The 288,358-nt window shown below is 45.5% G+C and overlaps 2 protein-coding genes and 1 long non-coding RNA gene across 6 annotated transcripts; 2 read left to right on the top strand and 1 right to left on the bottom strand.

The window, feature by feature from the left end:
* Positions 1 to 37,233: 37,233 nt before the first annotated feature.
* Positions 37,234 to 55,449, top strand: TMEM230 (transmembrane protein 230). 3 transcript variants are annotated; one of them, XM_077263039.1, is made up of 5 exons: positions 38,032 to 38,215; positions 39,196 to 39,308; positions 42,748 to 42,886; positions 49,967 to 50,089; positions 54,110 to 55,146. In XM_077263039.1, exons 3-5 carry the CDS (start codon positions 42,788 to 42,790, stop codon positions 54,248 to 54,250), a joined length of 363 nt encoding a protein of 120 aa, XP_077119154.1. In that variant the 5' UTR covers positions 38,032 to 38,215; positions 39,196 to 39,308; positions 42,748 to 42,787; the 3' UTR covers positions 54,251 to 55,146. The 3 variants fall into 3 exon arrangements, with proteins under 3 accessions (XP_077119156.1, XP_077119154.1, XP_077119155.1); XM_077263041.1 differs by lacking the exons at positions 38,032 to 38,215; positions 39,196 to 39,308 and adding an exon at positions 37,234 to 37,665 and having other exon boundaries at positions 54,110 to 55,449; XM_077263040.1 differs by lacking the exon at positions 39,196 to 39,308 and having other exon boundaries at positions 38,032 to 38,239.
* An 83,646-nt stretch (positions 55,450 to 139,095) lies between these two features.
* Positions 139,096 to 267,608, top strand: SLC23A2 (solute carrier family 23 member 2). 2 transcript variants are annotated; one of them, XM_077263036.1, is made up of 16 exons: positions 139,096 to 139,361; positions 178,357 to 178,634; positions 207,584 to 207,682; positions 215,557 to 215,673; positions 236,529 to 236,686; positions 237,882 to 237,970; positions 246,391 to 246,458; positions 246,594 to 246,775; positions 248,705 to 248,825; positions 250,372 to 250,528; positions 256,726 to 256,873; positions 257,444 to 257,549; positions 259,485 to 259,614; positions 259,694 to 259,831; positions 261,055 to 261,150; positions 265,438 to 267,608. In XM_077263036.1, the coding sequence occupies exons 2-16, from the start codon at positions 178,530 to 178,532 to the stop codon at positions 265,668 to 265,670; spliced, it is 1,947 nt and encodes a 648-aa protein (XP_077119151.1). In that variant the 5' UTR covers positions 139,096 to 139,361; positions 178,357 to 178,529; the 3' UTR covers positions 265,671 to 267,608. The 2 variants fall into 2 exon arrangements, with proteins under 2 accessions (XP_077119151.1, XP_077119152.1); XM_077263037.1 differs by lacking the exon at positions 139,096 to 139,361 and adding an exon at positions 156,647 to 156,856.
* Positions 267,508 to 271,110, bottom strand: LOC143775192 (uncharacterized). Its single transcript, XR_013215591.1, has 3 exons — positions 270,591 to 271,110; positions 268,915 to 269,884; positions 267,508 to 268,841 (listed from the first exon to the last, which is right to left on the bottom strand). It is a non-coding gene; the product is annotated as an uncharacterized LOC143775192 (long non-coding RNA).
* Positions 271,111 to 288,358: the final 17,248 nt, after the last annotated feature.

The raw sequence follows: 288,358 nt of genomic DNA, 5'->3' as shown, positions 1-288,358 counted from the left end.
CAACAAGAGGCACAGGAGTGTGCACAATCTTCACCTGAGGAAGTACTACGTCCGCGCTCACAACATCAGCGCAAGGGGAACGCTTCATCCCAGCAGCGCAGCAGCAGTGGACGCTCAGGGTCACAACGCAGCCGAGTCTCTGGGGGAAATACACGGCCGGTGACGAACCCAGCGGATATAGTCCCGAGGCCAGAGACGGTACCTCTTAAACCGTAAGGGGTGAGTGATCTGCGTGAAAGTAATATTGTAATATGAGATTACTTTTTTATTTTTCCCTAGGGAAGAAAATGTACAGGCAAATCAAAGCACAAAGTGTGTGCGATATGTTCAGAAGAATTACCTCCCTCGTGGGAAAAAAAGCTATGCGGGTCCTGCATAGAAAAAACCATCCAGGAGGAATCTCCGGCATTCGCGTCAGACCTGAAAACCCTAATAAAAAATCAAGTAGAAAGTGCCCTCAAAGGCATTAAGATTCCGAGGAAAAAACATAGATCAGGTCATAAGTCTCCCGAGTCCAGTATAGACAAATCAGAAAGCGAGACATCTGACTCTGGTGATTCATCAACATCCGACACTTCCTCACTATCTTCGGAGGGAGGGCGCAGTTGCTTCCCCATCGAAGAGACAGACGCATTGGTAAAGGCCATCAGAACAACGATGGGTGTGGTAGACGAACGCCCTAAAAGAACAGCACAGGACATAATGTTCAGCGGATTAGAACAAAAGAAAAGAAGAGTATTTCCAATAAATGAAAAAATCCATTCTTTAATCAAAAAAGAATGGAAGAAACCGGACAAAAAAGTTCTCTTGGTCCCCAAGAGAAAATATCCGTTCGATGACCCAGCCTGCTCATCCTGGGGCAAGGCACCCAAACTGGACGTGGCTATAGCAAAAGCCTCTAAAAAGTTCGCTCTGCCCTTCGAGGACATGGGTACTCTGAAGGATCCAATGGATAAGAAGGCGGACACCTTCTTGAAAAACTCCTGGGAAGCGGCAGGAGGAGGCCTAAAGCCAGCCATCGCAGCCACCTGCACGGCGCGTGCTCTAATGGTGTGGCTTGAGCATCTGGATTCGCAACTAAAAGAGAAAGTCCCACGAGAAACAATACAAAAGTCAGTGTCCATGATGAAAGGGGCAGCAGCTTTTTTGGCGGACGCTTCGGTGGACTCAGCAAGATTGTCAGCCAGGTCGGCATCCTTCTCAAACGCCGCAAGACGCGCCCTGTGGCTAAAATGCTGGCCGGGGGACCTGCAAACAAAGACCAAGCTTTGCTCAATACCTTGCGAAGGCGAGTTCCTGTTCGGATCAACGTTGGACGACATCCTTGACAAAGCGGGAGATAAAAAGAAATCTTTTCCCGGGTTCCCCAACCAGTCATATAGGCGCTCCTTTCGGAACAGAAAGTTCATGCGCAGAAGACCTCCAAAAGGAAATAAAGACGGATGGGAAGACAGAAGAAACAAAAACAGGGGCTTCTTGTTCAACAAACCCCCCCCTCCAGATAATAAAAAATCCCAATGAAGGTACTTCCCGGGTCGGGGGGAGACTGGCAGAGTTCCTTCCAGCCTGGGAAAAAATCTCAAACAGCCCTTGGATCCTGGGTATTATACGAGAAGGCCTCAAATTCAAATTTCGCGTCCCTCCCGGCAACTCCTTCATGGTAACGCCTCAAAAACAGTCACTCGAACAGTCAGCTCTCCAGAAGGAGATCCTGACCCTAATCCAGAAAGATGTATTGCAAGAAGTTCCATACCAGGAAAGGGGCACGGGGTTCTATTCTCCCCTCTTTCTCCGGAAAAAAACGGATGGATCGTACAGAACGATCATAAATCTCAAAAAACTAAACAGTTTCCTGGAGATACAACATTTCAAAATGGAAACAATAAAATCTTGCGTGAGAATACTCTTTCCTCGGTGTTTCATGACTGTTTTAGATTTACGAGACGCGTACTACCATGTGCCCATACACAGAGATTACCAAAAATATCTCAGACTGGCAGTGAATATCCAGGGGGAGATCAAACACTTCCAGTTCCGAGCACTCCCCTTCGGGATAGCTATCGCCCCTCGAGTATTCACGAAAGTAATGTCAGAGGTAATGGCCCACATACGGGAACAGAACATCCTAATAGTTCCCTATCTAGACGACCTACTAGTGGTAGGGAACTCATTTCAACACTGCGAACAACAGTTGAATCTGGTCATTGCTTCTCTGTCGAATCTGGGGTGGCTACTAAACATACCCAAGTCCAAAATGGTGCCATCTCGGGTACAGGAATACCTGGGGATAGTCCTAGACTCAAACACGCAGATATGTTATCTTCCCCAGGAGAAAATACAGAAAATGACACAAGCCGTATCACAGCTGACGGCATCCCCAGTGACCACCCCGAGGAGAGCAATGTCACTCCTGGGTTCTATGACGGCCTGTATGCCGGCAGTTCAATGGGCACAACTACATTCCCGGGATCTACAATGGGAGACCTTAAATTTAGGCATATCTCTGCACGGAAATTTAGACGGGCGGTTAACTATTTCTCCAAATACAATACTCTCCCTAGCGTGGTGGGCAGACCCAGGGAATCTAGCCAAAGGGGTTCCTTGGGAGCTACCGACGGAAAAGATTCTAACAACAGATGCAAGTCCCTGGGGCTGGGGAGCACATATAGGCGATCAAGTGGCACAGGGAAGTTGGAACAAAAGTCAGGAGTCAGACTCTTCCAACATGAAAGAGCTGCTAGCGGTAAAACTGGCCCTAACACACTTCCTATATCTCCTGCACGGTCACCACGTAAAAGTGTTTTCGGACAACCAAGTTGTTGTGGCATATCTAAACCACCAAGGGGGCACCAGGTGTCGAGCTCTGATGGAGGTAACCCAATCTATCTTCCACATAGCGGAACACAGTCTAAAGTCCTTGACAGCTCTCCACTTAAAAGGCTCCGAAAACCAAACTGCAGACTTCCTGAGCAGAACATGCTTAAAACAGGGAGAGTGGGAACTAAACCAATCGGTCTTCGATCAGATCGTGAGTCTCTGGGGCCTACCAGTAATAGACCTATTCGCGAACAGCCAAAACCGCAAGGTAGAAACATTCTGCTCAATCGATCCCCGGGGGAACCCTGTAGCTCTAGACGCTTTGACAATTCCTTGGAACTATCACCTTGCCTACGCGTTCCCTCCAATGTCACTCATCCCCTTAGTGTTGAGGAAAATTCGGGAGGAGAGGTCTACAGTGATACTAATAGCGCCATTCTGGCCCCGCAGAATATGGTTTTCTTGGCTAAGAAAAATGTCCATATCAAGTCCATGGGTTCTACCAGACACTCCGAAACTTCTGTCCCAGGGCCCAGTGTTTCACCCCAACGTGAAAAATCTACACATGACAGCGTGGCTTTTGAAAGGAGGTTACTAAGAGACAAAGGGTTCTCTCCCAACTTAGTGTCCACCCTGTTACAAAGTAGAAAACCCGTAACCACTAGAATATACGGGAAAGTGTGGAAAAAATTCATATCGGTATCAGGGGCAGACCCATCCGGGGAAATTCCTATTGGGAAAGTCCTTGAATTTTTACAGAAAGGCCTGGAAAGAGGCTTGGCTACAAGTACTTTAAAGGTGCAGGTAGCAGCCTTAGCAGCTCTGTATAATTACGATTTGGCCAGAAATCGTTGGGTCATGCGTTTTATTAAAGCCTCATCTAGGTCTAGACCCATTCCCCTCCACAACTCTCCCCCATGGGACCTAAACCTCGTACTAAACGCTCTAACCAAACCTCCCTTTGAGCCCCTAACAGAAGTCTCTTTAAAAATTCTGTCTCTGAAAACCACACTCCTAGTGGCTCTAACCTCAGTCCGCCGTGTCAGCGATATACAGGCGTTATCTTCATGCCCGCCCTTTACCCAGATACTTGATGACAGAGTCATCCTAAAAACCGACCCAGCTTATCTCCCTAAAATAGCGTCACAGTTTCACAGAACGCAGGAAATTTCGTTACCCTCCTTTTGTCCCAAACCAAAAAATGAGGGGGAGAAAACACTGCATACCCTAGACGTAAGAAGGTGTCTAGTTAGGTATCTATCAGCCACTAGGGAGTGCAGAAAGGATAGGGCTCTGTTTGTCTGCTTCCAGGGTCCACGCAAAGGACAAAAAGCGTCGAAAGCAACATTAGCAAGATGGATAAGAGATGCCATCGCCCTATCCTACTCATCCTGTGGGACAGCCATCCCAGAGAACATAAAGGCTCATTCAACCAGAGCAGTGGCATCATCCTGGGCAGAGAGAGCTGGCGCATCAATACAGCAGATATGTAGAGCGGCCACTTGGTCTTCCCAATCTACATTTTTCAAGCATTACCGCTTAGACTTGACCTCCTCTGATCCTACCTTTGGGCGAAGGGTTCTAGAGGCAGTGGTCCCTCCCTAATAGCTCTATCTATTCAAATCTCTCCGTGGTGCCATCATGGGGATAGAGAAAATGGTAGTTACCTGCCGATAACGGTATTTCTCTGATCCCATGATGGCACCCGTATATTCCCTCCCTTTTTTTCACACACAGGTGTGCACATTATAAAGTATTGGTCATTAGCTTAGTCACGGTGCCTCTGTTAAGTTTAATAGGTTAAGTTTAAATTGTGTAAATATTGAGTTGCAGCTGAAGTTCTGTATAAGGCTCTGTAATCCAACTGATGTGGGAGAGAGGTACGCCCTTTTTCATCTGTAGGTTTCCTGTCCCTGGGGGCGGACCCCTCTCTCCGTGGTGCCATCATGGGATCAGAGAAATACCGTTATCGGCAGGTAACTACCATTTTTCTCAACAATTTTGGTTCTCAGGTCCTCAGTTCTTCTCATTTCTGTTCTCCATGCTCGGTGTGACGCACACAATGCAAATACTGAGCCAATTCCTCCCCTTTTTATCTGGTTTCAGGTGTGATTTGGCCACAACGAGCATCACATGATTGAAACAAAGTTGTTTACCCCAAATTTTGCAAAGGTGGCAACATTTTTTTTTCCATCTAATTTTTGGAGTTTTGTGTGAAATTGTCCCAATTTTTTCCTCTGTGTTCCAATACACACTGGAAAAACACCTATAACAATACGTGTAATTGCAATAAATTTCTAGGAAAAATTCTTCATTTTCTGGAACAATTTTAAGGGTGACTTTTTTTGGAAAAATGTAGTTTAAAAAAAACCACAGGGTGGGGCTGGAGTACATTTGCAGTGGATTTTGCAACTTAAAAAAAATAATAAATCTGTGTAAAGCATCTGAAAAGACTGCATTGATGTAAAACTCAGAAAACTAAACCACAAGAGTTAAAAAAAAAAAAAAAAAAAAACCTCTCAAACAAGTTGAAAGGTATTCATGCCAAAAAGAGGTGGAAATGTAATAAGTAATGGTCCCTAATTGTCCAGATGATTCCCATCTTCACTGTCCAATACCGATGTATTAATCCTTCATGCTTTTCTTCTGAACTTGTGCTCTGTAGCCGTGTATAGAAAACAGCAGCTAGTCTACTCGCACTAGGTCAAATTACTGAAAACTGGAGATCCTGCAGAGGAGGCAAGCTGGGGAAAATGTAGGATACAAGTTATATTGGCCAGATAGTGTTACATGATAACACACAAGCTCATTCTGAAGTTACCTCTTCAAATTCAATGAAACTTCTTCCGAGGGAGCATGAATGCTGTAACAATCGTCTGAACTTCTAATCCAAGCTCATTTCCATAAGGACGAACATATGTCTGCTGGAGAATAAGTGGTTAACCATTCAGAAGAAATATGTGCCCAAAGACAAAAAAAATGAACCTGAGGTGAGAAATCTCTAAGATTAAAAAAACAAAACAAGCCTTTTATTGACAAGCAATGGTTAGATGGTGGCCAACATAAAAATAAAAGCAACAATGGTTGTTATAAATGAGTATATTTAACCCCTTAGTGACAGAGCCAATTTGGTACTTAATGACCGAGCCAATTTTTACAATTCTGACCAGTGTCACTTTATGAGGTTATAACTCTGGAACGCTTTATCGGATCCCGCTGATTCTGAGATTGTTTTTTCGTGACATGTTGTACTTCAAGTTAGTGGTAACATTTCTTCAATATTGCTTGCGATTATTTATGAAAAAAATGGAAATATGGCGAAAATTTTCAAACTTTGTATTTTTATGCCCTTAACCCCTTCCCGACATGTGACGGTATAGTACGTCACATGTCGGGACCCCCGCTTTGATGTGCGCTCCGGCGGTGAGCGCACATCAAAGTCGCGACATGTCAGCTGTTTCTTACAGCTGACATGTGCGCGCAATAGCGGCGGGTGAAATCGCGATCACCCGCCGCTATTAACTAGTTAAATGCCGCTGTCAAACACAGACAGCGGCATTTAACTACCGCATCCGGCCGTGCGGCCGGATATGAGCGCATCGCCGACCCCCGTCACATGATCGGGGGTCGGCGATGCATCAGGACAGTAACCATAGAGGTCCTTGAGACCTCTATGGTTACTGATTGCCGGTGGCTGTGAGCGCCCCCCTGTGGTCGGCGCTCACAGCACACCTGCAATTCTGCTGTGTAGCAGCGATCTTATGATCGGTGCTGCATAGCAGAGCCGATCGGGCTGTGCCTGCTTCTAGCCTCCCATGGAGGCTATTGAAGCATGGCAAAAGTAAAAAAAAAAAGTTTTTAAAAATGTGAAAAAAAAAAAAAAAACATAAAAGTTTAAATCACCCCCCTTTCGCCCCAATCAAAATAAATCAATAAAAAAAGCGCCCAACCTACACATATTTGGTATCGCCGCGTTCAGAATCGCCCGATCTATCAATAAAAAAAAAGCATTAACCTGATCGCAAAACGGCGTAACGAGAAAAAAAATCGGAACGCCAGAATTACGTTTTTTTGGTCGCCACGGCATTGCATTAAAATGCAATAACGGGCGATCAAAAGAACGTGTCTGCACCAAAATGCTATCATTAAAAACGCCAGCTCGGCATGCAAAAAATAAGCCCTCACCTGACCCCAGATCACGAAAAATGGAGACGCTACGAGTATCGGAAAATGGCGCAATTTTGTTTTGTTTTGTTTTTTGCAAAGTTTGGAATTTTTTTTCACCACTTAGGTGAAAAATAACCTAGTCATGTTAGGTGTCTATGAACTCGTACTGACCTGGAGAATCATAATGGCAGGTCAGTTTTAGCATTTAGTGAACCTAGCAAAATAGGCAAGCAAAAAACAAGTGTGCGATTGCACTTTTTTTGCAATTTCACTGCACTTGGAATTTTTTTCCCGTTTTCTAGTACACGACATGCTAAAACCAATGATGTCGTTGAAAAGTACAACTCGTCCCGCAAAAAATAAGCCCTCACATGGCCATATTGACGGAAAAATAAAAAAGTTATGGCTCTGGGAAGGAGGGGAGCGAAAAACGAAAACGGAAAAACGGAAAAAGCTCCGGGGGTGAAGGGGTTAAATCAGAGAGATATGTCACAAAAAATAGTTAATAAATAACATTTCTCACATGTCTACTTTACATCAGCACAATTTTGGAAACAATTTTTTTTTTTTGTTAGGGAGTTATAAGGGTTAAAAGTTGACCAGCAATTTCTCATTTTTACAACACCATGTTTTTTTTAGGGACCACATCACCTTTGAAGTGATTTTGAGGGGTCTATATGATAGAAAATAACCAAGTGTGACACCATTCTAAAAACTGCACCCCTCAAGCTGCTCAAAACCACATTCAAGAAGTTTATTAACCCTTTACGTACTTCACAGGAACTAAAACAATGTGGAAGAAAAAAATGAACATTTTACTTTTTTTTGCAAACATTTTACTTCAGAACCATTTTTTTTAATTTTCACAAGTGTAAAAACAGAAATTTAACCACAAATTTTGTTGTGCAATTTTTCCTGAGTACGCCGATACCCCATATGTGGAGGTAAACCACTGTTTGGGCGCACCGCAGAGCTTGGAAGTGAAGGAGCACCGTTTGACTGTTTCAATGCAGAATTGGCTGGAATTGAGATCGGACGCCATGTCGCGTTTGGAGAGCCCCTAATGTGCCTAAACAGTGGAAACCCCCACAAGTGACACCATTTTGGAAACTAGACCCCCCAAGGAACTTATCTAGATGTGTGGTGAGCACTTTGAACCCCCAAGTGCTTCACAGAAGTTTATAACGTAGAGCCGTGAAAATAAAAAATCGCATTTGTTTTCACAAAAATGATTTTTTCGCCCACAAATTCTTATTTTCACAAGGGTAACAGGAGAAATTAGACCACAAAACTTGTTGTGCAATTTCTCCTGAGTACGTCGATACCCCATATGTGGAGGTAAACCACTGTTTGGGCGCACCGCAGAGCTTGGAAGTGAAGGAGCACCGTTTGACTTTTTCAATGCAGAATTGGCTGGAATTGAGATCGGATGCCATGTCGCGTTTGGAGAGTCCCTGATGTGCCTAAACAGTGGAAACCCCCCACAAGTGATACCATTTTGGAAACTAGACCCCTTAAGGAACTTATCTAGATGTGTGGTGAGCACTTTGAACCCCCAAGTGCTTCACAGAAGTTTATAACGTAGAGCCGTGAAAATAAAAAATCTCATTTTTTCTACAAAAATGATCTTTTTGCCCCCAAATTTTTATTTTCACAAGGGTAACAGGAGAAATTAGGCCACAAAAGTTGTTGTGCAATTTCTCCTGAGTACGTCGATACCCCATATATGGGGGTAAACCACTGTTTGGGCGCACCGCAGAGCTTGGAAGAGAAGGAGTGTCGTTTTACTTTTTCAATGTAGAATTGGCTGGAATTGAGATCGGACGCCATGTCACGTTTGGAGAGCCGCTGATGTGCCTAAACAGTAGAGACCCCCCACATATGACACCATTTTGGAAACTAGACCCCTTAAGGAACTTATCTAGATGTGTGGTGAGCACTTTAAACCCCCAGGTGCTTCACAGAAGTTTATAACGTAGAGCCGTGAAAATAAAAAAATCGCATTTTTTCTACAAAAATGATCTTTTTGCCTCCAAATTTTTATTTTACCAAGGGTAACAGGAGAAAATGGACCCCAGAAGCTGTTGTACAATTTGTCTTGAGTACGCCGACACCCCATATGTGGGGGTAAACCACTGTTTGGGCGCATGGCTGAGCTCGGAAGCAAAGGAGCGCCATTTGACTTTTCAATGCAAAATTGACTGGAATTGAGATCGGACGCCATGTCGCGTTTGGAGAGCCCCTGATGTGCCTAAACAGCAGAAACCCCCCAAAAGTGACCCCATTTTGGAAACTAGACCCCCCATGGAACTTATCTAGATGTGTAGTGAGAACTTTGAATGCCCAAGTGCATCACAGAAGTTTATAATGCAGAGTCGTGAAAATAAAAAATATATATTTTTTAACAATAAAGATTTTTTAGCCCCCAAGTTTTTATTTTCACAAGGGTAACAAGAGAAATTGGACCCCAAAAGTTGTTGTCCAATTTGTCCTGAGTATGCTGGTACCCCATATGTGGGGGTAAACCACTGTTTGGGCGCACGGCAGAGCTCGGAAGGGAAGGAGTGCCATTTTGGAATGCAGACTTTGATAGAATTGTCTGCGGGCGTTATGTTGCCTTTGCAGACCCCTAATGTACCTAAACAGTAGAAACCCCCAACAAGTGACCCCATTTTGGAAAATAGACCCCCCAAGGAACTTATCTAGATATGTGGTGAGAACTTTGAATGCCCAAGTGCTTCACAGAAGTTTATAATGCAGAGTAGTGAAAATAAAAAATATTTTTTTTCCCACAAAAAAGATTTTTTTAGCCCCCAAATTTTTATTTTCACAAGGGTAACAAGAGAAATTGGACCCCAAAAGTTGTTGTCCAATTTGTCCTGAGTATGCTGGTACCCCATATGTGGGGGTAAACCACTGTTTGGGCGCACGGCAGAGCTCGGAAGGGAAGGAGCGCCATTTTGGAATGCAGACTTTGATAGAATTGTCTGCGGGCGTTATGTTGCGTTTGCAGACCCCTAATGTACCTAAACAGTAGAAACCCCCACAAGTGACCAAATTTTGGAAACTAGACCCCCTAAGGAACTTATCTAGATATGTGGTGAGAACTTTGAAAGCTCAAGTGCTTCACAGAAATTTATAATGCAGAGTAGTGAAAATAAAAAAATATATTTTTTTCCAACAAAAAAGATTTTTAGCCCCCAAGTTTTTATTTTCACAAGGGTAACAAGAGAAATTGGACCCCAAAAGTTGTTGTCCAATTTGTCCTGAGTATGCTGGTACCCCATATGTGGGGGTAAACCACTGTTTGGGCGCACGGCAGAGCTCGGAAGGGAAGGAGCGCCATTTTGGAATGCAGACTTTGATAGAATTGTCTGCGGGCGTTATGTTGCGTTTGCAGACCCCTAATGTACCTAAACAGTAGAAACCCCCACAAGTGACCAAATTTTGGAAACTAGACCCCCTAAGGAACTTATCTAGATATGTGGTGAGAACTTTGAAAGCTCAAGTGCTTCACAGAAATTTATAATGCAGAGTAGTGAAAATAAAAAAATATATTTTTTTCCAACAAAAAAGATTTTTAGTCCCCAAGTTTTTATTTTCACAAGGGTAACAGGAGAAATTGGACCCCAAAAGTTGTTGTCCAATTTATCCCGAGTACGCTGATGCCCCATATGTGGGGGTAAACCACTGTTTGGGCGCACGGCAGAGCTCAGAAGGGAGGGAGTACCATTTGACTTTTTTAGCGCAAAATTGGCTGTCGTGTTTGGAGACCCCCTGATGTACCTAAACAGTGGAAACCCCCCAATTCTAACTCCAACCCTAACCCCAACACAGCCCTAACCCTAATCTCAACCCGATCCATAATCCTAATCACAACCCTAACGATAATCACAACCCTAACCCCAAAACAGCCCTAATCTCAACCCTAACCATAACCCTAATCAAAACCCTAAATCCAACACACCCCTAACCCTAATCCCAACCCTAACCCTAATCCCAACCCTAATCCCAAACGTAACACTAATCCCAACCCTAATCCAAACCCTAACCCTAATCCCAACTCTAACCCTAACTTTAGCCCCAACCCTAACTTTAGCCCCAACCCTAACCATAACTTTAGCCCCCGTCGTCACAAAAAAAGTTCAATGTAACCTTTTTTTTGTACGTCGCGTCCGCCATTTCCGCGGATGCGTGGCCGTAACTCTGCCCCCTCCTCCCCAGGACATAGACTGGGCAGCGGATGCGTTGAAAAACTGCATCCGCTGCCCACGTTGTGCACAATTTTCACAACGTGCGTCGGTACATCGGGCCGACGCATTGCGACCGCCCCGTACCGACGCAAGTGTGAAAGAAGCCTAAGGCTACTTTCACACTAGCGTCGTACTCGGCCCATCGCAGTGTGTCGGGCCGACGTACCGACGCTAGCGTTGTAAGCGCCGCACAACGGGTGCAGCGGATGCTGTTTTTTCAACGCATCCGCTGCCCCATTGTGAGGTGCGGGGAGGCGGGGGCGGAGTTCCGGCACGCATGCGCGGTCGGAAATGGCGGACACGTCGCACAAAAAAGTTACATGTAGTTTTTTTTGTGTCGACGGTCCGCCGAAGCACGACGCATCCGTCGCACGACGGATGCGACATGTGGCAATCCGTCGCAATGCGTCGCTAATGCAAGCCAATGGAGAAAAAACGCATCCTGCAAGCACTTTTGCAGGATGCGTTTTTTCTCCAACGACGCATTGCGACGGAAGCCAAAAAACGCTAGTGTGAAAGTAGCCTAACCCTAACCCTAGCCCTAACCCTAACCCTAAATTTAGCCCCAACCCTAACCCTAACTCTAACCCTAACTCTAACCCTAACCCTAACCCTAACTCCTAACAGGAGAAGACAGAAGAGGACCCAGGGACCCCGGGTGAGTATGATAGGGTCCCCGAATCCCCCTATTTCTCTGTCCTCTGATGTGCGATCACATCAGAGGACAGAGAAATAACTGATCGCTTTTTTTTTTTTTTTGCGGTCGCCGGTAAACTGTTAATTACCGGCGATCGCAAAGCAGGGGTCGGTGCAAACCGACCCCGATCATGTTCTTTGGGGTCTCGGCTACCCCCGGCAGCCGAGACCCCAAAGAACATCCGGGTGCCGGGCGGCGGGCGCACTGCGCGTGCGCCCGCCATTTTTTCCCGGAAGAAAGATGGCGGCGCCCATGGGGAGACACGAGGAGCACCGGGGGAGGTAGGTAAGTATTGGGGGGCTATTGGGGGCCATCGGGGACCACATTTCTCTGTCCTCCGATGTGCGATCACATCGGAGGACAGAGAAATTAAACGGCAAATCGCGGTTTTTTTTTTTGCGACCGCCGGTAAACGGTTAATTACCGGCGATCGCAACTCGGGGGTCGGTAAAAACCCCCCGAATCATGTTCTCTGGGGTCTCGGCTACCCTCGGCAACCGAGACCCCAGAGAAAATCCGACTCTGGGGGGCGCTATTCACTTTTTCCACAGCGCCGTTAATTAACGGCGCTGTGGATTAAGTACCCTTAGCGGCCGCCGTTAAAAGGCGTATCGGCGGTCGTTAAGGGGTTAAGAGGTGTATAAATTAATTAAAAAAAAAACACACCCCCAACCACACAGGAAGGGAAGCAGATGCATGCCAAAACAGAGGAGAGGGATATGAAATTGCAGCTGGCACGAGATACATGTTAAGCACTGCACACCTACAGATAGTGACACTATATCTGTACATTAAATGATCAACGCAACAGTAGGCGGGGTGAACACATTAGTGCGTTTTTAACAGAAATATGTGCATGTGCACTAACAAAAAGATATGAACGTGGTCACACAATGTAACAACTGAATAAAAAAACTGCATGTACAATATTTATATAGCACCATTGATTCCATGATGCTGTACATGAGAAGGGGTTACATCAAAATACAAATATCACAGTAAACAAAAGAAGTTGTCCACTACAATAAACTTTTTTTTTTTTTTCTTTTCATAAATCTTGCTATTATGTGCCACTGAAAACATCCACTGTCTTTATTTTAGCAATATTACCTTTTATCATGCTGTAGCAGCACATCTTCATTGCTGGATCCAGGTCTCATGGGGTTAATCGACAACTTCCTTTCTCCTGAGTTATTGTGCTCTAATACTACAAGTTCCATGACGCATTGCACTGGCCACTAAGCAGGAACCTACCACACCCACTCCAAAACACACCCAACCCCTCCCTCCTCTCCCCCCTCTAGCTTCAAAAAGATTTGTGATGTCATTTCTGTCCAACCTCCTATTTTACATTTGTCCAACACACAGTCCATTACACACAGATGGATAGATATATAGATAGATAACAAATAGATAGAGCACAAACCGCACAGTGGTATATCCAGCACAGCCCGCACAGTGGTATATCCAGCACAGCCCGCACAGTGGTATATCCAGCACAGCCCGCACAGTGGTATATCCAGCAGAGCCCGCACAGTGGTATATACAGCAGAGCCCGCACAGTGGTATATCCAGCACAGCCCGCACAGTGGTATATCCAGCAGAGCCCGCACAGTGGTATATCCAGCACAGCCCGCACAGTGGTATATCCAGCACAGCCCTCACAGTGGTATATCCAGCACAGCCCGCACAGTGGTATATCCAGCAGAGCCCGCACAGTGGTATATCCAGCACAGCCCGCACAGTGGTATATCCAGCACAGCCCTCACAGTGGTATATCCAGCACAGCCCGCACAGTGGTATATCCAGCAGAGCCCGCACAGTGGTATATACAGCAGAGCCCGCACAGTGGTATATCCAGCACAGCCCGCACAGTGGTATATACAGCACAGTGGTATATCCAGCAGAGCCCGCACAGTGGTATATCCAGAAGAGCCCGCACAGTGGTATATCCAGCACAGCCCGCACAGTGGTATATCCAGCACAGTGGTATATACAGCACAGCCCACATCTCTCCTCCTCCTCCCCCCCCCCCCCCCGAGAATGCCCCCACAGTCCAGTAAAAAAAAACAAAAAACACTCTCCTCACCTTTCCTCCTGCCCGCGTTGCTCCCTGCTCCTGTCTCGGCGGCTGCAGTCTGCCCGGGACACAGCAGGTGCGCGATGATATGACGTCATTGCGCACCCGCAGTGTCAGAGGCAGAGCGGGGAATGATGGCAGAGGGAGCGTCTGTAGACGCTCTCTCCTCCATCATTGCATTCAACTGTACCGGCGTCATAGACGCCGGTATAGTTGAATGCGACGGCAGGGGGGTGAGTCGGCGGCGGCGGGGGGAGGCGGATCGAGCAGCCCACGACTGGCACCAGCCCTTCTGGCATTTGCCAGAAGTGCCCAATGGCCAGTCCGGCCCTGGTGGGCGGAATGTGGGCAGTGACGGTGTGCGTGTATGTGTGTGCTGGGTCTGTGGGCTGTTCGGATGTGTGCGGCGCTGTGCGGGACTGTTCAGGTGTGTGCGGGGTCTGCGGGCTGTTCGGATGTGTGCGGGACTGTTTGGATGTGTGCGGCGCTGTGCGGGACTGTTTGGGTGTGTGCGGGACTGTTTGGGTGTGTGCGGGACTGTTCAGGTGTGTGTGACGCTGTGCGGGACTGTTCGGGTGTGTGTGGGACTGTTCGGGTGTGTGCGGGGATCATCCAATGGGACTACAAGTACGCAGCATCCAATCTGCAGCTAATTCGGATGTAATCCGGACAGTGGACACGCACCCTACACTATCCATACATCTATCAATAGATATATCTATCCACATATATCTATAGATAGATATAGGAATAGATAGATGTATGCATCTATAGATCTATCTATATGTAGCTCTGTCTATCCATTTCATCTATCATCTATATGTCTATCTATCTGTGTATTTGAGTGTGGGTTGGACAAATGTAAAAGAGGAGGTTGGACAGAAATGACATCACTGAATAATGTTCAATAATACATCTTTAGCTTTCAAAAACGCATACAAAAACGCACAAAAAACACGCAAAAACTGCACCAAAAAAAATTTAAAAATGCATCATAAGCGCGCAAAAACTGCACCAAAAACAGCATCATAACAGCACCAAAAACTGCATCAAAACCGCACCAAATACTGCATCAAATCTTCACCAAAAACTGCATAAAAAAGCATCAAAAACCTGAATCAAAACCACGCAAAAAAATGCACCAAATACTGCAGCAAAAACTGAATCAAAACCGTGCAAAAACCACACCAAAAACCGCACCGAGAACAGCATCAAAACCACACAAAAAACCCGCATCAAAACCGCGCAAAAACATGAAAAAAAACGTGAAAAAAATGCATCCAAAAACGCAGCTGCGTTTTCTGCAAGGAGATGCAGATTTTGTGCAGACAATTCTGCACCCAAATCTGCAACGTGTGCACACAGCATAAAACTGACCTGCCATTATGATTCTCCAGGTCATTACGAGTTCATAGACACCAAACACATCTAGGTTATTTTTTATCTAAGTGGTTAAAAAAATTTCAAAACTTTGCTAAAAAGACATAAAATAATTGCGCCATTTTCCGATACCCGTAGCGTCTATATTTTCTGAGATATCAGGTCGGGTGAGGGCTAATTTTTTGCGCGCCGAGCTGACGTTTTTAATGATACCACTTTTGTGCAGATACGTTCTTTTGATCGCCCATTATTGCATTTTAATGCAATGTCGTGGCGACCAAAAAACCATAATTTTGGCTTTTGATTTTTTTTTCTCGCTATGCCGTTTAGCGATCAAGTACTTTTCTTTTTTTGTTGTATTGAAAACAGCTGACATGTTGCGGCTTTGAAGTGGGCTCACCGCGAAGCCCACCTCAAAGTGGGGGATACTGCCAGCTGACGTACTATTCCGTCAGCTGGCAGAAAGGGGTTAATGAACAATATGTTTCAGTAAAAAAAAAAAAAATGGCGTGGGCTCCCGCGCAATTTTCTGCGCCAGAGGGGGAAAGCCGACGGCCGGGGGCCAATATTTGTAGCCTGCTATGAATATCAGCCCACAGCTGTCTGCGTAGCCTTTACTGGCTATTAAAATAGGGGGACCCCCCAAAAAATGACGTAGGGTACCCCTATATTTTATAGCCAGAAAGGTTACGCAGACAGCTGCCGGCTGATATTCATAGCCTAGAGAGGGGCCATGGATATTGGTCCCCCCCCCCCGGCTACAAATACCAGTCCGCAGCCGCCCCGGAAATGGCGCATCTGTTACATGCGCCAATTCCGGCACTTAGCCCCTCTCTTCCCACTCCCGTGTAGCGGTGGGATATGGGGTAATAAGGGGTTAATGTCACCTTGCTATTGTAAGGTGACATTAAGCCGGGTTAATAACGGAGAGGAGTCAATAAGACGCCTATCCGTTATTAATCCATTAGTAATAAAGGGTTAATAAAACACGCACACATTAGGAAAAAAGTATTTTAATATTCTTCATTTCACCATACTTACCATATTTCAGTGCCTGCAAAAAATGTAAAATAATAAACCGTATACTACCTGTCCGCCGTAGTCCAATTAATAACGAGTGTCCCACGACGATCTCCCCTATAGAACAGTGACATTGGGTGATGTCACTGCTCTATAGGACCCTCAGTGACACACTGACAGCAGACAATGGCTCCTGCAGTGCATCATTGAGAGGTTACCTTAGGACAAATCTCACTTTATGGCAATTGCTGCCTGTGAAAATTTCTCAAGAGCAATGGCATAAAGTGAGAATAGGGACTATTTTCTCACAGGGGCGTAGGAATACATTGTGGGGAATACATTGTGGAAGGATACCTTCCTCCCCTCATTGTGTTCCTGGAACCCCTGGAGAGCAGTCGCATCAGCAGATGCTCCTGCTCTCCATGGGAGATCGTCGAGGGACACTCGTTTTAATTGGATTTCTGCGGATCAGGGAGTATATTGGTTGTTTATTATTTTAATATTTTTTACAGATGACACTGGCTTCGGGGAACAAAGTGACAAGTGATTGTGAGTATGTAATCTATGTTATATGTACTGTATGTCTGTATGTTGTATGTATGTACTGTATGTCTGTATGTATGTTGTATGTATGTACTGTATGTATGTTGTATGTACTGTATGTATGTTGTATGTATGTACGTAATGTATGTGGCATGTTTCATGTCACATGTTGCATGTCATCGCATGGTGCATGTCGTCACATGGTGCATGTCGTCGCATGGTGCATGTCATATGTTGCATGTCGCATGTTGTCGCATGGTACATGTCGCATGGCGCATGTCAACGCATGGCGCATGTCAACGCATGGTGCATGTCGTCGCATGGCGCATGTCATCACATGGTGCATGTCGTCGCATGGCGCATGTCGTCGCATGGTGCATGTCGTCGCATGGTGCATGTCACATGTCGTCGCATGGTGCATGTCATCGCATGGTGCGTGTCGCATGTCGTCGCATGGTGCATGTTGCATGTTGTCGCATGGTACATGTCGCATGTCGTCGCATGGTGCATGTCGTCGCATGGCGCATGTCGTCGCATGGTGCATGTCGTCGCATGGTGCATGTCGTATGTCGTCGCATGTTGCATGTTGTCGCATGGTACATGGCGCATGTCGACGCATAGTGCATGTCGTCGCATGGCGTATGTCGCATGTCGCCGCATGGTGCTTGTTGTCGCATGGTACATGGCGCATGTCGTCGCATGGTGCATGTTGTCGCATGGTGCATGTCGTCGCATGGCGTATGTCGTCGCATGTTGCATGTTGCATGTCGTCGCATGGTGCATGTCGTCGCATGGCGCATGTCGTCGCATGGTGCATGTCATCACATGGTGCATGTCGTATGTTGCATGTTGTCGCATGGTACATGTCGCATGGCACATGTCGTCGCATGGTGCATGGCGTATGTCGCATGTCGCCGCATGGTACATGTTGCATGTCGTCGCATGGTGCATGTCGTCGCATGGTGCATGTCGTCGCATGGTGCATGTCGTCGCATGGTGCATGTCGTTGCATGGCGTATGTCGGTGCATGTTGCATGTCGTCGCATGGTGCATGTCGTCGCATGGTGCATGTCATCGCATGGCGCATGCCGTCGCATGGCGCATGTCGTCGCATGGCGTATGTCGCATGTCGTCGCATGTCGTCACATGGTGCATGTTGTCACATGGTACATGTCACGTCGTTGCATGGTGCATGTCGTCGCATGGCGTATGTCGTCGCATGGTGCATGTTGCATGTCGTCGCATGGTGCATGTCGCATGTCGTCGCATGGTGCATGTCGTCGCATGGTGCATGTCGTCGCATGGTACATGTCGCATGGCGTCACATGGTGCATGGCGTCGCATTGGGGAATGTCGCTGCATGGTGCATGTTGTCGCATGGTATTGCATGTCGTATGTTGCATGTTGTTATATGTCACATGGTGTGTGTTGTATGTATGTACTGTATATGTGCATTTCTTTTTTTTTTTTTTTTTTTTACATTCAACACATCAGCCGGATGATGGGACTACTACTGTCCCATCATTGGCTAATGTGTCACTCACTGTCACTGTAGCAGGCAGAGCCCGATGGGACTTGTAGTCCCATCGGACAATGCCTGCACACAGAGAGAGAGACACACACATACACACACACATACCCCAAAGACCACCCCCCCAGCAGACCCAGCACATACCGGCGCCGGACCCCACATGCCGGCACGCAGAGCCCCGGCGCCGGCACGCAGACACCGGCACCGGCACGCAGAGCCCCGCACCGGCACGCAGACACCGGCGCCGGAACGCAGAGCCCCGGCACACAGACACAGGCACAATCATCCCTGCCTAGCCCCGCCCGCCCCCAGCACAGCCCCGCCCACCCCCAGCACAGCCCCAAGCCCCGCCCACAGCCCAGTCACTCTTGATGAGTGACTGCTGACTGTGAGGCTGGCTCACGCCTGCTGCTGACGTCACGTCAATTTCCAGAGTCTGGAAATTAACGTGACGTCGGCGGAAATAAGCGGCGGCTGCAGTCTGGGGATCACGTGACCCGGACTCAGCCGCCGCTATAGCGCCGCTCACAGGTGAAAACAGCAACTGAAGGTATTTGCACAATTCATCAGGGGCCACGGGGGGATACATTGGGGGGTTAATTGAAAGTAGTGGACAACCCCTTTAACAATGACAGACTGGTACAGAGGGAAGAGGACCCTGCCCTTGCGGGCTTACATTCTACAGGTATGAATACCTGCAAAAAAGTCATAATAGCAACGTGACAGGGCAGACAGTGAGTAAACGAGCAGTGAGGGGGCAGGAGCAGCATATCAAAACTATGTGCTGTCTCCCTGCGGCACCCCTTTCTGATGTCTGGCAGGTGCTGCCCTGTATGACCGCACTGATCGCACATAGTTAAGGCCAGCCATGATAACGATTTAACTTTTTCATATGGAAATAAAGGGGTTGTCCCATGAACAAAGTACATATTAATAGATCTTAGATTAAAATGTTGGAATAATATAATATGGAGCAGTAAAAAGCATATGGCCCAATGGCCTAATTTAAATATGTAATAACAAAGGATAAAAAAACCTTGAATAATACAGATATACAGCCCTCCATACAGTATAATGGACATAAAAAGTGCTCCATACAGTATAATGGGACACATACACTCACTGGCCACTTTATTAGGTACACCTGTCCAACTTCTTGTTAACACTTAATTTCTAATCAGCCAATCACATGGCGGCAACTCAGTGCATTTAGGCATGTAGACATGGTCAAGACAATCTCCTGCAGTTCAAACCGAGCATCAGTATGGGGAAGAAAGGTGATTTGAGTGCCTTTGAACGTGGCATGGTTGTTGGTGCCAGAAGGGCTGGTCTGAGTATTTCAGAAACTGCTGATCTACTGGGATTTTCACGCACAACCATCTCTAGGGTTTACAGAGAATGGTCCGAAAAAGAAAAAAAATCCAGTGAGCGGCAGTTCTGTGGGCGGAAATGCCTTGTTGATGCCAGAGGTCAGAGGAGAATGGGCAGACTGGTTCGAGCTGATAGAAAGGCAACAGTGACTCAAATCGCCACCCGTTACAACCAAGGTAGGCCTAAGAGCATCTCTGAACGCACAGTGCGTCGAACTTTGAGGCAGATGGGCTACAGCAGCAGAAGACCACACCGGGTACCACTCCTTTCAGCTAAGAACAGGAAACTGAGGCTACAATTTGTACAAGCTCATCGAAATTGGACAGTAGAAGATTGGAAAAACGTTGCTTGGTCTGATGAGTCTCGATTTCTGCTGCGACATTCGGATGGTAGGGTCAGAATTTGGCGTAAACAACATTAAAGCATGGATCCATCCTGCCTTGTATGGAGCATCTTTGGGATGTGCAGCCGACAAATCTGCGGCAACAGTGTGATGCCATCATGTCAATATGGACCAAAATCTCTGAGGAATGCTTCCAGCACCTTGTTGAATCTATGCCACGAAGAATTGAGGCAGTTCTGAAGGCAAAAGGGGGTCCAACCCGTTACTAGCATGGTGTACCTAATAAAGTGGCCGGTGAGTGTATAGTCCTCCACACAGTATAATGGGGTCCTGTAATGCCTTCCATACAGTGTAATGGCCCCACATAGTGCTCCATACAGTATAATCGCCTCACATAGTGCTTCATACAGTATAATAGGCCCCACATAGTGCTCCATACAATGTAAAGGTCCCCACATAGTGCTCCATACAGTATAATGGCTCCACATAGTGCTCATAAGTATAATCGCCTCACATAGTGCTCCATACAGTATAATAGGCCCCACATAGTGCTCCATACAATGTAAAGGTCCCCACATAGTGCTCCATACAGTATAATGGCTCCACATAGTGCTCATAAGTATAATCGCCTCACATAGTGCTCCATACAGTATAATAGGCTCCACATAGTGTTCCATATAGTATAATCGCCTCACATAGTGCTCCATACAGTATAATTGCCCCACATAGTGCTCCATGTAGTATAATCGCCTCACATAGTCCTCCATACATTATAATGGCCCCACATAGTGCTCCATAAACTATAAAGGTCCTCACATAGTGCTCCGTAGAGTATAATTGCTCCATACAGTTTAATGACCCCACATAGTGCTCTATACAGTATAATGGCCCCACATAGTGCTCCGTACAGTATAATAGCCCTGCATAGTGCTCCATACAGTATAATAACCCTGCATAGTGCTTCATACAGTATAATAGACCCCACATAATGCTCCATATAGTATAATAGCCCGACATAGTGCTCCATACAATATAAAGGTCCACACATAGTGCTCCATATAGTAAAATTGCTCCATACAGTATAATGACCCTGCATATTGCTCTATACAGTATAATAGGCCCCACATAATGCTCCATACTGTATAATCGAATCACATAGTGCTCCATACAGTATAATGGCCCCACATAGTGCTCCATACAGTATAATGGCCCCACATAGTGCTCCATACAGTATAATGGCCCCACATAGTGCTCCATACAGTATAGTGGCCCCGCTTAGTGCTCCACACAGTATAATGGGCCCACATAAAAAACACCTTTGACCATTCCACCTCTGCTCTGGTCTCTTCATGGTGTCTTCAGATCCTCTGCACATCTCAGTACAGCGGGCACGTTGTATTGACATCATCGCACTTGCTGCGCTGAGACATCAGACGCAGAGGGGGGGAATGCTTTAAACTGTATTGGCATCTAGGATGCTGATATAGTTTTAAATGTGATGCCAGCGCCGCGGGCCAAATATACTCTTTCAGGCCAGAGTTTGACATATCTGATCTATCAGATCCCAGAGGAACTCCCTATACAGGGGTCTTGACTTACAACAGGTTTCTCTGGGTTACATCCAAGAATGTTATGACGGTAACAAGCGTACCTCATCACTGCCCCCCAATTTCAGCAGTCATCATGTGGCTTCTCACTTCAGGCTGGTTTGCGGAGATTTGCCTTTTACAGCACTACTGCATCTGAGTTTGTGCATCTACAGGAATTTAACCCTGTTGTGTTCTGCAGCGATCAGGTTCCTCGGCCTATCCCAAGCAAGCAGGCTCCATATCAGGCAGCTCCACCCACTACTTTTTGCCCGAAAGTTGGTTCCCAGTCAATTTGCTCAGCTAGTGTTCAGTTTGCACTTATGTGTTTTGTTTCTCCTCTTATTGACCTGGCTGGTACACCCGTCCTGTCTGACCTCTCCGCTCCTGACCTTGATTACGTATCCTGATCCTGTGCTACCTGCACCGACCTCGGACCGTCTGATCTCGACTCTGTGTTCGCCCACCTGTACCTTGTACTCTCACCTCTGAACCCCCAGTTAGCTGCTGCAGTTTCGGGGACTGCCCTGGGATGATACCTGGTGTCTACTGGCAGCACAACCTATTCTCACCACCAGAAGCACTAGTGATGACCCAGTATACACCAAGCACACCCAGCCAGGGTAAGCCTGGCCTATGGCGCAGTGGGTCTACATCCACCAGAGTTACTTTCGCCCTAGAGCATTACAATAAAGTAGTTACTAGCAGGGGTGGATTAAGGGTAGCCAGGGCCCCGGGCTGTTCAGACACTGTGGGCCCCTCCGGTCATGTGACGGGGGGGTCATGTGACGGGGGGGGGGGGGGGGGGTCATATTATACCCGAACCAGATTATTCCAGAAAAATGGCCGGGCCCTACTCTACTGTAACCTATTAAATATTTGTTAAAATCTGCAATATAATTTAGGTATATTTTGACCAATAATATCACATACAAGGAACAAATACCACCGCGCCATGACCAGATCACAAATTACAACCACAGTGATCGAATAATATCACATACAAGGAACAAATACCACTGCACCATGTCAAGACCACATATTACCACCACTTGGTGACCAAATAGCACATTCAAGGGACAAATACCACAACACCATTTCCAGACCACATATTACCACCACATAGTGACTGAATACTACAATACTGATCAGTAATAATAATAAAAAAAAAACACAATACTATCACAAGTGCCAGTATTCACAGGAGATCTATACTTAGTATGCAGTGTCTGTGTAGAGGTAATACAGAGATCACTGGTGACATTATACACAGGAGCTCTGTATATAGTATAGTGTATAGTGTCAATGTATAGGTAACACTGACTCACCAATGACGTCTCTAGGTGAAGTCCTTCATCTTTCATCCAGCACAGACCGCCATCATTTCTTCCAGCCAGGACTCGTTTCTGCAGGAAATAACACAGTTATCTCGAGCTCTGCTTGCAGAACACATTACTTAATTTTTCACAACTTCTACATTACACATGGAGAAAAAAAAGGCGATATAGAGTCACTCTGCACAGTAACAGGACCCCCCCCCCCCATTTAAAACAGTATACTCAAAAAATAAAATAAATACATCACTGCAGTAATAATATCCCTTAATTAGCCCCTATGGCAATAATATTCCCCACCCTGGCCCTGTGTGTCTCATTCCTGGCTCCTGCCATATGTTCTCCCATCCTGCACTCATGAGTATCCATTCTGCCCCATATGATCTCCCCATCCTGCCCCATCTGTCTCCATCCTATTCTCCTGCCCCATGATCCAATCCTGCCCCATGTCTTTCATTCTGCCCCGTCTCTACATTCTGCCCATGCCTCCAGTCCTGCCCCCAGTGTGTCCAGCAATCTGCCCCAGTGTGTCCAGCATATTACCCCCAGTGTGTCCAGCAATCTGCCCCAGTATGTCCAGCATATTGCCCCAGTAACCAGTCCAGCAATCTGCCCCAGTGTGTCTAGCATTGCCCCAGACAGTGTCTCCAGCAATCTGCCCCAGTGTCTGACTCCAGCATATTGCCCCCAGACAGTGTGTTCAACAATCTGCCCAGTATGTCCAGCATATTGCCCCAGTGTGTCCAGCATATTACCACCAGTGTGTCCTGCAATCTGCCCCAGTATGTCCAATTGTCCAGCATTGCCCCCAGTGTGTCCAGCAATCTGCCCCATTGTCTCCAGCATATTACCCCCAGTGTGTCCAGCAATCTGCCCCAGTATGTCCAGCAATCTGCCCCAGTGTCTCTAGCATTGCCCCAGTGTCTCCAGCAATCTGCCCCAGTGTCTCCAGCAATCTGCCCCAGTGTCTCCAGCATTGCCCCCAGTGTCTCCAGCAATCTGCTCCAGTGTCTCCAGCATTGCCCCAGTGTCTACAGCAATCTGCCCCAGTGTCTCCAGCATTGCCCCAGTGTCTACAGCAATCTGCCCCAGTGTCTACAGCAATCTGCCCCAGTGTCTACAGCAATCTGTCCCAGTGTGTCCTCCAGCATTGCCCCAGTGTCTCCAGCAATCTGCCCCAGTGTCTCCAGCAATCTGCCCCAGTGTCTCCAGCAATCTGCCCCAGTGTCTCCAGCAATCTGCCCTAGTGTCTCCAGCATTGCCCCAGTGTCTACAGCAATCTGCCCCAGTGTCTCCAGCATTGCCCCAGTGTCTACAGCAATCTGCCCCAGTGTCTACAGCAATCTGCCCCAGTGTCTACAGCAATCTGCCCCAGTGTGTCCTCCAGCATTGCCCCAGTGTCTCCAGCAATCTGCCCCAGTGTCTCCAGCAATCTGCCCCAGTGTCTCCAGCAATCTGCCCCAGTGTGTCCAGCAATCTGCCCCAGTGTCTCCAGCAATCTGCCCCAGTGTCTCCAGCATTGCCCCCAATGTGTCCACAGTCCACCGTTAGCTTATAAAAAAAAACAGAAAAAAAAACAAAAAACAGTCTCCTCACCTTACCAGCGCTCCATGCGGCGAGCTCCCTCCAGCCGCGCACACTCGCCGGCGACTGACAATGCCAGCGACGTGTGAGCTGCGGCCGACTTCAGCTGCCAGCCTCCAATTGGCTGGCGGCTGTTGTTAACTATTGAGGTGCGGGCGAGCGCCCGCACCTCAATAGGAAAGCGCCGCAGCGCCGGAAGGGGCCCGGTGAGCAGATGAGAAGGGGCCCGATGCGGACCCCCTCTCTCTGCCCACCGGGGGGCCGGGCATTCAGTCACACTCCGGCGGATTATCAGAGGGTCAATCTGCGGTGGCCCAGGGCCCCCCCAAGCCACTGGGCCCTGGGCTACCGCCCATATTGACCCTCTGATAATCCGCCCCTGGTTACTAGCAAAAGAAAGACGCTTGAGGTAAAATGGACCCTAATTGAAATAAACACAAGCCACCCCATTTAGCAGGTCCCAGCGAAACCACAGCATTCACCTTCAACCCCTATACAGGGATCTGGACTTACAACAGGTTTCACTGGGTTACATCCACTGAGTAACTGTTGGTCAAAAAAGTGAGTTTGAGTCTATAGAGTCTTCAAACGAACACTGAAATAAACCCTCACAACATCTAAAAGCTTATCCTAATGCAAATTAACAACTGCTACCACTAACGCAATTAACGTCCGACCCCTCAACCCAATCACCTAACTTAAATAAAAAAAAATTCTACTCTCCCATTAGGATCTGTCTGAGACCGCAATCTTAAAAAGACTTCGTTGGACAGACTTGGAGCTGAAAGATAAGAAAAACAAGTTATATTATACTCACCCAGGGGCGGTCCCGCTGCGGTCCGGGTCTGATGGGCGTCGCAGTCCGGCGCCTCCCATCTTCATTCGATGATGTCCTCTTTTCTTCTTGACGCGGCTCCGGCGCAGGCGTACTTTGTCTGCCCTGTTGAGGGGAGAGCAAATTACTGCAGTGCGCAGGCGCTGGGAAAAGTCAGAGAGGCCCGGCGCCTGCGCACTGCAGTACTTTGCGCTGCCCTCAACAGGGCAGACAAAGAACACCTGCGCAGGAGCCGCGGCAGGAAGCAAAGAAGAGGACGTCATCGTATGAAGATGGGAGGCGCCGGACCGCGACGCCCATCAGACCCGGACCGCAGCGGGACCGCCCCTTGGTGAGTATAATATAACTTGTTTTTCTTATCTTTCAGGTTACATCGGGGGCTTATCTACAGCATTACAGAATGCTGTAGATAAGCCCCTGATGGTGGTGGCCGCAGCTTATAAGCGAAAATTGGGGTGACAGATTCCCTTTAATCTCTATACAGATATCTGGACCTGTAACAGGTTCACTGGGTTACCTCCAAGAAATGGCTTCTGGCCAAAGAAATGAGGTTAAGCCTAGAGTAGTCAAACCAACCCTACTGAAATAAACCTGAAAAATATAGTAGCTGATCGCCAAAGGAGTTATCCTGTGACTAAAGTGTTCAAATCGATCCTAAATAAACTTAAAGCACCTCTCCAGCAATTTGATTTTGTTTCACCGCTGGGGTGGTGCTTAAAATCCTGACTTACGCCTTTGTCTTTTCCCTTGGTTATCTATGTACTCTCTTGGTATTGACCCCGGAATGTCTGACTTTTCGGCCTCACGGCCTGTCGGTGAGCAGTGACTAGCGTCACCGTAAGTATATGACCAGGAGCAGTTACGTTTAAAGCACCGATCCAGTGGTGAAAAATAAATGTTGGAGTGGTGCTTTAATTCCCACTAACTTCTGCCATCACTAACTAAATTAACCTTCTAACTCTATTTACGTAACTGAAATAAATCCTAACACTAATCTCCCGGTAGGATCAGTTTGAAGCTGTCAGCACAAAAAGGATTTCTTGGACAGGCTTGGCACCAGCCACTCCAACTATCAGGTCCCAAAAGAACCTCTCCACTCTTTAAGCCCTTTACAGGGATCACTACTTACAACAGGTTCACTGGGTTGCATCCAAACAGTAGTTGATGGCCAAAGGTGTGAGCTGTATGCTAGAGTGGTCAAACGGAACCTCATGGAAATAAACCCTAACTAAAGCTAATCCTGTCTAGTTAAGAAGCAGGGTACTAAATATTATATAAGGAACACAGTTTAATAAGTGTCTCCCCTCACTTTCACAGCTGTAAAACTTAAGTAGAAATGCCACTAAGAATAACTGGAAAAATTGAGTAACGTAACTGTGTATTGATCTAAATAATTAATTTCAGAATTTTTAGAAAGCCGGGTGAGACCACTGTACTGTAGATGTAATGGAAGTCATTTTGATTGTTATTCAGTTTTGCCAGAAACACATAAACTATATCACAGGACACTCCAGGCCTAACCATTATACTTTATCATAGGGAATGCATGGCCAAAGGGGTGTATTCTGACAAAAGGATTTTCTTTTTGTTTTTTTTTGTGTTTATTTTGACATGCATTGTTCATTACATCACTATCAGCCCCTCTATATACAGCCCCATCCTGCATTACTTCACCTCTCTCAGCTCCTCTATCTGCAGCTCCCCCCTGCATTGCATCACTCTACTCTGCCCGCTCCTACAATATATTGATCCTCCTTGCCCAATCGCCTACTCTTATAGTACATTGCTCTTCTTTGCTCTATTCTGCATTACATGACTCATCTCTTCCCCCTTTTCAGTACATTGCTCCTCTCAGTCCCCTCCTGCAGTACATGGCTCCTCTCAGTCCCCTCCTGCAGTGCATCGCTCCTCTCAGTCCCTTCCTGCTGTACATCGCTCCTCTCTGTCCCCTCCTGCAGTGCATCGCTCCTCTCAGTCCCCTCCTGCAGTACATCGCTCCTCTCAGTCCCCTCCTGCAGTGCATCGCTCCTCTCAGTCCCCTCCTGCAGTACATCGCTCCTCTCTGTCCCCTCCTGCAGTGCATCGCTCTTCTCAGTCCCCTCCTGCAGTACATCGCTCCTCTCTGTCCCCTCCTGCAGTGCATCGCTCCTCAGTCCCTTCCTGCAGTACATCGCTCCTCTCTGTCCCCTCCTGCAGTGCATCGCTCCTCTCAGTCCCCTCCTGCAGTACATCGCTCCTCTCTGTCCCCTCCTGCAGTGCATCGCTCCTCAGTCCCTTCCTGCAGTACATCGCTCCTCTCTGTCCCCTCCTGCAGTGCATCGCTCCTCTCAGTCCCCTCCTGCAGTACATCGCTCCTCTCTGTCCCCTCCTGCAGTGCATCGCTCTTCTCAGTCCCCTCCTGCAGTACATCGCTCCTCTCTGTCCCCTCCTGCAGTGCATCGCTCCTCAGTCCCTTCCTGCAGTACATCGCTCCTCTCTGTCCCCTCCTGCAGTGCATCGCTCCTCTCAGTCCCCTCCTGCAGTACATCGCTCCTCTCTGTCCCCTCCTGCAGTGCATCGCTCCTCAGTCCCTTCCTGCAGTACATCGCTCCTCTCTGTCCCCTCCTGCAGTGCATCGCTCCTCTCAGTCCCCTCCAGCAGTACATCGCTCCTCTCTGTCCCCTCCTGCAGTGCATCGCTCTTCTCAGTCCCCTCCTGCAGTACATCGCTCCTCTCTGTCCCCTCCTGCAGTGCATCGCTCCTCAGTCCCTTCCTGCAGTACATCGCTCCTCTCTGTCCCCTCCTGCAGTGCATCGCTCCTCTCAGTCCCGCAATATACAGCTCTATCCTGCTTGTACACATTTCCCCTCAGCTTACAGGCACCTTGCTGCTGCTTCTTACATGAGGGGAGCGCTGTGATTCAGGAGGTTCCCACTAACCGTGACATCATCACTATTCTCTACACAACCCAGCTTCTGAAATGTCAATTTATTTTCCAGTAGAAAAGTTTGTGGCGCCTATAGAGACAGCTAGCGGGAATAGTGGAGAAAACATCCTGTAGAGACAGCTAGCGGGAATAGTGGAGAAAACATCCTGTAGAGACAGCTAGCGGGAACAGTGGAGAAAACATTGTATAGAGACAGCTAGCGGGAATAGTGGAGAAAACATTATTTATGATCTGCAAGTATAGAAATAGTGGCCACCGAAGCCCAATGTGCAGGTTTACAGCTAACAGTGGGAGGTTATTATAATAAATCAGCAACTGTTCTGTGGGTGACAAAACACATGGTTGAGGCAGGACATGTTGATGCGGATAGGAACAGGGCCGGCCCGAACGTATAGGCGAACTAGGCGTCGGCCTAGGGCGCCGACCCTAAGGGGGCGCCAGAGAAAAAATAGAAAAAATTATAAAAAATCTTTTCAAAAGGCAAAAGGTGTATGGAGCGGAGCTGAATGTGTATGAGGTGTATGGAGTGGAGCCGTGTGTGTATGAGGTGTACAGAGCAAAGCCGTGTGTATGAGGTGTACGGAGCGGAGTCGTGTGTGTATGAGGTGTATGGAGCGGAGCTAAATGTGTACGATGTGTACGGAGCGGAGCCACGTGTGTACGAGGTGTATGCAGCAGAGCGCGAGTGTACAGAGCGCAGCCGCGTGTGTAGGAGTAGCTATGTGTGGCCATTATACGGTACGAAGTATCATGTGCGGCCATTATACAGTATGGAGCATCATGTGTGGTCATTATACAGTATTGAGCACTGCGTGGCTATTATACAGTATTGAGCATTATGTGTGGTCATTATACAGTATGGAGCATCATGTGCGGCCATTATACAGTATGGAGCATCATGTGTGGCCATTATACAGTATTGAGCATCATGTGCAGTCATTATACAGTATGGAGCATCATGTGTGGCCATTATACAGTATGGAGCATCATGTGTGGTCATTATACAGTATGGAGCATCATGTGTGGCCATTATACAGTATGGAGCACTGTGTGGCCATATTTTTTTGTTTATAATTATTCTTTATGAAACAGTGTGATCAGCAGTGCTAAATGGGTGTGGCTGGGATGCGGATATGGGTGTGGCTAGTTATGAATGGGTGTGGTCAGAGGTGTGGCCCAAAATTTGCCGTGGCGCGCTTAGCGCCCCGCAAACCTTGTCTCTCTTTCCCATCTTCAAAAGTTGGTAGGTATGTTAAAAGTAGTGAGGTATGTTAAAAGTAGTAGGGGCACAACAAAATAGTTTCGCCTAGGGTGCCGTAATCTCTCGGGCCGGCCCTGGATAGGAAGTCACAAAGCACTATATTAAGGGTCACCAATCTAACCCAAGAAGAGGTGCGAAACTGGCTAAATAAGATTAAAATAGATAAATCTCCGGGTCCGGATGGCATACACCCACGAGTACTAAGAGAACTAAGTAATGTAATAGATAAACCATTATTTCTTATTTTTAGGGACTCTATAGCGACGGGGTCTGTTCTGCAGGACTGGCGCATAGCAAATGTGGTGCCAATATTCAAAAAGGGCTCTAAAAGTGAACCTGGAAATTATAGGCCAGTAAGTCTAACCTCTACTGTTGGTAAAATATTTGAAGGGTTTCTGAAGGATGTTATTCAGGATTATCTCAATGAGAATAACTGTTTAACTCCATATCAGCATGGGTTTATGAGAAATCGCTCCTGTCAAACCAATCTAATCAGTTTTTATGAAGAGGTAAGCTATAGGCTGGACCACGGTGAGTCATTGGACTTGGTATATCTTGATTTTTCCAAAGCGTTTGATACCGTGCCGCACAAGAGGTTGGTACACAAAATGAGAATGCTTGGTCTGGGGGAAAATGTGTGTAAATGGGTTAGTAACTGGCTTAGTGATAGAAAGCAGAGGGTGGTTATAAATGGTATAGTCTCTAACTGGGTCGCTGTGACCAGTGGGGTACCGCAGGGGTCGGTATTGGGACCTGTTCTCTTCAACATATTCATTAATGATCTGGTAGAAGGTTTACACAGTAAAATATTGATATTTGCAGATGATACAAAACTATGTAAAGCAGTTAATACAACAGAAGATAGTATTCTGCTACAGATGGATCTGGATAAGTTGGAAACTTGGTCTGAAAGGTGGCAGATGAGGTTTAACCCCTTCCCGACATGTGACGGAATAGTACGTCACATGTCGGGACCCCCGCTTTGATGTGCGCTCCGGCGGTGAGCGCACATCAAAGTCGCGACATGTCAGCTGTTTTTTACAGCTGACATGTGCGCGCAATAGCGGCGGGTGAAATCGCGATCACCCGCCGCTATTAACTAGTTAAATGCCGCTGTCAAACTCAGACAGCGGCATTTAACTACCGCATCAGGCCGTGCGGCCGGATATGAGCGCATCGCCGACCCCCGTCACATGATCGGGGGTCGGCGATGAGTCAGGAAGGTAACCATAGAGGTCCTGGAGACCTCTATGGTTACTGATCGCCGGTGGCTGTGAGCGCCCCCCTGTGGTCGGCGCTCACAGCACACCTGCATTTTAGCTACATAACAGCGATCTGATGATCGCTGTTATGTAGCAGAGCCGATCGGGCTGTGCCTGCTTCTAGCCTCCCATGGAGGCTATAGAAGCATGGTAAAAGTAAAAAAAAAAAGTAAAAAAAAATGTGAAAAAAATAAAAAAAATATAAAAGTTTAAATCACCCCCCTTTCGCCCCAATCAAAATAAATCAATAAAAAAAAAACCCAACCTACACATATTTGGGATCGCTGCGTTCAGAATCGCCCGATCTATCAATAAAAAAAAAGCATTAACCTGATCGCTAAACGGCGTAATGAAAAAAAAAATCGAAACGCCAGATTTACGTTTTTTTGGTCGCCACGACATTGCATTAAAATGCAATAACGGGCGATCAAAAGAACGTATCTGCACCAAAATGCTATCATTAAAAATGCCAGCTCGGCACGCAAAAAATAAGCCCTCACCCGACCCCAGATCACGAAAAATGGAGACGCTACGGGTATCGGAAAATGGCGCAATTTTATTTATTTATTTTTTTGCAAAGTTTGGAATTTTTTTTCACCACTTAGGTAAAAAAGAACCTAGTCATGTTAGGTGTCTATGAACTCGTACTGACCTGGAGAATCATAATGGCAGGTCAGTTTTAGCATTTAGTGAACCTAGCAAAATAGGCAAGCAAAAAACAAGTGTGGGATTGCACTTTTTTTGCAATTTCACTGCACTTGGAATTTTTTTCCCGTTTTCTAGTACACGACATGGTAAAACCAATGATGTCGTTCAAAAGTACAACTCGTCCCGCAAAAAATAAGCCCTCACATGGCCAAATTGACAGAAAAATAAAAAAGTTATGGCTCTGGGAAGGAGGGGAGCGAAAAACGAAAACGGAAAAACGGAAAAAGCTCCGGGGGTGAAGGGGTTAACAATGATAAATGTAACGTTATACACATGGGAAGAAGGAATCAATATCACCATTACACACTGAATGGGAAACCACTGGGTAAATCTGACAGGGAGAAGGACTTGGGGATCCTAGTTAATGATAAACTTACCTGGAGCAGCCAGTGCCAGGCAGCAGCTGCCAAGGCAAACAGGATCATGGGGTGCATTAAAAGAGGTCTGGATACACATGATGAGAGCATTATACTGCCTCTGTACAAATCCCTAGTTAGACCGCACATGGAGTACTGTGTCCAGTTTTGGGCACCGGTGCTCAGGAAGGATATAATGGAACTAGAGAGAGTACAAAGGAGGGTAACAAAATTAATAAAGGGGATGGGAGAACTACAATACCAAGAGAGATTAGCGAAATTAGATTTATTTAGTCTAGAAAAAAGACGACTGAGGGGCGATCTAAGGCTAGGTTCACATTGCGTTAGGGCAATCCGTTTAGCGCTAGCGGATTGCGCTAACGCAATGTTTATTTAGGGGCCGTGTTTGGGGTCGCGTTAACGTCCCCACTCTCGCAGATCCCCGATCTGCGAGAGCGGGGAACGGACCTCGGGCGTGCCGCGGACGCTGCAAGCAGCGTCCGAGGCGCGTCACAGAAGAACGGCACATCACTAGCGCGAGCCGAAAAAGGCACGCGCTAGTGATGCGCTGCAGGAGAAATTTACATTGCTGTCAATGGGCACGCTAACGGACCCGTTGCACGGCGTTAATTGCGACATTTTCGCCGTGCAACGCTGTCCGTTAGCGTGCACACATTAACGCAATGTGAACCCAGCCTAATAACCATGTATAAGTATATAAGGGGACAATACAAATATCTCGCTGAGGATCTGTTTATACCAAGGAAGGTGACGGGCACAAGGGGGCATTCTTTGCGTCTGGAGGAGAGAAGGTTTTTCCACCAACATAGAAGAGGATTCTTTACTGTTAGGGCAGTGAGAATCTGGAATTGCTTGCCTGAGGAGGTGGTGATGGCGAACTCAGTCGAGGGGTTCAAGAGAGGCCTGGATGTCTTCCTGGAGCAGAACAGTATTGTATCATACAATTATTAGGTTCTGTAGAAGGACGTAGATCTGGGGATTTATTATGATGGAATATAGGCTGAACTGGATGGACAAATGTCTTTTTTCGGCCTTACTATGTTACTATGTTACTTCCTTAGTATCAAAAGCACAGGAGGCTGGGAGTTGTAGTTCCACAGCAAAATGACACCAAGTGTTTTACGTGTGCCCTCAGGAACACACTGGGGTATGGTAACTGTATAATACATGGCAAAAAGTGTAATAAATGACTCCCCTGAAGTTTCTTTAAAACTGGGCAGATTTGCCACTAAGGATCCTGAGAAAATTGGGTGACATAACTCTGTTTTGTTCTAAATAAAAATGTCAAGATTCCAAACTTGTCTAGACTTTTTTTCTTTATTTTATAAGAACAATTGCATTGCCATTTTCTGAAAAACGTAATTTTTTGACAGTTCCATCCTTGGAGCTGTGCGAGCGTTTGGTTGTTGCACCCACATTTTGAGATACATACTGTATGTTGCTAAGCAATAGAGCTTTAGCCTGTGGCCGAGCTTACCAAGATGGCAGTAATGTGGGCCTTCAGCAGACCCCCGGCTGCCATGGTAACCCATTAGTTGTGCACGATCACGTCTCGGAGGTGCTGATGGGAGCCAATGCGTGCACGCACCGGGAATGAAGGCATTTAAATGCCGCCTGTCAGAGATTGATAGCGGTAATTCTCAGATTGATAGCGGTAACTCTCAGCTATAGGGTTCGGCTCTGTTCACATTTGCAGCATATAACTGGCCCAACAAAGGATCCTGTAGCATACCTCCCAACCGTCCCGGATCCCGCGGGACTGTCCTGATTTTGACAGCCAGCCCCGGGATCCCGGGCGGGACACTAATGTCCCGTGCCTAGGGCAGGGACAATGCAGGGGGCGGCACCTGAGTAGCTTAGGTTTGTGGCTGTTTTTTTTTTCTTATACATGCTGGGTCTCCTCCCGACCGATCCCTCCCCCACACCCCCCCCCCCGCCCCCGCCCTCTGTGTGTGCGGCGCTGCCACGCTGAGGAAGAGAGCCAGCAGCGATCAAGATGAGAGGTCAGCGACTCACTTCCTCCTGTGTGTGCACGGAGCTCCGGCGTCTCCTGCTCTTAGCTGCTATCCCGGCAGAGAAGGAGAGACGGGGGAGGTGCCGGGACAGTGCAGAGCTGTGAGCAGCCGGAGAAACTGAAGAGCTGCAGTGCACATGGACAGATCAGCCGCCCCTGCACCACAGAGGAGATTGTGTGTGTGTGATGTGTGTGTGTGTGTGTGTGTGAGATGTGTGATGCTGCATTTGTGTGTGTGTCATGTGTGTATGAGGTATCTGGTGTGTGTGATGGCTGGGTGTGTGTGATGGCTGGGTGTGTGTGTGTGATGGGTGTGTGTGTGTGATGGGTGTGTGTGTGTGATGGGTGTGTGATGGGTGTGATGGCTGGGTGTGTGTGTGTGTGATGGCTGGGTGTGTGTGTGTGATGGCTGAGTGTGTGTGTGTGATGGCTGGGTGTGTGTGTGTGTGTGATGGCTGGGTGTGTGTGTGTGTGTGATGGCTGGGTGTGTGTGTGTGTGATGGCTGGGTGTGTGTGATGGCTGGGTGTGTGTGATGGCTGCGTGTGTGTGTGTGTGATGGCTGCATGTGTGTGATGGCTGCGTGTGTGTGTGTGTGTGTGTGTGTGATGGCTGCGTGTGTGTGTGTGTGATGGCTGCGTGTGTGTGTGTGTGTGATGGCTGCATGTGTGTGATGGCTGCGTGTGTGTGTGTGTGATGGCTGCGTGTGTGTGTGTGTGATGGCTGCGTGTGTGTGTGTGATGGCTGCGTGTGTGTGTGTGATGGCTGCATGTGTGTGTGATGGCTGCGTGTGTGTGTGATGGCTGCGTGTGTGTGTGTGATGGCTGCGTGTGTGTGATGACTGCGTGTGTGTGTGATGACTGCGTGTGTGTGATGACTGCGTGTGTGTGTGATGGCTGTGTGTGATGGCTGCGTGTGTGTGATGACTGCGTGTGTGTGTGATGGCTGTGTGTGTGTGTGATGGCTGCATGTGTGATGCATTTGTGTCAAAGCTGCATGTGTTTGTGAGCTGCGTTTGTGATGCTGCGTGTGTATGTGTGATACTGTGTGTGTGATGCTGCATGTGTGTGAGCTGCGTGCCTGTATGTCATTATACAGTATGGAGAACTGTGGCCATAATACAGTATGGAGCATCATGTGGGGTCATTATACAGTATGGAGCATCATGTGCAGTCATTATACAGTATGGAGCATCATGTGCGGTCATTATACAATATGGAGCATCATGTGCAGCCAGTATACAGTATGGAGCATCATGTGTGGTCATTATACAATATGGAGCATCATGTGCAGTCATTATACAGTATGGAGCATCATGTGCGGTCATTATACAATATGGAGCATCATGTGCGGTCATTATACAGTATGGAGCATCATGTGCGGTCATTATACAGTATGGAGCATCATGTGCGGTCATTATACAATATGGAGCATCATGTGTGGCCATTATACAGTATGGAGCATCATGTGTGTTCATTATACAGTATGGAGCATCATGTGCAGCCAGTATACAGTATGGAGCATCATGTGCGGTCATTATACAATATGGAGCATCATGTGCGGTCATTATACAGTATGGAGCATCATGTGCAGCCAGTATACAGTATGGAGCATCATGTGCGGTCATTATACAATATGGAGCATCATGTGCGGTCATTATACAGTATGGAGCATCATGTGCGTTCATTATACAGTATGGAGCATCATGTGCAGCCATTATACAGTATGCATGCGGTCATTATACAGTATGGAGCATCATGTGTGGCCATTATACAGTATGGAGCACCATGTGTGGCCATTATACAGTATGGAGCATCATGTGCGGTCATTATACAGTATGGAGCATCATGTGCGGCCATTATACAGTATGGAGCATCATGTGCGGTCATTATACAGTATGGAGCATCATGTGCAGCCAGTATACAGTATGGAGCATCATGTGCGGTCATTATACAATATGGAGCATCATGTGCGGTCATTATACAGTATGGAGCATCATGTGCGTTCATTATACAGTATGGAGCATCATGTGCAGCCATTATACAGTATGCATGCGGTCATTATACAGTATGGAGCATCATGTGCGGTCATTATACAGTATGGAGCATCATGTGCGGCCATTATACAGTATGGAGCATCATGTGCGGTCATTATACAGTATGGAGCATCATGTGCGGCCATTATACAGTATGCATGCGGTCATTATACAGTATGGAGCGTCATGTGTGTTCATTATACAGTATGGAGCATCATGTGTGGCCATTATACAGTATGGAGCATCATGTGCGGCCATTATACAGTATGCATGCGGTCATTATACAGTATGGAGCGTCATGTGTGTTCATTATACAGTATGGAGCATCATGTGTGGCCATTATACAGTATGGAGCATCATGTGTGGCCATTATACAGTATGGAGCATCATGTGTGGTCATTATACAGTATGGAGCACTGTGTGGCCATATTTTTTTGTTTATAACTATTGTATATGAAACAGTGTGATCAGCAGTGCTAAATGGGTGTGCTTGGGACGTGGATATGGGTGTGACTAATTATGAATGGGTGTGGTCAGAGGCGTGGCCTAAAATTTGCCGCGGCGCGCTACGCGCGCCGCAAACTTTGTCCCTCTTTGCCATCTTCAAAAGTTGGGAGGTATGCTGTAGTGACCCTAGGCTCCGACACAACCGACCTCAAGGTCAAGGGGGAAAAGCAAGCTACATCATTTGAAGGAGACTTTGCATGTAAAGGAGGGGAGGGCTGTCAGGGGTTTCGCCGTATTAACACTGTGTGCCCGGATGGAGGCGGCGCGGAGCGCTCCAGTGGCGCTATCTCTTCGCATGCAGCGCGGGAGATTATGAGATATTGTGGGGGTGTGCGGCCACCTCTGAGGGTATGAAGGGCGGTAGGACGCCCATGGACACACTAGAAGTGATGGGCAGAGTCCACAAGGTGTATAAAGTGGCAGGTTCCCGATAGAGGCGAAGGGTTAATTTACAATGTGTTGGGCCCCAGTGATGGTCTCCCCTGTGTAATCCCGCCGCCGTGCTCTGTGTAGTGAGGAGGAGCACTTAGAGGGGCTGTCCAGGCTGGAGTCACTGCAGTCTCCATGTGACGCGCTGTCAGCGGTGGTCACGTGACGGCACACATGCGCTCTGCACACTCCCGGCCTCACACAACACGCCTGTACCGAGACTGCAGACATGTGACTGACCGTCGTTCCCGACGCTGACACCGAGGACTCGTCACCTCACGTGGGGTGTCACATAGAGAGACTGCAGACTGGTCGTTTTAGAGCGGACAACCCCTTCATGAAAATAATTCTTTGCTTGGCAAAAGGAGCCCACTGCCGGACATAATGGCCGGACCGTGCGGCTCTTGTGCAGGATATATCTGCACTGTGTAGTGCTGCTAATAAAGCTTAGTGAGAGTGACAGACTCAGGAAATCCAAGTTCTGCACCAATCCCGGCAGCTCCTCTTACACATGTGACTGATCACATGATCGTGTCTACGTCACTTCCTGCCACAGCACCGTACAGTAACCCGGATGTTTGCCGCGCACTATGGCCTCAGGAATCAGGTAGCCTGGCTTGTGGGAGAGCAGCAGTGAGCCCGGCCTGTGTGTCCTCTGCGGGGCTCCGTAGTCACCAGCCCGTACGGACAGGACGCGCCTGTCTCTGGCTGGGCCGTCTGCAGTCCGCACCTCAGAGCTGGGGCCAATGCTTACTGCTGATGGGTCCAGACCTGGGGCCTAATGACATCTCTGGTCATTGCCAGCGACTGTTCTCTGTTATCAGCCGTTCTGTAGCGGATAGGGTGACTCAGTACATCCCTGCCCCATAGATCACCGCGGTATCACACAGCTGTACATACGAGCAGGCGTAGCCCCCCCCCCCTCCTGACTGCTGCACGTGAGGGATGAGGAGGATCTACTATTACTGTATGACAGTTGGGGGTCTGACCACCCGTCTATGCGAGGCCCCCCCTGACCATCGGCCCGTGCGTGTGACCCCCCTCAGACCATCAGCCTGTGCATGGCACAACAGCTCCGCTGGCCATAGTACTGTTCTTTGCACAACCACCTGGAGGCGGGGGGCCGAGAGGGACCCCATAGGACATGGCGTAATGATGTATCCTAGTGATATTCCAGAAATGTATGGGATAGACCATTTTAAAGGGGCTTTTCCATTACAGTGGCCGGGGGCAGGAGGGGCGATTGCAGACTGCTGGTTCCTTGCTCAGCTATGATACATTGCCCTATTGAATTAAATGGCTGCTATGTAAAGTGTCGTTCACCTTTGGGGGTAGTCTTACATGTATTCGGGGCTAATCACCAATATCCTAAACCTATATATAGCTCAACAACAACATGTACTAAACACTTTCTCCATAAAAGCGGAGAAAAAACTGAGGAATCCACAAGATAATAAAATGTACAGAATTTATTACAAAAAATTAAATACAAAATATGTATAGCCACAAATACAAATAAACCAGAGGAATCCAAATTAAAATCAAGCGGCAAATGGGTGAAGATGTAAATACAGACACTTCATAGCATCTACTATATAGAAAAAATTGTTGTAACCTTCCTTATTACAGACTAGTAAATGCAATTCTGCTGTGACCCTATAATGACATAGGGAACATGTGAACTTCACAGCAACATGCATATATAAAGTGAATAAAGAGATAAATAACTCAGGCCAAAAAGGACTAACATAAAAGTGTTTTTAACAAAAAAGGATGTTCAAAACCGCACAAAAGTATGTGTCCAAGATAAATAGTCCTAACATAAGTTAAAGTAATGTGCTAAGTGCCTGCCATAAGCTTAAAAGGAAAAAGGAGGTATAACTTACATAGTATATTTCAAAGGTGCAAGTGCTGCGCCCACGCAGTATTTGTGGCTATACATATTTTGTATTTAATTTTTTGTAATAAATTTTGTACATTTTATTATCTTGTGGATTCCTCAGTTTTTTCTCCGCTTTTATGGAGAAAGTGTTTAGTACATGTATTCGGGGCTACAGTAATTTTTGCAGTTGGGTTTCATAGCTCAGTTTGGTTCATTGTTTATCGCACATTCAACCTTTACGTGGTGACAAATCAGCGGAGGGCTCTGGAAAGGCGAGATAAGGGATGAAAGCTCCACATCAGAGCATCGTGGCAAACTGAGGACCCCAAGTGCAATAATGGTACTCAGCCCCAATTACATTCATTTAGGTAAAAACAAAGCAATGTCTCTGAGGGTGGACCCCCGCCCTAATGTCTCTGAGGGTGGACCCCCCGCCCTAATGTCTCTGAGGGTGGACCCCCCGCCCTAATGTCTCTGAGGGTGGACCCCCGCCCTAATGTCTCTGAAGGTGGACCCCCCGCCCTAATGTCTCTGAAGGTGGACCCCCCGCCCTAATGTCTCTGAGGGTGGACCCCCGCCCTAATGTCTCTGAAGGTGGACCCCCCGCCCTAATGTCTCTGAGGGTGGACCCCCGCCCTAATGTCTCTGAGGGTGGACCCCCCGCCCTAATGTCTCTGAGGGTGGACCCCCGCCCTAATGTCTCTGAGGGTGGACCCCCCGCCCTAATGTCTCTGAGGGTGGACCCCCGCCCTAATGTCTCTGAGGGTGGACCCCCGCCCTAATGTCTCTGAGGGTGGACCCCCGCCCTAATGTCTCTGAGGGTGGACCCCCGCCCTAATGTCTCTGAGGGTGGACCCCCGCCCTAATGTCTCTGAGGGTGGACCCCCCGCCCTAATGTCTCTGAGGGTGGACCCCCGCCCTAATGTCTCTGAGGGTGGACCCCCCGCCCTAATGTCTCTGAGGGTGGACCCCCGCCCTAATGTCTCTGAGGGTGGACCCCCGCCCTAATGTCTCTGAGGGTGGACCCCCGCCCTAATGTCTCTGAGGGTGGACCCCCCGCCCTAATGTCTCTGAGGGTGGACCCCCCGCCCTAATGTCTCTGAGGGTGGACCCCCCGCCCTAATGTCTCTGAGGGTGGACCCCCCGCCCTAATGTCTCTGAGGGTGGACCCCCCGCCCTAATGTCTCTGAGGGTGGACCCCCCGCCCTAATGTCTCTGAGGGTGGACCCCCCGCCCTAATGTCTCTGAGGGTGGACCCCCCGCCCTAATGTCTCTGAGGGTGGACCCCCCGCCCTAATGTCTCTGAGGGTGGACCCCCCGCCCTAATGTCTCTGAGGGTGGACCCCCCGCCCTAATGTCTCTGAGGGTGGACCCCCCGCCCTAATGTCTCTGAGGGTGGACCCCCGCCCTAATGTCTCTGAGGGTGGACCCCCGCCCTAATGTCTCTGAGGGTGGACCCCCGCCCTAATGTCTCTGAAGGTGGACCCCCCGCCCTAATGTCTCTGAGGGTGGACCCCCGCCCTAATGTCTCTGAAGGTGGACCCCCCGCCCTAATGTCTCTGAGGGTGGACCCCCCGCCCTAATGTCTCTGAGGGTGGACCCCCCGCCCTAATGTCTCTGAGGGTGGACCCCCCGCCCTAATGTCTCTGAGGGTGGACCCCCCGCCCTAATGTCTCTGAGGGTGGACCCCCCGCCCTAATGTCTCTGAGGGTGGACCCCCCGCCCTAATGTCTCTGAGGGTGGACCCCCCGCCCTAATGTCTCTGAGGGTGGACCCCCCGCCCTAATGTCTCTGAGGGTGGACCCCCCGCCCTAATGTCTCTGAGGGTGGACCCCCCGCCCTAATGTCTCTGAGGGTGGACCCCCCGCCCTAATGTCTCTGAGGGTGGACCCCCCGCCCTAATGTCTCTGAGGGTGGACCCCCGCCCTACTGCTAGGCTGTGCGCCACCGTGAGTTTTGGACGCTGTGAGTTTTCGCTGAGTCAGAAACGCAGCGTCCTCCAGTTCCAGCAGAGTGGACGGGATTTATAGAGATCTCGTGCCCACTGTGATTTTTTTTTTTTTTTTTTTACTCAGCATAAACTACTTGCCGTGCTCGTTTCCAGACCTCAACATGTCAGTTTCTCTTAGGCTGGTTTCACATTTGCATTTCCCTGATCTGCGGACGGCTGAGGACTTCCTCCTTGAAGCCCCACCCTCGGCCGCACCTCCGCCGCTAGCTCCGCCTACTTCTGCATGCGGCCCGCATTACCTATCTTTAACAGTAGGTACGCAGGTCGTGCGGCTGTATGCGGAGGCTGCCGCATGCATCGTTTTGACGCTGCGGCGACCAGCGTAGGACGCAGCCTGTAGCATTTTTTTTTTCTATCCGCAGCGTTAAAACGACGCATGCGGCAGCCTCCGCATACAGCCGCACGACCTGCGTACCTACTGTTAAAGATAGGTAATGCGGGCCGCATGCAGAAGTAGGCGGAGCTAGCGGCGGAGGTGCGGCCGAGGGCGGGGCTTCACGGAGGAAGTCCGCAGCCGTCCGCAGATCAGGGAAACGCAAATGTGAAAGTACCCTTACAATGCACTGAGTTTTTTTTGCAGCTTTTTCCCATATACTTACATTAGAAGCAGAAAATCCGCAGGTAATAAATGCACGTGTCTCTCCGCAGTGATAACACATAAAAACACATGTAATCCGCACATTACTATACCAGTATAGCTCTAAAAGAGCCAAATACCGGAAAGTATCCAGAACAATGCAGCTTTATTTATAACATGATACAGCGACATGAGGCCAAAACCGCAGCATGAAAAACACGATAAAAATGCAAATAACCTAATATACCCAATAGGTGCAGAAAAGCTGATGGAGGGAACGTCACCTAACATCTCCAGCAGCAGGTTTCCCTAGAGAAAACCACAGCGCACCAATATCTCCAACCATGAGAGCCCTTAATCTTATGTTACATGGGACTGCAGGATTTTTGCAGCAGTGAGAACAACACCAAGTCCTGCTGTTTTTGCTGCAGATTGTGATGCTCGTGTTCTGCAGCTTCACCCCTCAGCTCGGATTTTACCTCTTTGTAACATTCCTGGCAATCTGCACCGCAGCTCAGTTTCCGCCTCTGGTGTTTGGGCAGCGTGTGGCCGGATATGTTACAGAGTCGTCCACAATGGTGCTGCTATAATACACAGCTGACGTACTGCCTCCAAACTCCGCATTATATCCTCCATCCCAAGATTCCAGCTGTTACACGGCCCGTGCTGTGCTTGTGTCGCCCCACAGACCTGTGTTCTGTCCTTGGCTCTGAATATAGTCGTTGTCAGCAGGGCCCCTGTGTGGGCATATAGCAGGGCCCCTGTGTGGGCACATTACAGGGCATTGCACACTATGGTGTAGCTCCAGGTAGACAATAATGTAACTTTCTAGACAAATCATTTATACGTCTCTCTAATCCACGGCCGCCATCACCTGATCACCACTGGTCTGTCATTATTAACCCCTTGGGGTCACAGGATACAGCGTTGTGGCCTCCTGTACCGTGAAGACCCCGCACATTCCATGCTGATCATTCTTTGTGCAGTGTCGGGGCACACGGGGTCGGCCAGAACTCTTCTTCCTGGCAGGTGGATGAGGCGTAGAACACTTTGATGGTGATACCCCATACGTTTAGCTGCAAGTAAAGCTCCGTACATCCAGCTCCGTACATCCAGCTCCGTACATCCGGCTCCGGACGGCGCATCCTTCATTTTCTCCTTTTAATAGAAGATTGGTTCTTCCATATATTTCATGTATTTTGTCTTCCTGGTTTCTTAGCATGTAGGTTCTCTTCGGTGTCTGCCCAGTGATATATGCTATGATGCCCTCACGCAGCAATGCCGCTACCGCCGCGCCGATCAGCAAGGTGAAGTACTCCAAGCTTTCCGATACCGATGACGGATACATCGACCTTCAGGTGAGAGACTACACAAATAATCATCATGTCACCAAGCCTCTGCAAAGGGTTATTGTCATCCTACTAATTGATGGTACATTGCTCTGAGACCCCCACAAATAGCAAGAATAAACAGGCCGCATAACTCTCCTTAAAGGGGTTGTCCACTACTCGGATGACTCCTTCTCAATCCCTATATTTCCACCTTGTGAAATAACATCTATACTCGCCTCCGATATCATTTCAGCGGTGTTGGCACTGACTCTCTCAGGGACCGTGTGACATTATGTCATGCAATCCCTGTGGCCATTCGGTGCTGGCTTTACTTTCCTACGAACATAGTTGACATCTGGAGGAAGTGAGGGGAGAGTGAAGGCAGCACTGATTGGCCGCAGGGATCACATGACATAATAATGTCACATGATCCCCAGGAGAGCCAGTGCTGACACCACTGGAACAGTGCCAGCACAGGAGGTGAGTATATTATTTTATAAGGGGGATCATAGGAATTGAGAAGGGGCTGTCTGTGTAATGGACAACCCCTGTAACTGTGTTTTCCCTGCACAGTACTGAGCGAGGCCCTTAGGCCATGCAGAGAGCTGCAGAATGCCCCGCAGCCAGTGAGAGGGTAATATGTGACGGTGGCGCAGCCCCTCTATTCCCAGGATTAGTGCTGGGGTGTCTGTGATGTCATATCCTGCTAATCCCTTACTCTGGTGACCCACCGTACAGCTGATGGATTTACGCTAATATTGGACGCACTAGGATACAATACATTTGCCACCGCCATATTCCACCATTTTACTCTTCGCCACGACAGCACCCTACTGGAGAGAGGGATCCGCCCCGCAGGAACAGGAAACCTATTGAGAAATAAATGGAGGCGGTCCGCCTCTCCTCCTCAGTTTAGGTTTCCTGTTCCTGCGGGAACGACAGGACTCTTACTGAGAAGACATACCTGGGCTTGCATGCCGCCTGCGCAGTATCCGTGAGAACGGCAGGGGCTGCGGCTCAGAAGCAGCGTCGGGGGAGTTCCGTTAGACGGCTCCCCCCTCGTCTGATGGAGCGGGCAGACGGCCGGGTCCGGGAAAGGCCGACCGGCGTCCTTCCCAGCGTGCGGTACGGCAGCAGGAGCCGGGTAAGGTGACCTTCCAGCGGCCGGCGTTGAATCCCGGGCCGCGCGTGCGCCGACCGCCGCACATACAGGCTACCCCGGAAGTGGTTCTTGGACTTCCGGGGCGCCTAGGCCGGATCCAGGGCGGGGGAGCCGGCACTGATCTGCGCATGCGCAAGAGAAAAAAAAAACAAAAAACAAAAAACGTTTTGGCGCTCTATTTAAAGCGCTCACTAACGCTGAATCGGCGATGCAGAGATGTCATCCCCAGGTGCCATGGACCCTACAACCGGAGTTCCAGTACCCCCCGCCAAAGATCACGCCAGAGGATCCTCGGACACCGCTCGTAAAAGCGACGGTTCCAGAACAGGATCTCGGCCTTCTGATCCGGTATTATTTGCTTCACTGGGTGAGTTGTGAACTCTACCTATTAAGCTAACGCTGTCTCCCTATCTCTCTCTTTTCCCTTTCTCTCTCTACTTACACGCTTAGAGCAAAAAACGACAAAAAACGAAGCACAGGGAATGTGCCTTGTGTAACCAGCCCCTCCCTGACTCATACCCCAAAAAACTTTGTGAGGACTGTTTAAAAGAAACACAGGGAGCAGCAGTGTCCATTACGGACCTACGGGCCATTATTAGAGAAGAACTAAAAAATATGACCCAGGAAAAACCGCGTAGTTCTAAATCTAAAACGCCAACACTTGTGTCAGACTCCGACAGTGACCAACCGATACTGTCAGATGCCTCCCTATCATCATGACCAGCGTCATCATCCTCATCAGAGATTGAGGGACGCTCATGTTTCCCCTTGGACAGTGTGGACAACTTGGTAAAATCTATTCGAAATACCATGGGGTGTGAGGAGTCTAAGGGTGCGCAAACCGCGCAAGAAATAATGTTCGCGGGTTTGGCAGACAGAAAGAGGAGATGTTTTCCGGTTATTCCAGCAGTGAAAACATTGATTAAAAGAGAGTGGGAGAAGCAAGATCAGAGAGGCTTTCTACCCTCAGCCTCAAAACGCAAATATCCGTTTAGTGACGAGGAGCTTCTTACTTGGACCAAAGTCCCTAAGGTCGACGCAGCTGTAGCCTCTACCTCCAAACAATCCACTCTACCTGTGGAGGATGCGGGACTATTGGTCGATCCTTTGGATCGTAAGGCTGAATCATCCCTTAAACGTTCCTGGGAAGCGGCTACAGGGATATTCAAACCTGCAGTAGCCAGCACTTGCGCGGCCCGGTCAATGATCATCTGGATTGATCAGTTAGACCAGCAAATTGAAAAGAAAAGCTCGAGGGAAAAACTAAGAGCAGCCATCCCTTTGATACGAGGAGCAGCGGCCTTTCTGGCAGACGCCTCCGCCGACTCACTCCGTTTAGCAGCAAGATCTGCGGGCCTTGTAAATAACGCAAGAAGAGCCCTATGGATGAAGAGTTGGAAAGGGGACGCGCAATCTAAGTCTAAAATATGCGCAATCCCATGTGAGGGTGAGTACCTCTTTGGTAAAACCTTAGATGAGATACTCAAAAAGGCAAAGGACAGGAAGAAAGCTTTTCCTGAAACCTCTATTCCGTTTTACAGGAGAGCCTTTAAAAGGAGGCCGTTTGGCAAAAGGAGGCAAACGGATAGGTCTACAACATGGACCCCTAAAGACGACAAGCAGAGAGGTACCATGTTTAGAAGACCCAACCCCCCAAAAGACAAATACTGAGGACATACCAGTTGGGGGCAGACTTAAATTTTTCACCACCCAATGGGAGAAGATAACATCTAGCTCGTGGGTTTTAAATATCGTCCGAGATGGAATTAAATTAAAATTCTCTCGTGTACCCCACGAGTCTTATATTATAACAACTCTCAGCTCGCCTATACAGCAACAGGCTTTAGAGCTTGAAATTCAAACCCTAATATCAAAACGGGTCCTAGTCCAAGTGCCAGTGGGACAGGAGGGTAGGGGATTCTATTCTCCCCTATTCTTAATCTCTAAGCCCGACGGTTCTTTCAGAACCATCATAAACCTTAAAAAACTCAATTCATTCATTGAAAATTATACATTTAAAATGGAGTCCATTAGGTCCACCATAAAACTCCTCTTCCCAAACTGTATGATGGGGGGCATTGATCTAAAGGATGCTTACTATCATCTCCCCATTCATAACAGATACCAAAAATTCCTCAGAGTGGCGGTAAAAATCAACAACGAGGTTCGTCACTTCCAGTATGCGGCCTTACCCTTCGGCCTCTCAACAGCACCGAGGATCTTCACCAAGATAATGCTAGAGGTGATGGCATACCTACGCCAGAAGGAAACTTTGATTGTGCCCTATCTGGATGACTTTTTGGTAATAGGAAATTCAGTTACTCAATGTGCCGATCGTTTGGCTCACGCAATTTCCTCTCTACAGGACCTGGGCTGGATAATCAATACCGACAAATCCAGACTCACTCCGCTTTCCCGTCAGGCGTTTTTGGGGTTCCAGTTAGACTCCATATCTCAAAAGTGTCTCCTGCCGCAGGTAAAAATCCTACTGATCAGACACAAAGTCCTAGCCGCAATAACTAATCCTCGTATATCCCTAAGACAAGCTATGTCGTTACTAGGGTCTCTTATCTCTTGTATACCAGCAGTGAGATGGGCTCAACACCACACTCGAGTCCTACAACATCAAATTTTACAAGAGGATAGACGGTTATTTGGTCACCTAAATACAAAAATAACCTTATCTCAGGAGGTTTTAACTTCCTTAGAGTGGTGGCTAGACTCAAACCATTTGTTGAGTGGGGTTCCATGGGTAATAACGCCATCTCACACCATAACCACTGACGCCAGTCCTCATGGATGGGGCGCTCATATGGGGAACGATTATTGCCAGGGTTTATGGAGCAGGGAAGAAAATTGCAGCTCCTCTAACTTTAAAGAACTGAATGCTGTAAAATACGCCTTATACCATTTCCTCCCACAGATTCGGGGAAAAGACGTCAGAGTCCTGTCCGACAACACCACCACGGTGGCGTATCTAAATCGGCAAGGAGGTACGCGATCAGAGACTCTGATGTCTTCTGCTACGGAAATCTTAAATCTAGCAGAAAGTCACCTAACATCCCTTACTGCATTGCACATAAGGGGAGCAAGCAATCAGCAGGCGGACTTTTTAAGCCGACACACCCTAAGGCAAGGAGAGTGGTGTCTAAACCAGCAGATATTTCTGGACATAATATCTCTTTGGGGCCGTCCTCAGATAGATCTCTTCGCCACAAGGAAAAACAGAAAAGTCCGGAGATTTGCTTCTCTATCTCCAGCGGATCATCCGGACATTCTGGACGCTCTCCAAGCCCCTTGGCAGTTCAGTCTGGCGTACGCGTTTCCTCCGATCATATTGCTTCCTCAAGTTATACGCAAAATCAGGGAAGAAGGGGCGAGAGTTGTACTGATAGCTCCATTCTGGCCCAAGAGACCATGGTTCTCATGGTTACAGACCATGTCGGTCTCAGATCCTTGGGTCCTCCCCTCAACGCCCAACCTTCTCTTCCAGGGTCCGTTTTTCCACCCTCAGGTGGACAATCTACACCTGACGGCCTGGAACTTGAGAGGCAGATGTTAAGATCGAGAGGATTCTCGGGGGGTTTAATTGATACGCTTCTCCATAGTAGAAAACCCTCCACCACAAAAATCTATACAAGAGTATGGAGAAAATTTTTTCAATTCCATACATCTACCGACACATCAGAAATTCCGATACATTCTATCCTGGAGTTTCTTCAAAAAGGGAGAGAACTAGGTCTAACTGTAAACACCTTAAAGGTTCATGTTTCAGCGCTAGGAGCCCTCTATGGCCATAACATCGCGGGGGATAGATGGGTATCCAGATTTATTACGGCCTGCGAAAGAATGAATCCAGTTAACATACCTAGGATTCCACCCTGGGATTTAAATTTAGTCTTACAAGCCCTAACAGACTCTCCATTCGAGCCAATAGACTCAATACCAATTAAATGTCTATCACTAAAAACGGCCCTCTTGGTAGCACTGACTTCAGCTAGGAGAATCAGTGACATCCAAGCACTCTCTATAGATCCACCTTTTTTGTTAACCTTTCAGGATAAGCTAATTCTTAAACCAGACCCTTCCTACCTGCCCAAAGTAGCAAAAAAATTCCACAGGTCACAAGAAATAATCTTGCCCACTTTCTTCAGTAATCCATCCACTCCTGAAGAACAAAAATATCACACTCTAGACGTTAAAAGAGTAGTGTTAAAATACATTGAAAAGACCAGCAGCTGGCGACAGAGTAGGGCTCTGTTTATTTCCTTCCAGGGCGTCAAGAAGGGTCATGGAGTAACAAAAAGTACCTTATCCCGGTGGATCAGAGAGGCTATCAGACTGGCTTACTCCGCGAGGAAAGAAAACCCTCCGGAAGGCATAACGGCACACTCTACCAGAGCGATGGCATCCTCCTGGGCAGAGAGGGGAGACGTCCCGATTGAAACTATATGTAAGGCGGCAACGTGGTCAAATCCTTCTACATTTTATAACCACTATAGGCTAGACCTATCGTCAACTTCTGACCTAGACTTTGGCAGGACTGTCCTCAGCACGGTGGTCCCCTCCCTAGGTGATGGTCTCTGAAAGATCTCCAGTAGGGTGCTGTCGTGGCGAAGAGTAAAAAGCCGGATTACTCACCGGTAATGCTCTTTTAGTGAGTCCACGACAGCACCCTCTTACATCCCTCCCTAGATTAATATAAATACATATTATTTGAGTAAAATCCTTTTAATCATAAGCAAATAAGTTTAAACAATGAAATAAATGATATTTGCCTAATACTGGCGGTCCTCCGGGTACTCTGAAATCAAAACTGAGGAGGAGAGGCGGACCGCCTCCATTTATTTCTCAATAGGTTTCCTGTTCCTGCGGGGCGGATCCCTCTCTCCAGTAGGGTGCTGTCGTGGACTCACTAAAAGAGCATTACCGGTGAGTAATCCGGCTTATTCTCCCCTTTTTTATTGCAGTAATTAGAACATTTCTTCCATGTTTTCTATTATTTAGCACAGTCCCACATCGCACACCGATGTAAGGTGTCTTTGATAGTATACATGTTACTCCAGAGGATGTCACCAGGTAAGGCTACGTTCACACTAGCGTTGTGCGCCGCTGCGTCGGCGACGCAACGCACAACGCACGCAAAAACGCGGCAAAACGCACGCAAAAACGCTGCGTTTTTGCGACGCATGCGTCGGTTTTTGCCGAAAATCGGACACAAGAAAAATGCAACTTGTTGCGTTTTCTTGGTCCGACGCTTGCGGCAAAAAAGACGCATGTGTGGCACAACGCAACAAAAAAAAACGCATGCGTCCCCCATGTTAAGTATAGGGGGCGCATGACGCATGCGTCGCCGCTGCGTCGCCGACGCAAACCCGACGCACATTAGCTTAACGCTAATGTGAACGTAGCCTAACTGATCATTCATTTGCCATATTTGTTGGTCGATCCCTTCAATTTCGCACCGGTTCACAGGTCTGAGCCATATTGTCTCCTAACATTTTACAAGGATTGACATGTTGGAAGTGACCCCCTGTGTCCTATTTCCTTGGAAGCTGGTCGGAGAGACCCCACCCTTTCCTGTCCGGTCTCTCAGGTCCTCATCCTACCACATCAATGTAATTTTGATTGAAGTGTTGTGCTATTACCACTAGATGGCGCAAGCTGCTAATAAAGTCCAATAAGGCTGCAGACAAGTAGAAATATTACCGGTGCCAAGAAAAACCAGCCATTAGCCAAGATAAACCGCAAAATGTGCAGACAGATTCCGATAAAAGCCCTGGAAGCTCTACAGCCATAGCTGAGCTAGCGCTGAGAGGAACGAGACAACTCCAGTGGAGCGATAACGCCAATGACTGCCAGGCATCTCCCGCTTGTTTTCATTTATAAGGTTTCCAGGGCAGAGGGTCCCGATTTCTAAAAATATATGTCTATTTTTTTTGCAGTTTAAGAGAAGTCCTCCAAAAATTCCATACAAAGCCATTGCTTTGGCCACCATCCTGTTCTTAATTGGCACTTTGTTGATTGTGATTGGGTCTCTCCTGCTTACCGGGCACATTGGCAGTGGGGTGAGTTGTCTCTAAATCATCTTTATGTTGACTCTTCATGAGTTCGTCTCCTGGCACCCCCCCACAGATCAGCTGGCTGAAGGGGTCTCGAGAACTAGACTCACTGACATAAAGAGGACTAAAAATATCCTCAAAATTAAAGAATCACTGAAAAAAAGGCCGAGATGCTTACCTGCCTAGGGCTCAAAACAAGTGCACCATCAGGGCGCAGCGGATCCAGGTAATTATGGCAACAACACAGGTGCAGCAATACCAATAGAGCAATCACTCTCAGCCTACCAAGCCATGGAGGGGGTGATTGTTTAGTATAATAATTCACACAGGTGATGCAGAGCATCCGGTTTACAGCCTATTACCAACGCCCAGTGCCTCCCAAATGCACCCTGTGTGAACAGAGGCCACAAATACAGAGCCATATGGGCCCAACTGCACCCTGTAAAATAGATAACCATCAATATATGTAAGGTATTAGTTAATATTATGGCCACATTATGTAAGCTGGCAACCCATGTCACGGGTCCTCACACTTGCGAGTCTCTGTATTTGGGAACTGACTTACGACTTTGTATTTTCCCTTGATTTACTACGTGCTCTTTGCTGTTGACCCCGGAACGTCTGACTTCGCTGACTCACGGCCTGGCCGTTGGTTGGGACTAGCATCACAAGAAGCTTTTTCATTGAGAATCTGTGAACGAGCTCATTCACATTGATTAATGAGAGCCTGTAACTCTTTCCTGTTTTTTTTCCTCAACTCATCTGTTGGTTAATTTATGTTAAGAGACCACATCAAAGTTGAAGGTGCAGCAAAAAAAAAAAAAAAAAGTCGATTAAAGGCCACACTGCAAAATTTGTTATGAAATCCAATTGCAAAAATTTATTCCCAAACTCATGCATTTATGTGAAAAAAAAATTGTGGCCAAAGGTGGCCAAGCCCTTAATTAAGACAGCCCTATGCCATATTAGGATGTACATAATAGAGGATGCGGGTGAAATGCGGGGATGCCTGCAACTTTTCCTGGCAATATCAGCTGTTTTCAAAGGTTTTACAAAGCAACATTGGAAGACATGTTAAGACAACTAGGTTGTCCTCCAAGAGATCCGACAATATCTTTGGGGGACATTATGGTCATGCTTATATTTTGCACATTGCATTCTCCCTTAACATGACAGCTTTAAGTCAAAGGCATTGAGTTCAGTCACAACTATTGCTGATTGGTGGGTCCTGTGTTGTATGTGCTACATGTACCAAGGTCACCACTACAGATTACATCTTTCCTTCCTGTGATAGAGTAATCACAGATTTTTTTGCTGTTTGTATCCCTAGCGGTGCAGTTATCCTGTCCCCTTTGCTGAAAAGCACACCCAAAGTATGATGTTTCCCCCACTATGCTTCACGGTTGGGATGGCATTCTTGGGGTTGTACTCATCCTTTTTCCTAAAAAGCACGGCGAGTGGAGTTGATACCAAAAATTTGTATTTTGGTCTCCTCTGACCACATGACCTTCTCCCATGCCTCCTCTGGATCATCCAGATGGTCATTGGTGAACTTCAAATTGGTCTGGATATGTGCTGGCGTGTGCAGGGGGACCTTGCGTGCCCTGCAGGATTTTAATCAGAAACAGCATAGTGTGTTACTAATGGTAATGTTTGAGACTATGATCCCAGTTCTCTTCAGGTCATTAACCAGGTTCTCCCGTGTAGTTCTGGGCTGATTCCTGACATTTCTCAGAATCATCCTTACCCCACGAGGTGAGATCTTGCATGGAGCCCCAGACTGAGGAAGAGTGATAGTCATCTTGTGTTTCTTCCATTTTCTTATAATTGCGCCAACAGTTTTTGCCTTCTCACCAAGCTGCTTGCCTATTGTCCTGTAGCCCATCCCAGCCATGTGCAGGTCTACAATTTTGTCCCTGGTATCCTTAGACAGCTCTTTGGTCTTGGCCATGGTGGAGAGGTTGGAGTATGATTGATGGAGTGTGTGGACAGGAGTCTTTTATACAAGTAACAAGTTCAAACAGGTGCAGAGTACAGGGGCTTCTTAACGAAAAACTAACTGGTCTGTGTGAGCCAGGAATTTTTGCTGGTAGATGATCAAATATATACGGTATTTCATAAAATGCAAATTCACTATGTAAAAATCATAGAATGTGAAGTGCTGATTTTTATTTTTAGACTTTGTCTCTCACAGTGAAGTGTACCTATGATAAAAATTACAGACCTCTCCATTCTTTGTAGGTGGGAAAACTTGCAAAATTGTCCGTGTTTCAAATACTTACGGTATTTTCCCCACTGTACATGCTGTTAGTCTCAGGTCGGGAGAGCTGACGGCCAGTCCAAGCATTGCGTGTGATCCCCGTCCGAGTTATACGGCCGTCTGACTGTCTCCTTAAGGTGCACTCACACCTGCCAATTGCGGCTGATAAATTATCGCTGGTCAGCTATATCATATACAAGCTGATCGGCAGTCGTGTAATACTGTGTTAAAGGTACCGTCACACTAAGCGACGCTGCAGTGATACAGACAACGATGCCGATCGCTGCAGCGTCGCTGTGTGGTCGCTGGAGAGCTGTCACACAGACCGCTCTCCAGCGACCAACGATGCCGAGGTCCCTGGGTAACCAGGGTAACCATCGGGTTGCTAAGCGCAGGGCCGCGCTTAGTAACCCGATGTTTACCCTGGTTACCAGTGTAAAATGTAAAAAAACCAAACACTACATACTCACATTCGCCCTGCGCTTAGTAACCCGATATTTACCCTGGTTACCATTGTAAAACATCGCTGGTATCGTTGCTTTTGCTGTCAAACACAACGATACACGGCGATCTGACGACCAAATAAAGTTCTGGACTTTAATCAACGACCAGCGATATCACAGCGGGATCCTGATCGCTGCTGCGTGTCAAACACAACGATATCGCTAGCCAGGACGCTGCAACATCACGGATCGCTAGCGATATCGTTTAGTGTGAAGGTACCTTAAGACCGGCCTCACAGAACAATCAGTAATACGATTACAATATCCTCGTTATCTGCAGCACACTTCTTATTTATACAGGACAATGTGCTGCCGATAACAGTGATTTTAATTCTGATGCAATCACCTGATAAAGGACCCTTTTGCTCATTTGTCTGACCCAGTGGGGCTCATAATCTAGATTACCTATCAGTATGTCTTTGGAGTGTGGGAGGAAACCGGAGGAAACCCACGCAAACACGGGGAGAATATACAAACTCCTTGCAGATGTTGTCCTTGGTGGGATTTGATCCAGGACTCCAGCGCTGCAAAGCTACAGTGCTAACCACTGTGCCACCGTACAGTGCTAACCACTGAGGCACCATTAAAAACTCGGCAAGAACTGTGCACTTATCCTATTAGTTAGATAGGGTATGTTCCTGATTCCTGCTATGTGCCTGTCCTGTCCGGCATCCTGCAGAGATGAGAGGCGCTATGGTACCCCTGTAAGGCTAGTTACACACTAGCGTTTACCTGATCTGCGGCGGGCTGCGGACTTCCTCCATGAAGCCCCACCGCACCTTTGTCGCTAGCTACTTCTGCATGCGGCCTGTGTACCTATATTTAACATTAGGTACGCAGGTCGTGCCGCAGTATGCGGATGGTGCCGCATGCGTCGTTTTGACGATGCGGAAAAAAAAAAAATGCTACATGGCTGCGTCTACGATGGTCGCCGCATCGTCAAAACGACGCATGCGGCACCATCCGCATACTGCGGCACGACCTGCGTACCTAATGTTAAATATAGGTACACAGGCCGCATGCAGAAGTAGGCGGAGCTAGCGGCGGAGGGGGGGCGGGGCTTCACGGAGGAAGTCCGCAGCCCGCCGCAGATCAGGTAAACGCTAGTGTGAAACTAGCCTAACAGTGATATGATTAATGGTCATGCGTTGTGCAGACAGACTGCACAGCCACTTTAACCTGCAGCCTGAATTTGTAGATTATGACTAGGGTGCTAGACGGTGGTGATGCTTCCAGTTCTGATCCTGCTTTCTATTATTCCAGGGCAATGAGCGCGCCATCCCTGTGCTGATCATCGGGATCCTGGTTTTCCTGCCTGGCTTTTATCACCTCCGGATCGCTTACTACGCATCTAAAGGTTACAGAGGTTACTCCTACGATGACATCCCGGACTTTGACGACTGATCCGTTGTCTGTGAGGATCCTGCCCTACCTGGGCACCACCGGTCGGGGCAGCTGAAGAGGACGCCTGGCACACCCATGTATATACCACGTGACTGCGGGATAGGCTGGTGGGGCGGCTTATTACCTCTTCCAAGTGTATAACGAGCACCTCGTCTTCTCGTCGGGTCATGCTGCCTACTAGCTGGGATAAGACGTGGAAGGGATGGTTGCTCTAGCACATTGGGAAGAAATGTGGCCAGTGATTAGTGTAATGGAGAAGCTTTATGTCCTCAAGATGATTTTGATGTTGCTTATACCAAAATATCTGCTTGCACAATATCATTCTCCTGCACACGGAAGCAAGCGGAGGCGTCGTCTAGCTAATGAATGGTAATAATTGGATATTAGACAAGGCCGGTCAGAGGAGCATTTTTCCTTTATCAGCTTTGTCCTTGAAAAGTTTCTAAACATCCTGTTCAGTATCAAATACATACAATAATAATTCTTGTCAGAGAATCATCCCAGATCAGCCTCTTCTTACTTTTTATTTGTATTTGGGCCCTTCTTACATCTTCCATACTTTCCTAAGTGCTTCAGCAATAGACCCAGAATTGGCAAATAGTATGGGAAGGCTTAGCGACCCAGCCGGAGGAACGCCATGTTGGTGGAAGAGTTGGTAAAGAGTTATGGTATAAGATTGTTTCATGCTGGTCAGGTGCAGTTCACTTTGTCTCCACTAAATATCATGGCGCCGTTCTGACGTTGTAGTCCAAAGCATAGCGAAGTGGGAAAAACTATTGTACTTGTGGTGCAGAAGAAGCAGTCACTCTCCAGCTCTCATTGTACTGGGGATGACTAGTCCTTGTGGGTAAAGGCTACATATTTCATTTCAAATAAATGATAATAGTAAAATCTGAATGTGTGCGTGTTCTTTATCTGAGGGTTCTTAGATCAGAACTAAAGATTTCAGTTTCCCTAAACATAAGCTGCTGGTGGACGAGTTACAATATGCGTGGAGACATCTTTTCATTCTTGTGACAGATACTTCCCATTTATCTCATAGCACGGGTTAAGAATGAGGAATCCGACAACATATGACTTGTGGGCTGCCGAGAATATATTCTGCTTTCTGTACGTTTCTAAATATTTATTGAAAGCATTGCTGCTTTGGAGGACGAGGGGCGCAATGAATAGACACTAAAATGTGGGATTTCAATTAAAAGGAATGTGTCACATTAGACATGCTGTCAGATCTGCAGACATTGTATAAAAGAAGCTGAGCAGACTGATATATAGGTTTGCCTGAAATATTAGTTAGAACCTGTAAGTTTTTTATTTTAATTTCCATTCTTCTATGACTGCACCAGTGAGAGAGGGTCCGACCCTTAGAGCTGGACAAGAAGCCAAGAGCAAATAAAAAGACAAATTCCTTCTTCAGTGATTTCCTGTCCTTTGAACAGAGACACCTGGGGTCTGTGACTGAGCGGCCTCCAGTAAAAACTGCAGTAAATATGTCAGCCAAGTTGGGCTATAAGACATACAGTGGCTCGTGAAAGTATTCACCTCCTTGGCATTTTTCGTGTTTTGCTACCTCACAATCTGGAATTTCACGGTTTTTTTTTTTTGCGGGTTTGCTTCTGTAAGGAACATGCCTACAACTGTGAACATTTGGTTTTCTTTCTATTGTGAAGCGGACGACAAATGGGACAAAATTACTGAAAACTTCAGTGTGCATAACTATTCACCCTCCTAAAGTCGGTACTTTATAGAGCCTCCTTTTGCGACAATTACAGCTGCAAGTCGCTATGAGCTTTCCATGTCTTGCCAGTGAGATTTTTGCCCATTCCTCATGGCAAAACTGCTCCAGCTCCTTCAAGTGAGATGGGTTTTCCCTGGTGGACTGCTTTGGGTCATTGTCTTGTTGGAAGGTGAACCTCCATCAGTCCCACCTCACTGACCGACTGAAACGGGTTTTGCTCAAGAATATCCCTGTATTTCGCACCATCTAGCTTCTCGACCCTGTCCCTGCTGCCGAAAAACATCCCCACAACAAAATGCCAAGGGGGTGAATACTTGCACAATCCACTGTAACTCCACTACAACCAGTACAGCATCCTGGGTATCCCTCCCCTCAAATGCCCTATTGCCTCATGCTTGAGATTTGACTTGGCTTACTGTTTCATGCTTCATAGCTGGGTTTGCAGATTTATGGGTTGGATTGCTGCATAACCCCATGCCACTTGGCTTGCCCTGCTGCCTCATGCCACTTGGCTTGGCCTGATGCATTATGGATTGGTGTGCCTCGCTTCCTCATGACTTTGATTGGCCTGCTGTCTCATGGCTTGTCTTGGCCTGCTGCCTCACGGCTTAGGATAATCGAGCTCCCTGCTCTGCCACCTGGCCGCTATGGGGCCCCTGAGCAGGCGAGGGGGGGCCAGTGCCAGCAGTGGGCCCCCCGCCTGTCATCGCAGGGTCAGCTGTATCGGCATGTAGGCGATGCAGCTGACCGCATTGTTGAGGGAAGGAGCGCTACGCTTCTCTCATCATCCCCCTGTCAGCGTCTGACATCACAGACACTGACGCGCGATGACGTCCCTGCCCGGCGCCCGCGGTCCGGAGGTGAGTGGGAGCAGTGCAGGAACCAGGAAGAAGAGAGGTGAGTTTTTTTTTTTTCTTTATGGGGGCTGCCTTATATTACAGGGTCTGCCTGTGTGGGGGTGTGCAGCCTTATACTACAGAGTCTGCCTGTGGGGAGGGTGCTGCCTTATACTACAGAGTCTGCCTGTCTGTTTGTGTGGGGTGCTGCCTTATACTACAGAGTTTGCATGTGTTTGTGGGGGGTGCTGCCTTATACTACAGAGTCTGCCTGTGTGTGTGTGTAGGAGGGTGCTGCCTTATACTATTGAGTCTGGCTGTGGGGGGTGCTGCCTTACACTATTGAGTCTGGCTGTGGGGGGTGCTGCCTTACACTATTGAGTCTGCCTGTGGGGGGTGCTGCCTTATACTACAGTCTGCCTGTGTGTGTAGGGGGGTGCTGCCTTATACTACAGAGTCTGCCTGTGGGGAGGGTGCTGCCTTATACTACAGAGTCTGCCTGTGTGTGTGTGGGGTGCTGCCTTATACTACAGAGTTTGCATGTGTGTGGGGGGGGGGTGCTGCCTTATACTACAGAGTCTGCCTGTGTGTGTAGGGGGGTGCTGCCTTATACTATTGAGTCTGCCTGTGGGGGGTGCTGCCTTATACTACAGAGTCTGCCTGTGGGGGGGTGCTGCCTTATACTACAGAGTCTGTCTATGGGATGCGGCCTTTTACTACAGGGTCTGCCTATGGGGTGCTGTCTTATACTACAGAGTCTGCCTATGGGGTGCTGTCTTACACTATAGGGTATGCCTATGGTGGGCTGCCTAATACTAGAGGGTCTGCCTATGGGGGGCTGCCTAATACTATAGAGTCTGCCTTTGGGGGGTGCATTGTACAATATAGAGTAGGCCTATGGGGAGTGCATTATACTATATGGAGTCCTATGGGGAGCGCATTATACTATATTGAGGACTATCTGGTGCATTATACTCTATGGAGGCTATATAGAGGCCATCATACAGTGAGGGGTCATCTTACAGTGGAACCATCAAACAGTTTGGGGACTACTTAGGGGCCAGTATACTGTGTGGGTGGTACTATACATTGAGGGGGCATTATACTGTGTATAAAAGAGCATGATACTGTGTATAGGGGAGCTGTAAGGGGGGGGGAGACTGGGGACATTATTCAATGTAAAGTGGGTACTTATTGTTATAGGGGAGCTCCGGTTACTGTGACTGTCAAAGGGGCACACACAGGACAATATTACTTTCTAAGGGGCAAAATGTGGGCACTGTTTTCTAGGGCACTTGCACCCGGCATTACTGTATTCTAGAGAGTTGCTGTAGAATTTAGAGGGCACAGAGAACCGCACATCAGGTGCAGTAATAGGGTCACATACGGCAGCAGCGGCTCAGTATTGGGATATCAGCAGGATGAGGAGTTTGTGCAGGTTGGGGCTAGATGGTGATAGCTGAAAATATGAGGCATGGGTGTTTGTTGTATTCTCTGTAGCAGAGTCGTGGCTGGAAGAAGTTGTCATGTCGGTCTGGGCCAGATGGAAAAGACGTGAAAAGTGACGACTCCATCAAAAAGAACGTCAGCGGTAAGTCATTATTTGTAACTGTGCTGTGATCTCTTATATGTTCTGTAGGACTGGTATCTACCACTGACCATAAGGTGGTAATATCAATATTGGTCTTTATATAGAGATTATTTTCAGTAACATCGCGGTCATCTGCTTATGTTATCCACTATTAAGGGACGTCACCCAGTTGTAATCAGGGTTACCTAGTTATTAGCCCACTCAGAAGCTTCGCCCCCGCCCCCCTGAACCAAAACCCTAGCTATGCCTCTGGCCTTCCACTCGAGGGCTGATCACACTGAATGCTCCTAACAGCTTCTCATATTGCTATGCCTGTGCATCTCGCTACAAAAAATAAGTTATACACTGAAAACTACAACTGACCCTTCTGGTTCCTGTACAGACTAGATATCTTGACTCTGCGGTCCCTAGTGGCTCCTGGGAGTGCAGAGTTATACGTAACCACACACTAGGAGATGGCAACTCTTGCCTAAACTGCCTAAAAGACCAACGAGTTGCTTTCTTTCCTCCTAAAGAACCAAAGGGTAGAGCAGAGTGTGAATTAACCTACAAGAAGAGAAGTGTGCTGAACAAAGGAAAGATACCAAAATGAGTAAAGTAACTAACGAAATACCAACTAAAGAATAAAGAAAAACACAAAAATTGAGCTTGGATTAAGTCGGTATACATGCAGCACATAAACACATGTTCACATTGGCCATAAAGCGCACAAAACCCACAAGAAACAAAATGAGCAAAAACCCTGCTGTAACTAAATAAGTAAAAAGCAAGTGCATTTAAATAACTTCGGGTTCTTAGTAATACTGTTTTTGATCAAAAACCGTATAAAAACCATCGTCAAGGTGCTATGATCGGGACAGTCCAGCACTATCTAATATTAAAAACCTTACCATGTGTCAAAGTTGACCTCAGTGTGTGAATAAAGGCAGACAAAAGGATCGGATCCCAATCTATGGACACCAGTCTGGGGAATAAAAAATAAAGCAAGTACTGTAAACAAATATTCAGCTCATTTGCTAATGATAAACAGAAGATAGGTGCAAAGTATAGCAGACAAGTAGCTAAGCAGAAACCATTAGCTGGAATCTCACAGACTGGCCCCAAACATCAAAAGAATGTCAGAACATCCAAGTGAAACTATCACTAGCAGGGGGACAGAATATAAAGCTGCACCTGAAATGTGATAGGTGGACAAATGAAGACACCAGTGTTAAGCTAAGCAGACTGCAGCCAGAAAAGCAGAAGCCAAACACCCAAAGACCAGGCGTGTCTCCTGTGGCTCGGCAAAGAGAAGCCAACTACAGAACACAAACTCAACTGATTGAATCCAGGAACATGACAGGCCTGCTTCCTCACAGCTTGGAAAAATCTGGACAGATTAGCTAAGGCTACTTTCACACTAGCGTCGGGCTCGGCCCGTCGCCGTGCGTCGGGCCGAGGTCCCCGATGCTAGCGTTGTCCCCGCCGCACAACGGGGGCAGCGGATGCATTTTTCCAGCGCATCCGCTGCCCCATTGTGAGGTGCGGGGAGGTGGGGGCGGAGTTCCGGCCGCGCATGTGCGGTCGGAAAAAGCGGACCGTCGGGAGCAAAAAACGTTACATGTAACGTTTTTTGCTCCCGACGGTCCGCCACAGCACGGCGCAACCGTCGCAGGACAGTTGCGACGTGTGTCATTGCGTCGCAAATGCGTCGCTAATGTTAGTCAATGCAGAAAAAAACGCATCCTGCAAGCACTTTTGCAGGATGCGTTTTTTCGGCAAAACGACGCATTTGCGACGTAATGCAGTTAACGCTAGTGTGAAAGTAGCCTAAAGCCCAGGTTCTGCTTGTTTGCAGTCGGAGAATGGACTGATAAGTTCTATTGAGTGGAGGAAGCAATGGATGGATTAAAGGGAGCCTGTCACCAGAAATAACGCTGTTAACCTGCAGATATACGGTTAATCTGCAGGTTAACAGCGTTATTATGCTTCACAGCTCCTGCACGTAGCTGAATGCAGTGGGGAGAGAATTATCTTTATTCTCCCCGAGAGCATTCGGCATTCAGTCATGGAGGCAGGGCGCTGCGAGTCCAGTCACGCTCTGAGTAGACCGAGCGGCCGCTGTAACTGCACCCCTGGACCTGACTGACAGCCGGCCACAATATAGAGCCAATGTCAGTCAGAGCCGGGGGCGCAGTTACATCGGACGCTCTGTATACTCTCCGCCCCCATAACTGAATACCGAACGCTGGTGAGGACAATACAATATTTCATTTTCTCCCCGCTGTCTTTGGCTGTGTGCAGGCGCCAAACAGCATAATAACACTACTAACCTGCAGATTAACCCCATATCTTCAGGTTAACCGCATTAATCCTGGTGACGGGTTCCGTTATAGCCTTTTTCTCCAAGCCATGCTCTTCCCATGAACATTATCCTTGTTAAGTTGAATACCTTTCAGTAAGACAGTTCTGATTGTTACACAGGAACAAGATGGAAAATATGTAGTACTTTTTCAGGAAAATTGAGCTACGAAACCCTTGGATTAGTGAAATTTAGGTCTTATAAATGTGCTGCATTCCTCTGTTACAACCTTAAAGCGTATACTAAGCATACTCTTGTATGTATACTCATTTCAACAGGTTTTTTTCACCGTAACTGAGCACTTCCGGCAACCGCCACCATCAGTAACAGCTGATCGATGAGGGTGCCGGGTATCGCATCCCCACTGATCAGTCATTGATGACATATCCTAACGGAAGAGTCAGACGGCCATATAACTCGGACGGCTATCACAACGCAGTGCTCGGACTGGCTGGCGGCTCTACCTGAGCGGGACAACATGTATTTCTATGTAGCTGTAATGCTCGGGTCGGGAGAACCGCTGGCCAGTCTGAGGAATTGCGATCGCCGTCTGAGTTATACCGCCAATTGACTCTTCCCTAAGCATAGGCCATCAATGTTGAGTCCTGGACAACCCCTATAAAGGTGCTGAAGGAAAAATGTGTGGCCAGTGGCAATTTTCCCTTTTGAGATACAATTCAGAAATTCCCATCTCTCGTAGCATCTAATGCAAAAAAATAAATAAATAATTGTTCAGCAATGCCCACCAGTTGTTACAGATCTCACCAATGAAGTGACATATCATATTTTTTTAATTGATTCAATCATCTGAGGTAAAGAGGTTGTACTAAGATTGGTCCCCTGTCAGTCTGGCATTCACAATGCCACTACATTCAAAGTCTATAGTACTGACCATGATAGCCAAGCACTGAACCTACGAACCTACCATGTGTCTTCCTATGTGTCAGAGGGCACTGACTGTCTCATGGGGGCACTCTGGCTGTCCTTACTCAAAGGACATGTATAGTATCTAAATTGGCATGCATGTGTGTCTGGTTCTGTATGTGTGTCTGGTTCTGTATGTGTGTCTGGTTCTGTATGTGTGTCTGGTTCTGTATGTGTGTATGTGAACAGCTTTTATATGATAACTTATCTAATGTTCAGTTGTAGACGATTGTCCAGAACAAGCCTCGAGTGGTTCGCAGGACACAGTTGTACCTGTTTTAAGTATAATTAATTTACTCACAAATTATTTATGAAATCTAAGTACAACTTGGGCAACTCACTGCAGTTTCTATCAATTAAATGCAGATTGGATTTTCTCATTAATCTTTTGATCCCTTTTTATATTACACCAGGATCTAGGGCACAGAAAGCTGGTGATGCGAATTCCATGACTCTGTGCCTAAACAAGCTTAAAGGGAACCTACCACCCGATCACGTGTACCATTTTCCCTCTTTTATTCCTGCCTCTCCACTGAGAATTCTGCTTTTTTAGAACTGCCATACACTTGCATAGTTATGTGCCTTTTATGTAATGCTCATTTATATGGTTAGTAACAAGTGGGTGTGGCTCACAGGATTCTCCAAGGGATGTCTTTATGCTGCGGTTCATTTTTAGTCTGAGCAAAGACCCCTTGGTAAAGACCAGAAAAAGTAGCAGTAAATAAAAAGACTCATAGCTTTCATATCTTTGGAACCAATGTATTTTAATTCTTTTTCTGTAGTTAATTATCTAATAACATATGTTCTATACATTTTTCTCTGAATACAATTTCTTTTGGGTATGAATTTTCTGCTGACGTCATGCTGATTGACAAATGGCTCCCAGCAATTAGGCAGTGGGAACCTGGCTGCCAATCAGCACAACGCCAGCAGTTAAACGAGCAGAGCGGGACGTCAGTGACATTAGTTGAAGCTGGTGAATCGCCAGCAGGAGCAGTCTGTGACTGTTCAGTACCAGTAGATAATGGAGCCGGGTACAACAGGCAGGTAGTTAACAAATATGTGCCTATTATTAAGTATTTAGTCCTGGATAACCTCTTACTGCCTTCTGAAGACTGTGCTGAATCCCAATATTAATAACCAGTATAGTCTGATTCATACAGGTGAAGAATTCAGATTTCAACAACAAAGTGTGTTAAATGTAAAATACCTGTCTTCTGGAATCGTTTTTGTATTCTGCATTTTTCTTTGTTCCAATTACAAACGTGGAACTTTAGGTTTCTCACGCATTTCTCTGTGAGTTGAGGACACTCGATGAATTGATGGTGGCCAGGAGCATTGAACGTATTGTTTTCCCACTTGGCTTCCCTTTACCCGTGAGTGAGTGTGTGTTACGTTCATAATATTTGCTAGGAGTTTTATTCCCTTGTCTAAACTGAGAGCCACCCGTCCCAAGAAGAAAGAATCCATTGCAGCCGAGCTTTTGTGTGGGACTGACTCCACTGTGCACACGGTATACATGATGTCACCAAGCCTAGAATCTTCATTGCCTCTCTTAATGTACTCTTTCTCCTTCTGAAAGGATTGAATTCTGTCCCATCTGTCTGAGTTCCCGGCACCCGGTTTGATTTTTCCAATTTATGATCCAACCTACATATACACAGCACCAGAAACAAGCACACTATTTAAATACAGCACAGAAAACAATGTAAGTGCATAAATAAAGAACCAGAACAAAGCTCAGTACATAAATACAGCACAGTACCAAGCTCAGTACAGAAATACAGCACAGTACCAAGCTCAGTACAGAAATAAATTGCAGAATAAGGTTAGCTTCTGGTAAATTAGTCTGCATCATATGAAATAACAGCTTTCACTACACACAGAATAATAAAGGTATGTTTAGATCTGTTGTTACCACAAGTAAGAATGATTAAACCCATTCCTCTTTCCATGATACATAGTGAATCCAGTACTGATCTAACCAGTCGGAGGTAAAAAAAAGGCAATGATATTAAGTGACTTTCGGGCAAAATCTTCTCTGACTGAAGCTGTTCTTTCTTTGCCCAAATGTCCATGATGACTTCTCTGTAACCTTACTTGTTTTTATATAGTTTTGCCACTCACTGTGAGTAGGAGCTGATCTGCAGAACCCATGAGCAGCCACTAATCAAAGTACCAAGCTGGGGTGTCCCGCGCTACACATTTGGTTGTGACTGGACCTGATGACTGCAAATTTTTAGGGGTGCTGTGTGTTGGACCTTCAACAATCTGTTATTGATGACCTAACATAATGATAATCAAGAGCAGTGAAAACCCCTTTAATGACAAGGAATGTTTGGGACTTAAAGTGTATCTGTTACCAGGTTGACATTTTTCACCTAACATTAAAATGATTCAAACTTTTTATTTTCACTAATTTTTAGTCCTACTGGAGGATTTAAACCTCGTTCCAAGAACCATGACATTTTTATTTCTCTGTTCACATAGCCATTAGAGGGCTTGATTTTTGCAGGACAAGTTGTTGTTTTTAATGGCTTTATTAATTTTACCAAATTTACCAATTTTACCATATAATGCACTGAAAAACGTGGGAAAAATCCAAGTGGGAATAAATAGTTAAAAAATGACACACCAGACTTATTTTTTTTGTTTTTACAGAGTTCATTCTGCGGTAAAAATGACTTGGCAATAGGATTCTCCAGGTCACTAAGACTAGGGTAGTACCAATTTTATTTTTTGTTACAGATACCTTAGATCTTTATGGAAAATTGCTCGTGTGCACTCACATAGACAAATGTTGTTTAGAACATAAACCTATCCAAGGAAAGAAATACCAAAAATTAAAGAATGTACAAAAGTAAACCAACTAATCGCAAAAGAATCCCAAATACTTTGATACAATAAATAAATCAATAACCAGTATTAATCAATAATCATGATTTTAGTAATAGAAAATGAAAAATAAAAACAGTATAAGTAGAAGACATAATTTTAAAAAAATTGAATGATTGTCATAAAGGAGTGAGTGGTCGACAATTGGTTGCAGGAAAATAAATAGCAGAAAAGGGAAGAAACCAGCTCACCATGTCGGCTCAAGGCGCGTAAAAGCAGAGAACCTCCGTGTTGAGTGCACGTAAATATCCAAATAGAAACATGAAAGTGGTTCCAGCTTCATTAAAAACAGTCCTTTATTGATAAGTAATAAAAATGGATTCCATGTTGCCTGGAAAAAAGCAACACGTAAATCTTTATATACAATCAACAATTTTGGTTCTCAAGTCCTCAAACAGTTCTCTTCTCCTCTTTCTGTTCTCTATGCTTAGTGTGGACACACACAGAGACACAATGCAAAGATCGAGTCAACGTCTCTTTTCTATATACAGTAGTTTCAGGTGTGATTTTCATATTGTCCACATCTGTTACTTGCCACGGGTGAGTTTGAATGAGCATCACATGCTTGAAACAAAGTATTTCACAATTTTGGAAAGGTGCCGACAATTTTGTTAGGCCCATTTCTGAGGTTTTGTGTGTAACTATGTACAATTTGCCTTTTTTTCCCCCTTTTTTGTGTTGTTACGATATATACAAAGAAAATAAACGGGTGTATAAGAAAACGTGTAATTGCAATAATTTTCTGGGAGAAATACTTCATTGTCTGGAACAATTTCAAGGGTGCCAACACTCTCGGCCATGACTGTAAATGAGGGTAGACTGATACTAGTAAATCTCTACTCTTTTTGATGTCTGTTCAGTGTCACTATGTTGCTGTTATCAGAAGCATTGTTGTGAAGTTAACCAAATACACAGTGGCTCAGTGGTTAGCACCAAGGACAACATCTGCAATAAGTTTGTGTTTTCTCCCTGTGTCTATGTGGGTTTCCTCTGAGTTCTCAGGTTTTCTCCCACTCTCCAAAAGACATACTGATAGGGAATTTAGATTGTGAGCCCCAATAGGGACAGTGACAATGATGATGTCTGTGAAGTTCTGTAGAAATTAATGGCTCTATAGAAGTAAGCAGAATATATCAGAGAGCAGCATGATGTAAGGTCTGAGGGCCTGATTCCAGCGATGTGTCACTTACTGTGCTGTGTCTTGCTGTTTAAATAAAATTGGTCTTTTATCAGCAGGAGATTATCCTGCAGGACAAGCTGTCTGGTGCCTCCTAGTCCAACCTCACCTCCAGCACTGTACGTTCTACACAGAAAGCAGCCAATCAGTGGTGTGGCTGGGGTTATACAGGACTCAGCATTCCGGGCACTGCTAGATAAGCAGCAGAGGAAACTGATTCTGTCTCAGCTGCTGCACTCGGTAAACTAAGTGATGCATAGCAGGAATCAAGGTCTCTGTCACGACATAATTCTGCTGTCAGATTATATAGCAAAAAACTGATGACCGATTCCCTTTAAATAGGTGGAAGCTGCACATTGTATAGTAGTTATCAGTGGCTAAAGTGAGCCTTTTATGGAAAGATGTGCTTTTGAAAAGACCTCTTTGATCAGAGAGATGTATGCTGACATCCAGTAGCGCTCATCTCACCTTCCTCATCTTGGTAACCTGATGTCTGATATGTAAATCCAAAGTAAATGACTTCTGTATCCCACAGATACCAGCAGATTATGTTACGTCACCATCAAGACTGTCTTTCTAGGGTAAATGTGCAGGTTACAGAAAAATTGGGAAATTACAGAGGGTCACTTTAGGTCATTTTCAGGCTATATGCCTTCTATGTGGTAAGCAAATGCACTGACTACCACAGAAATATCCGCAGACAAAAGCATTTGTGTAGGAGTCGGTGAATTTGCTGACGACAGGATATTTGTAGCATTCTCTTCTGTACAGTTCTCACAATGAGCAGTAAGATTAGGGGGCTACACGGTGATCCACCATTATCCCCACTAGTAGAATCTCTGCTCAGGACTAATCACACATTGTACCGGAGAGCTCACGCGGGTGGGTGCTTGGCACTGCTGTGGTGATGGGCAGCGGGGGGACGACAGCACTAAGTGCCCATTGTGTAGCACAATCACCAAGTAGCCCTGGGCCGAGGCACTTAGCAACTAGTTAGTTGATGGATGCATCTGTCAAAGTATTAATAACAATCTTTATTTTTATATAGCGCTAACCTATTCCGCAGCGCTTTACAGTTTGCATACATTATCAGTGTCGTAGGAAACCAGAGAACCCAGAGGAAACCCACGCAAACATGGGGAGAACATATAAACTCCTTGCAGATGTTGTCCTTGATGGGACTTGAACCCAGGACGCCAGTGCTGCAGTGCTACCCACTGAGCTACCATGCTGCCCTAGTCATGTGGGAAGAGAATTTCACAAAAATTCAATTTTAGGTGAATAAAATTGGTAAATGCATGGGAATCCAAGGGATAAATCTGTGTATCCATGTTATAAGCCATTATTCGTCTGACACCCGGTATCCCACTGATCAGCTGTGACAAGCTCCGGCGATGGCCTAATATAAACACGTGGAACACGGCGGCACAGTGCAGCTCCATTCAGTGTGTAGCGGTCCCAGCTCAATACGGCAGAACAGCTCCTAATCTTGTGCAGCAGGAGCGCTCCTATTATTTTGCTGATTATTGCAGAATAGTCCTGTTGATTAGCAGCTGTTCTGCCGTACCCGGGAGCAGACACTACACATTGGATGAAGTTGTGCTATGCTGCTATATTCCATGTTTCCATCCGGCGGCTGCCTGAGATAATTCCAGCGGATCAGTGGGGGCTTCCGTCTGATATTGATGACCTTTCCTATAAAGTAATGGGAACTTATCAGGGACAATAGGATTACCTATTTAATTACACAGCTTGGTAGGCAAGTAAATGACAAGCTCACATATACCAGCTGTGCTACAAATATATAGTAAGCAAATCACATTTTTGTAAATCTTTCTATAAATCCCCGTGTACATCAACATGATGCACTATTTCTCGCCTAGCGCCACCCCCAGGGCCTTGAGTGACATCTGTCGGGTGTCACTATGTTGCTGTTATCAACTGCATTGTTAATCAAACTCATGGTGGCTCAGTGGTTAGCAGCAAGGGCAACATCTTCAAGGTGTTTGTATATTCTCCCCATGTTTGCACGTTTTTCCTCTGGGTTCTCCAGTTTCCTCCCACACTTCAAAGACATAGGCTAGGTTCACATTTGCGGTTGAGTCCGTAGCATCTTGTCCGCAACCGCATGCAAACACATAATAACGCAGTGTTTTTTATCCGCATCAGCTTACGCATGATGGAAAAACCCCACTTTTTTGCATGCGTTTGCGGTTTTTATGCGCATGCGTTCGATAGGAAAAAGATTTTCCAGGAGAATTTCCTTGACACAAGCCACGCCAAATGGGCGTGTCTCATGGGATTTCTGTATAGAGACCCTTGTACAGATGGAATCCTTAGATTTTCCTCCTGTATGCTGTGTCAAGATGGATCTTCGCATGGAGAGTTTCTATCGGAATCTGGATTTGGATGTCAACTTGTTTCTTACCTTTGCATTTGCTTGTAATAACGGAAGAGAAAGACAGAGAAGACGGCATCTGCGCTTTTGGCAGCACCCCATTGTTGAACTCCGACAGAGCCGTGGAGCCTACCACTCCTTATACAGTGAGCTCCGTGAAAACCTGGAGAAATATTTTGAGTACACGAGGATGTCTCAAGACAGCTTTATGGATTTGCTGCTTTGTGTACAAAGAGCCATCAGCAGGCAGGACACCCAGCTCTGTAGAGCGATTCCTGCTGAGGAACGTCTGCTGGTGACACTAAGGTACGTAGTATTTAAAAATAAACACATGTCATAATTATTATAGCTCTGCGATGTACTTCATTTTTTTTTCCTTTTTTTGTTTTGACAAAAAACTGCCCTAAATATTATTGTTCTAAAAGCCATGTCCTTGCCCTTTTTCTTTTTCTTTCTCTGTTTTGCAAAACCCCTGTCATAAATAATATTGTTCTGATTTATTTTTTTCTTTCTCTGTTCGGCAGATTCCTGGCTACCAGAGAGAGCCTATCATCGCTCCATTTCAAGTTCCGAATTGGAATTTCAACACAGATTATCACCTGCCGGCCTTTGTGGAATGTTCTCCGTGAGGAATTTATCCCCCTACCCACCACGGAAATCTGGCATGAAACTGCTGCAAAATTTTGGGAAGTTTGTAATTTCCCCAACTGTTTGGGAGCAGTGGATGGAAAACATATCCGCATTACCAAACCGGCTGGAACTGGATCCGAGTACTTTAATTATAAAAAATATTTTTCCATAGTGCTCATGGCGATTGCAGCTGCGGACTGTAGGTTTGTCGCCGTGGACATTGGATTTTTTGGCTGTGGTAATGACTCCCAGACATTTAAAAACTCGGACATGGGCCAACGGTTGTATGGGAATCATTTTAGTTTCCCCCTGCCACAACCTCTTCCCAACACTCAAGGCCCGCCAATGCCATTTGTTGTGGTTGGGGATGAGGCCTTTCAGATGTGTGGAAACCTCCTTAAAGCATACTACAGTCTGGAATTTTAATTACCGACTGACCAGGGCACGAAGAACTGTTGAGTGTGCCTTTGGTATGCTTATCTCGAAATGGCGCATTTTAAGGACAGCCATTAATCTGAAAATTGAGACAGTCGATGAGGTGCTCAAGGCGTGTGTGGTTCTGCACAACTAAATAATGGCTAAAGAGCGACCCAACATTGAACTTGATGAACCTGTTAATAACCCATTGCCAGATTACCATCATCACCCTTTGAGGACAACAGTTGAAGTTGCCCAAATGAGGGATACATTTGTGGCCTACTTTGTTTCTGAGAATGGACGTATGGCATGCCAAGATGAAATGGTTTAGTAAAATATTCTTGTAATGATATGTACCTGGAATGTTAAAATGTACCTTTAATGTTTGCTGAAAATGAAACACCTGTTCCAAGTGCCCTCTACATGACAATCCTTTTTTTATAGTTTAATAAGGTGATCCCTAGTTCACAACTACAGTCTTTATAAAATCCACTCCTTGTTTAATGCAGATTGCATGAGACAGGGAGTGGATTTTAACCAAATTGGGTTATGTCACCCATGCTTTACACTACACCTCTTCTCTGAGGTCAGTGCTATGGTAGGTGACCTTGGATTAGCTCCATCATCTCTTCAGTCTGCATTTCTATAGTCCAACAGATAAATGCTGACTGAAGAGATGATGGAGCTAATTCACCTCATATCTTTACTCACCTGCCCGTGCGTCAGAACTAGTGCACTCAGGATGCAGAAAACCCAGCATCCTGAGTGCACTAGTGCACCTGGGCAGGTGAGCATTACTGACCCCTGACCCTTTGTGCTGTATTAATATTTTTTTGGGGAGGATTTTCAGTCCTCTTTGTGTTTTTGCCACCTCATAGTCTCCATGACAGACACAACAAGCAAAGCTGCAGTGTAAAGCAAATAAAGAAGAGGGGCAGCAGATTGTGTGTCATGGAGCTATGAGGTGGCAAAACCACAGTGTGTAGACAGCGACGTGTGTGTTGACTTCGCACGGTGTGTGTTGCCGGTGACGAAAGAGACAAAGAACAAGCAGTGATTGGGGAAAAACAACACAAATTTATTTAACAGCACAAAAAAATTAAATTATTTTTTACGAGACAATGAGGGGGAAATGTTATGGACCTGGGGGGTGTGGAGCTGGGAGGATTGGCTTGGTGTGGATGATGAAGGGGTTCCAGGGGAAGGGTCTAGTAAATTTGTGGGGTCAGGGAGGTCAAGGATGGAGGTAAACACATTAGGAGTGGAAGCATGGGACGGGAGAGACACATTGGAAGGGAGAGACAAACTGGACAACACAGACACATTGGGAGGTGAGGGTGGAGGTAGTACGACACTTCTTGTAGACACATTAGCAGTGGATCGATTCATTCAATGTACATTAAGTGCTCGCGTGATGCTTCTTCCTGGGGGGTAGTAGGAAGAAGCATCACGCGAAACGCGCGTCAGGGTTCTGCGCTGCACTGCCAGTTAATACACACTCTCTAACCTACTGCACTAGTCACTTTGTTCATTGCCATTTGCATTTATACCTCCACTGCTTCTTGCAGTTTCATCTAGGAGCACTTATTGTTCATTGAATTAATCGATCCACTGGGTCACTATGACCTACACTTATGCACTTTATGTCCTACATGTGTTTATCTTCATGTGGTTATTATTAATAGCTCCTGTGTGTATATATGGTCAGGCATATACACTACTATTGCTACAAAGTCTCTTATGTTTTTACTGCCAACTTGCGGTAGGAATCCTCTATATCAGTAGACTCATACATGAGCCTTTAGGGGTATAATGACCTGTGTATTATGCATTTTCATTAAAACTTCGGTTTATGGAATTTTTTTGCATTTATAAATCTGATATAGTTGGTTACCATTTGAAAGTAGTATGTGTACTTAATTTGTAGGTTCTGTATGTATGCCTCCTAATTGTATCTTTTAGGCTTCAGTGTATTTCCTGGCAGACAGCTTATTCTGCATCTGTATTTCCCTTGATTTTTACCTAAGGTTTTTACCTAAGGTTTTTAATCTTTATTGACCTAATGAAATATATTTATTTTAATTGGCTTTAAGCTTCCTTATCTTTATAGGATTTTATATGTTTGAATGCAGTAGCGTAGCTACCGGGGGGGGCAGAGGGTGCGGGCGCCCCGGGCCCGATGCTCAGAGGGGGCCCACCCGGAGCTGACCGCAATGATGAGGGAAGGAGCGCTGCACTGTGCTCCTTCCCCATCATCCCATCTGATGTCGGCGACGCTGACAGGGGATGCGATGAGTCACTGCCCGGCGCCGAGACGAGCGGGAGCTCAGAGCAGCGCAGGAACCAGGAAGAAGAGAGGTGAGTATTTTTATTTTTTTTTAAGGGGTGCTGACTTATAGAACCGAATCTGCCTATGGGGGGTCTGCCTAATACTACAGGGTCTGCTTATGGGGGATCTGCCTAATACTACAGGGTCTGCCTATGGGGGGTCTGCCTAATACTACAGGGTCTGCCTATGGGGGGTCTGCCTAATACTGCATGGTCTGCCTATGGGGGTCTGCCTTATACTACAGGGTCTGCCTATGGGGGATCTGCCTAATACTACAGGGCTGCCTGGGGGGGTCTGCCTAATGCTACAGGGTCTGCCTATGGGGGGGTCTGCTTTATACTACAGGGTCTGCCTATGGGGGTCTGCCTAATGCTACAGGGTCTGCCTATGGGGTCTGCCTTATACTACAGGGTCTGCCTTTGGGGGGTTTGCATTATACTACAGGGTCTGCCTATGGGGGGTCTGCCTTATACAGGGTCTGCCTATGGGGGTGCTGCCTTATACTACATGGTCTGCCTATGGGGGGTCTGCCTTATACTACAGGGTTTGCCTATGGGGGTGCTGCCTTTTTGGGGTGCTGTCTTGTACTACAGGGTCTGCCTATAGGGGTGCTGCTTTATACTACAGGGTCTTCCTGCAGGTGCTAACTTATAATAAAGGGTCTGCCTATGGGGTGCTGCCTTATACTAGAGTTTGCCTATGGGTGCTGCCTTGTGCTATATAGTCTGCCTATGGGGGGTGCATTATACAATATAGAGTAGGCTTATGGGGATTGCATTATACTATATTGAGGACTATCTGGTACATTATACTATATTGAGGACTATCTGGTGCATTATACTATATTGAGGATAATCTGGTGCATTATACTATATTGAGGACGATCTGGTGCATTATACTATATTGAGGACTATCTGGTGCATTATACTATATTGAGGACAATCTGGTGCATTATACTATATTGAGGACTATCGGGTACATTATACTATATTGAGGATGATCTGGTGCATTATACTATATGGAGGCTATCTAGAGGGGCATCATACAGTATGGGGATTACAGTGTTGGCGCCTACTAAGGGGTCAGTATACTGTGTATAAGAGAGCGTGATGCTGTATATAGGGGAGCTGTACAGGAGGCAGACTCTGGACATTATTAGACATTATGAAATGTAAAGTGGGCACTTATTGTTATAGGGGAACTCAGGTTACTGTGGCTATCAAAGGGGCACACAGGGCAATATTACTTTCTAGGGGCAAAATATGGGCACTGTTTTCTGGGGCACTTGCACCTGGCATTGCTATATTATAGAGGGGTGCCTTAGAATTTAGAGGGCACAGAAAACCACACAGCAGTGGCAGTAATAGGGTCACATACGGCAGCAGCGGCTCAGTATTGGGGTATCAGGTGCAGTAATAGGGACACATACGGCAGCAGCGGCTCAGTATTGGGGTATCAGGTGTAGTAATAGGGTCACATCCAGCAGCAGTGGCTCAGTATTGGGGTATCAGGGGCAGTTATAGGGACACATATGGCAGCAGCGGCTCAGTATCGGGGTATCAGGTGCAGTAATAGGGACACATATGGCAGCAGAGGCTCAGTATTGAGGTATCAGGGGCAGTAATAGGGACACATACGGCCGCAGCGGCTCAGTATTGGAGTATCAGATGCAGTAATAGGGACATATACGGCAGCAGCGGCTCAGTATTGGGGTATCAGGTGCAGTAATAGGGTCACATAGGGTAGCAGCGGCTCAGTATTGGGGTATCAGGTGCAGTAAAAGGGTCACATACGGCAGCAGCGGCTCAGTATTGGGGCATCAGGGGCCGTAATAGGGACACACGGCAGCAGCAGCTCAGTATTGGGGTATCAGGGGCCGTAATAGGGACACATACGGCAGCAGCAGCTCAGTATTGGGGTTTCAGGTGCAGTAATAGGGACACATACGGCAGCAGCGGCTCAGTATTGGGGTATCAGGTGCAGTAATAGGGTCACATAGGGCAGCAGCGGCTCAGTATTGGGGTATCAGGTGCAGTAATAGGGTCACATAGGGTAGCAGCGGCTCAGTATTGGGGTATCAGGTGCAGTAAAAGGGTCACATATGGCAGCAGCGGCTCAGTATTGGGGCATCAGGGGCCGTAATAGGGACACATACGGCAGCAGCAGCTCAGTATTGGGGTATCAGGTGCAGTAATAGGGACACATACGGCAGCAGTGGCTCAGTATTGGGGTATCAGGGGCCGAAATAGGGACACATACGGCAGCAGCAGCTCCGTATTGGGGTATCAGGGGCAGTAATAGGGACACATATGGCAGCAGTGGCTCAGTACTGGGGTTTTAGGTGCAGTAATAGGGACACATACGGCAGCAGCGGCTCAGTATTGGGGTATCAGGTGCAGTAATAGGGTCACATAGGGCAGCAGCAGCTCAGTATTGGGGTATCAGGGTCCGTAATAGAGACACATACAGCAGCAGTGGCTCAGTATTGGGTTATCGGGCAGTAATAGGGTCACATACAGCAGCAGCAGCTCAGTATTGGGGTATCAGGGGCAGTAATAGGGACACATACAGCAGCAGCGGCTCAGTATTGGGTTATCAGGGGCAGTAATAGGGACACATACGGCAGCAGCGGCTCAGTATTGGGGTATCAGGAGCAGTAATAGGGACACATATGGCAGCAGCGGCTCAGTATTGGGGTATCAGGAGCAGTAATAGGGACACATACGGCAGCAGCGGCTCAATATTGGGGTATCAGGGGCAGTAATAGGGACACATATGGCAGCAGCGGCTCAGTATCGGGGTATCAGGAGCAGTAATAGGGACACATACAGCAGCAGCAGCTCAGTATTGGGGTATCAGGGTCCGTAATAGAGACACATACAGCAGCAGCGGCTCAGTATTGGGTTATCGGGCAGTAATAGGGTCACATACAGCAGCAGCAGCTCAGTATTGGGGTATCAGGGGCAGTAATAGGGACACATACAGCAGCAGCGGCTCAGTATTGGGTTATCAGGGGCAGTAATAGGGACATATACGGCAGCAGCGGCTCAGTATTGGGGTATCAGGAGCAGTAATAGGGACACATATGGCAGCAGCGGCTCAGTATTGGGGTATCAGGAGAAGTAATAGGGACACATACGGCAGCAGCGGCTCAATATCGGGGTATCAGGGGCAGTAATAGGGACACATATGGCAGCAGCGGCTCAGTATCGGGGTATCAGGAGCAGTAATAGGGACACATACGGCAGCAGCAGCTCAGTATTGGGGTATCAGGTGCAGTAATAGGGACACATGGCAGCAGCGGCTCAGTATTGGGGTATCAGGGGCAGTAATAGGGACACATAGGGCAGCAGCGGCTCAGTATTGGGGTATCAGGAGCAGTAATAGGGACACATACGGCAGCAGCAGCTCAGTATTGGGGTATCAGGTGCAGTAATAGGGACACATGGCAGCAGCGGCTCAGTATTGGGGTATCAGGGGCAGTAATAGGGACACATAGGGCAGCAGCGGCTCAGTATTGGGGTATCAGGAGCAGTAATAGGGACACATACGGCAGCAGCGGCTCAGTATTGGGGTATCAGGAGCAGTAATAGGGACACATACAGCAGCAGCGGCTCAGTATTGGAGTATCAGGAGCAGTAATAGGGACACATACGGCAGCAGCGGCTCAGTATTTGGGGTATCTGGGGCAGTAATAGGGACACATACGGCAGCAGCGGCTCAGTATCGGGGTATCAGGTGCAGTAATAGGGACACATACGGCAGCAGCTGCTCAGTATCGGGGTATCAGGTGGAGTAATAGGGACACATACAGCAGCAGCGGCTCAGTATTGGGGTATCAGGAGCAGTAATAGGGACACATACGGCAGCAGCGGCTCAGTATTTGGGGTATCTGGGGCAGTAATAGGGACACATACGGCAGCAGCGGCTCAGTATTGGGGTATCAGGTGCAGTAATAGGGACACATACGGCAGCAGCGGCTCAGTATTGGGGTATCAGGTGCAGTAATAGGGACACATACAGCAGCAGCGGCTCAGTATTGGGGTATCTGGGGCAGTAATAGGGACACATACGGCAGCAGCGGCTCAGTATTTGGGGTATCTGGGGCAGTAATAGGGACACATACGGCAGCAGCAGCTCAGTATTGGGGTATCAGGAGCAGTAATAGGGACACATACGGCAGCAGCGGCTCAGTATTGGGGTATCAGGTGCAGTAATAGGGACACATACGGCAGCAGCGGCTCAGTATTTGGGGTATCTGGGGCAGTAATAGGGACACATACGGCTCAGTATTGGGGTATCAGGTGCAGTAATAGGGACACATACGGCAGCAGCGGCTCAGTATTGGGGTATCAGGGGCAGTAATTGGGACACATACGGCAGCAGTGGCTCAGTATTGGGGTATCAGGGACAGTAATATGGACACATAGGGCAGCAGGGGCTCAGTATTGGGGTATCAGCAGGGTGAGGAGTTTGTGCAGGTTGGGAATAGATGGTGATGGGGCTGGAATATGAGGCATGAAACATGTCTTTGTTGTATTCTCTGCAGCCGAATCCTGGCTGGAAGATGTTGTCATGTCGGTCTGGGCCAGATGGAAAAGACGGGAAAAGTGACGATTCCATCATAAAGAACGTCAGCGGTAAGACATTATCTGTAACTGTGCTGTGATCTATGTTCTGTAGGGCTGGTATCTACCACTGACCATATGGCGGTAATATCCATGTTGGTCTTTATATAGAGATTATCTTCAGTAACAGCGCGGTCATCTGCTGAGGTTCTCCTCCACTATTAGGGCACGTCACCGAGTTGTAATCAAGGTTACCTGGTTGGGGGCCCACTCAGAAGCTTCGCCCCCCCTGTGCCAAAACCCGAGCTACGCCTCTGTTTGAATGGAAGTGCCTTCAATTTAGGCTTGTAATAGGTGGATTTGATAGGGAATGCAGATTGTGAGCCCCAATGAGGACAGTGATGATGAGGTCAGTGAAGCGCTGTGGAAATTAATGGGGCTATATGAATGAGTAAAATATATATGAATAAAATGGGGGTGCTGATGGATAAATTTTGATGATGATATTTATTTTGTTTTTATCTTGGGTTTTGTCTGTTCAGTGGCCAGTAGCTTACATGCTGCATGCATACTAATTTATATTCCGGTTCATCTCTTTATGTTTTTGTTTCAGGTTTTTTTGCAACCTGTGCAAATAAGGATTTGCCCTCCTTTTTTTTTGAGCTGGACATTACATTCATGTAATTCCCCATGGTGTCCATTATTTGAGGTCTCAGTCCTTCTCAGTCCTTATTCACATTTTACGTCACTTGACAAATAATAAGGTTTTAAAACTAGGGGTTTCTTTAAGGGAATGTGTCACATACTTTTTAAAATTACCGATAATACCACAAACAAGGGACAAATACCGTCACACCATGGCTGGACCACATATTACCACCACATAGTGACTAAATAATACCACACACAAGCGACAAATACCATCACACCATGACCAAACCACATATAACCACCACATATAGTGACCGAATTATACCACATACAAGAAACAAATACTGTCACTCCATGACCAGACCACATATTACCACCACAGTGACCAAATAATACCACATATAAGGAACAAATACTACCACACCATGTCCAGACCACATATTACCACCACAGTGACCGAATACTACAATACTGTTCATTAATAAATAACACAATACTAATATTACCATATTACCATAAGTGCCATTATACACAGGAGCTCTGTGCATAGTGTACAGTGTATAGATCAGTGTACAGGTAATATATTGATCACTGGTGATATTATACACAGGAGCTCTGTATATAGCGTTAGTGTACAGGTAATATAGGGATCACCAGTGACTTTATACTCAGGAGCTCTGTATATAGTGTCAGTGTAGAGATAATACAGTGATCAAGGGCGACATTATACACAGGAGCTCTGTATATACACTACATAGAAAAAATGTGCAAGAGCATGAAAAGCGTCACTGTGCCTTGTCGCTGCATCAGTAGTATGCAGTCTTGGACTGAGGTGCCAAGGGTCCACCAATAACCAACCCTAGGGCTCCACTTTCCAACTACATGCAAATGTGACATTATCCTCAATCACAAATATATTTTAAAAATGAATTAAGTAGATTGTTAAGTGAATAAGATGCCACCTTTGTCTTTACAGTCATTCAAGTACTGTATATTGTGCCAAGTACAGCTCATATAAGAGGGTTGTGGCCCACCAGAGGATTCTCCTGTTCTCCAGTGGACCCCTAGAATACATTTTTCTACCCCTAACAAATTCACCATAAGGGATGGATCTGATAGTTTTCTTGGGATGACAGCAGTCAGCTCTTAAAATAGTGTTGCCACTGACCGTTTTTCCTTTTTTGGTCTTGAAAAAGTTTTTTTTCACCGAATTGAGGAGGGGGTTGGAAAAAGAAACTGTCACTACTCCCGGGTATTGCTGCTGCGGGGAGAGCTGCGCACCGCATCAAGGGAGCTGAGAGCAGAGCGGCGGGTAACTCACCGGGTAGCAAACAGGAACTGAACCACGTGACAGGGTAGGAGGTGGTCGAGGGCGGTGCCGGACGCCAGGGTGCAGAGGAAACGATATACACTGGAGAGTAGTTAAACATGCCAAGATCAAAACCAGGACATAACAAGGTAACCGAGGGGTAAGGTGAAGGGATAGTTAGAAAGAGAGCCAAAGGTCAGAAAGCCAACAGATCAAACAAGCAGAGTAAAGCAAAGAGAGCAAAACAAGCAAAAGCAATCCGAGCACACACTCAAGGGGTCAGGCACACAGACTAAATGAAAGTGTAGCTGACAGGGAATCCTAGTCTGGAGTGTGTATAAATACCCCTCTCAGATCCAAAGAGAAGCCAGCAATATTAACCCTGAGAGAGCAGGACATGAACCATGTCCTATACCATGACAGAAACTATTCCCCAAGCATTTTGGATCATCAAATTAAATATCAGCCAAGATATCAGGAAGAGAATTGTGGACTTGAACAAGTCTGGCTCATCCTTGGGTACAATTTCAAGATACCTGAAGATTCCTCGCTCATCTTTACAAACAATTATACACAAGTAAAAAGAAGATAGCGAGTATTATTATTATACCACTCAGGAAGGAGATGGGTTCTGTGTCCCAGAGATGACCTTGCTTTGATCCGACAAGAGCATATCAACCCCAAGACAAAAGCAAAAGACCTTGTGAAAATGATGGTAGAAGCTGGTAAGATTGTATCAATATCCACAGTGAAACGAGTACTGTATCAACATGGGCTGAAAGGCCATACTGCCAAGAAGAAGCCATTACTCCAAAAGAAACATACAAATCCCGATTAATGTTTGCAATTCACACAGGGATAAAGACCCTAATTTTTGAAGACATGTCCTGTGGTCTGATGAAACTAAAATTGAACTTTTTGGGCATATTGACCATCGTTATGTTTGGAGGAAAAAGGGAGAAGTTTGCAAGCCTAAGAAAACCATCCCAACTGTGAAACACGGGGGTGGCAGCATCATGTTGTGGCGTTGTTTTGCTACAGGAGAGACTGGTGCACTTCACAAAATAGATGGCATTATGTGAAAAGATTATGTGTCAATACTGAAGCAACATCTCAAGACAGCCAGGAAGTTAAAATGTGTCTTCCAAATGGACAATGACCTGAAGCATACTGCCAAAATGGTAACAAAGTGGCTTAAGGATAGCAAACTCAATGTTTTGTGTTGTGAATTTGGTTTCTGGGCTCCCCCGGTGGTTTCTGGTGGTACTGCACTTGTGTGCTTCATCTCCTCTGTTCACCTGTTTTCCATCAGTATGTGGGAGTTTTCTATTTAGCCTTGCTCCTCTGTTATGACCCCAATGGCGAGGGTCTCAGAGGAACGTGGTAGTCTGCAGAGTACAAAAATCCAGCTCATAGGGCAGTGGTAACTGGGTTGACCATATATCTACTCCTAACGCCAACACTAGAAGTAGCCGGGGATCATTCCTACGTTGATTCTAGATGACACGCGCCAGCCGGAGAATCTAGCTACCCCTAGTAGAGGAAAACAAAGACCTTTCTTGCCTCCAGAGAAGGGGACCCCAAAGCTGGATAGAAGCCCCCCACAAATAATGACGGTTAGGTAAGAGGAAATGACAAACACAGAAATGAACCAGGTTTAGCACAGAGAGGCCCGCTTACTGATAGCAGAATAAAGAAAGGTAACTTATATGGTCAACAAAAACCCTATCAAAATCCACACTGGAAATTCAAGAACCCCCGAACCGTCTAACGGTCCGGGGGGAGAACACCAGCCCCCCTAGAGCTTCCAGCAAAGGTCAGGATATAGATTTGGAACAAGCTGGACAAAAATACAAAACCAAAACAAATAGCAAAAAGCAAAAGGCAGACTTAGCTGATATAACTGGGACCAGGATCAGTAGACAAGAGCACAGCAGACTAGCTCTGATAACTACGTTGCCAGGCATTGAACTGAAGGTCCAGGGAGCTTATATAGCAACACCCCTAACTAACGACCCAGGTGCGGATAAAAGGAATGACAGAAAAACCAGAGTCAAAAAACTAGCAACCACTAGAGGGAGCAAAAAGCAAATTCACAACAGTACCCCCCCCTTAGTGAGGGGTCACCGAACCCTCACCACGACCACCAGGGCGATCAGGATGAGCGGCATGAAAGGCACGAACTAAATCGGCCGCATGAACATCAGAGGCGACCACCCAGGAATTATCCTCCTGACCATAGCCCTTCCACTTGACCAGGTACTGAAGCCTCCGCCTGGAGAGGCGAGAATCCAAGATCTTCTCCACCACGTACTCCAACTCGCCCTCAACCAACACCGGAGCAGGAGGCTCAACAGAAGGAACTACAGGCACAATGTACCGCCGCAACAAGGACCTATGAAATACATTGTGAATAGAAAACGACACAGGAAGATCCAGACGAAAAGATACAGGATTAAGGATTTCCAATATCTTGTAAGGCCCAATAAAACGAGGTTTAAATTTGGGAGAGGAGACCTTCATAGGAACAAAGCGGGAAGAAAGCCATACCAAATCCCCAACGCGTAGTCGGGGACCCACACCGCGGCGGCGGTTGGCAAAGCGCTGAGCCTTCTCCTGTGACAACTTCAAGTTGTCCACCACATGATTCCAGATCTGCTGCAACCTATCCACCACAGAATCCACCCCAGGACAGTCAGAAGGCTCCACATGACCCGAAGAAAAGCGAGGATGGAAACCAGAGTTGCAGAAAAAAGGCGAAACCAAGGTGGCGGAACTAGCCCGATTATTAAGGGCAAACTCAGCCAACGGCAAGAATGTCACCCAATCGTCCTGATCAGCAGAGACAAAACACCTCAAATAAGCCTCCAAAGTCTGATTGGTTCGCTCCGTCTGTCCATTAGTCTGAGGATGGAAAGCAGACGAAAACGACAAATCAATGCCCATCCTACTACAAAAGGATCGCCAGAACCTGGAAACGAACTGGGATCCTCTGTCTGACACAATATTCTCAGGGATGCCGTGCAAACGAACCACGTTCTGGAAAAACACAGGAACCAGATCGGAAGAGGAAGGCAGCTTAGGCAAAGGAACCAAATGGACCATCTTGGAGAAGCGATCACATATCACCCAGATAACGGACATGCCCCGAGATAGCGGAAGATCAGAAATGAAATCCATGGAGATATGTGTCCAAGGTCTCTTCGGGACAGGCAAGGGCAAGAGCAAACCGCTGGCACGAGAACAGCAAGGCTTAGCTCGAGCACAAGTCCCACAGGACTGCACAAATGACCGCACATCCCTTGACAAGGAAGGCCACCAAAAGGACCTGGCCACCAGATCTCTGGTGCCAAAAATTCCCGGGTGACCTGCCAACACCGAGGAATGAACCTCGGAAATGACTCTGCTGGTCCACTTATCCGGGACAAACAGTCTGTCAGGTGGACAAGACTCAGGCCTATCAGCCTGAAATCTCTGCAACACACGTCGCAGATCCGGAGAAATAGCTGACAAGATAACTCCATCTTTAAGAATACCAACAGGATCAGCGACTCCAGGAGCATCAGGCACAAAGCTCCTAGAAAGAGCATCGGCCTTCACATTCTTTGAACCTGGTAAATACGAGACAACAAAATCAAAGCGGGAGAAAAACAATGACCAGCGGGCCTGTCTCGGATTAAGGCGTTTAGCAGACTCGAGATACATCAGATTTTTGTGATCAGTCAAGACCACCACACGATGCTTAGCACCCTCGAGCCAATGACGCCACTCCTCAAATGCCCATTTCATGGCCAACAACTCCCGATTGCCCACATCATAATTTCGCTCGGCAGGCGAAAACTTCCTAGAGAAAAAGGCACAAGGTTTCATAACAGAGCAACCAGGGCCTCTCTGCGACAAAACGGCCCCTGCCCCAATCTCCGAAGCATCCACCTCAACCTGAAAGGGAAGTGAGACGTCAGGCTGGCACAAAACAGGCGCCGAAGTAAACCGGCGTTTCAACTCCTGGAAAGCCTCCACGGCAGCAGGAGCCCAGTTAGCTACATCGGAGCCCTTCTTGGTCATATCCGTCAAAGGTTTCACAATGCTAGAAAAATTAGCGATAAAACGACGGTAGAAGTTAGCGAAGCCCAAGAACTTCTGAAGACTCTTAACTGACGAGGGCTGAGTCCAATCAAGAATAGCTCGGACCTTGACTGGGTCCATCTCTACAGCAGAAGGGGAAAAAATGAACCCCAAAAAGGGAACCTTCTGTACACCAAAGAGACACTTTGAGCCCTTGACAAACAAAGAATTTTCACGCAAAATTTTAAAGACCAACCTGACCTGCTCCACATGCGAATCCCAATTATCAGAAAAAAACAAAATATCATCCAGATAAACAATCAAAAATTTATCCAGATACTTCCGGAAAATGTCATGCATAAAGGACTGAAAAACTGAAGGCGCATTGGAGAGGCCAAAAGGCATCACCAAGTACTCAAAATGACCTTCGGGCGTATTGAATGCGGTTTTCCATTCATCACCTTGCTTAATGCGCACAAGGTTGTACGCACCACGAAGGTCTATCTTGGTGAACCACTTGGCACCCTTAATCCGGGCAAACAAGTCAGACAACAGCGGTAAAGGATACTGAAATTTGACAGTGATCTTATTTAAAAGCCGATAATCAATACAAGGTCTCAAAGATCCGTCCTTTTTTGCCACAAAAAAGAATCCCGCACCAAGAGGGGAAGAAGACGGACGAATATGTCCTTTCTCCAGAGACTCCTTGATATATGAACGCATAGCGGTATGTTCAGGTACCGACAGATTAAACAGTCTTCCCTTAGGAAATTTACTGCCTGGGATCAAATCTATAGCACAGTCACAGTCCCTATGAGGAGGCAGTGCACTGGACTCAGACTCACTGAAGACATCCTGATAATCAGACAAATACTCCGGAACTTCCGAAGGCGTAGAAGAAGCAATAGACACAGGCAGGGAATCCCCATGAATACCACGACAGCCCCAACTTGAGACTGACATAGCCTTCCAGTCCAGGACTGGATTATGGGTCTGTAACCATGGCAGCCCTAAAACAACCAAATCATGCATTTTATGTAAAACCAGGAAACGTATCACCTCGCGGTGTTCAGGAGTCATGCACATGGTAACCTGTGTCCAATACTGCGGTTTATTTGCTGCCAATGGTGTAGCATCAATACCCCTAAGAGGAATAGGATTTTCTAATGGTTCAAGAGTAAAACCACAGCGCTTAGCAAATGAGAGATCCATGAGACTCAGGGCAGCACCTGAATCTACAAACGCCATGACAGGATAAGATGACAGTGAGCAAATCAAAGTTACAGACAGAATAAATTTAGGTTGCAAATTACCAACGGTGACAGGACTAACAACCTTAGCTATACGTTTAGAGCATGCTGAGATAACATGTGTAGAATCACCACAGTAGTAGCACAAGCCATTCCGGCGTCTATGAATTTTCCGCTCATTTCTAGTCAGGATTCTATCACATTGCATTAAATCAGGTGTCTGTTCAGACAACACCATGAGGGAATTTGCGGTTTTTCTATCACATTGCACCGAATTAGGTGTCTGTTCAGACAACACCATGAGGGAATTTGCGGTTTTGCGCTCCCGCAACCGCCGGTCAATTTGAATAGCCAGTGCCATAGTATCATTCAGACCTGTGGGAATGGGAAAACCCACCATAACATTCTTAATGGCTTCAGAAAGGCCATTTCTAAAATTAGCGGCCAGTGCACACTCGTTCCAATGTGTCAGAACGGACCATTTCCGAAATTTTTGGCAATACACTTCAGCCTCGTCCTGCCCCTGAGACATAGCCAACAAGGCTTTTTCTGCCTGAATCTCAAGATTGGGTTCCTCATAAAGTAAACCGAGCGCCAGAAAAAACGCATCAAGATCAGCCAATGCCGGATCTCCTGGCGCCAGCGAAAAAGCCCAATCCTGAGGGTCGCCCCGTAAGAACGAAATAACAATTTTTACTTGCTGAGCAGAATCTCCAGATGAACAGGGTCTCAGGGACAAAAACAATTTACAATTATTCACGAAATTCCTAAACTTAAACCTGTCTCCGGAAAACAGTTCAGGAATCGGTATTTTAGGTTCTGACCTAGGATTTCTGATAACATAGTCTTGTATGCCCTGCACACGAGTAGCCAGCTGGTCCACACTTGTAATCAAGGTCTGGACATTCATGTCTGCAGCAAGCATAGCCACTCTGAGGTAAAGGGGAAGAAGAAAAAAAAAAAAACTCAGAATCTTCTTTCTTATAATCCCTCTTCTGCAATGCATTAAACATTTAATACTGGCCTGGCAAACTGTTATGACCCCAATGGCGAGGGTCTCAGAGGAACGTGGTAGTCTGCAGAGTACAAAAATCCAGCTCATAGGGCAGTGGTAACTGGGTTGACCATATATCTACTCCTAACGCCAACACTAGAAGTAGCCGGGGATCATTCCTACGTTGATTCTAGATGACACGCGCCAGCCGGAGAATCTAGCTACCCCTAGTAGAGGAAAACAAAGACCTTTCTTGCCTCCAGAGAAGGGGACCCCAAAGCTGGATAGAAGCCCCCCACAAATAATGACGGTTAGGTAAGAGGAAATGACAAACACAGAAATGAACCAGGTTTAGCACAGAGAGGCCCGCTTACTGATAGCAGAATAAAGAAAGGTAACTTATATGGTCAACAAAAACCCTATCAAAATCCACACTGGAAATTCAAGAACCCCCGAACCGTCTAACGGTCCGGGGGGAGAACACCAGCCCCCCTAGAGCTTCCAGCAAAGGTCAGGATATAGATTTGGAACAAGCTGGACAAAAATACAAAACCAAAACAAATAGCAAAAAGCAAAAGGCAGACTTAGCTGATATAACTGGAACCAGGATCAGTAGACAAGAGCACAGCAGACTAGCTCTGATAACTACGTTGCCAGGCATTGAACTGAAGGTCCAGGGAGCTTATATAGCAACACCCCTAACTAACGACCCAGGTGCGGATAAAAGGAATGACAGAAAAACCAGAGTCAAAAAACTAGCAACCACTAGAGGGAGCAAAAAGCAAATTCACAACACTCCTCAGTCATTTCTATGCCGGCCAACAATGTTACCAGAAGCCTTTCTGTTGCATGTTCCTGCTCCTAGACTACTATCAGCTAAGTTGGACTTGTTGTCCTAAGTTTGTTTTGCATTTTTGTTCCAGTTCTCTGTGATTGAATACTTCTGAGGCTGGAAGCTCTTGTGAGCTGAAATTGCCACTCTGGTGTCATGAGTTGATGTTAGAGTCTTAAAGTAATTTCAGGATGGTATTTTGAAAGGGTTTTCAGCTGACCGTGAAGTTCCCTTTTCTGTCTTCCTACTATCTAGTAAGCGGACCTCAATTTGCTAAACCTATCTTCATACTTCGTATGTCATTTTCCTCTAAAATCACCGCCAATATATGTGGGGGCTACTGTCTGCCTTTTGGGGAAAATTTCTCTAGAGGTAAGCCAGGTCTGTATTTTCCTCTGCTAGGGTCAGTCAGTTCTCCGGCTGGCGCTGGGCGTCTAGGGATAAAACGTAGGCACGCTACCCGGCCACTGTTAGTTGTGCGGTAGGTTTAGCTCATGGTCAGCTCGAGTTCCCATCTTCCAAGAGCTAGTCCTTTTGTATGCTTAATTACGTTCTCTTGCCATTGAGAACCATGACAGTTTGGCCGGCCAAGGGTTAAAATAATTGGCAGAAGAAAGGAGAGAAAAGAAGTCTGCAGAGAATTTTTTTTTTTTTTTTTTTTTTCCTGAGTTTGCTCATTAGTTGATTCACTAGCATCTCTGCTTACTGCAGCCTTCGTCTCTCTCTCCTTCTAATCCTTGAATGGTTCTGATTTCACCTAATTAATATGGATCCACAGAGTTTAGCTACAGGTTTGAATAATCTCGCTATGAAGGTTCAAAGCTTACAGGATTTCGTTATTCATGCTCCTACATCTGAACCTAGAATTCCTTTACCTGAATTTTTCTCTGGGGATAGATCTCGCTTCCAGAATTTCAAACATAATTGTAAATTATTTTTGTCTCTGAGATCTCGCTCCGCTGGAGATCCTGCACAGCAGGTCAGGATTGTAATTTCCTTGCTCCGGGGCGACCCTCAGGATTGGCCATTTGCTTTGGCACCAGGGGATCCTGCGTTGCTCAATGTGGATGCGTTTTTCCTGGCTTTGGGGTTGCTTTATGAGGAACCTCATTTAGAGATTCAGGCTGAAAAAGCCTTAATGGCCCTGTCTCAAGGGCAAGATGAGGCTGAAATATACTGCCAAAAATTTCGTAAGTGGTCTGTGCTTACTCAGTGGAATGAGTGCGCCCTGGCGGCGAAATTCAGAGAGGGTCTCTCTGATGCCATTAAAGATGTTATGGTGGGGTTCCCTGTGCCTACAGGTCTGAATGAGTCCATGACAATGGCTATTCAGATTGATCGGCGTTTGCGGGAGCGCAAACCTGTGCACCATTTGGCGGTGTCTACTGAGAAGGCGCCAGAGATTATGCAATGTGATAGAATTCTGTCCAGAAGCGAACGACAGAATTTTAGGCGAAAAAATGGGTTATGCTTCTATTGTGGTGATTCAACTCATGTTATATCAGCATGCTCTAAACGTACTAAGAAAGTTGATAAGTCAGTTTCAATTGGCACTTTACAGTCTAAGTTTATTCTATCTGTGACCCTGATTTGCTCTTTATCGTCTATTACCGCGGACGCCTATGTCGACTCTGGCGCCGCTTTGAGTCTTATGGATTGGTCCTTTGCCAAACGCTGTGGGTTTGATTTAGAGCCTCTGGAAGTTCCTATACCTCTGAAGGGTATTGACTTCACGCCATTGGCTAGTAACAAACCACAATACTGGACACAAGTAACTATGCGTATTAATCCGGATCACCAGGAGATTATTCGCTTCCTTGTGTTGTATAAGCTACATGATGTGTTGGTGCTTGGATTGCCATGGCTGCAATCTCATAACCCAGTCCTCGATTGGAAAGCAATGTCTGTGTTAAGCTGGGGATGTCAGGGGACTCATGGGGACGTACCTTTGGTTTCCATTTCGTCATCTATTCCCTCTGAGATTCCGGAATTTTTATCTGATTATCGTGACGTTTTTGAGGAGCCTAAACTTGGTTCACTACCTCCGCACAGAGATTGCGATTGTACTATAGATCTGATTCCGGGCAGTAAGTTTCCAAAGGGTCGTTTATTTAATCTATCTGTGCCTGAACATGCTGCTATGCGGGAATATATTAAGGAGTCCTTGGAAAAGGGACATATTCGTCCTTCGTCATCTCCCTTAGGAGCCGGTTTTTTCTTTGTATCTAAAAAAGATGGCTCTTTGAGGCCGTGTATTGATTATCGGCTTTTGAATAAAATCACGGTTAAATATCAGTATCCTTTGCCACTGCTTACTGATTTGTTTGCTCGAATAAAGGGGGCCAAGTGGTTCTCTAAGATTGATCTTCGTGGGGCGTATAATTTGGTGCGAATTAAGCAGGGGGATGAGTGGAAAACCGCATTTAATACGCCTGAAGGCCATTTTGAGTATTTAGTAATGCCTTTTGGTCTTTCAAATGCCCCTTCAGTCTTTCAGTCCTTTATGCATGACATTTTCCGTGATTATTTGGATAAATTTTTGATTGTGTATCTTGATGATATTTTGATTTTTTCGGATGACTGGGACTCTCATGTCCAACAGGTCAGGAGGGTTTTTCAGGTTTTGCGCTCTAATTCCTTGTGTGTAAAGGGTTCTAAGTGCGTTTTTGGGGTTCAAAAGATTTCGTTTTTGGGGTACATTTTTTCCCCCTCTTCCATTGAGATGGACCCTGTCAAGGTTCAGGCTATTTGTGATTGGACGCAACCCTCTTCTCTTAAGAGCCTTCAGAAGTTTTTGGGCTTTGCTAATTTTTATCGTCGATTTATAACTGGTTTTTCTGATGTTGCTAAACCGTTGACTGATTTGACTAAGAAGGGTGCTGATGTTGCTGATTGGTCCCCTGCTGCTGTGGAGGCCTTTCGGGAGCTTAAGCGCCGCTTTTCTTCCGCCCCTGTATTGCGTCAGCCTGATGTTACTCTTCCTTTTCAGGTTGAGGTTGACGCTTCAGAAATCGGAGCTGGGGCGGTTTTGTCGCAGAAAAGTTCCGACTGCTCCGTGATGAGACCTTGTGCGTTCTTTTCTCGTAAATTTTCGCCCGCTGAGCGAAATTATGATATTGGTAATCGGGAGCTCTTGGCTATGAAGTGGGCTTTTGAGGAGTGGCGTCATTGGCTTGAGGGGGCTAGACATCAGGTGGTGGTATTGACCGACCACAAGAATTTGATTTATCTTGAGTCTGCCAGGCGCCTGAATCCTAGACAGGCGCGCTGGTCGTTATTTTTCTCTCGGTTTAATTTTGTGGTTTCTTACCTACCAGGTTCTAAAAATGTGAAGGCGGATGCCCTTTCTAGGAGTTTTGAGCCTGATTCCCCTGGTAATTCTGAACCTACAGGTATCCTTAAGGATGGAGTGATATTATCTGCTGTTTCCCCAGACTTGCGACGGGTCTTGCAGGAGTTTCAGGCGAATAGACCTGATCGTTGCCCGCCTGGTAGAATGTTTGTTCCTGATGATTGGACCAGTAGAGTCATCTCGGAGGTCCATTCTTCTGCGTTAGCAGGTCATCCTGGAATCTTTGGTACCAGGGATTTGGTGGCTAGGTCCTTCTGGTGGCCTTCCCTGTCGCGAGATGTGCGAGGTTTTGTGCAGTCTTGTGATGTTTGTGCTCGGGCCAAGCCTTGTTGTTCTCGGGCTAGTGGATTGTTGTTATCTTTGCCTATTCCGAAGAGGCCTTGGACTCACATCTCCATGGATTTTATTTCTGATCTCCCTGTTTCTCAGAAGATGTCTGTCATCTGGGTGGTGTGTGACCGTTTCTCTAAGATGGTCCATTTGGTTCCCTTGCCCAAATTGCCTTCCTCATCCGAGCTGGTTCCTCTGTTTTTTCAAAATGTGGTGCGCTTGCATGGTATTCCGGAGAATATCGTTTCTGACAGGGGAACCCAATTCGTGTCTAGATTTTGGCGAGCGTTCTGTGCTAGGATGGGCATTGATTTGTCTTTTTCGTCTGCTTTCCATCCTCAGACTAATGGCCAGACCGAGCGAACTAATCAGACCTTGGAGACTTATTTGAGGTGTTTTGTGTCTGCGGATCAGGATGATTGGGTTGCCTTTTTGCCCTTGGCGGAGTTTGCCCTCAATAATCGGGCTAGTTCTGCCACCTTGGTTTCTCCTTTCTTCTGTAATTCGGGGTTTCATCCTCGTTTCTCTTCCGGTCAGGTGGAGTCTTCGGATTGTCCTGGAGTGGATGCTGTGGTGGAGAGGTTGCATCAGATTTGGGGGCATGTGGTGGACAATTTGAAGTTGTCCCAGGAGAAGACTCAGCATTTTGCCAACCGCCGTCGTCGTGTTGGTCCTCGTCTTTGTGTTGGGGACTTGGTGTGGTTATCTTCTCGTTTTGTCCCTATGAAGGTTTCTTCTCCTAAGTTTAAGCCTCGGTTCATCGGCCCGTACAAGATATTGGAGATTCTTAACCCTGTGTCCTTTCGTTTGGACCTCCCTGCATCTTTTTCTATTCATAATGTCTTCCATCGGTCATTGTTGCGCAGGTATGAGGTACCGGTTGTGCCTTCCGTTGAGCCTCCTGCTCCGGTGTTGGTTGAGGGTGAGTTGGAGTACGTTGTCGAGAAGATCTTGGACTCCCGTGTTTCCAGACGGAGACTTCAGTATCTGGTCAAGTGGAAGGGCTACGGTCAGGAGGATAACTCTTGGGTGACAGCCTCTGATGTTCATGCCTCCGATTTGGTCCGTGCCTTTCATAGGGCTCATCCTGATCGCCCTGGTGGTTCTGGTGAGGGTTCAGTGCCCCCTCCTTGAGGGGGGGGTACTGTTGTGAATTTGGTTTCTGGGCTCCCCCGGTGGTTTCTGGTGGTACTGCACTTGTGTGCTTCATCTCCTCTGTTCACCTGTTTTCCATCAGTATGTGGGAGTTTTCTATTTAGCCTTGCTCCTCAGTCATTTCTATGCCGGCCAACAATGTTACCAGAAGCCTTTCTGTTGCATGTTCCTGCTCCTAGACTACTATCAGCTAAGTTGGACTTGTTGTCCTAAGTTTGTTTTGCATTTTTGTTCCAGTTCTCTGTGATTGAATACTTCTGAGGCTGGAAGCTCTTGTGAGCTGAAATTGCCACTCTGGTGTCATGAGTTGATGTTAGAGTCTTAAAGTAATTTCAGGATGGTATTTTGAAAGGGTTTTCAGCTGACCGTGAAGTTCCCTTTTCTGTCTTCCTACTATCTAGTAAGCGGACCTCAATTTGCTAAACCTATCTTCATACTTCGTATGTCATTTTCCTCTAAAATCACCGCCAATATATGTGGGGGCTACTGTCTGCCTTTTGGGGAAAATTTCTCTAGAGGTAAGCCAAGTCTGTATTTTCCTCTGCTAGGGTCAGTCAGTTCTCCGGCTGGCGCTGGGCGTCTAGGGATAAAACGTAGGCACGCTACCCGGCCACTGTTAGTTGTGCGGTAGGTTTAGCTCATGGTCAGCTCGAGTTCCCATCTTCCAAGAGCTAGTCCTTTTGTATGCTTAATTACGTTCTCTTGCCATTGAGAACCATGACAGTTTTGGAGTGGCCATCATAAAGCCCTGATATCGATCCAACTGAAAAAGTATGGGCACAGCTGAAAGAGCTGGTGCACAGGCGCTCTGTATATAGTGTATAGTGCACAGGTAATACAGTGATCACCAGTGACATTATATACAGGAGCTCTGTATATAGTGTCAGTTTACAGGTAATACGGGGATCACCAGTGACATTATACACAGGAGCTCTGTATATAGTGTACGGGTAACAGTAATCAACAGAGACATTATACACAGGAGCTCTGTATATAATATATTGTGTACAGGTAATACAGTGATCACCAGTGACATTATAGTGTACAGGTAATACAGTGATCATTAGTGACATTATACACAGGAGCATTGTATATAGTGTATAAGTAATACAGTAATTACCAGTGATAATATGCACATGAGCTTTGTATATAGTGTCAGTGTACAGGTAATATAGTGATCACCAGTGATATTATACACAGGAGCCCTGTATATAGTGTCATTATACAGGTAATACAGTGTTCACCAGTGACATTATGCACAGGAGCCCTGTATATAGTGTCAGTGTACAGATAATACAGTTATCACCAGTGACATTATACACAGACACAGGAGCTCTGTAAATAGTGTATAGTGTACAGGTAATACAGTGATCACCAGTGACATCATACACAGGAGCTTTGTATATAGTGTATACGTAATGTAGTGACCACAGGTGACATTATAGACAGGAGCTCTGTACACAGTATATAGTGTATCGTGTTAGTGTACAGGTAACACACTGACTCACCGGTGACGTCTCTAGTTGAAGTCTTTCATCTTCGCTTTTTTTCTTCATCCAGCGCAGACCGCCATCACTTCTTCCAGCCAGGACTAATCTCTACAGAAAATTATGCATCGTTGTCTGGAGTACTGCTTCCAGAGCATATTCTCCACTTTTTCCCTTTTACATTATGCAGCTGAGCTTCTACATTTCACAGCTAAGTACAGACATGCACCCACCATTAATATATAATCAGTTATTATGCAACCCACCATTCCAAATATAAATTGTAATCCACCACTGTGCCCCTACTTACTATAAATAGCCACTTTTCCCACCAAATAAATATATAAATGAATTAGCACCTGTACTCTTTCTTCCAATTCAATACCAGTCACACTCCTGAATCCTCAACACCCCAACTCTGTACCTCCCACTCCCCAGTTCATTTTATTTGCATTCCCCCTCCATCCCCATTCATTATATCATGTCCTCTCTCTTCCAACCCCACCCTCTGTTCATTATCAACTGCTCTCCCTCACCCTCAATTCATCTTCATTTGGTCTCCCCCACCCTCAATACTGCATAATTTGCTCTCCCCCACACTCAACACATTATTTACTACCCCCACCCTCAATTTATTATTATTTTCTGCCCCCACCCCCTGTTCATCATCATCTGCAGTCCCCATCCCTCCACCCTCAACTCATCATCATTTGCTGTCCCCACCTTCAAAACATAATCTGTTGTGAATTTGGATTCTGGGCTCCCCCGGTGGCTACTGGTGGAATTGAACTTGTGACATCATCTTCCCTGTTCACCTGTTCTGATTAGATCTGGGTGTCGCTATATAACCTGGCTTCTCTGTTAGATGCTTGCCGGTCAACAATGTTATCAGAAGCCTCTCTGTGCTTGTTCCTGCTCCCAGACATCTACTAGATAAGTTGGACATTCGTCCATGTTTTGTTTTTGTATTTTGGTTCCAGTTCACAGCTGCAGTTTCGTTACTGTGTCTGGAAAGCTCTTGTTGATCAGGAATTGCCACTCTGGTATTATGAGTTAATGCCAGAGTCCTAAAGTAATTTCTGGATGTGTTCTGTTAGGGTTTTCTACTGACCATGAAAGTATGCTTTCTGTCTTCTGCTATCTAGAAAGCGGACCTCAAATTTGCTAAAACTATTTTCCTGCTGCGTTTGTTGTTTCATCTCATATCACCGCCAATATATGTGGGGGGCTTCTGTCTCCTTTTTGGGCATTTCTCTAGAGGTGAGTCAGGTCTTATATTTCCCTCTGCTAGCATTATTTAGTTCTCCGGCCGGCGCTGGGCATATAGGGATAAAAAGTAGGACATGCTACCTGGCTACTTCTAGATGATGCGGTAGGTTTAGTTCATGGTCAGTACAGTTACATCTTCCAAGAGCTTGTTCCTATTGAGGCTTATGCTAGTTCTCTGGCCATGGAGATCATGACAGTTTGACCGGCCCACTAAAGGGTTAAAATCCTTGGCTGAGAAAGGAGAGAAATAAGAAGTCTGCTGAAAATTTTTTTTTTTTTTTTTCTCTCTCCTTCTAATCTTTGAATGGCTCTATGTTCACCTGTCTATAATGGATCTACAGAGTGTAACTGCAGGTTTGAATAATCTCGCCACGAAAGTACAAAGTTTGCAAGATTTTGTTGTTCATGCTCCGGTATCAGAGCCGAGAATTCCTTTGCCGGAATTCTTCTCAGGGAATAGATCTAGCTTTCAGAATTTTAGAAATAATTGTAAGTTATTTTTGTCCCTGAAATCTCGTTCTGCTGGAGACCCTGCACAGCAGGTTGGGATTGTGATTTCCTTGCTCCGCGGCGACCCTCAAGATTGGGCTTTTGCATTGGCACCAGGGGATCCTGCGTTGCGCAATGTGGATGCGTTTTTTCTGGCCTTGGGCTTGCTTTATGAGGAACCTCATTTGGAACTTCAGGCAGAAAAAACTTTGATGTCCCTATCGCAGGGGCAAGATGAAGCTGAAATTTACTGCCAAAGATTCCGTAAATGGTCTGTGCTTACTCAGTGGAATGAGTGCGCCTTGGCGGCTACTTTCAGAGAGGGTCTTTCTGATGCCATTAAGGATGTTATGGTGGGGTTCCCTGTGCCTGCAAGTCTGAATGAGTCCATGACGATGGCCATTCAGATCGATAGGCGTCTGCGGGAGCGCAAACCAGTGCACCATCTGGCGGTGTCCACTGAGAAGACGCCAGAAAACATGCAGTGTGATAGAATTCTGTCCAGAAGCGAGCGGCAGAATTTTAGACGGAAAAATGGGTTGTGTTTCTATTGTGGGGATTCTACTCATGTTATATCAGCATGCTCTAAGCGTACTAAAAAGCTTGATAAATCCGTTCCCATTGGCACTTTACAGTCTAAATTTATTTTGTCTGTGACCCTGATTTGCTCTTTGTCATCTATTACTACGGACGCCTATATCGACTCTGGCGCCGCTTTGAGTCTTATGGATTGGTCCTTTGCCAATCGTTGTGGGTATGATTTAGAGCCTTTGGAGACTCTTATTCCTCTGAAGGGGATTGACTCCACCCCATTGGCTAATAATAAACCACAATACTGGACACAAGTGACTATGTGTATTAATCCGGATCACCAGGAGACTATTCGTTTTCTGGTGCTGTATAATCTACATGATGATTTGGTGCTAGGATTGCCATGGCTGCAGTCTCACAACCCAGTCCTTGACTGGAGAGCTATGTCTGTGTTGAGCTGGGGATGTAAGGGGACTCATGGGGACGTACCTTTGGTGTCCATTTCATCATCTATTCCCTCTGAAATCCCTGAGTTCCTGTCTGATTATCGTGACGTCTTTGAAGAACCCAAGCTGGGTTCGCTACCTCCGCACCGTGAGTGCGATTGTGCTATAGATTTAATTCCGGGTAGTAAATACCCAAAGGGTCGTTTATTTAATCTGTCTGTGCCTGAACATACTGCTATGCGAGAATATATAAAGGAGTCCTTGGAAAAGGGACATATTCGTCCATCGTCATCTCCCTTAGGAGCCGGTTTTTTCTTTGTGTCAAAAAAAGACGGCTCTTTGAGACCATGTATTGATTATCGGCTTTTGAATAAAATCACGGTTAAATATCAATACCCATTGCCGTTGCTGACTGATTTGTTTGCTCGCATAAAGGGGGCCAAGTGGTTCTCTAAGATTGATCTCCGTGGGGCGTATAATTTGGTGCGGATCAGGCAGGGGGATGAGTGGAAAACCGCATTTAATACGCCCGAGGGCCACTTTGAGTATTTGGTGATGCCTTTTGGTCTTTCTAATGCCCCTTCAGTCTTCCAGTCCTTTATGCATGATATTTTCCGCGATTTTTTGGATAAATTTATGATAGTGTATCTGGATGATATTCTGATTTTTTCGGATGATTGGGACTCTCATGTCCGGCAAGTTAAGAGGGTTTTTCAGGTTTTGCGGTCTAATTCTCTGTGTGTCAAGGGTTCTAAGTGCGTTTTTGGGGTTCAGAGAATTTCCTTTTTGGGATATATTTTTTCTCCCTCTTCCATTGAGATGGATCCTGTCAAGGTTCAAGCTATTTGTGATTGGACGCAGCCCTCTTCTCTTAAAAGTCTTCAGAAATTTTTGGGCTTTGCCAACTTTTATCGTCGATTTATTTCTGGTTTTTCGGATGTCGTTAAGCCATTGACCGATTTGACTAGACAGGGTGCTGATGTTGCTAATTGGTCCCCTGATGCTGTGGAGGCCTTTCAGGAGCTTAAGCGCCGTTTTTCTTCTGCCCCTGTGTTGCGTCAGCCTGATGTGACTCTTCCTTTTCAGGTTGAGGTCGACGCTTCTGAGATCGGGGCTGGGGCAGTGTTGTCGCAGAAAAGTTCTGACTGCGCCGTGATGAGGCCTTGTGCCTTCTTTTCCCGTAAATTTTCGCCCGCTGAGCGGAATTATGATGTTGGGAATCGGGAGCTTTTGGCCATGAAGTGGGCGTTTGAGGAGTGGCGCCATTGGCTCGAGGGGGCCAGACATCAGGTGGTGGTATTGACTGACCACAAAAATTTGATCTATCTTGAGACCGCCAGGCGCCTGAATCCTAGACAGGCGCGCTGGTCATTATTTTTCTCTCGGTTTAGTTTTGTGGTATCGTACCTACCGGGTTCTAAGAATGTTAAGGCGGATGCCCTTTCTAGGAGTTTTGAGCCTGATTCACCCGGCAACTCTGACCCCACAGGTATTCTTAAGGAGGGAGTTATCTTGTCAGCCGTTTCTCCAGACCTGCGGCGGGCCTTGCAGGAGTTTCAGGCGGATAGACCGGATCGTTGTCCGCCTGATAGGTTGTTTGTTCCTGATGATTGGACCAGTAGAGTCATCTCTGAGGTACATTCTTCTGCATTGGCAGGTCATCCTGGAATTTTTGGTACCAGGGATTTGGTGGCAAGATCCTTCTGGTGGCCTTCCCTGTCACGAGATGTGCGAGGCTTTGTGCAGTCTTGTGACGTTTGTGCTCGGGCCAAGCCTTGTTGTTCTCGGGCTAGTGGATTATTGTTGCCCTTGCCTATTCCTAAGAGGCCTTGGACACACATCTCGATGGATTTTATTTCAGATCTGCCTGTTTCTCAGAAGATGTCTGTCATCTGGGTGGTGTGTGACCGTTTTTCTAAGATGGTCCATTTGGTTCCCCTGCCCAAATTGCCTTCTTCTTCCGAGTTGGTGCCCCTGTTTTTTCAAAATGTTGTTCGTTTGCATGGTATTCCTGAGAATATCGTTTCTGACAGAGGAACCCAATTTGTGTCTAGATTTTGGCGGGCATTCTGTGCTAGGATGGGCATAGATTTGTCTTTTTCGTCTGCTTTTCACCCTCAGACTAATGGCCAGACCGAGCGGACTAATCAGACCCTGGAGACATATCTGAGGTGTTTTGTGTCTGCTGACCAGGATGATTGGGTTGCTTTTTTGCCATTGGCGGAGTTCGCCCTCAATAATCGGGCCAGCTCTGCCACTTTGGTGTCCCCGTTTTTCTGTAATTCGGGGTTCCACCCTCGATTTTCCTCCGGTCAGATGGAATCCTCGGATTGTCCTGGAGTGGATGCGGTGGTGGAGAGATTGCATCATATCTGGGGGCAGGTGATGGACAATTTAAAGTTGTCCCAGGAGAAGACTCAGCTTTTTGCCAACCGTCACCGTCGTGTTGGTCCTCGGCTTTGTGTTGGAGATTTGGTGTGGTTGTCTTCTCGTTTTGTCCCTATGAGGGTCTCATCTCCTAAGTTTAAGCCTCGGTTCATCGGTCCGTATAAAATATTGGAGATTCTTAACCCTGTTTCCTTCCGTTTGGACCTCCCTGCATCCTTTTCTATTCATAACGTTTTTCATCGGTCGTTATTGCGCAGGTATGAGGCACCGGTTGTGCCTTCCGTTGAGCCTCCTGCTCCGGTGTTGGTTGAGGGTGAGTTGGAGTACGTTGTGGAAAAAATCCTAGACTCCCGTGTTTCCAGACGGAGACTCCAGTATCTGGTCAAGTGGAAGGGATACGGCCAGGAGGATAATTCTTGGGTCACTGCATCTGATGTTCATGCCTCTGATCTGGTTCGTGCCTTTCATAGGGCCCATCCTGATCGCCCTGGTGGTTCTGGTGAGGGTTCGGTGCCCCCTCCTTGAGGGGGGGGTACTGTTGTGAATTTGGATTCTGGGCTCCCCCGGTGGCTACTGGTGGAATTGAACTTGTGACATCATCTTCCCTGTTCACCTGTTCTGATTAGATCTGGGTGTCGCTATATAACCTGGCTTCTCTGTTAGATGCTTGCCGGTCAACAATGTTATCAGAAGCCTCTCTGTGCTTGTTCCTGCTCCCAGACATCTACTAGATAAGTTGGACATTCGTCCATGTTTTGTTTTTGTATTTTGGTTCCAGTTCACAGCTGCAGTTTCGTTACTGTGTCTGGAAAGCTCTTGTTGATCAGGAATTGCCACTCTGGTATTATGAGTTAATGCCAGAGTCCTAAAGTAATTTCTGGATGTGTTCTGTTAGGGTTTTCTACTGACCATGAAAGTATGCTTTCTGTCTTCTGCTATCTAGAAAGCGGACCTCAAATTTGCTAAAACTATTTTCCTGCTGCGTTTGTTGTTTCATCTCATATCACCGCCAATATATGTGGGGGGCTTCTGTCTCCTTTTTGGGCATTTCTCTAGAGGTGAGTCAGGTCTTATATTTCCCTCTGCTAGCATTATTTAGTTCTCCGGCCGGCGCTGGGCATATAGGGATAAAAAGTAGGACATGCTACCTGGCTACTTCTAGATGATGCGGTAGGTTTAGTTCATGGTCAGTACAGTTACATCTTCCAAGAGCTTGTTCCTATTGAGGCTTATGCTAGTTCTCTGGCCATGGAGATCATGACAATAATCCTCATCATCATTTACTGTCCCACATCCCTAGTCTCAATACATCATCATATACTCCCCCTTGATTCATCATTATTTACTCTCTCCTCACCCTCGATTCACTATCATTTGCTGTCCGCTACCCTAAATTCATAATTTGCTCTCACCACCTCCTACTCTCAATTCATCATTTACTCTCCCCACTTCCACCTTTAATGCATCATTTGCTGTCTCCGTCCCCCACCCTCAATTTATCATTTTCGCTCTCCAACCCCCCTTTCAATACATCATTTGCTCTCCCCCACCCCCAATTCATCATTATTTGTGCTCCCCCACCTCAAAACATCAACATTTATTTCCCCCGTTCCCCACCTTGAATTAATCATCATTTGTTCTCCCCACCCCGATTTAATTCATTTTGTGGAAAAAAAATAAAATAAAGGTTTTTCATACTTACCTCTCATGCTTCCCCTGCAGCTCAACTTCTAGTATACTGGAACGCATATGTGTCGTGCCTGTGTGATGATGTCATCGCTAAGGCACCATTATCAGCAGGTCATAGAAAAGGCACAGGGCGCTCCTCTGGAGGCTGACCCTTGGAAGCATCTCAGATTCCCAGATCGCTGCTGGGAACAATAGTATCACACTTTTACTCCACTTTAAGGACTGACAAAAAACATTCAAAATTGATGAGAAATTGGAGTTTACAGGAAAAAAAATGTTAAGAAACATTCTTTCCTGTATAATGACTCAACATTTTAAAAGAATATAAAAAATAATTTAAGTAAACCAAAATGTATTTATTTTTATAATTTTTAATAAATTAGTATTATTTGTTTTTAATAAAAAAAATTGGAAATTTCAGTGTAATTTATGAAGGAAGCATGGACTGCCAAAATTGGATGGAAGATTGACTCAGATACACCCTATAGTACACATAAAGGAGGGCCTCATACACATTATGTTCAAATTGTCATCTAGTGGTACTCCTGCACTATGTATAAAAGCCTGCCATTTACAAGTAGGGTCATCTATACACCCTTTAAGGCACCAACTGTAGTCCCTCATTCACATATTTTGAACAAAGTGTAGTTGTGGTAGTCCTACATTTATAAAAGCTCTGCACACATTGCAAAGCCTGACAAAAATTACAAGCAAGGTCATCCATACATCCAACACTTCCCTGTCTCCACCATGATGACTACTTTCCATCTTCTCCCTCTCCATCACATTCTCATTCCCCTCCTCAAACCATCCACGTTGGAGAGACGGGACAAAGCTTGAGTGGGTACTGGCCTCTGTTACACTAGCAACCAGCTCCTGTTCCTCCTCCTCCTCAGATTCAACCTCCTCATTGTTACCAAATATGTGAGGAGAAGATAAGGCTGGGCTGGGTAATATCTCCCTGTCTCATGCTTCAGCTTTAAGTGTGATCAGTGATTGTTTAACAAAGTAACATAGTTATTAAGGTTGAAGGAAGACTGTAAGTCCATCTACTTCAACCCATAGCCTAACCTAACATGCCCTAACATGTTGATCCAGAGGAAGGCAAAAAAAACCCATGTGGGAAAGCGCAAGCTCCACATTGGGGAAAAAAAATCCTTCCCGACTCCACATACGGCAGTCAGACTAGTTCCCTGGATCAACGCCCTGTCAAGGAATCTAGTGTATATAACCTGTAACATTATACTTTTCAAGAAAGGCATCCAGCCCCTCTTAAATTTTAGTAATGAATCACTCATTACAACATCATACGGCAGAGAGTTCCATAGTCTCCCTGCTCTTACGGTAAAGAATCGGGCATTTCAGCGCGGACTCGCCGGCAAATGACGATGACGTCAGACGCCGGCGACGTGCGCGCTGACGTCAGCTGCCAGCCTCCGATTGGCTGGCGGCTTTAACTGTTGCCTTGTCCGGGCCCGCAAGGCAACAGAGGACACTCAGACGCAGGTTCAGTGTACTGTCAGAAGCCTGCCGCTGGGGCCCGATGGGCAGATGAGACGAGGCCCGATGCGGGCCCCCTCTGCCCTCCGGGCCCCACAAGCCAGTCAGGGCAGTAATGCCCTGACGGCGGCCGTGCAGGGCACACCTGTGAAGTGAAAACCATTTCCGGTGACTACCTCTTGAAACTCATCAAGAGAATGCCAAGAGTGTGCAAAGCAGTCATCAAAGCAAAAGGTGGCTACTTTGAAGAACCTAGAATATAAGACATATTTTCAGTTGTTTCACACTTTTTTCTTAAGTATATAATTCCACATGTGTTAGTTCATAGGTTTGATGCCTTCAGTGTGAATGTACAATTTTCATAGTCATGAAAATACAGAAAAATCTTTAAATGAGAAGGTGTGTCCAAACTTTTGCTCTGTACTATATATAACTCGTATATAACATTGCTCATTCTAAAGTCTTGAACACAGGATTAGGATTTCCTTGCAGGAGAATTTCTTTGGCCACTACTGTTGCTATTTTTAAGGATTATATTTTCAAGTTCAGACACGTTGGACAGATTTAATCCTTGCAACTGAGAAAAACCATAAAGATTGCGGAGCATTTGCTGTATGAATTACTTATGAACAGGGGCGGACACAGACAATTTGGGGCCCCTGTGCAAGAAATGTGTTTGGGCCCCCCTCCTTTTATGGATACCAATGTACAGATATATACATACTATATTTTTCGGATTATAGGACGCTCCGGATTATAAGACACACCCCAAATTTTGAGGAGAAAAACAGGAAAAAAAAAATGTTCTTAATAAAATGGTGGTGCTTCTTAGGGTATGTGTCCACATTCAGGATTGTATCAGGATTTGGTCAGGATTTTATGCAAGTAAAATCCTGATCAAATCTGCACCTGAGGTCACTGGCAGGTCACCTACGCTGTCCTTGCGTTCTTTCTGCACTGTAAGGGTATGTGTCCACGTTCAGGATTGCATCAGGATTTGGTCAGGATTTTACATCAGTATTTGTAGCCAAAACCAGGAGTGGGTGATAAATGCAGAAGTGGTGCATATGTTTCTATTATACTTTTCCTCTAATTGTTCCACTCCTGGTTTTGGCTTACAAATACTGATGGAAAATCCTGACCAAATCCTGATGCAATCCTGAACGTGGACACATACCCTAAGGACATGCTGCGTTTTGAAAAAACGCGCCGCATGTCTGTTTCCGCGAGTCTGCCGCATGCGTTTTTTTCTGCATAGTGGAGATGGGATTTCATTAAATCCCCTCCACTATGCTGTAACATCTGGACACTGCGTTTTTGACGCTGCGGCAAAAACGCAGCGTTTCCTGAACGTGGAAACATACCCTTATAATCCATGCGTCTTATTGCTTACTGGGGGTAGTAGCTGTGGTGAAACGGGGTCCCGGGGTTGCTGCTGGAGGAGGCAGGAGTGGGGTGACGCTGCAGGCCGCAGGCTGGGATGAGGGGGTGTTCCGAAGTGGGTGCGCCACAGCAGGTGTCCGGTGGTGCTGCTGCGGGTGTCTCCGATGCTGCAGGTGTCTGGTGCTGAGGGGGTGTCCGGCGGTGCTGCTGCGGGTGATCTCCATCTGTGCATGCGCCGCCCCCAGTGCCATTTTCCTGGAGTCCACCGCACAGGAAACCATGGAACTGCGGGGGGCTCTGGCCTTTCACAAAATGTCGGCAGAGCCCCCTGCAGCACCGGAGACACCTGCCGCAGCAACGGGCAGCATCGCCAGACATCCTCGCAGCATCGGACACCCCTGTAGCACCGCTGGACACCCCCTCATCCCAGCCAGCGGCAAAGGTACCGGTAAGGCATATACACATTATAAGACGTACACCCATTTTCCCCCCCCAAATTTGAGGGAAAAAAGTGTGTCTTATAATCCGAAAAATACGGCATATTGCATAGTCTCCTCTCATTATGTATATTGCCACCCATTATTACACAGTCCCCTCTCTTGTTATGTGTAACGCCGTCACTTATTACACAGTGCCCTCTCGTTATGTACAGCATTGTTATTTATAGTGCCCTGGTCTTTATTTCATACTGCCCTGTTTTGTTAGTTATACACTGAAATGATAACTGATGGAGCATGATAAGGGTATGTGCACACGTTGCGGGTTCTGCTGCAGATTTTTCCGCAGCGGATTTGGAAAATCCGCAGTGCAAAACCACTGCGGTTTTCACTGCGGATTTTATCGCGGTTTCTTCTGTGGATTCCTCTGCGGGTTTTCAACTGAACTTTCCTATTGGTGCAGGTTGAAAACCGCTGCGGAATCCGCAGAAAGAAGTGACATGCTGCGGAAAATAATCCGCTGCGTTTCTGCGCGGAATTTTCCGCAGCATGTGCACAGCGGTTTTTTTTCCCCATAGGTTTACATGGTACTGTAAACTTTGGGAAAACTGCTGCGGATCCGCAGCGTCAAATCCGCTGCGGATCCGCAGCAAAATCCGCAGCGTGTGCACGTAGCCTCAAGCTTTTCTTCTGTTGGAGGAGGCTAAAGGTATGTGCAGATACAGTAGAATTCTATATACGGTATATATTATGTGAAGCAATACAAATGCTGCATCGGAGGAAGGATGGGGACAGGAGCCACTCTGAGCCTGGAGTTATTGCTGCAGTAATGGCACGAGGGGTCTGGGGTCAGTGATTACAAGCAGTGAATACTAGTGCCTGTGATGCAGCTCCCTGCTATCTGATCGTGCAGGATCAGGTGTCTCAGCCACTCACTGCACCGACCAGGAAGCACCGAGCAGCGAGCACACAGTCAGTCACTGCTGTCATCATGGACACGGTGCCTCCTGACACCGCTGCTCGGGGGATACTAACCAGCAGCAGTGAGAACTCCCGGCCATCCCTCACCTTGTGCTCTGGAAGAAGAGGCCCTGAGATCTGGAACACAGACCTGTGGCAAGCAGAGAACCCATAGGAGGAGCAGGGTCAGGTGCAGACCAGGGCAGCGGGGGGTGCACTCAGCCACTCACTGAGAGGCTGAAGTTTGCAATCGAAACAAACTTTATTTAAAATGTATATGCTGCCTAGCCACGCCCCTTCATGTGGAACTGGGAAGCGATGCTGTGATTCTCCTGCCTCATAGAGCCAGCAGCAGCATCAAGAGGAGAGGAAGGGGGCCCCTTATGGCGTCTCCTGCAGCGTGCAGGGCCCTCTCTGACAGCAAATGACTCCGGTACCGGCCCCCTTCCTCTCCACTTAGTGGAGATGCTGCCGCTGGCTCTATGAAGGAACAAAACACTTCAACAGCTGATTGGGCCCCCTCTCCTTCGGGGCCCCTGTGCAGCCGCACCGGCTGAACCGGCGGTATGTCCGCCCATGCTTATGAAGTATTCTTTTACAGTGGTCTTCTGGGACTTTAATATTCGTGGCACATGCTCACATGTTAAGCATTCAGTCAGTATTTTACATCAGTATTTGTAAGCCAAAACCAGGAGTGGAACAATCAGGGGAAAAGTATGATAGAAACACGTCACCACTTCTGCATTTATCACCCACTCCTGGTGTTGGCTTACACATACTGAGGTAAAATACTGACCAAATAATGGAGTGTGAACATGGCCTAAAATAAAAAAGTATTATTATTATTATTATGTTTTTACCAATTCCTCATTATTCACCTCTCCGGCCACCTCGCTGCGCACCTATAGTGAGGAGGCTGAAGATACAGACAGTGGGCAGAAAGCAGCAGGACTGCCAGAGAGGTGAGTGATTAGGTGAGCATTCATTGCATGTTTCTAACATCTCACGTTCATAACTAGGAGTCGTACGTAAGTCAGGAATCTATTAATCTGTTACACAGGTCATAGATGGAGTTTTGTCTTCATTCTGTCCATTCTAACTATGTCCGTGGGAGTCAGTCTTCTAATGCACACGTAGTCAAAATTGTTGGTACCCCTCATTTAATGGCAGAAAAAAGCAAAAGAGTCACAGAAATAAATCTAGAAAATACCAGCAAATTAATCACATGCACCCACGCAGGTAGTGACTCCTAAACTATTGCATAATAAGGAGAACAAAGAGTCAAAACGTACCAAAAAATTGATGAAATTTTATTAATAATACACAGTATATACCATAGTTATCAATTACATGGGTTTCATATGTGCAAAAAGGTAATAAAATCCATAGGTGTAAAGAATGGCCGAGGAAAAGACTAGGAAGGAGAAAGACAAGCACCTGTATCGTGTCTATTCCTATCGATCTAATGATAGGTACACATGGCCAATTATGTATAATACCAAATACTCACAAATGCGCTATTTTGGTCAAAGTGCCATCACCTCATTCATAGTGATGTAGCGTGCCTGCAATTCCTACATAAATATAAGTAACCAAAGGCAATAATTACCTATTTGTATGGTTAGTTACCGTCTAGACCTCCGTCATTAACCCCGACGCGCGTTTCGCGTGTAAGTAGTCTCGCTTCCTCGGGGGTCACAGAAATAACTTGAATCTGGCAAAAGTAATAATAAGTAAAAAATCTATGAACATGAACAAATCAAAGTCAGCCATTGGTTTTCAACCATGCTTCCACAGAATAAAAAAAATAAAATAAAACTCATGAAATAGGCCTGGACAGAAATGATGGTACCCCTGAAAATAATGTGACAAAAGGGACATGTGAAATCAAGGTGTGTCCACTAACTAGCATCACAGGTGTCTACAATCTTGGAATCAGTGAGTGGCCTGTATATAGGGCTACAGATACTCACTGTGCTGTTTGGTGACATGGTGTGTATCACACTCAACATGGACCAGAGGAAGCGAAGGAAAGAGTTGTCTCAGGAGATTAGAAAGAAAATTATAGACAGTTGGAGCGCCCCCACTGCCGCAGGGCCGAGGGGTACCCGGTACCGGGCCTCTGAGTCTCTGCTCTGGGGTTGTCACGGTGGCTAGACCCGGTCCGTGACCCTGCTGAGGGGCGTCCAGTGAAAGGTGGTGGTAAATGGTGGTGATGTTGCGGTGCCGCGTAGGTCGTAGTAAATAACAAGGACACCAGGTTGCAGTTTCTTTACCTCTTTACTGAAGGTTTTAGAATCCTCAGTCCAGAGCGCTGTTAACAGGGCTGTCTGAGACCGGCCGGTCCAAAGGCACATCAGGAGTTCTCTTTACAGGCGGGAATCAGTGTCTACCTTCTAGCGCTGTGTATTGTAGTCCTTCCCTGCTGAGCTCCCGGGATAGTCCTCACAACTGATTCTGTCTGTCTCTGATGTTCGTTCTCTCCGTCCCCCCAGATGATATGGTAGGACGCACCCGTATGATGGGGTAGGCCTGGAGTTCTTCCGGGACCCTAGAGTCGCCCCTCTCCCACAGCTGCCTCCGGTGTCTGCTTAGGTGATTTGTGTGGGACAGCCAACCTAGAACTGGCTGTCCGGCCGTGGTTTGCAGTAGTACTTAGAGTCTCTTACTTGCTCGGCGTTCCGGCCACCGACTGTTTGCGCCTCAGAAGGATGTTGCCTCGGTCTAACAGCACGACTCCTTCTGGTCCTAATTCCTCTTTACTATATTCCCGTTGCTCACTGGTTAGTTCTGCTCTTAGGAGTCTGCCAGGATCCCATCCCTGACAGGCCCTCTCACTAGCTCTTCCCAGTTACTTCTCCCTGTCTTCCTGTCCAACCCCCAGTTTTACCAGAGTGTGAGGAGTGGCCTACTAGATAGAACCACCCCCCCTGGTGGCCGGAGTGTGAAGTGTAGTGCGAGTGTTACCTGGTCAGGTGAACTCCTTTAGTGCAATCAGACGTAACATCACTCCCCTTAGTGGCAGAGCGACATTACTGCAATGACCAGGACTCTGGGGTGCTGCACAAACATGTTAAAGGTAAAAGTTATAAGACCATCTCCAATCAGCTTAATGTTCCTGTGACTACAGTTTCACATATTCAGAAATTTAAGAGCCATGGGACTGTAGCCAACCTCCCTGGACGTGGCCGCAGGAGGAAAATTGATGACAAATCAAATTGACGGATAATACGAATGGTAACAAAAGAGCCCAGAAAAACTTCTAAATAGATTGAAGGTGAACTTCAAGCTCAAGGAACATCAGTGTCAGATCGCACCATCCGTCATTGTATGAGCCAAAGTGGACTTCATGGGAGATGACCAAGGAGGACACTATTGTTGAAAAAAAGTCATAAAAAAGCCAGACTGGAATTTGCCAAACTACATGCAACACCTGGTGCTGTAACTTTTTTCCTTCCTTTGCTTCAGGGAGAATGTCTATGGACAGATGAGACAAAAATGGAACTTTTTGGCAAGGCACATCAGCTCTATGTTCGCAGATGGAAAAATGAAGCATATCAAGAAAAGGACACTGTCCCTACTGTGAAACATGGAGGAGACTCTGTTATGTTCTGGGGCTGCTTTGCTGCATCTGGCACAGGGTGTCTAGAATCTGTGCAGGGTACAATGAAATCTCAAGAAAGACTATGGGATTCTAGAGAGAAATGTGCTGCCCAGTGTCAGAAAGCTTGGTCTCAGTCGCAGGTCATGGGCCTTGCAACAGGATAATGACCCAAAACACACAGCAAAAAACACCCAAGAATAGCTAAGAGGAAAACATTGGACTATTCTGAAGTGGCCTTCTATGAGCCCTGACCTAAATCCTATTGAGCATCTTTGGGAAGAGCTGAAACATGCCGTCTGGAAAAGGCAACCTTCAAACACAAGACAACTGGAGCAGTTTGCTCTTGAAGAGTGGGCCAAAGTACCTGTCGAGAGATGCAGAAGTCACATTGACAGTTACAGGAATTGTTTGCTGGCAGTGATTTCCTCAAAAAGTTGTGCAACAAAATATCAAGTTAAGGGTAACACCATTTCTGTCCAGGCCTATTTCATGAGTTTTATTTTTTTGTTTTTTTTTTAATTCGGTGGAAGCATGGTTGAAAAGCAATGTCTGACTTTCATTTGCTCATTTTCATAGATCTTTTATTTATTATTACTTTTGTCAGATTCAAGTTATTTCTGTGACCATTGTGGGTTTTTCTGTCATTAAACGTGGGGTACCAACAATTTTGACTCGTGTGTACATAAGAACATTACCTATAAATATATGGATTCATTTAAAGATGGTGAGGGTAGATATGTTGGGGTTCCTTGTAAACTGTCTCATTTTGGATGCATCATTGTGGTAATATATGTTCCTCCTCCTTTTTGCAATTCCCCGTTTAAGGATAGATGTCCAGAGGTGGATGACAATTTGTCCCCTTATGGCCGCCTGATTAATGAAGTGGGTCTGATAGTTATTTGGAGGGAAAGAGCTCCTAACCTGAGTCCTCTCATGTGCATCCTCAACATACAGGTCCCTTTCAAGAATAGACATTTTAGCATCTGCTGGCGCCTCCGCATGGTCCCCTCCTCCCACCACACAGGATTACCCACCGCCCCGGCCGCAGCAACATCCTTGGAAGATGTCTCCTTCTCCTCTACACATGCTGCACTGTGGGAGGTGCCTGAACAACCCCTATAGTTTAGTCTTAGTGGTGTTGGTATGTGCAACTGTATGTTGCCAGGTTTCCTGTCCCTAGTCTGTTAAAGTTGTTCCCGTATTCTATGTTCCCATTAACCTAGTTTAGTTTGTTCTAATTCCAGTGACCGCTTCGGCGGCATCCTAACCCTGAAACCACATCTGTGGTAGTTATAACCGGTCCCCTGGTCCCGTAGCAGCTAGTCCTGATTCTGTTATCCCTGGACCTAGTGCAACCAGCTCCTGAACTGTTTTCTTGATAGCTACGTGTGTGAACAAAGACCCATCTTCAACGTCCAAGTTGTCCATGCAGTCCGTCAGTCCGTTATTGGCTTGTCAGTGACCTCGGTCATGACTCCCTGTGTCAGCTAACCTGACCCCTGTGCTCGGCAGCTGCAGTACCGGCGTCCGCCTAGGAGTGATACCCTGCAGCTACCTGTAGCCCAGTCTGTTTCCACCATCAGGAGCTCCAGCGAACACCAGGTAGCCACTTAGCTATGCCCCTTTCTGGGCAAGTCTGCTCTGTGACACAGAGGGTCCACGAACCACATGCGCCACCTGTGGGTGTGACAAACATGATTCTCTGTAACGCCATGATGTTTCTGTTTCTCTTTAATAATAAATACACCCCTCGGTCCTTATCAGGCCACTCACCTCTCCTATTTCAGATACAAGTGGACCCATTGTGAAATAGACATCATTTGGGCTGGAAACTTAACACATTTTGGCTTTAACTTATCAACCTAAATAATATCAGGGGAAACTGTCAAAATCTTTCCATCTTAATGTTGGTACAGCACCCTTGAATGTTGTTTAGGACGTTATGAAGGCTTTCATGATGGGGATAATAACAGGAGAAATAAAGATGGTAAAGGATAGCACGTGAAAAGGGAGAGGAGATAGGGAATAGGGTGCGAATGACTGAAGGTGCTTTTATTCTCAATAATAGCTCAGATAATAGGACTGAAAACAGGCTCAACAGCAGAAAATAGAGTATAACTTGGAGCAGGCGGATCATACACGTATGTTTTTAAAACAACAGTTTTATGAGGAGGGAGAAACTACTGGTCCGTTATTAGCCAAACGAGTGCAGGCACAACGAGATAATGCATTTATATACCAGTGAAGACATAGGGATGGTAAGGTTAGCCTCTACTCTGAGGTGGGCTCCTCCGAGGGGGATTAATGGAATATTTAGCTGGGACTGGTCTCTTAGAAATCTTATCTTAGAATGACCGATCACTGTAGAGGAAATTCAAGAAGTGTTAGGGAAAATGTCAATGCCCAGGGTCTGAAAGTCTCCCAATAGAAATCATTAAGCTGTTTGAGGGGGAATTATGGCAACATTGCTATGATAAGACACATGACGCATTTCTGACAGGGGAATTGCCTACATTTATGTATGAGGTGATAAAGAACTACCTGACTCATATAGAGCTAATTCACTGATGACATCAGATGTTGAAATATTGGCCAAATTTCTTGCAGCACACCTGAGTACGGTAATTACATCGGTAGTTGATACCGATCAGGCCGGGTTTTATGCCCTCAAAATAAGCAGCCATTAATTTGCGCAGACTGTTCCTTAATTTACAAGCAGCAGAGACTGATCCTAGGCACAAGGCTGTTCTTTGGTAACACAAAACTCATTCATTCATAACATATATACTTAAATAAAGAAAAGACAGATAAATGGATTAAAACAGACCATGGTGTTTTATTAAAAGTAACTTGAATTTCAATTTAATAACTAACCATAACAAACCATAAGATTGAAACCAATAACCACTTATGACATACATATAAAAAGACCAAATCCACCCAGCAAGGGCTGAGCGATTTTCCCGCAAGCCAAGGAGATGTGGCCCCCCAAAACATCACAGCCATCTCTCAATCATTGTCTGAAAATCTACATTGAAAAATATCGAGTCCAATGTCCGAAAAATGATCCAAATCTCTTCTGTACGAGTCAGGTGTAAAGCTTTCATAATCAATATGCCTATAAGAAAAACCATCAACCAGTACCGTACATTTTTCTAATGCCTTATTCATCCTTTTCCTTATTTTTGCCATGAATAAAAAACCCTTCTTTAGACAAAATTAGTCTAGCGTTTATTTTGGAAAAGGCAAAACAAGTGAAAACGACATTTTAACCCCTTAGTGACAGAGCCAATTTGGTACTTAATGACCGAGCCAATTTTTACAATTCTGACCAGTGTCACTTTAAGAGGTTATAACTCTGGAACGCTTTATCGGATCCCACTGATTCTGAGATTGTTTTTTCGTGACATATTGTACTTCAAGTTAGTGGTAACATTTCTTCGATATTACTTGCGATTATTTATGAAAAAAATGGAAATATGGCGAAAATTTTTAAAATTTTGCAATTTTCAAACTTTGTATTTTTATGCCCTTAAATAAGAGAGATATGTCACAAAAAATAGTTAATAAATAACATTTCCCACATGTCTACTTTACATTAGCACAATTTTGGAAACAATTTTTTTTTTTGTTAGGGAGTTATAAGGGTTAAAAGTTGACCAGCAATTTCTCATTTTTACAACACCATTTTTTTTAGGGACCACATCTCATTTGAAGTCATTTTGAGGGGTCTATATGATAGAAAATAACCAAGTGTGACACCATTCTAAAAACTGCACCCCTCAAGCTGCTCAAAACCACATTCAAGAAGTTTATTAACCCTTTACGTACTTCACAGGAACTGAAACAATGTGGAAGAAAAAAATGAACATTTAACTTTTTTTTGCAAACATTTTACTTCAGAACCATTTTTTTTAATTTTCACAAGTGTAAAAACAGAAATTTAACCACAAATTTTGTTGTGCAATTTTTCCTGAGTACGCCGATACCCCATATGTGGAGGTAAACCACTGTTTGGGCGCACCGCAGAGCTTGGAAGTGAAGGAGCACCGTTTGACTGTTTCAATGCAGAATTGGCTGGAATTGAGATCAGACGCCATGTCGCGTTTCGGGAGCCCCTAATGTGCCTAAACAGTGGAAACCCCCACAAGTGATACCATTTTGGAAACTAGACCCCTTAAGGAACTTATCTAGATGTGTGGTGAGCACTTTGAACCCCCAAGTGCTTCACAGAAGTTTATAACGTAGAGCCGTGAAAATAAAAAATCGCATTTGTTTTCACAAAAATGATTTTTTCGCCCACAAATTCTTATTTTCACAAGGGTAACAGGAGAAATTAGACCACAAAAGTTGTTGTGCAATTTCTCCTGAGTACGTCAATACCCCATATGTGGGGGTAAACCACTGTTTGGGCGCACCGCAGAGCTTGGAAGTGAAGGAGCACCGTTTGACTTTTTCAATGCAGAATTGGCTGGAATTGAGATCGGATGCCATGTCGCGTTTGGAGAGCCCCTGATGTGCCTAAACAGTGGAAACCCCCCACAAGTGATACCATTTTGGAAACTAGACCCCTTAAGGAACTTATCTAGATATTCGGTGAGCACTTTGAACCCCCAAGTGCTTCACAGAAGTTTATAACGTAAAGCCGTGAAAATAAAAAATCGCATTTTTTCTACAAAAATGATCTTTTTGCCCCCAAATTTTTATTTTCACAAGGGTAACAGGAGAAATTAGACAACAAAAGTTGTTGTGCAATTTCTCCTGAGTACGTCAATACCCCATATGTGGGGGTAAACCACTGTTTGGGCGCACCACAGAGCTTGGAAGAGAAGGAGTGTCGTTTTACTTTTTCAATGTAGAATTGGCTGGAATTGAGATCGGACGCCATGTCACGTTTGGAGAGCCGCTGATGTGCCTAAACAGTGGAGACCCCCCACAAATGACACCATTTTGGAAACTAGACCCCTTAAGGAACTTATCTAGATGTGTGGTGAGCACTTTAAACCCCCAGGTGCTTCACAGAAGTTTATAACGTAGAGCCGTGAAAATAAAAAAATCACATTTTTTCTACAAAAATGATCTTTTTGCCTCCAAATTTTTATTTTACCAAGGGTAACAGGAGAAAATGGACACCAGAAGTTGTTGTACAATTTGTCTTGAGTACGCCGACACCCCATATGTGGGGGTAAACCACTGTTTGGGCGCATGGCTGAGCTCGGAAGCAAAGGAGCGCCATTTGACTTTTCAATGCAAAATTTGGAGAGCCCCTGATGTGCCTAAACAGTAGAAACCCCCCAAAAGTGACCCCATTTTGGAAACTAGACCCCCCATGGAACTTATCTAGATGTGTAGTGAGAACTTTGAATGCCCAAGTGCATCACAGAAGTTTATAATGCAGAGTCGTGAAAATAAAAAATATTTTTTTTTAACAATAAAGATTTTTTAGCCCCCAAGTTTTTATTTTCACAAGGGTAACAAGAGAAATTGGACCCCAAAAGTTGTTGTCCAATTTGTCCTGAGTATGCTGGTACCCCATATGTGGGGGTAAACCACTGCTTGGGCGCACGGCAGAGCTCGGAAGGGAAGGAGCGCCATTTTGGAATGCAGACTTTGATAGAATTGTCTGCGGGCGTTATGTTGCGTTTGCAGACCCCTAATGTACCTAAACAGTAGAAACTCCCAACAAGTGACCCCATTTTGGAAAATAGACCCCCCAAGGAACTTATCTAGATATGTGGTGAGAACTTTGAATGCCCAAGTGCTTCACAGAAGTTTATAATGCATAGTAGTGAAAATAAAAAATATTTTTTTTTCCCACAAAAAAGATTTTTTTAGCCCCCAAATTTTTATTTTCACAAGGGTAACAAGAGAAATTGGACCCCAAAAGTTGTTGTCCAATTTGTCCTGAGTAAGCTGGTACCCAATATGTGGGGGTAAACCACTGTTTGGGCGCACGGCAGAGCTCGGAAGAGAAGGAGCGCCATTTTGGAATTCAGACTTTGATAGAATTGTCTGTGGGTGTTATGTTGCGTTTGCAGAGCCTCTGATGTACCTAAACAGTAGAAACCCCCCACAAGTGACCAAATTTTGAAAACTAGACCCCCTAAGGAACTTATCTAGATATGTGGTGAGAACTTTGAATGCCCAAGTGCTTCACAGAAGTTTATAATGCATAGTAGTGAAAATAAAAAATATTTTTTTTTCCCACAAAAAAGATTTTTTTAGCCCCCAAATTTTTATTTTCACAAGGGTAACAAGAGAAATTGGACCCCAAAAGTTGTTGTCCAATTTGTCCTGAGTATGCTGGTACCCAAAATGTGGGGGTAAACCACTGTTTGGGCGCACGGCAGAGCTCGGAAGAGAAGGAGCACCATTTTGGAATTCAGACTTTGATAGAATTGTCTGTGGGTGTTATGTTGCGTTTGCAGAGCCCCTGATGTACCTAAACAGTAGAAACCCCCCACAAGTGACCAAATTTTGGAAACTAGACCCCCTAAGGAACTTATCTAGATATGTGGTGAGAACTTTGAATGCTCAAGTGCTTCACAGAAGTTTATAATGCAGAGTAGTGAAAATAAAAAAATATTTTTTTTCCCACAAAAAAAGATTTTTAGCCCCCAAGTTTTTATTTTCACAAGGGTAACAGGAGAAATTGGACCCCAAAAGTTGTCCAATTTATCCCGAGTACGCTGATGCCCCATATGTGGGGGTAAACCACTGTTTGGGCGCACGGCAGAGCTCAGAAGGGAGGGAGCACCATTTGACTTTTTTAGCGCAAAATTGGCTGTCGTGTTTGGAGACCCCCCTGATGTACCTAAACAGTGGAAACCCCCAAATTATAACTCCAACCCTAACTCCAACACACCCCTAACCCTAATCTTAACCCGATCCATAATCCTAATCACAACCCTAACGATAATCACAACCCTAACCCCAAAACAGCCCTAATCTCAACCCTAACCATAACCCTAATCAAAACCCTAAATCCAACACACCCCTAACTCTAATCCCAAACGTAACCCTAATCCCAACCCTAATCCAAACCCTAATCCCAACTCTAACCCTAACTTTAGCCCCAACCCTAACCCTAACTTTAGCCCCAACCCTAACCATAACTTTAGCCCCGTCGTCACAAAAAAAGTTCAATGTAACCTTTTTTTTGTACGTCGCGTCCGCCATTTCCGCGCATGCGTGGCCGTAACTCTGCCCCCTCCTCCCCAGGACATAGACTGGGCAGCGGATGCGTTGAAAAACTGCATCCGCTGCCCACGTTGTGCACAATTTTCACAACGTACGTCGGTACGTCGGGCCGACGCATTGCGACCGCCCCGTACCGACGCAAGTGTGATAGAAGCCTAAGGCTACTTTCACACTAGCGTCGTACTCGGCCCATCGCAGTGTGCCGGGCCACGTACCGACGCTAGCATTGTAAGCGCCGCACAACGGGTGCAGCGGATGCTGTTTTTTCAACGCATCCGCTGCCCCATTGTGAGGGGAGACGGGGGCGGAGTTCCGGCCGCGCATGCGCGGTCGGAAATGGCGGACACGTCGCACAAAAAAGTTACATGTAGCTTTTTTTGTGCCGACGGTCCGCCAAAGCACGACGCATCCGTCGCATGACAGATGCGACATGTGGCAATCCGTCGCAATGCGTCGCTAATGCAAGCCAATGGAGAAAAAACGCATCCTGCAAGCACTTTTGCAGGATGCGTTTTTTCTCCGACGCATTGCGACGGAAGCTAAAAACGCTAGTGTGAAAGTAGCCTAACCCTAACCCTAGCCCTAACCCTAAATTTAGCCCCAACCCTAGCCCTAACCCTAACTCTAGCCCTAACCCTAGCCCTAACCCTAGCTCTAACCCTAACTCTAACCCTAACTCTAACCCTAACCCTAACCCTAACTCTAACCCTAACCCTAACCCTAACCCTAACCCTAACTCTAACCCTAACCCTAACCCTAACTCTAACCCTAACCCTAACCCTAATTTTAGCCCCAACTCGTCTTCTCCTGCCGGCCGGCAGATGGCAGCAGATGGCGGGCGCACTGCGCATGCGCCCGCCATAAGGAAAAAGCCGGCTGTCAGGAGAAGACAGAAGAGGACCCAGGGACACCGGGTGAGTATGTTAGGGTCCCCGAATCCCCCTATTTCTCTGTCCTCTGATGTGTGATCACATCAGAGGACAGAGAAATACAGATCGCTTTTTTTTTTTTTTTTTTGCGGTCGCCGGTAAACTGTTAATTACCGGCGATCGCAAAACGGGTCGGTGCAAACCGACCCCGATCATGTTCTTTGGGGTCTCGGCTACCCCCGGCAGCCGAGACCCCAAAGATCTTCCGGGTGCCGGGCGTACTGCGCGTGCGCCCGCCATTTTTTCCCGGAAAAAAGATGGCGGCGCACATGGGGACCCACGAGGAGCACCGAGGGAGATAGGTGAGTATTGGGGGGCTACCGGAGGCCATCGGGGACCCTATTTCTCTGTCCTCCGATGTGCGATCACATCGGAGGACAGAGAAATTAAACGGCACATCGCGTTTTTTTTTTTTTTGTTGCGACCGCCGGTAAACGGTTAATTACCGGCGATCGCAACTCGGGGGTCGGTAAAAACCCCCCGAATCATGTTCTCTGGGGTCTCGGCTACCCTCGGCAACCGAGACCCCAGAGAAAATCCGACTCTGGGGGGCGCTATTCACTTTTTCCACAGCGCCGTTAATTAACGGCGCTGTGGTTTAAGTACCCTTAGCGGCCGCCGTTAAAAGGCGTATCGGCGGTCGTTAAGGGGTTAAAACTGATAAATCTGTCCTCATTGTTGCTAACAAATCTAATGTGCAAAGCTTCCTTAAATCGTTCCCACCTACTGTATTTTCCGGACTATAAGACGCACCGGACCATAAGACGTACACCCAATTTTCAGAAGGAAAATAGGGCAAAAAATATAATGTGTCAAAAGTGGGTCCGTCTTACATTCAGCTTACTAGGGAGATTGGCACAGTTGGAGGACTGGCCACAGGGGTTGTTCGGTGGTCCAGGCTGGTGCAGTGGCCTCCGGGAAATCCCATCCCAGGCTGGTGTGGTGGTGGTGCTCTTGGTATTGCTCCTCTGAGGTGCTCCTTTGTGGGGTGACAGTGCTCTTTGGTGCTCCTCTATGGGGCGGCGGCGGTGGTGGTACCCTGTGCAAAATAATTCTAAAACTAGTATGTTATCAGTAACTTTTGCTGCCACCCATGAAGTAGGCCAATGTTCAGCTGACCAACGTTTGTTGAAAATGATGTCATAACCTATATTGGTTGTTATCCCAATTGCTAAATCCAAAGAATCTGTTGAAATAAATTAATTGTGCCAACATGTCTTACCATTAAAATTGATTAGTACTCATGCCAAATGACAATGTCTTCTTTTAATTCCTAATTCCTTAATTTAATTCCTAATTAAGCCTAATATGAGCTCTAGGTGAATTGAAACCAATTTTAGCATCATATAAACAGCTAGAAAAACTCTACTCATTGGGATTATGTTTAATGTGAAATTTAAAGAGCCCAATAACGATTGTAATTCTTTTAAAGTAACTTTTTCTTTACCTAACAGACTGTATAACCTAAAGTTGTCGTAAGTTTTATTAGCTTTTCGGAAGGCAGACTACATTCCATTCTTTTAGAATTGATCAGTATCCCTAAAAATTGAAGGCTATGACAAGGGCTTACTGTTTTTTCTTTAACTATTGGGACCCCAAAATGCTCAGTTAACTCTAGAAATGTACTGTTTAGCTCTGCACAAGAGTTTGATTTAGATGCTCCTATAACTAAAAAGTCATCTAAATACTGGAGAATACCTCCATTGACAACCTCATGTTGAATTGACCATTGTAGGAATGTAGAAAAAACTTCAAAGTAGTAACATGACGATGAGAAACTCATGGGTAAATACGTCGTAATAGAATTCCTCCTCAAGAGCTGAAACCTATTGGATTAACTGGTTACAGCCAAAGCTAACAGACAATTCTCTATACTCCTCCTCCTAGACCTGTCCTCTGCCTTCGACAAAGATGACCACTGCCTCCTACTACAGATCCTCTCTTCCTTTGGGGTCAAAGACCTTGCCCTATCTTGGATCTCCTCATACCTTGCCAACCGCACATTTAGCGTTTCCTACTGCCATACTACCTCTTCATCTCGCCCCCTCTCTGTTGGTGTCCCTCAAGGCTGTCCTTGGGCCTTTACTCTTCTCAATCTATACACTCGGCCTGGGACAACTCATAAGGTCCTATGGCTTCCAGTACCATCCATATGCCGATGACACTCTCTGGCCCAGATGTCACCTCTGATCTCCAGAATCCCAGGGTGTCTATCAGCCATATCCTCCTTCTTCTCCTCTCGCTTCCTCAAGCTCAATGTGGACAAATCTGAACTAATTATCTTTCCTCCATCTCGCATATCTTCCCTACCTGATCTATCTATCAAAATAAATGAAATCACACTTTCCCCTGTGCCCAAAATCCGCTGCCTCGGACTAACCCTTGACTCTGCCCTGTCCTTCAAACCGCACATCCAAGCTCTCGCCACCTCCTGTCGCCTCCAGCTCAAAAATATTTCCAGAATCTGTCCTTTCCTCAACCCACACTCTACCAAAATGCTCGTGCATGCCCTAATCATCTCCCGCCTCGACTACTGCAACATACTCCTCTGTGGCCTACCTTCTAACACTCTCGCACCCCTCCAGTCCATCCTTAACTCTGCTGCCCGACTAATTAATCTCTCTCCTCGCTACACTCCTGCTTCCCCTCTTTGCAAATCCCTTCACTGGCTCCCAATTTCTCAGCGTATCCAGGTTAAACTACTAACACTGACCTACAAAGCCATCCATAATCTTTCTCCTCCGTATATTTCCACACTAATCTCTCAATATCTTCCCTCACGTAATCTCCGGTCCTCCCAAGACCTCCTTCTCTCCTCCACACTTATTCGCTCCTCATCCAATCGCCTCCAAGACTTCTCCCGAATATCACCCATCCTCTGGAATTCAGTGCCCCAACACATCCGGTTATCCACTACTTTTGGATCCTTCAAAAGAAACCTGAAAACCCATCTCTTCAAAGAAGCTTACAGCCTGTAAAGACCACACAGCCACCTCAACACCATTGGAGCTACTGCAACCCTCGACCTACTGTCTCCTTCCCCATAATCCTGTAGAATGTAAGCCCGCAAGGGCAGGGTCCTCTTCACTCTGTACCAGTCTGTCATTGTTAGTTTTGTTTACTGTAAGTGATATTTGTATTTTGATGTGACCCCTTCTCATGTACAGCACCATGGAATTAATGGTGCTATATAAATAATAATAATAATAATAATAATAATAATAAGAGCCTAAAAGCGGACTGTATGTCTGATTTGGCTAATAAATAATGAGAGAAAAAGCATCACTCCAAATATGCACACCACATACACAAAAATAAGAGACATGATAATAAATCATATATGAAAAAACAAGATTTTTATTGCCACACAACACACAATATAAAACATAATTAAAAACAGCAAATAGCCTTGTCCATACACAATCATATAAATCTGAGTATAAGAGTGAATACCCAACAAAATAGTGTGATAAGGACTACCTGAATGCAGGCCTGTGCAGCTATAGGCAAAAGGGGTTAATAGAAGCAAGCCAGAAAACAGTCCTTCAGGCTAGCAATATAAAGCCCCCTAGCAACCATGATAGTAACACACTGAGCAATATAACGAGCCAATACCTAGATGGCAAAAAACTGCACCTACGTGGCTCATGGGATAAAAATACACCAAACTATCTAGCAAATAACAGTGGCCAAATGGACTCCAACATAAGTCCCAATGTCACCATGAATATGGTGAGGAGATGCAGCAATACATAATGAAAGACCCCAGAAAATGCTGAGGCCAAGTTTCCCAGTGCGAGGTAGCAACCCAAAAGCAGATCCACAGGAAAGCAGGTGGAAAGGACAAGGCCCAGTGCAGCCCTACGCTGATCTCCCCTGATGAAGCCCTATATATTGGAGTGATGCTTTTTCTCTCATTATTCATTTGATTTATCACTCACTTGCACCCCATACTATTTTGTGTACACCTTTGTAGTGCGCCTAGGGCTTTTTTGATTTGGCTAATAATGCATTTTTTCCATAAAACCTGAGTAAATCAGCTGCCATATCAAAAGAAGCATATTTTACGGATCTGCTTACTGTTTATTTCATCATTTATTGAAGAGCCTAATGGATATGATAAATGATGTATAAGCCTGAAGGACACTGGTTCTTTTTTAGGAACTAACCCTAACGGAGAAATTCTGAAATTAGGGAAAGCGGGTGATTTAACAGTGCATGCAATTCAATTTAATTTGAATTTCTTAACAATTTTTTGTTTTGGTATATCCTTACATAGGTCAAGAGATTTAAAATTATTAAAACAATGGCAACCTACATCTTTAAAGGGGGGAACAAAGAAACCAATTAATTGAAAAACTTTGTATGATTAACTTACATTTCATTATGTCTGGGTAAAGTTCGAGCCAGTTTGAGGTTGTCTATTAAAACTACGGCTTTGTGGGAGCATCATATTCAGCCAAAGCCCACATCTTTAGTTCCCTATTTCATATTAGGATGCCTTTGTCATTTTTGTATAAAGGCCTCATCATAGGAGTACCATGCCATCCCTCCGTAGCTACGGTAGTCTTCTAAGATAATGTCTATATGTTGAAAAACACCAGATAATAAATTGAGTGACTTTTCACCCAATACCATGGCATAAATTGAGAAAGCTTGGAGCAAATTATTAAAAGATTTGGGAAACCCAGGCTTCTTTTCTTCTTTCTCCATTCTGTCATCTTTTTTATCAAACTTAAATGACTGATCTTTAAACCCAAGTAATAATAAGAATCTACTATATAATTGTCTAAGGGGTACTTCCGTCTGTCTGTCTGTCCCGGAAATCCCGCGTTGCTGACTGGTCTCGCCAGCTGCCTGTCCTGGCTGCCGCAACCAATCAGCGACGGGCATAGTCCGATTAGTCCCTCCCTACTTCCGTCCAGTCAGTGCCTGGCGCCCGCTCCATACTCCTGAGGGCCCCCCAGTCAGAGCTCGCACAAGGTTAATGCCAGCATTAACGGAGCGCGTTATGCAGTGGGTAACGCACTCGGTTAACACTGCTATTAACCCTGTGTGTCCCCAACTTTTTACTATTGACGCTGCCTATGCAGCATCAATAGTAAAAAGATGTAATGTTAAAAATAATAAAAAAACAAAAACCTGCTATTCTCACCCAGATGACCGCTAAGTCACCTGGGTAATTTCGCAATGCATCCTGGGAACGGAAGATGGCGGCATCCGCGCGCATCTCAGCACAGCTTCGCTGGATCCCGGTGGGTGAGTATATAACTATTTTTTATTTTAAATATTTTTTTTTAACAGGGATACGGTGCCCACACTGCTAAATACTACATGGGCTGTGTTATATACTGCGTGGCTGCTATATACTACGTGACCAGTGTTATATACTGCATGGGTTGTGCTATATATTACGTGGCCAGTGTTATATACTGCGTGGGCTGTGTGATATACTACGTGGGCTGTGCTATATATTACGTGGGCTGTGTTATATACTGCGTGGCTGCTATATACTACTTGACCAGTGTTATATACTGCGTGGGCTGTGCTATATATTACGTGGCCAGTGTTATATACTGCGTGGGCTGTGTGATATACTACGTGGGCTGTGCTATATATTACGTGGGCTGTGTTATATACTGTTTGGCCTGTGTTATATACTATGTGGGCTGTGTTATATACTGCGTGGCTGCTATATACTGCGTGGGCTGTGTGATATAGTACGTGGGCTGTGTTATATACTGCGTGGCCTGTATTAACGCATCGGGTATTCTACAATATGTATGTATGTATATAGCAGCCACATAGTATATAGCACAGGCCACGTAGTATTAAAGCCTGTTTATAATGTGATTCTGGCAAACTAGCACTATTTCTTTTGTCAAAAATGCCAGAATCCATCAAACGTTTATCCTGATATAAACGGGATTAAAATCAGAGCCATTCAGGACCTCAGACAGGGTGTCACGATCCATTTTTGGATTTGTGCCAGATCTGGTTTCACTCAGATTAAAACTTTCGGGGGTTAATGCAGTCCCTTGCTGATTTTGTAAGTTTGCCCACTGACAAAGACATGAACACTCTATAATTTTAACCCCTTAGTGACAGAGCCAATTTGGTACTTAATGACCGGGCCAATTTTTACAATTCTGACCACTGTGCCTTTATGAGGTTATAACTCTGAAATGCTTTAACAGATCCCGCTGATTCTGAGACTGTTTGTTCGTGACATATTGTACTTCATATTAGTGGTAAAATTTCTTCGATATTACCTGTGTTTATTTATGAAAAAAATGGAAATATGGCAAAAAAATTTAAATTTTTGCAATTTTCAAACTCAGAATTTTTATGCCCTTAAATCAGAGAGATATGTCACACAAAATAGTTAATAAATAACATTTCCCACATGTCAACTTTACATCAGCACAATTTTGGAAACACATTTTTTTTGTTAGGAAGTTATAAGGGTTAAAAGTCGACCAGTAATTTCTCATTTTTACAACAAAATTTACAAAACCATTTTTCTAGGGACCATCTCACATTTAAAGTCATTTTGAGGGGTGTTCATGACAGAAAATAACCAAAAGTGACACCATTCTAAAAACTACACCACTCAAGGAGCTCAAAACCACATTCAAGAATGGTATTAACCCTTTACGTGCTTCACGGGAAGTGAAGCAATGTGGAAGGAAAAAATTAACATTTAACTTTTTTTTACAAACATTTTAATTCAGAATCAATTTTTTTTATTTTCACAAGGGTAAAAAAAGAAAATGAACCACAAAATTTGTTTTTTTTGTATTTCACATGAATACGCCGATACTTCATTTGTGGGCGTAAACCATTGTTTTGGCGTACGGCAGAGCTTGGAAGAGAAGGAGTGACGTTTGACCTTTGCAATGCAGAATTGGCTGGAATTGAGATCGGACGTCACGTTGTGTTTAGAGAGCCCCTGATGTGCCTAACCAATGGAAACCCCCCACAAGTGACACCATTTTGGAAACTAGACCCCTTAAGCAACTTATCTAGATGTGTAGTGAGCACTTTGAACCCCCAAGTGCTTCACAGAAGTTTATAATGTAGAGCCGTGAAAATAAAAAATAATTTTTTCCACAAAAATGATCTTTTCACCCCAAAATTTTTACTTTCACAAGGGTAACAGGAGAAATTGGACCATGAAAGTTGTTGTGCAATTTGTCCTGAGTACGTTGATACCCCATATGTGGGGGGGGACCACTGTTTGGGTGCATGGCAGAGCTCGGAAGGGAAGTTGTGATGTTTTGGAATGCACACTTTGATGGAATGGTCTGCGGGCGTCATGTTATGTTTGCAGAGCCCCTATGTGCCTAAACAGTAGAAACCCCCCACAAGTGATGCCATTTTGGAAACTAGATCCCCCAATAAGCTTATCTAGATGTGTGCTGAGCACTTTGAATGCCCAAGTGCTTCACAGAAGTTTATAACGCGGAGCCGTGAAAATAAAAAATCTTTTTTTTCCACAAGAAATGATTTTTTTTAGCCCCCAATTTTTTTTATTTTCCCAAGGGTAGCAGGAGAAACTGGAGCCCAAAAGTTGTTGTCCAATTAGTCTTGAGTACGCTGAAGCCCCATATGTGGGGGTAAACCACTGTTTGGGTGCACGGCAGAGCTCAGAAGGGAAGGAGCACCATTTGACTTTTTCAACACAAAATTGGTTGGAATCAATGGTGAGCCATGTCGCGTTTGGAGACTCCCTGATGTACCTAAACAGTGGAAACCCCCAATTCTAACTCCAACCCTAACCCCAACACACCCCTAACCCTAATCCCAACCCTAACCATAATCCTAATCACAACCCTAACCCAAACACACCCCTAACCCTAATGCCAACCCTAACCATAACCCTAATCACAACCCTAACCCCAACACACCCCTAACCCTAATCCCAACCCTAACTACAAACCTAACCCTCATCCCAACACACCCATAACAATAATCACAAACCTAACCCTAATACCAAACCTAACGGTAACCCTATCCCTAACCATAACCCTAATCCCAAGCCTAACCCTAATCCCAAACCTAAGGCTTCTTTTACACTTACCAGTTTTTTTGCCGTGCGTTATTGCGGGCTTTTCTTGCTGGCTGTATTGCTGCAATTTTCACGGTCTGCCGCAATAATGGACCGTAAAAAACTAGCGGATTGCCGTTTTTCGGGTTGCAATACTATGGCAAAAGTATTTGAAAAAAAGCGGCGGTCTGCAAAAACAACCTTCCATTGTTTTTGCGGCCCAATTGAATTACAATGGGTGCCGTGTCCGTTAGCCGTAAAAAATATTGAGCAGGCTCGATATTTTTTCACAGCCATAAATACGGCCCTCACAGCCATACGGTGTACGGCGCTCAGTAGAATTATTGAGGCCCGTTTTTGCGGCCCCATAGATATCTATTGGGACTGCAAAAACGGGACCCAAAACCATGGTAAGTGTAAAAGAAGCCTTTCCCTAATTTTAGCCCCAACACTAATTTTAGCCAAAACCCTAATCTTAATTTTAGCCCCAACCCTAACCCTAATGGGAAAATGGAAATAAATACATTTTCTTTTGTTTTATTATTTTTCCCTAACTAAGGGGGTGATAAAGGGGGGGTTATTTACTATGTTTTGTATTTTGATCACTGTGATAGGGTTTATCACAGTGACCAAAATGAACCAATAGGAAAAATATTCCTATTGTTGCCGGGTGCCTGCGGGCAGATCTCGGCGGGCGCACTGCGCATGCGCCTGCCTTTTTTTCCCTGATAAAGACCGGAGGAAAAAGGAGGGCCGAGGAGCAGCGGGAGACACTGGTAAGTATGGGGGGCAATCGCGGACCCTATTTCTCTCTGCTCTGATGTGCGATCACATCAGAGGAGAGAGAAATTACATGGCACATCCGACTTTTTTTTTGTGGCCACCGCTACACTGTTAGTAGCGGCTATCACAAAACTGGGTCGGTATGAACCGACTCAAATTATGTTCTTTGTCTACCCCCGGCAGCCAAGACCCCGAGACCTGCCGAGTACCACCGGCAGATGTCGGCGGGCGCATGCGCCCGCCATTTTTTCCGGGTAAAGATGGCTGCGCGCATGGGGGGAGAAAGCGGGAGGACCCACGGACATCGGTATGTATCAAGGGGTGATCTGGACCCTATTTCTCTCTCCTCTGATGTGCGATCACATCAGAGGGGAGAGAAATTAAATGGCAAATCGTGCCTTTTTTTAGGCCGCGGGTAAACGGTTAATTACCGGCGATCGCATCCCGGGGGTCAGTAAAAACCGACTCGAATCATGTTCTCAGGGGCCTCGGCTACCACCGGCAGCCGAGACCCCAGAGAAAATCTGACTCTGAGGGGCGCTATACACTTTTTCCACAGTGCCGTTAATTAACCATTAAAAGGTGTATCGGCAGTCGTTAAGAGTAGGTTAATTTTAACATTAAGATATAGAATTTCAAAAATAAAATCCAGAAAATCACATTGTATAAATTTTATAAATTTATTTGCATTTTGCAGTGAGAAATAAGTATTTGATTCCTCTGGCAAACAAGACTTAATACTTGGTGGCAAAACCCTTGTTGGCAAGTACAGCAGTCAGACATTTTTTGTAGTTGATGACAAGGTTTGCGCACATGTCAGGAGGAATTTTGGTTCACTGCTATTTGCAGATCATCTCCAAACCATTAAGATTTTGAGGATGTCGCTTGGCAACTTGGAGCTTCAACTCCCTCCATAAGTTTTCTATGGGATTAAGGTCTGGAGACTGGCTAGGCCACTCCATGACCTTAATGTGCTTCTTTTTGAGCCACTCCTTTGTTGCCTTGGCTGTATCTTTTGGGTAATTGTCTGCTGGAAGACCCAGCAACGACCCATTTTTAATATCTGGGCAGAGGGAAGGAGGTCATCACTCAGGATTTTACGGTACATGGCTCCATACATACTCCCATTGATGCGATGAAGTAGTTATGTGTCCTTAGCAGAGAAACACCCCCAAAACATGTTTCCACCTCCATGCTTGACAGTGGGGATGGTGTTCTTTTGGTCATAGGCATTTCTCTTCCCCCAAACACAGCGAGTTGAGTTAATGCCAAAGACCTCAGTTTTTGTCTCATCTGACCACATCACCTTCTCCTAATTACTCACAGAATCATCCATAAATCCTTATGGCGTAATGTGTTACCAATGGTTTTCTTGGTGACTGTGGCCCCAGGTGCCTTGAGATCATTAACAAGTTTCCCCAATGTAGTTTTAGGCTGATCTCTCACCTTCCTCATGATCATGGATACCCCACAAGGTGAGATTTTGCATGGCACCCCAGATCGATGTCAATTGACCATCATTTTGTATTTCTTCTTACTATTGCACCAACAGTTGTCTCCTTCTCACCTAGCATCTTACTTATGGTTTTGTAGCCCATTCCAACTTTGTGCAGGTCTATGATCTTGTCCCTGACATCCTTATAAAGCTATTTGGTCTTGCCCATGTTGTAGAGGTTAGTGTGACTGATTGAGTCTGTGGACAGGAGTCTTTTTTATAAAGGTGACTATTTAGACAGCCGTCTTTAATGCAGGTAACAAGTTGATTAGGTGCATCTAACTGGTCTGCAGGAGCCATAACTCTTAATGGTTGGTATTATTATTAATATTTATTTATATAGCACCATTGATTCCATGGTGCTGTACATGAGAAGGGGTTACATACAAATTACAGATATAACTTACAGTAAGCAAACTAACAATTGCAGACTGATACAGAGGGGCGAGGACCCTGCCCTTGCGGGCTTACATTCTACAGGATGGTGGGGAAGGAGACAATAGGTTGAGGGTTGCAAGAGCTCCGGTGTTGGTGAGGCGGTAGCTTCGGTAGTGGTGAGGAGGCAGCGGGGTCATTGCAGGCTGTAGGCTTTCCTGAAGAGGTGGGTTTTCAGGTTCCATCTGAAGGATCCGAATGTGGTTGATAATCGGACATGTTTGGGCAATGAATTCCAGAGGATGGGGGATATTCGGGAGAAGTCTTGGAGGCGGGTGGGTGAGGAGCGAATAAGTGTGGAGGAGAGAAGAAGGTCTTGGGAGGACCAGAGATTATGTGAGGGAAGATATCGGGAGATTAGTTCAGAGATATATGGAGGAGACAGGTTATGGATGGCTTTGTAGTTTAGTATAAGTAATTTGAACTGTATATGCTGAGGGAATGGAAGCCAGTGAAGAGATTTGCAGAGGGGGGAAGCGGAGGAGTAGCGAGGAGAGATGAATTAGTCGGGCAGCAGAGTTAAGGATGGACTGGAGAGGTGCAAGGGTGTTAGCAGGGAGGCCACAGAAAAGGATGTTGCAGTAGTCAAGGCGGGAGATGATGAGGGCATGCACAAGCATTTTAGTAGATTGACAGTTGAGGAGAGGACGGATTCAGGAGATATTTTTGAGCTGGAGGCGACAGGAGGTGGAAAGAGCTTGGATGTACAGTTTGAAGGACATGGTAGAGTCAAGGGTTACTCCGAGGCAGCGGACTTCCGGTACGGGGGAAAGCGTGATGTCGTTAATAGTGATAGATAGGTCAGGTAAGGAAGATCTATGAGATGGAGGAAAGATGATGAGTTCAGATTTGTCCACATTAAGTTTGAGAAAGCGAGAGGAGACGGAGGCTATGGCTGATAGACCCTCTGGGATTCTGGAAAGCAGAGAGGTGACGTCTGGGCCAGAAAGGAAGATCTGAGTTTCATCAGCATAAAGGTGGTACTGGAATCCATGGGACTTTATGAGTTGTCCCAGGCCAAGTGTATAGATTGAGAAGAGTAGGGGTCCTAGAACAGAGCCCTGTGGAACTCCAACAGAGGGTGGGATGAGGAGGTAGTGTGGGAGTGTGAGATGCTGAATGTGCGGTTGGAAAGGTATGAGGAGATACAGGATAGGGAGAGGTCTTTGATGCCAAAGGAGGACAGGATCTGTAGTAGGAGGCAGTGGTCAACTGTGTCGAAAGCAGAGGACAGGTCTAGAAGGAGGAGTACAGAGTATTGTCCGTTAGCTTTGGCTGTAAGTAGGTCATTATTAATTTTGGTCAGGGTTGTCTCAGTTGGGTGATGGTGGCGGAAACCAGATTGTAGGTTGTCAAAGAGCAAGTTAGATGAGAGGTGGGAGGAAAGTTCAGAGTGGACATGCTGCTCCAGGAGTTTGGGAGCGAATGGGAGCAGCGATATTGGGCGATAGCTGGACATAGCAGTTGGATCAAGGGTTGGCTTTTTAAGGATAGACGTGATTCTGGCATGTTTGAAAGCAGAAGGAAAGGTGAAAGAAGTTAGTGATAGGTTGAAAAGGTGGGTTAGGGATGGGATAAGAGTGGTGGTGAGATTGGGGAGGAGGTGGGATGGGGTCGAGCACGCAGGTGGCGAGGTGCGATTTGGAGAGACAGTTAAGCCCCCTTCAGTGATGTTGGATAGGGAGGTTATGGGGTTTGGGCATTAGTCTGATATACAAAGGGGTTGTGGTGGTTGAACAATGAAGACTTGCCTTGTTTGGTCGATCTCCCACCAGCATAGTTAGCCTGGAATGATCTAAGCAAAATGTGAGTGTTCATTTCTGTTTTAATCCTCTTTTATTTGTAGTTGCAATGTACATATGATTGTCTCCTTTATAATATCTTTTTATACCTTGTAAACACTGCCTAATTTTTTATGGAGTAAAATATATAATTGCTAGCTTGTCTCTCTCTGCTCTATAATGAACTGTGTGTTCTCTGAGATGAATTACGCTACTGATTTGGGTTGGCTCCGGACAAGTTAACCTTTGGTGCAATCGGAGCTGGTGGCAGCATACTTTGTTCTGTGCGTTTTGGAATCTGTGTAGCGACGGCGGCGTTGTTAATTATTGTTCCCGCCTGAGTGGGCGTAGTTAAATTTCCCTCGCTGCAGTGAGCCCAAGAGCAAGCACATAGCAGGCAGCCTTTCTGGTAACTAATTACCCTAGGTGCAGTACCTAATCTGACCTGAGAGTAAGGGGGCGCCAGAAAAGTGCAAGTTCCAAACCGTCACTGGGAAGTGGGATATAGATAAATCCCCTTCAGAAGGAGCCAGGGGGCAACCAAACAACCCCGGTTCGTGACAAATTGGTGTGAGTAGTGGGGATGATAAAGATATCCTCCCCGGGATCCCTGACATACTGCTAGGATCCGTGACCTAGTGTTGACAGCATGGTGTTGGTAGGGAATCAAATACTTATTTCTCACTGCAAAATGCAAATAAAGTTATAGAATTTATACAATGTGATTTTCTAGATTTTATTTTTGATATTCTTTTCTATCTCTCAATGTTAAAATTAACCTACCCTTAAAATTATAGACTGTTCATATCTTTGTCAGTGGCCAAACTTACAAAATCAGCAAGGGATCAAATACTTATTTCCCCCACTGTATAGTACCATTTATTCCAAATAGTCCATGAGCCAAGAACCAAATTTGACGATATCGGTACCAAGCGGAGTGACTAATTCTCTTTGGTATTTTTAGGTAGATGCATGTCTGTAGTTTATTTTTTGATATGATAGCCCTTACATATACGTAGCTTATTAACCCCTTCAGCCCTAGGCCTATTTGTACCCAAGTGCCTAAGCCAATCTGACCTGTGCCACTTCATGGGCTAATAACTTTGGAACGCTTTCACCTATCCAAGCCATTCTGAGATTGTTTTCTCGTGACATATTGTACTTCACGTCAGTGCTAAATGGGAGTCAATATATTTTACCTTTCTATATAAAAAAATGCTAAATATTCGGAAATTTTGGAAAAATCGGCAATTTTTTAACTTTGAAATTCTCTGCTTTTTACAAAAATACTGATACCCCCCATAATAGTTATTAATTTACACTCCCCACATGTTTACTTCATATTGGCATCATTTTGAAAATGAAACCTTATTGTTTTACGACGTAATAGGGCTTATAGTTTTATGCGCAATTTTTCACATTTACAGCAAAACCCACTTTTCAAAGGACCAAGTCACTTCTGAAGTCACTTTAAGGGGCTTACATAACAGAAACCACCCATAAATTACCCCATTTTGCAAACTACACCCCTCAAGCTGTTCAAAACTCATTTTTAAAAACTGTTAACCCTTTAGGTGTTCCACAGGAATTTTAGCATGAGCCAAGAACCAAATATGACGATATCGGTACCACCCGGAGTGACTAGATGTAGTATTTGTAACAAAATTTAATCCAAGTTATGTAAATACACACTGAACATGTCATGTGCATATATATATATATATATATATATATATATATATATATATATATATATATATATATATATATATATATATATATATATGTTACTCCATAATATCTTCAACATCGGACTCTGAATCTGACTGTTGTTCTACTGGCTCGTCTTCAGTACCCTTGTTCTGGCATGTCTGTAATCTGCACATGTCTGTGCACTTCAGGCCATTGCTGAGGCAAGTACACTGAGGAAGTTCACATGACCGCACACACTTGCAGGACAGTAGCTGTATAATAGCTTCTGGTGCTGGTGCCCCTTGCATCCACTTGACAACAAGCTTTCCGTCGTTATCTATCATCCAACCGCAGTCTGTTGGGTTTGCAACCCATGGCTGGCTCTGCAGACTTCTCCTCCAGATCGCAGCCTGGTAGTTTGCACGCAGTGCATGCATGAAAAGGCAGTCCTGGCAAGGAGGGAGTTGACTTGACTCTACCACTCCACGTCTGGCACAGAACAGCTGATAACGGAGCCTGTTTACCTCAGTTGTTTGGGTAGTTGGCAGGTACATGTGGCAGGTGATTTCCTGTAACTTCTCAAAAAGTTCGGTAGACACTTCCCATGAACGACCAACTTCCTGAAAGGCATCCTGGTATGTCTTGTTCATCTTCAACTGCTTGAGTGTCGTCATCTTCCCACGGCCAGCGAATGCACTGACGGTGTCACAGCCTGTAAATGCATGCATACCAATCAATGAATCACATACGCTGCCTCCCAATGTTCGGCTCAGAGTGGTGATATCCAGGAATCTTGTCCGGTTCTGTGTACCGCATTTCTGGAACAGGTGGGATGGGATTTTGTGGCACATGCCCAGACACAGGACCATGACATCAGTATCCTCCGAAGTGATGATGACCGACTTGTAACCAGATTCTGCTGCATGAAGAGCATGGAGAAGGAGGCGTGTGTCTGCTTCTTCTTGATTTGACTTAAGGTCAGCAGCCTCTTCCCACTGTTCTTTGGTGATCTTAAAGCAGAGCTGCTCACATGTGACATACAGCTCCTTCTCCTCAAGCTTCTCCCTGTGGTGTTTCGCCTTCCATTCTTCTACCAGAAACTTTATGAGACTTGCCTTGTTGGAGGAACTACTTAGAAGCTTTTTCCACTGCTGGATGTTGTGCCCATGTTGAATGTTCTTGAAATGGATCCCTGTGCCTTCATATCTGTTGACTCTTTCTGTATCTTTGATGGATGTCTCCTTGTAGACGTCAAAGACAATATCAATGCGCTTGCTCTTAGCACCCTCATGGATAGCGCGACTCATTGCTGTGCCTGCTAGCTGGCCAAATGTTGCATTGTTTCCCTTCAGTTTCTGAACCAGGCTCATCCCATCAATGATGGTTGCAGAGGGCTCGGGGATCACTTCTGCAGGACGAGCATTCCTCTCCAACTCCCTTGCGAGGGCAGCCTTGTTGGTCTTGCGGATAGACCCATCACCATTGGCAAGTGCCCATGGCAATGGACCCAGGGGATGAGTCAAGACATCACTCATTTGTAGCTTTCTGTTCTCAGCTACAAGTATCATCTGGCCAAATAGGTTTCTGTCAGCCTTCAAAATTACCTCCTTGCCAAGACCTTGTCTGCGTGTCTTCATTTGGATGTTAGAGAACGTTTTAAGTTTGTTCTTCGTCATCTTGTCATGAAACAATGTAGTTGGCTTATCGGTACCCAAACGCTCATCCTTGAATGTTTGATATGCATCCTCTCCTATACTGTATGCCCCTTGAAGGTCTTTGGCTACATCTGGTGGTGCTACAGTCGCTGTTGACAAACTGATAAGTTCACCATTATGCTCTTTGTTGAAGGGGTTCACCCAACCTGTCTCCAGCAGTTGAACGAAAGATTGGACATCGGCTTCATCTCTTCTAATCCTAGACACCTGTAGGTCTGAATGGCTGAAGTCAGTATATTGTTGGCCTACCAGGGCCCTCAGCTGCCTCAAGTACATACTGCGGTACTCTGATGTCAGGTAGAACCTGGAAACAGCTCCAACTTTGAGGCTGAAGCCTTTTGTGCCCCCTGGTGTCTGGGTGTCTTTGTTGATTGTCTCTTCAATGGTCTGGTCCACAGGAATTCGTCCAAAAGGATTCTTGCTACCGATCTGGACCGAAAAGCCACCTTGCATGAAGTATTCATGGACCTCTGGGTGTTCTATGGGCAGCCGAGACATTGTGGCATAGTAATAGGTTAGGTATCGGGCATAGTTGACCTTGTCATAGGCAAAACACCATGGTATCATCTGTCGGATTGCTCCTAGGTGAAGCATCCAGTTGCCTTCTCTTGAAGCTCGAACCAGGGCCAGCATGGTCTCGACCATGTCCAAGTATGACATCCAGAATGCTGAGAGTTGTTCATTTCTGAGGGTCTCAAGATAAACTTTTTCCATTTTCTCAACCAAGTGTTTCCAACTACTGTGAAACACTGGTTGGGTCAAAGTGGTCACTATACCCCCTAAAAGATTCCTTGGGGGTGTAGTTTCCAAAATAGGGTCACTTTTTGGGGTTTCCACTGTGGGGGTACCTCAGGCAGCCTTCAAATGTGACATGGCCCCCTAGATTTCTTCCAGTGAATCCGCCACCCAAAAACCACATAGCGCTCCTTCCGTGTTGAGCTGTGCTGTGTGCCCATACTTTAGTTTACGAGTACATGTGGGGTGTTTCTATAAACTGCAGAATTAGGGTAACCAAGTTTGGGTTTGCCGTTAACCCTTGCTAGGTTGCAGGTAAAATTGGATTACAATGTAATATCTGGAAAAAAAATGAAATTTTGAAATTTCGCCTTCATTCTGCTAAAATTCCTGTGGAACACCTAAAGGGTTAACAGTTTTTAAAAATGAGTTTTGAACAGCTTGAGGGGTGTAGTTTGCAAAATGGGGTAATTTATGGGTGGTTTCTGTTATGTAAGCCCCTTAAAGTGACTTCAGAAGTGACTTGGTCCTTTGAAAAGTGGGTTTTGCTGTAAATGTGAAAAATTGCGCATAAAACTATAAGCCCTATTACGTCGTAAAACAATAAGGTTTCATTTTCAAAATGATGCCAATATGAAGTAAACATGTGGGGAGTGTAAATTAATAACTATTATGGTATTTTTGTAAAAAGCAGAGAATTTCAAAGTTAAAAAATTGCCGATTTTTCCAAAATTTCCGAATATTTAGCATTTTTTTATATAGAAAGGTAAAATATATTGACTCCCATTTAGCACTGACGTGAAGTACAATATGTCACGAGAAAACAATCTCAGAATGGCTTGGATAGGTGAAAGCGTTCCAAAGTTATTAGCCCATGAAGTGGCACAGGTCAGATTGGCTTAGGCACTTGGGTACAAATAGGCCTAGGGCTGAAGGGGTTAATAAGCTACGTATATGTAAGGGCTATCATATAAAAAAATAAACTACAGACATGCATCTACCTAAAAATACCAAAGAAAATTAGTCACTCCGGGTGGTACCGATATCTGGCCCGGCTCATGGACTAAAAGGTAAGGTAAGGTGAGCACAGGGGTCATGAGGTCAGTAAAGTCATTTGATTACAAGATTACCTAGCTGTCTCCTAGCTGATAGATTAGACTGATGCCAGGACTGTGGATGAAAGAAAGCAATGGGACATCTAGGCTACTACTGAGTAAAAACAAAGGAAACAAAGGCCATCTCCTTTAGATAAGATTTTGTTTAAGTGTCTGGGATTCCATGCCTGCTGTGTATAGTTTCGTTCACACGACCGTATTTTCAGTCTCATTGCTGTCCATGAAAAAATACATATCGCAGTCGAAGCAATGTTCTTCAATGGGGCAGCGCAGATGAACGATTTTTTTCACAGACTGAATCTGCAGGTGAACAATATCACAGCACGCATTTGTTTCTTCCATAAATCGGATGAGACTCGCCCATTCAAGTCTATGGGAGGGCAGAAAAAACGGATGCCATTGGAGGCTGGAGCCACAGTATATTATCCAATTTTTACAGATACATTGCAATTCTTGACACAGTAAAAGAGAAAAGGAAGGCACTCACCGTTACCAAAAGTGGAAGTCTTTATTTCATGGATAAAAAAAGCATAGGCTCGGGAGTAATGCAGAGAGTGCGGACAACCACCGTTTCGCGCTTCTGCGCTTCAACGAGTCCTAATGACAAGCAGCAGGGAAAAAGTGCCTTTAACCACACACGTGGGGCACCGGCCCCCTGACAGCCGACACTAACAACACTCCTACTTACTAAAGTGAATGCATAGAACATTAAAAACAATGATGTGCACAAACAATTAAAAACAAGAATGAAACTTTTAGGCACTTTTCCCTGCTGCTTGTCATTAGGACCCGTTGAAGGGCAGGAGCGCGAAACGGCCATTGTCCGCACTCTGCATTACTCCCGAGCCTATGCTTTTTTTATCCATGAAATAAAGACTTCCACTTTTGGTAACGGTGAGTGCCTTCCTTTTTTCTTTTACTGTGCAATTGAACTCTATATTCATACAGGATTGAGCACCCGTTCCTTGGGGTGTGTGGCGTTAATACAGTGTGTGAATGGTCTCTGCAGACTTGTTCAAGAGACCACGGTAGTGCAGCGGTGCCGAATTTGCTTTTCTCTGTTTTTGGACTTTATTGCAATTCTTGAACATAGGAAACTGGATATGAGTAATAGCTGTTTCTATAAAAAGCGAATTGCGAACGGATGAGAAATGAGAGGAGAGAGGTTGTTTAACCGATAAATATCTGAAGTGGATTGAGGACCTCGGCCAATAGATTTTGGGTGACCGTACCCATCCGTCTAAAGTTGCAGAAAACCATTGATTTCAACCAAACCAGTTATCAGGTGAAATAAACAATGATCGTTATAGCTGACCAATGATAATGGCAAAGTCTGGACCGAAGTCAGCACTGTTTAAAGGGATCTGTCAGTAGGATTTCACCCCCAAAAAATTATACGCACATGCAGCTATTTCAAAGGCCTTGCAGCGCTGGTGTCCTGGGTTCAAATCCCACCAAGGACAACATCTGCAAGGAGTTTGTACAGTTGTGGCCAAAAGTATTGACACCCCTGCAATTCTGTCAGATAATACTCAGTTTCTTCCTGAAAATGATTGCAAACACATATTCTTTGGTATTATCATCATTTAATTTGTCTTAAATGAAAAAACACGAAAAGAATTGTCCTAAAGCCAAATTGGATATAATTCCACACCAAACATAAAAAAGGGGGTGGACAAAAGTATTGGCACTGTTCGAAAAATCATGTGATGCTTCTCTAATTTGTGTAATTAACAGCACCTGTAACTTACCTGTGGCACCTAACAGGTGTTGGCAATAACTAAATCACACTTGCAGCCAGTTGACATGGATTAAAGTTGACGTAACCTCTGTCCTGTGTCCTTGTACCACATTGAGCATGGAGAAAAGAAAGAAGACCAAAGAACTGTCTGAGGACTTGAGAAACCAAATTGTGAGGAAGCATGAGCAATCTCAGGGCTACAAGTCCATCTCCAAAGACCTGAATGTTCCTGTGTCTACCGTGCGCAGTGTCATCAAGAAGTTTAAAGCCCATGGCACTGTGGCTAACCTCCCTAGATGTGGACGGAAAAGAAAAATTGACAAGAGATTTCAACGCAAGATTGTGCGGATGTTGGATAAAGAACCTCGACTAACATCCAAACAAGTTCAAGCTGCCCTGCAGTCCGAGGGTACAACAGTGTCAACCCGTACTATCCGTCGGCATCTGAATGAAAAGGGACTGTATGGTAGGAGACCCAGGAAGACCCCACTTCTTACCCCGAGACATAAAAAAGCCAGGCTGGAGTTTGCTAAAACTTACCTGAAAAAGCCTAAAACGTTTTGGAAGAATGTTCTCTGGTCAGATGAGACAAAAGTAGAGCTTTTTGGGCAAAGGCATCAACATAGAGTTTACAGGAGAAAAAAAGAGGCATTCAAAGAAAAGAACACGGTCCCTACAGTCAAACATGGCGGTGGTTCCCTGATGTTTTGGGGTTGCTTTGCTGCCTCTGGCACTGGACTGCTTGACCGTGTGCATGGCATTATGAAGTCTGAAGACTACCAACAAATTTTGCAGCATAATGTAGGGCCCAGTGTGAGAAAGCTGGGTCTCCCTCAGAGGTCATGGGTCTTCCAGCAGGACAATGACCAAAAACACACTTCAAAAAGCACTAGAAAATGGTTTGAGAGAAAGCACTGGAGACTTCTAAGGTGGCCAGCAATGAGTCCAGACCTGAATCCCATAGAACACCTGTGGAGAGATCTAAAAATGGCAGTTTGGAGAAGGCACCCTTCAAATATCAGGGACCTGGAGCAGTTTGCCAAAGAAGAATGGTCTAAAATTCCAGCAGAGCATTGTAAGAAACTCATTGATGGTTAGCGGAAGCGGTTGGTCGCAGTTATTTTGGCTAAAGGTTGTGCAACCAAGTATTAGGCTGAGGGTGCCAATACTTTTGTCTGGCCCATTTTTGGAGTTTTGTGTGAAATGATCAATGTTTTGCTTCTTTCTTCATTCTCTTTTGTGTTTTTTCATTTAAGACAAATTAAATGAAGATAATAATACCAAAGAATTTGTGTTTGCAATCATTTTCAGGAAGAAACTGAGTATTATCTGACAGAATTGCAGGGGTGTCAATACTTTTGGCCACAACTGTATGTTCTTCCCGTGTTTGCGTGGGTTTCCTCCGGGTTCTCCCACACTTCAAAGACATACTGATAGGGAATCTAGATTGTGAGCCCAATCAGGAACAGTGATGATAATGTCTGTAAAGCGCTGCGGAATAATATAGCGCTATACAAGCAAAGCATAATAAATAAAGACAAGTCCAGCGACAGTTTACGTGGCCAGTCCTTCCTCAATTACTGAGATATCAGCATTTGAATTTTGTATGTAAATTAGGCTGAAGAACTATGGTAGATCTGAAGCCTCTGTCACTCTGGCTCTATTCCCCTTCCACCGCCGCCTCCTCCTGCTTGCTGAGCTGAAGGAAGATTTTGAGGTGTAAGGTACGCCACAGCTCGCCATGAATTAGACAGCTTTGGTATAGCTGGGTGAAAATGGATAATTTTCAAAGCGATTTATGCCAACAAATGCTTTGATGCAGTAGCGTAGCTACTGGGAGGGCAGAGGGGGAAGTCGCTCGGGGCCCTGAGGGACCCACCCAGAGCTAGGCTACTGTAACTGTATCGGTGTGCACAGCGCTCCCATATAGTTACATTCTGCGGCAAAGCAAGGAAACTCGATCTCCCTGCACTGCTAGCCGGCCGCTGTGGTGCTCCTGAGCAGGCAGGGGCAGCCCGGTGCCAGCAGTGGCCCCCACCCTCCCATCGCAAGTTCAACTGTATTGGTCGGATGCCGATATAGCTGACCACATGGATGAGTGGGAGCGTTTCGCTCCCTCTCCCATCATCCCCCTTTTAGCGTCTGACGTCACTGATGCAGACGCGATGATATCACTACCCGCTGCCCGCTGTCTGGAGATGTGCGGGCACTCAGAGCAGGGGAGGAACAAGGAGAAGTATTTCTTTTTTCTGGGGGTGCTTTATATTATATAGAGACTGCCTATGGGGGTGCATTATAATATAAAGTCTGCCTATGGAGGACTGCATTATAAAATATAGTCTGCCTATGGGGGTGCATTATATTATATAGAGACTGCCTATAGGGAGTACATTATACTATAGAGTCTGCCTATGGGGGACTGCATTATACAATATAGAGTCTGGCTATGGGGGACTGCATTATATTATATAGAGACTGCCTATGGGGAGTGCATTATACTATAGATTCTGTCTATGGGGGACTGCATTATACAATATAGAGTCTGCCTATGGGGGTGCATTATATTATATAGAGTCTGCCTACGGGGGACTGCATTATGCTGTAGATTCTAACTATGGGGGGCTGCATGATACTTTAGAGTCTGCCTACGGGGGTGCATTATATTATACAGTCCGACTATGGGGGGTGCATTTTACTATAGAGCCTGCCTATGGGAAGTGCATTATACAATATAGAGTCTTCCTATGGGGGTGCATTATATTATAATCTGCCTAAGGGGGTGCATAATATTATATAGAGTCTGCGTACAGGGGACTGCATTATGCTATAGATTCTACCTATGGGGGCTGCATTATACTTTAGAGTCTGACTATGAGGGGTGCATTATACTATAGAGTCTGCCTATGGGGAGTGCATTATACTCGTATATGGAGGCCTATGGGGAGTGCATTATACTATATTGAGGACTATTTAGTGTATTATGCTATATGGAGGCTATCTAGGGGGCCATCATACAGTGTTGGAGCCATCGATTTGGGGACACTAAAGGCCCCGTCTCACATAGCGATTTACCAACGATCACGACTAGCGATACGACCTGGCCGTGATCGTTGGTAAGTCGTTGTGTGGTCGCTGGGGAGCTGTCACACAGACAGCTCTCTCCAGCGACCAACGATCAGGGGAACGACTTCGGCATCGTTGAAACTGTCTTCAACGATGCCGAAGTCCCCCTGCAGCACCCGGGTAACCAGGGTAAACATCGGGTTACTAAGCGCAGGGCCGCGCTTAGTAACCCGATGTTTACCCTGGTTACCAAAAAAAACAAACAGTAAATACTCGCCTTTCGGTGTCCGTCAGGTCCCTTGCCGTCTGCTTCCTGCTCTGACTGAGCCGCCATACAGTGAGAGCGCAGCGCAGCGGTGACGTCACTGCTGTGCTGCGCTCTCACTGTACGGCGGCACTCAGAGCAGGAAGCGGACGGCAAGGGACCTGACGGACATCAGATGGTGAGTATGTAGTGTTTGTTTTTTTTTACATTAACGCTGGTAACCAGGGTGTAAACATCGGGTTACTAAGCGCGGCCCTGCGCTTAGTAACCCGATGTTTACCCTGGTTACCAGTGAAGACATCGCTGGATCGGTGTCACACACACCGATTCAGCGATGTCAGCGGGTCCTCAACGACCAAAAAACGGTCCAGGCCATTCCGACACGACCAGCGATCTCACAGCAGGGGCCTGATCGCTGGTACGTGTCACACATAGCGAGATCGCTACTGAGGTCGCTGTTGCGTCACAAAACTAGTGACTCAGCAGCGATCTCGCTATGTGAGACGGGGCCTTAAGGGGTCAGTATGTATACAGTGAGGGGGCATTGTACTGTGTATAAGAGAGCATCATACTGTGTATAGGGGGGTGTAGAGGGTGGAGACCTGGGACATTATTAAATGTAAAGTGGGCATTTAATGTTATAGGAAACTAGGGTTACTGTGACTGTCAAAGGGGCACACAGAGCATTATTACTTTCTAGGGGACAAAATGTGGGCACTTGCACCCGGCATTACTATATTATAGAGGGTTGCTTTAGAATTTAGAGGGCACAGAGAACCACACAGCAGAGGCAGTAATAGGGACACATAGCGCAGGAGCGGCTCAGTATTGGGGTATCAGCAGGATGAGGAGTTTGTGCAGGTTGGGAATAGATGGTGATGGGGCTGGAATATGAGAAGTGAAACGTGTCTTTGTTGTATTCTCTGCAGCTGAATCCTGGCTAGAGAAGTTGTCATGTTGGTCTGGGCCAGAAGGAAAAGACGGGAAAAGCGACGACTCCATCATAAAGAACGTCAGGGGTAAGACATTATCTGTAACTGAGCTGTGATTTCTTATATGTTCCGTAGGACTGGTATCTACCACTGACCATATGGCGGTATTATCTATGTTGGTCGTTATATAGAAATTATCTTCAATAACAGCGCGTTCATCTACTGAGGTTCTCCTCCACTATTAGGGGGCGTCACCCAGTTGTAATGAAGGTTACCTGGTTAGGGGCCCACTCGGAAGCTTCGCCCCCCCTGTGCCAAAACCCAAGCTACACCTGTTTTAATGAATTGGGGCCTTTGTTTTTGCTTGACGGAAAGCCCGAGTTGTTGCCGTGTGCTCACATGAGCCCATACAGCGTCCATTTTCTCACCAGGGCACTGCCCGCATTATTTTTCTTTTGTTAGTTACGGTTCTGCCGCTTCATTTCTTGTTTTCCATCTATATAAAGGTAGAATTCGACATAATAACATGTAGCATGGCGGCCTATAGGACCCCGTCCCCCCAGCTGGGTGCCTCCATAGACTTGTGCTAGTGAAGGGAGGCGACATTACCAGACCCCTCCATGTCCTCGGTGCCATCCCGTGCCCACCTCCTTTAGATGGTCTCCCGCTAATCTGTGGGGTCTGGGGGAGCCTGGTTCTGTATGTTCCTAAGGCGGTGTGCGCTCTACACCAGGCAGGGCTCTAGGCAGGTGACGTCCTCTTATAAGTGGGTGCAAAGAAAAACATCCGTGGGAAATCCCTCCATTATCCCCTGATGTGATGACTGCATGACCCCAGCAGTGACCCCAGCAGTGACCCCAGCAGTGACCCCAGCAGTGACCCCAGCAGTGACCCCAGCAGTGACCCCAGGGACGGCCATTACTGAGCTGCACTGACTGACATCCCGTGTGAGCAGCTCCAGCACGTGGCGGGCGGGCGGCCGCTGAGCAGGAAGTGACAGCAGGTGCTGGCAGCGCGTCACGCATCGCAGCTTCACGCCAGAGCACGGCGTCTACGTAATGACGTAAGGAGGCGTGGTTAACTCTGAACTGTCAGTGGCGCTCTGCTGTGTGTGGTGCGGTCCGCTCCTCTCCCCTGGCAGTGCCGCCGCCGACAGACAAAGCTCGGGGTTACGGGCCACTGCGGGGAGTCGCCATCGGGAGCCGGTGATGGCAGGTAATACATACGGGGCTGCACGGGCTGGCGACCAGGGGCAATGGTGGGCACAGCATCTGTGTGTGCCTCTGCTGACCAGGTGGTGGCAGTGTCTCGCTGTGCGCCTGCGGGGCACTGCCACACTGCATGGCATCCTCCCCTGACCTGCCTGCATGGTGCACGGCCAGCTCTTGTGTGCAGACCTGCTGCACTGGGTGTTGCTGGGACTTGTAGTCCAGCAGGAGCTGGGGTGGCTGCCCTCCTCTCCGGGTGCCCGTTCCCTCCAATATGAACACAGTTGTGATGAGATAGGTGCAGCTGGGGTCGGGGGTCACTGCTGGGGCTTGTAGTGCCATAACTGTTACTCCAGTCTGTGTCACTCCACGCGTCTCAGAGGACGTGCTGACTGTATGACGCCGCGTGGGAATCTGTGGCAGGTTTCATCTGAGAGCAGCATGATGTTGGTTGGGGCAGAGGCCCTGATTCCAGTGATGTATCATCATTGAATTGTGTGTTTTAACCCCTACAGTACGCTGTCCTTGGATTACATGTCAATAAACTGCTGACGGATTCCCAATAATGAGTTTGTCGCCTCTTCTACTCCATAGCATAGTGCATAGAGCTACTCCAGTTTTGCCTTGTGTTTTGGGTGATTGGCCTCCTTTGTGATGTGACTGCTGGGGCAAAGGCTGCTTTGAATACTGTAGAGGGGCACGTTGGTGACTATCACTAGTGGATCTTGGCAGTGGTTTTGGGAGAGCTCAGTATGGATGGACTGGCCCGCACATGGTGTTCTCAGGAGAGACGTCTTATGTTGTGTACCTCTAACATCAGACAGCCCCTATGTGGCCCTCGGGCATCCACAGCCCAGCTGGCTAGGGGCACGCTTTGTTATGGATGTGATGTATCTTTTGGATTCCAGGTCCATGTGTAGGACCGAGCTAAATGTTTTCGGGGTTGTTCTGTGGATGGAGTTTCGGGATCTGTTCAGTTACAGCAGAGTTTTTCCCACCCTCCTGATGCTGGCACTGGACAATCCTGACAGCACGGGTCACAGGTGACAGCTGGGGCTTTGACGGAATGAGCCACCATTAGTTTCTCTAGTGGAGATGGCTTTTGACTTGGGCAACTGAGAAGATTGCTACTCGTAATACCGGTGGCAATAGTAATTTTAGACACTATCTTGCCATTATTGGGTCCACCATATTGGACAAAGAGATTTTTTTATTTTCTCCCCAGGAATTGGTTCTCTCAAGTCAGCTGATAATGATTCTGGGAACATGTAAAGAAGGAATTCTTTTTTTTTTTTGTCAGTTTCTGGCGAAAAAAAAAACAGCAAAAAAACAAACAAACCCCAGAATAAATGCCTGAGATTGAACTCTGAAGCCACTTACCAGTTTGAAGAATAATCTGGTCATCAAAAGAGACTGTTTAGGTAGGGTTGTCTAGTAGAGAACGCCTGGATTTCTCGCTTTTTGCTGTTGGGATGGCTACTAAGAATGCAGCTAAGATGATGTCCAAGTTTAGAATATATAGTAGCTTGACAAAAATGGTTATTCCTTTAAGAACAGTGGGTACCTTCCCAACAGACCACAGACCCTAGGAAATGGACATCTGTCTGCTGTCATTACCTTTGTATTCCGCCATGATTTCCAAGCTCCTCATCATCGTATGGACTTGTGAGATGTTTTCTCCTACGTGTTTTAGAGAAAATCCAGGATTTTGGAGATGTAATGTGTAGGATCGCCACATCAGGATGCAAAAGTTGTCAAGAATTTAATTTATTATTTGTAACTTTCTACCTTACTGTAAAGTAAGGATGATGGACACAGAGACATTTTAGCTTTCAGAAGCTACCGTAAGCTGTAGGACGTAAGTTTTCTGACTGCAGATAGAAAATGGGTCCCTGTTGAAGGAGATCTGGGCTGATTGGAAAAATAAATAGTTCTTCTAAATTAATCTTGTTCGGCTGTATGAAGCAGCTCCTTTGTGGCCACAGAGCTTCAGTTAGAATGCTCTTAAGCTTTTCTGATGGACCTTCTGTAAAATTCTTGGAAGCAGAGGAATAGGAAATGCATAGACCAGTTTGAATTTCAAGAGATTAGCTAGAACATCTCCTCTGGGGCTTCGGGGTGAAGAAGAGTGGTGGCTTTGTGTTCTTTTGAGGCAGATGTGTCTACATCTGGATGCCTCAATCTTCTAGTTAAGCGGGAGACTGACTACTTAAAACACAATCATCCAGAGTCTTTCCAGCTCAGAATGTCGATATGTTTGTTGGATGATCCTTTTAGGTGATGTGTAGAGCGAAAGGATGTGTTTCCATCCAGGAAAACATTTTGGCTCACAAATTCCAAGATTCTTCTGGCTTTTTCAACCCTGTTGTGGAGTCGGTAAGCCAAACCTCCGACTCCTCAATTTCCATGACACGACTCCACCAAAATGGGCTACGACTCCACAGCCCTGGTCTCATGAGCCACTGTAGTCACATTGAGTGAAGTCTGTCTGACCTGAGTCCTGAGGTTGGTGTTCCATGAGGTTTGGAAATTTGATAACTGTTGGCCTTCTGTCTAGGACCAAGTACAGACTTTGAAGGAAATAAGAGTGACTATAGTAGCACCTCACCATCTTTATGGCACTTATTGACAGAACTGTTGCCAACGTATTCCTTTTAAGTTATTTCTTTAACCACCAGAGGCGAAGATCGTTGATGACTGGAGAGGAAGATTTTCTTGTCTGGAGACAAGGTAGATCAATCCAACAGGAAAAGCTGAGGGACATAAGAGGCCCCGTGTGTTTGAGCCTAAGGCATTTCCTGAGCACATGCCTTTATGGAGCCAGTGATGGATGAGGCGAATTGTAACGATGCCATTGTTTGTTTAGGGGATGAAGGTTTTTTCTTTTCTCTTTAAAGTTATCTTTATTTGTAAGAGAAGTTTATTAGAATCTAGAGGATTTCCCCCAAAAATCTTCCTTGTAGACAGATATGTCAGACTGCGTTGATTAACCATCTGAAGTAATGGTGTCTGTGCTCAACACTCGGAGACGTGTCTGTGTTTCCAGCAGCACGAATGACCAGGGCCAATAAAAGTGTATGGGTCCATGTAAACCACACAGCGCGTGGATGGCATACATGTGCCTTACGTGTTTAACATTGCACGTATAGGAGAAGCTTTGTAGTTTAGTTCCTCCTTTATCCATACTGGAAGTACACTGATGGTAAAATACAGACCCCTTACCGCTTTATCCACCTACTCTACGTGTTTTCTACACACACGTGTGAAGGGGCCTTAGGGTGGCTCCAACTTCTCCTCTTCCCTTTATACCTATAATGAGGTGGTCTGCTTTATTGGGGACGAGGAAAACTTTTTTTTTTTTTTTTTTTTCTTTTAGGGTATGTTCCCACATTCAGGATTGGCTCAGTATTTGCTTAGGAATTGATGCAGGTGAAATCTGCACCTGAGTTTACTGGTAGGTCACCTGTGTTTTTGATGCGTTTTTTTCATTGCATGTGTTTTTTTTGTCACTTGAAATAATGCTAATTGAAAGTTGGCTTCTTGGAAGGGAAAAAAGTGATTTCCTGTTTGCAGATATATTGGGGTATGTTCCCACGCTCCGTAAACGCTGTGTGTTGGACGCTACGTTCATCTGCAGTGTCCAACCCACAGCGGCCAGATGTTACAGCATAGTGGATGGGATTTCATGAAATCCCATGTCCACTCTGCATGCACTGACGCCCTTCTGATCACTTGCGGAGACGGACATGCGCAGCGTCTTTCCAGACTGCAGCATGTCAATTTATGTAGTGGAGATGCTCATTCTCTGCTGTGTAAATTACCCATTCACTATCATTAGATGCGGTAAAACAGCATTATCTTCCTAGTCACATGAGCATTAAGTGCGGGAACGCAGCTTACTACGCGTGTGAACTAATTTACATAATGGTGAATCTTGTGGCACAGCCGGACATGCAGACACAGGAAGTGGAGGAAAGCACGGAGGCCCCCCTCTTTAATAAATAAATAATAATTTTTTTAAAAAAATGGCGTGGGGTCCCCCTATATTTAACCAGCCAGAGTAAAGCAGGCTACTGGGACTGGTATTTCAGGCTGGTAAGGATCCAATATCCATGAACCTTACCAGCCTGATAATACCAGGTTACAGCAGTCTGCTTACCTTGGATGATTAGCAAAAATAGTGGGATCCCCTCCAAAAAAAAAATATTTAGGGCCCCTCTATATTTGTTAGCCAGCCAAGGAAAAAGCAGACAGCTGCGGCTGGTATTCTCAGGCTGGCGAGGCCCATGGATTTTGGCCCTCACCAGCCTAAAAATAACAACCCACAATGTGCCAATTGTGGCACTTTACCCGGCTCTTCCCACTTGCCCTGTAGCAGTGGCAAGCGGGGTAATTGTGGGGTTGATGTCCCCTTTGTATTGTCAGGTGACATCAAGCCCACGGCTTAGTAATGGTGAGGTGTCTATAAGACTATAAGACACCCTAACCATTACTATAATTCTATAGTTATATGGTAAATAAAGACACAGCCAGAATAAAGTCCTTTAATGAAATAAAGACACAGACTCCTTTCATCTTCCATATTGTAAATTAAACCATACTTACTGAAACGCCTAATTCCCCGAAGCCCTCGAGCTCCTGTGGGGGGGGAAAAAAAAAAAAAGCAACAGTATACCATACCTGTCCGCCGAGAAGATAATCCATAATGTCCCACAGCGAGTCCAGCTCTGCTACATCTGGATGTCAGGCTAAACGGTGGCAGGCTGGATGGTGGCATAATGACATCCAGACACAGCGGAGCTTGTAGATGACCCCGGAAGATAACGTGGTCTCCGGCGGTCACCTGAACTGCAGTTCTCACGATCAGCTAACTGTGAGAACTTGGCAAGTGACCGGAGATAACCCCGGCAGCCACGTGCACCTCAGCTCATCGCGAGACCTGCAGTGGACGCAAAGTTTCAGCTGTGTCACAAGGTAAGACATTATTTAAATTAGTTCACATGCGTAGTAAGCTGCATTTTTGCACTTAATACGCATGTGACTATAAAGATAATGCAGTTTTACCGCATCTAATGATAGTCTATGGGTAATTAATGCTGTGGAGACTGAGTGTCTCCACAACATAAATAGATACCGTATGCTGCGGTCTGGAAAGAGGTGCCGCATGTCCGTCTCTGCAGGGATGCCGGGGACGTCTCTGAATGCATAGTGGAGATGAAATCCCATCCACTATGCTATAACATCTGGCTTCTGCGGGTTGGACCCTGCGGATGTGCTCAGCGTCCAACCCGCAGTGTTTACTGACCATGGGAACAAACCCTTAGGAAACTTGGGCTGGCCTTCTTATCAGTAGTCTTCTCCAGTCATTCTTTCATGGCTGGATTGAAAACCTATGCACCATGGAATAGAGAGGAACAAAGTTTTAGATTTGCAGATAACCTCGTCAGTCCACATTTGCAGCCACAAGGTCCATCTTAAGATTTTTTTTTTTTGGTCTTGCAGTCGCCCAATCCCGTGAACTTAGATGTGGCCAAACATGTAGATACTACGTTAGGTTTTTAATTTAGCCACAGAGGCTTCCCAATATTGTTTTAGGATTTTGGTTTTTCAGTTCATATTTTCAAATGAATGGAAGGGTAGTTTTCTTCACTAAAGAAGAGAATGTCCAGCTCCACCGAATCCATAAAGTTTTTTTTATTCACAAACTTTAAACATAGAGGATGCAGACTTCAGCACGAACCATATGGGTAAGACTCTCAACGTGTTTCTGGAGACTTAGCTTCCTTAATTATGACCTTCATCATGGTTCGTGCTGAAGTCTGCATCCTCTATGTTTAAAGTTTGTGAATAAAGAAAACTCTTTTTTTATGGATTCAATGGAGCTGGACATTCTCTTCTTTTTTGGACTTTATACGCTTGGACACAGCAGGGCCGTGCTCCCGAAGATTGGTTTATGCATCACGGGTGAGCTGGTTTATATTCCTTCTTTCTAAGTTTTCTTCACTGCCTTAGTCACTTGCATGTCAATTTTAGGGATTCCTCTAGAATTACGTTCTGTATATTCTCATGTATAGGACACTTCTGTTACTTCTTGGACCTCAACCCACTGAACATGTAATCCTGGACAATGTGTATTACTTCCTCCTCTCCTACATCAGTAGTGTCTCATGGAGCTTTCACACTGTTTTGTTATTCGTTTGTTGGTCCCGTCGGGGCTTTCATCCAACCCAATGTTTTTTTTTCGTTGTTTTTTTTAAGTATATATTTTTTATATGCTTTCTATTGCGCTTTGATGCTTGAGCACAATTATTTTTCCCTCAAGACCACTCGTTTAATTTTTAAGATTCGTTACTGGGGAGTTTTGGAAAACCAGGTCACGACTCCTGCTAGAGAAATAATGGAGCCATATTTGTTGTTGCCTTGTTTTTTTTTAACTAAATTGGTAGAAAAAAAAACAAAAAACTAACAACTTAAGTTTTGACCTAAAGCGTATGTGACCTTTAGGCTATGTTAAGCATTTGGTCAGTATTTTACATAAGTACGGTATTTGTAAGCCAAAATCAGGAGTGGGTGAAAAATGCAGAAGTGGCAACGTGTTGTTGATGATCCTACTCCTGGCGCATAGGTCACTTACACAGCTTTTTATAGGGACCTAGTGAAAGCTTGTTCTCAATGGTTAAATGGCATCTGTAAGCAAGACTCTGCAAAAACCACACTTGTCCCAGGCAAGCCTTCGTCAGATTCTGGGATTAAATGGTGAGCAGTGTTAAGTGTAATTATCAGATGAGCCTGGCTTTTATGCGGTGGCGGTAATGATGTTAGGAGTAATTGCTAGGGTGCAGCTTATATTTAACCCATTATATAGAATCTCTCTAGACAGACACTTATCAGAAACAACTTTTATACATCGTTACTATTGAGAAACATTCCCTGCTAGCTCTGACTTTTCAAACTTTTTATCCTCAGTAGTTCTAAGGGATGAAGTTTCTCTTTGTGGAGATCGACATGCGAGTGTAAGGAGGCTTATTGGCCATGCTTGGCTTAGAAGTCTCCTTAGGGTATATGCACACGTTGCAGATTTGGCTGCGACTCCGCAGCGGATTTGGCCCTGCGGATCCGCAGCAGTTTTCCATACTTTGTACAGTACCATGTAAACCTATGGAAAACCAAATCCGCAGTGCACATGCTGCGGAAAATTTCCGCTCGGAAACGCTGCAGTTTATTTTCCGCAGCATGTCAATTCTTTGTCTGGATTCCACAGCGTTTTACACCTATTCCTTAATAGGAATCCGCAGGTGTAAAAACGCAGGTGAAATCCGCACAAAAACTGCACTAAATCCGCGGGATGAGCGAGCGCTCGTGTATATGGGAGAGTCGGCTGACATGGCTGTGGGATGAGGGAGCGCCCGTGTGTATGGGAGAGTCGACTGACATGGCTGTGGGATGAGGGAGTGCCCGTGTGTATGGGAGTCTGCTGACATGGCTGTGGGATGAGCACTCGTGTGTATGGGAGAGTCGGCTGACATGGCTGTGAGATGATCTAGTGCCCGTGTGTATGGGAGAGTCGGCTGACATGGCTGTGGGATGAGCGAGCTCCCGTGTATATGGGAGAGTCGGCTGACATGGCTGTGGGATGAGGGAGCGCCCGTGTATATGGGAGAGTCTGCTGACATGGCTGTGAGATGAGCGAGCGCCCGTGTGTATGGGAGAGTCGGCTGACATGGCTGTGAGATGAGCGAGCGCCCGTGTATATGGGAGAGTCGGCTGACATGGCTGTGGGATGAGCGAGTGCCTGTGTGTATGGGAGAGTCCGCTGACATGGCTGTGGGATGAGGGAGCGCCCATGTGTATGGGAGAGTCGGCTGACATGGCTGTGAGATGAGCGAGCGCCCGTGTATATGGGAGAGTCGGCTGGGATGAGCGAGCACCCGTGTATATGGGAGAGTCGGCTGACATGGCTGTGGGATGAGCGAGCGCCCGTGTATATGGGAGAGTCGGCTGACATGGCTGTGGGATGAGCGAGCGCCCGTGTATATGGGAGAGTCGGCTGACATGGCTGTGGGATGAGTGAGCGCCCGCGTATATGGGAGAGTCGGCTGACATGGCTGTGGGATGAGGGAGCGCCCGCGTATATGGGAGAGTCGGCTGACATGGCTGTGGGATGAGTGAGCGCCCGCGTATATGGGAGAGTCGGCTGACATGGTTGTGGGATGAGGGAGCGCCCGTGTATATGGGAGAGTCTGCTGAGATGGCTGTGGGATGAGCGAGCGCCCGTGTATATGGGAGAGTCTGCTGAGATGGCTGTGGGATGAGGGAGCGCCCGTGTATATGGGAGAGTCGTCTGAGATGGCTGTGGGATGAGGGAGTGCCCGTGTGTATGGGAGAGTCGGCTGACATGGCTGTGGGATGAGCGAGCGCCCGTGTGTATGGGAGAGTCGGCTGAGATGGCTGTGGGATGAGGGAGCGCCCGTGTATATGGGAGAGTCGGCTGACATGGCTGTGGGATGAGGGAGCTCCCGTGTATATGGGAGAGTTGGCTGACATGGCTGTGGGATGAGGGAGCTCCCGTGTGTATGGGAGAGTCGGCTGTGGGATGAGCGAGCGCCCGTGTGTATGGGAGTCTGCTGACATGGCTGTGGGATGAGGGAGCACTCGTGTATATGGGAGAGTCGGCTGACATGGCTGTGGGATGAGGGAGCGCTCGTGTGTATGGGAGTCTGCAGACATGGCTGTGGGATGAGCACTCGTGTGTATGGGAGAGTCGGCTGACATGGCTGTGGGATGAGGGAGCGCCCGTGTATATGGGAGAGTCGGCTGACATGGCTGTGGGATGAGGGAGCGCCCGTGTATATGGGAGAGTTGGCTGACATGGCTGTGGGATGAGGGAGCGCCCGTGTATATGGGAGAGTTGGCTGACATGGCTGTGGGATGAGCGAGCGCCCGTGTATATGGGAGAGTCTGCTGAGATGGCTGTGGGATGAGCGAGCGCCCGGGTATATGGGAGAGTCGGCTGACATGGCTGTGGGATGAGCGAGCGCCCTTGTATATGGGAGAGTCGGCTGACATGGCTGTGGGATGAGCGAGCGCCCATGTATATGGGAGAGTCTGCTGAGATGGCTGTGGGATGAGGGAGCGCCCGTGTATATGGGAGAGTCGGCTGACATGGCTGTGGGATGAGGGAGTGCCCGTGTGTATGGGAGAGTCGGCTGACATGGCTGTGGGATGAGGGAGCTCCCGTGTATATGGGAGAGTTGGCTGACATGGCTGTGGGATGAGGGAGCGCCCGTGTGTATGGGAGAGTCGGCTGACATGGCTGTGGGATGAGGGAGCGCCCGTGTATATGGGAGAGTTGGCTGACATGGCTGTGGGATGAGTGAGTGCCCGCGTATATGGGAGAGTCGGCTGACATGGTTGTGGGATGAGGGAGCGCCCGTGTATATGGGAGAGTCTGCTGAGATGGCTGTGGGATGAGGGAGCGCCCGTGTATATGGGAGAGTCGGCTGAGATGGCTGTGGGATGAGGGAGTGCCCGTGTGTATGGGAGAGTCGGCTGACATGGCTGTGGGATGAGGGAGCGCCCGTGTATATGGGAGAGTCGGCTGACATGGCTGTGGGATGAGGGAGCTCCCGTGTATATGGGAGAGTCGGCTGACATGGCTGTGGGATGAGGGAGCTCCCGTGTGTATGGGAGAGTCGGCTGTGGGATGAGCGAGCGCCCGTGTGTATGGGAGTCTGCTGACATGGCTGTGGGATGAGGGAGCACTCGTGTATATGGGAGAGTCGGCTGACATGGCTGTGGGATGAGGGAGCGCTCGTGTGTATGGGAGTCTGCAGACATGGCTGTGGGATGAGCACTCGTGTGTATGGGAGAGTCGGCTGAGATGGCTGTGGGATGAGGGAGCGCCCGTGTATATGGGAGAGTTGGCTGACATGGCTGTGGGATGAGGGAGCGCCCGTGTATATGGGAGAGTTGGCTGACATGGCTGTGGGATGAGCGAGCGCCCGTGTATATGGGAGAGTCTGCTGACATGGCTGTGGGATGAGCGAGCGCCCGTGTATATGGGAGAGTCGGCTGACATGGCTGTGGGATGAGCGAGCGCCCTTGTATATGGGAGAGTCGGCTGACATGGCTGTGGGATGAGCGAGCGCCCATGTATATGGGAGAGTCTGCTGAGATGGCTGTGGGATGAGGGAGCGCCCGTGTATATGGGAGAGTCGGCTGACATGGCTGTGGGATGAGGGAGTGCCCGTGTGTATGGGAGAGTCGGCTGACATGGCTGTGGGATGAGGGAGCTCCCGTGTATATGGGAGAGTCGGCTGTGGGATGAGCGAGCGCCCGTGTATATGGGAGAGTTGGCTGACATGGCTGTGGGATGAGCGAGCGCCCTTGTATATGGGAGAGTCGGCTGACATGGCTGTGGGATGAGGGAGCGCCGGTGTATATGGGAGAGTCGGCTGTGGGATGAGGGAGCTCCCGTGTATATGGGAGAGTTGGCTGACATGGCTGTGGGATGAGGGAGCGCCCGTGTGTATGGGAGAGTCGGCTGACATGGCTGTGGGATGAGGGAGCGCCCGTGTATATTGGGAGAGTCGGCTGACATGGCTGTGGGATGAGCGAGCGCCCGTGTATATGGGAGAGTCGGCTGACATGGCTGTGGGATGAGCGAGCGCCCGTGTTTATGGGAGAGTCGGCTGACATGGCTGTGGGATGAGGGAGTGCCCTTGTATATGGGAGAGTCGGCTGACATGGCTGTCAGCTGGAGCATCGTTTGGCCAGTCGTCGTGTATGGCCGGCTTAATCCGATCCATCTTGTTGGGCAAATCAAGAACATGAACGGTTTCCTGCCGGCATGTTCTCTAGGATGAGCAGCCAATCATTGGATTCAGCTGTAACGCTGAGGTGTGTATTATTATTTTTTTTTCTTTAGCTTACTCAGGAAAATAAATATTGAAAGTGAAAAAAAGTGGTATTCACCTGCGCGGTTTACAAAAAAACTAACAATAAAACGAAAAATAGATGAATAAATGAATACGAGTGCACTTACTTAATGAGTAATCATTGGTTATGCAGTGGATGTTGTAATAGGTCCTTAAAGGGAAGCTGTCACCCCATTTTTTTCAATATGAGATAAAAATACCGTTAAATAGGGCCTGAGCTGTGCTTTACAATAGTGTTTTTTTTTGTCCCCTGATTCCCCACCTATGCTGCCGAAATACCTTGCTAAAGTCGCCGTTTTTGCCTGTCAATCACGCTGGTCCGGTCAAATCGGCGTTGTGAAATCACTGTTTCTCCCCCCGCTCCTCGGCGTGTCTGACGTAAATAGATCTGTGAATACCACAGATCGCGCGCTTTTTTTTTTTTTCAGTTACGCAGTGCATTCGGCTCTCGCGCCTGCACATTATGCTTTGCCCAACTGTGGGCATGCGCAGAGATGTAATGTATGCTATGCCCACAGTTGGGCAAAGCATAATGCGCAGGCGCGAGATTAGACTACTGTGCAGGCGCAAAACACTACGCCAACGCCGGGAAGAAATTTCGTAGGGAAAAGCAAGAGGTGGGGGAGAAACAGTGATTTCACAACGCCCATTTGACCGGACCAGCGTGATTGACAGGCGAAAACGGCGACTTTAGCAAGGTATTTCAGCAGCATAGGTGGGGAATCGGGGGACAAAAAAAACACTATTGTCCAGCACAGCTCAGGCCCTATTTAACGGTATTTTTATCTCATATTGAAAAAACGGGGTGACAGGTGCCCTTTAAAGTACTACCAGAATCTTAGGGGAATGAGGAGAAGGGAAAAAAAAAAAAAAGGGGTAAATGTTTGTATTGGTGAATATAGTGAGACTAAATAGATTTATAATGTATACTCACTCAGATATTAAATGGAAATGTGCAATGAAGATCCCTGTGTATCTGCAATTGATGCGGGTATTGTGATGACCACGGTTGCTTAATCTTCAGAGGTTTATAGTAGATGCCCCTGCTTAAATAAATGTACAACCTTTATAGGTATGGTTTTAAATAAATGCGGTCTAGTTTTCCCAGTACACAATGAACTTGCTGCTGGTGGGAGTAGCGCAGGATTCCGTTAGGTTAAGGTACTAAGATGACCGTCAGGTGCTGGCTGACAAGGAGTACTGTGATTAGAATTGATTGCCCATATGTTGAGATGAGGAGAAATGCTCCCCTAGTATGTTGGAGCACTAATATGCCACAATTGCTATGTGCACATAAAATATGCTGTACTCACTGTGGTGCTGAGTGCGGAGGGAAGCGGTTCCGGAAAGTCTGAGCCACCGCTAGGTGTACCGCTATGGCAGAGCGGTGGGTTAAGGAGAGATTGGCGGCAGAAGCCGCGCACCTACGAGACCTCGCGTGCCCCGGCCGGATGCAGCGCTGAGGTAGCGGTCGTAGAGGGTGGACGGAGCTACTGGTGACGTCACCACGCTACGGGGCTAAAGAGGACAGGCGTGCTAGTATAGCTAGTCAGCCAAACAATGCATTTCAAGGGCTCTGGCCCTCTTCATCAGGGTTTCACCTGTCCTGTCCTAACAGGAATCCTGCGCTACTCCCACCAGCAGTAAGTTCATTGTGTACTGGGAAAACTAGACCGCATTTATCTAAAACCATACCTATAAAGGTTGTACATTTATTTAAGCAGGGGCATCTACTATAAACCTCTGAAGATGAAGCAACCGTGGTCATCACAATGCCCGCATCAATTGCAGATACACAGGGATCACGTCTCTTCATTGCACATTTCCATTTAATATCTGAGTGAGTATATATTATAAATCTATTTAGTCTCACTATATTCACCAATACAAACATTTACCCCCCCCCTTTTTTTTTTTTTTTCTCTTCTCATTCCCCTAAGATTCTGGTAGTACTTTAAGGACCTATTACAACATCCACTGCATAACCAATGATTACTCATTAAGTAAGTGCTCTCTTATTCATTTATTCATCTATTTTTCATTTTATTGTTTGTTTTTTTTCATTTGATATACTTTACAGGTCTACACAGAACCTGTCAATCACTAGCAGCACTCTACATTCAGCAATTTTGTTCCCCCACTAGGAACTATCAGGAGCGCCAGTGCTTTTTACTTTTCTTTTTTAAATATTGAAAGTGGTCGTCCGGCACAGTACAACCCGCCATGTTCCTCTTGGTATACCTCTGCATTGCCGGCAGTGACGTGCTTGGATGTAGACCTCTTCCTTGGTGAGGTAGCCATGCTGTTCTGCGTTATCTCTTTCTAGCTCACATGCTTTGGCTCTAATCCAGACATAATTTACTCCGGCGGCCTCAGGTGGCTGGTAACTAATGCAGCATCTATTTTTAGGAATTTTCCTATCTCCTGGGTATATATTACCGCTGTCCTCTTACGATTGTCCCGCAGGCACAATGCTCAGTAAGATTAGTATCGGAATGGTAAGGCGAGGGCGCAGGTGACACTGACGGCTGGGTAGATGGAGATCCTACTATTGTGTAATAACATAGTTTGCTGTATGTTGGCGCTGAACTCTGCTAGTTGTCATTGTGCTATTTTTTTCTCCACTAGGGAATTGTTGGGGAATATGTAGCATGTTTAAATTTACAATGGGGATTTTGGGGGACGGAGTCCCAGTAGTCTGATCCTTACCAGATCTGGCATTTAAAGGGGTATTCTCTAGTCTGGAGTAACCTAATCGCTTTGAAGGGATTGTCTCAAGGTTTTTTTTTTTTTTAAAGTTATTCCCTATATGTGGAATAGAGGGGAAAACTTTCCGATTGCTGGGGGTCTGACCTCTGGAACATCCAAATGTCCTGAGAACCGGGGCTCAGAAGAGCCCCATGTGAATGGAGTGCTGGTTGATCATGAACGTCTCCACTCTTTGGGATCACCAGAGATAGTGGAGCGCTTCACTTGGCTGATCTTCAGCACTCCCATAAGAATGAATGGAGTGGAGGTGCGCATGATTGACCACCGCTCCATTCACACAGGCTCTTCAGAGCTCCAGTTCTCTGGATTATTGGGTGTTTCAGAGGTCAGACCCCCATCGATAGGTGCTGGTGACTCCAAACTATCCAGGGCCAAATCCCTTTTTGACAAGAAATGGCAACACCCAATTCTCAATTTATTTGTAAATTTCTAGGAGCAGTAACACCGTAACGGCCCTGCAAAAAGTCAGGCGAGAAGATGCCCATGATTGTACTAGGTAATACTACTACCTACTAAAACAGGCACTTTAGGAGAGAAGACGGCAGACTCTTTATACAGTGGATTTCAGAAGTATTTACCCCTTGGCTTGTTACCTACTTTGGTACATTACAACCTGTTAATATTTTTGGAATCCCATGTGTGTGTGATGCATCAGCACGAAGTAGTCTAAGTTGGTGAAGTGCGAAAAATATAGGCATAAGTTAAATTTTTTAATTTATAGGCTCAAATAACAAAAAAGTGTCATGTCCATATATATTCACCCTGTTTGCTATGAAGCCCCTAAAAATTTCTGGTGCATGCGATTTCCTTCATAAATCACATGCCTAGTGAAAGGAAGCCCACCTGTGGGCAATCTAAGGTGTCTGCCAGTATATATGGTACACACCTTTTCTGGAAGGCCACAGAGGCTGCAACTAGTGATGAGCGAATAAGCACAGATAACGTGTCATCCGAGCATGCTCAGGTGTCTTCGGTTTGCTCGAATATTATGTTCGAGTCCTCATGGCTGCATGTGTCAAGGCTGTTCGATACATGCAGGGATTGCCTAATAAATAGACAATCCCCACATGTGTTGCGGCTGTCGAACAGCCACGAGACATGCAGTCGTAGGGACTTGAACATATTTTTTGAGCCCACCTGAGACACTCGGTTAGCACACGAGCATGCTCGGCCAACACTTTATCTGAGCACATTCGCTCATCACTAGCTGCACCACCATCATTAAGCAGGAGGCCCCACTAATCCAACACCGTGAAGACCAAGGAGATCTCCAAGGGACCAAGTTGTTGAGAACAAGTCAGGGTTGGTTTATTAAACCGTATCCCAATCTCTGATTTTCCCCCCAGAGCACTATCAAATCCATTATAAAATGTAGAGAACATGGTACCACAACAAACCTGCCAAGAGATGGCCATCCACCAAAACTCTCAGCACGGGCAAGGAGTACATTAATGAGAGGCAGCGAGGGTCGAAAGTTAACTCTGAAGTTGCTGCGGAGTTCCCAAGCACAGACTGGAGTATCTGTCTGTATTGCCACAATAAATTCACTGAAAAAGGAAAACAAAATTAAAAAATATCACTGAGAGGGGAAAATCGGCCATACTTGCACTATCATGTCCTGACACCAATTCATAGACAGGATTCAGAGGGTCCCCCAAGATAAAAGCAGGGGCCGCACAGGGTGAAAAATACTGAAAACAAGTCACTTACTAACCCGCCAATCATCAGTGGGGAGGCTGCCTAGTATTTCAATTGCACACACATCTGCATAGGGTGTCGTTCACACCATTACGTACACTCCATAGAGCAGAGGTCCCCAACCTTTCTAACCTTGAGAGCCTCATCCAGCTCCTATCCCCCCTCACAGTAGTGGCAACCAAAATCCCCAACGGGCATAATGATCGCCAAAGCTTTTCCACACAAATCACCCTGAAGCAGTACACCAAGATCCAGGGGTTCCCACCAAACCCCCATTCAGCATTCTTCCTTCACGCACTTCCAACACAGTCACATCCAGCTTCAAGCACCTCCTCTGACCGGTAGTATCATCCTGTCTCCAGCATACCATACTTAAATTACCTCTAAACCCCCAAGACCAGTTGATATGTACCAAGATCTGCTCTTCTGTGCAGGGCTACTCGCAAAGTTGACCATTTTGAGATGTGCTCTTCATAGCGGTTTACTAAATCTGGAGCTAATGCACCTAGCATGCAGACAGCCGCGAGCCACAATTCATGGGACCGTGGAGCTACAGGTTGGGGACCCCTGCCGTAGAGAGTGGAAGTGCGGGCAGAAAAAAAGCCTTGACTTACAATTCGTGTGTGTAAGGTTCGCTTTGAGTTTGCCAAAAGACGTGGGAAGCTCCCCAAATGTATGGAGGAAAGTGCTGTGGTCAGATGAGACCAAAATCGATCTTTTTGGCCACCAAGGTAAACTGGCGTCAAAACACAGCTCATCACCCCAAGAACACCATTCCTACAGTGAAACGTGGTGGTGGCAGCATCATGCTGTGGGGTTGTTTCTTTGGCAGCCGGGACAAGGAAAATAGTCCAAGTCGAGGAGAAGATGGATGGTGCAAAATACAGGAATATCCTTGAGCAAACCTGTTTGTCAGTGATTGAGATGGAGGTTCACCTTCCAACAAGATAGTGACCCCGAGCATAGTGCTAAAGAAACACTCTGAGTGGTTTAAGAGGAAACATAGATGTTTTGAAGTGACCTAGTCAAAGCCCAGACCATAATCCAATTGAGAATCTGTGATCAGACTTGATGATTGCTGTTCTCCAGAGGATCTAACTTGAAGGAGCTGGAGCAGTTCTACCTTGCGGAACGGGCAATAATCCAGTGGCAAGATGTGAAAAGGTCAAAGAGCTGTAATTGCCTCAAAAGGAGGTTCTACAAAGTACTGACTTAAGAGGGGGTGAATAGTTATGCACACTGAAGGTTTACAGTTATTTTGTCCTGTTTGTTGTTTGCTTCACAATAAAAAGAAAACCAAATGTTCACAGTTGTAACCATGTTCTGTATATGAACTGATGCTAACCCTTAACAAAACAAAAAAACAAGTGCAATTGCAGGTTGTGAGGTAGCGAAACACGAAAAATGCTGAGGGGGGTCAATACTTTTGCAAGCCACTGTATCTGTATGATGTAATGAATAGTTGATACTATGCCGCCTCTGCCGTCACTAAGGGTATTTGGGATTCTCTGATTGCATGACGGACAGTTCGCCCTTTCCATAATACAGGATGAGGACTTTAAACAAGGTGTAAGGTGTTTGCTGCCAGTGACTAGGGACCAGTTTTGTGTAGGCCGGACACTTGTGCAGCCCTAGCCCTGTCCATCCTGGATGCAATTGCAGCAAAGTTTCACCTGTGAGAAGTTTCTTGTGCACAAAGGTTATTAGATGGAAATGAGAACGTTGCCCTTTATTGATCTTCATGGAATGGTTTCATCTTGCAGTGAGATCTGTTCTGGATGAGGGGGTGGTGGTCTCCTAGTGGTGGTCTTTCGGAGCGGTTTCACAGCGTTTACATCAGTAAGTGACCAGGGTAGATGCCATTCTCTTGAGATCAGTGCTGTTCTGAGTTTGGCCACTAGGGGGCACTCTTGGATGCAGTCAGGCTGCAGTGCTGCTGGGACTGCTGGCCTCTTATGCAATGCAGCATTCTTCCGGCATCTTAAATAAGCATGCTGTGCTATTGTATAATGCCCCAGACATGCTGGAGAGGAGCGCAGACAGCGAGCGAGCGCCACCGAAGACACATGTCCTCCCCGAGCCGTGACCTGCCTCCAAGGTGAGCGAGGGTCCCCGTACTGCACTGCACACATGTTCTCTGCTTCCTTCTACTCCATTACTGCCGGCTCTGAATATTTTATATTTATTTCTGCTTTCTGCCATTTTCTTCTGCTATTTTCATGTGTCTTGTGTATGTCCCTGGTTGATGGTGTGTGTGGGGTGGGCAGAGCTGGCAGCAGTGTCTGGGCACGGTCTTTGTTCTCTGTGGTGGGTACGTCTCGGAGCTGGCATGTTCCCTGTATATTACTTTATTATGTGAGCCCATCCATGGCTGTGATACTCGGCCTTCTCCCCTTCCCCATACGTCTGTGCCTGACCGCTGACCTGCTGTCCGTAGTACCTATGGGTACGGTGGTCTCCTGGATCCGGGCGTCTCGTGGTCTCCGTCATTTACATCTACCTACCTGTACTGATGTCACGGCTGTGCTCTGTGCATAGCCTGTAATGTCCGACAGTCACAGACATGATCTGCCTATACGGCCGGCAGTTCAGGGCAGATGCCCCCCAGGTCGGCCATTGTACTGTGGTCCGAGCGCCATATAGTCGTAGGGGGCCATGTGTCCAGGCTTTTGCCACAGTTTTAATAGATTAAATATCTGCTTCCAACTTATGTCACTTTTTAAAAGAGGGTTCACTTACTTATGAGTTTTAAGCCAGATTTATGTAATGCTACGGTATATTATTTTATTTAATTTTTTTATACTTAAAAAAAGGGTCTCAAACACCAGTAAGGTTGAGATGTAAAAAGTGGAGTAACCTTTCTAGGGCAGCCCAATGGATTAAACTTTGTGCAACACAGAGAGGAATGACTTGGAAAAGTCCCCTAATAATAACCCCTCATAACGAATGGCCCAGCGTCCCACCGTCTTCTGATCAGTCTTTCCCAGTGGTGTACCAATTTTGACTAATGTGATGTATCCTAAATGTGCACATACAAATTTATTGTCTTTTATGCCACAGTCCGTATACGGAGCACAGAACCCGGACTGATCGAGGGTCTCCCAACTCTGATCTCCGGCCTCGTATGAGTCAGAGGTTGTCGTTTCAGAACGGATCAGTCTGGGTATTAAGGACCATATATGACCCAATGGGAACCTTTATCCTTAGGCCAAGTCATCAGTATCAGATTGGTGCAGTCTGACCCCACCGACCATACAGCTCATACCCATGGCGTTGGCTGGATGTAGGTAGTCTACAGAGGAGCGCTACACTTAGTGCCCACTGCCTAATACTGCAAACCAGTGCTCAGCCGCCGCCACAAAACATTGTACTGGGATGTGTTGATCCACTCCGCACACAGTAGTCACCAGTCTATCAAAGGACTTGCCAGAAAGGTTGTCCATCCTTGTGTCATTGAACACAACACAACATTGAACACATAGAGGATATAGAGATACGACAGATATCACGATCCGACCTAGAGAAGAAGGCTGAAATGTATCTTCTGATGGACATTCCACCAATGCAGTCACAATCACTTTAGTCCTTGCTGGCTGTCAGTCGCCCATACTAGCTGTCAGACGGCCAGTTTGTATACCTAGTTTGTACAGCTAACACCATTATGTTATTGGTGGAACGTTCACCAGAAGATTGTCTTCTGCCATCAGCCTTCTTCTCTAGGTTAGATGGTTAAAATACATACATACATACATACATACATACATACATACATACATACTCTGTCTTCGAGTCACTGTAGCTAGTTGGTATATAACCTAGTTGGGGATGCAGCAGCCAATATGGGCTGTGGGGTACGGTGGTTACCTCCGTCCTGCTAGCTAGTAGTAATGAAGTGCTGTGGATCAGGACACTGGAGCTCCGTTCCCATGATGAGTTTTTGATGTTGCAGTATTTCTGCACCTAATATATAAATTAAGTACCGTAAATTGCAGTTTTTTCTTTGCCAAATTTTCTTGAAACATTCGTTACACCATCGATTGGTTAAGCCAACAGTGAATTCTGACTGAAGATTTTATTTTGGAATAGCGGTCCTCTGTATGTTTTTACGTTTTGGCCACCACTCGGGCCTTCATCAGAAACTAAGGGAAAACAGCCAACCAAGATGGCACATACTGATTGTGTTTATAGGCAAAAAGGACTCTGTGGAGTTAAAGGGACTGACAGCAGGATTTCACCCCTGACATTGTTCATATGCACATGTAGCTCTTGTGAAGACCAGTCCATCCATACATTTGGTTCCTCCATCACCAAGAAGTTGCCGGCTTCATTAATATATAAATGAGGCTGAAACGCTTTTGGTGCTTGGAAGCTTTATTTTTATTGTTGTACCATTTATCTTTCTTTATTCTTCTAGGAACCGTATTAATTGACAACTGAACTGGAGATATGCAACTTAAACTACTGGTAGTTGTCATGGATCCAGCTATTTTTATGGTTTTCCTGTCCCTTTTATACGTTCACTGTAGAATGACTATTGGGCAATAGTGTATTGATCTCCCAGCTCCCAGACGTGTGCAGTGCTTGTATAAAGGTCCCCTGTGCTGGGATTGTGTCGTGTCCAATCTGGCATTTTCCATGGATTTATATGGGATCAGGATGGAACCAATTGTAGCTTCCTGAATGAATGAATCATTTCTTAATTTCCTTTTTGTTACACCCCATTGGATATGTCACTTTGACTAATCAGACCTCAATGACAGTCAGAGTCCTGCCTGTTAGATCTGCTTTAGGCTGCGTCCAGTTATCTCCTCTGCGTCTGTAAGACGGAGCACACAGACCCGCAGCGTTTACAGTGTGTGTCAAGATTAAATGTGACCCTCAATCTGCATAATGCGGTAGAACTTCCTGATTGCGGGGGTCCATCTACTGGGGTCCCCACAGATCCCAAGAATGGGGCCAGAATGGAGCTAAGATGGAGCGTATACGCTTCTCGGCTATATTAATTTTAAATGGGAGTGATGGAGACTACTGAACGCGGCACCTGGCCGCCTCCGGCGGTCGGGTGGAGAAGGAATGGAGCAGAGGTGCACATGCTCAGTCTGCGCTCCTCTCAGAGCTCTCACCCATTCTTGGGATTGGTGGGGGGTCCTAACAGTCAGACCCCAGCGATCCTGTGCTGTAGATAAAGGGTAACTTCTAATCTTGGTATCTGCCATTTAATGGAACCATTCACTTTTTTTTTATTTTTGATCTGTTCTATTAAATTTAGCGCATTTCCTATTCTCATCAGTTTTTGTGAATCGAGATAAATTGATGCAAAACAGGAGAAAAATGGTCATGATTGTAATGTTACCATAGGCTATGTGCACTTGTTGTGCGTTTGCAGCACAGATTTTTCTACACCAAAAAGTGTTGTGGCTGGAAAAACACTGTGCAAAAATCCAGCAGTGAACGAGCCCTCGGGGCTCAGATTGTTGTATGAAAAATTTCCCTTTTTTTCATGCCCAGACACCACCCGTATATCAATTTTTGACATCTGCAGGAGATTTTTATACTTCAACTAAAAACTTACACAAGGCTAAATACAAGTTCAAGTGAACTTCATTGTAAAGACTTAAAGCCTCGATTTATTTATTTTTTTTCAATTTAAATGTTTTTGTATTTGACATTTTTTGCTCCAAATCTTTCAAAATTGTGCACAGGGTTCATGAATTTTGCTCTAAATCAAAAATGTTTTTATTGGACCTTTTTTTGAAGTATATTGATATGTGCTCTCATCGCTCCATGTGCCTCTGTACAGCCGGTTGTAAAGTCTCTCGACGCTTCCGGTTTCCTCGTCTCCTGGCAACACTGGAGAGGAGCGAGCGCTGCTCTGGTAAATGAATCACATACTGCTGATGGACTCGCACCTTTCCTTACACTTTTCCCTTTCTGAGGCTCCATCTCATTCACACAAGGGCTAAATTACACTTGTTCCTTTATTTAGAGGCCCTGAAAATAAAGCTACTCCGTGATCAGTAACCGTTTATTTCAGTCATGTCGCCCGCAGTTCACACAAGCGTAAGAAATCGTCCCTTTTCATCCAGTGAAATCTGATTATTTTGCTCCTGTTTTGACAGTGGCGGCCACAGACGAAAGAGGGTCCCTGTGCAAGGACATTGTATGGGCCCCTCATTGTGTCTGACAGGATCGGCTCTCTGACTTCAAGGTGAAAGTCGGCCCTTTGTCCTCTTGGGCCTGTGTGCGGCTGCACTCGTCCTCCCCTACATATTGCCATCCATATGGCGCTGTTCTAAGATTGATCTGGTATATTCAGCAGTCAATTAAATTTATCTCAATCGGGGTGCCATCATGGCCGCTACCGGGGTGCCATCATGGCCGCTGCCAGTGACAAGCTGGTGGGAATTCCCTTACAAGTGATTAGGAATCCTAGCCACCTCTCCACCGACGGCAGCACATCAGGGCCCTGAACACGACATGGCCGCACGTCGAATTGGTGGCCCCACCTCTTCTATACACTTAGAACTTATTACAGACCTGCCATAAATGTAGGAGATGGAAATACCCTGTAAATTCTTTATCGTATGTACGTGGTTGCAGGGTTTCCCTTGTGTGGAGAGGGCCTGGGACTGGAGCTCTTTCCCAACGCTGTAGATGCCGGTTACATTACACGGCCGACATCTGTCTCTGGGCTCTGATCGCTGCTGTCAAATAGCCAGGGAGTGACTACAACCGCCATTCATACTGCGGCATGGTGACTCCGTGCACGTCACTATGACCAAAAGTGAGCGGCTCCCGGAAGTATATACCGTAATTATTTTTCTTTCTTCCAGTAGCCACACTTTTCGTAAGGCAGCATTTTAGCTTCATCTGCAGATTAAATCTATATCGGCAGCTAAATGGCATCTTTGCATTCCATTTAAAGCAGATGTCACGTGTTTTTTTTGTTTTTTTTCTTTTTCAATACGAACTGCAATAATTTTATTATATAGGTAAACCTGATGAGGCTGATGTGCTTACTATGAAAATAATATTATGTGGATGCTTTTGAATATGAGCATTTTCTGAGTCCATTTCTAGCTCCTTCATGTCTGTTCTGACATGGATTTTCCAAGTAAGTACACCAGTCTCAACAGGTGTATAAAATCTATGTAATGTGATGCAGTGTGCATCATAAAATCTGGTGACATATCTGCTTTATTTCTTGTGGTTCTCAATGGCACAAGGAAGTTTTGTTTTTGTTTTTTTTCTTCCTCTTCTTCTTCCCAGGCAGAAATGCCTCCTCTGACACGCTACTTCAATCTCCACATCAGCAGAAACACGATGGAGAGCAATCGTTCCCATTGAAATCAATAGGGAGTTCATTCAAAGAGCATTTTTAAGCGATTTTTATTTTTTTTAAATTTTTTTTTTCATGTGGATCCCACTAAAGCCGTGTACCTTTCTTACCAATGGGCGCCAATGTGTAACATATAGTAGATGCCTCACGGCTCTCCATTCCCTCAGTCTGCAGGATTTTTAGCTGGCACATATGATGGGTTCAGACTCTGGCAGACGGCAGCCCCCCGCACTTCATTATTATATATAGGAACATATGTAACTGGCGCTTGATGCGTCGCCATGTGCGCAGCGCCTTCTCCTGCTTCCCCTGGCACGGAGATGTTTCCTCTGGCAGAATAGGAGCAGGATGTTTTGGCTGCTGATTTGGGCCGTGTAACAGCCCCGCAGTTCGGAGCCATTAGATGTCATTCGGTGGAATGAGGAGACATGGATGGGATAATTCTACATATAATGTTCCACCATCCCCGGCCTCGCAGGACTCTTCATGTTGCTCCTCAGTAGCCTTACACCCTGGATCATGAGTGTAATGCGAGTATGCAGTTACACTTTTTTTTTTTTTTTCTTTCTTTTTTTAAAATTTCGGTAGTCTTGACACCAGTCTAGAAAATAACAACATGTTGGGGACTATACCCCTGAAAAAATGGATGCCAAGTGGATAGGTTTGTATTTCACTTTTTTTATACAACCAGTTCATTAGATAAAATTGGTAATAGCTGCACCTGTCATCACAGGGAAGCGGGTTTCCAGGATATAACCCCCATCATCTGTTTGCTGAATGCCCCTGCTGTTGATGACGTTGTTAAGTCACCGCACATCAGAAATGCCCATTTTTAGGCCACTGATTCATCCTGATGAGTCACCAGATGTCTTCATGCACAAAGGACAGGATATTGCCTCCTCCTGGGGCGGGCAGGGATCCTCCTGGATGGAGGGGGCTGGCCTGTTCACACTGTGCACCTTCACACACGACTTCTACTCCACAATGAGATCTGTGCTAATCTGTGATCAGTCCCACATTCTCTCACCGGCCTCCTACCTCTCCGAACAGATTTGTATGTTTAACCCAGTGGTAGCTCATTGTGGGGCTGGGACAACAAGTCCCAGCAAGCTCTGCTTGAAATCTATGCTGATGTTAAGGAAGCTTTTAATATACTCTATTTTCCTCCATATCTGTTGTGGCCAGATGTTCATATATCCTTACGTCAAGCAGTAAAGTCTGCAGACAGCTTCTGGTTTGTGTGTTTGCTGCATTTTTGGGGGTCAGTGGGTGGTCTCCTCATTTACACACGCCGTGCATCTTCTACCCTCTCTCCACAAATTCACGTTCAGGAAGAACTGTAAAAATGTCAAAAGAAGAAAAAACCAAACAAACCCTGTTAGTAAACTGTGGTGTTCCACACGTCGGCACAGATTCCACTATGAATTGAATGTGCTGTGATAAGTCGGCACCAAATCCTGATTTTTACCCTTTACAGTGCTACAAGCTATTGATTCCTTCCTCTGCTGTTAGCTACTCACCAGTCGCCACCCGAACTGTCAGCAGATCGTAAATGGGCTCTCAAAGTGGATCTGTTACCAGATTTCACAATCCATTCTGCATGCCTAATGAAGCAGTGTATTGGACCGGATAGGGCTGGTGTGCTTACTTTGAAAAGCCATGTCAGAATGGCTGAATAATTTCGATTTTATTAAAGTTACACTTTACGATCAGTTAAAAAAAAAATGGAGTCAAAGTGTATTCAGTCTCCTTTCACTCACCCACCCACCCACCCAGCTTTACTGACCACTGCAGCTTGTGCAGAGCAAGGTGAGGTCTTGGCAGGGAGGAGGCACACTGAGGAGCTGTCAGTCAGGCTAGGGGAAACGAGTGAGAAATGTTTACTAAGGATTATACAGCAATTCTGTCATGATCATCAAACTCCACTACAATCACTTGGTCTGGGAGATCTGAGTAGTAATCTGCAAAGTTTGTATTGTGAAACCTGGGGATTTATCTGCTGTAATGGCAGCGCCTCAATTAGGAAACGCTGCAAGAGGCGTATTTTGTAATGCCAAAAACGTGATGTAAATCTCTGGATCTGAAAGGTTTATAAATTTATTTTTTATTTTTTAATAATTATAGCATTCTTATAGCTGGGACCTTTTAGAGAATATGTGGCTTTTGCACAGTGCTTGTAGTAGGATGCATGATGAACTTGATTTGTCCTCCTTTTTTAAATGGCTATTTATTATTTACAGGACGGATAAAGGTGTTTTCTGATTTAGGAAAATCCCTGTTCATTGGGTTTGTTTTAAAAATAAAAAAAAATAAAATTAAAATAAATTAAAAAAAGAAGCTTTAACCCGGTTTTAGGCTGCGTTCATATGTTCAATATTTGGTCAGTATTTCACATCAGTATTTGTAAACCAGAACAAGTGGTGCAGTGTGTTCCTATTGGGCTGCCCATGATCAGGAGTAGCAGTGTTCTGGATGTAGGTTTTTTGCTGTGTTCTAATCGCGCAGATTTACCGCATCTAATGACTGGTTATGGGGAGACTATGCAGCGGACAGTAGTGTATCCCATGCTGAAATTCCCATGCTGCGGCTCGTAAACCCGCCCCGTGGCTGAGGCTACACAGCGGTAATAGAGGCACAGTGGGCAGAGGATTTCTATAAATCCCATAGATGCTTGTACTGCAGAACGCAGTGCAAACCCACCAAAAAGCCACCATTTCTGATCGTGGGCGCGCAGCCTTCCCCTCTTCCTCCGATTGTTCCACTCCTGATTCTTGGCTTTCAAGAATACTGATTGGGGGAGAAAAAAATACTAAACGTGTGAACATGGTGGAACTCTCCTTTCCCAAGTGCAGCCGCTTCTTCCAGTGTCTGTTATTGTCTGCAGCGTTCTCATACTGCAGCCAATCGTTTAGCTCAGCGGCACTGCCTGAGTTGACGGCACAATTGCTTGCAACGTTGTTGATGTGACATGAGCGTGTGAGAGGAGAGACCGTGCCAGGGGGTACCTTTTTCATGCTGTGGCCGGAACTGTCGGGACTGTCATATTTGTTGTTTGGGGGAAAGTTTTTAGAGACCTGGACTGACCTTTGCACTCGAAAGCAGGGGGCGCGAAATGGAGAAGAGACTTGGCGGGAAGACACAGCACGCAGCAGGGGAATTTAGGTGCTCGGTTCTCTGAGCACCGTGACATCGCAGGACTGCGCTCCGTTGTCCCGGCTGCTCCCTACAAAGACTGCGACTGGAGAACCGGTTTCCACCCATTGGCCCTCACTGCTCAAGTTACTCAACGTAATGGTCCACCGTATAACTCGCGCGTGCCACCTAACAGAAGCCGGGTGACTTATTGAGAACTTTACCCTTACTCACTCTCTTCTGCCGGGCTCTGTCCAGCCCCGGCAGTGCAAAGGACTGCTCTTCTCCTTGTTACTCAGGACCCCGAGAAAGACATCGAGGACTCAACGCCCCCGCCAGGAACTGGTACATCGACGCCTGCAATGTATCCATCACATGCTGACCGTGTTGGCACCACCGTGCGCATCTGAGACTCTCAACTCTGAAGCCGTCAGACTGATAAGTTTACTCCTGCATTGGTTATACCCTTTGCCCTCATTCCCTCTGTCAGTAATATTGAAAGTGTTAATACCCCCTGCCTCTACATTCTCCTTCCTGCCTGGAGTACACCCCTGTTATAGTAAAGTGAATTTTAACCCTTGCTCTGCCTCCTATCCGTTACTGCATCCCGCAACCTGCCCACAAGCGCTACAGACAGTAACTGACCCCAAGAGTACTGGGGATGTGGCTGCTGGACCTGGGTAGGGTCAGCATAAGGCAGAAGGTGTCTCCTCCCCCCCCAAATTAAAAAAAAACAAACAAGCCTACAGCCAGTGCTTTTACTGAAAAAGGCCTTGAATTGGTTTGCAGGTCCCAGGCGTTGATCTCTAGTGTGGGGCCCTACTGTCCCTCTCCTGGCCTGGCTGCATGATACCGTCCTATGCAAAGTCTATTGTCAAGTACAACTATGAACAGTGGGGGGCACAGGGGGCAGCCATTCTGGTTATCCTCCAGACAGGATGTGCAATTCATATCTGTTGTGACACAACCCTGAAAGAAAAGGTGCACCTTTTTAATTATCTGACATGTTTCACTGATGACAGGAACAGGCTCTGATCCCTTTAAGTGGCCCTTGTCACTAGTTTTGGCGTTGTTTTTGCAGGATAATAAGCTGAGGATGCGTTCTGTGCTGTCTCCAGGACTGTGCTCACGTGTTTGCTGATACGAAGAAGCCCACGTCTGCCTTTCTGCTGCGTTTTACTTGTGTTTTTTGTGCTGTCATTCTTGCATCATTTTGGGTGAAGAGTCTATGGGAGAAGTGTGAGCCCTAAACAGAGCACCCCCTTGTGCATTGTGCGGAGTGGAGACTTTACTGGGAGAGGGGTGGGTCTGCCCTGTAAATGTGACTCCGGCAGCCCTGGAGACTCGCACCGCTCCTCCTGCCATCAATGTCTGTGTAAGGGCCCATTTACACCGCCGACCCCGGCCGTCAGTCAGCTGCAGATCAGCTGCTTACCAGTTTAGAGGAGGACCACAATTCTCTGTGCGCAGAACAATTGTTACTGTTCTGTGCAGATAGAATATCATGCTGTCGGCAGCACATCTCCTGTTTCCACAAGATGATGTGCTGCCGAGAACAGTTTTGTTTTTTATATAATTTATTGATTTTTTTTAAGCAGCTTAAAAATCCTCTTGCCTAACGAACAAGTGTTTTTTTTTTTGTTTGTTTTTTGTGTTTTTTTTACTCATTTGTCGGGTGATTTTCCTTCTGTCTGATAGAAAATAGAGCGTTCCTAGGACAGTCCTTCCCAATTATGAGACAGTCTGGGTCATAAATCTCTGGTTCTGTAGTCAAGTGACATTTTAGTACCGGGGCAGTGGTTGTGGATGGGGGAGGGGCAGTGGTTGTGGATGGGGGAGGGGCAGTGGTTGTGGATGGGGGAGGGGCAGTGGTTGTGGATGGGGGAGGGGCAGTGGTTGTGGATGGGGGAGGGGCAGTGGTTGTGGATGGGGGAGGGGCAGTGGTTGTGGATGGGGGGGCAGTGGCAACGCTGCCTTGTGTGCAACCACTGTCGTACATTTTACCACCGTTCCTGTGTAATAATTGGGGGTATCTGGGCTGGGATGAGAAGCTTTTGGTAGTTATTGTATTTACTGTTCTGGTCTCGGTGTTGTGTAGTTTTTATATATTTTATTTTAAACTCACTGCAAATTTTGATAAGTTTTTGCGAACCAATCCCAAAAGTTTATTTTGCTAAAAAAAAAAAAAAAAAGTAGACGTCCTCTCTATTTTCCATTACTTCTGTCTTGGGCCAGAAAAACCCCTCTTGTGTGTGAAACCACCGTCACTGAGCTGTTCCTAGATCACCCCCGCTTCCCCCGCCATCTCCTCAATCCTTCCAGTCTATTGACTTTCGTGAACGGAAACTACAGAACCCAGAATAAACCGCTCCAAGATTGAGAAAACATGGAAAATGCTGCTTCTTGTTCAGGCGCTGTTTATTTAGTTTCCTTATGTTTAGTTCCCACTAGTCGTAGATTGGAGATCTGCTGATACCGGGGTGTAGGACTTTATCTAGAGATCGTGGGGATTAATGTTTCTCGTTAGTTTGTGTATTACATTCATATTAGACACTAACTATACTTATTATCTGTCCACACTGCCGCTCTACGTCCCTCCTGCTTCCCATGATGTAAATTACTGCTGTCATCCTAATGTAACTGGTTGTTGGCAATGAGCTATAACATTACCCATTCCTGTATTGTTAAACGCTCAGTGGCCGTTCCCAGCTACAGTGGGGGAAATAAGTATTGGATCCCTGGCTGATTTTGTAGTTTGCCCTCTGACAAAGACATGAACAGTCTATAATTTTAAGGGTACGTTAATTTTAACATTAAGAGATAAATATCAAAAATAAAATCCAGAAAAAAGCATTGTATAAATTCTATAAATGTATCTGCATTTAGCAGTGAGAAATAAGTATTTGATCCCTCTGGCAAACACGACTTAATACTTGGTGGCAAAACCCTTGTTGGCAAGCACAACAGTCAGACATTTTTTGTAGTCAATGATAAGATTTGCGCACATGTCAGGAGGAATTTTGGTACACTCCTATTTGCAGATCATCTCTAAATCCTTAAGATTTTGAGGCTGTTGCTTGGCAACTCAGAGCTTCAACTCCCTCCATAAGTTTTCTATGGGATTAAGGTCTGGAGACTTGCTAGGCCACTCCATGACCTTTAAAGGGAACCTGTCAGCTGTTTTGGCCAATATAAGATGCAGACACTGCCTTTCAGGGCTTATCTACAGCATGCCTAAGGGTATGTGCACACGTCCGGATTTCTTGCAGAAATTTCCTGAAGAAAACCGGAAATTTTCTGCAAGAAATCCGCATTTTTTTTTTTTTGCGTTTTTTTTTCCGTTTTTTTCGCGTTTTTTTTTTTTTAGCATTCTGCAAGCGTAATTAGCTTGCAGAATGCTAAAGTTTTCCAAGCGATCTGTAGCATCGCTTGGAAAACTGACTGACAGGTTGGTCACACTTGTCAAACATAGTGTTTGACAAGTGTGACCAACTTTTTACTATAGATGCTGCTTTTGCAGCATCTATAGTAAAAGATAGAATGTTTAAAAATAATAAAAAAAATAAAAATGCTTATACTCACCCGCAGACAGCCGATCTCCTCACCGGCGTCCGTTCCGTATAGATGGTGTGTGCCCGCAGGACCTTCCATGACGTCATCGGCAGGTCCTTCACCGCACACCAGCTAGTAGCTACAGGAACTGAAGCGACAGCGTACAGTGGAGAGGCGGGAAGACATCGAAGGTGAGTATAGGACTATTTTTTATTTTAATTCTTTTTTTTGACCACTTATATGGTGCCCAGTCCGTGGAGGAGAGTCTCCTCTCCTCCACCCTGGGTACCAACCGCACATAATCTGCTTACTTCCCGCATGGTGTGCACAGCCCCGTGCGGGAAGTAAGCAGATCAATGGACTCCTAGGTGTGCGGAATCCCCTGCAATTCCGCATTTTAATGAACACGTTGCTTTTTTTTCCGCGATGCGTTTATTTTCCTGGGAAAAAAAGGCTACATTTGCACAAAAAATGCGGAATACACTGAAAATAATGGGAGGCATATGTAATTGTTTTTTTCGCGTTTTTATCACGTTTTTATAGCGAAATAACGCGAAAAAACACGAAAAATACTGAACGTGTGCACATGGCCTATGGGTATGTGTCCAGATTGCATCAGTATTTGACGCAGATAAAATCTGCACTAAATCAGCACGTGAGGCTACGGGCAGGTCACCTGCGTTTTTTATGCGTTTTTTGACGCGTTGCCGCTTTGTAAGGACATGCTGCGTTCTGAAAAGATGCGCCGCGTGTCCGTTTACGCGGGTGTGCCGCCTGAGTGTTTTACCGCATAGTGGAGACGGGATTTCATGAAATCCCCTCCACTATGCTGTAACATCTGGACGCTGCAGCTCTACGCAGCGTCAAACACACAGCGTTTCCTGAACATGGAAACATACCCTAAAAGATAAGAAAAATAAGTTTTATTATACTCTCCCGGGGGGGCGGTCCAATCCCATATGGGTGTCTCAGGGTCAGCACCTCCCATCTTGCGATGCCCGCCCTCCTGTTGCTTCATTGCTCCCCGATATCGCGCTCCTGCGCATGCGCAGGCATACTTTATCTGCCCTGTTGAGGGCAGACCAAAGTTCTGCAGTGCACAGGTGCCGGGAAAGGTCAGAGGCCCAGTTCCTGCGCCCTGCAGTACTTTACTCTGCCCTCAACAGGGCAGATAAGTACACCTGCGCAGGAGTGCGATACTGGGGAGCGATGAAGCAACAGGAGGGCGGCGATCATGAGAAGATGGGAGGCCCCGGACCTGCAACACCCATCAGACCGGACCTCCCCCCGGGTGAGTATAATAACTTATTTTTCTTATCTTTTAGGTTGGATCAGGGGCTTATCTCCAGCATTACAGAATGCTGGAGATAAGCCCTGAAAGGCGGTGGCCGCATCTTATATCTGCCAAAACTGCTGACACGTTCGCTTTAATGTGCTTGTTTTTGAGCCAGTCCTTTGTTGCCTTGGCTGTATGTTTTGGGTCATTGTCTTGCTGGAAGACCCAGCCACGACATATTTTTAATGTCCTGGCAGAGAGAAGGAGGTTGTCACTCAGAATTTTACGGTACATGGCTCCATCCATTCTCCCATTGATGCGGTGATGTAGTCCTGTGCCCTTAGCAGAGAAACACCCCCAAAACATAATGTTTCCACCTCCATGCTTGGCAGTGGGGATGGTGTTCTTTGGGTCATAGGCAGCATTCCTCTTCCTCCAAATACGACGAGTTGAGTTAATGCCAAAGACCTCAAGTTTTGTATCATCTGACCACAGCACCTTCTCCCAATCACTCAGAGAATCATCCAGGTGTTCATTGGCAAACTTCAGATGGGTTGCACATGTGCCTTCTTGAGCAGGGGGACCATGCGGGCACTGCTGCCTTGAGATCATTAACAAGTTTCCCCTGTGTAGTTTTAGGCTGATCTCTCATGTTCATGATCATGGATGCCCCACGAGGTAAGATTGTCAATCAATATCGATCTGGGACACCATGCACAATCATTTTGTCTGTCTTCCATATTTTTTTTTTCTATTGCACCAACAAATGTCTTACTTACGGTTTTGTAGCCCATTCCATCTTTGTGCAGGTGTATGATATTGTATGATATCCTTTATAAAGCTCTTTAGTCTTGCCCTTGTTGTAGAGGTTAGTCTGACTTCTTAATTGAGTCTGTGGACAGGAGTCTTTTATAAAGGTGACTATGTAAGACAGCTGTCTTTAATGCAGGTAACGAGTTGTTTTGGATAGTCAAGGGTATGTTCACACGGTCAGTAATTGGCAGCGCTTTGGGCGCAGCACATGTCCGCTCCGTCCAAAGTGCTGTCGGATTCTGAATGCAGGTGATTCCGCATGTGTTCATTGAACATAGGGTTGAGCTGCCTATGTTTGGTAGATTTGAGATCTGCCATTTTCCTCAAGTTTCTTTTCATAACCTGTTACTGTCATCATAAGAATAAACAATTATACCAAACCGGGCTCTTTCACAACGACCTTTGCATTAGGCTCCATTCACACATCTGCCTGACACGTCCAGGTGCTTGACAAGAACAAGTTACATGGCACTCTATAAATTTGTGAGTAGAGGTGCTCAAGTAGGGTTTCCAGCCCCTTAAATCCAATGTATCAAAAAGCTTAGCACTCAATAATGCTTGTAGAAAATAAAGTCATTTATTATACATCTGGACAGACAGATCAGCGGTAGCTCGTTTCTTGCTAAACGTTTTCGGTCCTTTGGGGACCTTCCTCAGAGCAAGTTTATCTACTGTACTGGAGTGTAGGATCTGAACTTATAATCAGATGTATGAGTATACTGGCAATATATGTGGAGGCAAATTTCAGAGGCAGTAATGGAGACCGTGACTGTGAGCAGGATAAGCTGCTTGGGCATGCCGTGTGCCCACACTGGGTACGTTCTGTTGCCTGGAGCGCTGGTGGCGTGCGGAGACGCTGAGGGAGGCGACCGAAAACGTTTAGCAAGAAACGAGCTACCGCTGATCTGTCTGTCCAGATGTATAATAAATGACTTTATTTTCTACAAGCATTATTGAGTGCCAAGCTTTTTGATACATTTGACGTCCAGGTGCTTGGTTTGTGCTCTCGCCCCCGGACTCGGAGTAGAACAGATGTATACACATGTACATTAACATCATAGATCTGAGATTGAGATCCCTGTGCCTCGGAGCACGTCCTAGTCTCATCTGATTTCCGAGTCAAAATCTGTCATTCAAGTGTATGGGGATCGGCGAAACGTAGATGCAAATCCCAAGACTTCTGTTTTGCATCCTTGTATTGCAGATATGTCGCTCTGTATTAAACTTGAATAAAAACCTAATCTTCCAAGGGTTTTTTTTATTGGCATGGAAGCGAGATAAAAAAACAAACAAAAAAAAACGGTGGCAACTAGGAGGACATCTGAGGAAAGCAAAACTGGACAGAATAGCTTTATTGGGGGAGTCACACAGGCCTGTGGCTCTATAGGACGAGTCTGCAGGGACTGAACGGAGTATTGTTGGACTGAAAATATGTTGCTTTTTTTTGTGTGTGTATATATATATATATATATATATATATATATATATATATATATATAGATATATATACATATAGATATATATATATAGATATATATATATATATATATATATATATATATATATATATATATATATATATATATATATATATATACATACATACACATATACACAGTGGGGCAAAAAATTATTTAGTCAGTCAGCAATAGTGCAAGTTCCACCACTTAAAAAGATGAGAGGCGTCTGTAATTTACATCATAGGTAGACCTCAACTATGGGAGACAAACTGAGAAATAAAAATCCAGAAAATCACTGTCTGTTTTTTTATCATTTTATTTGCATATTATGGTGGAAAATAAGTATTTGGTCAGAAACAAACAATCAAGATTTCTGGCTCTCGCAGACCTGTAACTTCTTCTTTTAAGAGTCTCCTCTTTCCTCCACTCATTACCTGTAGTAATGGCACCTGTTTAAACTTGTTATCAGTATAAAAAGACACCTGTGCACACCCTCAAACAGACTGACTCCAAACTCCACTATGGTGAAGACCAAAGAGCTGTCAAAGGACACCAGAAACAAAATTGTAGCCCTGCACCAGGCTGGGAAGACTGAATCTGCAATAGCCAACCAGCTTGGAGTGAAGAAATCAACAGTGGGAGCAAGAATTAGAAAATGGAAGACATTCAAGACCACTGATAATCTCCTTCGATCTGGGGCTCCACGCAAAATCCCACCCCGTGGGGTCAGAATGATCACAAGAACGGTGAGCAAAAATCCCAGAACCAGGCGGGGGGACCTAGTGAATGAACTGCAGAGAGCTGGGACCAATGTAACAAGGCCTACCATAAGTAACACACTACGCCACCATGGACTCAGATCCTGCAGTGCCAGACGTGTCCCACTGCTTAAGCCAGTACATGTCCGGGCCCGTCTGAAGTTTGCTAGAGAGCATTTGGATGATCCAGAGGAGTTTTGGGAGAATGTCCTATGGTCTGATGAAACCAAACTGGAACTGTTTGGTAGAAACACAACTTGTCGTGTTTGGAGGAAAAAGAATACTGAGTTGCATCCATCAAACACCATACCTACCGTAAAGCATGGTGGTGGAAACATCATGCTTTGGGGCTGTTTCTCTGCAAAGGGGCCAGGACGACTGATCCGGGTACATGAAAGAATGAATGGGGCCATGTATCGTGAGATTTTGAGTGCAAACCTCCTTCCATCAGCAAGGGCATTGAAGATGAAACGTGGCTGGGTCTTTCAACATGACAATGATCCAAAGCACACCGCCAGGGCAACGAAGGAGTGGCTTCGTAAGAAGTATTTCAAGGTCCTGGAGTGGCCTAGCCAGTCTCCAGATCTCAACCCTATAGAAAACCTTTGGAGGGAGTTGAAAGTCCGTGTTGCCAAGCGAAAAGCCAAAAACATCACTGCTCTAGAGGAGATCTGCATGGAGGAATGGGCCAACATACCAACAACAGTGTGTGGCAACCTTGTGAAGACTTACAGAAAACGTTTGACCTCTGTCATTGCCAACAAAGGATATATTACAAAGTATTGAGATGAAATTTTGTTTCTGACCAAATACTTCTTTTCCACCAGAATATGCAAATAAAATGATAAAAAAAAAAACAAAAATCCAGAAAATCACATTATCTATCTATCTATCTATCTATCTATCTATCTATCTATCTATCTATCTATCTATCTATCTATCTATCTATCTATCTATCTATCTATCTATCTATCATATTAACTTCCACTCTGACATACCGGCCGGCACCTTACTCAGGCTGTCTCCGTTTGCCAATGGACCTCCACATCAATGTGTTGCCCTTCCAGACCACAACATCAATATTAGAGGATCCATATAAGTGGGTATACCTCTTGCCTAGTATCTACCTATTTTGTACAATAAACTTTCATACACAACTAACTTTTACTATGCACTTGTTTTATTGATGGAGTAGATCGTTGCTACCGTCCGACAGTCAACTCATTACATATTAAATTAATTAAGAAAAAATAAATAAAAGAAAAGGAAAAAAAACTTTTTTAGGCTACGTTAACATTTGCGGTCAGCGCCGCAGCGTCGGGCGCCGCAGCGTCGCCGCATGCGTCATGCGCCCCTATATTTAACATGGGGGCGCATGGACATGCGTTGTGCTGCGTTTTGCGCCGCATGGCCGCAAGCGTTGGACGCTAGAAACGCATCAAGTTGCATTTTTTTTGCGTCCAACTTTCGGCCAAAAACGACGCATGCGGCGCAAAACGCAGCGTTTTAGCGTGCGTTTTGCCGCGTTTTTGTTTGCGTTGTGCGCTGCGGCGCCGACGCTGCGGCGCACAACGCAAATGTGAACGTAGCCTTATAAATATTCCATCCTCCATATGGTTATATCCCATCCTCCGGCAGGCTGAAAATTACATGCCAGTTGCTAGGCGTGAAGATATCACTGGAATAATCAAAAGATAAAACAGGATTAAAATTGGAGCACTATAACAAATTCCATCTATGCACCGTGCCCCAAAATTATAACCGGGAGTCCATATACATCTGATTCCTAAGTATACCCTTACGGGGCTAGTACATGCTAGGAAGTATTCAGTTCATAGATCCACTATGTGGATATGTATATGTATGTGTATGTCAACTTCTGGCTTTGATTGGAAAAACTGCTTCAAAAACCTCAAGTTTGATTCCAGCTGAAGAGAGGTTTTGAGGGGTGGCTACTTTACCCAACTTACTCATTTGTAAAAGTGGTGTTTTTTTTTTTTTTCACCATTCTAGATCCACTGAGATAGGGTTGTATGGTGCAAACAAGTTGTCATTTCCAGGACAGGTGTTAACTTATTGATCGGTTGGGGTCTGGAGCCTGGAAGAAATCATTAACCTAAAAGATTATAAATTTCTCGATGGCTACACCGCAGCTATGAGGCATACAAGTAAGACTGGTTTAACCTTTCAATTACCTGTATGCCCATGGTAATGTATAGAAATCATCCAGGGGGTGACAGATTCCCTTTAATAGTGTCCCTTTTGGGAAACAGTTTCCCGTTCTGCCGAAAGGTGTGCGGTAGGACCCCCACTGATCAATAAATTATCACTTGGTGTTGTTGCTGACACTGGGCTACCCATTTAACCTTATGGGGTGGATGATATATATTTAGCAAAGCGCCTGTTGGCTTTACCTTCGCAGTGTGTTGACATTGCTCTAGGTTGCCAGTTTTGGCCACTTCTCTCCAGACTGGTTCATGACTGATCTTGGATGTAACTCCCATGTGCGTCAAGAACCCATGCCTCATAGAAAGTCCAGATACTAACCCCCCAGTTCCAAAATAATGGCCGTATGCCTGTTTCTGTGGTTACAGGGTTAATAAGTGTAATTTTCCAGTATTTAGAATATATTTAGGATCACAATGAAACCTCTTATTTGGCCAATCCACAACATGTATGAACACCTGAGTCCTGACATGGGAATAAAGTAGGATTAAGGTGATTCTTTTGTGCGACTAGGTGAAGGTATGAGGCTCGGGTAACGCCCTGCGTCTTGTACATCCCCGATCACCGTATAGAAGCTGCTGCCTCATGCTTCTAGTCTCACGTTACTCGTCCTGAAGAACGGAGACTTATTTATAAATAGGATTTTTCTGTGTTCCCTGGAGACGGTGATCTATAATGTAGTAATGATGCAATGATTGCAGCAACAATGAATCATTCCTGAGGAATCAGTAACGTAAATCAATATTCGGCCCCCTCAGTAATGTCGGCTCTTCTGGGGTTAATAATTACCAATGCACATCATTTAGGGTGAGGCTGGTTATAACCACATTAATTACGATACTTATGTCATTACGTCCAAGCCTAGGTTTCAAAGAATTAATTAATTTATGGTTAGTGGTTAAAACCAGGATAGCAGCCTTAAGGGTACGTCCACACGGAGAGGAAATGCTACAGATTTTCCGTCTCTAGATTTGCAGGTGAAAAATCCACAGTGGAATTTAGTTTGGATTAATTTCTTAAAAGTCTCATCTGCATGTTACAATAAAAACTATTTTTTTTCTCTTTTTTTTCCTTACATTTTGAAATTTGCAAAATGAACTGAATAAAAAGTTTGGGCACCCTGCATGACTAATGCCTAGTAGCACCCCTAATGAAAGTATCACAGCTTGTAAATGCTTTTTGTAGCCTTGTTTGAGAGATTTTCATCCATTCTTCCTTGGAAAATTCTTCCAGCTCTGTGAGATCATTGGGTTGTCTTGCATGCACTGCTATTTTGAGGTCTAGCCAGAGATTTTCAATGACCAGATCAGGGGCATGTGAGGGCCATTGTAAAACCTTCAGCTTGCACCTTTTGAGGTAGTGTATTGTGGATGTTGACGTGTGTTTAGGATCATTATTCGTGATGAGCATGCTTGGCTATCGAACATATTACTCGAGCACGCCCAAGATACTCAAATAACACGAGTCCCCTGCATGATTCACAGCTGTTGGTGAGCGGCCACACATGTGGGAATTTCCTAGCAGCCACGAAACATGCAGCCGCAGAGAGTCTGACATTTTACTCAAGCATGCCCAAGATGCTCAGATAACCCCCAAGCATGCTCGCTCATCACTCATAATTATGCATTTGCAGAAGCCGTCCTCTTTTCAAGTTTAGCTTTTTTTATACATGGTGTTATGTTTGCTGAAGAATTTGTTGAAATTCCGTTGATCCATTCTTCCCTCTACCCGAGAAATGTTCCTTCTGCTATTGGCTGCAACACAATCCCAAAGCATGGTTGACCCACCCCCATGCTTAATGGTTGGCATGGTTGACCCACCCCCATGCTTAATGGTTGGCATGGTTGACCCACCCCCATGCTTAATGGTTGGCATGGTTGACCCACCCCCATGCTTAATGGTTGGCGAGATGTTCTTTTCCTTAAATTCTGTGCCCTTTTTTTCTCCACACATACCTTTTTCATCATTGTGGCCATTGAGTTCTATTTTAACCTCATCGGTATCGGGCTTGGTTAGATGTTCTTTAGCACAATTCTGACGCCTGAGGAGTTTTCTTTTTTTTTTTTTTTTTTTCTTTCCCATGAAAGTCATATTTGTGCTGGTGTCTGGTTTTTCTGTTCAATGCACCATAACTACAAAGTCTGCTAAATCTTTCTGAATGTCTGTCTTATCCGGCGAGCAGCTCAATGAAAAGTAATTTGGATCAGGGGTGCCCAAACTTGCTGTAGGCATCTAGGAGTTTGCAGGAATCTCTACAGCAGATTTTTTTTTTTCTTTTTTCTGTCCTGTGTGGACAGGAGGTTATATAAGTTACACCCTGTATCCTATAATGCTAAGATATACTTACGGTAAATATTAAGTAATTGCTTCATATATTGACTGCTCAGTACCTCGACTGGTGACCATGTTCCCAAGGGACTTTTCAGGACAGATTGGCAGTGGGCATGGTGTCCACACATACTCGAATAGCTTCTGTAGGATGGAGAATAGTTGCCTGCTGGTGAAAGTGGTTAACCCAGTACTTGCCAAATTAGCAATTTTCATTATTTTTTTTTTAATGACAGATTTTTAATGATTTGGGTCCTAATGAATCAGAAACATTAATTTGCTAAATTTTTTTCAAGTACGGATTTTTCAGAAAAGGTGGTCCCAATATTCAATTAAAAATGACAATGACATGATTTCCTATTTTGAAAACATTCATTTTACAAACACAACACAACAAATTGGACGTAATTATAAAAATTATAAAATCTTAGTTGCTAGATGCTAAAGATTAGGCGTCCCAATAAAAGGACATTGGTAGATAATGGGTTAAGACTGACACTTGTAGAGAACCACAAGGGTGCAAATTTCCAAATTGTCTGTTGGGTGTCCAGAAATTAGCTTGATATGTATGGTGACTTTTCCTGTAAGTCCTCTGACCCATTCTACAGTGTGCTCTAGGGTCACCTGACTCATTCCCCTGAAAATGTGCTTCCTTTTCCCCTTCTAGTAGTACAAAATCAGCTTTTAACTCTTTTGTTTTATTGGGACATCCAGGTATCTTTGAAGACCGTCCACGCTGTTCTCATCAGTCCGGATGCTTAGGGAGGCAGACGCATCTCTCTGATCCCTGAGACCACATTCCCTTAACACAAGAAGACACTATTGTTGGAAATTTCCCTTGAGCCAGGCGTAGCCGAGGCAAGACAGAAGTGGACACTGCTCCAGCGATGGGCATTGGTCGGAATCCCTCATCTAAGGCAATGGAATCCACAAACTCAACCGATGGGAAGTACGAGGAGGAACCAAAACACACAACCTTCTTCACTCTACCGGTAAGGTTGATGGGTAGAGATTCTCTTACTATTGTCTTGTCATAAGGATAGAATTGAGATTATGGACTAATTTGCAACTGGTAGCAAACCAAGGGCTTAAAGGGGGGTTCTCAAGTTTGAAAATGATGTCTCATCCAAAGGATAAGGGATAACTTTTCCAATTGTTGGGGTTCTGACTGCACTCACCACCCACCAATCCCAAGAACTGGCACTTTAAAGATCTCTGGCTGAATGGAGCAGAAGTTGATGATGTGCCATGCCTCTCCATTTATTCTAATAGGAGCACCAAACATCAGCTGAGCATGCCGCTCGGCAATCTCCAGCACTCCCATAAAGAGTGAATGGAGCGGTAGTCCACATGATCGGCCTCTGTTCTATCCAGCCTCTGTTCTTGGGATCAGTGGTGGCCATGGCTGTCAGACCCCCAGCGTTCAGAAAGTTATCCCCTATGGATAAGGGGATACATTTTTAAACTCAGAACTCCCTTTTAAGTAATTAATTATAGCATGTATAATGCCACCCATATGATGAGAAATGTTTTGTTTGTCCCAGCCCCTCCACCGCCCTCTGCCAAACCTCGGGAGTCACAGTAATTTGTCTTTCTATAGAAAATCAGTCTTGCACTTGTATTCCATGTAAGCTTTTATACAACTGGATTTTTTTTTTTTTAAGATTTATTTGTTTAGTGAGCATCCAGTCTGCAATTTCTAGCTATAAATGGGCTGTAATCTTACCAGCTCCTCTTGTAAAGGAGTAACAGTAGCTCTTAATCCAAAATACAACTCCAGATATTGGCTTAGAGATTTATGGCGGTAACTCTCACCATAGTAAGATTACCATAAAGCAGGATGGCATGGGATTGCCATTCTTCTGTTTAATTTGGGTCAAATGTGACTGTCTGGGCTTGGCCATAGAATGGAAGCCTGGTCTGTGTTTGAGCTACGAGAGCCATATAAGAATCTGTGAAGAATGAGATGTTGGCATGGAGCAGTGTGTGGTGTATTGCAAGTGCTCCCGATGCCTACAGGCCTGTAATGGTGCCCGTCTTCTCTACGTTCCTCAGAGCCGCGATTGTCCTCCTTGTTAGGGCGTGAGCTATGCAGATTATCCCAGTTGTCCAGTCTTCTAGATCAGGACGAGGATTACACATGAGTAGGATTTGCTCACTACCTAATCTGTGTATTGTAGGTGACAATCTGATGATGCCCGCGCTTTCTAAGATTATGGTCTTATCGGAAATTGTCCTCATCTACAGTTTCTCAATGTTCATAACCTCAACGGCCCGCATTCACCTGCCGGCCAATGAAGGTCTAAATACATTGGATCTGATAAGGTGTAGTTTATTACTCGGATGAGTTACGGTTTTTCTTTTGATGTTCGGAATGACTTGCCGGTGAGAAGCTGTGAATTTTTTTTTTCCTAGAAAGTGAATCTTGTCCATTAAGTACTCGCTATGAGTGTGTATAACAGTGTAAATTGTCTTTTCAGACAGGATGAAGTCTTGAAGTGTAGCGCCACCTATTGTAAGTGGCAATCGTAAACGTCAATATTGACCCTTTAATTATGGTAGTCTTGCCACATGACTTTTGTAGACTCGTGTTTCGGGGTGTTGCCCCTCAGTGCAAAGCAGGAGATCTGATTTATGACCGGCTTCTGACTGTAGGTCCAAGTGGTACAATTTCTCCATACAGAAGCTTCGATATTATGGTCACTGCTTAAGTGGAAGATGTATGCAGAGAAAGTCTAACCATTTGTTTAGTCTTTTTGGTCAACTACTAGAAGATCCGAATCACTTTAAAGGGGGTTGTCTCAAGTTTTTGAAGTGATTATCTATAAGTTTCTGATCGCTGGGGATCCAACCTCTAGGACCTCCACTGATCCATTCACACAGGGCTCCTCAGAGCCCAGGTTATCTGGATTAATGGGAAACCCAGTAGTTGGACACCCAGCGATTGGGATATTATCCCCCTACCCTAAGGATGGGGAATAACTTCCAAACTTAATAAAACCTCTTTTAAACTACATATTGAGGTTTCCCAACACATTGAATTTTCCCAAGAGCTAATAATCATTATAAAATAACAAAAGGAATATTTCCTTTCCAATCCCTCGCTTTGTCCCACGCCAGCCTGTTTACCAGCTCTAGGGATGTCATGCCAGTATGACGTGTGACCATTTTCATCTGGTTGATGACCGCTGCAGTCCCCCCGGGGTGTGACCAGATGTATGGAGATGAACGTCCTGTCCATTTGGTCAGTGATACTTGAGGCCCCAGACGGGCTCTCCCGGCAGTCTTTGGGACTACTTGACTTTTCTCCCCTTTCCGGCTGCAGAGCCTGATGCTCGAGGGTACGATTTCTCCGAATGATGCGCTACATCACACTGTCATTAATTTGTTTTGTTGGATGCTGCTGATTAAAGGTTATCTGCGTTTGCACGCAACACGGAGCGCTGATATTTAAAATCTTTTTTTTATTTTTCCACCTTTTTTTTTTTTTTTTAATAGAAGTCTTTAATTATCTGCTGCATGCCCCAGATCTGCCGCTTTTATCCAACTGTCTGGTTACCATGGAAACCTGCTCCTTCCCGCTCAGTAAAGTAGCCTTCTTTATGGTTTGGGGAGAATTATCACGCACTCCTCTGCCCTCGTCTCCTCCTGTGTCCTTATATCCGAAAATGTGCCGACATACCGGTGTGCGGAGCGCTGCCGTGCTCGTGGTGAGGGGGTCGTTATCGGGCAGGGATGGACATTACCGGAGTGCGGCCCTTCTACAGTATTATGTGCGGTGACTCCTCTCGTGTTCTGTTTACACTATGCGTATGTATGTGTATATTTTTTATATTTCTTTTTTTTTCTCCAAAAATAAAAAATTGGAACATCACACTACAAAATGTAGTGTGTAGGTGCAAAGCCTCCCATACAAAACCTCTAACCTGTGGACAAATGTAAGTAAAGGTAGGCAGCCCTCCAATATTTACCAAAAGCAAGTGGACTTTCTTTAGCCGATATGGCAAGACGACATTTCGGTTCAAGTGAAGCAGTGGAATAAGTGTGCATGGGGAGTATACAGAAGAACATGTACTAATCATTGTGCAATTTACAACATAAGGTTAAAACCCATACATTCTGACTTGTGTGACAGTACAGATATTCAATTCATCTAATATAAGGTGCATGAGATAAACAAGCGTATATATGCATCTATACATCATTGATGTTATAATTAAATAGGACTCTCCCACCGATAATCGGAGCATACTGTTTATGTATACCACGCAGATCTCGGCTTCTATTTGGCGCTATGATACAGGAAAATATATATGTTGGTACCTTGTTAGCCAGTAGATAGAAAAATATTTAGAACTAGCGGTACTACCCGGCTTCGCCCGGGTTAATAACTGCTGTTAGCAAAATAGAATGTGTTAACAAAAATATAGTCTGCACACAAAAACCACAGAACAAATAGATAGAAATGTGATTATTAAAAGGCAAAAACTAAGCTAATAGAAGCATTTCACAACATATATTTCAACACCAGAGATATTCCACACTGATTTAACTAAATTGGCCAAGTACTGTGAAGTAATCTTCTACTACTCTTGAGGAAGCAGCTGCTGTTCTCATGTGTGTCAGCCTTGTTTCTCGGTCTTCACATTTTTCATTGGCCCGTAATGCAGCTTTTCTTCTCGCATCAGCTGACATTCGTGCCATGGGATTCCTTTTCTTATGAGGCTTTATTGTGGTAAAAATAGTCTGTAACTGGCAGTTTCTATATCCTCTCACACTTTTCCTTTCACTTTTTCCCCATTATGTAGATAGGGGCAAAATTGTTTGGTGAGTTGGAAAGCGCGGGGTGAAAATTTCGCCTCACAACATAGCCTATGACGCTCTCAGGGTCCAGACGTGTGACTGTGCAAAATTTTGTGGCTGTAGCTGCGACGGTGCAGATGCCAATCCCGGACATACACAGTATATCAGCAAGAAAGGGTGCACTCTGGTTAATTAGAAACAATTCACAGAAAAAGGGGTGCAATGCTTAGTCCATACCTATAAGTAACCACAAGAAGAAGACTGGTCTAAAAAGGCATGCACAACCACATATAAGTAAAAAATCCCAAACCTTTATTTGTATCACCTCAAAGGACATGCATAAAAGCAATTAAAAACATGCAATATACAAAAACCACACCCCCACTCCTGAATAATACATGTGCCATGTATATTTGTAAGTCTACCAAGAAGGAAAGTATGAAAAAGCATCGCTGTACTAAATAACAAGTAGTGTTATCAATAGCAGCAACACTCTCCTCCTCTTGTAAATATATGACCAGCCTATACCAGGAGAATTTTAAATAAACCCCTTGTATAATACATAATTTAAGGTCCCATACATACAACCTGATCGTCAATCCCAGAGTCAGGCACTACAATCCTGTATAGTCAGGGCAGCTAGATGAATCACAAGACCCCCAGAGGTATACGTCATATCATCATATGGCAGGTTCAGGGGGAAAAGAGAACAAGAAGGCGTCTGAAAAAAAATGATGAAGTTGGCATAATCGCCATGAATAGCCAAAAGAAGCCAGAGTGGGGGGTGGAAGGAAGCCCCACGCGTATCGCTGCCGCAGCAGCTTCGTCAGGGGAAGTGTACCTTGTACTAACCAATGCATTCCTTGGAAATCCAACGAGACCCGATGTTTGGAGATGTCTTCACCCAATTGCCTAGCCATCAAAATGTGGTCCTTATTAAAGTACCTCACAAGCTCAGGCTAGATTCTCACACCCATGTGCGTGTTACCATCGGACAGGAGCAAACGGAGCTATTTCTCAGTCATCCTCGTAGCCTCCGTGTTTTTTTTGTTTTGTTTTTTACTGAATTGGGCAGACCGAACTTTTTACCCTTTGATTCTTAACAAGGCATTGGATAAGAACAGATGAAACTTGGATGGAAAACTTAAGTACACAGTCTGTCTGCCTAGTTTCATCTTCGACACCTTTATGGTTCCCTGTAGACTTCAATGGCCGAGTCTAATCCACTAAACAGATACGAGTAGGAAACGCTCAGTCTGGTGGAACGGAGACACTGACCTGTGTTTTGTTTTGTTTAAACTGATCTCAATGGATCAGTGGATCTCTATAGGTCAATGTGCTCTCCTAGAAAAAAATCGGACAGCACGAGGATGTCACACAGATGTATGTGAATGTAGTAACCGCCATTCATTTTTTTATTTTTTTTTTTCTTCAAGCTTTTGAAGCTCAAGAACTCATGGATTATTTGATGGCTTATTTATCCCATTGCTTGATTGATGGCATTGTCACAAGGTAATTAACAGATTGTACAGTGAAAGCAAGTTATCACCTATCCAGATGGTTGGCGCTGATCCACTTATTGATCAGCGGGTAGCTGACTGCTGGGGACCCTCACCGATTGGCAGAACGAGGACTTTTTACTGCCAATACAAAAAAAGGAACAGCAGGTCGATTGGCCATTATCCGATACATTCATTCCCTATGGGGCTGTCGGAAAAAGCCAAACATTGCGATAACGTATGTACTGTCTACATTCTGATGGGAATAAAGGTTCCCCGTTGTGCCGATCAGTGCAGGTCCCAGTGATCAGACCCCCACTGATCAATGGACAACCCCCTTTAATGTTACTTCATTTTATGGCTGAATTGGTGTATAGTAGGGTTTTAAAATGAATAGTTGGTAATGACTTTACTGTAAGTCAAGGTCATGTTTTGGAGCTGTAATTTTTTTTTCTGTAGAAGTATAGGTTAAATGACTGTTGTCCCTATCTTGTGCAGAGGAAAGTTCAGCTTTGGCTACGAGCAGGGTCACTGCTGTTTGCTGTAGATTGTTGGGTAAGAGTTCAGCGGACTTGATTGTAAAACTGAGATAAGGATAAAGTACCTAAGAATCGGGGGCAACAGATATTACATCATTCTGCATAAATTCCCAATTGTCTCCTGAAACGCAAAAGCAACAACAACAAAAAAACGCTAAAAATTCCCACCCACTAATACATACTGGAAGTGCCCCATTGCCTTGATTGCTTCCCATGGATCAGAGCTGTAAACTCTGGACTGTGATGGCAACTAGAACGTACAACATGGCGGCACTCTTGTGCGTAATCTGTTGACGGCTTTCCAGGCTCCGCATTGAGCAGGAGCTTCTGCTGTCCGTACATACAGTATGTATGTGATGATTGCTTTTAGTACCTGTGCAGGAGACGCAGTACCAGGGAAGCAGTCGTGTGACTACGTACGTGATAGACGCCATCTTGATTTGCCATGGATGTGGCTGCACGTCTGTCCACTATTTACCCCACCGATCTCTGAACAGTAGGGGATCTGAACTTGAGTACGGACAAGCAATGCGGGTATTTCTGCTTGGGTCAGAAAAGTTAAGAGGCCAATGCTTTTAGTCTGGGCCCCCACAATGCGTTTTTGGTACTTCACATTTTCGCAGCTTTGTCCAACAAAGTGGCTGGGCTTTATAGACCTCTCATACCCACTGTCCTTCTTCTTCTTTTTTTTTTTTCTTCTTACCTGTTGTAAACTGACCTGCGGTGCATGTTTCGAATCCGCAACACTATCAATTTTTTTTTGTGGAAACGCTGAGCTTTATGTGCACATTTCCTCGCTTAGATTGCATTAGATGTAGAAAATCCACAAGTAATAAATGCACATTTTGTTAAGTGCATTTCCATCAGGGCTGTGGAATCGGTAAGCCAAACCTTCTACTCCTCAAATTCCATGACTCCAACTCCATCAAAATGGGCTCTGACTCCACAGTCCTGGTTTCCATAGTGGAAACACATATAAAAAATGTATGCATTTGACACATGACTGTATGAATTAAGTTTTGTCAAATACCAGGATTAAAAAACAAAGCTGCTTTTATTTAAAACATGACACATCAACAAGAGACACAAACCTCAGCGTAAAAAAGCCATAAAACATGTGAAAAAGGCACTCGAACACAATGAAAAACCCACAAGTAACCTAACCTACCTAGTAGGTGCAAGAAACTCTGAAACATCTAAAACTCGCTGAACACTCATCCTGGGAATGTAGCCTAAAGGTTAACATACGATTATATGAACGGAGCCACATTTTTATCAATTAAAGGTATTATTTTCCATTTTTTTTCATAGCTTTAGGTGAATTCCAGCAGAGCGGATGTCATGTGTGACCGTTCCCTGTAGTCAGGCTGAATATCTATTTGCATGCAGCAGCTGAAATGTACAAATGTATTGCTGTATACAGATGACGTGGGTAATGTTTATGTGGAAGGATAGCAATTTATTTATTTTTATCAAAATATTTATTGTGTAACGTATGCAACATGAAATGGAAGCAGCATTTGTTCCTGTGAATCTAAATGGTATTTATTCCAAATTATTTTTTGGTGCCGTATATACTTTATTATTATTTATTATTATTATTATTATTATTTATTGTTATAGCGCCATTTATTCCATGGTGCTTTACATGTGAGGAGGGGTATACATAATAAAAACAAGTACAATAATCTTAAACAATACAAGTCACAACTGGTCCAGGAGGAGAGAGGACCCTGCCCGTGAAGGCTCATAAGCTACAAGCGATGGGTGAGAATACAGTAGGTGAGGTCAGAGCTGGTTGTGCAGTGGTTTGGTGGATCGGTGGTTACTGCAGGCTGTAGGCTTGTCGGAAGAGGTGGGTCTTCAGGCTCTTTTTGAAGGTTTCGATGGTAGGCGAGAGTCTGTGTTGTGGTAGAGGGTTCCAGAGTAGGGGTGATGCACGAGAGAACAGGTACTGGTAGTGGGGGACTCAGTTATTAGGGGAACAGATAGGGCAATCTGTCACAAAGACAGGGATCGTCGAACGGTTTGCTGCCTACCTGGCGCTCGAGTCCGACACATCGCTGATCGGGTGGACAGATTACTGGGAGGGGCTGGTGAGGACCCAGCGGTCATGGTGCACATTGGCACAAATGACAAAGTTAGAGGTAGGTGAAAGGCCCTTAACCCCTTCCTGACATCTGACGTACTATCCCGTCGAGGTGGGGTGGGCCCGTATGACCACCGACGGGATAGTACGTCATACGCGATTGGCCGCGCTCACGGGGGGAGCGCGGCCGATCGCGGCCGGGTGTCAACTGCATATCGCAGCTGACATCCGGCACTATGTGCCAGGAGCGGTCACGGACCGCCCCCGGCACATTAACCCCCGGCACACCGCGATCAAACATGATCGCGGTGTACCGGCGGTATAGGGAAGCATCGCGCAGGGAGTGGGCTCCCTGCGGGCTTCCCTGAGACCCCCGGAGCAACGCGATGTGATCGCGTTGCTCCGAGGGTCTCCTACCTCCCTCCTCGCCGCAGGTCCCGGATCCAAGATGGCCGCGGCATCCGGGTCCTGCAGGGAGGGAGGTGGCTTACTGAGTGTCTGCTCAGAGCAGGCGCTGGTAAGCCTGCAGCCCTGCACAGCAGATCTGGCAGAGTGCTGTGCACACTGCCAGATCAATGACCTGTGATGTCCCCCCCTGGGACAAAGTAAAAAAGTTAAAAAAAAATTCCCCACGTGTGTAAAAAAAAATAAATAAAAAAAATATCCTAAATAAAGAAAAAAATATATATATATTATTCCCATAAATACATTTCTTTTGCTAAATAAAATAAAAAAAACAATAAAAGTACACATATTTAGTATCGCCGCGTCCGTAACGACCCAACCTATAAAACTGCCCCACTAGTTAACCCCTTCAGTAAACACCGTAAGAAAAAAAAGAGGCAAAAAACGCTTTATCATACCGCCGAACAAAAAGTGGAATAACACGCGATCAAAAAGACAAATATAAATAACCATGGTACCGCTGAAAACGTCATCTTGTCCCGCAAAAAACGAGCCACCATACAGCATCATCAGCAAAAAAATAAAAAAGTTATAGTCCTGAGAATAAAGCGATACCAAAATAATTATTTTTTCTATAAAATAGTTTTTATTGTATAAAAGCGCCAAAACATAAAAAAAATGATATAAATGAGATATCGCTGTAATCGTACTGACCCGACGAATAAAACTGCTTTATCAATTTTACCAAACGCGGAACGGTATAAACGCCTCCCCCAAAAGAAATTCATGAATAGCTGGTTTTTGATCACTCTGCCTCACAAAAATCGGAATAAAAAGCGATAAAAAAATGTCACGTGTCCGAAAATGTTACCAATAAAAACGTCAACTCGTCCCACAAAAAACAAGATCTCACATGACTCTGTGGACTCAAATATGGAAAAATTACAGCTCTCAAAATGTGGTAACGCAAAAAATATTTTTTGCAATGAAAAGCGTCTTTCAGTGTGTGACGGCTGCCAATCATAAAAATCCGCTAAAAAACCCGCTATAAAAGTAAATCAAACCCCCCTTCATCACCCCCTTAGTTAGGGAAAAATTAAAAAATTAAAAAATGTATTTATTTCCATTTTCCCGTTAGGGCCTGGGGTTAGGGCCTGGGGTTAGGGCCTGGGGTTAGGGCCTGGGGCTAGGGTTGGGGCTAGGGCTAGGGTTAGGGCTACAGTTAGGGTTGGGGTTTGGATTACATTTACGGTTGGGAATAGGGTTGGGTGTGTCTGGGTTAGAGGAGTGGTTAGGGTTACTGTTGGGATTAGGGTAAGGGGTGTGTTTGGATTAGGGTTTCAGTTATAATTGGGGGGTTTCCACTGTTTAGGCACATCAGGGGCTCTCCAAACGGGACATGGCATCCGATCTGAATTCCAGCCAATTCTGCGTTGAAAAAGTAAAACAGTGCTCCTTCCCTTCAGAGCTCTCCCGTGTGCCCAAACAGGGGTTTACCCCAACATATGGGGTATCAGCGTACTCAGGACAAATTGGACATCATCTTTTGGGGTCCAAGTTCTCCTGCTACCCTTGGGAAAATACAAAACTGGGGGCCAAAAAATAAGTTTTGTGGGAAAAAAAAGATTTTTTATTTTCACGGCTCTGCGTTGTAAACTGTAGTGAAACACTTGGGGGTTCAAAGTTCTCACAACACATCTAGATAAGTTCCTTGGGGGGTCTCGTTTCCGATATGGGGTCACTTGTGGGGGGTTTGTACTGTTTGGGTACATCAGGGGCTCTGCAAATGCAACGTGACGCCTGCAGACCAATCCATTTAAGTCTGCATTCCAAATGGCGCTCCTTCCCTTCCGAGCTCTGTCATGCGCCCAAACAGTGGTTCCCCCCCCACATATGGGGTATCAGCGTACTCAGGACAAATTGGACAACAACTTTTGGGGTCCAATTTATCCTGATACCCTTGTGAAAATACAAAACTGGGGGCTAAAAATCATTTTTGTGAAAAAAAAAAGAATTTTTATTTTCACGGCTCTGCGTTATAAACTGTAGTGAAACACTTGGGGGTTCAAAGCTATCAAAATACATCTAGATAAGTTCCTTAGGGGGTCTACTTTCCAAAATGGTGTCACTTGTGGGGGTTTTTAATGTTTAGGCACATCAGGGGCTCTCCAAACGCAACATGGCATCCCATCTTAATTCCAGTCAATTTTGCATTGAAAAGTAAAATAGCGCTCCTTCCCTTCCGAGCTCTGCTATGCGCCCAAACAGTGGTTTACCCCCACATATGGGGTATCGTCGTACTCAAGACAAATTGCACAACAACTTTTGTGGTCTAATTTCTTCTCATACCCTTGGGGAAATAAAAAAATGGGGGCGAAAAGATCATTTTTGTGAAAAAATATGATTTTTTATTTTTACGGCTCTGCATTATAAACTTCTGTGAAGCACTTGTTGGGTCAAAGTGCTCAACACACATCTAGATAAGTTCCTTAAGGGGTCTACTTTCCAAAATGGTGTCACTTGTACAGGGTTTCAATGTTTAGGCACATCAGGGGCTCTCCAAACGCAACATGGCGTCCCATCTCAATTCCAGTCAATTTTGCATTGAAAAGTCAAATGGCGCTCCTTCCCTTCCGAGCTCTGCCCTGAGCCCAAACAATGGTTTACACCCACATATGGGGTATCAGCGTACTCAGGACAAATTGTACAACAAATTTTGGGGTCTATTTTCTCCTGTTACCCTTGGTAAAATAAAACAAATTGGAGCTGAAATAAATTTTGTGTGAAAAAAAGTTAAATGTTTATTTTTATTTAAACATTCCAAAAATTCCTGTGAAACACCTGAAGGGTTAATAGACTTTTTGAAAGTGGTTTTGAGTACCTTGAGGGGTGCAGTTTTTAGAATGGTGTCACACTTGGGTATTTTCTATCATATAGACCCGTCAAAATGACTTCAAATGAGATGTGGTCCCTAAAAAAAAAAATGGTGTTGTAAAAATGAGAAATTGCTGGTCAACTTTTAACCCTTATAACTCCGTCACAAAAAAAAATTTTGGTTCCAAAATTGTGCTGATGTAAAGTACACATGTGGGAAATGTTACTTATTAAGTATTTTGCGTGACATATGTCTGTGATTTAAGGGCATAAAAATTCAAAGTTGGAAAATTGCGAAATTTTCAAAATTTTCGCCAAATATTCGTTTTTTTCACAAATAAACGCAAGTTATATCGAAGAAATTTTACCACTGTCATGAAGTACAATATGTCACGAGAAAACAATGTCTGAATCGCCAAGATCCGTTGAAGGGTTCCAGAGTTATAACCTCATAAAGGGACAGTGGTCAGAATTGTAAAAATTGGCCCGGTCATTAACGTGCAAACCACCCTTGGGGGTGAAGGGGTTAAAGATGATTTCAGTGAATTAGGCTGCAAGCTGAAAGCAAGGACCTCCAACGTGGTATTTTCCGAAATACTGCCTGTACCATGTGCCACGCCAGAGAGGCACGGGAGATTAGGGAGGTTAATAAGTGGCTCAAGAATTGGTGTAGGAAGGAGGGGTTTGGGTTCCTGCAGAACTGGGCCGACTTCTCAGTTGGCTACAGGCTCTACGCTAGGGACGGGCTGCACCTCAATGGGGAAGGTGCAGCTGTGCTGGGGGAGAAAATGGCTAGAAGGTTGGAGGAGTGTTTAAACTAGGGATTGGGGGAGGGTATTCAATTTATAAGAGGGGAAGATAGTGCAGATAGAGATTTGGGCACAAATAAGGAAGTTGGGGGTGGCGGTGGCATGGGGGGTGGGGTTAGAACAGCTAATAATTTAAGAAAGAATAGAGGTACAGAGAGGAACATCAAGTGCATGTATACTAATGCCAGAAGCCTCGCCAACAAAATGGATGAATTAGAACTAATGTTTTTGGAGCATAATTATGACATGGTGGGGATATCTGAAACATGGCTGGATGAGATCCATGACTGGGCTGTTAACTTGCAGGGCTATAGCCTTTTCAGAAATGACCGTACAGATAAGCGAGGGGGTGTGGGGTGTGTCTGTATGTAAAATCATCCTTAAAACCCATCCTGCGTGATAATATATAGGTGAATTTAATGAAAATGTAGCGTCCCTGTGGGTGGCGATAAGGGGAGGGGGAAAAAATAAATTACTGATAGGGGTTTGTTATAAATCTCCAAAAATAATGGAAGCAATGGAGAATATCCTCGTAAAGCAAATAGATGAAGCTGCGACTCAAGGAGAAGTCATTATTATGGGGGACTTCAACTACCCTGAAATAGATTGGGGAACAGAAACCTGCAGTTCCAGCAAAGGTAATCGGTTTTTGACAACTATGGGAGGCAATTACCTTTCACAACTGGTTCAGGACCCAACAAGGAGGGGGGCACTGCTAGACCTAATATTAACCAACAGGCCAGACCGCATATCAAATATAAGGGTTGGGGGTCACTTGGGGAATAGTGATCACAAAATAATAAGTTTTCGTGTATCCTTTAATAAGATGTGTAGTAGAGGGGTGACAAGGACACTAAACTTCAGGAGGGCAAATTTCCAACGGATGAAAGATTATCTTGGTGCAATTAACTGGGACGATATCCTGAGACATAAAAATACACAAAGAAAATGGGAGACGTTTATTAGCATCCTGGATAGGACCTGTGCACAGTATATACCGTATGGGAATAAACATACTAGAAATAGGAGGAAACCAATATGGCTAAATAGAGCTGTGAGGGGCGCAATAAGTGACAAAAAGAAAGCATTTAGAGAATTAAAGGAAGTAGGTAGTGATGAGGCACTAAATTAATACAAAAATTTACAGAATTTTTAAATTCTGTAAAAAGCAAATCAAGGCAGCAAAGACTGAGACAGAGAGACTCATTGCCAGAGAAAGAAAAAAATAATCCCAAAATATTCTTTAACTACATAAATAGTAAGAAATTAAAAAATGATAGTGTTGGCCCCCTTAAAAATAGTCTGGGTGAAATGGTGGATGAGGAAAAAGCCAATATGCTAGATTACTTTTTTTCATCAGTATATACAAAAGAAAATCCCATGGCAGCCAATATGACTAGTGATAAAAATTCCCCATTAAATGTCACCTGCTTAACCCAGCAGGAAGTACGGCGGCGTCTAAAAATCACTAAAATTGACAAATCTCCGGGCCCGGATGGGATACACCCCCGAGTGCTGCAGGAACTAAGTACAGTCATTGATAGACCATTATTTTTAATCTTTAAAGAGTCCATAATAACAGGGTCTGTACCACAGGACTGGCGTATAGCAAATGTGGTGCCAATATTCAAAAAGGGGACGAAAACTGAACTCGGAAATTATAGGCCAGTAAGCTTAACCTCTACTGTGGGTAAAATCCTGGAGGGCATTCTAAGGGATGCTATACTGGAGTATCTGAAGAGGAATAACCTCATGACCCAGTATCAACACGGGTTTACTAGGGACCGTTCCTGTCAGACTAATCTGATCAGTTTCTATGAAGAGGTAAGTTCCGGACTGGACCAAGGGAACCCAGTAGATGTAGTGTATATGGACTTTTCAAAAGCTTTTGATACAGTGCCACACAAAAGGTTGATAAATAAAATGAGAATAATGGGGATAGGGGAAAATGTGTAAGTGGATTGAGAGCTGGCTCGGATAGGAAACAAAGGGTGGCTATTAATGGAGCACACTCGGACTGGGTCGCGGTTAGCAGTGGGGTACCACAGGGGTCAGTATTGGGCCCTCTTCTTTTTAACATATTTATTAATGACCTTGTAGGGGGCATTCAGAGTAGAATTTCAATATTTGCAGATGACCCTAAACTCTGCAGGGTAATCAATACAGGGGAGGACAATTTTATATTACAAGATTTATGTAAACTAGAAGCTTGGGCTGATAAATGGCAAATGAGCTTTAATGGGGATAAATGTAAGGTCATGGACTTGGGTAGAAGTAATAAGATGTATAACTATGTGCTTAATTCTAAAACTCTGGGCAAAACCGTCAATGAAAAAGACCTGGGTGTATGGGTGGATGACAAACTCATATTCAGTGGCCAGTGTCAGGCAGCTGCTACAAAGGCAAATAAAATAATGAGATGCATTAAAAGAGGCATAGATGCTCATGAGGAGAACATAATTTTACCTCTATACAAGTCACTAGTTCGACCACACTTAGAATACTGTGCACAGTTCTGGTCTCCGGTGTATAAGAAAGACATAGCTGAACTGGAGCGGGTGCAGAGAAGAGTGACCAAGGTTATTAGAGGACTGGGGGGTCTGCAATACCAAGATAGGTTATTACACTTGGGGCTATTTAGTTTGGAAAAACGAAGACTAAGGGGTGATCTTATGTTAATGTATAAATATATGAGGGGACAGTACAAAGACCTTTCTGATGATCTTTTTAATCATAGACAGGGACAAGGGGGCATCCTCTACGTCTGGAGGAAAGAAGGTTTAAGCATAACAGACGCGGATTCTTTACTGTAAGAGCAGTGAGACTATGGAACTCTCTGCCGTATGATGTTGTAATGAGTGAGTAATTACTTAAATTTAAGAGAGGACTGGATACCTTTCTGGAAAAGTATAATGTTACAGGGTATATACACTAGATTCCTTGATAGGGCGTTGATCCAGGGAACTAGTCTGATTGCCGTAGGTGGAGTCGGGAAGGAATTTTTTTCCCCAATGTGGAGCTTACTCTTTGCCACATGGTTTTTTTTTGCCTTCCTCTGGATCAACATGTTAGGGCATGTTAGGTTAGGCTATGGGTTGAACTAGATGGACTTAGTCTTCCTTCAACCTTAACCCCTTTTTGACGTACTATCCCGTCGAGGTGGGGTGGGCCCGTATGACCACCGACGGGATAGTACGTCATACGCGATCGGCCGCGCTCACGGGGGTAGCGCGGCCGATCGCGGCCGAGTGTCAGCTGCATATCGCAGCTGACATCCGGCACTATGTGCCAGGAGCGGTCACAGACCGCCCCCGGCACACTGCAATCAAACATGATCGCGGTGTGCCGGCGGTATAGGAAAGCATCGCGCAGGGAGGGGGCTCCCTGCGGGCTTCCCTGAGACCCCCGGAGCAACGCGATGTGATCGCGTTGCTCCGAGGGTCTCCTAGCTCCCTCCTCGCCGCAGGTCCCGGATCCAAGATGGCCGCGGCATCCGGGTCCTGCAGGGAGGGAGGTGGCTTACCGAGTGCCTGCTCAGAGCAGGCGCTGGTAAGCCTGCAGCCCTGCACAGCAGATCGCAGATCTGACAGAGTGCTGTGCACACTGTCAGATCACTGATCTGTAATGTCCCCCCCTGGGACAAAGTAAAAAAGTAAAAAAACATTTTTTTCCCACATGTGTAAAAAAATAAAAAAAAAAATCCTAAATAAAGAAAAAAAATATATATATTATTCCCATAAATGCATTTCTTTATCTAAATAAAAAAAAAAAACAGTAAAAGTACACATATTTAGTATCGCCGCGTCCGTAACGACCCAACCTATAAAACTGCCCCACTAGTTAACCCCTTCAGTAAACACCGTGAGAAAAAAGAGGCAAAAAACAACGCTTTATTACCATACCGCCGAACAAAAAGTGGAATAACATGCGATCAAAAAGACAAATATAAATAACCATGGTACCGCTGAAAACGTCATCTTGTCCCGCAAAAAACGAGCCACCATACAGCATCATCAGCAAAAAAATAAAAAAGTCATAGTCCTGAGAATAAAGCGATACCAAAATAATTATTTTTTCTATAAAATAGCTTTTATCGTATAAAAGCGCCAAAACATAAAAAAATGATATAAATGAGGTATCGCTGTAATCGTACTGACCTGAAGAATAAAACTGCTTTATCAATTTTACCAAACGCGGAACGGTATAAACGCCTCCCCCAAAAGAAATTCATGAATAGCTGGTTTTTGATCATTCTGCCTCACAAAAATCGGAATAAAAAGCGATCAAAAAATGTCATGTGCCCGAAAATGTTACCAATAAAAACGTCAACTTGTCCCGCAAAAAACAAGACCTCACATGACTCTGTGGACTCAAATATGGAAAAATTATAGCTCTCAAAATGTGGTAACGCAAAAAATATTTTTTGCAATAAAAAGCGTCTTTCAATGTGTGACGGCTGCCAATCATAAAAATCCGCTAAATAACCCGCTATAAAAGTAAATCAAACCCCCCTTCATCACCCCCTTAGTTAGGGAAAAATAAAAAAATAAAAAAAATGTATTTATTTCCATTTTCCCATTAGGGTTAGGGCTAGGGTTAGGGCTAGGGTTAGGGTTAGGGCTAGGGTTATTGCTAGGGTTAGGGCTAGGGTTAGGGTTATTGCTAGGGTTAGGGCTAGGATTAGGGTTAGGGCTAGGGTTGGGGCTAGGGTTAAGGCTACAGTTAGGGTTGGGGCTAAAGTTAGGGTTAGGGTTTGGATTACATTTACGGTTGGGAATAGGGTTGGGATTAGGGTTAGGGGTGTGTCAGGGTTAGGGGTGTGGTTAGGGTTACCGTTGGGATTAGGGTAAGGGGTGTGTTTGGATTAGGGTTTCAGTTATAATTGGGGGGTTTCCACTGTTTAGGCACATCAGGGGCTCTCCAAACGGGACATGGCGTCCGATCTCAATTCCAGATAATTCTGCGTTGAAAAAGTAAAACAGTGCTCCTTCCCTTCAGAGCTCTCCCGTGTACCCAAACAGGGGTTTATCCCAACATATGGGGTATTGGCGTACTCAGGACAAATTGGACAACATCTTTTGGGGTCCAATTTCTCCTGTTACCCTTGGGAAAATACAAAACTGGGGGCCAAAAAATAAGTTTTGTGGGAAAAAAAAGATTTTTTATTTTCACGGCTCTGCGTTGTAAACTGTAGTGAAACACTTGGGGGTTCAAAGCTCTCACAACACATCTAGATAAGTTCCTTGGGAGGTCTAGTTTCCAATTTGGGGTCACTTGTGGGGGGTTTCTACTGTTTGGGTACATCAGGGGCTCTGCAAATGCAACGTGACGCCTGCAGACCAATCCATTTAAGTCTGCATTCCAAATGGCGCTCCTTCCCTTCCGAGCTCTGCCGTGCGCCCAAACCGTGGTTCCCCCCCACATATGGGGTATCGGCGTACTCAGGACAAACTGGACAACAACTTTTGGGGTCCAATTTATTATGTTACCCTTGTAAAAATACAAAGCTGGGGGCTAAAATATCATTTCTGTGAAAAAAAAGAGGAATTTTTATTTTCACGGCTCTGCATTATAAACTTCTGTGAAGCACTTGTTGGGTCAAAGTGCTCAACACACATCTAGATAAGTTCCTTAGGGGGTCTACTTTCCAAAATGGTGTCACTTGTGGGGGGGTTTCAATGTTTAGGCACATCAGGGGCTCTCCAAACGCAACATGGCGTCCCATGTCAATTCCAGTCAATTTTGCATTGAAAAGTCAAATGGCGCTCCTTTCCTTCCGAGCTCTGCCATGCGCCCAAACAGTGGTTTACCCCCACATATGGGGTATCAGCGTACTCAGGACAAATTGTACAACAACTTTTGGGGTCCATTTTCTCCTGTTACCCTTGGTAAAATAAAACAAATTGGAGCTGAAATAAATTTTGTGTGAAAAAAAGTTAAATGTTCATTTTTATTTAAACATTCCAAAAATTCCTGTGAAACACCTGAAGGGTTAATAAATTTCTTGAATGTGGTTTTGAGCACCTTGAGGGGTGCAGTTTTTAGAATGGTGTCACACTTGGGTATTTTCTGTCATATAGACCCCTCAAAATGACTTCAAATGAGATGTGGTCCCTAAAAAAAATGGTGTTGTAAAAATGAGAAATTTCTGGTCAAGTTTTAACCCTTATAACTCCCTAACAAAAAAAAATTTGGTTCCAAAATTGTGCTGATGTAAAGTAGACATGTGGGAAATGTTACTTATTAAGTATTTTGCGTGACATGTCTGTGATTTAAGGGCATAAAAATTCAAAGTTGGAAAATTGCGAAATTTTCAAAATTTTCGCCAAATATCCGTTTTTTTCACAAATAAACGCAAGTTATATCGAAGAAATTTTACCACTATCATGAAGTACAATATGTCACGAGAAAACATTGTCAGAATCGCCAAGATCCGTTGAAGCGTTCCAGAGTTATAACCTCATAAAGGGACAGTGGTCAGAATTGTAAAAATTGGCCTGGTCATTAACGTGCAAACCACCCTTGGGGGTGAAGGGGTTAATAACTGTTACTATGTAAATCTTGTATACGATTGTTGGAAGAGGAGATAAGAGGGGAGTAGATAAGGAGATCTTGTGAGGATCGGAGGTTGCATGCAGGAAAGTACTGGGAGACGAGGTCACAGATGTATGGAGGAGACTGGTTGTGGATGGCTTTGTATGTCACGGTTAGGGTTTTGTACTGGAGTCTCTGGGCAATGGGGAGCCAGTGAAGGGATTGAGATATACTCGAATATGAGCCGACCCGAGTATAAGCTGAGGCACCTAATTTTGCTACGGAAAACTGGGTAAGCTTATTGAATAGAGTATAAGCCGGGCATGCATTGTCCACACATCCCTGTCCTATGCGTGCCCCCCCCCCCCCCACGTCGCTGTCCTGCTATGCATGGCTCCCCCCGTCGCTGTCTTGCTATGCGTGGCTCATCCCCCCCCCCCCCCCCGTCGCTGTCCTGCCATGCGTGGCCCCCCCCCCTCGTCGCTGTCCTACTATGTGTGGCTCATTCCTTCCCCCCCGCACCCCCGTCGCTGTCCTGGTATGTGTGTGGCTCCCCCCCTGTCATGTCCTGGTATGTGTGGCTCCCCCCTGTCATGTCCTGGTATGTGTGGCTCCCCCCTGTCATGTCCTGGTATGTGTGGCCCTCCCCCCTGTCATGTCCTGGTATGTGTGGCCCTCCCCCCCTGTCATGTCCTGGTATGTGTGGCCCTCCCCCCTGTCATGTCCTGGTATGTGTGGCCCTCCCCCCTGTCATGTCCTGGTATGTGTGGCCCTCCCCCCCTGTCATGTCCTGGTATGTGTGGCCCTCCCCCCTGTCATGTCCTGGTATGTGTGGCTCCCCCCTGTCATGTCCTGGTATGTGTGGCCCTCCCCCCTGTCATGTCCTGGTATGTGTGGCTCCCCCCTGTCATGTCCTGGTATGTGTGGCCCTCCCCCCTGTCATGTCCTGGTATGTGTGGCCCTCCCCCCCTGTCATGTCCTGGTATGTGTGGCCCTCCCCCCTGTCATGTCCTGGTATGTGTGGCCCTCCCCCCTGTCATGTCCTGGTATGTGTGGCCCTCCCCCCTGTCATGTCCTGGTATGTGTGGCCCTCCCCCCTGTCATGTCCTGGTATGTGTGGCCCTCCCCCCTGTCATGTCCTGGTATGTGTGGCCCTCCCCCCCTGTCATGTCCTGGTATGTGTGGCTCCCCCCTGTCATGTCCTGGTATGTGTGGCCCTCCCCCCTGTCATGTCCTGGTATGTGTGGCTCCCCCCTGTCATGTCCTGGTATGTGTGGCCCTCCCCCCTGTCATGTCCTGGTATGTGTGGCCCTCCCCCCCCTGTCATGTCCTGGTATGTGTGGCCCTCCCCCCTGTCATGTCCTGGTATGTGTGGCCCTCCCCCCTGTCATGTCCTGGTATGTGTGGCCCTCCCCCCTGTCATGTCCTGGTATGTGTGGCCCTCCCCCCTGTCATGTCCTGGTATGTGTGGCCCTCCCCCCTGTCATGTCCTGGTATGTGTGGCCCTCCCCCCTGTCATGTCCTGGTATGTGTGGCCCTCCCCCCTGTCATGTCCTGGTATGTGTGGCCCTCCCCCCTGTCATGTCCTGGTATGTGTGGCCCTCCCCCCTGTCATGTCCTGGTATGTGTGGCCCTCCCCCCCTGTCATGTCCTGGTATGTGTGGCTCCCCCCTGTCATGTCCTGGTATGTGTGGCCCTCCCCCCTGTCATGTCCTGGTATGTGTGGCCCTCCCCCCTGTCATGTCCTGGTATGTGTGGCCCTCCCCCCTGTCATGTCCTGGTATGTGTGGCCCTCCCCCCCTGTCATGTCCTGGTATGTGTGGCCCTCCCCCCTGTCATGTCCTGGTATGTGTGGCTCCCCCCTGTCATGTCCTGGTATGTGTGGCCCTCCCCCCCCCTGTCATGTCCTGGTATGTGTGGCTCCCCCCTGTCATGTCCTGGTATGTGTGGCCCTCCCCCCTGTCATGTCCTGGTATGTGTGGCCCTCCCCCCTGTCATGTCCTGGTATGTGTGGCTCCCCCCTGTCATGTCCTGGTATGTGTGGCCCTCCCCCCTGGTCATGTCCTGGTATGTGTGGCCCTCCCCCCTGGTCATGTCCTGGTATGTGTGGCCCTCCCCCCCGTCATGTCCTGGTATGTGTGGCCCTCCCCCCTGTCATGTCCTGGTATGTGTGACCCTCCCCCCTGTCATGTCCTGGTATGTGTGGCCCTCCCCCCTGTCATGTCCTGGTATGTGTGGCCCTCCCCCCTGTCATGTCCTGGTATGTGTGGCCCTCCCCCCTGTCATGTCCTGGTATGTGTGGCCCTCCCCCCTGTCATGTCCTGGTATGTGTGGCCCTCCCCCCTGTCATGTCCTGGTATGTGTGGCCCTCCCCCCTGTCATGTCCTGGTATGTGTGGCTCCCCCCCCCGGGGTCGTTCCATGTCTAGTGAACCAGTGATTTTTACCACTATATTTTTAATTCTTTTGAGATTTTGTTATTTGGTAATAGTGTGTCAGAGAATGCAAAATGTGAAGAAAAAAAAATTCTACATATTTTTGTTTATTTATTGATTTTCAAAGTTCGGAAAAATTGCGAATTTCGGTGTTGCCTGCCTTTACATTTCTCCCTATAACTCAGGCTAGAAAAAAGATAGAGAAACAAAATAAACACCATTCTACTCAGAACTGTACTGGCTTTCACCAGATATGTCACAAGAGTATCTTTGATAATATTTTACATCTCCTGCCGAGGAGATGTGGTATGATCAGACCATTACACAGTACACAGAAGGGGCACATTTATAAGACTATCTCCGTACAGGAACTTTTTTTGTTAAACATCTCCAATTGTGGAAATTATTATTATTATTCCAAGATGTATTTATAAAAATCAACTTTAAAAATAATTTTGTTCATGGGGTTAAAAAGATCCCTTTAAGTGATATTGGAGAAATCTTGATCAGAAGACATTTCGGACCTTTCTGCTTGGTGACGCACTGGATTTATACCCCATGAATAGAAGACGGATACAGTGAATGAAACGAGGGGGTGTTCTTTTAATCCATACACCTTGCAGTGATGTAATGCGACTGCTGACTTGCAAGGACTGATTACTTCGGCTTTTATTTCGTTGTATGTGAACGTTCAGTTTCCTTGTAGCTTCTTCCCCTTCTCAGAACGACGACGCGCTTACTCTCCTGAAAGCTGCTGAGTCACTTCAAGTCATCACACTGGAAAGCCGGTTTGTCACTGGTCGGTGACGTACATCTCGTGACATTGACCAAGCGCTAGCTTATCTGTAGCCTAAGGCCTTTACTCCACATTTTTTCTTTTTTTTTTTGCCTAGCACTATGTAAAAATATTTTTGATCCCTCACTTAAAGCGACAGCGTCACGTCCATGCAGGATCTACATTTATTTGGCCAGATTTTTTTACCAGTGCAACCAAACCGAAAAGATGATGTATATCCCTAGTGATATAGGATAGCTGGCTAAGCAACCTCTCACTAGAGCTATGGTGAAGTTGCAATTCTGGGGATGCTGGGAGTTGTAGTTTCACAGCAGCTAAAGTGCTGCAAGTTGCTGAACTCTGCATTAAAAATACGGTAGCAAAGTAGCCAATAACCAGTTCAGGATTTGGCCATTTTCCCCCTTCCTGACCAGACTTTCTTGTACATACGATTTTTAACGGCTGTCTAAAACCTTTTCTCATTCGGATATACAAAAAACAAAAATGTTTGTCTCTATTTTTAGCAAAATAATGGCTTAATTTTTTTGTTTTTTTTAGTCTTTTATATTTTTTCCCAGTATTTAAAAATTAAATAAAAAAAAAAAATATATTCTTAGTGTTTCGTTCCCCTATCTTTTAGATATTAATTTTATAACTTGGACATATTATTTGTCAATGGGATGAGGCTTGTAAATTCTTAAATGCTGCCACCCCCGTCTCTTATCATATTAATACATTCTTATTGGTGATTTTGCCTGTAACTGGGGTTGGTATATTGGCATGCTCCTGGCTGCATAGCAGAGAGGAGATTCTGGGGTCCCTGCAGCTTCTGCTCTCTTCCCACAGCCAGCGATCACATGACCACTGGGCCCGGAGGAAGCGCCGAGAGCTCTTCATATCCTGTGTAAAAAGCACTTGTTCAGCATTGTTCACAGAGCGCTCGTGAATGCAGAGAATTAATAAGCCATCTCTGCCTTCTGTGGAGAGTCTGGCTGTGTCTGCACACTGCAGTTAATGTTAGTGAATGTTAACCACAGACGGAACATGACTGATACCACACCCAAGGAGAGTGAATCTGCCTTAGGCCACGTTCACACTAGCAGTATTCGGTCAGTATTTTACCTCAGTATTGTAAGCCAAAATCAGGAGTGGAACAATCAGAGGAAAAGTATAATAGAAACACGTCACCACTTCTGTATTTATCACCCACTCCTGGTTTTGGCTTATAAATACTGAGGTAAAATGCTGACCAAATACTGATATAGTGTGACCGTGGTCTAAATCGGCTCCTTTTAGCGCCATCATTAATTATTACACAGTTGTAAATTGGGCCGGCTTTATGAAGACTGTCTAATGCCATTAGCAATCAGTCACAGCCCAGCTTTCATTTTTCAGCAGCAGAATACAAAATGAAAGCTCTGCTAGGATTGGTTGCTATGTACAACAAAGACTTTAGAAATTGTAATGAGCGTTGCATGGACTTCCTGTCTTTATAATCCATATAATTGAGCACATGCCGCCATTTTGCAATACACTTCTGTGGCCGCAACAGTTTTCAATGTTATGTCTTGGCCATTTGTAGGTGATAACGTCGCAAATGCCGACAATGGTTTTTAGGCAAGACTGAGCAGTAATAAAGGAGTCCCTTTCCCTCTCGCCGCACCTGCACAGTAGCATCTGTCGGTGATCCGGTAGGCGCTACTGCGCTGGCCACGCGGTCTTGGTGGAGATTAATTAATTTTTTTTTTTTTTTGCCCCTAGCAAAATGGCGCTGGCAGCACCTGCTCAGGCCCAGCCGGCGACATTTTGAGAGGGTTTTGTTTTTTTCGGAATCCATGTATAAGACTAAATTAAACAATTTAATGCTCATTATTGATGCGATCATGCTGCAGTGCTGGCGCCTGCCTGCTGAATGATTTTTTGCTTAATACATATAATAATCAATATGTAATGTAGGGCTCAGGGCACTGAGTGATCAGTGACGTCTTTCATAAGCCATACAGATGAATATGTAAGCAGAGCACCATATGAAGACCCCACAGACCGTCCCAGGGCATGGGCATACTATGAACTCAAAACTGAAAATAAGCATTAAACAACAACCACAAGACGGATTTAATCACCCAGGTACCATTAATCAGTATAATGGCGCCAACCTGACACTGTAGGTTACTCAACAGAATCCTTTTGACCGGTCCTCTTTAAAGCAGTTGTCCACTGATCAAATACTTACTAAGATGGGAGAGGACAGATGGTGCTTATAAAGTTCTATGGAGGAGACGCAGATACTGCAGTAAGTTCTCCTGAAGTGACCGTTACACTTGAACTGTAAAATCTGGGACTTCTAATCTGTTGGCAGCTGCCGGCCGTTTAAATGGTAAATTTATATATTCCATGGATGGGCCAGACAGCTATTGTTTCTTAAAGGGGCTCTCTTGGAATAGAAGTAACACTTAATTGTTAATAAATTCCTTTACCGTAATAAGAAAAACACATGTTTTGTCAAGGGAGTGGTAATCACTATGGTCAGCCTGGGAGAAACGTCTGGTGTCTGAGCATGTGCAGCGTAACACTGCTGCTGTGACCCGGAGATGGGGTGACTGTACGTGGTATATACACCTTCTCAAGTCACAGCAGAGGAACCTCCCACTGCACATGCTCAGACACCTGACCTACAGCGTTATCATTCTTCAGCGCTTTATATTATTATTTATATAGCACCATTAATTCCATGGTGCTGTACATGAGAAAAGGGGTTAAGTACAGGGTTATAGATGACGTTTACAGGAAACAAAATTACAATGACCGACTGGTACAGAGGGGAGAGGACCCTGTCCTTGTCGGCTTACATTCTATGGGATAATGGGGAACAGACAGAAGGTCGGGGGAGCTACAGCTCTGGCGGTTGGTGATGTGGCAGCTCTGGTGGTGGTGAGGCGGCAGCTCGGGTGGTGGTGAGGCGGTAGAATGGTTATTGCAGGCTGTAGACTTTCCTGAAGAAATGGGTTTTCAGGTTCCGTCTGAAGAATCTGAGGGTGGTGGATAATCGGACATGTTGAGGTGTGGAGTTCCAGAGGATGGGGGATATTCGGGAGAAATCTTGGAAGCGGTTGTGTGAGGAACGAATAAGTGTGGAGGAGAGTAGGAGGTCTTGGGAGGACTGGAGATTACGTGAGGGAAGGTATTGGGAGATTAGTTCAGAGATATAGGAAGGGGACAGGTTGTAGATGGCTTTGTAGATCAGTGTTAGTAGTTTGAACTGGATTCGTTGTGGAATTGGGAGCCAGTGGAGGGATTTGCAGAGGGGAGAAGCAGGGGAGTAGCGAGGAGAGGTGGATTAGCCGGGCAGCAGAGTTGAGGACAGACTGGAGTGGTGCGAGAGTTAGTGGGGAGGCCACAGAGCAGGGTGTTGCAGTAATCGAGGCGGGAGATAAGAGCATGCACAAGAGTTTTAGTAGATTGTGGGCTGAGGAAGGGACAGATTCTGGCAATATTTTTGAGTTAGAGGTGGCAAGAGTTTGCCCTGTCCTTCAAGCTGCACGTCCAGAGTCGAGAGTTACCCGAGGCAGCGGATTTCTGGTGCGGGAGAGAGTGATGCCGTTTACCGTAATAGATAGATCAGGTAGGGGGGATACACAAGATGGGGGAAAGATTGACTTCGGTTTTGTTTAGATTGAGTTTTAGGAAGGGAGAGTTGAAGAAGGATATGGCTGACAGACACGCCGGGATTCTGGACATCAGAGAGGTGACATCTGGGCCAGAGAGGTAGATCTAAGTGTCGTCCACATACAGGTGGTACTGGAAGCCATGGGACTTTGTTGTCCTAAGCCAAGGGTATAGATGGAAAAAAGTAGGGGCCCTAGGACAGAGCCTTGAGGGACTCCAACAGAGAGAGGGCGGGATGAGGAGGTAGTGTGGGAGTGGGAAAATCTAAATGTGAGGTTGGAAAGGTATGAGGCAATCCAGGACAGGGCAAGGCCTTTGATGCTAAGGGAAGAAAGAATCTGTAGAAGTAGGCAGTGGTCGACTGTGTCGAAAGCAGAGGATAGGTCTAGACCTCATCACTGTCCCCGATGGGGCTCACAATCTAGATTCCCTATCAGTATGTCTTTGGAGTGTGGGAGGAAACCCAGACAAACACGATGCTAACCACTGAGCCACCATGCGGCTTACATGGCTAAATATTGTGTGTATATATAATAGTCTATATCTCTCTATCTCAATGTCTTCTGACATTACCAATGTCGTGTGATAGCTGATTGCCTGCAAATTCCACTCTCAATTCTTGGGTAAAATCTGTATTCCGTGAAGATGGCTTTTTTTTTCCCATTACTGAAATAGGTGACAGTTGGTGTTTGTAAAATTCCATGGAGAGAGGAGGAGCTAGAATCTGATACATTCTACAACAAGTTCTATAGAACTTTGAGCATCAGCTGTCCTCCCCTATCTCCATGGTGGGAAGGTGTGTACTCACTGAAGACAGATTTTACTCATGAATTAAGAATATTGAGAATGAATGATCAAGTCCAGGAGGAGGGAGAATCGTCTTTCTCTAATGTATATGATGACATTTCTTATTTTCATGGGAGATATTGATTTTATGAGAAATAAAAATGTAAAATGATGGTTACTCTTTAAAAGGAGTCTTTCTTTATTTTTCATTTTTTGTTAGTCTCTAGTTCACGGAAGTCTTTTTCTGAATGAAAACTTCCCGACAGATTTCCTCTTCGCCAGTGTCGGTGGTCGTATACCAGGGTGGATAAAAATCAATGTTTTTTAAAAAAAATCAAAAAAATCGGATTTTTTTTATTTAAATCGGATTTTTTTGATTTAAATCGGATTTTTTTCAATAAACTGCTTTTTGAGGAAAATATTTTACCATCCAAAGGTTCTTCCATCATGAGATAAAGCTGAGTTGTTTAACTCAGTAGAATAAAGGCTGTATATGTGTAACATTCACAATGCCATGCTCTTCCAGAGGTTTCTGTAGGATGCTGACTATCCAACAAGTTTGGGCATGTCAACTGAATGGAAAAAGAAACTAAACCAAAAGAAAGTGAAACCAAGCTAGAAGTGTGGAATTAAAGGGGCAGTATGAACAAAATGTGGAGGCTATTAATAGTTTATACAATTAAGACATGCTGCTTTTAAACACCTACCTATTGCCATATAGTAAAACAAAAAAGATTTTTACTTACTTTGGGGTCCCCCCCCTCACCCTGGCGTTAGATCGTTGCCCCTAGTTTCGTCCGTGTAACTATGGGCGCACATGCGCACTGCTCTCACTTCTCATTTTAATCGTGATTTATATTAAAAAAAACCTTTTGATTTAAATCAGTGATTTAAATCATGATTAAAATCATGATTTAAATCGATTCGATTTAAATAGAAAAAAATCTTTTGATTTAAATCGTGATTTAAATCATGATTTAAATCGGCGTGATTTAAATCAATCCACCCTGTCGTATACGGCGAGAATGGTCGAGTCTATGAAGTGAGCGCACATCAGGCGATCATTCGGGCAGTGGTTGCTTAACCGTTACAACACGACCTCCCAACCTTCTAATCTGAGGGTCTAAAAGTACAGAACACGATGTGGTGGAGCGGTCAGGACTTTTCATATGGTTCCAGAGCAAATATTAGCTTTGTGTGTAAATGTTGTACTTCCAAAGGGCAGCTCCGACTCAAAGTAGATTTAAAGGGAGAAAAATGATTTAAGTTTTATACGGCTGGTCAGTACGTGCACAAAGATCAGCTAAGCCGGCGGTGTCCTCCGGTACGGTCACAGTCATGTTGTCCAACCAATGTCTAGTATTTATTGAATTCTGGAGCCAAAGACAGTAGAGTTTCCTCTGACGTTCTCCTTTCATGAACAATAGGCTAAGTCGTCACGCTCTATGTATATAAAGTTGGACAATCAATTTGGTGACGTCTGTTCTTGGACCACCGTTGATTAGCAGAATTAAAGACCTCATTTAAAAGTTAAAACCCCCTTTGATCTGCGCAGAGACTTCAAACCAAGGACCTTCACCAGTTTCCTATAGCATATATAAGACTGGACTTTCAGAAGCATGTATAGGGCTCATGATTTAGGATGGATGACACCAGAAATGTGTAGGTCACCTGGTCGATCCTTCATATCCACGCTATGCTATATCTTTGACTGGACATTTTAACCCTCAATATTGGAAATGAATTAATTCACGAGTAAAGAAAAGTTGTTTTTTTTTTTTTTATTTTTTTTATTCTTTCTGTGGAGCTGGATCCCTTTTCCTATGCAGCTTATTACTACTTTCAAGCAAAGCCGCCTCTCCGAGCTCCGGAACCACACTGATGGTGGCAAGCTGTTTTCTCTTACTGCTTTCTGCAGCCATTGTGCGGGTGATGACTGAAGGGGATGTAGCACTGAAATGGTGCTATAGGTTTGTTCTCTGCCGGGGTCCCTAAAGTCAGATCCTTAGCAATCATGGAAAGATGGCGTTATTTAATTAGATTAGATGGTGGTGGGAGTATGAAGTGTTCCCCAGGCACCGCTTGTAGTAATCCTGAGTGCTGGAGACTGCCAGCTATTATGTCTGGAGAAATCATTGAAGGGAAATGGAGTGTCCTCAATCTGTGGGGTTGCAGACTGGTAACTGCGATCGCCCCCCACAGGAGCCCAAAGATCCAGTGAAGGAAGCAGTCAGTTGCTCCGCTCTTCCTGTACAATGCTTGCTTCATTGCATAAAGCCCCTTAATGTAGTGCCAGACTTACAGGGGGTTGCAACCCTGATTATCTGTTATTTATAATTGTATAGCGCACTGCATGTTGTCTAGGTAACCGGTCACCTCTGGAATGTTTCATGAGTTGGTCAGTCTCTTAGGCGAGGAGCGCAGTGCTTACTAGCTTCTCTGGAGCTGCCAGCTTTAGTTTTTCCTGCAGGCTGCACCGTTCCGACCAGCGTTGCAAACATCCACTGATCCGAACGGTCATTCTTCAGTAAAGCACTCCGCTGTCCTAACAATCAGGAAGCTGAGAGACGACGACCGCTGTGCTCCTGAGGACAGAAGATTAGAGAAACCCGTAAATCCACTGTTCATCTGTCATATATTATATGCCTTGTTACATGAATAATATATAAAACCTGCTCCATGCTAATGCTTCATACATGCTATGAATGTTTTTTACCTTTCATTGTAGGTGGTGATAAATGGAGGAGCCACACCCAGCGTGGATCAAGATACCGAAGACACAGAACTGATGGCGATCTATACAACGGAGAGCGTGATCGCTGAGAAGGTAGCGCTTCTTTTTGGTTGTTAGAAATGTCCTTTGTAACGCTAAAATAGTTACCGTCTTTAATAATGGGCTTCTGTAATACCGGAAAGAGGGAAATAATCCCGTGTACCTATGTTTGCATATTGATATGCTAATGTTGAAAATGTTTAATTGAAAATGTTTAATAAAAACAGTTTGGAAAAAAAAAAAAAAAAAATGTCCTTTGTGCTGCCGGATCAGGTTTGGCACTGATACCCTGTTGGTGCAACCATTTACATAAATAAGGCATTTTATTAGTGGCACAGTATTCATAATGATCTAATGAACCGCTCTAATATTTTCTTAGCATGATCTTTTTTTTTACACCAGTAGCAATTGCAAAAGTTCCAGGGGGCTGCTGATCTCATCTTCTCCAGGGCCCCTTACCAGGAACTGCTGAAAAAGTTAATCCACGATGCAGCGCTTCTTTCTACACAAGGGTCAAATATATGCCACCAGGAGGTTGCTAATTGTGGCGGCCGATGTGCTCAACCGTAACCGGTCGGTAACCGTGGGTGACATACTCTTCTCTTGCGCCCCTGTATGTTACATGAAGGTGGGGGGGGGTCCTAGTTCAGTATGTGGATTTGTGCTGTGAGGGCCAGTGCAGGCCACATGTAACCGATGTTCCTGGTTTGCCAGGACCAGACGTTGGACAGTTCAATGAAGGAGATCACCGTTCAAAAATAATCTTTTTACTGAACGGCAGCTTGGTAGGGAGTTTATACAAGCGATAGCAGGTAGTGTCTTATGAACATTCTCTTTGCAGTTCAAACCTTTTTTAGAGTTTCCTTCCTTCTCCATTTTCACCTTTCCTATTTACACTCTCTACTTTTCCTCGATCGCCAATATTTCTCAATACTTCATCACAAGCCAGATTAACTTTACAGTCTAGAGTCCTTTACTCGTCCCGCAATTCTGCATCTTCTTTCCCCTTAGTGTGCCAATATGGTTGGACTTGGCTTCAAGTTTTCACACTCTGGAACTCCCACCTCATGTTCAGTCCCGTCTAGGCCCCTTACCTTCAAGAGTTATGAACTCTTGACCTTTCCGCTAGGTGTCCTCTCCCAGGACCCATCTCCAATAGATCACTCTATCTCTTTCACTTCTGCTCCAGATCTTGCTATCTCTTTCCTTCGGTCTCCTCTCACTTTAGGGACACCCCAGAATGCCGCACTGCTTACAATGGTTTTCTGGTCCTCTTTCTGTGCACTCCTGGCCCTATCTCACACTCTGACAGGAAATTGCCACTTTCTCATCAACTCATCCACTTCTACTTTGGGCTAGTCCAAAACATTAACTCTAACTGCCCCTATGTTCAAACTGCACACATCACTATTACCTTTAACACGCATCACGTTTCGCACAATACATCACAGTTCACATTGCCTCACGTAACATTTTACAACCATATACTTATTAGAAGTGTGAACATGTGCAGCATGTCCATCCCCTCACACGAGGTGTAACTCGTCTTGCATCATCCGTGTTTGCGGAGCCCCCATGTCATTACAGGAACATCAGGCCCCTTCCCTGTGGTGCTGTCACACTGAGACATCCTTGTCACTTATTTTCATAGATATGTTTGTCTTTGTATCATTAAGCCATCACTCCTTTGCCCCCAGCTTGTTTGTATGCTGTTACATTGGCTGCACTTGACAACGTTCTTTTCATGTCTGGTTATCAATTATAATATTTCACACAGCGGCTCTGTTATAGAACTTGGGTCAGGGGTAGCCTTGGAGAAAGAACTATTAAAATGATGTAAATTGTGACAAGGTGACTCTGGCTTTTAGAAAATCAAAAAACCAGTTGGTTAACTTCGAGCGACTCTCCAATTTGTGGAGTCTGTTCCATTTTAGTTTGTAACTGATGGAGACGTACATCTTAATATTCTAATATTCTAATATGTAATTCTTTTTTTTTCTTCTAATCTATAGATTTGTAGTCAATAAAGTTGTTTCTGATTTTTCTTCGAGTTTTTTTTTTTTTTTCACATATTTTTCTTTATAGAGTTGAGTGAAATCTTCCAAATACGATTCCGATCGGCGGTGAATTATGTTTTTGGAATATTCGCCGAACGTCATTTGAGTCAATGGAAGTTGAAATGAACGAATATGTTCAGAACCGATCATCAAACGTAAATTCAGCACGATTAAGGTACCTGTATAGCCCAAATATGGCAAATTCAGATTTGGCGATGACTTCTGAACATATTCTCTCAACCCTATATCTCCTCGGCCTCCCATCTGTCTTCTCGTTATTGGCGTAGATTGTGCATGTGGCCATGCTGGAGGCCCAGTAAGAGGAGAGAAGGTAGAGAAGCTGATGGGTCTCCTACTGCCACCAGTCCTCCTATGGGGAGGATAAAGGATAGCTGGTGGTTTAAGATATTTTTTATTTATTTTTTTTATATTCCTTTTCAGACTTCTTTCAGAGCGATTTGATTTTAGCCGAATTTTTCATCCAAATTGAATTTCCGAAGGGAATTTGAGTTTGGGCAGATTGGCTCATCTCTTCCATTTCTCATTTTTGTATAGTTCCTACATATTCTGCAGTACAGAGAATGTCATCAGTCTTTTGAGCTCACAATCTAATTTTCCTATCAGACGGACCCATGCCCACCAAAACCAATTTTCAGAGTATTTGCTCCTTTTATATCTTTAAAAAAAATAATAATCGCCTTACGAGACCAAACAAGGAGCAGTCAACAAGGACGTCTATACAATCCTCCGAGCCGAAGCCAATTCTCACGAAGGGTTAATCAGTAGGATAGAAGTCTTGATCTGTCCTCTTGAAAGGAATTGAAAAAGGACTTGTGGCTGGAAGATGGTTACCCCCTCACAGGTCTGTCAGAAGGAACATAAACTGGGTAGGGAGAAGACACTGATTCCTCAGTAACCGAGGCACGGAGCGCCCATGTAACGGTATTGCTGGACTTGTCTTTAAGGGCTCATACTCACTTGCGTGAAATACGGCCGAGTCTCTCATGGTAACACCCGGCTCTGCTGCCGGCACTTGGGAGCGGAGCGTGCAGCTCCATGTATTGCTGTGCGGCCGCACGCTCCGCTCTGGAGTGCCGGTGGCAGAGCCGGGTTTTAACCTGCGAGACTCGGCCGTATTTCACGCACGTGAGTATGAGCCCTATGAGTTACATACACATATAAATAGTTTGAGGTGAGATCCTGCTGACAGCTTCTCTTTAAACGCTTCCTAGGGGCATTCAGTTTTTAACATTGGACCTTTTTGTGTTAAGGAATGATTTTTTTTTTGTTTGTTTTTTAACTTCAAACTCGTTTATGTCGGCTGTCTCATGCTCGTCAGTCACACGGCATTTCTGCCTCTGTTAATAATCTTCTTTCACTAGCTGCCAGTTTTAAGTCTTTCTGCCATGTTTGCCCATTGCAGCACCTCGAGGCCTTCATTTCTTCTGACTGGAAGAGTTTGCTGCCTACAGTCTTCGCAAAAAAAAAAAAAAAAATTCACAGCTATTACATAACTTTGACTGGTGCAAATTTTATATAATTTATTTTTTTTAAAGCGCCACTCCAGTACTGCATAAAAAAGAGACTGGAGTGGTGCTTTATTTTTTTTAATTTGTTTTATGACCAGCATTTTTTTTTTTTTTTTTAAATATTTTATTAAGACTCTCTTAGTTTAGTTTCTTATTCTTGCTTTACGACCGTTCCTATAGCATACACCTTGTCGTGGTTGGATGTTTTTTGTGCATCATTGGCCTCTCCGCTCTTGTTTTTTTTTTTTTTTGCCCCCCTAGGGAAGTTGAACCTGCATTGAAATTGATTGCTAGCCCAATACATTGCAGTACTGTACTATAAAATGACCAATCTGCTCTGAAGTACGGGGTTGGGCTTCACTTTTCCCAGTATTGTTGCTCCTTGCATTACAGATAGAATACCAGCTGCCTGCTCTTCCCTAAATAGTTCTTGCATAATTTGGAGGTGTTCTTTGGGTCATTGTCCTGTTGTAGCATGAAATTGGCTCCAATCAAGCGCTGTCCACAGGGTATGGCATGGTGTTGCAAAATGGAATGATTGCCTTCTTTATTCAAAATCCCTTTTACCCTTGTACAAATCTCCCACTTTCCCAGCACCAAAGCAACCCCAGACCATCGCATTACCTCTACCATGCTTGACAGATGGCGTCAGACTCTCTTCCAGCATCTTTTCAGTTGTTCTGCATCTCACAAATGTTCTTCTCTGTGATCCAAACACCTCAAACTTGGATTCGTCTGTCCATAACCAATGTCTGTACTTTTGCCCATATTAATCTTTTCCTTTTATTAGCCAGTCTCAAATATGGCTTTTTCTTTGCCGCTCTGCCCTGAAGGCCAGCATCCCGGAGTCGCCTCTTCACTGTAGACATTGACACTGGCGTTTTGCGTGTACTATTTAATGAAGCTGCCAGTTGAGGACCGGTGAGGCTTTGATTTCTCAAACTACAGACTCTAATGTACTTGTCTTGTTGCTCAGTTTTGCAGCGGGGCCTCCCACTTCTTTCTACTCTGGTTAGAGCCTGTTTGTGTTCTTCTCTGAAGGGAGTAGTACACACCGTTGTAGGAAATTTTCTGTTTCTTGACAATTTCTCGCATGGAATAGCCTTCATTTCTAAGAACAAGAATAGACTGTCGAGATTCCCATGAAAGTTCTTTTTTTTTTTTCTGGCCATTTTGAGAGTTTAATGGAACCAACAAATGCAATGCTCCAGATTCTCAACTAGCTCAAAGGAAGGTTAGGGTTGTAGGTTCTCTAATCAGCCAAACTGTTTTGTTTTGTTTTGTTAGCAAACACAAAGTACCATAAGAACACTGGAGTGATGGTGGTTGGAAATTGGACTCTATACACCTATGAAGATATTGCATTACAAACCAAACATTTGCAGCTAGAATAGTCATTTACCACATTAACAATGTGTAGTGTATTTCTGAATCATTTGTTAGCTTCATTGGAAAAAAAACTGTGCTTTTCTTTCAAAAATAAGGAAATTTGTAAGTGACCCTAAACTTTTGAACGGTAGTAAGTACCGGGAGACCATGTCACAGATGTATGTAGGAGACAGGTTGTGGATGGCTTATATGTCATGGTTAGGGTTTTGAACTGGAGTCGTTGGGTAATGGGGAGCCAGTGCAGGGACTGACAGAGGGGAGAGACTGAGGAAAAGCGGGAAGACAGGTGGATTAGTTGGGCAGCAGTGTTTAGAATAGATTGGAGGAGTGCGAGAGTGTTAGAGGGGATGCCACAGAGCAGGAGGTTGCAGTAGTCAAGGCGGGAGATGATGAGGGCATGGACTAGGGTTTTTGCAGATTCTTGGTTGAGGAATGTACAGATCTAGGAAATCTTTTTGAGTTGAAGGCGGCAGGAAGTGGAAAGGGCTTGGATATGTGGTATGAAGAAGATACAAGTGTCAAGGATTACCCCGAGACAGCGAGCTTGTGGGACTGGGGAGAGTGGGCAGCCATTTACTTTAATGGGTGGTCTGTTGGGGGAGTCAACTTTGTTGACTTGCATTTGCCCTAAAAACCTCTCTCGGTAGGTTATCGCTCGAATCTGAGAGATGAGCAACCTTGGGTTGTTTTTGACTAATCTTTAGAGATTTAGAGATTCCATTTTCATGCCATGTCTAAAAGCACCTGATCCACATATTGCGGGAATTAGTGCACATTTCACATCTGGCAAGTGTCTGGCCAGTTTGGCAGACAGAAGTTATTGTATTTAATCTGCGGAGTCTTTGACCAGATTGCATAGTTTTAAGGTCAGTGTCTTAGTTAGGCAGATGTCCAAAGCCTGTTTCTGTATTAATGCGACATGCATGCAAGGCTGAAAATCTGATGTTAATCCACTTTTAAATAGTTCCGAGAACTTTACACAAATATTTCTTGACCTGGGAAAATTCTGGGCTGTCTTGACTGATTCAACAAAATATCTTAGAAATGCTGCTGTTCGAGAAGGGTCAAGTAATAATAAAACAAAGTGTTTTTAACTCGATGTTCGTTTTGTTTTTTTTCTCTTAACTCAAATTAAGCAACTTTATTTTTTTTAATTTCTACTTATGGTATTAGTTGTTCGCTGTTAATTTTTGGTAGACTACCTCAAGGAGCACAAGTAATTGTGATGCTGTCAGAACCAGTACGCTGTTTGGGGTTGTTTTCTCCATGATAGGCCTTGGATTTGCAGCATAAAAAAAATATATGATTGGCCGTATTTGTTTCAGTTCTCTGCCTTTCACACACTTTATAGGCCAAATCCTCACTTGAATTGGTGGGATTATTCATGTTGGTCACTGTGATCACTAATGGCTGCCTAGAACATTTTGGCTCTGTTCTGTTTTATCGCTCCTATGATGGTGTTAGGTTTGGAATATCTTCTGTCGGCAAATGGAAGAAAAACAGCGGCACTCACCAAGTTGAAAGCTAATATTCCTTCGTTTATTACATCATTCGTGGTGTGTTCAAGAGACAGGTGGACATTCAGGTTCAAAGAGGCATGCGGGAGGAGAAAGAAAGTGGACGACGGCCGCTTCGCAGGTAATCGCTTCAACGGGTCCAGGGCGATTACTCGCGAAGCGGACGTCGTCCACTTTCTTTCTCCTCTCGCTGCCTCATTGAACATGCACGTCCACCTGTCTCTTGAACACACTGCGAATTGTGTAACGGAGGACTGAATATTTGCTTTCAACTTGGAGAATGCTGCTGTTTTTCATCCATTTGCCAATTTTGAATACACATTAATTTTTTTTCTCAGCTGAGCACTGTTTAGGCTACTTACACATTTCCATTTTTTTTTTCGGTCGTGCACTGATTGCGTTGGATTTTGGCGGACCGTCGTCACAGAAAAACATTCAAGGGAACATTTTTCTGTACGTCGCATCCAGTGTTTCAGACTGCGCATGCCCAGCAGGAAATATCGCTCTCACGATCTTTCCTCACCCTGTAGTCTGACCTGACGGAAATGTGAAAACACACACTTACGTCGGTACTTTGCGCCGACGCTTCGTGACGGCCCCGTACCGACGGAAATGTGGAAGTAGCCTTACCTGTCGAGCTTGGCTGCCTTGTTTCAGTAATATTGGAGGACTCACATCTACAGTGGTGGTCGAGGTTTTGCTTTGGTGCAGTTCTGCTCTTCCTCTTTGCATTGGAATTTCTTCTTCTGGCTCAGTCCCCTATGGCTATGTATATAATATATATGTCAATCTTCGCTATTAGCTACAAGTACAATTACTTTACAAATAATTTTAGGACGGCACTTATTCTGATCACCCTTCCTTCACACTCTTGTCCCCACTGGGTTCATTTATTCTTGAGAATCATTTTTCAGACATTACTTTCGAGTTGTGTTTTTGATTTTGTTTTCATGGAGAGGAGTTAAAATCCTGGATTGTAGTGTCACGTGGCGAGCTCCCGCTATCAATCCCTTTTTATTTTTCTTTGTATGCATTGATAGAAAAAGAAATGTGTCAGAGCCGTCTGGAAATCATGTTATCAGAACAGAGTGTCTTAATCTTGTCTGGCAACCCCCAAACAGCCTTGTCTATGTGGAACATGAGGGCATAGGCGCACGGACTGAGCAAGGCAACACAACGGCCTTTAGGAGCGGGAGGAATGTTCCTTAGTAATTATGTCAAAGATTTACCCAGAATATCAAGGATTTCTTTGTCCCTCGATGGTGATCAGCAGGTTTTATAGCACAGACACCTCATGTATCAGGGCACCGCTTTATGATCTTGGATGGTATTTGTCTGTTTGGGTCAATCAGCAGCAGAATATTGGGGAGGAAACCTTCTGTACTTTGGGACCCTCTCGGCTTATATCTCACATCCTACTTGTTTGTGTGTTGCAGAGCTCTTTGGCTGAGACCCTGGATAGCACCGGAAGCTTAGACCGCCAGCGGATGGACATGATCTATACGGTGGAGGATGTACCGCCATGGTATCTCTGCATCTTCCTAGGCTTACAGGTATGATATTGTGTTCATTACTTCTGTTACTTTCTATTACCGGGTCCTCTGAGATCAAACTGAGTGATTCTTTCCAGGCTGCATAAACAGGGTCTTACAACCAGGGCTGTGGAGTCGGTAAGCCAAACCTCTGACTCCTCAATTTCCATGACTCCGACTCCACCAAAATGGGCTCCGACTCCACAGCCCTGATTACAACCAAGCTTCTGTGTGCTCACCTATACTCATGGAAGCTATGGCCCCGATTCATCATAGCAATGTCACCAGAAATCTGCTGCAAATAGACTTAAAATGCCGCAAAATTTGGCACAGTTTTGACCCGTGCACAAATCGTGCGAGTGTTGTCGTTTTCATTCTAGGTTTTCCCACCTGTGCCATGGACAGAGTTGCGTAGCACAGCTCGTATAAACAGTTACTTATACTAGAAATCTTACTCCAGTCCGGAACATTTGGGCGCACACCTCTGGTTAGTGATATAGAGTGCGTCTCTTAATGAATCGGGAGTGTCTGACTCCTACAGACCCACCTCATCAAGATTGTTGAGAAGGTATCTGGTCTTGATAAATCTAAGCCATGGTCTTGAGACCAAGCCTGGATAGCCCTACTGTTGAAAACCAGGGACATGGTTATATGGGTTGCCAAAATGGCAGTCACACCCAAGTTCTACCTCAAGGCAGTACTTTGTAAGAAGACATCAATTTGTTATAAATGGCAAATGATTGGTTCATGCCTTTACGTTGGGCTACAAGGGTTTGTAAGGAATGGTCTACTGTTTGAATTGGGTAGTAAATTGATGATTTTCTGTTCATCTAATCTGGGCAGAAGTTATTTTGCAGCGAGGTGGAGGATGTAAGCTGCTTTGATATCGCCTATTGTGTAATTGGCCTGTAGCGGTAATGAGACTGCTGGAAAGTCGTGTACAGAAAAGGGCTTGTCAGTCTAGAATTAGGCCTATCGGCCAGGCCATAGTAAAGATTACACAGTTTGACTTTATTTTTATTTTTTTTTTTACTTGAATTTGAATCCAGACAATAAAAATAAAGTACATTTACCAAAAAAAAACCCCTCTATTTTAGACAATTTTTGTCATTTTCTGATGATCCCTTCCCTATAATTGCGTTGTCTAGCGCCTCTTTCTCCTGCATCTTGTCGGGTACACTGTACCCACAAATCGTGCGCAAGAACTGGCGAATGCCTGACAAGCTCCACATCATTAGGGCCAGGCTCTCACTGACCCCTGCAGAAGGTGGATGCTCTACATCAGAGGTGTCAAACTGCATTCCTCGAGGGCCGCCAACAGGTCATGTTTTCAGGATTTCCTTGTATTGCACAGGTGATAATTTAATCACCTGCACAGAATGATTCCAGTACCTTGTGGAATGCTAAGGAAATCCTGAAAACATGACCTGTTGGCGGCCCTCGAGGAATGCAGTTTGACACCTCTGCTCTACATAAACCTTTCTAAGTTGTCCCAGTAAATTGTGTGTTATGGTCCATGTTATCAATTGTTGCCTCCATTACTACATTTCCATCAAACTGCTGTTGCTTTCGGAACACCATCTTCATGTGCTGTAGAAGCCTCTTTTATAGCATCCAGTAAAATAAAATTATAGGAGACTAGGTATTGAACCTGTTCTACGCCCGGGTGGCGAGCATTTTTATTGGAACATTTCTAAAAGTGTCTTCAATAAAATGGCGCTGGAGATCACGGTATGTGCACACGCTGTCTCTAGCGCCATTGTACTGAAGTAATGGGAATGGCTGACGTGTCCGCACTGCTATGTTGATGTTGTAGTAGAATTCTTCAATAAACTGGTGGCGGAGTCAACACATCCCTCAATATCGGCGCCATTTTGTTGAAGACATTTGGTGTCTTCAATAAAATGGCGCTGTAGTACGGTATGTGTTTGCACTAACTCCGCAGGCACAAGACAATAAAATGGCGCCGGAGATCACTGTATACGCTTCTGCTGATTATGGCGCCATTTTACTGAAGAGTTGTACTACAATGTCTACATAGCAGTGCGCACGCGCCAGCCATAGGGATCATGTCGACTGACCGATGCGTGCGCACTGCTATGTCGGCATTGTAGTACAACTCTTCAGTAAAATGGTGCTGGAGTCCTCGCGTGGTCATCCTGTGAGATCTGGCGCCATTTTGTTGAAGACACAATCTGTGAATTTGCATACAATGTCATCAATAAAATGGCCCTGTAGTGCAGTATGCGCACACCCTGGCTCTGGCGCCATTTTATTGAAGAATTGTACTACAACGTCAACATAGCAGGCGCACGCACGCACGCACATCCTGGCTTTGGACAGAAGGAAGCAACTACCGATGTAATAAACTTCATAGGAGCCGTTGGTTTATTATCTTATATGAAAGATAAGAAATGAAGCTGTGACGCTGAATGTATAATGTGCAATAAAAGTATAGGATCTAAGGGGTAAAGTGACATGCCAGTGTAAGGAGGCTTAATGTATAAATTCGTCTCTTCAGAAAGGAAGAGGACATGAACTCAAGTAGCAATACGAATAGTCAGTATGGACCCTGTAACAAACCTTGCCACATGACTTGGGGTCTCAGTTTGCAGGCACAGTGTTTCCCCTCATTAGTGGAAAGCATGAGCACAGAATCTCAAATTGCAGTATGCAAATTATATTCTGGTATGGCTTATATCCGAAGTCATAGGGCAAGGCTCGTTGGCATCAATATTGACTTTTAGGATTGCTACTTCCAATAGGTGTAACTAGAGTTCAAATCTTTCATCTCTCAGGCAATTTGCATGCATGTTTAATTTCCCAGAGGATCATTGCATGGCTTATAAATCTCTTCACACTGGCATGCCAGACATGTCACCCACCCACAAGGAGAAATGTTACCCCTTAGACATCTCATACAGCCATATCTGATCTCATGCTTTGCACTGATGAGGGGCAGCACTCTCTAACACAGTGTCTGCAAATTGAGATTCTGGGTTGGCTTTTATCCCGTGTCATATGGCAAGGCTCGTTACAGGGTCAGTACTGTATTGACTGTTAGGATTGCTGCTTCCAATAGGTGGCGCTAGAGTTCTCGTCCTCTCAGAAGAGGCAATTTGCACAATAAAAGGATAAGTGTATAATACTTTATATTAGATTGTGTGCATATATCTTCACGCCTGTGTTGTGCTGTTGGGGGGCTTCGCAGTCATAGCTGATGTGCTCCTGCCCATTTCTTACATATTGTTGGGCCGTGCTAGCTCCCTTTGACCGTTCCACTCTTGTGTAAGGCAGGTTATAATGCGTGCTGGAGTATGTGTGTGTACTGAGCGCTGCTCTGCCGCTGCACTGAACTAGTCTAGCAACTCTCAGATTAAATCATCCTTGGAGCCATTACATCAGGAGAATGAATCCTGACACGACTGACTCCTAAACAAAGCGGGGCGGAGGTCCGTCTCCACGTGGAGCAGCCGGGTCATGCACCTTAAGGAAAAATAAGTCTTGGTGCTGATGGCATCACCTTCACTTTTATTCTGGAGCGTCTATGCTCACCGTGCAGGATATCAGGTTTCCATATGACCTAATATCTGACCTTTCCCTTCCACTTTTCGATCTCCTCTAAAGATGCAATGACAGAATTTGGATAATTCTACATTAAACTTTACCTGGAAATGACTTTGTTTAAATCATTGTTTTAGGTTCTTAAGAAATAAGAAAGTTATTTTGAAACATTTTTAAGAATTCTTGCAGATGTTTAAATTAATATTTTTAAGTCTTGAAAAATTGCAGTTCTCACTGGTCACTGATCCTCCTAATGTCTCTTCGATTCCTGCAGATATCTCTTCAGCAGTCCATCTCCTTACCTTCATAGGCAGGATTACAATGACGGGTGTCAGCAGTCCATCTCCTTATAGGTGGGATTACAATGACGGTGTCAGCAGTCCATCTCCTTATAGGCAGGATTACAATGACTGGTGTCAGCAGTCCATCTCCTTATAGGCAGGATTACAGTGTCGGGTGTCAGCAGTCCATCTCCTTATAGGCAGGATTACAATGACGGGTGTCAGCAGTCCATCTCCTTATAGGTGGGATTACAATGACGGTGTCAGCAGTCCATCTCCTTATAGGCAGGATTACAATGACGGGTGTCAGCAGTCCATCTCCTTATAGGCAGGATTACAATGACTGGTGTCAGCAGTCCATCTCCTTATAGGCAGGATTACAATGACTGGTGTCAGCAGTCCATCTCCTTATAGGCGAAATTATAATGACTGGTGTCAGCAGTCCATCTCCTTATAGGCAGGATTACAATGTTGGGTGTCAGCAGTCCATCTCCTTATAGGCAGGATTACAATGACGGGTGTCAGCAGTCCATATCCTTATAGGCAGGATTACAATGACTGGTGTCAGCAGTCCATCTCCTTATAGGCGAAATTATAATGACTGGTGTCAGCAGTCCATCTCCTTATAGGCAGGATTACAATGTTGGGTGTCAGCAGTCCATATCCTTATAGGCAGGATTACAATGACTGGTGTCAAAAGTCCATCTCCTTATAGGCGAAATTATAATGACTGGTGTCAGCAGTCCATCTCCTTATAGGCAGGATTACAATGTTGGGTGTCAGCAGTCCATCTCCTTATAGGCAGGATTACAATGACGGGTGTCAGCAGTCCATCTCCTTATAGGTGGGATTACAATGACAGGTGTCAGCAGTCCATCTCCTTATAGGCAGGATTACAATGACTGGTGTCAGCAGTCCATCTCCTTATAGGCGAAATTATAATGACTGGTGTCAGCAGTCCATCTCCTTATAGGCAGGATTACAATGTTGGGTGTCAGCAGTCCATCTCCTTATAGGCAGGATTACAATGACTGGTGTCAGCAGTCCATATCCTTATAGGCAGGATTACAATGACTGGTGTCAGCAGTCCATCTCCTTTCCTTCATAGGCAGGATTACAATGACGGGTGTCAGCAGTCCATATCCTTATAGGCAGGATTACAATGACGGGTGTCAGCAGTCCATCTCCTTATAGGCAGGATTACAATGACACGTGTGAGCAGTCCATCTCCTTTCCTTCATAGGCAGGATTACAATGACGGGTGTCAGCAGTCCATCTCCTTTCCTTCATAGGCAGGATTACAATGATGGGTGTCAGCAGTCCATCTCCTTTCCTTCATAGGCAGGATTACAATGACGGGTGTCAGCGGTCCATCTCCTTATAGGCAGGATTACAATGACGGGTGTCAGCAGTCCATCTCCTTACCTTCATAGGCAGGATTACAATGACGGGTGTCAGCAGTCCATCTCCTTATAGGCAGGATTACAATGACGGGTGTCAGCAGTCCATCTCCTTTCCTTCATAGGCAGGATTACAATGACGGGTGTCAGCAATCCATCTCCTTACCTTCATAGGCAGGATTACAATGACGGGTGTCAGCAGTCCATCTCCTTATAGGCCGGATTACAATGACGGGTGTCAGCAGTCCATCTCCTTATAGGCAGGATTACAATGACGGGTGTCAGCAGTCCATCTCCTTATAGGCAGGATTACAATGACGGTGTCAGCAGTCCATCTCCTTATAGGCGGAATTATAATGACGGGTGTCAGCAGTCCATCTCCTTATAGGCAGTATTACAATGACGGGCGTCAGCAGTCCATCTCCTTACCTTCATAGGCAGGATTACAATGACTGGTGTCAGCAGTCCATCTCCTTATAGGCCGGATTACAATGTCGGGTGTCAGCAGTCCATCTCCTTACCTTCATAGGTGGGATTACAATGACTGGTGTCAGCAGTCCATCTCCTTATAGGCCGGATTACAATGTCGGGTGTCAGCAGTCCATCTCCTTACCTTCATAGGTGGGATTACAATGAGGGGTGACAGAGAGAGCCCTTGCAAACTTCTCTGGCGGGGGCTTATCTGTGCTCTGAATTAAAGATTTGGCCATTGGAATTCCAACGTGCTGATCCTTCTCTCCCGAACATCTTTTGGGCGAATAACCCCCATACTCATTGCAGTCTATGACTATATCAGGGGTTCTGTCAACTTTAATATGTAGTCATTGTCGATGAGCGAGCGTGCTTGGATAAGATGTTATCAGAGCATGCTCTTGCGCTGATGGATTATCTCTGGCGTGCTCAAATACTATGTACGAGTCCCCATGCCTGTATGTCTCGCAGCTGTTCGCCAGCCTCAACACTTGCAACGTGACAAACAAGCAATCTGTTAAACAGCCTCGAGACATGCAGCCGCCGCGATTCATTGTATTCGAGCTCGCCAAAGAATCCTGTATTAGCACACAAGTATGCTCGGATAACACCTCCTCCCGAGTATGCTCACTCATCGCTAGTAATCTTTCCCCCCCCCCTTTCTTTTTTTTAGAAGTCTGTAGTACACATGCAAGTATATTTCTCAAATATCCTATTGGAGAAATCTGCTTTCCCCCACACCCTTTCCTGGACTGACCATTTATTCTCTGACTGCTCACGGACATCTGCTGCGCTTTACGTCATGCGCGGTGCGCCTCCAAAAGTGGTAGGCGAACTCCCAGCTTCAGAGATGCAATGACGCTGCCACGTAGAGCCGCGTACATGTGTGGGATTTGCAGGGTACTGGTGATGGCGTCACTTGCAAATCATGTTATCATGCCCCTAGCTGCGTGATAACAACCGGAGCAGCCTGACTAGTCTCGGGAACTAACGGCCCACCCACATGTCAAAGGCTTGATTAGCATAACAAACACCATGCTTATAATTCCTTTTTTTAAGCATGGACTAACAGTATGCAGGGCTGGCTAGGCACAGAATTTAGTAATACATATACGGATGCTGCTGGCTTGGAGGGCATGGGGGACATGACAGTTTCCTTTTAAAGAGACACAGCTCACCTTCTCCCCCTCACTGCTCCGTGACCTCCTTACAGGTCATAGAACGTGCTCACACTATCCTTATCCCACAGAAGTTAATGAAAATCTCTAGCCTCTTGACTCCTACGATCCATGTGACTGCTGTAAACGCGCGTTGCCGATTTTTAATTGTTATGAAAATGGTTTTAATGCAGTCATTATCCGTGACTAAGTGCGCACTAAAATCCGCTTTATAGTTTGCATGTTAGTCTGTTTTTAATGAGGTTTTTAGGCTGGTTTCTCGGTATAACTTTTACACTGTGTTGCACAAAAATTAATACACAGAATACTGATGAGTAGTGTTGAGCGATACCTTCCGATATCGGAAAGTATCGGTATCGGAAAGTATCGTCCGATACCGTCAAAGTATCGGATCTAATCCGATACCGATACCCGATCCCAATGCAAGTCAATGGGACGAAAATATCGGAATTAAAATAAACCCTTTATAAACTTGTAGGTTAATTCTACATGAAGGAAAACAACTAAGAATAATGTAGGATGTATTGGGGGACGTGGCGGAGACATTAAAGGCACAGAGGTTTAGCCCAAACAAATAGAATAGCAGGTTTTTTTGTTTTTTTTTATGACGTTCGGTGTTAGAAAGATTTTGACTATGTTATTTATTTATTTTTTTTCAGATATTGATGTTTCACTACTTCCACGTCCTTCACCTTCTTTTTTACTTCTCCCACACTTTCTTCTTCATTATCCTCATCATCAGCTTCTTTGACATCAACTATCTTCACCTTATTCATCTTCTTCTTCTTCTACCTATTTTTTTTTTTTTTTTTTTACATTGTTCATATTCTTATTATTTTACTATTATCTTTTTCATATTCAACTTCTTCATCATATTCTTATTTGTGACAGGCATTCCCGTAGTTGTTATCTATAAAAGTTTGAAGATTACACCTTCCGTTCTGCCTGTCACAAAAGAGTTACATTTGTCCGCGTTCAGTTTGGCCTGCAGCATCAGGCTTTATCCAGGGGCACCACGAGGAGGAACGGACTCACCCCCATACACTGCTTAGTCTTCTTCTGCTTATAATTTAGATAATATCTTTTGCTCTGATATTTAGTCTTATGCTTAATGTTCTTCTGCTCTTTGTTCTGCAGCCTCTTGTTCTTCTGCTTCTCGGTCTCCCATGTCGTCGTCTCCAGGGTCGTCGTCTCCAGGGTCGTCGTCTCCGGGGTCGTCGTCATCGGGGTGGTCTTCAGGGTCATCGTCTCCAGGGTCGTCGTCATCACGGTGGTTGTCGTCTCTGGTGTCGTCGTCATCTTAGGGGTGGTCTTCCGGGTCATCGTGTTTAGTCTCTTGAACTTGGAAATGTAGCAGAAGGTACAAGAAGGCTGAGAAAATGCCGAGAAACAGCTGATGGAACTGGAACTCGGATGGCTACCCGAAGGTCCAAGAGCCAATGGAACTACCGAGGACCAGCTGACGTTACTGGAACCCGGTTACTAAGCAGGAGGTACCCGTGCCTGAAAGCACTACCAAGGACCACCTGACGTTGGTGGAACTCGGATACCCAGAGGGAGGCACCTAAGCCAAAGGCTCTGCCCGGAACCAGCTGACGGTACTGGAACCAGGATGGGGAGCAGAAGGTACAAGAGCAAAAGACACTGCCGAGAACCAGCTGACGGTGCTGGAACCCGGATGGGTAGCCGAAGGTCCAAGAGCCAATGGAACTACCGAGGACCAGCTGACGTTACTGGAACCCGGTTACTAAGCAGGAGGTACCCGTGCCTGAAAGCACTACCAAGGACCACCTGACGTTGGTGGAACTCGGATACCCAGAAGGAGGCACCTAAGCCAAAGGCTCTGCCCGGAACCAGCTGACGGTGCTGGAACCGGGATGGGGACCTATTCAAGCTTGTCTTCCTAGATCCCCAACTAGCAGTGTTGGAGCAAAGGGTCAGCAGGAGGAGGAGAGGGAGCAGAGTGTAGGCCGAAGCCTGCACTGGCGGCAGCTTTGGGTCTGTTGTGTCTGCGTGGCAGTTGCAGGACACGTTGCCGGCTACACAGCAGGGGAACAGCTGGCGGTGCTGAACCCCACTGACACATTGGCGAGGTGTTTGGCTCTGTGCAGCCAGCACATCTGGGCCCCAACTGGCGGTGTTAGAGCCCAGGGTCAGCAGGAGGAGGAGAGGGAGCAGAGTGTAGGCCGAAGCCTAATTGAACCAATTTCAAAGGTAACCTTAAACCCCCCCTCAGGTGTTCCAAACTAGAAGAGCCACAGCTTATGCAGCAGTAGTGCTGCACAAGTCAAAGGTTGCTCTTTTAATTTTTCTCCTTGCACACGCCGAATGAAACACGTATAACATTTAGCCCTTTATACAGTCAAACTGTGTTGGAGGCGCGAGTTCCCTTCGTAATGAGACGCAGCACAGATGTCAAGAATCCCACCTTGGTGCTGGGCGCAGCCTCCTGAGCGTTATTTGCTGTACAGGAGTCTGCGCTGTCGTGTTATCCCTTGGCCTAGCGCTGTTAGCGCTGCCCATCCTCTGACATCATTTAATGTCGGCCGGTGCGGTTCGCGATGACCATGAATCCCAGCCCCCCAGTGTCTTAACATTGTTAAAACACTGCGGGGCTGGGATTCATGGCCTGGCGCAGTACATATGTTCGCCTCTCGCTTGGGTTCTTACACCCGCTTCAGACTATGCGGCGTCAGCTGATCCCTTATCGCATGCCACGGCCATGAAGCCGCACAGTCCGAAGAAGGCGGAAGGAGATGAGGGACAGGCGAAGAAATGCACCGTTCATGCCCATCAATCACACCCTCGCAGTCCCAATAAATAAGACACCGAGGGGCGTTGTGTGGGTCAGGGCGGCCGCAGAGGCGCAGGCAGCCAAACAATGATGCCAGAAGACGGGCAGCGCTACCAAGGGGGTTGCAGCGTGTCATTACAAAGGAAAGTCACACCTCCGGGACGGTTAAATGGTCACACAGAGGACACATTTTAGACGTGTTTTCAGTTCCACATGTGCCAGGAGAATACGTTTATGAGCCACCTTGCACACGTGCAGCATTACTGCTGTACAAGGTGGCTGGAAAACACACAAACACCTGGGGGTGGGGCGACAGGATCCCTTCAATTTCAGTTCTTGTGTCTGCGTGGCTTTTGCAGGACACGATGCCGGCTACACAGCAGGGGAACAGCTGGCGGTGCTGAACCCCACTGACACATTGGCTGGTGTTTTTCTCTGTGCAGCTAGCAGTACCGGGCCCCAACTGGCGGTGTTAGAGCCCAGGGTCAGCAGGAGGAGAGGGAGCAGAGTGTAGGCCGAAGCCTGCACTGGCGGCAGCTTTGGGTCTGCGTGGCTGTTGCAGGACACGTTGCCGGCTACACAGCAGGGGAACAGCTGGCGGTGCTGAACCCCACTGACACATTGGCTGGTGTTTTTCTCTGTGCAGCTAGCAGTACCGGGCCCCAACTGGCGGTGTTAGAGCCCAGGCTCTGCAGGGGGAGCAGAGTGTAGGCCGAAGCCTAATTGAACCAATTTTAAAGGTAACCTTTAACCCCCCCTCAGGTGTTACAAACTAGAAGAGCCACGCCTTATGCAGCAGTAGTGCTGCACAAGTCAAAGGTTGCTCTTTCAATTTTTCTCCTTGCACACGCTGAAAGGGACACGTATAACATTTAGGCCCTTACACAGTCAAACTGATTTTGAGGCGTGAGTTCCCTTCGTAAAGAGACGCAGTACAGCTGGCAAAAATGCCACCTTGGTGCTTGGCGCGGCCTCCTGAGCATCGTTATTTGTTGCACAGGAGTCTGCGCTGTCGTGTTATCCCTTGGCCTTGCGCTGTTAGCGCTGCCTATCCTCTGACATCATGTAATGTCGGCCGTTGCGGTTTGCGATGACCATGAATCCCAGCCCCCCAGTGTCTTAACATTGTTAAAACACTGCGGGGCTGGGATTCATGGCCTGGCGCAGTACATATGTTCGCCTCTCGCTTGGGTTCTTACACCCGCTTCAGACTATGCGGCGTCAGCTGATCCCTTATCGCATGCCACGGCCATGAAGCCGCACAGTCCGAAGAAGGCGGAAGGAGATGAGGGACAGGCGAAGAAATGCACCGTTCATGCCCATCAATCACACCCTCGCAGTACAAATAAATAAGACACCGAGGGGCGTTGTGTGGGGCAAGGCGGCCGCAGGGGCGCAGGCAGCCAAACAATGATGCCAGAAGACCGGCAGCGCTACCAAGGAGCTTGTTGCGTGTCAATACAAAGGAAAATCACACCTGAGGGACGTTTTAATGGTCACAGAGGACACATTTTAGACGTGTTCAGTTCCACATGTGCGAGGAGAATAAGTTTCTGAGCCACCTTGCACACATGCAGCATTACTGTCGTACAAGGTGGCTGTAAAATGTAGAAACACCTGGGGGAGGGGGGACAGGTTTCCTTCAATTTCAGTTCTTGTGTCTGCGTGGCTGTTGCAGGACACGTTGCTGGCTGCACAGCAGGGGAACAGCTGGCGGTGCTGAACCCCACTGACACATTGGCTGGCGGTGTTGGAGCCCAGGGTCAGCAGGAGGAGGAGAGGGAGCAGAGTGTAGGCCGAAGCCTGCACTGGAGCAAGTTGAAAGGGAACCTTTAACCCCCCCCCCCCCCCCCAGGCGTTTGTAGCTGAAAGAGCCATCGTGTACAGCACTAATGCTGGAAAAGGTAAACTTAGCTCTTTTAATTATGGTCCTTGCACATGCTGAACCTAACACTTATGAAAAGTGTCCCCTCCTACCGTGATACCGTCCGGTTGGTGGAACTTTCCTTTGTGATGTGACGCAGCACAGCCGTCATTCTTACCCCCTTGGCGCCGTGCGCCGCCTCCTCAGCGTTGTTTGAATCAGTCCCGGAGCCTGCGCTGTTAGGTTAGCCCTTGGCCATGCACACATTTTGCGCTGCCCGTCTTCTGACATCATTTGGTGTCAGGCTGGCTGAGCCTGTGCGGCCGCGCTGGACGAGATCCCGCCTCGCAGTGTCGTCTAATGTAATCCCAACGCGGGCCTAGGGTTCCGTGGCCATGCGCAGTGCATATCCTCACCTCTCACTCCCCTCCCTACGGCTTCTTCAGACTGTGCGGTGTCATGGCCGTGGCATGCTATTAGGGATCAGCTGACAACGCACAGTCTGAAGAAGCCGTAGGGAGATGAGTGAGAGGTGGAGGTTCAGATATGCACTGCGCATGTCCATGGATCTCAGGCCCCCAGTGGGATTAAATCAGAAGACACTACGAGGCGGGATCTCGTCCAGCGCGGCCGCACAGGCTCAGCCAGCCTGACACCAAATGATGTCAGAAGACGGGCAGCGCAAAATGTGTGCATGGCCAAGGGCTAACCTAACAGCGCAGGCTCCGGGACTGATTCAAACAACGCTGAGGAGGCGGCGCACGGCGCCAAGGGGGTAAGAATGACGGCTGTGCTGCGTCACATCACAAAGGAAAGTTCCACCAACCGGACGGTATCACGGTAGGAGGGGACACTTTTCATAAGTGTTAGGTTCAGCATGTGCAAGGAGCACCACGAAAAGAGGCACTTTTTCCCTTTGCATCATTACTGCTGCACAAGGTGGCTCCTTCAGTAACAAACGCCTGGGGGGGGGGGGGACAGGTTCCCTTAAATTTAACTTGTTGTGCCTGCGTGGCGGTCGCAGTACACGTTGCCGTATGCACAGCAGGGGAACAGCTGGCGGTGCTGAACCCCACTAACACATTGGCGAGGTGTTTGGCTCTGTGCGGACAGCACTTCTGGACAGCAACTAGCGGTGTTGGAGCCCAGGGACAGGAGGGGGAGGTGGAGGAGATAGGAGGGATTGCCACACACACAGCAGGGGAACAGCTGACGTTACTGAACCCCAATAACAGAGGAGGGACTGTCGGGACTGTGCGTACAGCACTACCAGGCAACAACTAGCGGTGTTGGAGCCCAGGGACAGGAGGGGGAGGTGGAGGAGATAGGAGGGATTGCCACACACACAGCAGGGGAACAGCTGACGTTACTGAACCCCAATAACAGAGGAGGGACTGTCGGGACTGTGCGTACAGCACTACCAGGCAACAACTAGCGGTGTTGGAGCCCAGGGACAGGAGGGGGAGGTGGAGGAGATAGGAGGGATTGCCACACACACAGCTGGGGAACAGCTGACGTTACTGAACCCCAATAACAGAGGAGGGACTGTCGGGACTGTGCGTACAGCACTACCAGGCAACAACTAGCAGTGTTGGAGCCCAGGGACAGGATGGGGAGGTGGAGGAGATAGGAGGGATTGCCACACACACAGCTGGGGAACAGCTGACGTTACTGAACCCCAATAACAGAGGAGGGACTGTCGGGACTGTGCGTACAGCACTACCAGGCAACAACTAGCGGTGTTGGAGCCCAGGGACAGCAGGAGAAGCAGAGGAACACAATGTAGGCCGAAGCCTGATTGGAGAAAGTCGAAAGGGAACCTTTAACCCCCCCCCCCCCCCCCCCCCAAGGCGTTTGTAGCTGAAAGAGCCAGCTTGTGCAGCAAAAAAGATGCAAAAGGAAAAGGTGGCTCTTTTCATGATGCTCCTTGCAAACACAGAACTAAACACTTATAAAATGTGTCCCCTGAAACCGTGAGACCGTCCCGGAGGTGGGACTTTCCTTCATAATATGACGCAGCACAGCTGTCATTCCTACCTCCTTGGCGCCGTTCCCCGGCTCCTCAGCGTTGTTTGATTCCGTCCCGGAGCATGCGCTGTTATGTTATCCCTTGGCCAGGCACACTTAGCGCTGCCCATCTTCTGACATCATTTGGTGTCAGGCTGGCTGCGCCTGTGCGGCCGCGCTCGCCGAGAGGCCGCCTCGCAGTGTCGTCTAATGTAATCCCACCGCGGGCCTGGGATCCGTGGCCATGCGCAGTGCATATCCTCACCTCTCACTCCCCTCCCTACGGCTTCTTAAGACTGTGCGGTGTCACGGCCGTGGCATGCTATTAGGGACCAGCTGACACCGCACAGTCTGAAGAAGCCGTAGGGAGATGAGTGAGAGGTGGAGGTTCAGATATGCACTGCGCATGTCCATGGATCTCAGGCGCCCAGTGGGATTAAATCAGAAGACACTGCGAGGCGGGCTCTCGGCCAGCGCGGCCGCACAGGCGCAGCCATCCTGACACCAAATGATGTCAGAAGATGGGCAGCGCTAAGTGTGCCTGGCCAAGGGATAACATAACAGCGCAGGCTCCGGGACGGAATCAAACAACGCTGAGGAGCCGTGGCACGGCGCCAAGGGGGTAGGAATGACGGCTGTGCTGCGTCATATTACGAAGGAAAGTCCCACCTCCGGGACGGTTTTACGGTATCAGTGGACACATTTTATAAGTGTTAAGTTCTGCGTGTGCAAGGAGCTAAACAAAAATAGCTACCTTTTCCTTCTGCAGCAATACTGCTGCACAAGGTGGCTCTTTCAGTAACAAACGCCTTGGGGGGGGAGGGGGACAGGTTCCCTTACATTTCAGTTGTTGTGTCAGCGTGGCGGTCGCAGGACACATTGCCGGCTACACAGCTGGGGATCAGCTGACGTTACTGAAACCCAATAACACTGGGTCGTATGTTTTGACTGTGCAGACGGCACTTCTGAGCCTCAACTGGCGGTGTTGGAGCCCAGGAATTTACGTTCAGGTGGTAGAAAGATGAACACAACAGGAGACCTGGATACTGTAGACAGTCACCTAATTATTTAATCAGGAAGAGGAGTGGCAAATTCCTGCGAGATCCAGGCCTTGTTCATTTTCAGGAAAGTAAGCCGGTCAACGTTATCGGAGAATAGTCGCATGCGACGGTCAGTTAGTACACCACCTGCAGCACTAAAGACACGTTCCGATAATACACTGGCCGCAGGGCAAGACAGCACCTCCAATGCATACTGGCTTAGCTCTGGCCATGTATCCAGCTTTGAGACCCAAAACTTGAAAGGGGAAGAGCCGTCTGGGAGTACAGCAAGAGGGCAAGACATGTAGTCTGTCACCATCTGACGGAACGGTTGCCTCCTGCTGACTGGAGCCGTCTGTGATGGTGTAGACTTTTGTGGCGGGGACAGAAAACTGTGCCACAGTTGGGCCATACTGGTCTTGCCTTGGGCAGAGGCACTGCTTCTGCTCCCTCTTTGTGCAGAGCCTCCACCACTGCCTGGATGCACTGAGCTGCTTTGGAATGCACTAGCAGCACTTCTCTCAGTTGGAATGGAGAAGATGATGGAATTCACCAGTGTGTCTTGGTACTCCCGCATTTTTCGCTCCCGATTCAACGGTGTGATGAGGCTTTCTACGTTGTCCCGGTAGCGAGGATCGAGGAGGGTGAACACCCAATAATCAGACATGTTGAGAATGTGGGCGATGCGGCGGTCGTTTCTCAGGCACTGCAGCATGTAATCCACCATGTGCTGCAGACTGCCAACTGCCCAAGAAACGCTGTCCCCTGCTGGAGGCGTGATCTCTGCCCGCTCGTCATCACCCCACCCTCGCTGTACACACTGAGTACTGGACAATTCGGTAACTCCCTCCTCTGGACGGACGTCTTCCTCCTCCATTGACTCCTCCTCATCCTACTCACAAACTGTCCCCTGCCTACGCGTTTGTGAGGAACCACGTGGCGCTGACTGTCCAGAAGATGATGGAAATGCTGAATCCTCATCCTCCACCTCTTCCACAACATCATCTCTTAGCGCTTGCAGTGATTTTTCAAGCAGGCAGATAAGGGGGACAGTCATGCTGACTAGTGCATCATCTGCACTCGCCATCCGCGTGGAATAATCAAAGGGACGCAAAACCTGGCAGACGTCATTCATAGTGGCCCACTCTGTGGTTGTGAAGTCTGTACGGCGCTGAGTGCGACTTCTTTGCGCCTGAAGCAGCTGGTACTCCATTACAGCTTGCTGCTGCTCACACAACCGCTCCAACATATGTAACGTGGAATTCCACCTGGTAGGTAGGTCACATATGATGCGATGTTCCGGCAGGCGGTGTCGGCGCTGCAGAGCCGCAATGCGCGCTTTTGCCGTGCTGGAACGCCGCAAGTGAGCACACTCTAGGCGGACCTTGTGCAGCAGTGCATCAAGATCCGGATAGTCCCTCAAGAAACTCTGCACGACCAAATTGAGCACATGTGCCAGACATGGGATGTGAGTGAGGTTGCCGAGGCCCAGAGCTGCCACCAGATTTCGGCCATTATCACACACTACCATGCCTGGCTGGAAATTCGCTGGCACAAACCACACATCGCTCTCCTGCTTGATGGCATTCCAGAGCTCCTGCGCTGTGTGGCTTCGATTCCCCAAATAAATTAATTTCAAGACGGCCTGTTGACGTTTGGCCACGGCTGTGCTCATGTCGGTCGTAACAGGTAAACGTTCATCACGGGTCCATGTGGAGGTGGACTGTGACGGCTCCTGCAGCGATGATTCTGAGGAACTGGTGTAAGAGGAGGAGTCAATGCGTACAGAATGGATTCCTGCAATCAATGGGCAGTGAGGGAAAGGTATCGCCCCTGTCCATGTTGACTGGTCCACGCATCGGTGGTGAGGTGGACCTTGCTACTGACGGCGTTCAGTAGCGCGTGTTTTATGTGTCCCTCCATATGCTTGTGCAGGGCAGGGACGGCTTGCCTGCTGAAGTAAAAGCGGCTGGGCACATTGTACTGTGGGACTGCCAATGACATCAAGTCACGGAAGCTGTCAGTCTCCACCAGCCTGAATGACAGCATTTCCAGTGACAGAAGTTTGGCAATGCCTGCAGTCAGAGCCTGTGCTCGTGGGTGGTTTGACGAGAAAGGCCGCCTTTTCTCCCATGCCTGTACTACCGATGGCTGTAGACTGGGCTGGGAGTGTGTGGATGACTGGGAAAGTGGTGCTGCGGGTGGAATTACAGCGGGTCTCTGGACAACAGGGCCAGAGGTTCTTCCACGGCGATCCTGGGAGGAAGCCGAACCAGCTGCGTGTGAGCTGGAGGAAGAGGCAACACGAGCTGAAGAGGTGGTAGCTGCCGCTGTTGGTTGGCCTAGCTCTTCAGTGTGTTTTTCTAACTCCGCCGGGTGCCTGGTGCGCACATGTTTCCACATGTTGGAGGTATTGAGGTTGCTGACATTTTTCCCTCTTTTGACTTTGTGATGACACACCTTGCATTTGACATAGCAAATGTCATCTGCAACTGTGTCAAAAAAGGACCAGGCACTGCAAGTCTTGGGAGCGCCCTTTTTGGCTTTTGGAAGAGACATGCTCCTAACGGGTGCCAAAGCGGAGGCTGCAGGATCCGCAGTCTTCCCCCTCCCTCTCCCTCTTTGGGCCGTACGGGGAATCTCTTCCTCAGAGCTGCTCCCACCACCTTCCTGTCCCTCACGCCAAGATGGGTCAAGGACCTCATCATCTACACTACCCTCTGCCCCCCACTGCTCCTCCTGGGTAGTCTCAGCAGCAGAGCACGCACCAGTAAGTGGCACCTGAGTGTCATCATCAGCTGATGCGACCTGCGATGTGGTGAACGGAGCCACTGGCCCACCCGCCTCTTCAGAGGAAGAGCGAAAAAGCTGTTGGGCATCACTGCACCCTGCCTCTTCTTCCATTTCTCCAATGCTGCTTGGCTGGCCCCCTGTTTCCAAGCCAAGAGATTCAGAGAACAGAAGTAGAGACGGCTCCTGTCCTGGGCTCTCTGTCTGCCTGGGCAATTTGGCAGGTGGTGAAGAGACAGATGGCTGCTCTCCAGTGCTCTGTGTCTGAGAGGATGTGGCACTAATTGAAGTTGATGCATTAGCTGCCATCCATCCGACAACGGCTTCAATTTGTTTTTCACGCAGCAGCGGTGTATGGCGCTCTGCGACAAAGCTGCGCATGAATTACTGTTCCCTGGTGAAAGTGGGTGCTGATGAGTCACCGGTGCCCGCAGCAGGCACAGAATCCCCACGTCCCCTCCCTGCTCCACGCCCACGTGCCTTACTCACTGCCTTCTTCATCTTGGTTGACTGATAAAGATAAGCAGAAAAGTACGGAAAAACGGATTTGTGTGCTTATTCCTGAACAACTCCTCCTAACAGGTATAAGAAACACTAATTTTCTAAAGTGTGGACTAGACTTTAATATGAGCTAATGTGGCCTAAACAAATGTAAAGTGGTGTCACTGGTGTGTTTGGTGAACTTTATTATTTATTTATTTTTTGGGGGCTGAACTGACAACAGATAGAGCTGCAGTCACACGGAGACCGTGCAGACAGCCGTAAACGGCGCTGCAAGGCCCAAAAACCCTCCTCTACGTTATCCTATGTAGTGTTTTTCCACAAGTTAGCTGGAGACGGGTGGAAATACACTAATAGGAATTTTTTGAAAAAAAAAAAAAAAAGCAGACTACACTACTTAAAACAAAATGAAAATTGATTTTGCGGTATGACGCAGTGAAGAACCCTGAGCTGGAGACAACCAAGCTATGGCTGCTCACAGACTACAGGGCGAGCTGCAGTCACACGGAGACCGTGCAGACAGCCGTAAACGGCGCTGCAAGGCCCAAAAACCCTCCTCTACGTTATCCTATGTAGTGTTTTTCCACAAATTAGCTGGAGACCGGTGGAAAGACACTAATAGGAATTTTTTGAAAAAAAAACAGCAGACTACACTACTTGGAAAAAAAAAAAAAAAAGAACAGTATGAGGCAATGAACCACCCTCCCTGAACTGAATGCAACCAGCTATGGATGGCCTATGTGGCTGCACTCAGACTAGAGAGTGGGCTGCACTCACACACACACACACACACACACACACACAGACCTTGCAGATCGCTGTGAAAACAGCGCTACAAGGCAAAAGCAAGGTGAATAGTAGGTGAACACAGCGGTTGCTAAATTAGCCTTTGGAAAGCACAAAGAAGCAAATCGCTATCTCTAAACTGTCCCTCAGTCAGCAAACAGCGTCCTGTCACTAACTGAATTCACAGCAGAGTGATCGCAAAATGGCGCCAGCGACTTTTAAACTGCATCATGACATCATTTCAGCAGCCAATCACAGCCATGCCAGTAGTTTCATGCCCTCCATGCTGAACAGGATGTGCCCACACTTGGAATCATTCTCATTGGATGAATTTGTGCAGTTTGAATCTGTGAACTTCCGATTCCGGTATCCGATACGCGGCAAGTATCGGAATCCCGGTATCGGAATTCCGATACCGCAAGTATCGGCCGATACCCGATACTTGCGGTATCGGAATGCTCAACACTACTGATGAGCAATACAAGGATAAAAGTTAGATTACTAATCCAGATTAAGGGGATTTTAAAGGGTTATTCCCATCTTCCTAAATGGGTACGGTCGGTTAGTTCTTGTAAAAACCAGCCATTTTGGCTATGACTGCTTTATTGAAACATTCGGGTGGTTTTGAGATGGTAATACTTTTCTGCTGGTTTCTTTGGAAACCAGCCACCTCTGTTAGAGAGCAAGCATTGGGCAGAGCATACAAGCTCTTTTCTATTGAGCTTGTAAGCACTATCTTCAAGCTGATAGTGTTAATATCTCAGGAATGGCTGCAGATGTTAGTAAACAGTGAATTGCAAAAGTGCTTGTTTTTGCAAGCAGTCCAATCATATCCATCAAATAAGATGAGCATAAGCCGGTAATGGATATGCCATAAATACATATGAGGAATCTGAAACTAAATAAAGGAGAGCTGAGGGGTAGTTGTGTGAATTGTGAAATCTCAATTCACGGCGTCTTGTGTGTGACTTGGCTGGTGTTCCTCACATCGGGGGTGTAGAAGCCGTGTCCTCGGGTCACGTTGTGTAAAGTGCACGGTGCATGATGCAATACGATCACTCCGACGCCACGCCTGTACTATTGGTGCTCATATCAGTACAGCAGTTGGCGAGGTCTCAGATCTGCATGATCAATGACAGGTGAACTGGATTTTTTTTATGCTTTTCTTGGCAATCCTTCAGTGTAATCTTAAGGGTTTGGCAACTTTCTGCTCCTATTTCAGAAATGCCATCCTCTGATGTCGGCTGGAGTTGGGAACACTAAAGCGATTTCAGCTTCACTCTGTGCCCCCAGTGGAGCTTCCTCTGTGCCCCCAGCGGAGCTTCCTCTGTGCCCCCAGCGGAGCTTCCTCTGTGCCCCCAGCGGAGCTTCCTCTGTGCCCCCAGCGGAGCTTCCTCTGTGCCCCCAGCGGAGCTTCCTCTGTGCCCCCAGCGGAGCTTCCTCTGTGCCCCCAGCGGAGCTTCCTCTGTGCCCCCAGCGGAGCTTCCTCTGTGCATGGAAGCCAACAGCAGCGTGTATAGCTCCCCCTGATGGCCACAACTGCACCCTCTGCTCCGGCAGAGGTGCAAGAGCAGAAGATTTTTTGTCTTGCCTCTACGCGAGTGCAGTATCCATAGCCATCCTGTGGAGCCATGGACGGCTTGTATCTGCACCTGCTCATTAGATGACTTGGCTGCTGCCATTTTGTATAGCTATGGCCTCCATGGTTAGGATGGGCACACAATAAGGCTTCACCGTTTGGGATTGAATCAGTTTAGCGGTCCTTATGCCATCACACGCCAGTATATGGCAGTTCTGAGATTTGAGCGCCAAGTGGTAAACTCCTTTTTAGATCTGTCATGTGGACTTGGCTCATAAAAGAGCTTTATATGGCTGAGCGCGAAAACAAAGGGTGTCATGAGACCCCATCCTGTGATATTAGGGACTCTGTGCCCGCAGCTTTCGGTGAGACCGCATTTTATGATCTCCCATGATCTGCTATCCCTTTCTTAGCCGGGAGTGTCCTACACACAGCCATAGTACCAGCCCATACGTATTCTGCGCTGTATAACCCTAGATGTTCGGCCTTATGTTTGTCACATTTCTCTTGCCCTTGTGTGTATGTAACATACTTTGTTCCTTGTTTCTCTTTCTCTTTTTGAAAAAAAAAAAAGGATCTGGATTGTGTGACCCTCTTACCGTCTGTACCTCTTTTCCACAGCACTACTTGACTTGCTTCAGTGGGACGGTGGCGGTCCCCTTCCTGCTTGCAGAAGCCATGTGCGTTGGCTTTGACCAGTGGGCTACCAGCCAACTAATTGGGACCATTTTCTTCTGTGTAGGAATCACTACTCTGCTTCAGACAACGTTTGGGTGCAGGTAAGGCGCGTAACGGTGACACACTTGTTTTTCGATTAGAGAACATCAATGCGGAAACTTGTGGAGGTGCCAGTCCAGGAAGAGGGGTCTTCTGTCCGTCTCATCCTGTGCTGTATTTGGCTATTGCCGTCAGTCCCCGTGACTAGGAATAGAGCAGTGGCCTCCACTCCGTCCTGCCAGGGTATTTCATAGCTTTGTTCTCAGTGAGGACCCCCGCAATCAGCAGTCATTCACCTGTGTATTGGTGACCACCAAACTGGACACACATTCCCCCCTAATTCCTCCTGTAATGTACGTCCCATCACTAATGACCAGACAAATACATGGGACGGCTCGGTCACTAGAAGACCTGCACCTGCACGGCCATTAGTCACAGCACATGCACAGTCTACATGAACTCCGCACACAGGCTATGTGATACGGGGGCGCGATTCACAGCACCTGCACCATGTGTGACCCACCGCTGGGACACACTAATTGTAATAACCGCAATGCTTTGTGGGAAATGTAGTTTGGAGCCCGAGTGCCCAGTCCGGAAGTGGCACGTGCCAAGTACAGAAGATTGATAGAAGTAGAACATCTTTATTGCATCTGTGATGTAGATTTACTATCTGTGCTGACCTCTTTAATGCTTGATTTAGATAAAAATGGTATCCAGCAGTGTTGATCATGGTGCCACCAGGGGTATCCACCATTGCCGCTATGGTGCCAGAAGAGAAACCATAGGTTTTTGTCTCTGCTCTACTGATGGAGGTCGAAAGAATGCTCCAAGATAGGAAGTAGACTTGATGCGGTTTTATCAACACGTTTCTATGATTTCAGACTTCATCAGAGTATAACCGAAGTCAGTATGTGGATAAATCCTGATGAAGAAGCCTGAAATCTTAGAAACGCATTGTAATAAACCTGCGTCAAGTCTACTTCCTATCTTGGACCATTCTTTCATATCTCCATCAGCAGCACAGACGTCCACCTGTTGTCCCACTTCTGGCATTTCATCGGTTTTGTAACCTGTGGGCCGGCAGCAGCGGCCATATTTTCAGCTTGATCCTTGCTGTGATACACGGCTTTACCAGGTGAGCAATTCCCTGTCATCTTTTTCCTACGTATTAAGCGATGGTGCCATGCATCTGTCTAATTGTCACTACATCTGTAGAAGTTGCGGCTGCGTCCATGATCTGTGTTTTCTCTGCAGGTTACCCTTGTTCCAGGCAAGTGCATTTGCGTTCCTTGCTCCGGCCCGTGCCATCCTATCCCTTGAGAAGTGGAAATGTAATACTACAGGTAAATAGCCAACTGGTCTGAGCCTTGTGATATTGAGACTCCCTGTCACACCCTATTGCTGTCTTTTTGTTTTTTGGACGGGCACCCGGCTAGGAGAGCAGAGCTCTGGGAAGAACTGGCGTGAGACTCTCCTGGGATTATTTTCCTTGCTGGCAGCTCGTTAATCCGTTTCTGCCCAGGGAGCGGGGGGCACCTTTTGTGAAGAGAAGAATGTATATAATCTGACACTGGAGCCTTTGGGCTTAACCCGATGAGGAAAGAAATTAAGCCGAAATTGTACTGAAAACCATAAAGTCAGGGAAGGCAAAAGTGTAAGAGCTGGAGGTCACGTTCTCAGGAAGCCTTAGCTGATCGTGGAGGGTCTCGGCCTTCATGGTCAGTTGATGCAGGAGGCTGCTGGTCCGTTTAGCTGCAGTGCTGCTATGGTGTGGAAGTGTCCTAGGCAGGTTAAGGTTTACTTCTGGAGAAACTGCCTAGCATCGAAGGGTTGTCCAGCCATGAAATATCAAATGTATAGAATATAAATGATCATGTTTTTCCATTTACATGCAGTTAATAAAAAAAAAAAAAAAGTAAAAAAGTAATGTGCCCGTCCCCCTAATGAGTGCTGGTAGACCCACGTGCTCGGTCACTCACCTCACAGCCGGTTTACTTTATTTTACTCTATAGCAGCAGCTAATAAAAATGGTCTTCTGTTCTGCTTGTCAAGAGAGGAATATAGCGGTGGCATGGCGGTATAGCTGAAATTACTTGTTTTGCAGAAAAGCAAGCATGGATGATAGTTAGCTGTCAGAGGGTGAAGGAGACTAATTCTGTCAAGAGCATATGACTAGCAGCACATGGAAGCAAAAGTAATGATTATTGATACTTTAACCATGGCAAATTACTTAACAGCCTTTCAGGACTCTAACTAAAAAAAAAAAGCGCTTTCCCTATAATGATATATGTACCATGTTCACGTAGACACTAAAAATGCCCCTGAAGACTCTCTTGTTTCGCCCGGACAGCAGTTCGGCTCCATCCGCTGCGTGAACCGTGATCTTGCCATTTACAGTAGCTGGCATCTATTATGCGAGTTTCTACAATGCATTACTTTCTTATATCAGGAAAACAGCAGAATTCTGTAATTAGCCAATAAAATGACATTTAATTACTCTGTGTTACTGTACATGGGGAAAAGGCAAAGTATTCCTGTAGATGCTCTACTTTGTATGTGGACTTAATCTATGGAATATTGTCAAATATTCAATAGCCGAGGACTCTATAATGTAAATATCTCTTGTTTTTTAAACAAGTTTTGAGATTCTCCTCTTACTACATGTTTCTAGGACTCATGCTTTTAATGATCACTAGAACAAAGGAGTAGAAGTGCTGACCTGAGGGTTGCGCTAAGACCAGCTCAAAGGCGCTTTGTATTGAGCTTGTTTCAGTCTCGGAGTAGATCTCTACACCTCAGATCCAGCACCGATGTTTGACTGCAATAAAGATATATCAATATATTAATTGTGAGATCATAAACCATAAAGCAATTAGTATGATAAGCGGTAGAGCTTCCTTTTAAGGTTCATGATTATAGTGTTAGCGGCTCACCTGATGAGTTGTAGTCACTAAGTAGTAGATCAAGCGGAGCAGCAGGGATTAGGGCAATGAAGTGGAGCTGCGAGACGGCACATGGAGCAGTGGGGCTGGCTATGCAGGATGGCGCGTGTCTTAGTGGAGCTTGACGTTCCAGCAGCGCAGAGTGTGCGGATAGCTCCATGGAGCAGCAGAGGAGAGGAGGCAAGCAGGTACTTTGTTGCAGTAGAGTTGAGTCTGTGTATAAAACCTAGAATCTGCAGTGAATAGATTGGCCGGTACCTTGATGCAGTCTGCGAATGGCACTCAAAAACAGCAGAGCTGAGTAGACCATCTGGCCTAAAGATAGATGTGCGGGTGGCACTCACGAGCTGCCAAATTGGATAAACAATCGCGCACCTTGTAGGAGCAAAGCCAGAGGTGTGGATATCACTCACGAGTAGATGGGCGAACCCGAACTTAAAGGTTCGGGGTTCGTACCAGACAGTCGGTGTCCGGTGGTAAACGCCGAACACTGACTTCACCCGTTGCAATGTTCGGAGGTCCGGAAGAAAGAAAGATTTGCCAGTTCAAAAGTTGGGGTTCTCATTGTTTTCAATGGGGTTTGGGTTCAGGTTTGGGTTTGGGTAAAGTTAGGGCACCAGAGGAGAGAAGGTTTTTTCACCAACATAGAAGAGGATTTTTTACTGTTAGGGCAGTGAGAATCTGGAATTCCTTGCCTGAGGAGGTGGTGATGGCGAACTCAGTCGAGGGGTTCAAGAGAGGCCTGGATGTCTTCCTGGAGCAGAACAATATTGTATCTTACAGTTATTAGGTTCTTTAGAAGGACGTAGATCTGGGGATTTATTCTGACTGAATATAGGCTGAACTAGATGGACAAATGTATTTTTTCGGCCTTCCTAACTATGTTACTATGTAACCCGAACTTCCACGGGTCTGCTCATTCCTGCTCACGAGCATAGCAGCGTTCATTTCTATTCTAAATGAATATGGTAACCCGACGTGCATTAGCACAGAGGTAGCCGGCTGTAGGGGGAGGAAGCCAAGGCCGGTCCTTGAGCCGGGACAAGGGAGTAATGGGCACCTCAGAGCTTCTTGGGCACCAATACTCCAATGAGTTATGGTATAGTCAAACTATTGGTTCAGCCATGTTAGTTTTCCCAGAGAACGTCATTGAAATGCTTCTATCCATTGCCCAGGGACAACCTCCAGCGGTGGAGACACGGTTCTGGACTTGGGGAGGGGAAGTAAAGTGTGGTTTGTTTTTCTTACAATGAACTGAGCCGGAAGACAAAAAAGTTTTCTGAAGGGGGAGAAGCCCTTAATGGGCCCCAAGAGGTGAGAGAATTTATTTTATTCCGACCAGAACTTCTAGTTCGGCTTGGCCATAATGTCGCTGCTGTGAATTCCCAGCCAGATGTTTGTCCCTGCAGGGCTGTGGGAAGCACAATGCTGCCGACAGACGAGTTGTTCAGAAGCTGAGTATCAAATAGAGATGAGCGAACCTGAACTGTAAAGTTCGAGGTTCGTACGTGACACATATGTCCGGGGGTGAACTCCGAACACTGACTTCTCCTGGAAGTCCGCTTTAGTGTTACAGGTAAATTGTTCAACAGTTAATAGGCAGAGAGACTCTGCTTCCTTTGGCAGTCCCCTAGCCCTTAATACGACCATTTTACAACATTTCGGGTCCACATTGACTTCTATGGGGTTCAGATACAGTTCTGGTACCCAAACAGAACTTTCGACTAAAGTTCTGGCGAATCTGAGCATCCACAGGTTCGCTCATCCCTATTGTTAAACTTTATTTTTTTTTAACCTCCTAGGGGCCATTAATGCAGTTCAGCAGTGGACCGTGGATTTGTGGGCTGATTATATGCTAGTCAGTATATTTTATGAAATAGATCTAGACTTGATGATTGTGTACTTAGAAATCCATGTCAGAATTGCTTTACTAGCCATGTACTTGGCTGTGAGAGCTCATGAGTCCAAGTGTATGGTCTCCACCCACCCAGCCGGACAGCTGCAGCTTGTACTGAGCAGTGAAAGATCTCAGCAGCAGAAGGGAGGAGGGACACTGAGGAGCTGTCAATCCAGCGACGCTTGTGGAGATGACCAGCCTCAAGTCAAAAAGGTCTATTTAATATATACAGTGGAATGTAAATGTTTGTGCACCGTTCATCAAAATTGCTGTTATTGTGAACAGTTAAGGAAGATGAAATTATCTCTAAAACGGCCAAAGTTAAAGATGACAGATTTCCTTTGTATTTTATGTAAAAAGGAACAATATTTTCATCTTTTACAATTTAAAAATTTACAGACAGGAAAATGGGCTGATACAAGTGTTTGGGCACCCTGCATGGTTAGTACCTAGTAGCACCCCCTTTTTTAAAAGTATCACCAGTTCTAAATTCTTTTTGTAGCCAGACAAGAGTCTTTCAGTTCTTGTTTGAGGGATTTTCATCCATTCTTCCTTGGAAAATTCTTCCAGTTCTGTGATATTCCTGGGTTATCTTGCATGCACTGCTATTTTGAGGTCTATCCACAGGTTTTCAATGATGATCAGGGGACTGTGAGGGCCATTGTAAGACCTTCAGCTTGCTCCTTTTGTGGTAGTGTATTATGGATTTATTATGGGTGTTTAAGGATCATTATCCATTTGTAGAAGCCATTTCAACTTCAGCTTTTTTACGGACTGTTATGTTTGTATCACCAATTTATTGAAATTCCGTTGAATCCATTCTTCCCTCTACCCGTAAAATGTTCTTATATCCTTCTCCTGCTTTGTGGGCATCCACCATTTTCAGGGTAAGTTCACACAGGGAGTTTTTGCTGCGTTTTTTTTATGCTAATTTTCAGCTGCTTTTCACAGTACCAGCAAAGCCTATGAGATTTCAGGAATCTCATGCGCACACACATTGGTATTTTTGTGTGATCAGTATTTTGTGCTTTGCTGCGTTTTTTGGACTTAGAGCATGTCACTTTTAGCGATTTGCTGTGTTTTTTCAGCGTTTTTCACCCATTGACTTGAATGGGTGTTGAAAAAACGCAGCAAAATGCAGGTATAATTATTTGCTGTGTTTTTGCTGCTGAAAATTCAAGGACATTAGCGTGGACAAAGAAAAAAAAAAAAAAAAACTCACCTAAATCTGCGTTTTTGACACAGCTTCTTTCCTGCCAAGAAGATCAGGTTTTGCTGCAGGAAAAAAAAAAAAGCAGCAAAAAAAACACCCTGTGTGAACTTACCCTCAGAGTGCTAGAAGCTGCTTAGAAGAACCCATGGCTGCTGTTTTTTGGCACAAGGTTAGAGGAGGCTAGGTTTTTCTAAAGCTGGGAAATGTATATTACCCGGCCCTTCCTAAGGGTTATGGTTTGTTCACTATCCTAACAGGCTAAGGTCTGAACTGAAACCTTGGTCAGTTATCTGAGAACACAAATCTCCAAGGGTGCCCAAACTTCTCCATCGGACCAATTTCCTTTTTTGTAATTTTTAAAATGTAAAATATGTAAATATACTTTTTGCCTAAAATACAAAGGCAATGTGTCATCTTTAATGTTAGCCCTTTTACAGATCATTAACTGTTCACTATAACAGTAATTTTGACCAGGGGTGCACAAACTTTTTACATGCCACTGCATATACTTTAATGCCGGTCTTTCACCAGATTTTATAATGTAGTCGCCATACAGTTGACTATGGAATGGGCTTGGTAGCAGGAACCTTGTATTACCGCTCGGGGCAAGTAATGGACAATTATGGCCAGAGATTACGTCCGGTCTCTTGGAATCTGCCATATCCTTTCTGGATCAAAGATAAAAGGAAAATATTTGCTTCATGGAAAAAGGTCAAAGATCAGATTAGTTGTAATGAGCCATCCCTGGGAAGCTCTTGAATGGAAATTTCCTGTGGGCACGGGATTTGTGGCACAATAATTATCAGGAGTAAAGTTGTGTTTGTTTTTGTACTCGCCGTTCTGTGACTATAAACTATTGAACAGCTCTTCTTGTAGAATGCGCACGCTTGTAGCTATATGTAGATTATCCTGAGCTGGAATTCTATTCTCCAGTGATCTGTTTTGATTAGAGCAGATCCTACAGGGACCACCATTACTGATTCTTCACCGGTGGTCCGATATATCAGTTAATATTCTTAGTTCTCTCACTGCAGACCGCACAGGTCAGGCGTATTTGACACAATGGAAAATGTTAGTTTTTGGGTTTTGCAATCTCTCTTCGGAGGGCTGTACGGTAACATAGGACATGACTGTATAGTGTAGGTCGCCCCCTGTTGGTGGTTAAGACACATGACAGGAGCTGTTCTTCTGTTCTTGAGGGTTTAGCAAATTTTCATGACATGTCAAACAGGATCTGTCTTCTGTGCCGTATTATATGGCTGTATCCTCTAGTGTGGGGATCTGCTCACAGGAACGGGAGTCCCAATGTCTCTAGTGTGAGTGGAGTGGTAGGGCCGGGCATCACCATGGGGCCCATCACTGCCAGTCCAATACAAGTTCATGGAGCAGTGATTAAGCACAAAGCTGCATTATTTATGGCGGGACCTCGGGATCCACAATCTACATGCATCATCCATCTTTGGGATTATTTTTTTTAACACTCTATTATACTAAATATATAACCTATAGCATTTTAGATATTTAAAATGTGATGCTGTTTGTATATAGATTTATATACATACATACATACATACATACATACATACATACATACATACATACATACATATCTATATTCATTCATTCATTCATTCATTCATTCATACATGCGTACGTACATACGTATTTATTATTTTCAGATTGTGTTTTTTTTTTTTCCCTTCTATTCCCTGTACATAATATTGGAGTAGCCATCTTCTTGCCTGCGTTACCAACCTTTAGGGATTTCCTTTACAGCAGGTGCATGATACCTGTAGTCTGGAGATGATTCATTGACTTCTATGGGAGAAGGTTCTGAGCTGGCGAGTGACCTGTGCAGGAAGGGCTTAGAGGCCAGAGTATAAATTATATATAGCTGGTGGTACAGAAAATAAAAATTAATAATCAACTTAACTGTTTCACATAAACATACAAAACTTGATTTGTACAATTTGTGTAATGACCCATTCCCATTAAACTTATCTAGTATTATTATTTTTTTTTTATCAAGTTACAGGCAGTCTGTCAGGGCAACACGCCGTTATAAAGTGAGCACATCTCCATGTACAGCAGTTTGATCTAAGAATCATTATACTTTTTTTTCCAAGATTTCCGTATGGGCTAGATTTCCAATAAACTTTTACTTAAAAGAAGTTCCTACCCCCAACTGAGAGCAACATGATGTAGGGACAGAGGTCATGATTCCAGTGATGTCGCCTATTGGGCTGCTTGCTACAGTTTCGGTATATCACTGTTTTCTCTGCTGCTGATCTAGCATTTCTCTGACCTCTGAATAACCTCACCTCCACACCATTGGTTGGTAGCTTTCTGCCTATGCACAGTCCACACAGAAAGCTACCAATCAGATTTCTTTTTTTATCAAAACTGCAGGAAGTACAGTACCCCTGAAAGTGACAGGGTAATCAGGGTCTCTGGCTGTACATTATGCTGCTCTCAGATAAGGTGGCCAAAACCTGGTGAAAGATTTCCTTTAGCGCATTGTGCAATTGAGGTGCTTGGTGCATTTGGGTTGGCGCGGTCTCTGCCGCTGTATTGGTGCACTTGGGTTAGCGTGGTCTCTGCCGCTGTATCTGTGCATTTGGGTTGGCGTGGTCATTGCCACTGTAGTGGTGCACTTGGGTCGGTGCGGTCTTTGCCACTGTATTGGTGCACTTGGGTTGGCGTGGTCTTTGCCGCTGTATTGGTGCACTTGGGTTGGCACGGTCTTTGCCGCTGTATCTGTGCACTTGGGTCGGCTCTGTATCTGTGCACTTGGGTTGGCGTGGTCTTTGCCACTGTATCTGTGCACTTGGATCGGCGTGGTCTCTGACACTGTTTTGGTGCACTTGGGTTGGCGTGGTCTTTTTCTCTGTATTGGTGCACTTGGGTTGGCGTGGTCTTTTTCTCTGTATTGGTGCACTTGGGTTGGTGTGGTCTTTGCCACAGTTTTGGTGCACTTGGGTTAGCGTGGTCTTTGCCACTGTATTGGTGCACTTGGGTGGGTGTGGTCTTTGCCACTGTTTTGGTGCACTTGGGTCGGCGCTGTCTCTTCCGCTGTATTGGTGCACTTGGGTTAGCGTGGTCTTTGCCACTGTATTGGTGTACTTGGGTCGGCGTGGTCTTTGCCACTGAATTGGCGCACTTGGGTCGGCGTGGTCTCTGCCACTGTATTGGCGCACTTGCAGGCCTTTCTCCTAGAGCTGGCCTGTGCTGTGCATGGCTGACACCAGGCGGTGTGCTCAGGATTTGGCCTACGTGAATCCAGTGGTGTCCATAAGCTGGCCGGACTGTGTGACAGAAGGTGCTCTGGGACAATAGGCCCCAGTGCACGTAACACATAATTTGGTGGCTTCTTTAAAGGTTTTCCTGAATTGTCCACAGATTTATCAATGAAATATACAATTCCCTTTACGGCAAGCTGCCCTAAATGGAGGTGTACTAACTTAATGTCATTTTGCCCTGACAAGACTCCCTATAAGGCCTTGACTGTACAGGTTTGTTGGTAGATGCAGTAACAGCGGCGTCAGATCCCAGTTTTGTGGGCCTTTTCTGTACGACCATTATTATTTTAGCATGGTGACTGGGGATCGTCCATTACGTGTAACAGTAACCCTTGTAATTCCCAGTATCCAGGTATAAGCAGATATGGCGGTCAGTCCTGTGAGATTTTGATTGGCTCTTTGCTTCTTGTAGATATAAGTTTCACTAATGGAACCGAGACGTTTGACACTGGACACATATGGCAGCCGCGGATACGTGAGGTAACGTGTGTGATGTATTAGTAGGGGAGGGTCCAGCATTAGTCTGAGGTGTGCGGCCATATTGCCTGTGATTTCTGTAGGTTCTCGGTGTATGCCCTTGGTGTAACCGTTTCACTTGGTGTCATTCTTTTGTAGATACAAGGTGCCATCATCATGTCGTCGCTCATAGAAGTGGTAATCGGCTTCCTTGGTCTTCCTGGCGCCTTGCTGAGATACATAGGACCGCTGACCATCACTCCTACTGTGTCACTGATCGGCCTCTCTGGGTTCCAGGCCGCCGGGGAGAGAGCGGGCAAACACTGGGGCATCGCTATGCTGTAAGTGCGATCAGTCTGTGGAGCTAATGTGTAAAGGAGAGCGCTCTTTGTAGCACTTGGTAACTTTCATCTTTTTTCCGTTTATTATAATGGCTTCCAGTTAGTTTCCCAACGCTCCTGTGAGATAAAGCTTACTGACTGATTCTAAGTTACCTCATTATATAACCAGCGTTCAACACGGAGGTTAGAAAAGGCAAAGTGTGGAAACTGTTAAAGTATTTTCAAGTCCCGAAATGGGCAGGACTGCAAAGTGCTTGTAGAAACGAGCAACGTAGCCACTTACCTCTTATTAAAAATCCAAGGGGATTCCTCGTGTTCTAGTTTTACTGCTGTTTGCCCAGATTACCCGGCTCCTCCATAGTGGTGGCCAGTTCCTATGCAAGGAGCTCAGTGCTTCCAAGCTGTTTGCTAAATAGCTTGTAAACGCTGCTCTGAAGCTGGCTGGTCAGGCCGGAGTCGGTGCCCAGGATGTTGCAGAAGTAGCGCTACCTTGAGAGTCGGTGAGAAAATCTCCTGCGCCATTGGTAAGTCTGTGCCAACTCTGTCCTAAAGACAGTAAAAATTCCAAGAGCTCCGAGGCACCAGACATGGCTAGCATGTGAAAAACTTAGCGTAACTTTCTTTTCTGCCTTAAAAATCGCTTAGCTATAGAGAATTGAAGCAGACAAGGCAACATTTTGGCCATAATGGGCCAAATGATATGGATTACTCACGTGACCTCATGTATGTGATTTACTTACGTGCGGTCATGGGCCGACTAGATTCCTGCATTTCTCCAAGTTCTCTCTTGAGAGGAGCCCGGTGGTCTAACTGCAAGTATGGAGATCGCATATAAGCATCATGTGATGGCCCACCGACACAGAGAAAAGGAGAGTCACTGCAGTGTGTCCATCAGACTGTCACAATTCAGCAGCATGCACTCACCCAGAAGGACTGCAGACCTTTCTTCTGAGACTGGATTAACCCTTTAAAGGGAATCTGTCAGCAGGGTTTTGGCTAAGGTATCTGAGGACAGCATGAGATGTGGGCCGAGATACAGATCTCGGGGATGTCACTTATTAGGCTGTGTGCTGTTGTTTCCATACAATGAACGTTTAATCACCAGGAGATTCACTGCCCAGATTGGCTCACTCCTGCCAAGCGGTCCGGCCATGTCGCCTCCTATGATAAGCAGCTCACTGTCTGTGTACATACAGACCTGGTGTGGGCAGAGACGCTTTCTAAGCTCTGCTACATATAAAAACTGTCAGAACTGCTGCACCCAGTAATCTAAGTGATACATCGCTGGAATCGGGTTCTCTTTCCCTACATTCTTACATGACGTGGCTAAAACCTGCTGACAGATTCCTTACCTCGTCAGGTTTCATGATTCTTAAGGGTCAGACATTGAGTTACCAATTAGCTGCCTATAGGGGGTGCTCTAGACTTTTTTTTTTTGCTGCTGAACAAAGGGTAGTTTACATACTTTTTTTCCCAAAAGAATATTGCCTGGAAGACTCCAAACATCAGTTGTAACCCCCTAATGAAAATCCGTATGCCCACCTCTACCCCCTGAGCCGCTTCTGTATTTGCAGAGTGGTTGGCGATTATATAAGGGTTGAATACACTTTATCTGCTGGCGGGAAGATGAGCCTCGCTGCAGTAATCCTCATGCAGACAGTGTGGCGGTTAAATACACATTGTAATCTTATATCTAAATGTCACCTATTTTTTATTTTTTGGGTTCACCAGCATAACGTTCTCTGGAGAATATGGAAAATGACTAATACTGAGCTTTTAATACTGTAGGTAAATGGAGACAAGCCCTCTTCTGTGCCTTTATTGACTTATAGGGCACAGTAGGTGATGGGATCTAATGTTCTGGGCACCCGTGCCCTGCTACCTGTGTGTGTCTGCCCGTGTCATAACGACGTTTCCTTCTCCCTTCAGCACCATATTCCTGGTCCTTCTTTTCTCTCAATACGCCAGAAATGTCAAGCTGCCACTTCCCGTGTACAAGTCGAAGAAGGGATGGACGGCTTACAAGCTACAGCTATTCAAAATGTTTCCCGTAAGTTACCTCTCCATGTATTGGACATGGACATGTGGTTGTTGATGACACGTTAGCCGAGCTTCGATTTTTTTTTTTTTTATTTTTTTTTGGGGGGGGGGGGGGTCCTAAGGGGTAATTTTTCTCCTTGTGTAGAGACAAGCCAGGCCTGTCATGTCAGTGAGGAGACTTATAGGCTATACAGTGTTCCTCTGGGAAATGAAATATGCAAAATGGGTGTCTGCAAATTGAGATTCTGATTGGGCTTTTATCCTAAGTCATATTATTATAATTATTATTATTATAGTGCCATTTATTCCATGGCGCTTTAGGCTACTTTCACACTAGCGTCGTGCAGTGCACGTCGCTATGCGTCGTTTTGTGGAAAAAACGCATCCTGCAAATGTGCTTGCAGGAAGCGTTTTTCTCCATTGACTTGCATTAGCGACGCATTGCCACACGTCACAACCGTCGGGCGACGGTTGCGTCGGACCGTCGCCACCAAAAAACGTTGCTTGTAACGTTTTTTGGTGCTTCGTGCCCGTCTTTTCCGACCGCGCATGCGCGGCCGGAACTCCGCCCCCTCCTCCCCGCACCTCACAATGGGGCAGCGGATGCGTTGAAAGACAGCATCCGCTGCCCCCATTGTGCGGCGCATTCACTGCTAGTGTCGGTACGTCACAACGACGCAATTCGTCGTGCGTCGTCCGACGCTAGTGTGAAAGTAGCCTTACATGTGAGGATAAATTTAAAAAAAAAAAAAAAAGTACAGTAATCTTAAACCATACAAGCCACGAACGGTACAGAAGGAGAGAGGACCCTGCCTGCGAGGGCTCACAATCTACATATGGCAAGGCTCGTTACGGGGTCCATATTGGCTTCTAGGATTGCTACTTCCAATAGGTGGCGCTAGAGTTCTAGTCCTCTGAAGAGGCAATTTTGCATATTACATTTTTTTTTTTTTCTTTTTTCAAAAAATGTTAAGCTAAAAAAAATGTTATTCCCATGAGATTCACAGTTGTGAGGTGGATCCCGCTGACACTAAAGTAGCTGAAACTCTGTCTCCCGTGTCATAGCGGAGATATGCTGCTTAGGACAAGATTTGGGTTAATCCCTGTATATCCTGCGTACCTCTTGTTGGCCACTCAGCAGCAGACGCAGCAATTACAGGACGAACAAAGTTAAGTTAATGTTTTTAGTTTGCAAAAATAGCGTATGAGAAAAAAAAAAAAACGTGAAAAAAAAAGTGGTACCTCCATGACCATACTGACCCAGTGAGTAAAGTTATCATGTTATTTATTCATATACACAGTGGAATCTATGGAAGCAAAAAATAAATATATCATTTTTCTGTTGACGGGAATAGTCTTGGAAGTTTTATTTTTCTTCTTGTAACTGTAGATTTTCTCCTTCAGGAATCTAGGCAGGATGCATTATAAGGCTAATCACCCCGAATGGTGGTGGATGTAATGTTATACAGATGATCCTGATGTGCTCTCTACTAATATATGCCCTTAACGCATGTTATCAACCCATTGTAAGCGTTTTCTTCCTTCTCTCCATACAGATCATCATGGCCATCCTGGTGTCATGGCTGCTCTGCTTCATATTTACTGTGACCGATGTCTTTCCACCAGATAGTAGCAAGTATGGCTTTTATGCCCGCACTGATGCCAGGCAAGGGGTTTTGGCAGTTGCCCCTTGGTTCAATGTTCCATACCCGTGTAAGTGTGGTTCTTTATAATATCCTTAACACGGCTTTTGTTGTTTTATCATAAAGGTGGTGCTCCATATTTATGATTTTTGCCAATTTTTCATGAAATCGTAGCTCTATTTTTGTAGATCACTTTATAGTCTACATCTATATCACCTGTAAAGTAACCTTTGCACAGGTTCTGCCTCTCTATGCTCCTACCATCGTATTTCTCTATTTGCCGCCTTTCTGTAGCCCCATTATTTCCTGAGGGCTCTGACTTCATAGAGACTATATAGGGGTCAGTTCTTCTGTTGCGCGCTAAACAGCAGGAGGAGTATTTCTTGTAGTGACATTTGGGGCGTTTGCTTCCTACAGCCGCTGTATTAGGCCACGTTCACACAGTATCCATATTTGGTGAGTTTTTTACCTCAGTATTTGTAAGTCACCACCAGCAGTGGGTGATAAATACAGAAGTGGTGACGTGTTTCTATTATACTTTTCCTCTGATTGTTCCACTCCTGGTTTTGACTTCTAAATACTGAGGTAAAAAACTCAAATACTGAAGTTTAACCTTTTATGTAACTTTCTGTGCTCCTCTCGGCTGATTACTAGTCACAGACCACATCAAAGTTGAATATTCAAGAAAAAAGAAGCCGTAAAAGCCAACTCCTTTAGCAATTGTATATCGGGTGACTGCACAGTATGCTTCCTATACACAATAGATGGCTGTCGGCTGAGCAATCGTCTGGCTGACACGATCTCTCCCGACTCCTCCATACACTGGAACGTTCGGCTCGGCTGGGTGCTCCTGTATTCTCTATGCGGGAGCCACTGTTGCATTCCCATAGAACAAAAGGATCGGCCATCAGAAATCGAACGTGCTGGGTCTTTCTTGCCTGAACATCGTCAGTCAGGGTTGAGTCAGGAGGCCCGAATTCACATTTTGACACTCGGCTGACCCCGCGCATATCGACAGGTTCGGCCGACGTTCATCTAACCGTAGCAATAATACACGCCGTCCTGGCCTCTTCTGGGCAGACCCTGAATAAGCAGGGCATGCTCACAGATGGAGGGACCCTCTGACAAGTGGTCCTGGCCTCCTTGGGGCAGACCCTGAATAAGCAGGGCATGCTCACAGATGGAGGGATCCTCTGACATGCGGTCCTGGCCTCCTCTGGGCAGGCCCTGAATAAGCAGGACATGCTCACAGATGGAGGGATCCTCTGACATGCGGTCCTGGCCTCCTCTGGGCAGGCCCTGAATAAGCAGGACATGCTCACAGATGGAGGGACCCTCTGACATGCGGTCCTGGCTTCCTCTGGGCAGACCCTGAATAAGCAGGGCATGCTCACAGATGGAGGGATCCTCTGACAAGCGGTCCTGGCCTTCTCGGGGCAGACCCTGAATAAGCAGGGCATGCTCACAGATGGAGGGACCCTCTGACATGCGGTCCTGGCCTCCTCTGGGCAGACCCTGAATAAGCAGGACATGCTCACAGATGGAGGGATCCTCTGACAAGCGGTCCTGGCCTCCCCGGGGCAGACCCTGAATAAGCAGGGCATGCTCCCAGATGGAGGGATCCTCCGATAAGCGGTCCTGGCCTCCTCGGGGCAGACCCTGAATAAGCAGGGCATGCTCACAGATGGAGGGACCCTCTGACATGCGGTCCTGGCCTCCTCTGGGCAGACCCTGAATAAGCAGGGCATGCTCACAGATGGAGGGACCCTCTGACATGCGGTCCTAGCCTCCTCGGGGCAGACCCTGAATAAGCAGGGCATGCTCACAGATGGAGGGACCCTCTGACATGCGGTCCTAGCCTCCTCGGGGCAGACCCTGAATAAGCAGGGCATGCTCCCAGATGTAGGGATCCTCTGACAAGCGGTCCTGGCCTCCTCTGGGTAGACCCTGAATAAGCAGGGCATGCTCACAGATGGAGGGATCCTCTGACAAGTGGTCGTCAGAATTTAGAGGGTACTTTGTAATGGGATGTCGGTGAATGTAGATGTAGACTATACAATGATGGGCAAATCTGGAGCTTTACGTCCTCATGCTTACTAATAAAGCGCTATGTGCCGCACTGTAGGGCTCTGTTCACATAAGTGTTCATGCGTATGTGCCAGGAGAGCTCCCCAGGGCTTTATTGACTCCATGTGCCCTACTGGGTATGCATTGTCATACATTATGGACCAGCATAGTCCGTGGACGTGAGCCTGGTGTCTCTGATCGTACATACAGCGGCATACATCGGAGAGATCCCTCCTGGCGTATATCGCAGCTTGGATGCTCCAGCGCTGTGTGAACAGAGCCTAATACATGTAATGCAAAGTGGAGAAAGTCTGATTTCTTCTTTGTATAACATGGCGCCACCTTGACTTGTACCCCAATAACTACTGTGTTAGCAGCATGGCTGACGTCTGGCACAGGGTTAAAGGGGTGGGCTGCTTTCTAATTGGTTTTATAAATGTCCAGGAACCATCCATTTTACTCCAGCTACTAATATGCTGTTACCCCAATGTCCTGAGTGCCGCTCCCCCCCACTATGTGGCGCTGATGTCTGGAACGAGCCGCTAACGGAGGTCATGTGACTCCTGTTGAATAAACGCTGCATGTGTGCTCGTTTCTGATTTGCAGGCTGGTCTCGCTCCCCTCCATTAGTGATCTGTTCTGGACCAGAATATTACATTCTGTTAGTAAATGGATTACATGGATATTTCCTGCACAGGTTTATAATGATTAGGAAATGGCCCACCCCTTTAAGTGTTGCCATCCCCCAGACCGCACTCTCTGTGTACACTGCTCTGCCCCATACTGTGCGTGCGTAGACCCCACTGATGGTAGAAGGGGGAGTAATAATGATGGCGACGTGTTTATTACTGCCCCCCACTGGCTGCTCTGGGATTTGTACTGGAGATCAAACAGGCTAAGCCCTTTAGAAATCATCTTGTACTTTTGCCGTTACAGCGTTAATCTCACCGCTTGTGGCTTTCCCTCCATTAGAGCAGTGTACACAGGGGCTTGCATATCTTGTGTTTTCGAAAGCTGGTTTCAGGACGCATCAGTCTATGACAACGATTCTTGTAAAAATCAAGGTAACATCGTATATTCCATTCATTTGTTGTTTTGGTCACTACAAAAAAAAATTGTACGTTAATGAAATTTGCAATTGTCACATTATAGGGAATCTGTCACCAGGTGTTGGCCGTCTAATCTGAGAGCAGCATGATGGAGACAGAGATCCTGATTCCAGTGATGTTACTTCACGGGCTGCCTGCTGTATTGTTGATAATTTTGTGCTGATAAAATCATTATTTTATCACTAGAGGACTAGTAAGTAAAGCTGCTGCCATGTAGTCCAACCACACCTTCAACACTGATTTGGCAGCTTTCTGCCTATGCACAGAGTACAGATATCTGCCAATCAGTGGGGTTACACAGAGCTCAGCATTTAGAAAACTGGTAGCTCTACAAGACACACCAATCCTTTTATCAAAATTGCAGCAAGTAGCCCAGTAAGTGATACATCACTGAAATCTGGGTCATGAGATGGCAATAACCTTGTTACAGTTTCCCCATGATACCAATATGACCGAGAATGATTAACCTTTTCTGCATAAATAAAATTGATACCTGGGTGACAGCAGCTGATCTTTACACAGCGGCAGACCACTTCTCTAGGGTTGCAGTTACCAACATTGGCAATTTAGGGAAGTTTTTAAACCCACACCCCTTCAGCCCTCAGCCCACTTCTGCTCAGAAACGGCCTTTTATAGGAGGGTTAAGCCCCTGAACCACTTTCAGGTATTAACAATTGCTTAAAATTTTAGAAAACTCCAGGTCCTGCCATTTTCCAATAAGGGGAATCCATCAGCAGGTTTGTGCTGTGCAATATGACCGCACCATGATGTAGGAACAAAGACCCTGATTCCAGCGATGTATCACTTACTATACTTGGGTGCAGCAGTAATCCTAAAATGACAGATTTCTCTGCTGCAGAGCTGTGAATGCTGAGCCCTGTATAACCCCTCTGTAGTGTGTACAGTTTTCTGTGTACCTTGTATAGTGACAGAGCAGCAAATCCGTTTTGGGGGCAGGGTTAGACTACCCTGCACATGCCAAGTTCTCCTGTAATGATAATCTCCTGCTGATAAAACACTGATTGTATTAAAACCGAAAAACACATCCCAGTAAGTGATACATCACTGTAATCAGGGTCTCTGGTCCTACCTCATGCTATTCTCATATTACATAGCAAAAATCTGCTGACAGATTAAGTGTGAGATGGGTTTCATTCTTAATTGTGCATTAGGGTTGTGTGGTTTCGGTGTCAGCCCCTGCTGGGTGACTTCTAGTATCGCTCCTATGTGCGCTGTCACCCGGCTTTCCTTTGGTCCTATATTAACGTTGCATGGAAGTCAAAGTATCACTGCATAACTAAAGCAGATGACAACCCCTGTGACAATGGTGACATTAGTTGTTGCCAATCAGATGTAACATAGAACTGTAACTGTAACAAAAGGAAAAAGTCGTCATATAGTACGTGATGCCCGTCATACAGGGTTATCATATAGCGAGGTGACTCTGAGAATTCCCAGATGTCTGCCACCTGGTGACCATTCACATTAGGCTTAGAGGGGCTGTCCTGCAACCACAGCCCCTCTGCAAGCACTGTAACGGCATATGGAGGTCATAGAGAAGGGTCTTTATGGTCAGGACCCTTCTTTATAAGGAAGATCAGAGTACTGTTCCTGCTATGGCTGACATTACCTGTCCATGTCCATCTGAATGGCCGTCCTACACTTCACCTTTGGGCAATGGTGTTGATCAGCTGATCAGGTTTCTATTAAAGGGAGTGTCCAAGATTGGAAAAACATGGCAGCTTTCTTACGAAACGGTGCCACTCCTGAATATGGGTTGTGTGTAGTATTATAGCGGAGTCACATTGAAGTGAATGGAGCCAAGCTGCAATACCATACTACCATACATATAATCCATGGTTTGGGTTTGCAGCGGTTCTGAAAGAAAGCAGCCATGTTTTTCTGATCTTGGGCAGCCCATTTAAACTGATAAATCTTTCCTTTTTGCTAATATGAAGAGGCACTCTCCAGCATAGATTGTAAAAAGCAAGAGTAGGTAACAGATTCTCAATGACCTAGAAGCAACGAGTCCTGTTTTAAAGCAATGGTCTCATCACAACGCCCTTCATAGCGCAATCATATGCCCTCTGGCACCCCTGCAAAGAGCTGATTTTGCTGAAGGTAGCTGCTGCTCGCCGAGTATGGTACCTGCAGAGACCTCCGCGGGGTAAATGAAGCATTCGATGGCTACTGGACGACTTGAGTCCTCCCCAACAGATCCCATGCCGTAGACCCTCATCTGTGATGTCCATATGCCCAGATAGGTTGTCCTGATGTGCCAAACCCTAATCCTGATCCCTTACTCGTGATCTATGGGCTCAGAGTTTGCTCCCAATGGTTATGATTTACGGCAATATGAATCCATTACTGTCATACACTTGGCTTGATTCCCTAAAATAACTAGTCATTCCTAACTATGGTAGCCAGAAAGTCTACGTTACTGCCTGCCAGTAGGGGAAATTCATATGAACACTTACTTTAAATGCTAGAATTTTAACAAAAACTAGGCCAAAATAAGAAGCAGTGTGTGAAAAATGAAGTCCAGCTCCACTGCTTCCATTGGACTTGAGAATACAGAGTAGTAAGTAGCAGTCTCGTGCTTTCTAATCAAATTCCCCTGATTTTTATCGTTCATCTGCCCCTGTGACAACCTCTATAAGAGCAGAAGTTTGGGCAGATCGCTGGCCTGACTCACACTTTTTTTTATTTTCTGCCTGTAAAAGAGCAGCAGGGGCGCAAAGTGCAAGAACATATCCCTCCAGGGCTTTTACTGAAGGCCACACTGCAGAAATAGGGGACCCAGAATAATTGGGCTTAGCTCCAACATAGTTATGAGGGTCACGTGTGATGCCAATTAGTTCGGTAATTACGAACCTTTTGTAGGTGACGGGGAAAACCTCAGAAATACAGTAAATGTTAGAAACTGTAACCACTATTGCGTCATGAACAAGGTCAACGAGACGTGGGGTAGGGCTGAATTACACGTGGTCGTAATGTGATCATACTGAAACTGGTTTATGACTGCATAATCTGTAAACCTTAACCCTTTACTGTCATGTCTGTAATGGATCTTCCATGTGTTCTCTTGCAGTTCAGTGGGGTCTCCCCACCGTGTCTGCTGCGGGGGTCATCGGGATGCTGAGTGCGGTGGTAGCCAGTATTATCGAGTCCATTGGCGATTACTATGCCTGTGCCCGGCTGTCTTGTGCTCCGCCACCTCCTATACATGCCATCAATAGGTTAATAATTTTATTTCACTCTAAGTTTGTGTTTCTTCTCTCATTCACACATGAGTTTCCGCTCTGTCTCTCCCATTCACACATGAGGGTTCCCGCTCCGTCTCTCCCATTCACACATGAGGGTTCCCGCTCCGTCTCTCCCATTCACACATGAGGGTTCCCGCTCCGTCTCTCCCATTCACACATGTGGGTTCCCGCTCCGTCTCTCCCATTCACACATGTGGGTTCTGTCTGCTATTCTAGTCTCGTTGTACAGCCAGATATTACAGTAGATTAATACCAGTCATCCAACAATCGCACCTCAGGAACAGGCATTTTACATCCAACACCTGCGATCATATGTTCTCCCTATACACATTATCGGGTGGTCCCACCGATCGGTCCGCTGGATCGGACAAATCTATCTGTAGCGGCTCTAGCCCAAACCATGGAAAGTAGTAGATTTATAATTGATGGAGCACATTTAGTTTTTTGGAATGGCAGGTAATGAAACGGCTCATTACTCCTCCGGATGTGAGTGTATATATTGATGTTCTATGTCTATTAACTGACCTATTGTGTATATGACAGGGGGATTTTCATAGAAGGCCTGTCTTGTGTGCTGGATGGGATGTTCGGGACTGGAAATGGATCTACGTCGTCCAGTCCCAACATTGGTGTTCTGGGGATAACCAAGGTAAGGTCGGCTGAATACATTACTGCAATCCCCATGTAAGATTAGGTATAACTCTGCAGTAGCAAAACGAGAGAACATTTTTAATGAAGTTTATTTGGAAAGTTGCATAACTAAGCATTTAGGAAGCAAATTAAAAAAAATAGTTGCAGAGTGTCTAGAAGTCCTTTCCTTTGCTGAGTGCTTTTGCTCATTGCTCTGTGCTCTCCTCTTCCTTATTTGTGCTGTAAATGGCAGAATGGAGAGGGAAAGAGTAGCATACAAATCTGCAGTGGAGACGAGAGAGTATTGTGGAGGACAAGAGAATAGTAGCTATAGAAAGGGAGGAAAGCACTTGGAGAGGAAATAAGTGTAGGATAGAAGATGTGCTGACATATGAACCAATAAAGACCTCAGCACCCTGGATACACACAAACCTCACGTCCAGCCTGTATTACTAGGAGAGACACTCCCACGAGAATAAATCTGAAACTTGGATCAGGCTGCAAACTGCATTTCAGGGGATCTGAAAATGAATGAAAGGAAGATTGTAAAATGAAACAACGCAATGTCATTAATTGAAGGTAGTTGCTAATGGATAATAAAATGTGTATTTTTGGTTGTGGTCAAGGGTGTGCATAGGCTTTAATTGCAATTCAACATTACACCTTCCTACTCAGCTGCTTGCTGAGTGTGAGGAGTGAACGGATTGGGAATAATCTATAATGTGGTATATTTTGCAATTACCATAAATGTATATGTGCAGAATATCCAGGCATTAGATGGATGTGTGAATTTGTAGCTCTGAGAATTACTGAGCTCGCCTTCATGGCAACTTTGTTGCTCCTTAAGAAATTAATGGAGAGATCCTCCTTTCTGACAGTGATTGTTAGAGTATGTGTCCACGTTCCGGATTACATCCGCATTAGCTGCAGATTGAACCCACAGCGTCCAGATGTTACAGCATAGTGGAGGGAATTTTATGAAATCCCGTCTCCACTATGCGTGCGAACATGCATCCGGCGGCCCTGCGTTTCTGGACATAGGGCGCGTCTTTTTAGAACGCAGCATGTCTGTTTACCTTGCGGCGACACTCAGTCTCCGCAAGGTAAATCACAGGGCCCTATGTGTGGGGTGCGGAGATTCCGGGTGTGTGCAGTGAACACATCCGGAATCACCGCACGTATAGAAGGGGGCGGCGCTTTGGGCAGAGCGAGTTTTCCGCTCCGTCCAAAGCGCCGGCAATCCGGAACGTGGACACGCACCCTAAGGGGCCGTTCTTCAATCGGGAGAGAAAGTAAGGTGTAACACTAACAAGTCACTGTCTTGTTCTGGGTATTTACAAACTGGAATCGGGCAACAAACTGAATATTGCCTGTGTGAAGGAAGTGAACCCAGCTTCAATCCATAAAATCAAATCCTTTTTTTTTTTTTTTTTTGCAACACTAAAATGATTGGGGATAAGGGGTGCAAGGAGGTGAATGCGGTCACATTTCGAACTACTGCTGCATTCTTAAACTGTGTGACCAAGTGAAGTATGGCTGTAGGGCCACCTATTGACCGTGTGTGGATGAATGTATCTGTTACACGCCCTAGTAACCAATATCTGGCGGGTGCTGTACACTGTTCTACCGTCCTTGCTCCTGTGAGCATGTCCTCCTATGACTTCTTTATTAGAACCGTGCGGTACGCCTTGTTACATAACCCCCTCCTCTTCCCGCTGGCCTGGAGCAGTCACCAGCTTACATGCCCTAATTTAAGGAGATTATCTGTAAACCAGAAACGAAGACTGTAAGTGCAGAGTCCTACAGGCCGCTGGTATATCCAGATTAAGTAGGTCCGCTTTACATACGTATATTGGCAGATACGTGGACAAGTGTAGTGTAGTAGTGATGTCTTCATCATTGGGATTCTTTTATTCCAATTTTTCAGTACCACGACCATCTTGTTTGTTGACAGGTTGCCAGTCGCAGAGTTATTCAGTACGGTGCCGCCTTCATGCTGCTGTTGGGCATGATTGGGAAGTTCAGCGCCCTCTTTGCCTCTCTGCCGGATCCCGTTCTTGGTGCTTTGTTCTGCACCTTATTTGGTAAGATGGTAAAACATACCGTAGAAGTGAAAAGGTTAATCCCTATAGGACTTATTCAGTCATGTGTTCTTCCTCGCAGGCATGATCACCGCTGTGGGACTCTCCAACCTTCAGTTTGTGGACCTAAACTCGTCCAGGAACATGTTTGTTCTAGGCTTCTCTATTTTCTTTGGGCTCATGCTTCCTAGTTATTTAAAACAGAACCCACTGGTGACCGGTAAGTGCCGACCTCACAGATTTATTATAATAAAGCGGTTTTCTGGGACTGCGATGTTGATTGGCTGTGCTTAGGAAAGGCCATCAATATCAGATTTAGGGGGTCCTACTTTCTGGTACCCGTACTAATCAAATGAATGAGATGTGATGCTTCGAGCACTGTGCCCCTTTATAAGGCACCGCTCTGTACATTTTGTAATGGCTGAGTGTGGCACTGTAGCTCAGGGAAAGGCTCCGCAATTCACTGTCCAAGGTCGGGCTGGCTGTCACCATTCTGACCCAAACTGAACAGCCTCATACAATACTATGCAAAACTTTTAAGGCGGTGTGAAAAAGACACCTGGGTTGAGGAAATCCGTCTTGTGGTTGATGTTTAATCTTTATTTTCAGTTTTGAGTTAATGATATGCCCGTGCTCCGGGGCGGCCTTTGGAGGTCTTCATGTGGTGCTCTGCTTATACGATGGCTAAACGGCGTAGCGAGAAAAAAAATTACAGAATTACTTTTTTTTGGTTGTTACCACATTGCGTTAAAATGCAATAACGGGCAATCAAAAGATCATATCTGCACAAAAATGGTATAATTAAAAACGTCAGCTCGGCACTCAAAAAAATAAGCCTTCACCCAACCCGAGATCACGAAAAATGGAGACTCTACAGGCAACAGAAAATTGCGCCCTTTTTTTTTTTTTCAACTACTTAGATAAAAAAGAACCAAGACATGTTAGGTGTCTATGAACTTGTAATGACCTGGAGAATCATAATGGCAGGTCAGTTTCAGCATTTAGGGAACCTAGCAAAAAAGCCAAACAAAAAAACAAGTGTGGGATTGTGCAAACAATCCAACATGTAGAATGTAGATGTTCCGGTCAATCAACGACCTTCATCATTAGTGCAGATTGCAGCGAAGAGGAGCAGAGCAAACCAACGCTGTAGAATAGCAGTGCAGAAGAAACGCTATCCTTTACTACAGCACGCACTGCTACTCTACAGCATTGGTTTGCTCTGCTCCTCTTCGCTGCAATCTGCACTAATGATGAAGGTCGTTGATTGACTGGAACATCTACATTCTACATGTTGGATTGTTTGCACCCAATAAATTTGCTTCCAGTATACATCAGAGCGCCAAGTTTTCTCCATTTGATTTATGGGATAGGATCCTCCCTAAGCACCTATGTCGCCTGTGCCATGATTGCATCTATGACCTGTCCCTTTCCCTTTCCCAGGTATTGCAGAGATTGATCAAGTATTAAATGTGCTGCTTACCACAGCCATGTTTGTGGGAGGCTGTGTGGCGTTCATCCTGGATAACACTATTCCTGGTGAGTGGTTTCCTCCCGATAGAACTGGTGGTAAAGCTCTTCCTCCAAGGAGCGGAAATGGCTTTTGGCTAATATCTGCTTCTATCCGCTTCTGTGACCTTTCTTTCTTTCTTTCTTTCTTTCTTTCTTTCTTTCTTTCTTTCTTTTTCTTTCTTTCTTTCTTTCTTTCTTTCTTTCTTTCTTTCTTTCTTTCCTTCCTTCCTTCCTTCCTTCCTTCCTTCCTTCCTTCCTTCCTTCCTTCCTTCCTTCCTTCCTTCCTTCCTTCCTTCCTTCCTTCCTTCCTTCCTTCCTTCCTTCCTTCCTTCCTTCCTTCCTTCCTTCCTTCCTTCCTTCCTTCCTCGCTAAGCATCTGCGGAGGGGACCTCCAGTCCTGACTAATATTTGGTGTGCCTCCACCTATCCCTCTTCTCACATATGTTATGTGTTCACCTGTATGATACTTAATTAGATTACCTTGGCAAGAGGATGGTGTCCGGCTCCTTCAGACGTCTGCTTTTGTCATGCGGGGGTCTGTCTACGTTTTCATGTATAGAACTCATACATATTCTAGTCTATGGAGCTTTTCACATGTCCATGTATTTTTGTGAACCAAGTGGTCTTCACAAAACAATGGAGATGTCCTATTTTGTTTTGCAAGTCTATTGGTCCATGTAAAAAAATGGATGTCGTCTGTGTTGTCCATTTTTCACTGACTGGTAGAAGCTCAAGACACTTTAATTTTTTTATGTTTTTAAATGCGTAAAAGTGCTGACATTCTCATGGTAAGGACTTAAGGTACCTTCACACTAAACGACTTTGCAACGATAACGATAGCGATCCGTGACGTTGCAGCATCCTGGATAGCGATATCGTTGTGTTTGACACGCAGCAGCGATCTGGATCCTGCTGTGATATCGCTGGTCGTTGCTGAAAGTTCAGAACTTTATTTGGTCGTCAGATCGGCGTGTATCGTTGTGTTTGACAGCAAAAGCAACGATGCCAGCAATGTTTTACAATGGTAACCAGGGTAGGGCCGCGCTTAGTAACCCGATATTTACCCTGGTTACCATTGTAAAAATAAAAAAAAAACCACTACATACTCACCCTCTGATGTCTGTCACGTCCCCCGGCGTCCGCGCTGCTGCTCAGAGCTTCCTGCACTGAATGTGTCAGTGCCGGCCGTAAAGCAGAGCACAGCGGTGACGTCACCGCTGTGCTTTAGGGACGGCGCTTACACAGTGCAGGGAAGCGGACGCCGGGGGACGTCACATTAAGCGACGCTGCAGCGATACAGACAACGATGCCGATCGCTGCAGCGTCGCTGTTTCATCGTTGTGTGGTCGCTGGAGAGCGGTCACACAGACAGCTCTCCAGCGACCAACGATGCCGAAGCCCCTGGGTAACCAGGGTAAACATCGGGTTGCTAAGCGCAGGGCCGCGCTAAGTAACCCGATGTTTACCCTGGTTACCAGCGTAAATGTAAAAAAAACAAAACAGTACATACTTACATTCCGGTGTCTGTCCCCCGGCGTCCGCTTCCCTGCACTGTCTCAGCGCCGGCCCTAACAGCAGAGCGGTGACGTCACCGCTGTGCTTTACGGCCGGCCGGCGCTGACAGTCAGTGCGGGAAGCTGACGGCGAGGGGACAGACACCGGAATGTAAGTATGTACTGTTTGGTTTTTTTTTTTTTTACATTTACAATGGTAACCAGGGTAAACATCGGGTTACTAAGCCCGGCCCTGCGATGTCAGCGGGTGATCCAGCGACGAAATAAGGTGCTGGCCTCCTAGCTCCGACCAACGATATCACAGCAGGATCCTGATCGCTGCTGCGTGTCAAACACAACGATATCGCTATCCAGGACGCTGCAACGTCACGGATCGCTATCGTTATCGTTGCAAAGTCGTTTAGTGTGAAGGTACCTTAACTGAGCCCTAAAGCATAGAGAGCTTAATCATTAAAGGGGTTGTCCACTACTCGGACCAGCCCCATCCCCAGGCTTCACTATTGTGAAATAATACTCGTTTCTGGCCGTGTCGGTGCTGACTTCCCCGGGGATCGCGTAACGTGATCCTTGCGGCCAATCACCTCTGACCTCTCTCCCCGCCGTCGGACAACCACATACATCCGGAGCTCGTCAGAGCTGCTGCTTTCTCGTTTCCTCCGGATGTATTCGATACGTCCAAAGGCGGAGAGCGTAAAGCCAGCTCTGCTTGTCCGCAGGGATAGCGTGACATAACGATGAGCGCCAGTGCCGACACCGCTGGAACGGCATCGGAGGGGAGTATAGGTGTATTAATGTACAAGGGGAAAACCTAAGGAGTCACAAGGGGTTGTTTTTTTTTGTTTTTTTTTAAGTGCGAAGCTATACTTCGGAAACTGAGAACTACTGCTGGACACTTCAGTTACCAGGGCTATTTTTGGGCAGCTCTAGTTTATTTGTATGCATTTATTATGTCTAACCCTTGTTAATTTCACAAATGGTATGTATGAGTCAGGTTTATGTTCCTAATACATTCCCTTTACTTAAAGGAGTTGTCTCATAACCAGCATTTTTTTACCTATTCACAGAATAGAAGGTAAATGTAACCACTTCACGACCTATGACGTGTATAGTCAAAGAATAAACAATTCACAGCACCTCATAGCGAATAAAGGGTTAACTATTACCCACAAGAGAGGCTCACGTGAATTCCAGAGAGTCCTTCCCGGAAAACATCCAAACATTCAAATAAATGAAGACCGCACCTCATGCGTTGGTGAAAAATCGCAGTTCCTTTATTCTGCCCTCTGTGGCGACGTTTCGATCTACATGTGCTTGAAAAAGATCATGTACATCGAAACATCGCCACAGAGGGCAGAATAAAGTACCTATGATTTTTCACCAACGCATGAGGCGCTGTCTTCATTTTTTTATTTGAATGCTATGACGTGTATATATCATAGGTCATGTACCTGCACTCTATACGGGCTCTGGTGCTGAGCACGCATCTTTTCAGGCACATGACAGCTGATCTGATCAGCTATCACGTGCCCTTAACAGCCACAGGTGGAATCGCAATCCGTCCGCGGCTGTTAACATGTTAAATGCCACCGTCAATCTGACAGCTGCATTTAACATGCTCACACCAGGAGCGTATCACAAACCCTGTCCATCGGCGCCCATGTCACATGATAGCGGGGCGCCAATGGGTTGGCATGACATCCGTGGATCTGCAGAAGAACCCCGTGCTTGTGATTGCTGATCTGCTATGAGCAGCCCAGTGGTCGGCGTTCATAGCAGATGATCATTTCTGCTGTACATTGCAGGGCTGAGCCCTCCTATGTAGCACAAGTGATCAGAAGAACTCCGCTTCAAGTCTCCTATAGAGACTGTTAAAGCAAGTAAAAAAAAAAATTAATTCTAAAAGTTCAAATCACTTTTCTTTTGCCCCATTCAAAATAAAATACATATTTGGTAGCGCTGCGTTCAGATTCTTTTTATATTTTGATAGAGCAGGCATTTCTGATCGGTAGACTGCATAATAAGAAAAAACTAAATCTAAACTCCAGAATTTTGTGTCTTATTGGTCGCCGCAACATTGCAATTACAGGTGATCAAAAGATTATCTACCCCAAAATGGTATTTAAAAAACCTCATCGCGGCCTGCAAAGAATAAGCCCTCACCCAGCTCCAGATCCCGAAAAATAGAGACTCTACAGGTCTCACCACTAAAATAAAAAGAGAACCTAGACATGTTTGTTATGTGCAAACTCATAATGACCTGGAGAATCATAATGGCAGGTCAGTTTTAGAATTTAGTGAACATGGCAAATAAAAAACAAAAAAACAATTGTGGAATTGCACTTTTTTTTTTTTTTTTTTTTTTTTTTTGCTATTTCACCACACTTGGAAAATTTTTTTCCTGTATTCTGGTACACTAGGTGGTAAAATCAATGGTGTCGCTCTAAAGTACAACATGTCCCACAACAAAACAAGCCCTCACATGGCCATATTGACGGAAAAATAAAAAAGTTATGGCTCTGGGATGAAGGGGAGCATTTTGCACTGCTGCTCTTGGGATTACTGGGGTTCCATCGGTTGTAACCTCAGCAATTCTACATTTCTGACCTATTTGGTGGATGGGTTGATGTATGTTTATGGGGCAACCCCTTTAACAGATCATTAGATGACCAGTTTAGCCCAGTCGTCATGCCAGGCTGTGGATTCCTCAATGGGTAGGCTTACAGAGTTGACGTTACAAAGATTGAAGGGCCTTTAATATATCAGTAGCTCTCTGTATAACTACAGATCATTGTCCTTCCAGGCACGGCTGAAGAACGGGGCATCCGGAAATGGAAGCGTGGAGTAGGCAAAGGAGCGTCTGCTGCTGAAGGCATGGAGTCCTACGACCTGCCGTTCATTATGAACTTTCTCCGGAAGTACAAGTGCTTCAGCTACCTTCCGATCAGTCCCACGTTTGCAGGATACCAGTGGAAGGCGGCGAAGAAGAGCCGGAAGAGTCGGAGAGGGGAGGAGTCGTCCGAGCCCACCGTATAGCCCCGGCCTCCAGATCCAGTTTTGTCCTACAGTAATGTCTCTGCAAACTCTTTGCCAGATTCCCGAGTTTTGAACCAGTCGTGTGTTCTACTCCGTATACTTACATGGAAAAATTCCAGGGCTGAGACACGAGGGCGTACGGTGGGCCTAACCCTCTGACCGCCTTGACCTTGTGCCTCTCTTCCTGCATTTTCACCCAGTTTTTTTTCAACCTCGCCCCCTTTTTTTTTTTTACTCTCGTTAATCTTTAAAAGCAATATGTCCTGCCTGACCTTTGCCATCTCGCCCTTCCTCTGTGTGTGGCCAGCGTAAACGGGCACCATGCCAGCTGTAGGCACCACCTGCTTGCTGCCCCTCGGTCTCAGCTCTGAAATATTTCTATAGCTTTCTTTTCCACCAGTCTCCTCCAAAAAAACCTTAAAGTGCAATGTTTAATATGAGGATTGTCCTTCCCTTCTTCACCCCATCCTTCCACCAGGAGACTAAAGCTGCGGAGAGGGGACTGGGTGTAATTTTCTGTAGAGGCCAGTATAGCCACTAGGTGGTGCTCACTTCTGACCATCGGCCATGTAGATGGAGATGACCTCCAAACTATATGTACATTTATTTATGTTGTCGTTTGCACAGCCATCTTTCATATCATTGATCTGGTTTACCAGTGCAGCAAAATTCTTGTAATATTTATTTCCTTTTTTTTTTTTTAATAATTCCTATTTATTGGATTCCATTTGCCTTAATGATATTTCAATGATATATTGTGGATTTTTAGGGTTTTCAGTTTCCAATTTGTAAAAACCCTTTGGGAACCACAGTACATATCTGTGCAACTATTAAGAGATCCAGTGAAATTCTGCTTTAAACTGCGTAACTATGTTCAGTCCCATCCGCATGGGATAGTATTCTTAAAGTGTACATGTTACTGACATGTAATAGAAGTGGCCATATTGGCTAAATATTCATATTTAACAATATGTGAGGAACAAGTGATATCACTGAAGAATAACGGCTTTATTCACCCTAAGTGGTGGAGTGCTGCATTACAAAAAAAAACAAAAAACTTTTTATACATTCACTTTGCACTTTTTGTAGTTGCATTTTTTACCCGTGTTAAAAGGGTTGTCTGAAGCTTCAAAAAAATCCCAAACTGCAGGAAAAAAGAGAAAATAATAAAATCCTAAATCACATTTTTTTAAATATGCCGCCCCTTGGGGATGACCATGTGCAGGTGACCTCTGCAGACAATCACTGACTGCAGGATGAGTGCACAGTCGGAGAACTGCAGAGGCTACTATAAGGAAACTTTTTGAAAATCTTGGAAGAAAAATATATATATTTCTCATTTAAGAGAAAATGAAAATCAATGTTTCTAACTTTTTTCCTACAGTCAGTGTAAAACAAAAAATAAAAAGCTTTTAAATACACTAAACAAAATGGGGAAAAAAATGTTTTAATTTTCTGAGGTCAGCGTAAAATTTATAATGCATGTGGAAGAACTTATACATTGTAAAAATATTTTTTTTCTACATGTATTATAATTTTACACTGTTGAAAATAACGACCTTTTTTTAATTTATTGAAATTTTTTTTGTTTTACAAGGAAAAATAGAGACATTGATTATCGTTTTCTCACACTGACTACTAAAAAAAATAATTTTTTTTCTAAGACTTTCAAAAATTTCCCATCGGACAGAAAAAAGGCGCAACGGGAGTGAATTATTAAAAATTTGCAATGTCACGTATACCATTTACCCTATGGCTATGTTCGCATGAAGGTTTGTGAATTGTTAAAAAACACATTTTTTTTTTCAAGCATAAGACATTTCAGGAGAGGGTTTGTGGAGAACTTCTTCAGGAGTTTCCTTTTTTCCTGAAGTGTTTTTGATTTCAGTTCCTAGTTTGGTGTCTTTCGAAACTTCTTCAGGATAAAAAAAAAAAGAATGCTCGCAAAACTTTTCGTAAGAACTGTATGGGTTTGCCAAGTGTTTTTGAGGAGGATTTTGGAGCTAATCAGCTTACGAAAATAAACTTTTCCAAATTCTCCATGTGAACATAGGAGGAAGCTCCCGAAGATCGTTCCTGCCGGTAATACGGTGTGCGCCTTGTACTTACCATTAGTTTGCTTCCACTTTTTGGAGCTGAAATCTTGAAAAGCTGCGTGGGCCGTGAAGGCTTTATAAATGTGGCATTAGCTACAAGTGCCATCCTTTTTTGTAATGCAATTATACCCGAAAACCAGCCTAATGCATTAATCCGTAGCCAAAGCAAATTGTGAAGAGGCCTTAGGACCACTGATATCACCCCATTCATTGTCCTCGATATTACCGGTCTGGACAAGTGGCAGGTACACTTTAAAAGGTAATTGATTTGTGATTGACAATTGTAATGTTCTCTCCTGTCCGACCAGAGGACGGACGGACAGTAATTCATGGTTTCTTACAGGATGGGCATCGTGTATCAATATCGTCTCGATAAAGCCGCCTTGTTGCCCATAGCAACCGATCAAGATGCAGTTTTTAATTGTTAGGTGGGCAATCGGGACACTTTCTTGGAGTCCGCTTTGAGAAGAGTCCCAGTATATCTGTATATTTAGGGATTATTCAGGTACAAGGCAGCATCGGCAAAGAAACAACCTAGGACACAAGGGTTCCTCACTAGGAACACACACCTTGGGGCAGATTCATTAGAACTTAAAGGGTATTTCCATCTCCAGGCTCCAATCCAATATGTAGTAGTTGTAATAACTTAATTGTAGGTATTCCGCATATTATTACCAGAGAACTAGACTACATTTCTATGCCTGTTACACCATGTGCAGGCATTGCAGTAGCTTGGGTATCCATGGTTACGACCACAGCTGCTATTGGCTGTGACCATGGATACCTAAGCTACTGCAATGCTTGCACATGGGATAAGTGACACAGGTAGAACTATACTACGTTTCTAATTGTGTGTATGTACTAATATTATTATACCTACTACGTATCAGAATAGGATCTTGGCGATGGGAAGACCCCTTTAATGAAAGTAAACTGTTGCCCATAGCAACAGCACGAATGAGCGATGATTGGTTGCTAAGGGCAACAAAGGCCATTGCCAAAGATTGCTTTCCAAATGAGTGGTCACATCGCAAGCTGCAATAAATCTGATTTTTTTTTTTTTTTTGTCAACTTGCTGGTTGCGATAGTGCGCGGGTGCAATGCGACCTCAGTGACTTGTATTATGCGGCAATGTAGCAGCATTATACTTCGATTTTTTTTTTTTATTATTATTTTTTTTTGTCATGCGACCATAGTTTGTGCAGCCCCTGTCTAATCTATATTTGGAAAACCGTCTAAGGCTATGTTCACACGTTGCATCTTTTTCTGCAGCCGAGACCTGATCTATTGGCGGTAAAAAAAAATCTTCAGTCAAAATGCAGGGGGGGGGTTTTGTCTTGTTTTCCTTGCTGCATTTTTGCTCTGCTTTTTTTGTCATTTTGTGGGGCTTTTCAGGATCCCAGAGTCCATGTTTACTTCCACCTTACAAGCATGACAACACAAGGAATGGTGCAAGTGAAAGACATTTCTGCAAGAAAAAAAGTGATCAAGTTACTGGGAAAAAAGTGATCAAGTTACTGACGTTGTTTACTTTACCACATGTCACTGATTTTAATTATCACTAATTTAATCAAATTATGCTTGGCGTGGGGAGAAACAAATAGATTACTAAAAAAGAAATACTAATGGCCAATTACTTTATAATCCAAGTACTTAAATATAGTTTGAGAAATTCACAAATGGGTGTCACATCTTGGTGTTACCTGCATTTAAAAAAAAGGGTTTTTGCAAGTTCTCATTGCTTTCTATGGGGGGAAAAAAGGTTCAAAAATTGTAAAGTAGCAGTTTTCCGAAAAGCAGCATGTGCATGAGACTTCTAAAATCTCAGCTTTGCTGGTACTGTAAAAAGTACCTTTTAACTTGCATAAAATATATTTTAAAAAAAAGCAGCAAAAAGGCCACGTGTGAACATAGTCTTATATTACCATAGCCGGCATAGCGTTCTGCAACAGATTATTATTATTTCTCCATCGCCACGTTGCCATCCACTGCCTCTTACATACGACAGATGATCGTGCTGGGATAAGGTGTCATCTCGGGTGCTATCCCAGTGTCTTTGGTATGTTTTTCGGATCTCTTGCGGATTCACGTTTTTGGTTGCGATGGTCCGGTGGCTTTCTAAAGGTACCGTCACACTAGGCGATATCGCCAGCAATCCGTGACGTTGCAGCGACCTGGATGGCGATATCGCTGTATTTGACACGCAGCAGCGATCTGGATCCCGCTGTGAAATTGCTGGTCGCTGCTAGAAGGTCTGCACATTATTTGGTCGCTAGGTCGCCGTGTATCGCCGTGTTTGACAGCAAAAGCGACGATACCAGCGATATTTTACACTGGTAACCAGGGTAAACATCGGGTTACTAAGCGCAGGGCCGCGCTTAGTAACCCGATGTTTACCCTGGTTACCAGCGTAAAAGTTAAAAAAACAAACAGCACATACTCACCAGCGCGTCTCCCAGCCTCTGCTTCCTGACACTAAAGCGCCGGCCCTAAACTGAAAGTGAAAGCAACAGCGGTGACGTCACCGCTGTGCTGTTAGGGCCGGAGCTCAGTCAGTGTCAGGAAGCAGAGGCTGGGGGACGCGCAGGTGAGCATGTACTGTTTGTTTTTTTAACTTTTACGCTGGTAACCAGGGTAAACATCGGGTTACTAAGCGCGGCCCTGCGCTTAGCAACCCGATGTTTACCCTGGTTACCCGGGGACCTCGGCATCGCTGGTCGCTGGAGAGCGGTCTGTGTGACAGCTCTCCAGCGACCACACAGCGACGCTGCAGCGATCGGCATTGCTGTCGCTATCGCTGCAGCGTCGCTTAATGTGACGGTACCCTAACTCCAGATCTGCTCATGGTCACTCCTGCTTTATATATATCGTGCTGAACAATGCCGTTGCCCGCCCGCGCTAATCAGCCCTGAATACCCTAATAGCTAGGATTACATTTCAGTCACTGACCCTCTTCTTGTGAAATCGGATCCTGCCCGACCCTCGAGATTATATTGTTCGTACGCACAATTGGGTCTGAGCGGCATCCTCCATTCATTTCATGGCTCAATACATTTTACAGCCGGCGCTTCCTCCGTTTCAGCATGCAAACCTAACGTCTTCTATACGGAAAAGAAAGTGCAGTATTATATAAACGTACCGAGTATAGTGTCAGTATTCCGGCTCCCGACTATTCTACACATCCCAGTTTACTGTGTTTGGAGAGTTTACACATCACTGTATATGTCCCCTTTATGTAGAAAGGACAACTGCTGAAAAATCTGTATTAAAGCCCTTACATTATTTGAGTAACCCTTCCAGTTATTAGGCAATGAAGTTGTAATAGGGTTGTGAAGGGTTAAACTAAAAAAAAAACCTGCGGAATCCTAAAAAAAGTGCCACAAATGCATACGTTTTCAGTGGTTTTGCATCCATTCCCAAATTACTTCAATGGAGCGGAGCTGCAATACCAGACACAACCCATGGAAGTATACGCTGCTGATTGTAACCTTGCACAACCCTTTAGAAACTTTTGTGCTCGTGGTCGCTGCTTCCGCTTGTATTTGGTGTTTTTTTACCTGTGTACGGATTTATAGGGGTTGACCATGTTCGTAAGCGGGTAGAATTGCAAAGTGCTCATAAAAACCTTCAACTTTAAAGTTGACGTTACAGTAAAAATCTCCTTCATTCTCCAGAACGTGCTGGGATAAGGTGTTATCTGAGCATGCTCTGGTGCTAACAGTGACTTCTGCGTCCTCGACTATAATGTCCGAGTCTCCGCGGCTGCATGTCTCGCAACACATGCAGGGATTGACTAATAGGCAATCCATGCAAGTGTTGCGGCTGTCAATCAGCGGCGAGATATGCAGCCACGGGGACTTGAACATAGTATTCGAGCACGCCGGAGACAGTGTTAGCACCCGAGCATGCTCCTCACTACTAGTTACCTAGGTTATCGGTTACCTATCAGCGACTGATCGAGGAGATAGAAGGTTCCACAACCCCTGTAAATTTCTAGCACAAATGTTATGGCTGGTTCATGTCCTTTTTGAGGCCGGGGTCACACATGCGTGTTTTACGGACGTAAGAGCGCAGAAACTACGTCCGTAAAACTCGCATAACATACGGCACAATTATTCTCAATGGGGCTACTCCTATTAGCCGCATATTACGGTTCAGTATTATACGGCTTTCTACGGCCGTACAAAATCGCAGCATGCTGCGTTTGTCAGCGTATTGCGCAAAAAAATCGCCAATAAAAGTCTATAGGGGCGAGAAAAATACGGATTCCACACGGACCAGCAGTGTGACTTGCGAGAAATACGCAGCGGTGTTAGTGAAAAGTCGGTAATTCAATTGCCGGCTTTTCATTTCTCCTGCACAAACCCGACATGATATGAGACATGGTTTTCAGACAGTAAACCATCTCATATCCCCCTTTTTTTTGCATATTCCACACTACTAATGTTAGTAGTGTGTATGTGCAAAATTTCAGCGCTGTAGCTGCTGAAATAAAGGGTTAAATGGCGGAAAAAATTGGTGTGGGCTCCCGCGCAATTTTCTCCGCCAGAGTGGTAAAGCCAGTGACTGAGGGCAGATATTAATAGCCTAGAGAGGGTCCATGGTTTTACCCCCCCCTGGCTAAAAACATCTGCCCCCAGCCACCCCAGAAAAGGCACATCTGGAAGATGCGCCTATTCTGGCACTGGGCCACTCTCTTCCCACTCCCTGTAGCGGTGGGATATGGGGTAATGAAGGGTTAATGTCACCTTGCTATTGTAAGGTGACATTAAGCGAGATTAATAATGGAGAGGCGTCAATTATGACACCTATCCATTATTAATCCAATTGTTTGAAAGGGTTAAAAAAACACACACACACATGATTAAAAAGGATTTTAATGAAATAAACACAGCGGTTGTTGTAATAATTTATTGTTCTCGCAATCCATTTCCAGGCCCTCGCTTGGCAAAATAATAAACGCACAAGATACATACCTTCTGATGTCCGATCACGTCCCACGAAGTAATCCATCTGAAGGGGTTAACTAATATTACAGGCACGAGCTGCGATAAACCACTCGCTCGTGTCTGTAATCCCCCGGCGAATGAATGAAATGTAGGTCATTGACCTACATTTCCTTCAGTCGTGGTGATGCGCCCCCTGGTGGATGTCCTCATATGACCTGGAGCGTGGGAAAAAGTTCCCAGGCTGCAGTTCATGAGAACATCCAGCAGGGGCGCATCACCGCGACTCAATGTAAGTATAGATCCAGCCTTCCTTTCAGCACCCGGGGGATCTCTCTCTCTCTCTCTCTCTCTCTCTCTCTCTATATATATATATATATATATATATATATATATATATATATATATATATATATATATATATATATATATATATATATATATATATATATATATATATATTGTATATATATACTGTATATATATGTTGTCCCTAACATTTGAGCACATAAATCCATTAGATGTCGGTTTTGCAAGCCTGCGCGAAAATCTCGCAGTACGGATGCCATACGGATTACATACGGAGGATGCCATGCGCAAAATACGCTGACACACCCTGACTACGGATCAATATTTTGGGAACATTTCTCCGTATTACGGCCGTAGTACGGACGTATAATACGTGGCGTATTGTCTTACGCCAAGTGTGACTCCAGCCTAATACTTAGAGGTGGGAAGTGTTATCGTGTAGACATTACACCAGATTTTTTTTTTTTTTTTTTTCTAACGAAGTCTCTTTAAATGGTAATTTACTTTAAGAAAATATTTGATTTTGTCAGGAGGATCCCCTGAGTAAGCAGCTCGCAGGGAAGCGCTCAGGAGCTGGGGTTTATGTTCCCTACAGCACTCCCGCAGGGGAAATAAAGTATTACACAGAGGCCATTGAAATCAATGGACTTGTCCATGCACATACGTGGTCCTGAAGAGCAAGAGACTAATTGTAGCACCTCTGTATTTTAGCTAAGAGGAGTCATGAACTGGTGACGCAGCTCTGTTAAAGGGAGTTTGCAACTTTCTGGCCCAGTTTCTAAAAAGTTTGAAACTGGGTACAGGCAAAACCCATGCACTGTTTCTGTGCTCCAGAATTACACACGTAATGGCCTCAATTAAAGTATTATGGTTATGGCTGCCGTCACCATCCAATAGTTGTATCAATAACCCGTAACCAGCATTGGGTCACGCTGGGCCGGGAGAGAGGGGTCTCCAGGATCTCTTTTTTTGCATAGGGCTTTTTAGACATTTTAGCCAGAAAGGAGTGTACCTCTCTAACACAGAACTTGCAAGTTTAGGTATATAATTTATTATTTAATGGTAAGTTATCCGGTAGTCAAGTCTAGGGCTGTGTGCACAGTTTTGGTTTTTTTTTTGTTTGTTTTTTGGGGTTTTAGACTTTTTTTTCCCCATGTCCTTGCTAAATGCCCTGATAGGTCCTGATAATTATTTGGCTGCCTGATGCAGGGAATCTGAGGCGCCCAACCTTTCATTTGTGTTGTTGCTGGCACCTGGAGCCGGGGACTGAATAAACCTGAAACATTGTGCCATGATAGACATTTCATACATTCCTGAATATCTCGCAATGGACAAACTTTGTAAAATGTGTAACTGACCTAGTACATGCACTAATGGATGTTTTTGCTGATGTATCAAGTTGAAACTAAGAAAATATAAACCTTTAAATTATATATATATATTTTTTTTTTTTTTTTTACTTTTTAATTTTAATACTTTTTTTTTTTTTTCACTAATTGAAGGTAATTTGTATGTATAAATCTTACTGGGAAGAATTTATTTGCATTTCTTCCAGGAGTTATTGAGTCATTTGCTGGATGTTTTTTGGTTATGTAACATACGTTTTTTTGTTTTTATTTTTTCTTCCTCCCAAGATGTAATTTGTTACAATTTTTTAAAGAAATTATTTCATATTTAGTTTTTTTTTTTTTCTAACATGGCTTTCATTTATTGTTGAAATATATTTAAGATAAATATGTAATATTGGACCAGATGTTGTGAATAATAGTAGAAAAAAAGCTATTTTATTCTGTATTTTTAAAGCTTGTTAAATATAAATAATAAACATTGATATACCTGCTGGTCATTTGTTTTCTTTTCTCCCTCCCGTACCATTATACCATTTGTAGGGACAGGGTATTACATGTTAAATACGTAAATTTTAGAAATCTAAAGGCCTCTGAATAGACCTTTTCTGGAGACAACCACTACTCTCCAGCACAGGGCTCTGAATAGCCCTTTCCTGGAGACAACCACTACTCTCCAGCACAAGGATCTGAATAGACCTTTCCTGGGGACAACCACTACTCTCCAGCACAGGCCTCTGAATAGACCTTTCCTGGAGACAACCACTACTCTCCAGCACAGGCCTCTGAATAGACCTTTCCTGGCGACACCCACCTATCTCCAGCACAGGGCTCTGAATAGACCTTTCCTGGGGACAACCACTACTCTCCAGCACAGGCCTCTGAATAGACCTTTCCTGGGGACAACCACTACTCTCCAGCACAGGCCTCTGAATAGACCTTTCCTGGGGACAACCACTACTCTCCAGCACAGGCCTCTGAATAGACCTTTCCTGGGACAGCCATCAATCTCCAGCACAGGGATCTGAATAGACCTTTCCTGAGGATACTCTTATCCCCCAGAACAGGACTCCGGATAGACCTGTCCTGGAGACATCCACCCTTTACCAGCACAGAACTCTGAATAAAACTGTCATGAGGACACCTACTGATCTTCAGAGCAAGGCTTTGAATTGACCCATAATGGGGACACCCACTCATCCCCAGACCAGATCTTTGAAGGACACTTTCTTTTCTAGAATGGTGGTTGGGCATGTGCATACGTTCTCTACGGGACTGTAGGAGATAGCCGGGGACTATACTGTTCTTTTTGTTCCATTTCTTTGGAAAATGAATGGAGTAGAGGGTACGCATGCTGGATCTCCACTCCATTCTAATGGTGTACTGAGTCCTGTTCTTGAGAGGGGTGGGGTTGGGGAGATCCAACCAAGATAACTTGAAATGCTTGGCACAAATCCTTTACATTACATTGGTGCTGATCACCTACTACTAATTTTAAAAATGTATGAATAAACTCACAACTTGATGATAGAGTTGTAATGGGCTCAGTGACATATGAAATAAATTGAGCTTTTACTACCCTTTCCTGGGTCCAGCGATACCTCTCTGCTACTTTGTCCTTTTGATAGGCTGCAGTGCTCATGTCACACAAACCACATTTCAGCCAATTATTGGGTTCAATAGCTCGTGTGTTCTACATCGGCAAAGCCATAGAGCTCAGTGATAGACTGCAGCGGTGACATGTCGACTGCTGCTGCAAAAAAAACAAAACAACAAAACAAAGATGGGAACATTATTGAACAGGCGTCATTAGACCAGGGAGTTAAAAGCTCATTTTATTTCATATGTATCTGAGCTTATGGACCAGTATTATTTGAAACCGGACAACCCATTAAACCTTAGGTTCCTTTTACATGCAACATCTAGCACTGATCAAGAATATGGCCGATACAGACTTTCTTTTCTTCTGTCCCCATACAGTTTACATAATATCTGCAGTGCATTGCCTGTTTACACGGGAAGTTGTCCTACTACACTGAGAATTTTCTTTTTCAAGCATTGGCTGACAAAATTGCTTCTATGTTTCCACGGGCCAATGATTGGGAATAAGTGGTCTTATGAACGCTTGTCCAGACCATTATCAGCCCATGTTTAAGGGTGAAGACCCTTTATCAGTGTGGTCTGTCCCTACACAACTTGACTCTGTCCATTTCTGATAGCGAGACTGCGGAGCACACCCTATTGCCAAATGGTAATGTAGTCATACATTTCTAGGAGGAGTAAAGTTGGAATAGCACAAGACAAACTTCTAAGAACTTGTGTGTCAGGAGAGCTAAAGGTTTGTGGGCATGGAGTGTGTGTGTGTGTGTGTGTGTGTGTGTGTCATGGTTTCAAAAACACTTGACTCTTCCAATTAATTCCTATTGTACAACCACTTTGCAGTTCATATGTTTAGGCTTTTGACTATGTTTCATGTAGTCGTTTTGGAATGGAAACTCTCCAAATCATCCTCAAACTTTGAGTTTCTGCTCCAAAGACGATCAGGAGATCAGCGTGCTGCCATTACACATCTGTATAATCTTCTGCTATAAACTTCTGTAAAGCACCTCGTGGTTCAAGATCACACATCTAGATAAGTTCCTTAAGGGGTTTAGTTTCCAAATTAATGTCACTTGTGGGAGGTTTCCACTGTTTAGGCACATCAGGCGCTCTCCAAAAGTGACATGGTATCCGCTCTCGATTCCAGACAATTTTATGTTCAAAAAGTCAAATTTTTCTCCTTGCCTTCCAGGTCCTGCCGTGTGCTGAAACGGTGGTCTTCCTCTACACATGGGGTATCGGCGTACCCAGGAGAAATTGCACGACAATTTTTGGGTCCATATTCCCCTTCTACCTTTATTAAAATAAAAAATTTGGTGCTAAAATTTGATTTTTGTGGAAAAAATTAGATTTTTAATTTTCACGGCTGTGTTTTAAACTTATGTGAAGCATCTGGAGCTTTAAGGCACTCATCAAACATCTAGAGAAGTCCCTTGATGGGGGTTTCCACTGTTTAGGCACATCAGGGGCTCTCCATACATGACATGGTGTCCGCTTTCAATTCCAGCCAATTTTGCATTCAAAACATGAAACGGTGCTCCTTCCCTTACGAGCCCTGCCATGCGCCCAAACAGTGTTCTTCCTCCACACATGGGGTATCGCGTACTCAGGAGAAATTGCACAACAATTTTTTGGGGGTCCATTTTCTCTTGATACCCTTGAGAAAAAAAAAAAAAAAAATTGTGTCCGAAGTAAAAAAAAAAATTGTGAAAAAAGTTAAATATTCATTTTTACCTTCCATATTGCTTCAATTCTCGTGAAGCACCTGAATGGTTAATAAACTTCTTGAATGTGGTTTTGTGCACCTTGAAGGGTGCAGATTTTAGAATGGTGTCACTTTTGGGTATTTTCTATTATATAGGCCCCCAAAGTCACTTCAAATGTGAGGTGGTCCCCCCAAAAAATGGTTTTGTAAATTTTGTTGTAAAAATGAGAAATGCTGGTCAACTTTTAACCCTTATAACTTCCTAACCAAAAAAATGTATGTTTCAAAAATAGTGCTGATGTAAAGTAGACATGCGAGAAATGTTATTTATTAACTATTTTGTGAGACGTACCTCTCTGATTTAGGGGCATTAAAGGCATAAGAATTAAAAGTTTGCAAATTTTCAATTTTTGCCAAATTTCCAATATTTTTACAAATAAACACAAGCAATATCAAACAAATGTTACCACTATCATGACGCACAATATGTAGAAAAAAAAATCTTGTGTTCTGTTCTGTTTTTACTGTTTAATAAGTAGGAGAAGCTGGGGAATTACTTTATTTTTTCAATCCAAAAAAATGGATGCCGCACTGATGGTAGATAAGGAATGGTCTGATTTAGGCCTTATGTACGGAGGCCCCGATTCATCAAGGTGTTTACGTTGAAGCATAAAGCACTTCCAGATGTTGCAATTTTTCACACACCGCGAACTTGTGCAAACATTAAACAACTTTTGCCATTTTTCACCCCCGCTTCATCGAGCTCCGGAAAATGGGCAGAAACATGGCAACATTCATTGATTAGAAGTTGCGGCGTACCTTGCCCCAGAAATGTGCCTCCAGTCCTTGATACTCCAGTCAGGGACCAGAGTACCATTTCTGGGAAAGTGCACGCCAGTGATAAGATGAGCCAAATTCAGTAAAAGGGTTCTCTGAGAAAAAAAAATGGTGGCATACTCAATCAGACTACACTGTCAAGATGAAAAAAATGGCCTTTGTGTCTCTGCTGCCCATAGAAACCAATCACAGCTCAGCTTTCATTTTTCAAGAGCAGAATACTAAATAAGACCTGAGCTGTAATTGGTTGCTATGAACAACAAAGCAGTTTTTCTTCTTAATATCATAAATCTCCGCTAATATCTCCCTTACTACTCAATGACCGTGATACACCTTTTTACGATGGTCATAAATGGTCTTTATTCCTCAGTGCTTTCTATGGTGCTGAGAAATGAGAGAATAGCACTCCCCATTGCCTGAGGATGCAATGAGCATCAGCTGACTTCTCGCTGTAACAATCGGTGCAAGAACTGATCATAGTCGTTTAACCCCTTAGATGACAGTGATTGTTTATTAGAGAGAAGGTGCTCCCTATTTCACAAATTATGCAAATTGTCTCTTCAGAGAGGAAGAGAACTAGAACTCTAACAAGGAGAAACGATACTTCTTGGATATCGGTCGGACGCCTCTCAATCAGCCAAACCAGATCTCCGCTTTGCACTGACGAGGGGCAGTACCCCGAAACACAGTGTCTGCAAATTGAGATTCTGGTTTGGCTATTATCCTAAGTCATGTGACAAGACTCGTTAAAGGGTCGACATTGACTGTTTGGATTGCTACTTCCAATAGGTGGCACTAGAGTTCTAGTTCTCTTCCTCTCCGAAGAGACAATTTTCATAATTAGCATATTTCCCAGAGGAGCATTGCGGCTTTAAGTCTCCTAATCTCGGCATGCCTAGCATGTCATTCTCCCCAAGGAGAAATTATGCTCCCTATTTCACATTATCGCATAGTGTGAATGGTTGCCTTGGCAATGGATGATCATTAGTGGTGAGCGAATATACTCGTTACTCGAGATTTCTCGAGCATGCTCGGGTGACCTCCGAGTATTTTTTAGTGCTCAGAGACTTACTTTTCATCGCCGCAGCTGAATGATTTACATCTGTTAGCCAGCATAAGTACATGTGGGGGTTGCCTGGTTGCTAAGGAATCCCCACATGTACTTATGCTGGCTAACAGATGTAAATCATTCAGCTGCGGCAATGAAAACTAAATCTCCAAGCACTAAAAAATACTCGGAGGACCCCCGAGTGTGTTCGAGAAATCATGAGTAACAAGTATATTCACTCATCACTAATGGTCATGCAATGGCTTCAGGGTCTATTAGCTACAGAGGCCTGTTGGGTTCTGCAGTGTAAAACTGATAGGTTTGATGCACTGCAGTACATTAAGTATTGCAGTGTATTAAACCTGAGCTGAGATAAAAGTGTAAAATATGCAAGTCCTTAGTGGGACTAATTAAAAAAAAAAGTTCAAAAATCAGAATAACGCTTGGTTCATATTTATCCTGTCCTGTGTTCTGATCGCTTGCACCAGTGCGTCAGTCTAAATCCATGAAAAATGTGAGTCAGACTAAACCCCCTACGGATGCATTCACTATAATGAGGCAGATGGAGTCACTTTGGGCTCCACCTGACCCCTGTTTTGGTAGTTTTCCTGCTTTATAGGTGTGTACAAAAGTATGGTCGACCACAGTTTTATCCATGTCGCAATAATCTACTGCAAAAGAAGCCAGATGGAGTCTAAAGTGACTCCATCGTCCTCATTATAGTAATTGGTTCCATCTAATACAGAATAAATGTGAACCTAGCCTTAAAAGTCATCAAAAAATATTATGTATCCCCAAATGGTATAAATAAAATCTCATAATGCAAAATCAGGTCATAACTAGTGATGAGCGAGCGTGCTCGCCACTACTCGATCGAGGGTCGCAGGAGCTGAGTGCCATGCTCAAGCCCGCGCCCCGCATGTTTTTGACTGTTAGCCAATAAACATGCGAGGATTGTCAGCCATACACTGTAATGCCGCAGCCATATGCTACTGGCACTACCGTAACTGGCCTGCCGCATGGCGTCATCAGGTCTTATATAAGACCCTGTGATGCGATGCTTTGCACTCTGTACTTAGGAAGCAGTTCAGGGAGAGTTAGAGCAGGCATATAGGCAGTACTTAATTGCTACTGCAGTACTTGTATACCGCTACTACACTGTTAAAACAAGTTCTTTTCATGGCTACATATATCCACTGTATCAACAGGGTCATCATGCTGCACTCACTCATAATTTTTAGAGGGTCATAATGCGGAGTTTAAAAAAAAGTGATGCTTTGTAAGTGCGTTTACGCAGGTGTTTTAGCCTAGTTATAAAAAAATAAACAATGTAAAAAGATGACTTGGGGTTTCCCCGATTTTTTTGATAACCAGCCAAGGTAAAGCAGCTGTGGGCTCATAGTACTAGAATGGGAAGGTCCCTGATTATTTGGTCTCTCCATTACTAGTCTCACTGTTTGATGCCAGTTGTCATTTTTAAAAAAAATCACAGTTCTCATCAAACCCAAATACCATTACCCTGATTGCCACCGCCGGTCAAAATGCCAGAATTGGCGCATTTAATGTAAAGTTAATGTTAATGACTTTAGACATTTAATGACTTGACAGATGTTCAGAAGGCAGTCACTGACACACTGCACAAGGAGGGTAAGCCACAATAGGGCATTGCTAAACAAGCTGGCTGTTCACAGAGTGCTGTATCCAAGCATATTAATGGAAAGTTGAGTGGAAGGAAAAAGTGTGGTAGAAAAAGGTGCACAAGCAACCAGGATAACCGCAGCCTTGAAAGGATTGTTAAGAAAAGGCCATTCAAAAATTTGGGGGAGATTCACAAGGAGTGAACTGCTGCTGGAATCATTGCTTCAAGAGCCACCACACACAGATGTATCCAGGACATGGGCTCCAAGTGTCACATTCCTTGTGTCAAGCCATTCATGATCATAGACAACGCCAGAAGCGTCTTACCTGGGCCAAGGAGAAAAAGAACTGGACTGTTGCTCAGTGGTCCAGGGTGTTTTAAAATGAAAGTCAATTTTGCATTTTATTTGGAAATCAAGGTCCCAGAGTCGGGAGGAAGAGTGGAGAGGCCACAATCCAAGCTGCTTGAGGTCTAGTGTGAAACTTCCGCAATCAGTGATGGTTGGGGAGCCATATCATCTGCTGGTGTGGGTCCACTGTGTTTTATCAAGACCAAAGTCAGTGCAGCCGTCTACCAGGAAATTATAGAGCACTTCATGCTTCCCTCTGCTGACAAGCTTTTCGGAGATGGAAATTTAATTCTCCAGCAGGACTTGGCACCTGTCCACACTGCCAAAAGCACCAATACCTGGTTTACAAACAACAGTATCACTGTGCTTGATAGGCCAGCAAACTCGCCTGACCTTAACCCCATAGATTCGGTAGCGTCAAGAGGAAGATGAGACACCAGACTCAACAATGCAGACGAGCTGAAGGCTGCTATCAAAGCAACCTGGGCTTCCATAACTCCTCAGCAGTGCCACAGGCTGATCGCCTCCATGCCACGCCGCATTGATGCAGTAATTGATGCAATATGACCAAGTATTGAGTGCATTTACTGAACATACATTTCAGTAGGCCAACATTTCAAGTTTTAAAAGCATTTTTCAAGCTGATGTTATAAACTATTCTGATTTACCAAGATAATGACTTTTGGGGATTCATTGGCTGTAAGCCATAATCATCAACAGAAATAAACATGTGAAATAGATCACTCTGTAATGACTCTATATAATATAGGAGTTTCACTTTTTGCATTGAAGAACTGAGATAAATTAACTTTTTGATGATATTCTAATTTTGTGAGAAGCACCTGTATATGTTCTAAAGATAAATATGTGATAGATATCTGTGAGATATATAATTAGTGCTTTGCGTATGTGTGGCGCCCCAGGGTCCTGGTCGTCACAGTGGTATTGCTTTCCTCTCGGGGAGAGTGATGCTACATTTGGAGGCAAGAAAGGATAACTGCATCCAGGTATCACAAACATGCAACGCATTTCATACTCCGGGCCATCAGGGAGAGCTTTTGCTCCTATTTATTAGGTCACTCCCTATATATATATATGGTAGTCTGTAGGGACAGTTAGTTGCTGGCTGAGCTCAGCTCAGTTAGTTCCAGACCGGAGTCTGAGGAGGACAGAAGGTTAACGGAGCTGTGCATGCCCTCAGAGCTGCAGCTCCCAGAAATAGACATTGAAAGGCAGAATTGTATTGCAGCGAGCGTGAAGGAAGTTGAAGCAAAGGAGAGGATACCAGGAGGGGACCAACCCCGCTCAGGCTGCCTCCTTCTGAGGCGCAGAATCCCGGTAGCTGGGACACCGAGAGAGTAAGGACCTCTACGCCTCATTTCAGAGACAGGCAGGACAGCTAATTGCAGGTTACCTGTCCGCACCTACACCCAGGAGGCACGGTGACACCTACAGAGCCGGGTTATCTAAGAGAACCTTTAAACAGGCTCAAGTCACCAGTCATACGGGTTTTGTCCTATCCTAAATGGGGGACAGAGAGTACATCTGTGAGACCCTTATGTGAAGCCATAGGCAGTAAGGGACTACACCACCACAGCGCAATGGAAGGCTACTGATTTCCACCTGGACAAGGAAACTCTGGACTTGCCTCCAAACCGTCCGGACTCTGCCTGCCCTGTGATCTGGTGCCCTGGACTGTGGATGCTGAAGTCTTCAGTAAAGGTAAAGAGACTGCAACCTTGTGTCCTCGTTCTCTGCGCCTCTCACCATACCACCATCTACACACCGGGCTGTAGCCCTGCTCTGCGTAGCACAATTGATCAAAAGATCGTAGCTTCACGTCTCCTATGGATACTATTGAAGTCAGTGAAAAGTAGAAAAAAATATTTAAAAAAAAAATCTGAAAAAAATATAAAAGTTCAAATCAACCCCACCATTCAAAATAAATCAATAAAAAAATAAATAAGTGCAGCGCCCCAGGGTCCTGGTCGTTGCAGTAATGTCATTTTCCTCTAGGGGAGAGTGATATTACGTTTTGAGGCAAAGATAGATAACTGCATCCAGGTATCACAAACATGCAACACATTCACACTCCAGGCCACCAGGGGGAGCTCTGCTCCTGTTTATTAGGTCACTCCCCACATTGGTAAAACTGGTTGCCTGTAGGGAAAGTTAGTTGCTGCCTGAGCTCCGCTCAGGTAGTTGGTCCCTGACAGGGGTGGGATCCTGTCAGAGATCGAAGGAGAAGGACACGGAGCTGTGCATACCCTCAGAGCTGCAGCTCCTAGAAAGAGACATCGAAGGCAGAACTGTATTGCACAGAGGGTGAAAGAAGTCGTAGCAAAGGAGTGGATACCAGAAGGGGACCAGCCCTACACAGGCTGCCTCCTTCTGAGGCTAAGGATCCCAGTGGCCGGAACACCGAGGGAGCAACGACCCTTTATGCCTAGCTGGGGTCACACTATGTCGGGGGGGGGGGGGGGTAATATCAGTATATCGGCGTAGCCAGAGTCACATTGTACCCATGGTCCGGAGCGATATAACATATTACAGGTCGGGGGGAGGGGTGGAGGTGATAATGCTCTGGAGCAATATAACCTATTACAGGTCGGGGGAGATGAAAATGTTATATAGTATAGCCAGGGTCACACTGCACATAGACTCCGGAGCGATATAACATATTACAAGTTGGAGGGGAGGTGATAATGTTATATCAGTATAGCCGAGGTCACACTACACAGACCCTGAAGCGATTTAACATATTACAGGTCTGGATGGGGGTGATAACGTTATACCGGTGTAGCCGGAGTCACATTGTACCCATGGTCCGGAGCAATATAACATATTACAGGTCGGGGGGAAGGGGATAGCGGCATATCAGTACAGCTGGGGTAACACTTTATACAGGTTCCAGAGCGGTGGCATGGGGGGTGGGGTTGGAACAATTAATAATTTAAGAAAGAATAGAGGTACAGAGAGGAACATCAAGTGTATGTATACTAATGCCAGAAGCCTCGCCAACAAAATGGAGGAATTAGAATTAATGTTGTTGGAGCATAATTATGAAATGTTGGGGATATCTGAGACGTGGCTGGACGAGAGCCATGACTGGGCTGTTAACTTGCAGGGCTATAGCCTGTTCAGAAATGACCGTACAGATAAGCGAGGGGGAGGGGTGTGTCTATATGTAAAATCATCCTTAAAACCCATCCTGCGTGATAATATAGGTGAATCTAATGAAAATGTAGAGTCCCTGTGGGTGGAGATAAGGGGAGGGGGAAAAATAATAAATTACTGATAGGGGTTTGTTATAAATCTCCAAAAATAATGGAAGCAATGGAGAATATCCTCGTAAAGCAAATAGATGAAGCTGCGACTCAAGGAGAAGTCATTATTATGGGGGACTTCAACTACCCTGAAATAGATTGGGGAACAGAAACCTGCAGTTCCAGTAAAGGTAATCGGTTTTTGACAACTATGAGAGACAATTACCTTTCACAACTGGTTCAGGACCCAACAAGAAGGGGGGCACTGCTAGACCTAATATTAACCAACAGGCCAGACCGCATATCAAATATAAGGGTCGGGGGTCACTTGGGGAATAGTGATCACAAAATAATAAGTTTTCATGTCTCCTTTAATAAGATGTGTAGTAGAGGGGTGACAAGGACACTAAACTTCAGGAGGGCAAATTTCCAACGGATGAGAGAGGATCTTGGTGCAATTAACTGGGATGATATCCTGAGGCATAAAAATACACAAAGAAAATGGGAGACGTTTATTAGCCTCCTGGATAGGACCTGTGCACAGTATATACCGTATGGGAATAAACATACTAGAAATAGGAGGAAACCAATATGGCTAAATAGAGCTGTAAGGGGCGCAATAAGGGGCAAAAAGAAAGCATTTAGAGAATTAAAGGAAGTAGGTAGTGAGGAGGCATTAAATAAATACAGAAAATTAAATAAATTCTGTAAAAAGCAAATCAAGGCAGCAAAGATTGAGACAGAGACTCATTGCCAGAGAGAGTAAAAATAATCCCAAAATATTCTTTAACTACATAAATAGTAAGAAACTAAAAAATGACAGTGTTGGCCCCCTTAAAAATAGTCTGGGGGAAATGGTGGATGAGGATGAGGAAAAAGCCAATATGCTAAATGACTTTTTTCATCAGTATTTACACAAGAAAATCCCATGGCAGCCAATATGACTAGTGATAAAAATTCCCAATTAAATGTCACCTGCTTAACCCAGCAGGAAGTACAGCGGCGGCTAAAAATAACTAAAATTGACAAATCTCCGGGCCCGGATGGGATACACCCCCGAGTACTGCAGGAACTAAGTACAGTCATTGATAGACCATTATTTTTAATCTTTAAAGAGTCCATAATAACAGGGTCTGTACCACAGGACTGGCGTATAGCAAATGTGGTGCCAATATTCAAAAAGGGGACAAAAACTGAACTCGGTAATTATAGGCCAGTAAGCTTAACCTCTACTGTGGGTAAAATCCTGGAGGGCATTCTAAGGGATGCTATACTGGAGTATCTGAAGAGGAATAACCTCATGACCCAGTATCAGCATGGGTTTACTAGGGACCGCTCATGTCAGACTAATCTGATCAGCTTCTATGAAGAGGTAAGTTCCGGACTGGACCAAGGGAGCCCAGTGGATGTAGTGTACATGGACTTTTCAAAAGCTTTTGATACGGTGCCACACAAAAGGTTGACACATAAAATGAGAATAATGGGGATAGGGGAAAATATGTGTAAGTGGGTTGAGAGCTGGCTCAGGGATAGGAAACAAAGGGTGGTTATTAATGGAGCACACTCGGACTGGGTCGCGGTTAGCAGTGGGGTACCACAGGGGTCAGTATTGGGCCCTCTTCTTTTTAACATAATTATTAATGATCTTGTAGGGGGCATACAGAGTAGAATTTCAATATTTGCAGATGACACTAAACTCTGCAGGGTAACCAATACAGAGGAGGACAATTTTATATTACAGGATGATTTATGTAAACTAGAAGCTTGGGCTGATAAATGGCAAATGAGCTTTAGGCCGGGATCACACATACGCAAGATACGGCCGAGTCTCGCAGGTGAAAACCCAGCTCTGGCGCCGGCACCCCAGAGCTGGGCTTTCACCTGCGAGACTCGGCCGTATCTTGCGTATGTGTGATCACGGCTTTAATGAGGATAAATGTAAGGTCATGCACTTGGGTAGAAGTAATAAGATGTATAATTATTTGCTTAATTGTAAAACACTGGGAAAAACCATCAATGAAAAAGACCTGGGTGTATGGGTGGACGACAAACTCACATTTAGTGGCCAGTGTCAGGCAGCTGCTACAAAGGCAAATAAAATAATGGGATGTATTAAAAGAGGCATAGATGCTCATGAGGAGAACATAATTTTACCTCTATACAAGTCACTAGTGCGACCACACTTAGAATACTGTGCACAGTTCTGGTCTCCGGTGTATAAGAAAGACATAGCTGAACTGTAGCGGGTGCAGAGAAGAGCGACCAAGGTTATTAGAGGACTGGGGGGTCTGCAATACCAAGATAGGTTATTACACTTGGGGCTATTTAGTTTGGAAACGAAGGCTAAGGGGTGATCTTATTTTAATGTATAAATATATGAGGGGACAGTACAAAGACCTTTCTGATTATCTTTTTAATCATAGACCTGAGACAGGGACAAGGGGGCATCCTCTACGTCTGGAGGAAAGAAGGTTTAAGCAGAATAACAGACGCGGATTCTTTACTGTAAGAGCAGCGAGACTATGGAACTCTCTGCCGTATGATGATGTAATGAGTGATTCGTTACTTAAATGGGGACTGGATGCCTTTCTTGAAAAGTATAATGTTACAGGTTATATACACTAGATTCCTTGATAGGGCGTTGATCCAGGGAACTAGTCTGATTGCCGTATGTGGGGTCGGGAAGGAATTTTTTTTCCCCATGGTGGAGTTACTCTTTGCCACATGGGTTTTTTTTCCTTCCTCTGGATCAACATGTTAGGGCATGTTAGGGTAGGCTATGGGTTGAACTAGATGGACTTAAAGTCTTCCTTCAACCTTAATAATAATAATTATAACTATGATATACCATTTTACAGGTTGGGGGGAGGGGTGGAGGCGATAACGCTCTATCGTTATAACCGAGGTCACATTGTACACAGGCTCCAGAGCGATGTATTACAAGTTTGATGGGAGGTGATAACATTATATCAGTATAGCCGAGGTCACACTGTATACAGGCTCTGGAGCGATATAACAGATTACAGGTCGGGGGGAGATGATAACGTTATATAGTATAGCCGGGGCCACACTGCACATAGACTCCAGAGCGATATAACATATTACAAGCTGGAGGGGAGGTGATAATGTTATATCAGTATAGCCGGGGTCACACTGTAAACAGGCTCTGGAACGATATAACATATTAAAGGTCGGGATGGGGGTGATAATGTTATACCGGTGTAGCTGGCGTCACATTGTACCCATGGTCCGGAGCGATATAACATATTACAGGTTGGGGGAGGGGACTGCGGCATATTGGTACAGCTGGGGTAACACTGTATACAGGTAACAGAGCGATATAACATATTACAGATCGGGGGGAGCGGTGGAGGTGATAATGTTATATCGGTATAGCCAGGGTCACACTGTACACAGGCTCCAGAGCGATAAAACATATTACAAGTTTGATGAGAGGTGATAACTTTATATTGATATAGCCGGGGTCACACTGTATACAGGCTCTGAAGCAATATAACATATTACAAGTTGGAGGGGAGGTGATAACG

The sequence above is a fragment of the Ranitomeya variabilis genome, chromosome 5 (genome assembly GCF_051348905.1).
Source record: "Ranitomeya variabilis isolate aRanVar5 chromosome 5, aRanVar5.hap1, whole genome shotgun sequence".
NCBI lineage: Eukaryota > Metazoa > Chordata > Amphibia > Anura > Dendrobatidae > Ranitomeya > Ranitomeya variabilis.
Note: the sequence above shows the minus strand (reverse complement) of the source record. Positions and strands in the feature narration are given on the sequence as shown.

What these genes read in the sequence shown, in the direction of transcription:
- TMEM230 (XM_077263041.1), top strand. Translation starts at nt 42,788, where the DNA reads ATGATGCCCTCACGCAGCAATGCCGCTACCGCCGCGCCGATCAGCAAG. An exon ending in ACGGATACATCGACCTTCAG is followed by an intron (nt 42,887 to 49,966) that starts GTGAGAGACTAC and finishes TTTTTTTTGCAG; the next exon opens with TTTAAGAGAAGTCCTCCAAA. An exon ending in CCGGGCACATTGGCAGTGGG is followed by an intron (nt 50,090 to 54,109) that starts GTGAGTTGTCTC and finishes CTATTATTCCAG; the next exon opens with GGCAATGAGCGCGCCATCCC.
- SLC23A2 (XM_077263036.1), top strand. Translation starts at nt 178,530, where the DNA reads ATGGGCATTGGTCGGAATCCCTCATCTAAGGCAATGGAATCCACAAAC. An exon ending in GGCAGCCGCGGATACGTGAG is followed by an intron (nt 246,459 to 246,593) that starts GTAACGTGTGTG and finishes ATTCTTTTGTAG; the next exon opens with ATACAAGGTGCCATCATCAT. An exon ending in CCTGGATAACACTATTCCTG is followed by an intron (nt 261,151 to 265,437) that starts GTGAGTGGTTTC and finishes TTGTCCTTCCAG; the next exon opens with GCACGGCTGAAGAACGGGGC.